Below are 279,524 nucleotides of genomic sequence, written 5' to 3' on the forward strand. Positions count from 1 at the left end.
ATATGCGGATTATTGTGTGATCCCAGAATTCAAATTGAAAAACACACAGAACATGTAATTCACATGAAAATAGACATGCTCTGTGACATTCAAAAATCCTAAGGGGACTATGGTCTTTCATGTACAGTTCTAACAATTGGTATTAGCATTGAAGACTGCTAATTACATTTGTAATTAGCATTGAAGACTGCTAATTACATTTGTAATTAGCATAGTGTTGAAGCTGGGAAACTTGATTCTCAGGAGATGTAATCAGAAGAAGATCAAAAATCTGACATTCAAAAATCCTAAGTGGGGATGTAAGGCAGAGGCAAGAGTGCATAGTGTTGAAGCTGGGAAACTTGATTCTCAAACCTTGAGTTCTTATTTTATTGGTTACTGTGACAAATCCAAAGGCTACAGATTTTATTGTCCAAGAAGAGGGACTAGGATTTTTGAATGTCACAGAGCTATTTTCTTTGATGAGTTGATTGATCAACAAGAAAGTGTGGATGATGACATGGATACAACAAGTTCAGTGCATAGCAGATTTGAAGATTGGTTCATATATCCTACTTACTGTGATGATGTTGAAAGCAATAATACTCTTCAAATGGAATTACTTCCATTGCAACAAATACAAAATGATCAAGTCAACATTGTGGGAGAAGTCCAAGGTGAAAATGCAGAAGTTGCTCAAGTAAATGCAGAACCTGAAATTGTAGAAGCTGAAATTGCAGAACCAGTAGTTCTGAGAAGATCAGGGAGAGAAAGAAGGTCAGCAATTCCTGATGACTATCATGTTTATCAAATAGATGCAGAACCTGACATAGGAGCAGAAGTTGATCCAACATCAGTTAAGCAGGCAATGCAGTCTATAAACAGTGTTAAATGGAGAGAAGCCATGGAGGATGAATTGCAAAGTATGTCAAAGAATGAAGTATGGTCCTTGGTGGATAAAACTGATGCATGTAAACCTATAGGCTGCAAATGGGTTTTCAAGACCAAAAGAGATGCAGATGGGAAAGTTGAAAGGTTCAAGGCTAGACTAGTTGCTAAAGGCTATAATCAGAAAGAGGGAGTTGACTACAATGAAACCTTCTCACCAGTTTCCACAAAAGATGCATTCAGAATGCTTATGGCCTTGGTAGCACATTTTAACTTGGAGCTGCACCAAATGGATGTTAAGACAGCATTCTTGAATGGAGATTTGAGTGAGGAAATCTTTATGTTGCAGCCAGAAGGTTTTGTGGAAGATGAAAGAAAAATTTGCAAGCTTAGAAAGTCAATATATGGGCTCAAGCAAGCTTCAAGGCAGTGGTATCTGAAATTTGACAAGGTGATTACTGATTTTGGTTTTCTGGAAAACAAGCTTGATGAGTGTGTTTACATGAAAACCAGTGGGAGTAATTTCGTCTTTTTGATATTATATGTGGATGACATTTTGCTAGCAAGCAGTAACATATGTTTGCTAAAAGAGACAAAAGTTTTTCTTTCAAAGCAGTTTGATATGAAAGACATGGGGGAAGCACATTATGTACTTGGAATTGAAATTACAAGGGACAGAAAACAATGTGCATTAGGACTGTCACAAAAGAACTACATAGATAAAGTACTCCAAAGATTTGGGATGCAGGATTGCAGGCAAGGAGAAGCACCTATATCTAAAGGAGACAGATTGCACAAAGGGCAATGTCCAAGCAATATTCTGCAGAAAAGGAGTATGGAAAATGTACCATATGCAAGCCTAGTTGGAAGTTTAATGTATGCTCAAGTATGTACAAGACCTGACATATCTTTTGCGATAAATATGCTGTCAATGTACCAAGCAAATCCAGGATATGAGCATTGGGTTGCAGGTAAGAAGGTTTTAAGGTATTTGAAGAAAACCAGGAATCATATGCTGGTTTACAAGAAAATTGAAGATGAAGATTTTGAGATAAAAGCATATGCAGATGCTTCATACAAGTCTGATATGGATGATTTAAAATCCACTTCAGGCTATGTTTTTGTTTTGGCTGGAGGTGCAATTTCATGGAAAACTGCCAAGCAAAGTTTGACAGCAACTTCAACATTCCAAGCAGAATATATAGCTATTTTTGAAGCAACTGGTCATGCACTGTGGTTAAGGAATTTTGTATCTCAATTGAAGCTAGTGGAGTCTATTGAGAGACCTATGATCATCTATTGTGACAATGCATCTGCAGTGTTCTTCTCAAAGAACAATAAAAGATCATCTGGATCTAAGAACATAGATGTGAAGTATTTTGCTGTTAGAGAAAGTGTGAGAGATGGTGAAATAGAAGTGGTCAAAATTGGAACAAATGATCAACTAGCAGATCCTTTGACAAAGGCATTACCTGTGTCTGTTTTCATTGAGCACATCAAAACTATGGGAGTTTTGGGAAGTTTGGATGCTGATGTGAACTGATCACATTGTACTTGATACCATGTGTTCTGGTTTTATTCATTGAAAGTGAGTAAAACATTGTAGTTCATTTACATTAATGTATTTAATGTATTATTTGCTGCAAAATAAAGTTGTACAATTATAGATGTTGTGAATGTAATGGCATATTTGCAGACAAATGTTTAGTATGAAATTAATTCAGTCTTCAATGTATATTGAAATTTTGGTAGGACTATATATATATATGCTTAACTGCAGATGATTGCTCAAGTTTAAGCATATATTCACTACTGTATTTTGAGGTAATTCATGTGGTTTTACTTGCTGCATTGTGGCTTTGGAAAGCTGGTGATTTACTAATTCACCAAGACATTCTTGGGTTCATTACAGTTTAAGTGTAACTGACAGAATTTTGCGAACAGATTTGTGATGTGAATTGGATTCAAGTGCACACTCTAGGATGCTATGTCATATATGTATATCTAAGTCTTAAACAATGTCTAGTTCAGTGGGAGATTGTTAGATGTCTTGAGAACAAGACATTGTATTAAGCTGGACATAGACATAAATATGTTACTGGTATGGAATTCAATTATCAAATTGAGGTTGCAGACTTAATTAAATCATGTTAGTCCACCTCATTAATCTGTTTTGATTTCAAATTGAAATGAGTACAGTTATTAGGATAAATCTGATTAGGACAAGTTTGAAATTGCAGTTGAAATGGCATGACAGTTTCTTGATGGAAGAAACTGCCATGCATGGTTAAACTCTATATAATCAGGTTTTGGTCCCTGCTGATACACGTTCTTTTTCTCATTCATGAAATAGTCCCATCTACTTGTAGAGAATCATAAAGGTGTAATCAGGAGAAGATCAAAATGAACGAATCAAGTTCTTCAAGTAAGTATGCAGTTCTTCTAGTTTTAATATTAACTGGAATTCTGGGATTGATGATGCTGTATGAATCCTTGCTCTATTTGCACAGAAATATCTATCTACATGTATTCATTTTGGATATAGATTTGTATTTACTTTCATGTACAGTTCTAACAAAATCTTCATATAAAGTTTATACTTTATAGAGATTGGAGTCGAGATTCAAATCCATTCATATAGTAGATTTAACTAATAATTTTGACATATCAATCTTGGAACAAAATGAATCTTGCATCTTGGACTCATCCAAGGTTGAGGACTTGAGGTTTAAGTTCATATGTAGCAAAGAAGTAACCAGGTTCATGAGTTCAACAAGTGAAGACACCTTTGGGCTATATGTCATCCCAAAAGAGTCTTGTGCGGAACTCCCCACTGAAAGAAACATCTCCCTCTCCATGGGTTCTCCACACTGAATCATTACAGAACCGGAGCAAATATAGGACCAATGTAGTTAGATTTCTTCATTTCTTGACTGGTGAGATGTACAGAACATACAAGTTATACAGCAAATCAGGTACAACAGAGTAAAATGTGTTGCATGAGCCCACAATAAATCGACAATGTCGAGAAACAGAATTTACAGTCTTCAAAACTACCGGACTAACTCTGTCGTTTACCTGGACCCAAATTCAGTCTCCCATCTTCTGTACAGCAGTTTCAGACCCCAAAAAATGGTTCAAAAGCTAATGGTATTACCTCTTAGCCTTTCCTTTTCTCTATATGAACATCTCAAAAATATACACTTCTTGCTGCCTCAAGTTATTTCTCACCGAAGGACCACATCACATTGGATCGGCTTCTTTATGTCAGGCTCAAGCTCCTAGTCATAGCTCCAATCAGTCAAGCACTCAACTATACAAGTCAAAGCCGCATCATGTTATATGTACAACATGAGTTTATTATACGTCAGGAAGTGAGCTTCATATGCATAACTTCAGAATCAGTTCTTGTCCCATGGCTTAGCAAGTGCTCTAAGCTTGAAAATTAAGCAATCCAAACAGAGTTATCTGCTTCCACTCACTTCAACTTTCCAGAGCTTTAAACTTATTCCACATTTGTTCTGCTTTGGATCCTTATTTTGCAAATATACTTCCTCCGCAGTCCAAGGGGATGGGTAATTGATCCGGTATATTGAAAAACCGATCTGATAGCTTGACAGCTTGATCTGATTGGTGGGTCCATGAAAATAAGTCAGACACCATTTGTCCGGCCAGTCAAAGGAGACTTTGGACTTAAATCCAGTCTGTTCATCTTAACATGATCCTTGAGGAGTTGGCGAGACACACGATCAGCCAAAACTGACTGTCCATTGTACTGCTCTGTATGCGCGGGCCTTACAAACTGTTTTGCAAGAACATCATTTTCAGAGGGCATTAATTCTGAGAAGATGGGAGACCCTGGTTGCTTCCCTCGAAACATGTCAGGAGATGAATCATGATAGGAGGGGCCATTACCATAGAGACCATTTGAGGGATTTGAAATGCCTCCGAAACCCTCTTGCAAATTTATGGACTGTTTTAGGTGAATAAATGGAATGGCACCGCTGCCACCAGTGAGAGGCGTGGATGAGCCCGAAGTGGTCCGCGGGCTAGATATAGGAGACGGTGACATTCTTCCATTTAAGTGTGGTGGTGACCTGGAGTGCAATAGAGGGCTTCCGATGGGTGATACAGGGCATGATATGTTCCTTGGAATATGGAGATCACTGAAATTGAGGCAAAGAAGATCAAACCAAAACCTTATTATTAAAGTTGTTGTCATCATTAGATATGTAGGTATAAATATACAGAGAGAGAGAGAGAGAGGAACCTGGTATGGTGATGAGTTTTTGAAACTCTAGATGAGTGAATTGCAAGCCTATCTGAATCCAAATTGGAGAAATTTCTTGATTGCCCAATGCCCTGATAATTATTAATAAAACACAGATCAATATAAGAGGTGCAATAGAGAATCAGTCTATAGATAAACACCCTAATTAGAGTCATCCCCACAGTAAATATGTGAACCTGTTGGTCAACATAATTAGTGGCCTCAACCCTTAAAAGATAATAATTTCTCGTTTGTCGTAAAAATGGAATACACACCAGAGCCTTCACTCCATTTGCAACCCCAGCAGGTGAATCAGAAGGCTCAGGGCCCAATATAGGTCTTGCCAAAGGTGCTGCATATTTCACAAACGGATGCTCCAAGAGCTGAGCAGCTGTAGGACGATGAAGTGGATTTCGCTGTAAGCATTGCCTTATGAAATCCTTTCCATCATCCAAGAGGTGATCTGGAATTGCTGGCAGTTCCTTGCTATTCCCAATCTTAAACATGGCAGCAACCTGTGCTCCACAAAAGAAAAATATTACACAAGGAGAAGAAAACCCAATTATAAGCACACTTCAAAATTACGCAACTTATTCTTAGTGAGCTTAAGTACACGAGACTGAAGAGAGAATGCTTATATTGGCTACAATGACTAATATCAAATTCAAATAACAGACCCCGTAACCAAAATTAAATAATACAATAAAAGCATTCATTTTTATGTCTAAAATTCTTACCCCTTCATACTGACTCCAAGGTGGTTTTGTTGTAGCCATTTCCAAAACCGTGCACCCAAGACTCCATATATCCACAGCAAGGTTGGCTCCACTTGAGTTCTTTATAACCTGGGAAGCAACAGAATTGAAGATTAAGTAATCCATCAAGCAGCATGCTGTGAAGAAAATAAGGATAAAAATTTGAATCAATCTAACCTCAGGTGCCATCCAGTAAGGACTTCCCTTAAATGATAAAGGACATGACTGCCCGGTAATCTGCAAAGCACACAAGATGAGATTGTAAAACAAAGATTGATATACCATCACGTAATTAAGGTCAAGCATGGTGACTTTTGTAAAGAATAAAAAAAGTACAAATTGCATGCACTCACAAAATATTTCTCAGCAAGGTAAAATATGCTCTCTAAGGAATATGAAGGTGATAATACAAACCAGTGTCCACCATCAAACAAGTAACCTATTTCTCCTAATACGACATACTTAATTTAGTTAATATAATAGCACTTGATACAAATCTTCTACATATGCTTACATGCTTTGCCATCCCAAAGTCCGCCAACTTGACACGGCCATTTGGGTCTACTAGTATGTTTGCTCCTTTTATATCCCTGTATACAAAATACAGTTATACAAACAAGGAAGATGCTTGACATTAAGTAAATTACAGGATATCAGTATATCTGATCTATAGCAACTGTTGAAGTCATGTTTTAAATACTATAACAAGAATGGGTAATGACATTCACCTGTGGACGGTATTTTTAGCATGCAAATATGCAAGCCCCGACAAGATTTGTTGAGTATAACTACGAATTGCAAGTTCGCCAAATTGCCCATAGTCTTGGAGAAGTTTATATATAGAACCACCAGATACATACTCCAAATATATATAAAGCTTGTCACCAACCTGTCATAGGATAACCAATATTACATAAAGTACATCAGAACTTTTACTTGAATCTTCTATCCAAAAAAAACTTTTACTTAAATCTTCAATAATCTTTTTTGCAGAGTATCAGTATCATGCTCAACTTCTGTACTGAACTATAAACTAACAACTACTAAATATAGGCATCAACTTCTTCAAAGTCACTCTTGTTTCTTTAATTGACAGTATGACATACCGAAAATACAATACCACAAACAAGACAAATATAAAAGTAAAATGAACAATAAATAAAAAGCACAGTATTAATAATACATAGTGGACGTAAAGACTTACTGATTCAGACCCATAATACTGCACAATGTTTGGATGCCGTAAACGGCTCAACAAAGTAATTTCCTAGCAAAACATCAAAACACAAAAGTCAGAGAAAAGATGAAAACAACAGTAACCATTTTATCAAGGAATCAATGTGAAACCATAAAGAACAGGATAATACCTGCGTTAATTGCTTTGCACTTTCCTTAGACTTTGCATCATCAGAAAATAATGTGACCTCCTTCATTGCACACATTTCGCCACTTTCACTAAACAAGTCCAAAGTTTATTTATAAGAATATATGAGAGAAATTTTATTTTTTTATTTTTTTTCCCCTACAATTGGCAGTCTCCAAATTCATCAAGCAGGTATAATTGGAATGTAGCCATACAATCTACTATCAAGAGATTTTTTTAATTAGCTCCCTAAGTTCTGCTGCTCCTAGCAATGTTTGAACTTTGAAGGCACCATTTCCAGTTATGTCCTTAAGACAACTAACTGCTACGAAATATAGTTACTTGGGAGAGAGAGAGAGAGAGAGAGAGAGCAAATACATATGAATATACCTATTAAAACCGACATAAACATGTCCAAATGTGCCTCTACCCAGCAGCTTCCCCTTTTTCCACCGAGAACCAGGGCTCGCTGGATTTTCTGCCCTTCCAGGACTTCGTGGCACAGAAGGAGATGTTGCTGCTGAATTTGAATGAGAAAAGGGTGATGCATTTGAAATTGTTACTGGAGGAAGAGGCAAACGGTGACTTTGTTGTTTCCCATCATCAGGCCAGCTTGTCTGCGAATCATTGAGAGCCCCACCTGCTCTGGGATGAATAGGTGTAACAGCACCACTATGAATTCTTGAGCCTGGGCCAGGGCTTGTCAATCTGGGACTAGGTACTGGAGAATACTCGGGGCTACCCTTGCTTTGCTGCCAAAACAACTGTCCCGACATATCCCCTCCCATTGAATTGTGCCCAGAATTGTGACCAGAACCTGGACTGGAGCCGTGGCCAGATCCTGCTATGGTGACATCAGTATAAGTTTTTGGAGCCCAGAAAGCAGAGTTCACGGCTTGCTCAGTTCCAAATGCTCTAATTGGACTTCTAGAAGGACTTGACATGGAGCTGTCAGGAGCACTCCAGAAAGCTCCTTGATAAGGTACCTGGAGATTTGGCACATGACTGCTCAAAGGTCTCCGTTTAGGCGATGAAGGGGAAATTTGATTAATGAATGAAATGTTGGCTGGTTTTTTTGCCTCTCTTGAGATTACTGGGGCCACAGTGAAGGACTGATCCTTGAGCATCACACTTCAGCAAAATAATAGTAATTTTGTTAGGAGCAAGCTAAAATAAGTCCAAACAAACACCACAGTCATCCATATACATGAGATGTACAGTAGTAGCATAATGGCATCTGACATAAATAAAAGCAAACCTGGAAGGACTGCCAGCTGCAGTTCTAGTCCCACTTTCATAGTCAATTGCCTGAGGGCTGCGGAGACCTGAGTCAGCTGGATCTTCACTATCAACAGAGGTATCACTAGAAACTGAACCAGTATTCATATCTCCATCATCAAAGTCAGCACGATTTGACCTCCCACCAATGCACCGAGGTCTCGGGAGAGGTAGAAACAATAATGGCTTGGAGCATTTATCTGATCTTGGTTTTGGTGATATACTAAAACCAGAATCTGTACGTCCGACATGAGCAGGATGTTGACCAGGAAGTGGAAGTGGTTGAGAAATACTCCTTTCAGCAAAACTTTGAGTTCTTGCAACTTGTTTGGAGGGTGAAGGAGATCTTGATTCTAGAGGAGATCGAGACCCCTTTTCCGAAATGGCATCACTACATGGTCTTCGAGACCCTCCAGATCTACCATTCACTCTACTTTCAGATGAAAACTTAAATTTCCGATGTAATGAATCGATGAAACTTTCCTTGCTCCCTGACTTCTTCTTTGCTTCTTTGGATGACGACTTCCCCCACCATGAAGGCATATTTCTCATAAAAAGCTTATAGAACTAACGGGCGACTACTATGAAGCTAATCCATTTACCAGCATTACCACATATTGTGAAACACCATCACATGACAAAAGTTCTCCTTGACTTATTAAACACTAGACACCATCAGAACATTCAATTATGCATACCAAAAACGACTTTCATCACACAGGAACTAGGGAAGCCATAACTTCCAACGAGCTCCAATTAACTCAGCACATAACGAAAACCTGCAAAATAAAGGCTGTACTTCAATATCTCTATCAAAACGAACTGTAAACTAACTTAGCGACACTAAGACCTAAATCCTAGTACGAAAATTTTTGCTAATCAAAGAGACCAACTATTTCACACACTCTACCATACATACTAACCCGGCTTCACATAACATTGACTCACTGAACTCAACAAAATTATATCATATAGACTAAATCACTCCACACTCACCTCTACCCGATCCAAAAGACTCAATCTTTGTCTTGGTTCCAAACAAAACACACCAAAAGAAAAACAAAACCCACAATTTCCAACCTACCCTTCAACAATTCATTCAATTGGGTCCATTAAAACTCCAATACAGAAACCATAACAGACCCATTGGCTCAAATTTTCACTACCCACAATTCAAAAACCAATAAAGTTCCAAACTTTAACTCTCAATTTCCTCCCCCAATTTCAATAACACCAAACTTTCGATCCCAAATTGCTCAAAAGCACAAGCTCACAACACAGATCTACTTGCAGCTAAAATTCATAAACACAATCACCCACTAACCAACTCAAAATAAAAATCATTACTTTACTAAAAAAATTACATAATAAACGAAATGAAACTTACTCTAATTCTCAGAAGCTGCAAGAAAATCCGAGCTACTAAAACCAACTGGGTTAGCTTGAATACAAATCACAGGGGTACGGAGAATTTGTTGAGCTTCTGAAAAGTTGAGCTAGCTCAGAAAAAAAACAGAAATCAGAAAGATTGGGGATTTGGATTTGGAGGAATTTGAGGTATTCTCTTCTCTTGCATTGGAAGACTGAAGAGAATCGCTTTTAGAGAGAGAGAAAGTATGCGTCTGAGTTTAAAGACATTAATAAGTTAGTGAAGCTCAATTTTTTATTTTATTTTATTTTTTATTTATTTATATATATTTTTTCCTATTTTTTTATGGGAAATGATTGATGAAGTACTGAAGTGTATTGTAATTATAGTTACACTGTCAGGTTATAATACTCCACTAAGTACTGAGGGAGGTTGATGAACAAACTCTCTCTCGGATTTGAAATTTGAGAACGAGAATGTAATGTAGTGATTATTTCAAAAAAATGTAATGTAGCGATTTAAATTGTTCATATTATAATTTGGTAATTCTTTTTGTGGATATAATTCCCGCCAAATCAAAAAATAATTTTGTCGTTTTAGTGTTATCGTTACTATTTTAATATTGTAGTATTATAATTACAGTTAAAGTGGCAGGTTATAGTATTTTACCAAGCGAGGTCTATGAACAAAATCTCTCGGATTTGAAATTTGTGACCTCTTGTTTATCAAGTGTAATTTAGTGATTTAAATTGTTCGTTTTGTAATTCGGTAATCCTTTTCGCGAATATCATTCCCACCAAATCAAAAAACATTTTGTCGTTTTAGTATTGTCGTTACCATTTTAGTATTGTAGTATTATAATAACAGTTACACTGACAGGTTACAATACTTCACCAATAGAGGTTTATGAACAAACTTTATCGGATTTGAAATTTGAGAACCCTCTTGTTTCCCGGGTGTAATTTAGTGATTTGAATTGTTCATTTCATAATTCGGTAATCCTCTTCGCGGGTATCATTCCCGTCAAATCAAAAAACAATTTTGTTGTTTTGGTATTGTCGTTTTCATTTAATTGTATCTAACAGACTTGATTTGTTTGCCCAATTTGGATAACTAAACCGTCATCTTTTGTGCATTATAGGACAAAGGATGATAAAAAACTTAGGCACAATTTTATGTTCGTTTATCTATTTTATAATTTGACCAAAGAAAGCAAAATTGTGAATCAATTTCGCATACGAAGATCAATAGGCGAACCTTACTAATTGATGAAGAAATGCAACGGGTGGGACATTCATATTCTAAACAGTAGAGATACTTTTTTTTTGAGGTAGGGCCAAACGGCTGCCCTTAAGCCATAACCATTAATGACAGTAGAGATACTTTAGTTGCACTCTTTAATCAAACAGGATACTTATGTGATGTACGTGTCAAACCAACGATTGTATATTGCATTAAAAACTACAAGTTTACAATTAGAAATAAATCTTAGCCCAAGAATGCATTTTGCATATAATTTATTTTCTATTTTCATATTCATTGAATATTGATAGATTTCTTTTTTGAGCTATCTTGCGCTAAAACTGCAAGTTTACAATAGAAATAAATCTTAGCATGAGAATGCATTTTGCATATAATTTATTTTCTATTTTAAGGTTTCATATTCATTGAACATTAATAGATTCTTTTTTTTTGAGCTATCATTATATCACACCTTATATATGATGATGATATTTAGTGTCCACTAGATGGCATTTGTAATTAGTATACTCAAACTCAAAGTCATCATTTCCTATATGCAATAATTAGATTTAAAAAACAATACATAACAATAGAAGTGATGTAGATGGCAACCTAGCTTGTTTTAAAAGAAAGAAAATAGTTTCATCAATGTGCTAAAAGTAAAATTCGTCTAGGGACAACTTGATTATATGTGCCTCCTCCAAACAAAATTGATTACATGTGTTCTGTATGTTCTAAGAGACAACTTGATTGGATACCCAACTTTTAACTAAAAAGTACATTTGCATATGTACTCATCAAAGACACGGTGTTTGTGTATGGCATAATTGCACAAAATATAAAGAAGTTAAGTTTTTGCATAACTTTGTTTTGTTGCAATCAAAGATTTGCATGTCTTTTGTCCCCAAAAAATGATTTACATCTCTTAATTGATGAAATCAAATTGAAACAAGATATGAATTGGTAGGTCGAACTACTTCTTTGATGAGAAGGATAAGTGTTTGGATTGTTTAAGAAACAAACAATAATTATGATAGTTGAAGAAGACTCCAAATATAAGCTTCTATTTTATAACTAATTAATTAAATTCATTTAGATTCAATTAGGAGAAGATTGTGAATATGCGAACTTTGATTGAAATGTAAGGAGAGTTTGAACAATATTTGTTGAACAGTGCAACAATTTTTCAGGACCTCATTATCCTCTTTAAACCGGATCTAAAGATCTATTACACTTTTGTTTATTCCAATATCCTTCTCAAAAAAAAAAAATCCTTTTTATAAATATCATGCTAATTGAAGGAAGAAAAGAAAGAAAAGGATTACCAATTTACCATTCATCATAAAATGCAATGGATCTTGAAAATTGCGGGCATTGGGCATGGATGCTTTACTTAGGTTGATCTAGTTCAACTTCAATCTGAGCAAGGGCCCATTGCCCCATTGGTTGCTAAATTGACAAGCTGAAATGACATTGGCTGTCTTTGTGTCTTTGAATTGTGATTGTGAAAGTGTAACAATTCATGTTGTGAAGCTAGCAGCTTGTTTGTTTCCAAATGATGATGACCTTAAGCTTGGGCCTTGGGTTGAAGGCCCGGATCCATTATTCCAAAAGGCCCAAATCATTTCCATGCCTTAAGAATTCCATATACATAATTTTGACTTCTTTCTTTGAATCAAAACACGATATAAGAGCATGTATTGTTAGAATAGAAGTTATTTGCTAGGAATCTGTTCCCGGTTACGCAAAATAGGCAAAAGTAAGGTCATGCTTCTGGAGCTTTTGCTCTGGTGTATGCCATATCCTGGCAATTACTCAGTGTAGTCGTGAATATATATATGGATATTTATTCCCCTCAAACAAACATTATAAACATAAAAAAAAAAATATATATATATATATATATATATAAACTATACACATCATTCAAAGAAACACATCACTTTCAGGTGTAAGTGTGTAACTAATATTGATCTTCTTCTTTGTGTATAAAATTCACAAAATAATTCTTGTATTACCACCAATGTCATCTTATCAGTGTCAAACCAATAGCAGTGACTATAATAGTGGACGGCACCCCAAATTTGAGATGGCTCCAGAATGACAAATTGTATGCAAGGAGTGGAGGTTGGCGAGCCTGTTCACATACTATCAAGTTGGCTGCTGATCCCATTAGCGAGAGGTTCCCGGCCACGGTGCTCACCCAAGCTAGAAGCAGCCATGCCTTCTTCTCATCCGCTGCTGATATTAAAGCTGCGGATGCTGCCACTCGTCCTCCAAGCAAGAGAACTACACAAAAAGAACATGTTCAAAGTTTGATCAACGAGCAAGTTTGAGGACACTAGGACTTGACCGCACTAATAAAGACCTAAGTTCTACAGGCGTGGAAATGAAAAATGACCAATCTCCCAAGAGTACTGCTATACTAGGCTCATGAGTACCATGGTTCACATCTAACTTTGAGGTCTCAAATTGTGTTATGAGAGTATTTGTGATTCTGATGTTATAAATTGATGAAACATGATGCTTCATTCTTCATCAGTTAACTGAGAGCACTTGCCTCATTAAAGAAGATTATCTTCTAGCAACTACAACATTCAGTCCCTTATAAAGGGCTTCCAGCAGAAGGCCAGTCACACAGAGATCAAGCATTAGATAACATAAACATATGCATGTCGATAATAACCAACAAGAGTTATTAGACGGTTAAGAGGAGTTGTATGAAGCAACAATTCTTGATTCTGAAATGTTTCTTCATCAAACAAACCAACATTATCATAAAACTGGTAATAAAGAAATGTATAGATGGGGGAGAACATCAGCATTACCAGTTGGCACGTTTGAAGCCACGTTTGATAGTACAAGTATGGTAACAGCAAGAACTGCTATTCCGCCAACATGATCAATTTTCGCATGGGGCTTCATGAAGTGCCAAAGAGTGCTTGGAATTTCAGTTTTGTTGAAGCCATCCACAGTTATAAACATACCACAGAAGAAAATTAAAAGTGAATATGATACCTGGTCAAATAAGAGAAATGAACCAACTCAATCATATATGAGAGTTATTGTTTAAAAACAAATCAACGGTTATACTTGATGCTGTAAAATTACCAATTTTCTCAAATGTACCTTTTCTAGGCATGGCCGAGCATCCTTGAAATCAAGAACAACTAGAGCAAGTGCAGCAGTAATCGCGCACCATGACATGCTCAGGTCCATAAGAAACGCAACCAACATTCCTATGGTAACAAAATAAACGCCAGATTTCCACAACATCCTTCTCCATTTTGTGGTCAAATTTTCCTTTCCTTCCAAAGACTCTGTAGTAGTACAATTATCTCCAAGTTTTTCCTTTGATCTAGTCATTTTCAGAGCAACTGGTTCCTCCTTTTTCTGGGAAGCCACATCATTTGTCTCCTCAGTGTTTGACGCACTTGAATTTCTTGCAGACTCAAAAGTACCAGCACTTGAAACCCTCTTGATCTCGTTCTCAGCTGAAGGCACACGGTTCCTACGGTTCTCAACAAATGGAGAACCTAGCAGACTCTTGGTTTCCTCTGGGTTGAAGGCTGGTGAAAACGGATGACTCTTGGTTTCCTCTGGGTTGAAGGCTGGTGAAAACCGATGAGAAATCACATCCTCCTCCCCGACAACCTCTCCAGTTGCGTCCTCCACATCCTTCTGGATAAACAACAACTTCCAGAACATACACAAAAGAAGCAAAGCATTCACACAAACTCCTACAAGCATTGCAGGGAAAATTCCTAAAACAAACTTTCCAAAAGGAATGTTACTCCAAACAGCTATAACCAGGTTCTGAGGATTGCCGATTGGGGTTGCTGCAGACCCAATATTTGCACTCGTGGCAAGTGCAAGCAGGAACGGACGAGGCGGTAAGTTGTGTTGTCTTGCAACTTTTAGTACAAACTCGGTCAAAACCACGCAAGCGGTGTCATTGGTTAAAAAAGCACTTGAAATGGCAGAAATCAAACAGACTCTACATATCAAGTCCTTTGCTCCTTGGCTTTTCCACAAGAGTAACTTGCCCAAATACTTGAACATATCTGCTCTTTCAAGATAGATACTCACAACCATTGTCCCAAACAAAAGTCCAATGATTGGGAGATCAATTGCAGCGTAGGCTTGATCCGGAGTTAGGACTCGGAACACAACCATCAGCATTGCCCCAAAAAGAGACCCTGCAGTCCTCCCAATTGGCAGAAAAGGGACAGCCGGAAACACCGCCAATATCCAGAATGTTGCAAAGGCAATTGAGCCTAGAACCACTTTGACAGAAGAAGCCATTGCCGTGTTTACAACATAAGAAGCTCAAAATTAAGGCCCTAAACAGGAAAACCAATTACACGATAAGATTGTATTGAATATAATTTTATATACAAGGTCTTGTCATGATTCATGAACGTGAAACAGCAACACGTCATTTCATTGGAAATTTGATCAAACAGTATATAACACAACTTGTTCTATATCAGCTAGTCAAGGTTGTCTCATAATATTTGACGTCATGCTCCATCGTAGCATCGACGAATCCGGCGGTGCAGTCGGAGCAAAAGATCGAGTCTTAGCCCGAATCGTTCTGCTGCATGTGTAGCACCCGTAGGAGGCGTCCATCTGAGATGAGCTAATCTCTAATTTCATAAAGGGGGCCAAAGACTCTTGCTTTATGGAGGAATTGAATCCGGTAAAGTTAAATTTGAGGTCGGAAATCTAGAATGAATTGGAATTGAATGGGGTTGAGCTGACTGAGATTTTCAACTGTAGTGAAGCCAGAGAGAGACGAAAGTGATCGAAAATGAAGAAGAGAAGCAGAATGATGATTTAGAATAAAATTTAAAATAGGGTGGTTCTAGTTTGATCTCTAAAACTTCTAATTTACTTTTTAGAATACTTAAAAGGCTAAGTAGACCTCTTTATTTTTACCAAAACACCCTTGAACATAAGACACAACAATATGTTACTCTACTTTTTATCTCTATATTCAACATGAGAAGAAGAATGCGTCAAAATCACATGATTATTCTCTCTTATCAGTAGGTCTCTCCTCCACCAAAATTAATATGAGGTTCTCGATCTTGATATGTTGCTGGAATCCTTTTGAATTTGCTAAAAGAATGAATTTCAAGGGTTTTGGGTTGGAAGATCGAGTAATAACTATATCATAATACTCAATGAATTTAGTTTAAGGAAATTCCAAATCAGATTGTTTTGAATTTTTGTATTAAATGATGGGCCATGTATAGAAATTATTATTTTTACTTAATTATTTTAGGTAAATTTTAAAACTATATGTCAATATAAGGAAATTCCGGGAAAATAAAAAATAAAAAATCAATTTAAGTGAATGTTAATTTAAGAAGAGCATTTTTATTTTCTTTCAGTTTTCTTTCTTTGTCCTTATTTGTCTTTTCATATGACTTGACAAAGAAGGTGAGGGCAAAATTATCCTAAAAATAAATAAAAAGTAATAAAAAAAAATACTTAATTGGGTAAGTGGGCAAAAAATATATAAAATATTGTGTAAGTGGGCAATCTCTTAGAGTGTTTGGGTAAGTGGGGTTAATTAACTCCAAAATTGTGTAAATGGTCATTATCCCTATCAATAATTGAAAAAAGTTGGAGGTCCAACTAAAATCACTCTTTAAAATAAGATAACTAGAAAATATGGAAAGAAAAAAAAAAGCGCCAATCAATGAGATTATCTCTTCCAAAAAAAAATCAATGTATGACATCATCTGAGAAAACCCATATTTGAAATATTATTGTAGCATTAAAAAGAACTCAATAGGAAAAAAGAGAACCCCATGATTCAATTTCATTCAACTTTAGAAAAAAAACGGTCACAGGTGGTTTAGTTGGTAAAATCCTCCAGGTGTGGAACCCCAACACCGGGTTCGAATCCCGCCGACGCTTATTGGAGTTAAATCCCAATATATTCTTAGTGGGCTAGGAGGAGGAAGCGCTCTGACATCCTCCGTTACGGGTTAGTCTCTCGGCCTAGGAAGCCTTTAAGAAACCTTGAGATCTCGATAAAAAAAAAAAAAATTTTTAAAAAAAAATATATATATATATATATATCAAACAATTACATCCTCACCTCAAATAATGGTGAAGAGCTTAAGCTGTTAATCCAAGCCTATCTTCTGCAGCTATAAAAATCAAAAGCAAGCACTTGATGAAAAAGAAGGTTGGTGATTTTGGATTATAAATGATTTATAGGCTCTAATCTCTTTTGGGGTAGATTAAGCTATTGAGGATCTCTATACTGATAATATATAGTAATGATGGGGGATGCTCGGTCTTAGGTTGTACCAATCAGTGTCATAAATAATCAACGTCAGTGTCATATATTTCAACGCCTGTTGGGGGTTGCCAAAATATCATGCTACTGTCACATCAGTTTACAAACTCTATCATCATAAATTTTATTTACTGTATTTTCAAAAAAAAATATATATATATTTACTGTTTTAGGTCAAAATATTACCATCTATCATATTTCGGTGTATGACATACTTCACATTTAATGATGGAAAGTTCAGAGTACATTATAACCGGTATATAGTAGATGCTCTCTTATGGAGTTTCTGTTGTGTTTTAGTGCAGCAGACTATTATGGATCTGGTGAATTTGTTATGCTGACTTTCAGTAGATGATGGAACCAAAAGAAAACAAAATTTCTCTCTACCATCATAAATTCTATTTAACCATATTTTTTCAAATTAATGAAAAATGATCATATTGAGGATGAAAAGTCATATCTATCCATTTCTAATTTCTATCAAACCCTATGGCTCAATTGCAACAATATGTTTTTTTTTCTTTACAACTCTAAACAAAAATACATATTTACAAAACTCACATGTCCAGGCTATGTGTAAGAACGGAATATGTTCAAGTTTTTGGTTATTGTTCTACAGTCCTGATCACATGGTCAGCAACTGACCATGGATTTTCTGGTCACTGACCGTCCGATTGAGATCGGACGGTTGACAGCTAAGTAATGAGATTTAAGATGAGAGCTGTCAACCGTCCGATCTCAATCGGACGGTCAGTGACCAGAAAATCCATGGTCAGTTGCTGACCATGTGATCAGCACTCTATTGTTCTATCTACCATACAAATGCAGTAATCTACATAATTAAACGGTACAAATAAAATAATTTAGATGTCATTGAAGATAGTTCAAGTCTTAATTACGTGACAGACATTATTAAACTATAGACATATATCATTTGCGCAGGAAATTTCTCAGATACAATGGCAAATAAGAAGTCCAAGATGATGTTCCGTAACCTGCAAGGTTGAAACTTCACCACAAAGAAACCGGAATCCAAATGACAATTGGTCTGCATTGATAGACACTTAGGCAGATAGATATTTTGGGATTCAAGTACTTTGGTGGCGATACCACCACTCAATATAAAACTGTCATGTGTTATAAAACATAATTATAGTTAATCATAATGTTTTATTAAACAAATAAATTTTAAGTATTAAATTAATTCTACATGATGTGGTGAGTTTTAATTGAGTGGTGATATCACCACAAAATAAAAATGGTGAGCAAATTTGAATCCGATATTTTGGTCTGCAATAGGCCACACTGCAATATATGCTTCGATAACCTCTTGACAGTGATGAGCTTGGATTTTGAGCCATAAAATTCAAAAATTGGTACAGAAAATAATGCCCATTTGGCTCTGTTTCTTTATTATTTATCATGGTCCCCTTTAGATGTAGCTTATGTAGGCATATATCATTTTCATAGGAAATTTCTCAGATACAATGGCAAATATATCATTTTCATAGGAAATTTCTCAGATACAATGGCAAATAAGAAGTCCAAGATGATGTTCCGTAACCTGCAAGGTTGAAACTTCACCACAAAGAAGCCAGAATCCAAATGAGAATTGGTCTGCATTGATAGACACTTAGGCAGATAGATCTTTTGGTCTGCAATAGGCCACACTGCAATTGGATTTTGAGCCATAAAATTCAAAAATTGGTACAGAAAATAATGCCCATTTGGCTCTGTTTCTTGGGAACGTCTTCCATGCTTCGAGATTTGCATGCTCGGATTCTCTAGGTCCACAAACGTGACTTGCACGAGGAACAATGTGGAGGAAATAGACTTTATCAAAATCGGCGGTTGGATGTCATCATGATGAGAAGATATAATTATGGTGAAAATTTTAGCTATTTTCGAAGTTATTTGGGTCTCAAACTACTAGGTCAACTCTAAACCCTAAATACCACATAGAACTAATATGCTCATAACCGCTCACTCACAACTTCTTTTTTCAATATGTCAGCTCTTATACTCTCGTGACTATGACCTATATCAACTAATGTAAAAATTTCAGAAAGTTTATCTACTCATGGTTAAGTTCCCCTTAGGGAGTTATAAGTGTATAAGTGGTTGACCGCTTTATTTGACATCTAAATGATGGCGGATTGGGTTAATTTTTTTACACAATACCTATTAATAAGCTATAAATAGATGGGTAATGTCAAATTCATCTATTTTCATTTTCGATTGTTTAGATCACGCGAAATCCTTATATGCCTACTAATGCGGTTTAACTCGTTTATTAGTTGTATTGAAAAATATACCTTCTATGAGGAATAGTGTGGAGGAAATAGACTTTATTAAAATTAGCCGTTGGATGTCATCATGATGAGAAGATATGATTATGGTCAAAATTTTAGCTATTTTCGGAGTTATTTGGGTCTCGATTTACTAGGTCAACTCTAAACCCTAAATACCACATATAACTAATATGCTCATAACTACTCACTCGCAAGTCCTTTTTTCAATATGTCAGCTCATAACTACCCTAAATACCATCTTGAGTTGATTTAAGCTAAAATATAGGGAAACAACAAGTGGAGGCTTTGCTCCTTTCTGTACAGTTTAGTTTTCTCGATCCCTACCTTCTAATTTTTCATGCTTCTTCGACCAAATGTCCTCCTTAGATTCACTTTCACACTCTATTCTTGCTTTTTCTTCCTTAATCATGTCTAACATTTTGAAGCCATCGCTCCATAGTTGCACTGGATAGGTAAAGTATCATAAAGAAATTTTTTTGTTAAAAAAAAAAAAAACGTGTAGGCATCAGAAAATAAACAACAGACAAAAGAAATTGAATGTATTGAAAATTTGCAAAAATGCAATCACCAAAGTAACTTGAAGCTTCCACATAACTTTTCCTTGCTTCTTCTCAACCTTATAACGTAGCCAAGGTTAAGGCTACTTGGATGGTAGCCCAAGGGAAAATTTGGGCCAAAATCTGCCAAGTAGGGGTATGGCACAAATAATAATAATAATAAAATACTAATGCTTTGCTGCTGTAGGTCGACACTCCCGACTCTCAAACTCTCCCCGTCTCCCGCTGTTAGGATTTTGTTTGCGCCTTCTAGCCTTCTAGCCACTAGTCCTGGCAGTTCGCCGAGCCATCTCCACTACTCCACGCAGCCACGCCTGAGCCACCTCCTCCGCCATCGCGCCACCTTCACAACAAGTCTGCGGCTCCTTCAATCCAAGAATCCCAGGTAAACTGATTACCCATGTTTTGAACTTTTGGTGGATATGAGAATCTGAGATTTGTAGTGGGAAACCGGGAATGGGTTGTTGATGGGTTTGGTTGATCTGAGAATCTGATATTTGTAGTGGGAATGGGTTATGGGTTGTTGATGATATTTGATAATTGATTGTCATTGCTGATGATGTTTGATAATTGGGAATGGGTTGTCCATCTACAATGATGTTTGGTGTTTGTCCGTGAGGTCGGTTGTTGATGATGTTTGATAATTATTTGTCCGTAAGCTTTGTGGCCATTTAATTTGCATTACTGATTTCATTTTGCTTAGGCCATTTAATGATAGAATATCTAAGCTTAGGCCATTTAATTTTGCATATTTGCATTACTGATTTCCATTTTGATTGTCAATTGTTAATTTTTTTTTTTTGATGGAAGATAATGATTGTATTCATAGTAAAATACTTAGGCCAGTAGTTCCCATCAGGGTTAATAGGTGCCAATACACTTAGAACAATTCCGTTCCTTTATTCAGGAGTCTATCAGAACAAGAATATTCTAACAAGGAAAAATAGTAAAGAAACAGCCTCTGAAGCCAATGCGCTCAATTGCGGTGCATCAAGAAACTATTCAATGTGGATGTAGAATACTGACTTATCTGTAGACTTACGTCAAACATAAGCATGGTTAGCTGAGTCGTTCCTCCCGGATCCCAAACCCCAAAACCCAAGAGGACTAGAGACCCTCCGCTTGGTCCAAAAATAAGTCCAAAACCACGTAAGCATCATCCCTGTCTTGGGCTCCAAGCATATTAGACGGCGGGCCCAACTCCACATTCCAATTTTTGTTGCACCCGTCAATCAACTAGACAGCACGCCCATCATAGTCCAAGCCCAATTAGGGTTTCGCGTTGCAATGAGGTCAAACTTGCCATTGCCGCCGCCGCACCATGACGATGTCACATCTCCGGCAAGCCGACAGCGTTGCACCACAACTCTATTTGCAACTCCAGTGGCCCCCATCCTAGATTCTCTGGACACCCAAACTGATTTGGACCACAACTTGGGCTCTAAAAGTGATTTAGGCACCCCTCCATATGTTGCTCCACCAATTCCTACCTTTATCGTCTATCGTCACCGGCTTCCTCTTGCTAGCATGCACCGGTCCAAACAGCGCTGCTATCGTTGCTGTCACACTTGTAGGTTGGAGTGCGACGACGCTCGGTACTCTACCTTGGGACTGGAAGTTGGTTTCTGCCAGACATCCAAGGCTTTCAGACCACTTTGATCAGCACCGCAACTCACCATCACCGTCAGAATCGAATCAAAGAAGATGTGATTCCTCTCTGATTCAATTTGCGTTCCTCCAACCAAGAGGTCAGATTTGAGTCGAGCCCTACACGGACGGATTCCAAAATCCCAATCTCTCACCCATCTAGCCTTAGGTTGTGTCGGATTCGACCACCGATCAATCTCATCCGTATTCACTAATTCACTCCAGCGCGAAGCAGACCTAGTGATGAAAATTTGAAGGCTAGAATTGGTGGTCACCGCGTCAGGTTGGCGTTAGTAGGTGGCTTAAGAAGGAGACCGGTGCTGGCCGCCATTGACAGAATGCAGAGATCGAGAGGCTAGGGTTTAGCATTCTCCTTTATTGTCAATTGTTAATTGTTCTGTCGAAATGTGTGTATATATATCATAGGGAAAACCTCGAAAAAAGAAAAGAAAAAAAAGAAAAAAAAAAGAGTTCTTCGCAAAATTTTTGTATGGCTAAAATTAGCCCAATCCTCCAAGGATTCCTGGTTACATCCCTAAGGGCTTATAATCTCATCAGTCTACCAGATAACTGATACAACTAAATTTAGATGACTAAATTCAATTTAAAAGAAAACTAAACTTATTTTCAAGCTCTTTCATGGCAAGAATCTAAACTAACTACAAACCCATGAAATCACGTAGTCCTAGTAAGTCAATTTACCTCAACAAAAAGGGTGGACTTTGCAAACTGAAGTTTGAAAGTCACTTCTTGCAATCCACCAGTATCCCTGAAAATAATGAAAATGCAAGCATTGTGGTTAACCAAACAAATCATGCTATTTTAAAACTTGTCTGATCAAAAATTCAAAACTAAAGATTTGGCATTTCAAAGTGTTGATAATCATGAGCTATGTGGATCCAACAAATCCATTTTTTAGTGAGAGAAACTCCTTCTCTCTAGCAAACCCAGCTTCCAGCTTTCCCCCTCCTCCCCCCCTTTCTTGCCAGATCTAGATCTCTCCGATCTGGATCTTTGGCTTGAAAGTCAGGGGAGATATTTTCCCTCTTCGCGAGGCTTATCCCTACCCTTCTCGTGGTAGCTCCCTGCTGCCCTGGCTATGGCAAGTATGTTTTCCCTTTTGTCTTTGCTTTCCTTTCCTCCCCAGATCCCCTCTTCCAACCATTCTTAATCTTTAATTTTCAGCATACCCATCTCTATCATCCCTCCATTCTTCTATGTTCCTCACCCTCCCCACCATCCCTCTGCCTTCTCATGTCCTTTCCATCTTTTCTCTCTTTACTTTTTCTTCCATTCTCTTTGTCTCAAATCTCTGATTCTTCATGGTTAAGATGCACATCCTCCTCATCCATCGGACTACACTTCATCGATTGCTCCTTGGTCCATCAGAGCTCCGTCTCGGCGTTGTTTGGATTGTCTGTTTTAACGGGTTTTTCCAGTCCCCTAGTGTAAATCTGATGAATACGATAGTGCAACAAGGATCTGCACGGTCTTCGGCCGTCTGTCCTTTTGATCCCTCTGCGAATCAGTCTCCTTCTCCTTTTCTCTTTTTCTTTTTTTCTTCCACTTTGGTTACTGTTTCTGAGGATGTTTTGTATGGTTTAGAGATTTGGGTTATGGAGATATTTCGACTGGTTCTATGCTGCTGTACTTGCACATGATTGTTTTGGTTGGAATCCAAGTCTTCGTCGGCCGATCTGGTGAAGTTTCTGTGTCACCTTTGGGCTTTTCTGGTGGCGGCGACGTCACTACGTCATCTCTCTTCTATTAGATCTGCATTGTGGCTAAAGCTTGTAGGGCTATTTGGTTTTGTTTGTTGTTGTTTGTTGGGTTTTTTATTTGGGCCCGTTTTGGGTCTTTTGTTTGTAATGCAGTTCTTGTTTGAATAAAAATATTTCCATCGCCAACAAAAAAAAAAGTGTTGATAATCATAATCATATCAATATATCATACAGACTTGATTGTGGAATGAAACAACAGAAAGCAAGTTCAAAATCTAATTGAAATTGATGAGAATAGGAATCCTATTACACGTCTACTGTCAAACTTAAGCACAAATTAGAAAAAACAATCATCCAAAAGTAATACAACATTATAGAAAAGTATAATATTGCTGTTAATCCAGTTGAAAAGGTTATTCTTAAACAGGACCATTTGTAGAACAGATGAAAAAAAAAATTCAAGGATTTACCACTTTGCTTCCTGGGTGTAGTTTGCGCGATCTAGAGATTCAATCTCAATTTCAGACAGTGGTGGACGCAGGAATAAATATATATGGGGCAAAAAAAATTAAATGGGACAAAAAATAAAAATATGACACATGAACACAAATTTCAATTTTTCAATAACGACAGATATTTCTAATTAGATACTTTGATCTTAAGTCAGCAACCGATAGGTGGCCGTTATCTTTAATGTTTAAAGTTATGTGTCACATGTTTGATTGCTGGAAGTGAAGGTACTTAGACCATTATATGAAGTCATGTAGGCTGGAATTCGCCATAGGACAATGCAAACTTCTGACTGCCACCACTATGTCTACGACTTCCGTCCAGCGAAGATGTCAGAAGCTGAGCAAATGGCATTTCAGGGGGTGAAGGTGTAGTCAGTTGCACAGATTCGGGAGGGGGAGTATATGGAGCAGTAGATGGTTCAGTGTTGAAGGTAGAGAACACAGGTGGTGAGACTAATTGGGTCTCATATGCACAAGGGCCAATGATGAACATGGACTAAGCTCCACCTGGAGAGTAGGCATTGGCAAAAAGGGAAGCAAATTACATGAATCCGGCAGGTGTTTGGGTAGAGGAAGGTGGTTCAGATGGCAGCAAAGATGCCGGAGAAGAGGGACGGGCAATGAAGGGAAGTACAATAGAAGTTGAGGATGTTGGTTTTCTGCGGCAGGAACTGCAACGCCTGGTACTGTAAGCTCGGGAACAAGAACTGCATGACCAATTCGCTTGCTTTTTTTCTGATACCCAAAGCACTAATATAGGCTCCAGCAACTTCCCCATCTTCTTTTCTGTAGTCAAATAACGAAAGATTGTCAATAACTCACAGCTTCAGCTTGGTACTGTACGCATTATTGACTTCTACACTACCAACTAAGACTCAAGCATAACATGGTTACATGCATCAATTCGTTACTTCAGCTGAAGAAATCTTCCATCATTTTGTGAATTACATGCATCAATTTGTTACTTCAGCCGAAGAAAATATCCATTACTTCGTCAACTTAATTGTGTTTGTACCTGTTTTTTGCACGTCGACCTACTAAGCTCTCACTGTTGGATGAGATAGAATTTTGGCTGAGATTAAGTAAGGGCCAAGAATGAAGTCACTCGATCATTCGGCCGAGAATGAAATTAATTGGTCATTCAGCTGAGATGAGGAAATTAGTCAAATAAGCATTAGTTCGACCGAGAATATAAAATTTATGTCATACGGCCGAAATGAAGGTGTTGACCGAAATAAGAGTTTCTCGGTCACTCGATCAAGATTGTAGTTTTGAGTCGTATGACTAGGCGTTGTTCAGTCACTCGACCGAGATTAGAGTTTTGAGCCTGAGACAAAAACATCGTTCAATCACTTGGCCGAGGTTTGAGATTTTGGGTCGAACGACCCAAAAGATGATGAAATTGGATCATACGGTTGGTTACATGGTTGGAAAATCCAAGTTCAAATGAATGACTACGCAGATGGGCTGAGAAGGAGCTTAGATATGCTCAGCCAAGCCCAACTGACAAACATCGGCCGAGGAGTCTGTTCAAGGGAGGAATCCTCATGAGGAAAGAGTTCAAATCAATTAAGGATTTCAATTGTGAAGATTCCAGATATCAGCCGAATCATAACATTTATGGATGAATCAACCCAAAAAAGGAAGATGAATCCTACTTGAATTCCACGTCTTAGAGAGCAAGTTATCCTAGGTTTTTGATTTGTATATATAACACCTTGTAACTCATAGTAAAAGGTCCTGCACCACACAAACAAATCAATATACAACTTTTACTCAAACCTTTCTCTTACTATTTCATAGGTACTTTGCCTTCTATTCAACTTTCATAACTTGTTTTCATTTTTTAGTTTCTTACTTTTATTTCAGCACTTTACATTCAAGCATTTTACTTTCTTGTTCTTTATTTTATATGCACTTTACTTTTCGCACTTAGGAGTAGTTCGTAACATAGAATTATCATCCATTGATCTCTTTCGGCCAGTCCGGATTGGATTGATGCGATTCGTCGTTCACACACATATCATCTCACAACGTTTTGACAACCGAATCCACTTCACCTTCGTCATTACCGTAATTTGCGAGTACCTTCACCTAATAGATTTCTCGCTTGTCACCCGAACCCTTGAGTTTACTCAAGAAGTGAGTGTGATAGAAGATCCCGGTCAGGATTGACGCCTAACCGAAGTCCTTGCAACAGAGGCATCAGAACCTAAAGGCTGAGAGGGTTCCTTCCTCGGCCTACAATCATTTGAAAGAAGTCAGATCATGCACCATTCAAATCAGAAACCTCGCTTGGCCATTCGGCCGCGAGTTGGCCCGCGCAATTTCAGAAGGACGATTCAACCACAAGTCCCTCGGCTCTCATTTCGGCCGAGACGATTATGAGGCAAACAAATTGTTAGACTTATTAATGCACACCCTTCGACAGCTTTGTACCTGGAACTATTGGGTTCTTTACAGGATTACTCTTGCTCATACCAAATCTTTCCAAGACATCAAGAGCATATTTCCTCTAACAAACATAAATTCCATCTGGACTTTGTAACACTTCGACACCGAGAAAGTACCTCATCCTCCCCAAGTCAGACATATCAAATTCCAACATCATTGACTTCTTAAATTCATCACACATACTCCTATCATTGCCAGTATAAATTAAGTTGCCAAACCCTAGTGCAAGTATTGGAATTATTGCCTCCTTCAAAAGCTGGACTATGCCAAGGAACAGTTATTTAACTATTTAAGGACAATCACATTATCAAAATGGGAATCCTAGAACACATCCCCTGAAAAAAGGGACAGAACCATCCTTCAACAAAACTGTACTAACAGAACAAAATCTGTAATATACGGCTTACCATTATTCAAACCGAATGTCCATTTTTGTCTAGAAGTCACAGAAGACACTGTACAACAACTTAAAATCGATAATTAACATTGCGATGCTATGGCAACAAGATAATTATGATCTATTTGCTATTTCATGACTTAAATTATCCTCAGTCGATGAGCTACCACATCGAAATTCAGTAAATTGCATTGGCTACTATAGTCATGAATCTAATTCATCTACCACATCAAAAACACACTAAAAACTAGTACTTGATCTAAAACTCCACTTTATTTTTTTTTCTAGAGTAATCCCCCCATAATTACCTGCTTTTCCAAACTCATTTCTAGACTCCAAAGTAGCCCAAAAAGCACTCAACTTTTACTTTTCCGGTAGCAAAAGTTACCTATGTTTCAGAATTCAGCGCAAGTAAAAAGAAACACAAAAAGGCAAGATCTTTACACATCTTTTGTCCCCAAAAAATGATTTACATCTCTTAATTGATACAATCAAATTGAAACAAGATATGAATTGGTACGTAGGTCTAACTAACTTCCTTGATGAGAAGGATAAGTGTTTGGATTGTTTAAGAAACAAATAATAATTATGATAGTTGAAGATAACTTGAAATATAAGCTTCTATATTAGAACTAATTAATTAAATTCATTTAGGAGAAGATTGTGAATATGCGAACTTTGATTGAAATGTAAAGAAAGTTTGAATAATATCATTCGAACAGTGCAACAATTTTGCAGGGCCGCATTATTTTCTTTAAACTGGATCTAAAGATCTATTACACTTTTGTTTATTCCAATATCCTTTTTATAAATATCTTGCTAATTGCAGGAAGAAAAGAAAGAAAAGGATTACCATACATCATAAAATGCAATGGATCTTGAAAATTGGGGGTATTGGGCATGGATGCTTTACTTAGGTTGATGTTGTTCAACTTCAATCTTGGCAAGGGCACATTGGTTGCTAAGAGCATCTCCAATGGGTTTGTTATTTGGCTTTGGTCAAATTTGAATTTGACATATGACATGGCAAATTTGATGTAGCAACATTTTGACTATTTTTAGCTCCAATGGAGATGTCAAATTTGAATATTACCTTAATATATAAAATTCTATTTATGTTGTTTTTCCTTCTTCTTTTTTTTCTTGTAATCAAAGATCATACAATGAATGGTTCCATTTAAAGAGATGCAATTGAGATTATGAGAAAAGAGATGAAAATGAGATTATGAGAATTTGAGAGAGGGGGAATACATAGCCTGAAACAGAAACAAAAACTGCTTGAAAACTAGCAGTCAAGATAGCAAGAAACAGAATCAGCTTGAATTTGATAGCAGTCAAATACAACATCACTGGAAACCAACAAACTGATACAAACTAAAATGGATTGAAAACAGAAACAGAAACTGCACAGTTCTAGCATTCAAATAGCAGGAAACATAGTCATGATTCTTAAAGGGTTTGCAAGCAGTCAAATACATGATCACTGGACAAAACCTCAAACTGATACAAACTAAAATGGAAACCAACAACCTCACACTTCATATATCACCTTGGAGAATTTTCATCTGAAGTTTGGAATAATATGCCCTCTGCTCAGGATTCATAGTAGATGTATCCATAGACATAATTCTCATCTCAGCCTCAAATTTCCTATTCCCAGCCTCAAGTTTCCTAACTCGCAGTTTCTCCTTGTCAACATCAACAAGCTTTAGTACCAGCTGAGAGACCCACAAAAACTACATAACACTGCTTCATCCTTAGCTCTTGGAAAATCCAAACAAGAGGGATTATGAAGAAGATATCCGACAGATTAAACTTAGACCAAATTAAGACCACAGCCTAATTTATCTCTGATAACAAAACAAGCATACCAAGGGTGTCATAATGTGTAACATATGTAATGGCATGGCTGTTACAGGCCTGTAAAAACAAAAACAAAAAACACAAGCATAAGGCTATAAAGTTGCAATCTTTCTAATAAGATTCAGTCCCCAAAATCATATTCGGTTGTTCAATACTTCAAACAGTCACAAAAACTGGCTCTCAACAGTCAACATAACATTTCAGCCATTTCTTCATTCTAGTGTCTTGCAATATATGCACAAATATCAGTTCTGCAATATATGCACATATATGCAATATATTCTAGTGTCTTCACTACCATTATTATACATGAATGGGCTAGTCTTCCTAATCAAACATATATCAGTTCTGCAAATGCATTATTCATACTATCAACTAATCAACTATGGTCTAAAGTTTTTACCTCCCTTGAGAACACCATAAATGTATATACGAACACCAAAGGGGGATGATAGTCATTCTATTCCTTGCCTGTCCATGAGGAGGTCACAAGCCCGTTTCTATCTAACCAAACTCCAGCGGCAGTGTCGAATACTAACAAAGCAAGATCACAGAAAAACTATCAAAATAAAAATTACTAGAAATTGCAATACAATGCATGGTATCAAAATCAAAGATTTACCTGCAATAGCTCCTTCACATCTCATTGATGTACACCCTCAATTCTCAAGACCAGGAATTGAGCCCCGGCGTCTTCTTCTTCCCATCTCTTGTAGAGCAGTAATCTGCAGATTCATCAATTCTTCGTCTGATGATGAATTGGCAAGATCCCAAAATCCCTCATTTGCAGCATCTGAAGATGAATCTGAAACATTTTGATCCATGTGCGAAACAATAAAAAAATAAAAGACCGAAAGGGGAGAATCTGTCAAATTTGACAGAGGATGCTCTTATGTCAAATACACGTGTAATAGACAGATGGGTTGGAACATAATTTGGTTGGTCAAAAATAAACGTTAGCTGTCCATCTGGCAAAAGACCCATCTGTTGGAGATGGTCTAAGTTGACAAGCGGAAATGACATTGGCTGTCTTTGTGTCTTTGAATTGTGATTGTGAAAGTGTAACAATTAGCTGTGAAGCTAGCATTTTGTTTGTTTCCAAATGATGTGACCTTAAGGTGAAGTACACCTCTCTCAGTTTGGGTTGAAGGCCCAAATCATTTCCCTGCCTTCAGAGTTCAGAAATCCATATACATAATTTTGACTTACTTCTCTGAATCAAAACAGTGAAGACACTATACACATTCAAAGAAACACATCACTTTCCGGTGTAACTGACATTGATCTTCGTCTTTGGGCATAAAATTCACAGAATCATTATTGTATTACCACCAATATCATCTAATCAGTGTCAAACCAATAGCAGTGACAATAATAGTGGAGGGCACCCCAAATTTGAGATGGCTCCAGAATGACAAATTGTATGCAAGGTGTGGGGCTTGGCGAGCCTGCTCACATACTATCAAGTTGGCTGCTGATCCCAATAGCGAGAGGTTCCCGGCCACGGTACTCACCCAAGCTAGAAGCAGCCATGCCTTCTTCTCATCTGCTGCTGATATTAAAGCCGCGGATGCTGCCACTCGTCCTCCAAGCAAGAGAACTACACAAAAAGAACATGTTCAAAGTTTGATCAGCAAGCAAGTTTGAGGAATAAAGACCTAAGTTCTACCAGCGTGCAAATGAAAAATGACCAATCTCCCAAGAGTACTGCTATTCTAGGCTCATGAGTACCATGGCTCACATCTAACTTTGAGGTCTCAAATTGTGTTATGAGAGTATTTGTGATTCTGATGTTACAAATTGATGAAACATGATGCTTCATTCTTCATCAGTTACCTGAGAGCACTTGCCTCATTAAAGAAGATTATCTTCTAGCAACTACAATATTCAGTCCCTTATAAATGGCTTCCAGCAGAAGGCCAGTCACACTGAGATCAAGCATTAGATAACATAAACATATGCACGTTGATAATAACCAAGAGTTATTAGATGGTTAAGAGGAGTTGTATGAAGCAACAATTCTTGATTCTGAAATGTTACTTCATCAAACAGACCAACATTATCATAAAACTGGTAATAAAGAAATGTATAGATGGGAGAGAACATCAGCATTACCAGTTGGCACGTTTGAAGCCACGTTTGATAGTACAAGTATGGTAACAGCAAGAGCTGCTATTCCGCTAACATGATCAATTTTCGCATGGGGCTCCATGAAGTCCCAAAGAGTGCTTGGAATGCCGGTTTTGTTGAAGCCATCCACAGTTATAAACATACCACAGAAGAAAATTAAAAGTGAATAGGATACCTGGTCAAATAAGAGAAATGAACCAACTCAATCATGAGGGTTATTGTTTAAAAACTAGTCAACAGTTATACGTTACGCTGTAAAATTACCAATTTTCTCAAATGTACCTTTTCTAGGCTTGGCCAAGCATCCTTGAAATCAAGAACAACTAGAGCAAGTGCAGCAGTAATTGCGCACCATGACATGTTCAGGCCCATAAGAAGCGCAACCAACATTCCTATCGTAACAAAATAAACGCCAGATTTCCAAAACATCCTTCTCCATTTTGTGGTCAAATTTTCCTTTCCTTCCCTAGACTGATCTGTAGTAGTACAATTATCTCCAAGTTTTTCCTTTGATCTAGTCATTTTCAGAGCAACTGGTTCCTCCTTTTTCTGGGAAGCCACATCATTTGTCTCCTCAATCTTTGATGCACTTGAATTTCTTGCAGACTCAAAAGCACCAGCACTATAAACCCTCTGGATCTCAGTCTCAGCTGAAGGCACACGGTTCCTAAGGTTCTCAACAACTGGAGAACTTAGCCCACTCTTGGCTTCTAGTCTGGAGTTCAGCTCCTGAGAGTTGAAGGATGCACTATGTGACAGTGTGGCTGGTGAAAACCGGTGAGAAATCATATCCTCCTCCCCGACAACCTCTCCAGTTGCGTCTTCCACATCCTTCTGGATAGACAACAACTTCCAGAACATACACAAAAGAAGCAAAGCATTCACACAAACTCCTACAAGCATTGCAGGCAAAATTCCTAAAACAAACTTTCCAAAAGGAATTTTACTCTGAACAGCTATGACCAGGTTCTGAGGATTGCCGATTGGGGTTGCTGCAGACCCAATATTTGCACTTGAGGCAAGTGCAAGCAGGAATGGATGAGGCGGTAAGTTGTGTTGTCTTGCAACTTTTAGTACAAACTCAGTCAAAACCACACAAGAGGTGTCATTGGTGAAAAGAGCACTTGAAATGGCAGAAATCAAACAGACTCTACATATCAAGTCCTTTGCTCCTTTGCTTTTCCACAAGAGCAACTTGCCCAAATACTTGAACATATCTGCTCTTTCAAGATAGATACTCACAACCATTGTCCCAAACAAAAGGCCAAGGATTGGGAGATCAATTGCAGCGTAGGCTTGATCCGGAGTTAGGACTCGGAACAGAACCATCAGCATTGCTCCTAAAAGAGACCCTGCAGTCCTCCCAATTGGCAGAAAAGGGACAGCCGGAAACACCGCCAATATCCAGAATGTTGCAAAGGCAATTGAGCCTAGAACCACTTTAACAGAAGAAGCCAATGCCATGTTTACAACTTAAGAAGCTCAAAGGCCCTAAACAGGAAAACCAATTACACGATAAGATTGTATTGGACATATGTCCAAGGTCATGACATGAATGTGAGAAACAGCAACACTTCATTTCATTGGAACTTTGATCAAACAGTATAAACACAACTTGTTCTATATCAGCTAGTCAAGTTTGTCAATCTCCTCAATTCCCATAGTCATGATATTTGTATATAAATATAACAGAACTAGAAAATATGGAAAAAAACAAAAACAAAAAATATCTCAAACAATTAAATCCTCACCTCAAATAATGGTGAAGAGCTTAAGCTGTTAATCCAAGCCTGTCTTCTGCAGCTGTAAAAATCAAAAGCAAGCACTTGATGATTTTGGATTAGATGGGTTCCCATGATTTATAGGCTCTAATCTCTTTTGGGGTCGATTAAACAAATGAGGATCACTCTACTGAGTGGAGTTTCTTATCATTTCCAACATATGAGAAACTTAGAAATTACAAAAAGAAAAGAGAAAAGGCTTTTCACAACAATATGGGTCCTAAAAGTAGGGAGAGTGGATCCTCTCTCCTTCCTTAATCTAAGTTCACTGCTGAGCTACCTAAGCTTTAAGCTTCGAAGGAGATGATGACATGTGTGATTGTTAGATCCAATGGTCCAGAAGACTGTAGCAAGCCTGACTTTACTTTTTCTATTTTCTCTCTCTCTCTACTGGTCTTCTCTCTTTTCGCTCTTAGTCTACTCTCTCTGTCATCTCTGACATTGACTGACCAGACAAAAACGTTTCCGACCTCCCCGCCTCCGCCCTCTGCTGCATCCTTGAGTCTCTCCACAGCACCGTCTCACCCAAGCCCAACCCTAATTGGACCCGGATCCCCAACTCTCCGCCCCGATATCTGCGTCGAGAAGGGGACCGTTCTGAAATTTCGATTCATAGAGAAGACACCGTCGCTGGTGGCCGCCGAATTTGATTCCGTCTTCATCGGTGGGCTGAAGGTGAGGGTTTGGTATGGACTATCAGCGCCCTGATTGCTTTTATCCTCTCTAGTCTTGGATTTGCACGAAAATGCTCAGGCTATCAATATCATGCCACTGTCACATCAGTTTACAATCTCTATCACCATGAATTTAGGTCGAAATATTACCCTCTTATCATATTTCGATGGATATGACATACGTATTCCACATTTTGTACTCTGAGATCGGTTAAAGAAAACAAATCTAATGATGGGAAAATTCGGAATATATTATTTTTTATAATGTGAGATCGGAGTTCAGAATATATATCTATACTATTATTAAGAGAACCTACTTTGTTAGTCAAAGTGAACGTGAAAAGACACGGAAACTCACGTACCATATATTATTTTTAAATAATTTCTAATATTTGAAGGGTATTATAGTAAATAATAAAAAAATTGATTATTAGTTTTTAAAAGAAAAAAATAGGTTCCCACTAACCCATTTTGTAGGTGGATAACTTCCCACTATCCTATTATGCAGATAACTTCTCATATTTATCAATTATTGAATTATCAAGACATAAATATTACAAAAAGAAAATTTAAAAAGAAAAATCTGTTTTCCATATGTATGACATATGTGGGTAAGACTAGTATATATATATATATATCATAACCGGTATCCATATGGTAGTGCAGCACAACTACTATGGATCTGGTGAATTTGTTCTGCTGACTTTTAGTAGATAATGGAACCAAAAGAACAAAATTTATACTATATATCGGCAAGAGTGACAAAAAGATAATGTTAATCCATCTGTATATTCTATCAAAATATTTATTATTTGTTGGCATCGGGTGGAAGCTTGACAACTCAACTCAATCTGATAATGACACATGACTCAGCCAAAATGTTTACCTAAAAATGTGACGTATAGCTTTTTATTATTTTTACCCATACTTAAAGCTAAAGAAGACTTTGCTGTATATATTGTTAAATGTCAGACTTGGGGTGTTTCTTCGATCACAAGTGAAACCAGGTGGCATGCAGAACGTTTAGAAATCGAACATCTGGTTTATAATATTTCATTTCCAGGCTAACACGTTCGGTTTTTGATCGTTTCTATTAGTAAAATCGAAAACGAATCGAATAAAACAATTTAGATGCCATTAAAGATAGTTTAAGTCTTAATCATGTGACAGACATTACTGTACTATAGACATCAATAAGTTTAGGGTGTTCAATATTTCACGGGTAATGTAGCTTCTGCAGCCATATATCATTGTCACAGGAAATTAATAAATAGAACTCAGTCAGATACAATGCCAAATAAGAAGTCCAAGATGACGTTCCTAAACCTGCAAGGTTGAACCTTCACCAGTCACCGCAAAGAAGCCAGAATCCAAATGAGAATTGGTCTGCATTTGATAGACACTTAGACAGATAGATCTTTTGGTCTGCAATAGGCCACACTGCAATATATGCTTCTATCACCTCCTGATAGTGATGAGCTTGGACCTTGGGCCATAAAATTTAAAAATTGGTACAGAAAATAATGCCCATTTGGCTCTATTTCTTTGTTATTTATCATGGTCTCCTGGTTTGTTGGTCACAGCCTGGTTTCTACTAAATTCATGGCTATAATTCTGTATTTGGGCAAGTGGGGAAGGAAAAGGACATGATGTTTGGCCATTAGTACCCAGCAAACATTAATCGATCATTATCTAATATCTATACATGCATGGTTATCCTTAGCCAGCATCACAAGTGTTGGCACCAACTTATATTACCCTATAGGCCTACAAACATTAGACCAGACAATGAAGTTCATGCCCTACATCTTTAAGACACGAAAGTTTTCCAGATTTCTAGTATCAAAGAATTATGAAAAATTTCACCCAAAAAAAAAATTTAAAAAAATTAAAAAATCGAGAAGAATGCCAATATTGAAGAAACAGAGATTATGAACCAAAAAGAGAACCTTCATGGGGGTAAAGAACTTTTCTTTATTACACATGAGGAAAAAATAATCCAGAACACAACATCTACAACAAGTGAATGCTATCCTTTTGTATAACATCAAGTAAAGAAATATTCTAAAGAATTTTTTTGAGTACTCACACTATCAATTCTACAATCTATCTGCTCTCTGCATTTATCTTTTTTGTTCAGGTCATAAGAAACACTCACCTCTGCCCTCCATCCATTCATCAACAATGTGATCTGGGGATTTACGAAGCTATACATTAGATGGGGAGGTCAAGCGAATGTTGAACCCTCCTATGTCATCTAACTCCAGCTTGTAGAATTGGAAAAAAGGTCCAGTCATTGCCAGGTTTCGATTCCTTAGCAGCAACGTTTTTGTTTGCCCACCACTCTGAGCCAATGTCCGACTTATTGGGAACATCAGCTTTTGTGTTGTCAAAATTGAAGTCCTTTGTTGACCCAAGCGTGATTGATCTATGCTTCCGATAACAATGATCTTCCCCTTCTCCCAAACAATTTTCAGGAATTTTACTGAAACTGTCCCCAGCACTCGACTTATTTGTTATTGATGACCCCTGTCTTTCATTTGGGATTTCAGCTGACATATCCTTTGACGATTCTGATGCAGTTTTAAATGATGCACCTGATTTATTTGCAAGACAGCATGCAACATCCTCACAAGTCAATTCAAATGACACCCTGTGATCAAATACATTTCCATCATTTTGACATCCACTCTCAGAGTTGCCCAGGGATGCCACCTCAGATATCTGGTTCTCCGGAAGGACAGTGTCTCTAGACGCAGGCCCCGTACCATCGGGTGTCAAACATCCAGAACCCAGCCTAGAACCAATCCCCACACCATTAGGGGTCATAGATCCAGAAGCTAACCTTGAACCTAGCTCATAGCCGTCTGGCGTTAGTGTCCCAGAACCTAGCCTGGAACCCAACCCCGCACCATCTGGTGTTAATGATCCAGAACCTAGCCTTGAACCCCATTTATGAGTGGTAAAATGCTCAAACCCCATGAGTTTGGGAGCTTCCCCCATGCGAAAGTCAAGCCCCGGATATGTGTCAGGAAAAGGAGAAGATGTGCCAGAATTTGATATTGCTGATCCTGGTGATCTGAGTTGGCCACCTGGGCTTCCTGGATATTGTTGGTACGGCTGGAATTCACCATAGGACAATGCAAACTTCTGACTGCCACCACTGTGTCTGCGACTTCGGTCCAGTGAAGATGTCAGAAGCTGAGCAAATGGCACTTCAGGGGATGAAGGTGTAGTCAGTTGCACAGATTCGGGAGGGGGAGTATATGGAGCAGTAGATGGTTCAGTGTTGAAGGTGGAGAACACAGGTGGTGAGACTAATTGGGTCTCATATGCATAAGGGCCAATGGTGAACATGGACTGAGCTCCACCTGGAGAGTAGGCATTGGCAGAAAGGGAAGCAAATGACATGAATCCAGCAGGTGATTGGGTAGAGGATGGTGGTTCAGATGGCAGGAAAGATGCAGGAGAAGAGGGAGGGGCAATGAAGGGAAGTGAAATAGAAGTTGAGGATGTTTGGTTTTCTGCGGCAGGAACTGCAACTCCTGGTACTGTAGGCTCGGGAACAAGGACTGCATGACCAATTCGCTTGCTGTTTTTCTGATACCCAAAGCACCAATATAGGCTCCAGCAACTTCCCCATCTTCTCTTCTGTAGTCAAATAACAAAAGATTGTCAATAAACTCACAGCTTCAGCTTGATAATGTACGCATTATCGAATTCTACACTACCTACTAAGACTCAAGCATAACATGATTACATGCATCAATTCATTACTTCAGCTGAATAAAATCTACCATCACTTTTTGAGTTACATGCATTAGTTTGTTACTTCAGCTGAAGAAAATCATCCATTACTTAGTGAACTTGTTGGACTTATCAATGCACATTGGTACAAACAATCAATATAATTCATGAAACTCTATTTCAAACCCAAAATGCACTAGTCTTGCAAAAGTATTGGAATTATCGCCTCCTTCAAAAGCTAGACTATGCCTATGAACAGTTATTTAACTATTTCAGGACAATTACAAAGGGAATCCTAGAACACATCCCCTGAAATAAGGAACAGAACCATCCTTCAACAAAATTTTTACTGTACTAACAGAACAAAATCTGTAATATACGGCTTACCACTATTCAAACCCAATATCCACTTTTGTCTAGAAGTCACAGAATACACATTGTACAACAACTTAAAATCGATCATTAACATTGCAATGCTATGGCAACAAGACAATTATAACCAATTCGCTATTTCATGACTTAAATTATCCTCAGTCGATAAGCTACCTCGGCGAAATTCAGTAAATTGGCTAAAGATAGTCATGAATCTAATCCATATACCACATCAAAACACACTAAAAACTAGTACTTGATCTAAAACTCCACTTTTTTTTTTTTCCTAGAGTTAACCTCCCCATAATTGCCTGCTTTTCCAAACTCATTTCTAGACTCCCAAGTAACCCAAAAGCACTCAACTTTTACTTTTCCGGTAGCAAAAGTTACCTACTTTTCAGCATTCAGCACACAAGTAAAAAGAAACACAAAAAGGCAAGATCTTTACTTTTTCCACAGTTACTCAGCTAAGATTACAATCCACCCCCAAAAAATCGCAACCGAAAATATCACAACAAATTAACACCACACACACAAATTGCGTGAGAGAGAGAGAGAAAAAAGATTTGAGATGAAGATAGTTACGGGGACGGCGGTGGGCTGGACGCGCGCTTCGGCGGAGACGATGGCGGTGGCGGCGGCGTTGATCGTGTCGACGCTGCTGCTATGGACGCTTCTCATGATTGCACTAACTAACCCGGCTTGTGATCTCGGAGCTGGAGGCGGGTTGGTATGGATGTTTGGGTTTTTGAAGCGCGGCGAAGTTTGAGGCGGTGTTTACGGCGACTGCGACGGAGAAGGGCGGCGAGATTGGATCGGCATGGCCTGCCTGGCTGGGTGGATTTTCGATCTGGTGAGGAACGTTTTTGTTTGTTAATGTGAGGGAGAAGGAGAAGGAGAAGGAGAGCAATGATATGAAAAAAATGTGAACTTCAGAGAGAGAAGAGAGATAGAGAGAGAGTATAATAACTTTTTAGTAATAGAGTTGGGGATGGGACCTACTATCTTTTTTTTTTTTTTCCTATAAGAAAAATAATTTAGGAGTAAAATTGCAGGGGAAGGAAGGACAGGGATGTAATTTGGAGTATGAATTTTCTTTTTATTTATCAATTTTTTGTATCTAAATTTGGAGTTCGAATTATGGAGAAACTCCTAATTTGAGTAAATTCGTGTCATGTTCGGCAGCGTGAGAAATCTCATGTAAGCGAGGAAGTAGAGAGTGTATCTTTGGTTTTCTATGTAATAAACATGAATTCTGTTCCTGTTTCTGGCTTTCTTTTTTAGAATTTCTATTTTTTAACAAAAGTGTAATTAGCTTATGCTTTACAGTTTTTATTCCTAGGTTAAGAATTTTTTCTATTGATGAATTTTGATACCTCTTATGAAAGGGGTAGACAGAGAGGTGAGTTATCCACTAGGCTTCTTCAACGTTTGAAATTCCTAGGCTCAATTGCTTCTAAATGAGGTTATTATAGCATTTTTTCATTGGCACCCATATAAAGAATCTCACAAACTTTAAAAGTTAATTTTATGGGTATTTTAAATATTCAATTTTAAATTTTTACATATAATTGATGTGTCGAATGTGTCACATGACACACACACTTATCGTCTTATTGTATGTATAATTTTTTTTATTCAAAACTAAAATATTTTACATATAGTTAAGTGGTATGCATAAAATTAGACTTAATGTTCAATCAATCTCATTCAATTTCATATTATGAATAATATTTTCATGGCTAACAAATACTTCTTTTTATTTGTATTTACTGAACACAAAGGTTTAAACCCTTTGTAATAATGAATCTCTAATTACATGTGAGATTCTTCTAAGTACATGTGAGATTCTTCTAAGTACATGTGAGATCTATCTTGCAAATTGCTCTTATATTAGTCCCCATCATAAAAAACAAATCAAAATAGATGATAACATGCACCCATCCTACCTTTCATTAATTTATTTTTCATTTTCAAATTAATATTGCTGTTTTAAATGACTAAATAATGTTGTATACCTTTCATAATAAATTAACAACATAGCTTAATGCAAGTTGATTTGATAATTAATTAAGGGACTGGACAAAATCAATGCCAGCTGTATTAATATACTTTTGTATTACCCCCCCCCCCCCCCTCATGTTTACATGTCGTTTTCGAAGTCAAACACATCTTAACACTAAGATAAAAAAATTTGGATCTAAATTAGAAATGCTTCTCGTAGCTGGAGAAAATTACGAGATTGGCCTTGGATTCTACTTGAATTTACAGCGCTACAGGTCAGGTTAAATTAACCTGGTGAATGGACGCTAGCTGCGCGCCTGCGTGGTGTGACGGTGTAGTGATTAATGATTATGCGTTATGCGGGTGGCCCGCATGGTTCTTGTGATTGCATTTATGATCCTGGCCCCAGAATCATCAATCAATCAGGGCCGTTGCAGTGACTCCTGGTTACCATTCTAGTCTACTATCTATGTTCTAGGCACATGGTGTGTGATTTTGAGGCCAAAGCTTTGGAGTTTAGGTTTTATGGTCCGAGTCTCGTATCATCATGTTCAAGAAATACAATGAAATTTTGAAGTCAAGATTTAATATTTGCAGTCTTAACTTGTCAAAATCTTTTAATGATATAGGAGGCCCAAAACATAAAATTACTTAAATGAGAGAATTAGAAGAAAGTGTCGGCAATTTTTCCGAAGAATGGAAATGAAAGAAAATATAAGAAATTGGACGGACAAAGCGACATCCAGAATCAAACCAAGACTATTGACGAGCAATCCAAGTCAAGCAATCGGTCTTTTATTAACTCTTCTAAACAAACAATATTCCACATTCAAATTTGAAGATGAAAGGTCTGTGAATTCTTAGGTGCCAAAACATCGGGGCCCTGGTTGGATCAATGATCAATCTCATGTAGGCATTAGTGCACACATACATTGGCTTATACAATTCGAGAAACTAGACCAATGAGGCAACGACCACACCAAACCAAAACTATTGACAACGATCATTACAATTCAAGTCAGTGATTGGTTTTCTTTTATATATAAAAACAGACAATATTAACTCATCAGAAACAAACAAGTATTCTACCTTCAAATCCGAAAGTGAAAGGACTCTTGATTCTTTGAGCCCTTGTTTAAATCAATCTCAATATTTCATAGTAGCACGCGTACGTTGTCATGTACATTGCACATCCCACGTAATGTAAATTTGAGTAACTTTCGAGGGCATCATCCCGAAGCAAACACCTCCATCACCCCCATTTGTAATTTTTCTTGATAAACAAGGACAAGAGGAAGGCCCTCTTTTGTCAAAGATGCGCACGTGCGGCATATCATGCACCTTGTTTTTTGATGGGTTTTCGTGCCGCACCCCTCGTGCGTAAGATAGTGACACACACACACCCTTTCATTTCTTAATCCTTTCTTTTTCTCATCACACCCCTTTCTTTCCTTTTCACACACCCACACCCTATTCACACTTAAAATAAACTTGCACGAGTGGTTCACCATCATCATCTTCTTCCTCCTCATTTTTCATTTTCTCCTTTTCTCTCCCTGATAACGATATCTCGACCCCTTTCTTTTGCCCTCACTTTCCCACCTTATCTTCCTCAATCTTTTCTAGACTCCTTTTACATTCTCTCAAAACCAAAAGTGTAACTTTTTTTTTTTCCACCTTTTAATCCTCAAAGCATTGGACTCGGAGGAATATAAAATTCTTGTTACCTGCTCAGCAGTCACTCTGTGTTTGTCACCTAAATTATTCTTGGCTTCTAATTGAAACCTTTTGCATGTGGAACCTTTTAGGTCAATATGGGTACTGTATGCTTCACTTTTGTAAACTTCACCCATGTTCTCATAAATCCCACTTTCGTCCTCGTGAATTGTGAACGTAAGTTACGGTAAAAAAAATCTTCGCAACAATATGAAAAAAAAGAAGGCCCGACAAGTGTGCTGATCATTTGAAAGTATATTTAAGAGTCTTTATATATGTAAAGAAAATTTTTTAAATTTACAATACTGATTAGTGAAGGTATTAATTTATAATATAATTGAGACTATTAAGCTAATCTGCTGCATTTTATAGACTTATAGTTCATAATAGGATAATTATAATCCCACTTTTATAGGCCTCACCCATGTTCTTGATCAATCCCACTAAACCCACTTTCATCAAAGTGAATCTTGAGCGTAAGTCTTTAATGGTACAAATAAAATTTTCTTGATAAATCCCACTAAATTCACTTTCATGAAAGTAAATCTTAAACGTAATCTACGATAAAATTTTATAACTTTGTAACGTTACAAAAAAAGAGAATTGCACTCCACGTATGCTGACTATGAAAAATGTATGTCATGGTCTATATGGAAAAAAAATTCGCAAGGAACACAGAGTAAAGGAGATGATAATTTATAATATAATCGAAATTATTAAGCTAATCACAATATGATAATTCTAATTTTGTAGATCCACCCATATGTTGGAGAGCTAGGGGTCCACGCAAAGAGGTGCGGGTATTGGATATTTTTCACAAAATGGCATGGACTTGAAAAGGGTTGGCTGGCTAAGTGTGGTTATGGTCCTACAAGGCAAAAGCTTAACAAGCACACCACATGTTCAGCTTATCGAGTAGGTGGGGGTTCATCTAAGAATTTATGAATACAATCACATACATTGTATTACATACCAAATATGTAGCCAGCCACATATTTATTAAGCATCCTACTATATCCTCTTGTTTGGTATCCTTTGAGAATAATTGCAAAGGTCATAGCTGCATTGAAGTCTTCTCATCATACACATGTTGTTGATAGCTTGTGAGCTATCATCAAAAGAGGATCATACTTCCATTTTCGGGTTTTAGAACTTCATTTAACAATTCTATGTGAACCGCACGTAGAGAGTTTTTTCCGTCCTTCTCTCATCAACCATAGCCTCCTCCATGTGCGACCCTTACAATTTAATGAAATTTGGCACTATCAATCAAAATTCTAACACAACGTTAAAACTAAAACCAAGATTAGAAATTTTAATCTTGCAGTCTTAACAGGTTCCAACGGGTAACCCGCAAACCCATCGGGCTCAACCAGTTAAGTCCGCCTGCAACCCGCCCGTGACCGCCCAGTTGCCAGGCCAATTAGAATCCACCAAAAACACATAGATCAAAATGGTTTCAACTTTCAACTCAAAAAGTGAATGAGGAAGAAGAAAAACATCAACCACAAGGTTACCACATTTTAGTGGTGTGGAAAGGATGAAGAGCCCAATATGAACTCAATTATAGTCTTGTAGCTCACTCAGCCTATCCTTTGGAATCAGGAAATGAAGGTGGGCTACAACAAAGCCCAAGTTCAGTCATGTCAAGAAATGCTCAGAAATCCTGAAAGCACATCCAATGCTTATGGTTAGTATAATTTTGGACTCCCACCAGCTCCAACCCATGAAACAAAAAATCTCAAAAAATATCAGATGATGGCCATGGCCTCAACTACAGCTTCTGCTGCTACATTTCTGTGTTCACCCAGAAGCACAAAGTCATCCATATACAACCCATCTTCTTCTTCACTGATCTCACACCCCAAAAACCAAAGATTACATCTTTCTGCTGTGTTTCCGCAACTGGGTCTCAGCCCTTTCTCGCCATGGAGTGGCTTGAAGCATTTGGGTGTCTCATTGAGACCCAAATCTTCAAAGTTAGGTACTGTTTGTGGGTGTTTGTGTTTTCTATACTCTTTTGTTGTTTTGTTTAGTAATTTCAGCTCATTTGTGATTTGGTGGTGCAGGGAGGAAGGGAAGGTGCAAGGGGGTGGTGGTTTATGCTTCTCTGTTTGGGGTTGGAGCTCCTGAGGCTCTGGTTATTGGGGTTGTGGCTTTGTTGGTGTTTGGTCCCAAAGGTCTTGCTGAGGTGAGTGGTTTGTTACATATGGCTAAAATTTTGGTCTCATAGTGCTTTCTTGTGAGAATGCTTGGTAGTATTTCTGTAACATTTTAGGGATAGCTGGACTTATATGCATGAGTTCTCAGTTTAGGTAATGACAATATGTAGCTTTCCAGCTACAGATACTTGGGATATTGTGGTATATTACTTTGCAACTCATTGGAATCATAAGTAGCCAATAAATTTAAATTTGATCAGCCTGAAGAGTTTGTGAATGAAATTTGAGTAAATAGGTTGAAGTTCTTGAATGTTTTTTGTTTTGTATCTCTTACAACAGACTAATAGTATGAAACAAAACTTCGCCACCTATGGCTTTGGCACTCTAAAGAGTTCATAACTTGTTCACAATTTGGATTTTGTTTATTTGTTATATGCTGTATATTGGTTTTTAATTTTGGGAAAGCTAAATGGTAGCCAGACTGTTGGTCCGCAGAGCAGTATCCGTATTTTCTAGTTCCACAATAAGTATCTTTAGCAGCTTAGCTTAAGAGTTATTGATAACTCTTCATTCCTAACTAAAACATATATGGAAAATTACGAGAATATTTGGCCTCAATGGAGAATGTTCTAAGAAAAAACTGTCCTTGGGATTAAGGAACAATGATGCCGTCTTATCAACCCAGCTATGATTTCATCATCTACAAAACCATAAAACTAATAACTTTGGATGTATGGACGAATTATTCCAACAGAACAGTAATCTCAGTGCAACTCTTAACCCTATTATTAGTATTAGATTGTCTGAGAGGATTAGTCTTTACTGTTGAGATGATGAGAGAGTTCCTTGGTTTGCATTGCGAACTCCATAATAGCAACAAAATGAGAAGCATCATCTTGTATATCAACTCCTCATGGCATTTTTGTTGCTTAAAACTCCGTGATAGAAGTAATTGATATCCTCATGAGATTAGGATAAGAGATCACTAATACTCTAATAGTCTTTATTTCTTTGAGATCTATCTTTTTGCACTTAAGATTAACAAATTGTACAAATGCAGGTTGCTCGAAATTTAGGAAAGACGTTGCGTGCTTTTCAACCAACCATTAGAGAGCTTCAGGTAGTTAATACTAACTTCATCTAAAATTTGATTTATGCCTCTTCTGAGAAAGCTGTTGATGTTGCATGTATATTCTTGTAGGAAGTTTCTAGGGATTTCAAGAGCACCCTTGAAAAGGAGATTGGTCTCGATGACATTTCAAGTTCAACGATAAACACATACAATTCCAACAAAACCGGCACCACTTCAGTCTCTCCATCAACTACCAGTACTGGAGATTCCAAAACCAAGACTGACCCCAGTGAGTGATTAAAATGTCCAAAATGTGCACTCTTAGTTTCAAAAAGGAATTAGTAACCATTACATTTGTGTTTGACTATTTTCTTCATATAAAAGCTCTAGAAATTAAGAAACAGTCACACCACTCATCTGAGACAGCTCTATCTCCTATGCTATTTTGTGCATTATATATGGATGAACATTCACTTTTCAGGCATTATCTTAATCGATTCATGTTTGAGCTGTTCTCATCGTGTAGTTATACAGATCATATTATAATCGTGCGTCCCATGAGATAGTTTTTGTGTCTCGTAAAGTAATTTCAAACTATGCATATTGTCAATGCAGATGGGGCGCCCTCTCCAAATAGAGCATCCACCACAGAGGAGTACTTAAATATCACAGAGGAGCAGCTAAAAGCATCAGCTGCCCAAAATGAGGGGCAGACATCGTCTCCGGTGGAAAGTCAGTCTCCAAATAGAGCATACACCACCGAGGAGTACTTAAAGATCACAGAGGAGCAGCTAAAAGCATCAGCTGCCCAAAATCAGGGGCAGACATCATCTCCAGTGGAAAGTCAGTCTCCACCTCAGGCTTCCGAAGGTTAGTCTTTCAACCTCTCTCTAATGTCCCAAAAAATGCCTCCCTTGATGACATTGTATGCACAAATTGGTAACAGGTACTGTTGAAGAAACTGCTGTTAGGACGCCTCCACCCCAACAATCTCAAAGTGAGTCCTAAGCTCATTACAACAAATACAGGGACCCCTATTCATTTTTGAGTCCACAAGTGCAACATGGAGCCGAGGAATCCCCATCTTATTGTTCTCAATTTTTGTAATGGCAGTAGTAGGTCTTAGAAATTCTGTATAATTAAGAGCACAAACACGGAAAGATCAGGATGTTTGTAATCCTTTGTAGAGTATATTTTTGACCAAAGTACTGATGCAGATCTCACATTTTGAGTTTCTTATATGGGTTCAATTAAATTTAGTTTAATGAAATATGTTAGTCAGTAATACAATGGAAGTATCATCTTTGAGTGGTGATCATGATGATGGTAATGCAGATGCCTTTGGAATTTAAAACTTGTTCAATCTTCCTAGAAAAATTCGTTTAATTATGGATCCAGGTTGGTCAGAACTGCCTCGGGACATAGTGGACTCAATTTTAGAAAGTGAATTAAAAAATGCAGACGATTGCATTGTTGTTGTGATGTATGAGGAACTATGTCAATTGGCTTTTATCAGAATTAAGTCAATTAACAAAGACAAAGCAGGGACTTACATTGGAGGAGATTATCCCTTCATTGAAGAAGTTGGTTATGCTGATGGGGAGTTTTATGCAGTAAATTTTTGGAGCGAACTTTTACGTTTACTAATCAGTTCCACTCAGATATAGAAAAGGTTGCACCCGGCATTCCAAGAAGTGAAAAGTTCTTCACTAGGATATATCTTGTGGATTCAAATGACAAAAGAATTTTGGTTGGTTAATCGGTACATATACATTGAAGATGACAAACGTGTGACGAAGAAATTTTAAGGACCTAATGAAGAAGACCGAGCGATATCCAATATGGATTATGCCAACGTTTCAGCTGTAATACTCTGACCTTTCCAAGTACAAGTTGAACTATAGTAACTCTACTCTGTAAAATTTGATATCGATCTAGTACTTTATCCTTTTGTAGCTTGTTTACATGACATAATTACCAAAGAATTGCTAATTTGAAAACGTATATGTCTCTGCACAATAATGGAAGATGTCCGAATCCTTTTTATTATACGAGAGGTATCGGTAACAGATATTGTTCAAGAAAATGTTGTTCGAACCTGTCGGTATCGAGGAAATATCGATGGTCTGGAAAATGAAAATTTCGATGGAAATATAGAGAAAATTTCGATATCGATTAAATTTCGAAAGAAATGAAGGAAATTAAGGAAATTAAGAGAAACTCATTGAAATTTTAAGTGAAACTTTATGAACTACTTATTTAAACAATTATCTATTATATTGGAAAAAAAAAAAACGGTGAACAAGCTTCATTTTATAGTGAATTATAGTAATTTAGAGTAAATATTTGATGTCGCCAGTATAATATTTGATGTCGCTAATATAATATTTGATGTCGCTAGTATAATATTTGGTACTTTTAGAATAAATAATTCTAATTAGAAATTTTATAAAGCTGTAGAACTATTCAATCAATAAATACAAATGAATTAATATTACTACAATGTGGCAAAAGTATTTAGAAATGCTACAGTCAAAAAACTAAAAATCTATAATTGCTAGAAATTATATCGTAGAAGTTAGAGGTTTAAATTAATTGTCTTAAGAAATTAGTAATCTATTCGATCAACAAACGTACTAGTATAAAATAAAAAAGTGTACAAGAAGTAAAATCAATCCTAGTCGAGTTGATTGGGGGTGTTTTTTGACTTGATATGGAAAGGGATAGATGTTCGAAACCTGACTCTGTCAAGTTTTTCCTTCTATTTTATTTGAGGAATATTCGCTAATATTCCCTAAAATTTTAGAAATATTGCACATTTTCAAAAATATCACGAAATTCCCAAAATATTGCACTAAATATTGTTGGTAGGCATCCAAAATATTGGAGTCTAAAAAAACGGAAATGTCACAGATATTTTGGCGAAATTATTGATTTTTTAGTCATTAATTGCTGGAAACAGAGGAACTGATATACAATTCTCTATCCATCAACATAGATGTGTATGTTGTTTGTACATGATTTGTTGCTTATAGTTATGTCTTCATTTTGTTGATTTGGGAGTGGCAAATGAAGTGAGAACCAGAAGATGTTGATAGTTGCTTGCAAAAACCAAGTCATGCATTAGTTAGCTTCTCGCATTTACAAACTTGTTTCAGTCCTCACTTCTTTTAGAATTGTATCATTACATTGAAGTTATATTATACTTTGTGGTCATTGAAGCATATATTTAGCGAGGCAGTGTTTACATTATTCTCATTTGCTTTATTCATGTAGAAGTGTTGCAACTGCAAGTTTACGGAAGCGAACAAGAAGAGCATTGCGAGACATATTAGTGATCAGCATCCCAAGCTTCCCATTCCAAAGCCACATGGGCACGAGAAGAAGCTCGCAGCTGATCATTTGTTGCCTAAGGATGAGAGAAACAAGAGCCTTATTGCTGTTTGTGGCAAATGCGGGCGCCGTTTCCTCAACCACATTGCCCTGGATCAGCATAGCAGATCCAAGCATAGGTAGCTATATGAGTGAAGCACAACATTTTTTTTTTTTTTTTTTAGGAAAGCAAAATAAGGGCTAACTCATCGTTCTTATTCAAAATTTTATTGATAGAAGAAAAATAAGTACAAAAGGAAGTGGGGGACTAGACCTAAACCACTTTCACGTGACAAATACAAAAAGAGAACATATACAAAGTCCAACTATAATCAACAGTCTTGCTAAAAAAACAAAAATACTAATTAAAGCGAAAAGTAGTAAGCATACAAATCTCTCTACCATAAATCCGAGTAACAAAGCTAGGCAACTTTCGCCACCAAATAGAACCAATGTTATTAGCACCATAATCTGCAAGCTTGTCAACAAAAGCATTACCTTCTCTATAGATATGAGTTACCTTAAAATGTATAGAAGAGATGAAAACCATGCAATTTAACCATGCCACTTTCTGCTTCCAAGGAATCAAGTTAGGAGACTTGAAATAGTGCACCACAACACCGGAGTCCGTCTCAAGCAAAATATTAGTCCAACCACATGCCATGGCTACATTAAGAGCTTCTATAACTGCTAGAATTTCCATCTCTATTGCACTTTGAGTCGAAACCTTGTGTGAAAAGACACCTTGAAACAGTTCATCAATGTCCCTGAACACTCCTCCAAAACCAGCTGCCTGAGGTCCCTTAAACATAGTTAGTAAAAAACGGGACGTGTATAATATGCGAAAAATATGTACGTGTATTATTCGAACATTTTATCAAATAGTTCGTTGAAAAGTTTTTTTTTTTATCGGGAAGTTATAGGTTAGTAACTCACACACCCATGCAGTAGTATCCCAACACCTACACCGTTATTGCGGCGAAAGCCAGACTATTCCACTACACCGCAGACACATGAACCCAAAGGATCCCTGCACAAAAAAAAAAAAAAACTCAAAGGATCCCTCAAATCTGCTAGCCATGAGATGGAACTGGGATTCGAATGCTAGACCTGGGGGTTCCAGACTAGGACGTTTGACCAGCACACCACACCACTTGGTTTAGTTCGTTGAAAAGTTTGGCAAAATATTTTTAATTAATTAAATAATTAAAAATTTTAATTAAAAATATTAATTTATATTTATTTTTGTTCAATAATATGGGTAAAATATGGAAGAAAAAAATCGTGTATTTTTAGCTTCAAAAGTAAGGAAGATTTAACGAGTCCTTTCAAAAAATACGAAGTATGGAAGTATTTTTGAAAAAAACGTAAGTACGTGTTTTATTTGCTTTTAGCCAAACAAATGGCGGAAGTTGACGGCAGACCGCAATAAATCTTGTGCTTTAAGCCATAATGGTTATAAACCAAGGCACTTGAAAATAGGCAAGGATCCCGAAGAGGTAGATTGGAGGGAGAAAAATACAATGACGCCGAGTTTTTGAGAGAGAGCAAGAAAAAGTGCTTAAAATTAGGAAAAATGAAAGTACTACCCTCATACCTGATTTTATTTCGCTATGTCCAAGTGCGCCAGATCGCATTACATATAGTGAAGTACCTCATCTTTCTGGCTGCAGGATTAAGTGAATCAAGCAACTCCCTTGAAAGAAAAGAATGATGAATCATCTGTGGTTGTAACAACAATGTAAACCAAAGCACCCACTTCCAAAAATCTTGCATCCATCTACAATTGAAGAATGGATGATCAAGAGATTCACTGTCAGTTCTACAAAAATCACATCTAGAGCAGAGTGAGTAGCCCTGCCTTTGTAATCTGTCATCAGAAGGTAATGGACTGATAAGCATCCCTAGCTGACATACGTCCTGTTGATGAGCATGACCAGATTGGTGTGTCTGGCATGTCATGCAGAGGGAGCGAAATATTTAAAATAGAGAAAAATTCAGGTACCGTCCCCAAACTATGCTGCCAAGGCCAATTTGATACCCGAACTCTCTAAAGTATCAATGTGATACCCAAAGACCTATATTGGCATCAACGTGATACTTGCGTCCAAAATTTCTGACGATGCCGTCTGTTTGCTGACGTGGCAAGCATGTGGGTCCCAAAAAAAAGTGAAATGACCAATTTACCCTTTTTTTAATTCATTTTTTTTCCTTTTCTTTTCATTTCTTTTTCTTCCTACTTCTTCGTTTTCATTTCTTTTTCTTCCTTCTTTTTTTGTTTTTGTTTTTTTTTAGCTCAAATGTGGAAAAACCAAAACAAGTCGTGGTGAAAGAACTACAACATATAATGTCAAGTTCCATGTTGAGCCAAACTTCGGGACTCCAGGAGCTTTGATCATCAGAAATCCAAAGAACAACAGATTCTTCCTCAAATATGCAGCTGGATATATATGTTCCCCCAGATGAGAGGTTCAGCCCCAAGAAAATATCTGAGTTCATATCCAATTCAATCCAGGCAGCTCTGCATTTCCTCATCCTTGAAGGAAAGGGTTCCAAGCATCTTGAGTCATTTGATGAGATACACGCCATGTTTTCTCTAGTTATGTACTAGCAAATACCACTAAAAACTTCATTCATGCAGTCACTTCTTAGTTGGGGGTCAAACCCACCAGCAGCTCATGCTTTTATTCAGTTCCAGCCCACCATGGCTTGAATTCAACACCATCATTCTCCTCCTGAAGTTTCAATTGCTGAAGCTCCCAATCGAACCCAGATCCGCCCCCGCCCCCCTTAGGATTTTTTCTTCTCTTGCCCAGATCCGCCCCCTCTTTAGACCGGCCTCTGCAGACAGCCATCCCACACAGCCGGACCGGCCTCGTCCTTCGTCCCCGCCAGCCCACACGGGCCTCCAGTCCAACCCAGCGAATTGCAGCACCGCCCAGGAACTGCAGCACCGCCGTTGCCTTGCACCAGAGTCTCACCTGCTCCCCTTCACCGGAGCCTCACCTACTCCCCTTCACGGGAGCCTCAACTGCTTGCACCGATCCCCCCCCCCCCCGCGCTGCTGACCGATACCGGTCGAAGAACCTGGTGCCGAGATGATTAACGACCCGTCGGCGTAAATTGGGGCCGCCGAGTTGTTGAGCGAGACGAGTGGAAATTGCAGGCGTAGCTTACTAATTTGGGTCTAAGGACTGGAGCTTGTGGACGGTGGGGTTAGTGATGGTTTGGGTGGTGGAGAAGGAGAGGAGAGAGAGGAGGTGGAGAGAGAAGAAGAAGAAGAGTCAGGTTGAAGAAGAAGAAGAAGAAAAAGAAATGAATTAAAAAAAAAGAGGGTAAAAAGTCTATTTTACCCTTTTTTTTTGCCCACGTGCTTGCCACGTCAGCAAACAAACGGAGCCGTTGGATTTTTTTGACGGAAGTATCACGTTGATGCCAATATAGGTCTTTGGGTATCACATTGATACTTTAGAGAGTTCGGGTATCAAATTGGCCTTGGCAGCATAGTTTGGGGACGGTACCTGAATTTTTCTCTTTAAAATATACACAGCTAAGTCAGAAAAAGAAGAGGAGAAGAGCGCAGACAATGACCACTCTATTATTAATATAATCACCTACTTTTTCTGTCAAGAAAGATGAGCACTCTATGTTTAAGCCCTGAGATGAGACCATATAGGAGCCCAACCAATTATCAGTCCAGAAATGTATCGATCTCCCATCCCCCACAAGCCACTGATTTGTTTAGCAAGAATAAGTTAGCAGTGTGGATTGTTTAGCAAGAATAAATTTTTCAATCCCAGCCCGCCATGAGCAATAGGTGCACAACACTGATTCCAGGCCACCAAAGTATTACCTTCATTCAGGAGATCACCACTTCACCAGACCAAAAGAAATTCCTTGTCCAACCTTGAACTTTTGTCAACAACGGTTTGGGCCATTCATAAACTTGAAAACTGTAGATTAGCAAGCTTTGAATAATTGAAGTAATTAACTGGAGCCTTGCAGCTTGTGAAAGTTGTAGCCTTTTCCAAGAAGATAACTTGCAACGTGCTTTATCTGCTATGGCATAGAAGAAATCTTGCTTAGGACATCCTTTGAAAATTGGAACTCCCAAATACGTGAAAGGCAGGCTTCCTTCTTTGATGCGACTAATAGAGTGCAGTCTTCTAGCTGCATATCTGCCCAAAAACAAAGAGAACTTTTGTTTATTAATAACCTGGCCAGAGTTACAGGCATATTCATACAAGAATCCATCAAATTTCTCAACTTTAGTGGGCAACCTTGCACAAAAACCATGATGTCATCTGCAAACAAGACATGTGAAGGGGGAGAAACTCTTCTCGGCGCCGCAATGCATGACAGTTTTTTCTTGGAGATCAATTGACTCAAACCTCTACTCAAGACTTCTTCAGCTAGACAGAAAAGCAGCAGAGAGAGCGGATCTCCCTGTTGTACTCCTCTTGAGCATTCAAAGAAACCACAAGCTTGACCATTTACTAAGATAATTTGGCTGAATGTAAAATATGGTTAATCCAATTAACAAAGATTTCATTGAAACCAAAAGCGCGGAGGACTCTTGGCAAAAAATGCCAGTCCAAAGTGTCAAAAGCTTTTTACTTACATCAAACTTGACGGCAATGTTACCCAATGACAACTTCTATCCAATAGGTTTATGAAGTCAAGGCAATAGGATCCACTATATTTCTTCCTTTAACAAAACCACTTTGATTTGGGGAGACAATCCCTGCAGCAATCAGACCCAATCTGCCAGCTAGAATTTTGGTGATTACCTTGAACACAAAATTAGCTAAAGCAATTGGCCTGTAGTCCGTAATTACATCTGCTTCTTCTTTCTTAGGGATAAAAATTATGGTGCTGGAACAGAGTGAAGCACAGCACTTTCTGAAATTGAGCTTGTTACAGAGATTGGCATGGTAGTGATTGAGGACTCGCAAGCAAATTTTACTCTTACTGGTTTTGAAATATTGTACACGGCATGAGCTCGATCACTTTTTTTCTTATTTCCTTGCAACTCTAGCAATGAGTGCTTGGCATGCACAGCAAAGAATGTCAACACTCTCGTAGTCGGATAATTCTCTTAGATATGTGGTTGAATCCAATGGATATGCCTACTTAATTAGTTTTAGAAATTGGTCTGCTCTATCGTCTACATATAGCCTCAATAGTACTTTGGATTGGATATCTCCCATCTCTGCAACCAATATTTCATCAAAGCAAACACTCCAAATCTCCAATACTAGCACGCATTTCTACAATTACAATCAAGGTACATAACACATAGTTGTCCTGATCCTTATTATAACATACCATGCATGCTTCAAACTAAAACCACACTAGACAGTTTCATCAAACCAGAGGAAGAAGAAACTCCTTGTCTTGCTCTAGCTTCTCCATAGCTCCAGCCTCCAAGCTTATCTCCACATCAATGCTCCTCCCTCCACTCTTCCCCTGGTACAAGTAAACCATCCCATCGAACCTATTATTCGACCCGCTTCGCACCCCCTCGGGTTTTCCCCACCCGAAATCCACCTCATAAACCTTGAACCTCGGCGAGCTCCCCACCGCCACGCAGTTCACTCCGGCGTCCTTGAACTCGAAGATCTTCGGGGCACTCTCCCATTCCTTGTTCCTCTGTTCAATGGCATTGGCATTGTGGGACTCAATGGCTTTCTGAATCACGCCGGCGCCGAACTCCGGCGGGTTGCCGGAGAGAAGTCCGGCGGCGGTGACGGTGAAGATTGCCTGGATGAGGTTGCCGAAGTAGCTGTCCGGCATTGGCGGGTCCACCCTTTTCCGGCAGTCGGCGAAGACGGTGAAGACGGTGTAGTCCTCCGGCTTGAGGCTTCGCGCCTTGGTGACGTGGCGCCAGATGTGGACGGAGAGGGACTGGAAGGTGGAGAACGGCTTTGAGCCGTCGGATGGGGGGTTGGCGTTGACTGTTGACTTGATCTTGTCGATGGCGGATTCGGAGAATTTGAAGACGCGCTCCCTGAGCTGTGGGGATGTGTTGCCGTTGGATGAGGCGCCGTTGGCGGTTCCGTTGCCGTTGGATGGAGGTGGAGAGAGGTCGAGCTTCACGCGCGTGTCTCGGACCTTGGTGCGTTCGAGGAAGGGCCGGGTCGAAATGGTGGGGGACCCGTTGCAGATCTCGGCCCAGGAGCTCATGAAGTGCCACGTGGCGGTGCCGTCCAGGATCGCATGGTTGAAGGCGCACCCTATTGCGATTCCATCTTTCAGCTTGGTTAGCTGGGTGTCGCGCATCCAATTAAAGGGTCATTAACAAAGAAGCTAAAGTTACTATAAAAAAACAAAAACAGAAGTTAAAATAAAGGGAAGAAGGAAAAAAAGCCTGCATATTTCTCACATATGGATCTTCTTCAACTAATGATCATTTTGTCTAAAAGTGATGAGAAAATAGAGTTGTATTTTCTTTTGTCTACATTAGGAAAGATGGAGACTCAAATCAATTATTGTGATCTAATAGATCTCATATGTGTTTTTTTGCGGGACTGTTGTACCATGATTTAACTTAACAATCACTCTCACTATTTGACTTAAGAGTCTCATTCCCCTGGTCAGCAATTGACCATGGATCATTTGGTCAGTCTCATTTTAGATTTTATCAATTATCTGTCAGCCGATCACTTATCTGTCAACCGTCCGATTTCAATAAGACGGTGACTGATCAAATGATCCATGATCATTTGCTGACCAGTAGATCATGATTGTTTGAGTTAGATGTAATGGAGTAGAAAGACAACAAAAATAAAAACAAATTAGAGGTTGCATATATTTATACTAGGCAGTTAGAACCCATGCCACTACATGTGGCTGTGGGGGACTATCTAATTAAACTCTATATTTACTCCTGTCATTTAGTGCATGTACACTATGGAAGTAATTTCAGCACAAATCAGATTAGGGTTTAATCACATATAGAAGTAATGAACCAATAATTACCTGAACAGCTAACAAAGGCCTCTGCATGCCCTCCAAGTTCAAGACCAGACTATAAGGAATCAACTCCTTCAGAGAGCTAGTTCCTTCTTCAACCTCCAGATCAGCTATGCTAATCTCCTCCGCCACGGCCTCTACAACCTCCACGCCCTCCACGTCATCATCATACTCAACCCTAAAAACTCCCTCCTCGTCTTTCCCGAGCCTCCCGGCCAGCTGGTAAAACTCGACCAGAACCACCCCAAGGCCCTCCTTGAGCTTCTTCACCATGTTCTCGAAGTCACTGCCCTTGTAAAACAGTAACTTCTGGTTGTAGTAAAAGGCCAGGTAGGGGAGGTCGAAGGTGACCAGCTGGCAATGATCCTTCTTCCCGAGCTTCTTGTTCGGCTTCACATGGGTTTTTCCGGTGAGTTTCACCTTGGGAGTTTCTGAAGCCATGGTTGAGATGGTGAGGAAGATCAAGGAGAGAAGTGTGAGGTGTGGTGAATGAGTAAGGGTTTGAGAAAAAGAGAGAGGGGAGGGTTATAAGTTTATAACAAGTTATTTTCCAGGTGTGTAGTTGGGATGCAATTATGGATTTCATGCTAGGGGTTGTGATCCATTAATGCCCTTCTTTTATTTCACAGGGTGAACAATTATGTGGAGCCGCGGGGTGTGGTGGTGCAGTAAATCCACTTTCAACATCAATTGCCTGGAAATTTGTGTTTGAGTTTAATTTATCGCTGGAGATACTGGTGAACCAACACAGTTGCCCTAGCTTACTTAATTCTAACTCAATTCACTATCATTATTTAGACTAAATTGTGTTGTACACTTAATAAACTGCTCTTAATATTCAATAATTTGTATCCAAGAATATTTGTTCATGAATAATTTGTTAGGTATTTGTCATGCTTCTAAATCTCCCTACCTTAAGTAAGTATTTGGTATAATTGTTAACTAGGTTAAGTTCATTTTACCTCCTTAAATTATACACTTAAAATCACTTGTGTCTCCGATCATCTAATTTGATGATTTGATCACATATGCATTTATTCTCTCCAATATGATTAATCATAATCATTAATAAACTAATTCTCCATTTCTTCATAAGTTGATGCGAGTCCACTACTCATAGTCAACTTTTAGCTTTGGCCATGTATATGTTGTGTTTCTTGCATGATTTAAATGCCGAAAAATAGTTTGAGTTGGCAAAACTGTATGAAGAAATTGATGAATTAGTTAAAAATTGACTTAATCGATTAAATATAGACTACGAGGATACATGTAATTAAATTATAATTTCGAAAACATAAACTATTTTATGTGTAAATTTGAAAGAAGTAAAATAATTTTACCGTTTACTTTAAATAATTTTTCTTGACACCTAATATTGGTCTGTTAAAACTTTTGTGTTTATGATTGACTGACTATCTATCTACATTAAGAAAGGATGTACATGCTATCAATTAACGTCTTTGATGAACTTGGTTGGGGATAGTTGGTCATTTTATTAGAAACTTAATTAGTCTTGTCATGCGACGGTGGTTGATCGCATAATAATGTGCAATTAAAACTTCCATGGACACTTGTGATACAGGCCTTTTAAATTCAAATCAATGGACTTTGGAAGCAATACTAGGGATGTGAGCAATCAATATGCAATTTAAGAACCAGCGATGTTTGAGCAAAGAAAGGTACTAAAAGTGGCAATGGTAGGTCGAACTGTAGAAATATGATGGATCATGGATGGTCCAAAATTTGGCTGAAATTCAGCAAGAAGTGTTGACACCGTCTCCTCAATCTCTATCCATTCATTTAAAACAGTTAACTAACCAAGGAAGAAACTTGTGATCGCTCGTTTGCTATTTCATTTCACGCAAAAACACTTGATATATATTTTAGCATTTCTATCTGCCGTATTGTTTTTAGTGGGACAGTTGAATCATCAAATTCGTCTAACCGTTCAGTCTATTGTTACCTGTATAAGTTTAAAATAATTAAAGAATTTTATTTTTTATGCCCAAGACAGAAGGACAGAGAAGGTGGTTGGCGATGCAAAATTTTAGTACCCTTGAATGGAATAGATGGTGCAAGTGTGTCACATGGCAGGACCGCTCCCCTCCAACTCTTTTCTTAAAATTGAGCCCAAGTGGTATTCTATCCGAACAGAACATCAAACGGACCCTTAACCTCACATTATACCGAATTCATGCATGATATGTCTTTTTTGTTAACATCAGACCATTTATGTATGCAATGTGTTACGCATAATGGACAAGCACTTTTTCCGTTCATACCGATGCGTGATTAAGTAGCTCATTTTCAGATCAGATCGATAAGGACACTGTTCATCCATATTTAACACGGATCAAGTTTTAGTGTTTGCTGTTTAGGTGGCAATCAATGAAACGCCTAGGTCCAGTCCGGTTTCAATTAATAGAGACCAAGAGCTCCATACTATTACAGATAATTAATGATGCATATGGATCTATATATTAGAAGCAAGTATACACAGCTTGCCAGCTGGGTTGATGCTCTGGGATTGATAGTGATCGATGGAACTCACCACCTACGGTACGTACCAAACTTTGGTTCATGAATCATATTATTTGATTTCCGATCCGTTCGGTTGATTTGCACGCTGACAAGTAGATGATACACTCGATCTAGCTAAGTTATTTCTCTGTATCGTTCGAATTTTATCCAATGTACGTTCTCACAGGGACACCTCACATAAATAGAACACTACGTAGTTGTTAACAAGCATGCATGATGAAGGGATTTTAGAGAAAGAGAAAAGGCAAGTCGCTAGCTTTAATTTTAATCTGTCGTCTGCCCTCTTGCAACATATATGAGATGGATGTATCACGCATGTGCCTTTAAATTTACAGATGAGTTTTGCTCCATATTTGTCTGCCTGCTTTGAATGGATCCATCGTACAATTACTATCATGACCAGATGCATGTGTATGAAAGACAACAGGTTATGGATACTATTTGTAAGCAATCTCTAGCTGCTTGAAGTGTAAAATTAATTACAATTGGTGACTATTTTTTATAGTTACTAGTTACTACATTGCTAATGTGGTATGTGAATTGGTGGTCTGACCGGGATCTAGAATCTCCTTCACTACAAGATTTCTAGCCCGGTTTATAGTCATGAAACACAGATACAAATGCTCCTCCAGCTCATCTAGCTGCTGTCTAAAGCTACAATCATTTTTCTTCAGCTGGCGTGCTACTTCGCCGCCGGCTTGGAGCCAGTCCTCCTCGCCGCGCTCCACCCAAAACTGAACCATTCCGCGCATGTGCTCAAGCTCATCGTTTAGCCGAGCCACGAGCCGGCTCACCGTCTCCAAATCCCTGTTTACTATGTAAGCTCCCTTGGTAGCCGCATCGAGCTGAGCCGCCATCCTAGCTAGTCTCCTCGACGAAGCCAGGTCGAGTGAGGTTGCTATAAGAGTTGGTGCAGCTACAACTAGTGCAAGTGCATGCGTGACAACAATTACACTTAGTGTAGTCGTTATTGCCACCAAGATGATAGCCGATCCGGTTTGGAATTTGCCTGTGAGACTTAGCTTAGCTCGAGTCTTATTGCGAGTTAACTCAAGCCGTTTCAACAAATCAGAGCATCTAACTTGAATACTTTGAATTCGTTTGGGAGATAAAACAATAGAGAATTTGGTTAGTTGGTTTAGTGTCGTAGGAGCTAGACATTTATTTAGAGACTGAAGTGTAGTTCTGATGGTACGGTATTTAACACGTGTACGGTCGATATCTTTTAGTAGGAGACCACACAGGGCGGAAGCATCTGCGGTTTGGGTAAAATAGTCGGATAGAAGTGCATGGTTCTTTGGGTGGTTTCGGGTCAGTGCCAAGATCCGAGTAATCATGGTTTGATCCGGATCCAAAAGATGCTCCACGAAGAGCCGATAGGATGGGAGCCGAGCCGCAGTTCTCGACTCCATTTGAATAAGCTTGGAGCCGGTGGAATCAGCATTGGATAGCGTGACGACACGTGTCCAAAAGTCGAGGTAGGATTCGGTGCGGAAGGCATTAGCGTATTCTTCTGTTACATCCACTCCCATTGAAGAATTTGGTGTGCCAAGGGGTCTTGATGATGCTTCAAAATAAATAATTTTGTGTTCATGATTTATCATGATATATGTACAGTTTAAACGAAAAATAGGGATTATAAATTATGAATGATAAGTACACCAAAAAACTTTTGGTTTTACCAGTACAAGAAATAAACTTTCGGATGCGTGCACTAAGCTTTTGCGTCATTTCGTCTTGTGAAATTGTGAAGCTAAATATTATAAAAAAAAAACCACGTTGAGGAATAACAAATGAGGTTATATAGGAGAATAAAAGTCATAACCATCAAAAACAGAAGAAAACAGAGTTAGAAAGCAGCATGTATGAAAGAGGAGAATACCAACCTTTCCAAAAGAGCACAGCGCTTTGCTTTGTTGTTATAGTGGAAAAGGAATTAAAGGGGATCAAGTAAAGGAATTCCGTTTTATACCAGCTCAAACGTGCACTTCGAAGGTTGCTTGCAAGAAAGATAGGTATGCTAAGCTTTCAATAATCATGGACGAACCTTGTAGTGCACGGGAAGACTCGATCATGATTAGAAGTGAGCTTAAGCTTCCACAAACAATCCTGAAGAAATTTCCCTTCCAATTTCGTTCAAGCAAGTCTCACCATGTAATGCGTCCCTCCCTCCAAGTGTAAAGGGGTTGCTTAATCAAGCATCACCATGTAAATGCTTCATGTATAAGAGTTCCACGCGCGTATTAGTCCATGGAAGAGAGGGCCATAAGATACCAAAGACGAGATGTAATAATGTACTAGCAATCGAATCAGTGTGATGCCACGAGATTTGTAGTCGCTAATACTTTTTTATTTAATGCTTATCAAAAATTTAATAGATTGTAATACATGAGTTTGAAAACGTACGATTGAAAAGTAGATTGTGACCGATTTGTAAACACTCTTTCGTATCGTGCATATCTTAAACAGCTTGAACATGTAACAATCTACTCACCCTGTTAATGTTTCAAGTACTATTTCCTTAACACCTAAATTCTCCCATGGTGTTTGCCCTTAGTTTTCTTAAAGTGAGAATTGAAAAGAATAGAACAATTCCCCTTATCCCTAGGTAAAGCTCAATCTATCCTAAATTAGTCAATTTGAAATTCAACAGAAACAGAGCTATAAATAGAAATAAGAGGAATCTCATAAGCATATAAACCTAAAAAGTCCATAGGCAGAGAAACCTGAAACATCATTTGGTAAATTTGCGAGTGTAAGAAAACTTTTGTTATTGTTTCTTTTTGTGCAGTGTTCACTCGGGACACCTTCTACACGTTAACTAGAATCCTTGATGAACACCTTCTACACGTTAACTAGAATCCTTGATGAACAAGTAACTAAACTTGAAAGAACTTACCAAAAATAAGGGGGTGTATTCAATTAGAATAGACTCATTTTGTATTTTAAAAGTCTTTTAAAATCTTGTGGTATTTAATTGAGATTTTAAAAAATCCTCTTAAATCTTGTGGTATTCAAAAGTTCAAGGATTTTATAGGATTTTATTAAATGATTGATTCTGTGGAATTTTGGAGTGCTTGCTATAAATACCAAACCCTATCAGAAATCCACTCTCTAGAGGTGAGATTTTGACATCTTTAATTTTTTTTCCTCCTCATTCTGAAGACGAACTGACCTTGACTTAATTCTTACTTCGAACTGACCTCAATCTTTCGTTATTCTCTACTAGCCAGGTAATTTCTCATTCTTTGTTTTGGTATTTGGGGTTGGAAACTAGCACTGACCATCTGGGTCGGTGCTGTACGTGCTTGGACTGGCGCATATAGTTTGACACAAACACAGTACTTATATCAATTTCTATGTACTGGGAAAAAGCAATAGGATTGGTTCATAGTTTCAATTTCTATGTACTGGGCAAGAGCAATATGATTGGTTCATAGTTTTCAATTTCTATGTCCCTGGCAAGAGCAATACAAACCGGTAAATTGTTGCTCGCACTCTGATCAATTGCTTCTTTTTAGAGTAATTCTTAACTTAGAAAATTAATGAAATAGTGAAACTAAAGCATGTCAATACAAAAATATATAACTAAGAATTAAGCGCTTCCGACGAGTAGTGCATATATAACCATGAATTCATGAATTGGCTGTAACATTGTATTTGCATATTGAGTTGGCTATAATATATATACATATTGTAGTTTTTCTTCTTCTTCTTCTTCTTCTTCTTCTTCTTCTTCTTCCTCTTCTTTGGATTGGCATTCATGTCTAACTATGATTTGGCTCTTGAATTATGGCGTGCATACTGTGCTAAAATGCCTAAGATGTCTCCTAATGTCTTATATTTTTGATGCATGCAGGGCTTCTTCTCAACTACTTATGGAACCATACACGAGAGACCCTCTATACACTATTTACGAAAGCGTGAGAGATCTCAGGGAACATTGTGAAACATGTTCTGCAATTTTTCTTTCACCCATCAATTTAAGAAGACATAATATAGTGAAACATGCACAGCGTCGGAAGCCAATTAATTCTACTAACCCTAAGGAAAAACTACAAGCATTTTGGAATGCGGTACAATTTCAGATGGCTATTGGCTTTTCTTCTTTATCTTTCCTTTGCATCATTAATTGGAGACTCCTTCTGATTCTATGGTGTGTTCTTTGATTAGCTCTCGGTTGAACAACAAAAAGAAGTTCTTTTTGTCAAAGGTGATGCTATTCTAGCTCAAGTCAAAGTTCCAGATTCTTCAGTAAAGAAGGATTTGGAAGTACTGAAGGATTTGGAAGAATTTGCTCAGATATATGCACATTTAATCAAGTGTACCTCACAACTCAAAACTCGTCTTGCTAGCAAGTTTCAACATGAAGACCCTTATCTTACTCGGGAGAGTAATTATTTCACAGCTGCTTCTGCCCTCTTGGTAAAAGAATATTATTGTGTTTGTGATACATGTTCGTCGTTGTGATTTTGAAACTCCACTTTTAACTATTTGAATATTATTGTGTTTGATATACATATGCGTTTGTTGGGACTTGTGTTTAACTAAGAAATTGGATGCAAATGTTAAAACGCTTATCAATTCCTTTGTTATTACTTTTTGTTTGTTAATGGATGTTATATGTACATGTTTATTTTCTTGCAGGAAATTGTCGAAGCTAAATCTTCTAGGTTTCCCATAACTGTTGAAGATTTGTTTTCTATTTTAGATAAAGCAAGTGAAGGAACATTTCTGTTGGGTGAATTTTCATCAGTGAAGCAGTCTATGTTTGAGGAGAACAAAGATGATATTGGCCTTATTGACGTAGTTGCTTATACCAGCTTTATATTGGAAAGGCAATTGGTATTTTTTTTTTCTGATAAGCTCTTTTCTTATTTTCTCATTCAGTTTAAAATGTCAATCTTTCAATATCAGATACTAAATGCAGACATTATTTATGTCTGATTGAAACATGTACTACATTACTACTTGATCTGACTAGTTTGTTTATGGTATTTTTTTTTGGTTGTTTTTTATTGCTCAATCAGTTAGAAAAGGAGCGTAATCATTTCAAGTTGGTAAGGCAATCTCTCTCTTACTTTATGTGATTTTACTTCCACGTCGTCTATGTCGTTTTTATGTTTAAATGTTGTATTCATTATACATTTCTCAGCTGGAAGAAAAAGCTAAGGCAAGTTATGAGGAGCTGATTAACGAAGAAGCTGCAGAGAGAAGGTTTTTTCTTACTTCTGTGCTTTCTTTTACTCGGTACTTTGGTAGAAAGTGGAAATTACTTATCGATGCATGGAACATAATTTTTGAAGGCAACTACATTGTCCTGAAAATTTTTGAAGCTTCAAGCATTTCCAAATTCGCATATACACATTTCTTTATAATTAGTCCCCTGATTTTAGTTTTTTAATCTCAACAGTCAAAAAGCAAAGAAAAAGAAAAAGAAACAGCCAAAAGGTCAAAGAGATTGCACATTCAAACATTGACATCAACTCGTGGAACACCAATGCCAATTGAACTGTCATGTTCTCCGACTTTGCAGAATGTTTCGTCCTGATGGCAAAACCAGAATCTTCATAGCCTGAAACAAGCCATGGTGTTGATGGCTTGATGCAACTAGCTTGCAGGATTTGTCTTTTCAAGGATATACTATATATCTAGCTACCTTGCATGTCAATAATAGATGGTGAAAAGTTATTTTTCCATCTTTCTGGGTGATCTTTTTTTTATGGTTGGTTTTCTAATTGGAATTAATGGGAAAGATGTCATATCACTTGTGAAATAGTGATTAACTAGGTAAAAAGGCCCACGCGATGCTGCGGGTCTTTTAGTTGCAATAATAATTGGTATATTGTAGCAAAAAAAAAATGAATGAGAAAACAAAGAAGAATAGCAAAAAGCTTTATGTACATTGATCAATAATGTACAAAATGTCTGCTATCTTGGTTGATTGTTTCTCAGGGACCATTAGCATTACAAAAAACTATATAGAATGGTCCTGACAACCGGTGCTTATATGTACATAGCATGACATTGTTTTTCAAGGACAGTTAGCATTACAAAAATCCATAGATATTGCAAAGTAGAAGTGGTTAGGTAAGGTCTTCGGTGTCAGATTGAGCCAATGTATTTGTGCTGGTCTGATCTGATGGTTCAAAGTTGTCACTGAAATATACAGAGCACATGAAGGTTATATATAAAAGATTGGGTCATTAATTAAGGGATGCTTAAATTGAATGGACAGAGTAGATATAAAATGCAGAAAATAAGTGGAAAGGAAATTTAACGTGAGGATTTTAAAACTTGCCTTTTCGGGTTCTTGCTTGGTTTTGCTTTGAACAATTCATTCCTCTTCTTTCCAAACCTAAGAGGATTTCGCGTGGAAGTTGTTGGTTCGATATCTTGGGTTGGTCCGGCAATTATATAGATAGAAAGGGAAAGGGAAAGGCACGTCATTGAGGAAAATAGCAACTAAAAAGAACTAAATTTTAAATGGCTTCTCTTTCAATCAGATATAAATTACCAAGATGCTCAACAGATACTCTGATTCAAGAAAGGATTGAGTGAGACCATCCCAAATACTGAACAATCTATCCATGAACATCCCAAATACTTATTATAGTTATATTATCATTGTCCTCACTCCTCACTTTTCTTCAGTAACAGGATTGAAAAAACAGAAACCCCAGCAATATCCAACTACTTATGGTATGAGAGGAGCAGAAGAAGAAGAAGAACCAAAAAAAAAAATTCACAAAAAGCAGATTCTGCCATCTAAGATTCTGAATAAAGCTATTCAAACACCAATGCATATCTTTAGTTAATAAAGTCTTATTCTAGAATCACATGATACTAAATTCATACCATTCAAATACTCACTTTAAATTCAGCCATCTGTATAGAAAAGCCTACTTGCTAATTCATAAAAGTACATTCTTAGTTCGACAGAACAGCAAAATCATAGAAAACACATGACGAATCAGTGTTTGGCCTTTTCTTTTACTTTTCATATTAATCTCATTTCAACAATTAATAGTAAAGAGATTACTCATATGCCAAAGAGGAACTGTCGTATGAGAAGTTTAAAAGTTAAAACCTGACAGTGAAATTTCACTCATCACGTGTATATGTATATATGTACATATTTTCATATATAAAACAAACCATAAGAAGTGTTCTCTGAAATAACTCAGATGGCCAAACAAAACAGCAATCAAAGTCACATAGAAATGACAAAGCTAGCCTCTTTATGATTGTTATGAACGTTAACAAAAGCAAGAAAGATGGGCAAGTAGCAGATTAAAGACGAAAGAACAAAAGGGTAAAAGCCAATCACAAAACTGCAATCATGTCCCTCACAACCTATAATCTGAGAACCGAACTAATAGCTATATAGTTGTTCTTCACCTCAAACAAAAGATGCAAATTTTATCAAAAATCGAACTCAACAGATATAGTTTACTTTGTTAAGTTTCTAGGGTTATAATCTTGCAATGTCAGGATGTAAATTATATTATGTATGAAATAGGTACCGATAATCAGTACTGAAAATGAAGACAGGGTTCAGTTGAAAACTCTGAGGGAACATATTCAAAATCCTCAGTTCTTTTTTGGATATACTAACACCCAAAGCCACTCTATTATTTTCTCCTCCCAAACTTGAATCTGTACAAAACTACAATAATCAAAACAGCAAACAAAACTAACCAAATTAAATGAAATTTACCTCCAGGCTCCAGGCTCCAGCAAAGAGTCCAAAAGCTACACCTCTTTCTTCTTCACTGAAAAATCAATGAACTGAACTTTGACTGTATCTTTCCTTCAGAATCTCGACAAAGCTTACAAAACAAAACCATATCAGATACATTAACAATCAACACCAACCAATCTGATAAAAAATAACAAACTAAATTCAAGAAATCTAGCAAGCCACGATTTAATGTCTGAGAAACTAACTCACAGAGTCAGCTGCACAATTTTGCAGTTTGATCTGAGTGTTGCAGGGTCAAAATAAGCAGAGCAGTTCAGTCACAACAGGAAACTAAACTTGTCGCTCACTCAAAACAATCACCTGCAAATAGAGAGTCAAGGTGAGCCAGTATCTAATGAAGGCTTTTCAATTATTAACCACGAGAAAAGTAGCTTCAAATCTGTTCAATTAATCATCCAGATTCTAAACTGGAAGACAAACAAAATTTCTAAAATATAAAAATACATATCAGAACTGTAACAAAAGACCCAAACATATAAACAGTAATAGCTTCAAATGTTTAATTTCAATTAATAAACCGGATTCCAAAGTGGAAGGAAGACAAACAAAATTTCTAAACAGTTAAAAATCCATATCAATTGGGGATTAACCATAACAGAAAAACCCAAGCATATCAAAAACAGTAAAAGAGAAAAACTTCCAAAAACTGGAATTGGAGTTGCAATGAATCAAAAGCAATTTGAATCAGATGGTTTCTTGTCCTTAGAGATACAATATAATTTACAATCTGGTAAAGCGAATAATAGTAATTGTTTGATGAAAATACCAGTGCTTATTCTATCAATGTACCAAGCCGTGACTGATGCTGATGTTGATCTTGGTCGGTCAAGGAGAGAGACTGATGTCTCGAAATGGAAAAGTAGTGGAGATCTCGTTTTCTGGAAGAGGCAATCCCTTTTGAACAATGGTTGTGAATTCTGGAAGGAGGGAGTTTCGTTTCGTTTCGTTTCGTTTCTACTTTGATCTTTGAGGAGTAGTCGACTGTAATTGACGTAAGCACCAAGGGCAAAAGCGTCATTTGATCAACTTAATTACAAGCTAGAAGTCCTTACTTTAAACAGTACGTACACATCGAAGTTCAAATGGAAACAGGACCCTTAAGCTTGCTGATCAATTCTAGGCCATCCCGATTGGAGACCTTGAGCTCTTCACTGCTTCCCTTTCACACAAGGTTGCTTTACTGGTTTGCCTCGATTATTAATAAGGCCAATGCATATGTTTTCTCAGTATGTGTTTTTTGGGATCTTAAAATCTCAGATTTTCGGAGTTCTAAGCCTTGCAAAGCCATTCATAATTAACTATGTACAACTACTGTGTTGTAGTTCAACTTATATATATACAAGGTTAATTACGGCAACTGCTCCAAGAATACCTTGAGATCAAGCATATTGGTATGCATATACAATGAGCTTGGATCATCCTATCTATCACCTCGATCATCCATCCTTACACCAGTTTACTTTCTTGCCATTCCAATAAGTTCAGCAACGTCACATGGGAAGATCTATGACATGGCATGTCTAGATATGTTGATCTGTTTTTGTGTTACAAGTAGGCACTTATGGCTCCCGTTTGTGTTGTATTCCTACTTCTGACATTACCATTCCACTTGTTTGTGTCTTTTTCGCCAATGTTCTCTCGTGATTTGGAGTTTGCGCTGTTCAAACCCTCGCTCTATTTATTGATATAAGTTAGCCTTGTAGGTACTAATTTCCTATTCCTTCTAGGACTAATTGTTAGCTTTTGGGATTATTTTGGGGCAATTAGCCTTCTAGACACTAATTTCCCCACATTAGAGCATTATCCCTGATATTTTCTATATCTCCCTTTTTCAAAATTCCGATATGTAGATACAAATATTTTAATCATTTATTCTGTGTGTTAAGGTAATTGAATTAATTTGGCGACTATGAAATGTGAATTTGAACTTTGTTTATTCAATCGCATAATCACAAAACTATATTGATTTCTTTAGTGACCATGAATTCATGAATTGGCTGTAACATTGTAATTGCATATTAATTAAGTTGGCTATACACACATACACAGACACAGTTTTTTCTTCTTTTTTGGATTGGCATCCATGAATAATTATGATTTGACTCTTAAATTACGACACACTGTGCTAAAAGTGTCTAAGATGTCTCCGAATGTCTCATATTTTTTATGCATGCAGGGCTCTCAACTAATTATTCAACCATACACGAGAGACCCTCTCTATACACTATTTATGAAAGCGTGAGGGATCTCAGGGCACCTTGTGAGACATGTTCTGCAAATTTTTCTTTCACCCATCAGTTTAAGGAGACATAATATAGTGAAACATGCACAGCGTAGGAAGCCAATTGATTCTACTAACCCCAAGGAAAAACTACAAGCATTTTGGAATACGGTACAATTTCAGAAGGCTATTGATTTTTGTTCTTTATCTTTCCTTTGCACCATTGGAGACGATCTTCCTGATTCTATGATATGATGTGTACTTTGATTGGCTCTCGGTTGAACAACAACTAAAAAGTTATTTCTGTCAAAGGTGATGCTATTCTAATTGAGTTTTGTTTAAAACAGTCTTTCAGTTGTTAAACGGGGCAAGTGGAAATATAAAGTGGGTTCATGTTGGACTAAATTTGGGTATTTGGTCAAGGTCCTTGAATAAAATCAGCCACCGTTCCATTTAAATGATCTTCTCTATTCCCATATATGCCAAACAAATTGCTTAAAGGCCTCGTTTGGTTCGCGGAAAGGAAAGTAGTTCCTTTGTCTTTCCCATGGGAAGGGAAATGAACTTTCCGAAGAACTTTTCATTCCGATGTTTGGTAATGTAAGGAAAGTTATCCGGAAAGTTGTTAAAAAGTATGTAATTAATGGAATAAAATAATATGTTGTGAGTAATAAATGCAAGGAAAGAAGAGGGGAAAGTGATTCCTTTGGAGTATGGAAGGAACCATTTTCCCCCCCTATTTTCCCTTGCTTCAGGAAAGTATTTCCTTTCCTTTTGCATCCCAAACACAGGAAAGGAACAACTTTCCTTTCCTGATGCTTACTTTCCGCGAACCAAACGAGGCCTAACAGTTGTCTCCACCAAAAAGACAATGAGAACCCCAGCCAATAATCCATTGACCAGTTACAAATTTACAATGACCTGAGGCCAAAACCAGAGCCCAAATAAGCCGGTAGTATTTAAGTTTTCTTGTTTTTGATTGTCTATTATTTAAGTTTCTGAAATAGGGATTTCAATTTCAGTTATGTGTCCTAGTTGAATTATATAACTATTTAGTCTTTTTTTTTTTTTTAATAAAGGAATTATCTTCATAGAATAGAAACTCAATACAGTTGACTACAATCATAGTGTAACGCATCCAAAAGACAATTTTTGAGTGTTAACAAATCACTAGCACAAGTGCTAGTCTCAAGTCAGAATGACCATTATATACGTTTTCGTTGTCATCTAGATACAGAACAAGAAGATGTGGTAGTACATACGGTGATATATAGCGATAGGTCCACTCATTAGACATCCAGTACTCACTTCTTACAAAGTAGCATGAATCCTCCCTTAGAAGATTCACCAGTACCGCATGCCTCAGGCGTTAACAAAGTTCGTTGGATCCAACCTCCAGGATCTCAAATCCCAAACCCTAGAGAGCTACCGCATTAGTCTGACACATGAAAGAACCCAAGTCCAACTTGGAGCCCATAGTTGAGTCCACAAAAGCCCTTTTCCAATTATGCTCCCACACCTTGCTTTGGACTCCAAATCTGATTTTGCTTTGGGCCTCCGAATTGGTATGGCCCCAAAACTTATTTTGTCACCTAGCCAGAATTGGACACCACTCCATTTCCGTCATCGGCGACTGTCCAGATCGAGGCCAACATCGCCGCCGTGCAATGCACAAGACCAACAGACCTTGCCAACGTGCCTGCAGATCAGCGCCCTGAGAGCACCTTCTTCTGTGCAATTTGATCAGAATCATTGGCAACACAGACGCCATAAAAAAAAACGGCCTCCTGTCGTCTGTACCGCCGCCAGCCAATTCCAATTGCAAAGAATCCATGATGTGCCAGACTCGACACGCTCCACGATTCATCATCCATTTGCCATCAGTAGTCAAAGGTGGATTGAGCAAGTCACCGGAGGAGGGCAGCCGCTGATCTGCACCTAAATTGGTTTTCCGCCACCTTCAGATGGCTTAGAAGGGAGGCCGGTATAGGCCGCCATTGACGGAGCACAGAGCTCCAGAGGCTAGGGTTTTCCATATCTCACCTACATAATCAAATTAGGAAACATAACCCAAATTTAAATAGGATTAGGAAGTGACTACATAATTTCCCGATTTGATTTAATAGGTTGGCTATATATAAAACCTACAAGATGCATGGGTTAGTAGTAAATTCAAAGGAGATTCTCTACGTACACACCAATCAATTGTGGGTGAGCTTGATGGGAAGTTCCGCAAATACTCGTCGTCGTTCTGACTTGATCGAATCCGCAAAGAAGAATGCTGTGAATCCCCGAGCAGAAACCTGTTCTCGGACGTTAGACAACTATATAGCTCAGAGTCATGTTTCCTCACGATGGCAGCAAAACGGTCGTCCCATTCCTTTGTGTATTGCATTCCTTAGGTTTGTTCAACATGCTGCAACAGCTCTTAAGCTGATAAACTTCTTTTGTTTACTTTTCTTGGCCAGCTCTTAAGCTAGCTGTCGCTGATAGACTACATGCACGATAAATATTCTCGTCTTCTAATTTATATATTTTTAATGTTTTCAAATGCGAAAGCGAAGACGAAGGCGACCACCTAGAGCCTTACGAGGCGAGTGCCTCAAGGCGTTGAGGCGACCGCCTTTCCCGTAATTATTATAATAATACATTACATTCATAAATAATATGAATATATTTAAATACGATTCCAAAATAAGCATTCTCATAACTTTAAATTCAATAATACATAGGTTCATACTATATTAATTCAAAAATAACAACTGCACTTCATTCTTCCAAATCATAGTCATCATATCCATCCACACCCACATTAATATCATTACAATCATCATTGATCAATGCTGCATGAGTGTAGGGAGGCAAAGTAAGGTCTTCTATCTCATCATCTTCATCCATAAGTAATGCAGCAAGTTTTCTCATTTTCTGCTTGGATCTTACCTTACCTAGACATAAGATTTTAGATTGAAATTATTTGATATATATAGATATATGTATGTATATAAATATATAGTAAACTAAATAGCAGATTTCAATCACTAGATACTTACTTGAGCTTTCATCATTTTTTCTTTTAGGAGAAGTTGAGTGAGAAGCATGAAGATCGTGACCATCAAATCCTAAATCATCATCCAAGATTGGGTCCTCTTGTGGCTCCACTTGAATAGGCACTCTAGTTAACAAACCTTGTTCATAACATTCAATTGGCACATTCCTTATAGCATCGACCTCAAATAGATCCTCTTCAAGCCAAGAAATATCACCCGGAAGAACAGGTTCTTCCACCTCCGAAATCCATTCATCATCAGAATCAATTTCTTCCATCAATATAGGATCAAGCTTCTTTGCATTTCTTCTAATGTTTCGCTCTCTTAGTAAAGAGTTATACTTCACATAAACCAATGCATTTAGCCTTTTATGTTCAAGTCTATTCCTTTTTTTTGTGTGAATCTAAAACCAACATAAAAATAAAAACTAGATATTAGAAACATTCAACCTATTATATAATTCCACTTGATAACAATTAACCAAATAACCTTACCGACTCAAATGTGCTCCAATTCCTCTCACATCCTGATGCACTACAGGTTAGGCTAAGGACACGAACAGCAAACTTCGTCAATTCAGGCGTTTCCTCTCCAAAACGCTCCCACCAACTTCCTGAAACAGAAAAGAAAAAAATATATATTATTATTTATGTCAAATAATTCATCATAAACATTTAAACTATAAGAAACAACATATTAGACATTACCTGGACTCCTTATCTTTCTAGAATGCATTGCAAGCTTAGTTCCAAACTCTCCCATGCATTTGTCAAACATCTCTAATTGCATATCAGCTTTTAAGCGCTCATCAAACAGCATCATCCGATCCATACATTCATGCAATCCCTTCTTCACTTCCAAAACATTTGAGAAGCTCTCTTCATAATGAAATTGAGGGTTTAGATAGTATCCAGCAGCATGTAAAGGTTGATGGAGTTGGGGAGTCCACCTTGCATCAATTTTATTCCAGATTGGCTGATAATGTCTTGGGTTCCTCCTCAAACTAAATGCAATTTTCTCTTTGGCAGCATCCATCAATTCATATATATAGCCCATAGCAGGTCTTACCTCAGAATCAACCTCCCTCAATACACACACTAATGGCAACACACCCTTGACACAAAATGCAATATCACTCCAAAAATTCTTCTGAAAAAGAACAATTGCACGAACCTGTATAGCTTCATGGCTTTTAACAAAAGGGCCATCAATCCACTTCTTACTGTTAAACATCATTTGCAGAGGCTGCTTCTGCTTATAGATACTTTGAAGGGTGAGAAAGGAAGTTGCAAAACGGGTGACAGCCGGACGAATAATCTCCTTATTGCTTGTGAATTCTCTCATGAGAGAAAGAACCCATGTGTGACCATAGATAAACTTGACCACTTGCCTAGCACTTTTAATTGTTTTCTCAAACAACGTTATTTTGCTAATAACTACAAGCATAAGATCAATACAATGAGCTGCACATGGAGTCCACCACAACCTTTCTCTTCTTTGCATAAGCCTAATCCCAACATTCTTATAATTGGATGCATTATCGGTGATAATTTGAACCACATTCTCTTCCCCTACTTCTCTCACCACATCATCTAAGTACTTTAACATCAAAGACCCATTTTTTATGCTACCGGAAGCATCAATGGACTTCAAAAAAAAAGTACCTACATGACTATTCACAAGAAAATTAATTAGCACCCTACCTTTTCCATCGGTCCAACCATCCGACATAATGGAACATCCATATGTTTCCCAAGCTTTTTTATGGACTAACAAATACTTATCAATGTCTTCAACTTCTTCCCTAAGGATCCAAGTTCTTAATTCATGCATAGAAGGGGGCTTGAACCCTACACCATACTTAGCAATTCCCTCTACCATAGCTAACCAAAACGGATCATTAACCGTATTGAAAGGAAGCACTCTAGAAAACATAAAATGCCCAACCATCCGACAAACTTCTTTCCTTAATTCTTTTTTGTAAGCCTCATTCAATACGGTTTGCCTAGGCTCCAAAGACAGAAATCTATCAAGTGGTCCTATAGTTTTTGGTTGAGTTGTAGTACTACTTAGGTTACTCCCACATTCTTCACTTAATGAGAATCAAAATTACTACTTCCTCCACCAACTCCTACCCCAATCTCACGTAGCATAATACTTCTCTCATTTTTATCATCTTTAAATACTTTCAAAAGTAAATGGTACTCTTTCTTCACATCTGCAGGGACTTTACTACATGCTTTCATACCACCTGCAACACCTGCTAAATGATGCTTAAGTCTAGATATAGTGCCACTGCATACTTGATTACAAAATACACATCTAAAGTATTTCTCCCCTTCCAATTTTTTTGTGTACTTCCATGCTTTGTCTCTTCCATCTTCTCCTTTCTCACTCATGGCTAATCCAGTTATCAATCACATCAAACACAAACAGCAACAAAAATACCATTAGCAATTGATTGTGCAGCAGCCATACAATGAAAGAAAAAAAAAGTACTGAACAAGACTTGAACAAAAAAAAAAAAACAATACGGTACTGATCTAAAATCACAAGCCAACCATACTTTTATCCACTTTCTTATCTGGTGGTGGAAACTGAAAAGCCCTTTTTTACTTTCATCATTGCAGAAGCTTGGAAAGAACAATTCATCATAGCATTTGTTCCCTTCTGGTGATCAAAGCCTGCTAAGATCATTAACAAAATAATTGAGATGGGGCCAAGACTTATCAATCAAACCAACCTGAATAAGAAGAAAAAAGAAAAAAGCATTGAGATGGTACCTTGTAGACATAGCAGCGGCGCTTATCATTCTAAAAGATGTCGACTGCGTTTTGATTTCTGAGGTTAAAGAGACCTACAAGCAAACGACAACGTATTGGGGGCAAAAGCAAAAACAAAACAAAAAAGTCAAAACGATGTCGTTTTGACCGAAAGAAACAGAAAAAAAAAATTTCCTGCGTCTTCTTCTTCCTTCAGCTCCCGCCTGAGGCGCCGCATCTGCAAAAAGCGACGCTCCGTCGCCTAGGCGACCGCTTTTCCAGCAGCACGTCTAAGTTTGATCCGGCGAGGCTTTTTCCGGTCGCCTCACACCGGAGCAGGCCCAGGGCTCGCCTCGGCGACGCATTTGAAAACATTGATATGTATACTGTGCATAGGTCCATTATTGTTGAATTCGCTCGATTGGAATCCTTAGGAATAAAGCATGGATTCATCAGACCTGAGCATATCGACATCGGCGACGACGACAGACTCAAGATCGACAAAATTCCACCACCTACTCGTGTAATGAGAGAAGTAACAGCCAGCGATGTGACATACAGGGAAGTAATTCGAGAAAATCTGGTTTTGAAATTACTTGGCGACCCAAACACGTATGGAGCTGAAGAGTATAGACACTTTGTTCAAAGTATAAACCTCAATAAAGCTGTAAGTTGAATTTAAGAGTTTGCTGCAGCCTGAGTGTATATATTTTGGTTTCTTTTATTATTAGTCAAAGTATTAACCTTTATTGATTACTTCTTCTTTACTCTGAAGGTTTAAGAACCTGTGGTATCATCCTTCATTGCAGTCATCAATGGAGAAGTTCTATTTCCCCCTTGAGGCCAAGATTTGGCTTAATCACCATGATCTTTGTCGCGAGTGGAAAAATAAGTGGAGAAACATGTCCAACAAAGATAGGCCGTATTACAAATATACTATGGAAGAGCTAAAAGATAAGATCGGAGCTTACTCAAACGGTTTTCTTCGTGTTGTTTTGGATATGGAAACGGAAACAAAAGAGAAAGAAAGACTTCATGAAATAAGAGCTGAGCAACGGCCGGAATATTTGAGAAAAGAGAAGAAGCAAAAGAATAGAGTTGATGTGGTCACAATATTTAAAATAGTCAGGAATATTACAGATCGCATAGTTAAGACGCTCAGGAAAGCTGGAAAAGAAGTTATGGTATGTACCCAAATTACATGACATTCTTTTTTTCTTTTTTTGGCTAAAAATTACACTGCAGTCTTTGAAAGAAAGAGGGGAAATTACTGGTCACTCCCTGTACTTTTAGGACGTCGACAGTTCAGTCCCTGCTATCCTAATTTCAACAAGTTACTCCTCAGACATTCAAATCTCACACAATTTGGTCCAAAATGACTATTTTGCCCCTCACATCCTCTTTTTATTTATGTTTTCTCTCCTCTCCCCTCATTTCTTCTAAAATTCATAATTAATTCATATGAACTCCGATTTTTGCGTTCCTTATATGCACGAGATCGTATTAATGAACTCTACAACTTTTATGAAGGAAGTTTTTCCAAATTTTGTATGTATAAATAGTCAATTTTCACGACCGCCCCCTAAACAACACACACACACTCTCTCTCTCTCTCTCTCTCTCTCACTATGCACATTTCAACCCAAGACATATAGAATATTTGAATTATGAATATTGAGACTATTTCATAAGTAGTTGTACGAGAAATTCGGTTTTGTATCGATTTTATTTTCGAAACAAACGTTATTTAGGGGGGGTCATGAAAATTGACTTTTTATACATACAAAATTTGGAAAAACTTCCTTCATGAAATTGTAGATCTCATTGATACGATCTCGTGCATGTATGGAACGAAAAAATCAGAGTTTGTATGAATTAATTATGAATTTTAGAAGAAAGAGAATTTTCGAAACGAACGTTATTTAGGGGGTAGTGAAAATTGACTTTTTATACATACAAAATTTGGAAAAATTTTCTTCATGAAAGTTGTAGATCTCGTCAATACAATCTTGTGCGTATATGGAAAGCAAAAATCAGAGTTTGTATGAATTAATTATGAGTTTTAGAGGAAAGGGGATTTTCGAAACGAATGTTATTTAGGGGGGGTCGTGGAAATTGACTTTTTATACATACAAAATTTGGGAAAACGTTCCGCATAAAAGTTGTAGAACTCATTGATACGATCTCGTACATATATGGAACGTAAATATCGGAGTTTATATGAATTAATTATGAATTTTAGAAGAAAGGGAGGGGGGGGGAGAAGAGAGAAAAATAAAAAATAAAAAGAGGAAGGGAGGGGCAAAATAGTCATTTTAGACCAAATTGTGTGAGATTTGAATGTTTGAGGAGTAACTTGTTGAAATTAGGATAGCAGGGACTGAACTGTCGACGCCCTAAAAGTACAGGGAGTGACCAGTAATTTCCCCAAAGATATATAATATGTATCTTCGCTAGCTTATTCACAGACTCAATTACAAGTGGTAGAAGCTCTTCAAGAATTATTCCCTGGGTTTCTCCTCGATTTGTATGATTTTCTTGTGCGCATTGACAATGCCAACTTGGAATTCCTGTATGTACCATCCATAACGCGCGACCAGTTAGTATTGAGGTATTTTAGTTTTTCTGATCCATTATGCATGTCTTTAATATGAGAAATTAGTTGAACCACCAACATTATATATATTCCCCATTGATTGTACAATTTTTAATTTTTTTTTTTTGGAATGATTTTTACAAGAATATTAACCAATCGAATTTTATGGTCATCATTCCTTAAATATTCTAAAACTGGATGATCCGGTAAACATCACTCAACTGACTCAAAATTTGTATTAATTCACTTTGTTTTTTCTATAGGTATTGGCAAGCAGTTAAATGGTGCTTTATTTGCAACTAGGAAGACTATACTTCAGCTAGACTTACTTTTGGTCACCTGGCCGGACTGGCCATAAAAACGTTTGTCATGGATAATTTTTTTTTTTTAGACTTGATTTTTATCAGTTTGTGTAATAGCAAGTTTGCTTATAGAGGTGAAATCACACCTTAAAATCATAGAAAAATTAGTGAAAATCGTAATTATGACGCCCATATTAATTTGTTTAGTTTTTTTTTCCTTTTTTTAAATTTTTTTTTTAGTCCATCTCACCCTTACATATGTCTTGAGAATCAAATCCATAACCTTTATAATGTTGGAATTATAAATTATCAACATGTCACAGCTCACTAACATTTTTTTAGTTTTTCATTTCAATTTTGTTGGTTCTTTTGGTAATTATTTTAATTTGTGGGTTGGTTCTTTGTTTGTCAAAAAAAAAAAATCTTTATTTTCTACTTGTTGATTAATTGATCGACATATAAATGTTGCCCACCTACGTACCTATGTAGTTTAAGTGTGTGGACAAAATGTAGAATGAAATTTCCCTCATTAGTCATTACTAAGAGATATTCACGCCTAACATTTGCAACGTATTTAAAAATAGGGTCCTTGACCCAAAGCACCAAAATAAGTAAAAATTACCCCACTTACCCCAGCAACAGATTTTTGTTCCCAGATACACAATTTAAGCTCAAATGACCATTTTGCCCTCAAACTAATTAAAAAATTACCCACTGCCATTCTGTCTCCTCTCTCTCTCTCTCTTCCCCCGCCTTCCCCGGCCTGCAAAGCCCCGACGCCAACTCCACCTCCTACCAGAGTCGGGCCGGCCACCATGGCGTCGTCACCAACTCTCTCTCTCTCACCGCCGTTGACCTCAACTGCAGTCGTCGTCAACAACTGCATCTCCGACCTCAGTCTTCCTGATATCGTTACCCCCTCTCCGGTGAAGGATTAGGCCGGCGACATTAGAGTGGGTTTCGCAACCGGTGCAGTCCGATCCGGCCACATTGGAGCTGGTTTCAACCTTTTCGTAGCCTGTGTAGTCCGATCCCAGTGGCCGCAAAGCCGACTGCGGCGTTTCGATCGACAAGCAGCATCACCACCACCTCAGGCCAGAGATCAGCGACTGTTTCGGTGTTGGGCTCCGGCGTTGAAGTCGGCGACTACGCTTGCAGTCTCATCGGAACGGGTGTTCAGGCCAGTGGTTCGAGCAGGTGAAGGTGCTGCAATCCCTTTAGTAGCAAACCTGCAGACTGTTGCTACAGTTGAAGGTGAGAGAGATAGGTGGGTGCCCAGATCATTTTCTGGGTGGCCGATCATTTTTTATTTTTTTTTAAGTAATGGGATAGAAAAAGAGGGAAAAAAAAAGTTTTGAATGTCTATTGGGAGGCAATAGACGTCTATTGGGGGGGGCAATAGACGTCTATTGCGACGTCTATTGGGGGCCAATACATGGCTAATAATCATCTATTGGGGGGCAATACATGGCTGATAGACGTCTATTGAGGTGTCTATTGCCCCCTAATAGATGTCTATTGCCCCCAATAGATGTCTATTAGGGGGCAATACATGGCTGATAGTCGTCTATTGGGAAGGCAATACATGGTTAATAGACGTCTATTGGGGGGCAATACATGGTTGATAGACGTCTATTGCCCCTTTATTGGGGGCAATAGACGTCTATTGGGGGGCAATACATGGCTGATAGTCGTCTATTGGGGGCAAAAAAACTTTCCGGAGGGTAGTAGCCGGTGACCGGAATCCGGCGACCGCTCACCTGATTCCGGCACCGGTGACCGGACTCCGGCGAAGTCTCTTATGGTTTCTCTCTCTTCCATTCTCTCTCTCTCTCTCTAAGTAACAAAGGTGAGAGTAAAATGGTATTAGAAAAATAATAAAAACAAAAAAAAAAATCTTAATGGGGTATTAGGGAAGACCTCCTTAGAGTGTTTTGGGTAAGAGGGAATTAAAAAAACTTAGTGGGGTAAGTGGGAAAAAAATCTCTAAAAATGGTGTAAATGGACAAAAACCCTTAAAAATAAACAAAAAATGCCCAACACATTAATATAGCGACAAAAAATGTCCAACACATTAATATAGCGAAGTCCATCTATCAACTTTTTAAAGAGTCTGTGGACTTTTTAAAAAGTCTGTCATTTAAAAAAAAGAAAAAAATATAAACAGTACTCCAACTATGGTCCATTCTAAATTTTCATACCCAACTTTCCGAAACTATCACATTAGTACCCCAAATAGCTAGTCTGACCAAACATACGCACCCGCCGTCCATAACGGCGTTAACTTGCTCCTCTCGTGGCCTCTTTAAATCATGCTAGCTGTCAGAAGAGTTAACGTCGTTATGGACGGCGTGTACGAAAATTGGGTTGGATTGGGTACTCCATGTACTAAAATGATAGTTTCCAAAAGTTAGGTACAAAAATTTAGAATGGGTCTTACCTCAGGTACTGTTTATATATTTTTCTCTTAAAAAAAGTCTGCACAAATCCAAATACAATACACTCCCCTAAATATTTATGGATCGAAGTCTTTTTTTCTCTGTCTTGAAAGTTGGTCGAAGTCCATATATTCAAAGTGATACACAAGGTTCAAAATATCAGTCACTAGAGATATTCCCTCATGTTTAAGAATATATCGATAAGAGTGATTTTATTTACCATCTTTTTTTCTTCATACACATTCTCATTTAGGTTTTCTTTTTTGGTAAAATTAAATTCTCGTAATACCCTTCCAAGAACTTAAATAAATAAAATAAATATAAAACAAGGAGAGAGATGTTGTGAACAAGATAGAAGCCGCAATCTAGGTTGACGAGCGACGAAATCAAATTGGTAAAGGGACGAAATCATTTAGCTTTTCTTTTTTGGTAAAATTAAATTTTCCTAATACCCTTTCAAGATCTTAATCATTGGATTATGTCTGCACACCTCGATGATAAAGTTGGAAGACCTCTTCCACAAGTTGTAGAAACTGCAATTAATGCTGGAATCAATGTAGAGAGGGTCTTATCTGAAGAAGTTGTTAAAAACCCAAGAGATAATTCAGATAGTGATGGTGCGTGGGGTGGTACAGGAACTCATATAGTTTTGATGATGATGAAGATGTTGGAAGCAGAACAGGTGGTGGAGGTGAAAGATATGAATATGGACAATTTTCTGTGGGTGGAGGATTAAACCAATTTACATGTGAATGTAATTTTGATCATGTCACCCAAGATGAAGACCATGGAGCTAGAACAGCTGGTCATGGTGCTCAAGAGAAGACCCGATATGGGATGAGGACTAGATGTGCAACTGATGATCAAAATACCCCATCTGATGTTTTTTCAATTGCCTTAAGTTTTGACTCTATCAGTTTAGGCACAAAGCGCAGTGAGACCTCATATGAATTTCATGAAGGCAACAATCAATTTGGCTATGAATATGGATATAATCAATATGAAGAAATACATGATTAATCATCAAGTTTGATTCATCCTTATTATCCCTTATAGGGGAAACAGTCGGTATTATCTATAACTATCATGTTCATCAGTACAATTCGTACTATACGGGTCATATGTTTTGGTCTGATTATTGCATTTTCGTAGACCAGCGAGAGACTTTTTAACCACCTAAGAGTCTATTTTAGATGTAGATGAAGTTGATATTCATATGTATTTATATGTAATTTCAATAAATTAACTATTTCAAAAACGATATATTTTCCCGGATACCCTATATTCTTTTTGTACCAAGCCCTAAACATACCGAGCGAGTCCATAGACTTACGAAACGTAATGGATCCTTAGGCTTTGTTTGTGGCTTAAGGCCCCATGTTGAGCACAAATCCATAACGTAACTATACACAAGGGACACATTACTAAGCCCTAAATAAACGTCGAAATTTGAAAGCCCATGTTGAGCCCACTCTTATCTGAAAACAAACCCTTAAACCCTAAAAATTTTGCATTATAAAGACACACGCAAACACTTACAGTCCTCTCACAACTGCGCCTCTTTCTCATAAACCCTAAAACTCAGCCGTTCCCTCTCTCTAAGCTCGCAGACATGGCACCTCCTCGAGGTAATACTCTATACTCATCAATCACTCCTCTTCTTCATCATCTATTTTGTCTGTCTTACCTCGCCTCTGTTTAGTCTAAGAAGACCCATCAGTTTTCTTAGCTTTGTTGATTGGCTTCTTGCTCATTTGCATGTACCCAGTTTAGTATTTCGGTTCTTGTTCATCTAATTCCAAAACCCCCCAAAACCCAAAACCCTGTTTATATTGTGCAAGTTCATATTGAAACTACTTTTCTGATGTGTGTTTTCGGTTAATCATTACATTATACTAGTTTCCGGGTTGTGTTTCTGTGAAGTTTTAGCAGGAGGTGTTGTTTATTGATTTGTGGGTTTTTATGTGTAGGCCGTGGTGGTTCTGGTGGGTTCAGGGGTGGTGGAAGGAGTGATGGAGGGAGAGGCCGAGGTGGAGGCCGTGGATTCGGTGACAGAAGTAACAGTGGTTTTAAGCCCAGTGGAGGCCGAGGTGACCGTGGTGGTCGGGGCCGTGGTGACCGCGGCCGTGGAAGAGGCCGTGGGGGCAGAGGAGGAATGAAGGGCGGAACTAAGGTTGTGGTTGAGCCCCATAGACATGCTGGGGTTTTCCTTGCTAAGGGTAAAGAAGATGCTCTTGTGACCAAGAACATGGTCCCCGGAGAAGCTGTCTACAATGAGAAGAGGATTTCCGTTCAGGTAGCGACTTTAATTAAATTAATGGTTTCCGTAAGCTCTGTGTTGTGGTTTGGTTTTTATTGCTGTGTATTGTGGCTTAAGGAATTGTTTTATTTATTTCAGCAAGAGGATGGAACAAAAGTTGAGTATAGGATTTGGAACCCTTTCCGTTCCAAGTTGGCAGCTGCTATTCTTGGTGGTGTTGATGAGATCTGGATTGTAAGTTTCGATTCCATGGTTTGGTGCATTCTGTTCAATATCCACTACTGTTGAGAATTTTCAATCTAATATCTTGATGTTTGTTTATGTGATTAAGAAACCTGGTGCCAGGGTTCTCTACCTGGGGGCTGCTTCTGGTACCACAGTCTCTCATGTCTCCGACATTGTTGGCCCTGTAAGTTTCATTCGTATAGAAGCTTTCTAATTGTTTTAATTGAGAGTAGCTTCTTATAATTGCTGTTGTGTTTGCAGACTGGATGTGTCTATGCAGTGGAGTTTTCTCATAGAAGTGGCAGAGACTTGGTAAACATGGCTAAGAAGAGAACTAATGTCATACCAATTATTGAAGATGCTAGGCATCCAGCGAAGTACCGTATGCTTGTTGGCATGGTTGACGTGGTATTTTCAGATGTTGCACAACCTGATCAGGTTTGTTTCTTGAGATTTGTTTTAGCTAACCGTGAACTTGGTGATAATTCTCTTATTATGTGGTTGATTGTTGCTTTTGTCTTCATATAATTAAGCAAATGATGAGTTTACTCGGATTCCCCTTCAAGACATCTTGAAAGATGAAAGCTCGAGTTTTCTGATGCATATCTTGTAGTACTGAAATGGCCCCTCTGTGTGTGTGTTTTCTTTGGGTTAATTTGGTATCCTTTATGCTTATTCCTTCAGAAATTTTTGCAAATAGTTTCCACAGTCCTTATGTCAGTGTTCTTTGATATTTGTTTGTAAATGCAGTTGTACAAATGTTGTTTTTCTTGGTATTGGGCATGTGACGAGTTACTCGGATTCCCCTTCAAGACTTTAAGGGTGCTGTAAACCCGAGTTTCTGATGCTCTTATGTTTGAGAATCTGCTTTTTGTGATGTACTGTCTTGCATCTTCCCCATATTTTACTCTCTTACACTGATATTTCTACGAAGACTAGACTTTGTTTCTATGATTTTCTGGTGTCTGCCCTGAAAATCTTTATGTTAGTTTACTTGTATCTTTTTCTGTAAAAGTTGTTGTACAAGTTTTTTCGCGCGTAGTATAGGTATGTGACGAGTTACTCAGATAAGACCTTTGGGTGATGCAAAACCGAGTCTCTGATGCTCATTTGTTTGGTATTTTGATTTTGTGGTTTTACTTCTTTCCTCACTCCCTTTCTCTGATGTTTTTAGTGGACTACTTTGTCGTTATGATTCTTGTGGTGTTACTTCATTCTTTTCCATATAGTTTCTAAAACATTTTTTCTCTGCATATCAAGTATGTAATGAGTTTCTTTCATTTTTCCTTCTAGGCAATTTCGGTGATGCAAAACCAAGGTTTTGGTACTCTTGTTTGTTGTGTGACTTGATGTTACTTTTAGCTTTCCATAAATCTACAACCTTTGTTTTTTCCTTTGTATATTATCCAGTTTCTTTCATCTTTTTCTAGACATTATCAGTGATGCAAAACCAAGTTTTTGATGCTCTTGCTTGTTTCAACTTTTGTGTCTTTTGATTGGATGTCTGTCTTATTGCTGGAAGACTAAACTTCAATGTTTCCAACTATGTTTCTAGATGTCAATAGTTTGTTGTATTTCACTTCCATATATGCATCTGTTTTTTTTTTTTTTGACAATATTTGAGCTATTGACCAAGTACTTGGATTCCTTTAAGACATCATGTGTGATGCAACCCGAGTTTCTGATGTTTTGGTATAGAGATTTTGATATTTTTGGTTTTGATTTCTTGAAGTCAAAAGGTCCTGTTGGAAAATTCCTAATTATGTTGTTGAAGCACAATCAAGGGGTGACTACCCAAATGTGTCGACCGTGTTCTTGTAATCTTACATATATATTTTGTTGTTTTTGCCACCCATGCAGGCCAGGATTCTAGCTTTGAATGCATCATATTTTCTTAAAGCCGGAGGGCACTTCGTCATCTCTATCAAGGTTCGTTTAGAGTGAATATGTTCTGTTCCCGTCCTCATAAGACGCGAGTTGCTAAAGCTGCTTAATCTAGGATGTAACAAATGCTTGCTTTGTTGAATCATTTCAGGCTAATTGTATCGACTGCACTGTTCCTGCTGAGGTAGTGTTCCAATCTGAGGTGAAGAAGCTGCAGGCAGAACAGTTTAAGCCTTTTGAACAAGTGACTCTTGAACCTTTTGAGCGTGATCATGCTTGTGTGATTGGTGGTTACCGCATGCCAAAGAAGTCAAAGGCTACTGCCTAGAACGTCTCTAATCCATGAATCAATAGCTTAGTTTGCCTGTGAGAAAAGGATAAAATGTAAACCCGACAATGTTTTTCCTTTTTGTTCTTATTACCTTGTTGGTCTATGTAGTTCTGAACATCTTAATGATCTTTTTTGATTGATATTTAAGTTTTCATCTTTAATTTTGATGTCCCAACGAGCACTTGTATTAGTTTATCACATCTCTGCTAGAAATTTTCGACTGAAAGTGACCTAAACTTATAGAGTCTAGTTTTCTTACTTTAGGTTGTAAGCATAAAGATGGAGAATGCCTGGACATACCTTTTCAACCCCTGTATGTTTTAAACCTAAAGGTACTCATATGCCCAAAGGCGTTTCTAAATGGATAAACTAAAACCACGGAATAATGATGTTATCTGGAATCATGTCCTATCTCCAGTCCCTGTCTCTAACATCGCTTAGATTTGGGAAGTAGACAAGCAGCAAATTAGGCTGCATGTGCATGTGTATGTCTTCCTAGCAAATCGTAGATTCTGGGTAAATCTTCAACATGTTGAAGACGAGAGGTATCAACATCGTTTAGTCGTGTACTCTTCAACATGTTGAAGACAAGAGGTATCAACATCGTTTAGTCGTGTACTCCACAGCGGTCCTAGCCTGGCTTTGTGGAGGCTTATGGGGGTTATTGAATGTTAGTTGGGTCAAGCAGGAGTACGACTTAAGAAGTGTATCAGGACTGTAATAAGAGAGCTGGGAAGTGGGAATCAGCTGCTAGTTGAGTCTGGTGGACGCTGTGCAGATAGAGGAAACCCTAAACTGAAAAAATGTAAAAGATAAATGTCAGAAGTGGGATTTGAACCCACGCCCTCTCTCGAAGACCAGAACTTGAGTCTGGCGCCTTAGACCACTCGGCCATCCTGACAGTTCTGTTCATCTGGTCAGCCAAATTCATAGTGATCTAAATAAAGCAAAAAAAGGCTAAATCCCATAGTGATCATATAAAGCAAAATAAAAAATATTGTTTCAGTAGTAAGCTAAAGACCCATTACAATCTACAAAGCACAATTTAAATGGTACGCTAAAGTAATTTACAAATCAAAGCGCAAAAAAAAAAAAAATGTCAGAAGTGGGATTTGAACCCACGCCCTCGTTAGAGGACCAGAACTTGAGTCTGGCGCGTTAGACCACTCCGCCATCCTGACACTTGTTATCAATACCACAATTCCTATCATAGTATTATACTATTTATTTTTTTATCTGAACTCTGAAGGCAAAACTTGATGACTTTTTTGCTTTTGATGACATTGTTGTAGATCAAAGTGTTTCTCCAAGCTAGACTTGATAGTTTTTTTTTTTTTTTTTTTTTTTTTTTTTTTTTAAAGTAAACTTGCTTTTGAATTGCATTTGGTTTCGGCTATTGTTGCTTGTTGCCTCTCACACTTGGTTGCTTAAGAGTGTTTGTGATTTGATATTCTAGTGCCATTGCTTTAAAACTTGCAGAGCAAGTGAAAAGCCCTTTTTAGCCATTTAGGATTCTTACATACATGCATTGATCTTAACCTGATCTTGAATTTCAATACCAAGGTTATGTAAAACAGTAAAAGTAAGAGCACTAAATGACTTGGAACCTTAAAATGGATTATGATACCCTACTTGGAATCAAAATCCACAGGTGATGTCACTGAACAAATTAACCATGCTGGTCTCAATTCTCAAATGGCGAAAAACACAAAAATTTGGAAGGCTTAGCTTCCCTACACAGTAAACATGGTTTACAGAGAAACTAAGCGGAAGAATAAGAGGAAGTTCATATAATATTATGATTATTTTCAGCTACTGTCTCGCCTTTTACATCTTGACCTCCCCATTTCTTCATTCGGTCTGAACTTTCTTCCACCTGCGGAAAAAGAAAACGAATCACAGTTAATAATTCATTTTCAATGAATTTTGTTAGAACATGTTGTGCTGGTAAGTTTAAATCACAGCTATAAGAGACTTTTTAAGTAATTACCTCCTTGTTCCAGTTGATTCTGTAAAGTACTATAAGGAGCAGCAAGGTTTGAAGAGCTGTTCCACATATCATGCCTCCCCAAATGCCCTACAATATATTTGAACATATCTAGCTGATTAAATTTCCAATACACATGAAAAGAACATCGGAAACTTCACAAACTGAAACATATTACTTACAGTCACTCCCATGTCTAGTGTATAACCAAGAAGGAATCCGAATGGGAGCCCAAAAATGTAATAACAACCCAAGTTAATATAAGCCACAATTCCTTGCCATCCACCTCCGATAGCAACACCTGAAAGCATCCATCCAGGTTTTGTAAACAGTGAATCAAAGGTGAAGAAAAGAAGGATATTCTCTTCTCTAGCTTTAGAGGATGGAAGCCAACAAACACGATTTATTGATACCTGAAATCACAGGCTGGACACTGTTGAGAACCATGGTGATTCCGAGAAGCCATGCTAGCTTTGAAACAGCTGCTTGCAATTCGGCATTGCTTGTGAAGAGGACAGAGAAGTAGTCTTTGGTAATCAAGATAACAACCATGCAAAAAATTCCAATCAGCAGAGATTGAGCCACTGTCACATAGACTGAGTACTTAGCTGCTCTCGGACGCCCTAGTCCAAGTTCATTAGAAACTCGAACACTAGAAGAATTGGAAGAAAAACAACAAATTGTTTCAGAAACTTGGCATCAAAGCAGTTGTTACTTGAAGCAGACGCAAAATAGTAAAAGAAATTGAGTCTTGGTACTTACCTAATAGCAGCATTGATTCCAATGAACAGCATTGCTTCCCATCCATTGACATTCATGCTGAAATATCAATTAAGTGAATCAGATACCCCATACTGAAAATTGAGCCACCAAACTATGAAAGTGAGTAGGATTAGTTGTGTTGTTACCAAATAGAAAGTGAATCAAGAGCAATGACCGCATTGTCAAGATGGCCAGTAAGAATGATGATACTCATCATATACCAAATCTCAAGGCAAAGCATGACAGCTGATTCAAGCGAAAGCTTCACAAAGGCCCAAATGTCTTTGAAAGCCAACCATGAAAACCCGCTCCACCCTTCGTTACACCAACCAAGTATATAAACAAGCTCAGCAATCACAATTTCCCAACCTGTAATGTCAAAAGCTATAGCTGCACCATATATCCCCCAATCGAACACGTAAATGAAGAGGAACAGAAGTCCAATGTGAACCATTAGGGCTATGAATCCGATCCAAGCAAGAACTATGACCTTGCTTTGTGCCTGCAGGAACTTTTGGCAAGGGAAATTGATGGCAAGTGAGAATAGCTGAGGGATCACATACACGGTGAATGTTCCCGCCAGGTCCGCTACATCGTCATCTTGGCCAAGAAGCTTTAAGATTGGGGCAGAGAAGCAATAGAGTGGAGTAAGGAAAAGGCAGGTTATCCATAGAATGATCCATGACCTTTGCATGTAGATACCAAGCATGTTAACTCGTCCAGCTCCAAATGCTTGACCACATAATGTCTCTAGTGCACTTCCCATACCAAGCTACAACAAATTTGTACAAATGAATTATAATGTGATATGAATAATAGTGATTTCATTATTAATCCATAGTAGATTTTGCTATGAAACTTTTGGTTGCTGTATTTTGTCTATACATCATAAAAAGGGAAATGCGTCTCACGATGGTCAAGTCCGTTATATATTCTTCAATTACCATTTCAAATCCATTTTAAGATTGAAAACAAATTAAATTTAGTGTGCGTTGGGATTTTGTTTCTTATTGGAAAATTTATGAACATGACGTGTATGGTAAAGATTGGTAAAACAGAAATCCTATTACGAAACTCGAAACACACGGCTAAAATTGCTCTCTGGTCAAGATACGTAAGCTAAAGGATTAGTATATGGTAATGAAAGGGATTATGAAGAAAAACCACACTCCAAAACGACTTGATACCAAAAGAAAAATGCAAAACGACAATACCAGAACTCACAGATTCATAAAAACAGAAAACGTAAACTTAAAGATACCAAAAGCATGAAAAAAAAAAGAAAAGTGAAACAGAATAAAACAGAGTTTACATGTTCCTCTAACGGTTAAAGTACAAGACTAATCCTTTTAATATCAGAAAGTTCGTCTTTTTCGAAATTGAGCAGCACCTAATCCGTAAGAAAAACAAGGAAAAAAGATCTTCTTTTTTCTTTAGTTTTTTTATTTTATTTTTAAACACGAGACTTTTCCGAGATTTTCTCAACCGTAAAACAGAGTATGAGGTATTTCCAATTTTCAATATTCGATTAACCACAAACATAGTTTACATAGATTCGAAATTTGACTAGTTGATACTACTAATTCACCAAGATATATACAACAATATGATATTCCAAAATCTACATACGATTTCGTACTTACTCACCCTTGAATTCAAATCGAAATTCAATGAGTTCTTTAGTTCATTTTCGATTATTAGATTTTAAGTGAGAACACTACGTACCCCATTAGAAAAACCCAGAACAGAAATGAGGAGGAAAAATCTCACCCAAAGAAAACGAGGAACGGCATTGCACGAAATCATTATTCAAAGTAATCGAAAACAAATAGCAAAAGAAGTGAAGGTAAGTTATATATTACCATGAAGCCGAAAGAGAAGGTACAGATGACGGAGAGAGAGATAGAGACGGCGGAGAGCTCAATGTTTCCGATGTGGCCGACGAACATGGTGGAGACGGAGTTGGTGCCGAAGTTGCAGATTATGGTGAAGGCTATAGGCCCACCAATCCTCCATAGCTTCACTGTTTCTTTCCACGTCACCTCCCGAGCCTGCTTAAAGCTTGTCACCGGCTCGTAGTCCGTGACAGCTCCGTTGGTCAGCAGCGGCGCCTCCATCTGGTTTTTCAGGCCACCGGAGGACAGGTGTACGATCCTGATCAAGTGGCAGCTAGCCTGGAGAGGCTATTAAAGGGCGAAGGATTGGTATTGGTTGGTTTGGTTTGGAGGACAAAATGCATGTATACAAGCGTTGTTGCTACTTAAAGGGTTTTAGAAGAAGCGAGGCTTCTTTGACTTCTTACTCTTTCATTTTGACTGAAAAATTACCCAAGTCGTAGTTATCTGGTTTTACTGTTGAAAATTTGAAAAATGATTATCATATCATGTTTGTTTAAATCCCTAGTTAGTTAACGTTCGATCAATACTTTTCGAGTGAATACAATCATACATGAGCCCAGGATATGAGGATATTGCATTGACGCTTAACTAAAAACTGTTTAGTTATTGTCTCATAATGAACTCAATTCATATCCTTAGTGAATTCAGTATTTGTTTTTATTATTTAGGAAAGTCGTTCATATTTAAGTACTGCTTTCTGATTTCATTTATGCATGGAGACACACCCACCTCGACTTTCATATAAATTTTGTGTCACTGTTACCTACTTTTGGCTCATGAATCTATTTAGTTATTGTCTCATAATGAACTTAATTCCTATCCTCAACGAATTCGGTATTTGTTTTTATTATTTAGGAAAGTTGTTCATATTAAGTGCCACTTTCCTATTTCATGAAGCCACACCCATTTCAATTTTCATATAAATTTTGTCACTGTTCCTACTATTGGCTCATGAATGATAAATCAATTATTGCATGATTAAATCAACATAAAAGAAAGATCGTGCGGCCAATGTGGTGTGCTTTTATGAATTTAAGATGAGTGTATTTAGTGATGCTCATTAATATGTACAATAATAATCTAAAAACAAAGGGATAGGCCCTTTTATTAGGTGCCAATCAACCTAGTGCTTTGCAGGTTTTATTCACTATGGCTAATAGATTTGGATTTAGCAATTTTTGCCCGACTCCTCGTAATCTTTGTACTTATTATTTGGTTAACATATTGCGCTATATCATCTTAAAAAAATATATCATTTCTCGATCATAGTTCAAATCCCACAATTAATCGAAGAAGATTTCTCAAATCAAAGTTAGAACATTTTAAAGAAACAGTCAGTTTTTCTCAAACTAAAAGTTGTTATACATTGTTATCATAAAGCACCGGAAGTCTACAAACTATTAAAAAGATAAGAGGCCTAATCCTAATTGGCTAATTCAAACAAAACATGGCACGATCAATATAGCTACCTCAGGCACTGCTAGACAATTTCATGAATGACTTTTAAGTTTTAACTCCATGCTACTACTTCTTCCCTCCTCCCTATCATTTTCGAACGAAAAACGACAGCTAGCTTTTGGAGATTCGGACTATGACCAATTCAATTGTTCTCAATATCTCACCGTGGAAACTGGAAAGTCTCAAGTCTCCCATGATCCCATGCAATGAAATTAGTAGGAACAGTGGCTTATGCCAACTAACAGTCCGAACCTCCAAACAATAAATTTGGTGAGAGTTTGGTGCCAAATATAATGTCGGGCGGGTTCGCTCTGTGCGGTCCAGCATTCTGCACATGAATCATATCGAGACAAAAGAAGAAGAAGAAGAAGAAGATCGAAGTTGGTAAGTTAATTGATAGGTGCTAAACTGGTTCACGTATAGAGGTGCTAGCTAGTTTTTAGTGGTATAAGGGCAGAGAGGCCAAGGATCCATAAATGACGACGTACGTGGATGAAGTATACACAGATATTTTCACCAGAAAGGAAATACTGAAGTAGTTGATAAAAAAGATATGGTGCCCTAACCGAAAAGGTACGTGATCGATATGAGATTGATGAGAGGAGGAGAGCTAAGCTAACCTTCAAAGTAAAAGAATGTGCTGCCGGGAGAGGAAAAAGTCAAGTATCTACCACGCGCGTGATCGCGAATTCATGTATAACTTGACAAGTCCATTGGTACATGCACAGACGAGAGAGTTTTTGTACGTATGAAATGTAATTTTGATAACGAAACTTCTATTATAGATGCATGTATATGGCATACACACATGATTAAAAGGTGTGTGAGTTCCTGTAATAAATAGTAGAAACCTCTTGCAATACACACACACAATCAGATCATGCATGTATGTATAGTAAAAATTCTGTTTTGATAATGTGGATACTTAGAAGTCGTCTCATGCAAAGTCTTAATAATCTATGTAACAAAAAAGGTCTTAATAATCTCACAGCATTTATAAAAGTACCGTCATGAAAAAGTAAAACAATGATGTCAAATTAGTAAAACGAAAAATAGCAAAAGAGATAAAATCATAAAAATATGGAGTAAAATGAGCGAGGCCAAGCTTTGGTAATCTAAGACATATGGGCTGCAGGAAAAGAAGATTGAATTTGTGGTCCTCCTCTCGTTTTGTTGGGTCTACTAGTATACAGCCCAAAGATAGAACCATGAGAAAAAGCCCAGACCCTAAGCAATACTAAGGTTGAGCAGGCCCAGACCCTACACCTGACCTTTTTTTTTTTTTTTTTGAGAAGAGACCCTACACCTGACTTGTAGTTTTTTTTTGTGAAGCAGCAGAGGAAAATTCCATTGTTGCTGAAGTTCTCAAATGAGCATCTACATATCAGCAAGCTATATTCTGAGTCTCCTTTTCTTGGTTCCCCCACTTCCTTATGCGCTTTGTGGTTTGCTCCACCTGCAATACATATAGATTCATTCAATTATCACAATGTGAACTTCATGCCTAGATAAGCGAAACACATGAGTAATTTGTCCTCTTACACGAAATTTTATTGAAAAATAGAGAAAAAGGGTACAAAATAGATAGTAAAATGTATGCCTAGTTAGTTGTTTGCAGATTTGGTTTATACCTCATTGTCCCAGTTGGTTCTAGAAGTCAGAATCAGTAGGAACAGGATTTGAAGAGCACTTCCACTCATCATGCCACCCCATAGTCCCTATATATTCATGTGCAGTAAAACCAGAATATATCACACAGATTAAGCAGAACTGAAAATTACTATTAGTTAAGGGAAGGAAATGAGTGAAAGTGAGTATTACCATGGCACCTAGATTTGCTTTAAACCCAAGAAGGATTGCAAGTGGAAGACCAAACAAATAATAACAACCCAAATTTATATAAGCTACCATCACCTGCCATCCACCTCCAACAGCAACACCTGCATATGAAAATCACCAAGAAATTTCATGATCATTATGACTTTGGAAGTGAAGCTGAATTAACCCTAGGTACTATACCTGTTAACACTTGTGTAGCACTATTGAGTAGCATGGTTACACCAAGAAGGTATGCTAAACGAGCAACGGCTCGTTGCATAGCTTCACTGTCTGTGAAGACAATGGGAATGTAGTTTCTGGTAATGAAGATAATAATCATGGACACGATCCCAACCATGAGAGATTGCGAGACAGCAACACACACTGAGTACTTTGCGGTTCTTGGGTGCCCCATCCCTAGTTCATTGGAGACTCGAATGCTACAGATCGATTGGGAATGACATTAGAGAGATACATTAGTGAAAACAATGACTATATGTGACATAAAAATACCAGAAAAATGCAGCATTTACCTTATGGCAGCATTTACTCCAACCAACAACATGAGCTCCCAATTCTGAAAGTTCGTGCTAATTAAGAGAAACAAATAAAAATACTTGGTGAATAATGATCACAATAGAAAAACAGAACTTGATATATGTTGAAGTGAATGATCTATATTACCATATAGAGAAGGAACCAAGAGCAATCACTGCATTTGGAAGGACACCAATGAGAATGTTCACACTCACGACATACCATAACTCGAAGCAAAACATGAAGCACGAAGCAAAGGAAAGCTTTGCAAAAACCCAAATGTCCTTAAATGCCAACCATGAAAATCCAGTATTCCAAGCCTCTTGGCACCAGAACACACAATACACACCTTGACCAATTGCAATTCCCCAATTTGTTATGTTGTATGCTGCAGCTGCACCACTTAATCCCCACCCGAAAACGTTGATGAAGAGATGAAGAAGTCCAGTTTGTGCAATGAGAGCTGCAAAGGCCATCCATGTGATCACGCCGACCTTGCTTTGAGCCTGAAGGAACTTTTGGGTGGACAAATTGAGAGTAGAAGAGAACATTTCAGGAAGAATCTTCCTGCTATATTTTCCGGCAAGATTAGCTATATGAGGGTCTTGGCCTAAGATCATTAGTATTGGAGTTGCATATATATAAGCTGATGAAAGGATCACAGAAGTGATGGATAGGACAATCCATGAGCGCTGCAAATAGATACCAAGTGAACCAACTTGGCCTGCACCATATGCTTGACCACAAAGTGTTCCCAATGCAATTGCCATACCTTGCTACATACACAGACATTGTACAGTAACTATTTATTCTCTCTTTCCTTAATTTCTCTTAGAAAATCAAATATAGAAGTACTTAATGTTTTGCTTAAGGTATTTCATGTCATCCATAGACTGACTGTCAAACTAATGGAGGTATGAAAGTGTCACAATGTGTTAAAGATTCCAAACATAGGATGGTAACATGTAGTAAGGAGCGGTATAATGCTAACTTGTCTGTTAAATAAATGTAGGTGTGTTGGTGTACGACTTATGATTAGTAGGAGGGATAAAGAGATAGATACAAACCAGGAAACCATAAGAGATGTTGCCAATGACATTGTGAGCCAGTGAAACAGCAGAGAGTTCAAGGTCTCCGAGATGGCCTACAAATATGGTGGTGACAGATTGAATCAAGTACTGAAACAACATTGTTATTGCAACTGGAGCTGCAATCTTCCACAGCTTCACTGTCTCTTTCCAAAAGACCGAAAAGGCCTCCTCAAAGCTACTCACCGGCACATAGTCTTCAGTCTCATCTGATTTAGGTTTGATGATCAGCAAGGGTACTGTCTGTGTTTCCATTTTGGTAGCTAGAAATTAAGATCAGCTGGGATGTTCACAACTCAGATAGCCACTGCTAGCTCTAAGCAGTAAGACTACAAGTCATATGATCTGTACTGACATTACTACAAATTAGTTATACTAGAAGGTAATTTATTGAGGTAGCTACATTTAATATTAAAAATCATACATTGTGTAGTTGGCTTTAAATCTTAGATCTGTCTAGGCCCCAAATATATGCTGCACCATTCTAGACCCCAAATACTATGCTTGAATAAGAATCTTCACCAGAACACATATTTTTCCGTGCGATGTGGTAAATATAGTAATATACTTGCTGATTTTCAAATTTAATATAATCGAGTGAAATATAAGCAAGAGATCCCACTCAACTTCTTTGCAATTGTCATTATTTGGTTGAAGAATACTCAGTACATAATTTAGCTAGGTTCATACAAATATACAATTAGATTTCTACATTCTTTCCCACCGGCCATTCTGAAAATTAAAATACTAATCCCCACCTATACTTATTAATTACTCCAACTACTCGATCCCAAGTCATAGGTCGACTCAGCAGACAGATCACAGAAATGAGTGTTGAAGGAAAACACACCATAAACTAGATTTTTTCTTTAATTCTGTGCAGCCACAGAGTGAGCTTTTCATGCTTATGTTCTTAAGGAAGCTTATACTATTATCAGCAAGTTCTTATTTCTTGGCTTCCCCACTTATTTATGCGCTTCGTGGTTTGCTCCACTTGAAATATACAGAAATTGAATCATGAATTGAACAACAATACAAAGGAATGAGTCTGTAAATGAGATTCTACTTTCTTTCCTTACCTCATTGTCCCAGTTGGTTCTGGAAGTCATAATCAATAGGAATAAGATCTGAAGCGCATTTCCACTTATTATGCCACCATAAAGTCCCTACATTGTAAAATTCACAGTAAATTATAAATGGATTGGATATGTATAGCATGATTCGTAGAGGAAATCAGGAAGAAATAGAAGTAGTACCATTGGACCCAAGTTTGCTTTAAAGCAAGAAAGATTGCTAGTGGGAGCCCAAATAATAAATAATAAGCAGCCAAATTTATATAAGCCACCATCTCTTGCCATCCACTTCCAACAGCAACACCTAAGAATGAAAAATGGACCAACAAATGGGGTACCATTGAAAGCTTAATATTTTGAACATGAGGAGAAGCCACACTAATACCTGTTAACACTTGAGGTACGCTATTGAGAAGCATTGTTACACCGAGAAAGAATGCTAAACGAGCAACAGCTTGTTGCATAACTTTGCTATTCGTGAAAACGATGGCAATGTAGTCTCTACTTATGAAGATAAAAATCATAGACACAATCCCAATGAGGAGAGATTGCAAGACTGCAACGCAGATGGAGTATTTGGCCGCTCTTGGGTGCCCCATCCCAAGTTCATTTGAGACTCGAATGCTAGATCATTAACAATGTGATGATTAAATATCTTAAAAACTACAGAAAGATGGAAACAGTACGTTAGTACAGAAACATAGGGTAATTTACCTCATAGCAGAATTTATTCCAGCAAAGAACATGATTTCCCCACTGTGAATGTTTGAGCTGAAAACAAAAAACCAAAAGAATTTTAGACTTGTCATCACACAGTAGTACACAATGCATAAGAAGACTCAGAAACTGTGGTGCACGCTCTTACCATATAGAAAAGGAACCAAGAGCAATGACTGCATTTTTAAGTTGACTGGCGAGAGTGTTAAGACTCATAGTATACCAAGACTCTAGGCAAAACATCATACATGAGGCAACGGACAGCCTAGCAAAAGCCCAAGTATCTTTAAACGCCAACCACGAAAATCCATTCCAACTCTCCTTGCACAAAAACACAGCATACACAAATTGACCAACTGCAACTTCCCAAAATGTGATATTATAAGCTACAGCTGCACCATTCACTCCCTAGCCGAATACAGAAATGAAGAGATAAAGAAGTAATGTATGTGTGACTGGAGCCATAAAGGAGATCCATGCTAGTACGCCGACCTTGCTCTGAGCCTGAAGGAACCTTTGGGTGGGCAAATTGATGGCAAAGGAGAACATTTGAGGGATAATTAACAGACAGTATTTTCCAGCGAACTTGGCTATACTGTCTTCTTGGCCTAAAATCTTTAGGAATGGAGCGGCGAAAATGTAAAATGATAAAAGGAGGAAACAAGTAAATGGTTAGGATGATCCACGAGCGCTGCATATATATACCAAGTGAGTCAACTTGGCCTGCACCATATGCTTGACCACAAAGGGTTCCAAGTGCAAAAAGGGCTTAGCTAAGCAACATGAAAAGACCGATCAAGCAGGAATCCTTCTCTTGCATGAAGAAATATATGTGTGCGTGTGTGTCTACCAATCCAAGATATTAATTTCAAATGTAAACTAGTCTTTACCTAAGCGTTTAACTTCAACTAAATTACATGTTATCTCTTCAATTTTAGGGGTCACTTCATTTAAGTACTCAAATATTAAATCCTTATAGTTTATCCCCTAAGTACTTTTGTATTGCATGCATACACGATTTATGTTTATGTTAATTTGTTTTAGAAAATTTTCTCTTAGAAATATGATTTCTAAATGTTCATTTTGAAAGACGAAAGGTTTAGATCTTGAAACTACAGCGAAATATATATAAATAAGAAAATAGTTTGGACCTAAGTATGTTTTCTCAAATATATTTACTGCATAGTTTGATGAGAAAAATGTAATTTAATACTGTGATATACCGAAAGAAAATTACTATTTACATAGAAAATGCATACATACATAAATACTCATAAAGCATATACAAACAAAACACATGAAGAGAGTCGATCTATTTTGATTATTGTATGATGAATCTTATATAATTAAGCTAATTCTTGAGAGAATGGTTACATTTTTGAACTACCGTATATGCCCTCACATAATATAGATATTAATAAATAAATTATTTCTATATGAGGTAAATAAATTATTTCTATATGAGGATAAGATAGTCAATTGACTACATAATATTTCAAAAGATTGCATGAAAAAAGGAGAAACTTCCTCAAAATCAGGAGAGGAACTGCTATAACTTTTAAATTAAAAAAAAAAAAGTTAATTGACATGTGCGGAGCACATGTTAATGGGCTAGTTAATTATAAATTACAATATATGTAGAGATATTATTTTAATCATTGTACGATTGGAGAGAAAGGGCATCTGGTACCTTTAGGTGATGAAGACATACAGATTATGTTTGGCGACAAGTGGGTGGAACAAAAAACAAGAGTCCTGAATAATATTGAAGGCAATAGAGATTCAAACTTAAGAGTTCAATTTAAAGATTTAGTCGTAAGACTAAAACAAAGAGGGGGAAGAAAGAAATTCCAAAAGAGTTGATTCATTTTCTTAATTCAATCAATAAAAGAAAAAAAAAGCTTCACTCAATATCTTATATCAAATTATTTTATTGAACACTCTTCGTTTTCGTTCTTTCTTTGTTTTGTCAAGAAACTTTTTGAACAATTGTTTTATCACCCATGGTTGATGGGACTAATGGAAAAGTTTTACTTTCCTTTCCGTTGTTGGCTACAATTGGTGTACAGTTTGTTCATGGAAGCCTAAATTTAGGAAGATGACACCCCCTAATTTTGATTTTGAAAGTGAAGTTGATAAGATGGAAGACTGCTATAAGAAAATCTACAACGAGGAAGTCTACAACTGCAAAGAGAAACGTAAGCAAAAGATTCAGTATGAAAACAATTATGTGGGTCTTCTACTGTTCTGCAAAAACGTGATTGTATATTTCAGCAAAGATTCGGTATGTTTCATTTTTCAGTTTGGTTTGCAATAATATATGTTGTTATACTCAAGTGTGTGTGTGTATTCAATCAATATCGAGTTAAGCGGGTAAGGAAAAAGAAAAAAAAAAGCTTTACTCAATATCTTGTATGCAATTTATATATTATTTTATTGAACACTCTTCGTTTTCATTTTTTCTTTGTTTTGTCAAGAAACTTTTTGAACAATTGTTTTATCACCCATGGTTGATGGGACTAATGGAAAGGTTTTACTTTCCTTTCCATTGTTGGCTACAATTGGTGTACAGTTGTTCATGGAAGCCTAAATTTAGGAAGATGACACCCTCTGATTTTGATTTTGAAAGTGAAGTTGATAAGATGTAGGGATGGCAATGGGGCGGGTTGGGGATGATGATCACAATACCATCCCCATCCCCAGGGTCATTCTCTGCCCTCATCCCCGCCTCAATCCCCAATAAAAATATATTGGGGATTCCCCGTCCCCATCCCCACTGGAGACTAAGCCTCTAAACCCGCCCCAAATCCTCAATAAGAATTTAATAAATAAAGTAATTTTTTCTCATATTGCCTTTTTTAAAATCAAAATCTACAACAAATAAATTTAAAACATGATTAAATTCATAAATCATAATTTAGTGAGTGCAAAAGCCAAAACATCATTAAAGTAAAGTAGTAAATGTATATATTTATGATTTATATAATACAAAATAAATTAAAATATATATAAGTTAAATATATGTATATATTATTGGGGCGGGTTTGGGGATAGGGATCACAATACCTTCCCCGCCCCATTCCCAATCTTAGATAGAGGGGATTGGGGATCCCCATCCCATTCCCTATTTGTCCCCGAATTCTCCCCCCATTAGGGGCGGGTATCCAATGGAACTCCGCCCCGCTGGGGATTTTTGCCATCCCATGGAAGATTGCTTTAAGAAAATCTACAACGAGGGAAGTCTACAACTACAAAGAAGTAAGGAAAAGATTCAGTATGAAAACAATTATGTGGGTCTTCTACTGTTATGCAAAAACGTGATTGTACACTTCAGCAAAGATTGGGTATGTTTCATTTTTTAGCTTGGTTTGCAATAATATATGTTGTTATACTCAAGTGTGAGTGTATTCAATCAATATTGAGTTAAGCAGGTAAGGAAAAAGAAAAAAAAAGCTTCACTCAATATCTTATATCCAATTTATATATTATTTTATTGAACACTCTTCGTTTTTGTTCTTTCTTTATTTTGTCAAGAAACTTTTTGAACAATTGTTTTATCACCCATAGTTGATGGAACTAATGGAAAAATTTTACTTTCCTTTCCGTTGTTGGCTACAATTGGTGTACAGTTGTTCATGGAAGCCTAAATTTAGGAAGATGACACCCTCTAATTTTGATTTTGAAAGTGAAGTTGATAAGATGGAAGACTGCTTTAAGAAAATCTACAACGAGGAAGTCTACAACTGCAAAGAGAAACGTAAGGAAAAGATTCAGTATGAAAACAATTATGTGGGTCTTCTACTGTTATGCAAAAACGTGATTCTACACTTCAGCAAAAATTCGGTATGTTTCATTTTTTAGTTTGGTTTGCAATAACATATGTTGTTATACTCAAGTGTGTGTATTCAATCAATATCGAGTTAAGCGGGTAAGAAAATAGAAAAAAAAGCTTCACTCAATATCTTATATCCAATTTATATATTATTTTATTGAACACTCTTCGTTTTTGTTCTTTCTTTATTTTGTCAAGAAACTTTTTGAACAATTGTTTTATCACCCATAGTTGATGGAACTAATGGAAAAATTTTACTTTCCTTTCCGTTGTTGGCTACAATTGGTGTACAGTTGTTCATGGAAGCCTAAATTTAGGAAGATGACACCCTCTAATTTTGATTTTGAAAGTGAAGTTGATAAGATGGAAGACTGCTTTAAGAAAATCTACAACGAGGAAGTCTACAACTGCAAAGAGAAACGTAAGGAAAAGATTCAGTATGAAAACAATTATGTGGGTCTTCTACTGTTATGCAAAAACGTGATTCTACACTTCAGCAAAAATTTGGTATGTTTCATTTTTTAGTTTGGTTTGCAATAACATATGTTGTTATACTCAAGTGTGTGTATTCAATCAATATCGAGTTAAGCGGGTAAGAAAATAGAAAAAAAAGCTTTACTCAATATCTTATATCCAATTTATATATTATTTTATTGAACACTCTTCGTTTTCGTTCTTTCTTTGTTTTGTCAAGAAACTTTTTGAACAATTGTTTTATCACCCATGGTTGACGGGACTAATGGAAATGTTTTACTTTCTTTCTATTGTTGGCTACAATTAGTATACAATTGTTCATGGAAGCCTAAATTTAGGAAGATGACACGCTCTGATTTTGATTTTGAAAGTGAAGTTGATAAGATGGAAGACTGCTTTAAGAAAATCTACAACGAGGAAGTCTACAAACTGCAAAGAGAAACGTAAGGAAAAGATTCAGTATGAAAACAATTATGTGGGTCTTTTACTGTTATGCAAAAAAGTGATTGTACACTTCAGCAAAGATTCGGTATGTTTCATTTTTTAGTTTGGTTTGCAATAACAACATATGTTATACTCAAGTGTGTGTATTCAATCAATATCGAGTTAAGCGGGTAAGAAAATAGAAAAAAAAGCTTTACTCAATATCTTATATCCAATTTATATATTATTTTATTGAACACTCTTCGTTTTCGTTCTTTCTTTGTTTTGTCAAGAAACTTTTTGAACAATTGTTTTATCACCCATGGTTGATGGAACTAATGGAAAAATTTTACTTTCCTTTCCGTTGTTGGCTACAATTGGTGTACAGTTATTCATGGAAGCCTAAATTTAGGAAGATGACACCCTCTAATTTTGATTTTGAAAGTGAAGTTGATAAGATGGAAGACTGCTTTAAGAAAATCTACAACGAGGAAGTCTACAACTGCAAAGAGAAACGTAAGGAAAAGATTCAGTATGAAAACAATTATGTGGGTCTTTTACTGTTATGCAAATACACTTCAGCAAAGATTAGGTATGTTTCATTTTTTAATGGGTCCGGATCATGGGACACTATATTTTACACAATTTTTTACACACCTTGTGAGCCATTAGATTTAAAAACGCTCGATGGTTTGGATTTGTTGTTTGAATGATGTCAACACAACACCAAGTGATGTGGAAAATGACATGGATATATTTAATCAAAAAATTATAATTAAATTAAACTTTTCTTTATTAAAAAAAATGAAATCAGAATTTAGAGAATCTGTTCTGATTAGAACTGTACACGATCAAACAAAAAAAGAAGGATAGCAGAAGAATAAGGACTCCAACGCCAAAAAGAAAATTGTCTTCTCCAACTCCAACTCTCATCTTCATCCTCTCAACTCCAGAGTACATGGAATGATTGAGGTATCGAGCATATGGATGGACAACATATCAGTCTGTCCTAGAAGAGCTTTGTGATAATATGGAACATGTGGTCCAAATGGCAACTGCAATCCGTACAGCAGCATGAGTAAGATCAATTGCATATGCCTAGCCAGGTTTGAATCCAAGTCACCAACTGACTGGAACAAGGAAAATGGAGAAAGATGGAACATCAATGTTTCGAAAAGGAGAAGGGTTTGTGAAAGTGGAGCTGATCAAATTGCCAGATTCGTTTAGGGCACATGTCAATGTGAATGTGACTTTGAAGTTTGAAAGAGTGTGAGCATGAGTGTTGAGAAATTGCTCGTGCATGACATATTGCTTGAATGAAGCAGCCGCACCCCAAATTCCTCCTTCATCTATATCCATCATTTCAGCATCCAAATCTCATGGCTTTTGGAGTATTTTCTTCTACTGTTTTTTTTTCTTTTTCTTTTGATGGTGTGTAGTTCTTATCAGAATGGTGTTTCCCCAAATTCTGATTTCGTTTTTTTTAATAAAGAAAAGTTTAATTTAATTATAGTTTTTTGATTAAATATATCCATGTCATTTTCCACATCACTTGGTGTTGTATTGACATCATTCAAACAACAAATCCAAACCATGGAGCGTTTTAAAATCTAATGGCTCACAAGATGTGTAAAAAATTGTGTAAAATATAGTGTCCCATGATCCGGACCCAACATGAAAATGTGGAAAGCAAAAAGCCAAATACCCAACGGTATTTCTACTAAAATTCCATGCATCCATTAACTGAAAGAAGAGATACCAGCAACAATCTGCAATAAGATCAGCAACATGAAATACAACATTTTAGTATCTGACATCCCGCTATGGAATTGGAATACAATCCCTTTCCGCATTGTCCTCACAATATCACAAAAAAACACATTCTATTCACTCTGTGTTTCGAAAAATATAACTATACTTCCTAACTAGCCACATACACAAAATTGGTCCTTTTTGCTTTCTATCAGTACCATCCAAGGTTCACAACTTATAATACGCTCTCCATGACACTCTACCTGTAGTAACAATGGTCTCCATGGTTCCATAAGACTAACAATTGATTTCATCATCTCTCCATCCAACCATTACCATTATAGCTTTTTGTACTCCCTAACAGTTAAGTGTAGAAAAATTGTCAGTTCCATTTTTCTAATGAAGTTTGCAATACTTGCATGAACAACAATAAATGTAACCAGTACATGAGTAAATATTTTCCAAACGATAACAGCTGAATATCTGATCAAAATTACAACATTGAAGTCACCTAATTGTAATGCATAAACATCAGGAGGCACCATATTTAGATATTGTTTTCTTTTAGATCAAGTTCTTCGTAACATATTTGTTGCAATTTTCTGAAAGACGATAAAAGTACAATATAAAAGGCTCTTGCTGTAACAAATTTTAATATTTAAGAACTTTTTCCAATATGGATAAAAAAACATTCATACATGGGCTATATATACCATACATTGTAACCCTAAACTGAAATTAGCTTGTATTGGTACCAAGAATGTTTGCGACAAGAATACAGATCCTAAATTAAAAAGGAAATTAACTTTGCTCTAGTAATTATTTTTTCCAAACAGACTTATGGTTAATTATTGACACTTATACACCCTGAGTTGTCACACAACAACCCCAGAGCCCAATATATGATATAAAAGCATGAGCTAAACTCAACTCCTGTAGCAGGTCTTCGTTGGATTACCAAATCATCAGCAGAGTAATAATCTGCGATGAGCCGGGACATGAATGATGGATTATAGCCTCCACTGGAAACAAAGAGAGATTGTCAGTGGTACGTACATTTATCTAGGAAATCAGGATATATATATATATATATATATATATATTTTTTTTTTTTTTTTTAATGAAGCGGGAAGAGGACTAGCTCAACGTCCCCTCCCGAATTATTATTGATAAGGAGAAGAAAAGATTACATACAGGCCGGAGGTCGTAACCAAAACCATGCCCAGAACAAAAAACCATAATACAACCCATGCTATAGAACCTTCTAGAAAGTTCCTGACCCATACAAACAATACAAAAGCAACTAAAACATTCAGCAAAAAGCTCATCTGAACCTATAAGCCACTCTACCAGAGAAGTCACGACCAAATGAAGGCACCAGGAATGAAGGGAGAGAGTCCCAGATATGAGTTCCCGCAGTAGATGCACCATAGTTAGCCAAGACATCGGCGGGAACATTACCTTCTCGAAAAGTGTGAGTTACTTGTAAGCGCATAGTACTTGTCTGTGCTAACCCATTTAGCCACCTTGTTCGCAGCCTCCAAGGAATAAGATTAGGAGACTTGAAAAACCGTATCACTGCCATGGAATCGGACTCAACCCATAAGTCGATCCAGTTTCGTTGCTTTGCAACATGAATCGCTTCAAGAAAAGCTAAAACCTCCGCATCGAGAGCACTGAAAACTCTGACCTTCGAAGCGAAAGCTAGCACAAACATACCGTCATGGTTCCGCACTATTCCACCAAACCCAGCCAAGGCAGAACTCCTAAAGGAGCCATCAATATTAATCTTTAGGCAAGGGTGCTGGGGTGGAGTCCATTGCACACTGATGAAGCGAGGGGCAGTAGCTCTGAGTTGCGACAATTGCAGGTATGTGAATATTGGCAAGGAGGAGGGACGGTGGGAAGAAGAAAAAGCAAGTCCAGCAGAATCTTTAAGAGAGCCTATAAAGAAGTGCTTGAAGCATGCAGAAGAGAACAAACCCCCATTATGCCTACGTTTGTTTCTTTCACTCCAAATACACCACATTAAATTGCAACATGTAATACGCCAAAGCAGCTTTGTGGCTCTAGAGAAAGAAGAAATAAAATTAGTAGAGAGAAGGTCAGATAGTGACACCTGTGGGAGAGGCCTAATGTTGAACATATGAAAACACCAAGTCCAAAGCTCGAATACGGCTTCGCACTCCCAGAACAAATGCCTCCAAGTCTCGACCCCTCCGCTGCAGAGAGAACACCGAGAACAAAGAGACACACCCCGGCGTTGTAAAGCCTCATCTGTAAGAATCTTTCGATGAAGAATTTTCCAGGAGCAAATACTTTTGCGAGGCTGAATAGCTGGGTGCCATATAAGGGTTCCCCAGTCCAAAGCGGGAGCAGTCTGCAGTAGAGAACTATAAGCATCTTTTGAGGTTAGCAACCCGGAAGACGATTCTGCCCAAACTACTTGATCACTGCTTGGTTTATCTGGAAGCACATATGAGGTGAGGGATGCAGCTATGCCCGGAAAAACTTGCACAAAAATATCAGGTAAGTCCCACTTGCCCAGGACTATGAAGTCACTAATTTTAGTATCCAAGTGCTCCAAAGAGCTAGTATCAATATTAAAAGCTTCACCCAGAATTTCTCCCATCCAATTATCCTTCCAAAGTCTAATTGTCTTGCCATCCCCAATGACCCAACGGAGCTTAGAAAGAAGAGTAAGCCAAACTTGCTTCAACCCAAGCCAAATTGATGATTTCTTATAATAGGTACACGGCTTCAAACCCACTTGCAGGAACCTATCATGAAGGAAGCAACTCAAGGGGGAGGCTCTTGACACCACGTCCCAACCCCTTTTGAGCAATAGAGCTTGATTTAGAATGAAAAGATTCTTCAAATTAAGACCACCACTTTCTTTTGGCATACAAACATGATCCCAGGCTACCAAAGCTGCACCCCCCTTCAGCGGGTCTCCATTCCAGAAAAAGTTTCTAATCCAACTCTGTATCTTTTTTAGGAGGGAGCGAGGCCAAGAATAAATCCGGAAGCTGTGAATGAGGAGGCCCTGAATGACGGAGTCAATAAGTTGAAGACGAGCAGCCTGAGATAGCAATTTCCCCTTCCATGCACTCAATTTACAACGAACTTTATCAGCTATGAAACGCAGGTGCTCACTCTTAGGGCAGCCTTGAAAAATGGGAACCCCAAGATAGATAAAAGGCAAGGTCCCGAACTGTATTTCCAAGGTGGCCTGAATGCGAGCCGATCTCGAAGCTGCATACTTGCCCAAAAACAGAAGAGATTTGCTTTTATTAACAAATTGGCCCGAATTTGCCGCATATTCATCCATGAAGTCTGAAAGAGCTCGGAGGCCGCTTGAGCTAGCTTGCAAGAAGATCATTACGTCATCCGCAAATAATACATGCGAGGGGGGAGAGCAGTTCCTAGGAGCAGCAATACAATTAATCTTACCCTGATCCACCAACATTGAAATACCACGACTCAACACTTCCTCAGCAAGGCAAAAGAGAATAGGCGACAAGGGGTCTCCTTGACGCACACCCCGTGAACAAGTGAAGAAACCACATGATTGTCCATTAACCAAAATAGAAAGATGAGCTGAACCCAGGATACATTGTACCCAATTCACAAAGACCGGATCAAACCCAAATGCACGTAGGACCTTTATGAGAAAACCCCAATCAATGGTGTCGAATGCCTTTGCAATATCAAACTTAATAGCAATGTTCCCATAACTACATCTGTGATCGAGAAGATTCATACATTCAGAGGTGAGGGAGATAGGGTCGACAATCGACCTACCTTTGATGAAAGCACTCTGGTTGGGAGAGATTATTCTGGAAGCAACTTGACCCAAGCGATCTGCCATAATCTTAGTGATTACTTTAAACACAAAATTAGCCAATGCTATTGGTCTGTAGTCAGAAACCCCTTCAGCCTCAATTTTCTTCGGGAATAGAATTAAAAGATTAGAATTAAAATGAGGGGGAATAAAACTCAACTCAAAGAAGCTGCGCACCGCACGAATCACATCCCTCGAAACAATGGACCAACAATTTTGGAAGAAGACCCCTCCGAAACCATCAGGACCCGGAGAGCTATTGCCATCCATTGCCTGCACCGCGAAAGCTATCTCATCGTCAGAAGGAATGGACGTGATGTAAATATTCTCGCTTGCCGAAACCAGGTGAGGGATGGTCCGGTCTACCAACCCCGTGTCTACAATGCTATGATCTCGGGAGAAGAGGCTTGTATAGTGCTGTACAATATGATTAGAAATGGATTCCTGATCGTGCAAGTAGTCTTGGCCATTTAACAAAGAAGTAATGGACCTATTTACCCGTTGGATCCTAACCATATTATGAAGAAAAGAGGTGTTACGATCACCATCTTTAAGCCAACGAACCCTGGATTTGTCTCGGAAAAGCAGATGCTGTAATGAGAGCTCAAACCGATACTTTGTAAGTGCCTCATCCTCCCTGACAAAACGATCCTCAGAGGGCCCCAAAGCAGATAGCTCATTCTGAATATGATCAAGTGTTGACCTCGCTGCATCCACCCTAGCATGCACATTCCCAAACTCTGTTTTGTTCCAATCCTTGAGCATGGTCTTCAAGGCTCTCAACTTGGAACTAAGAATAAACAGAGGACAGCCGTAGAAGTGAAGAGTGCTCCAAAAGTCTCTAACCAGCTGCATAAAGTTAGGTTGCTTCAACCACATACTGTGAAACTTAAAAGAATGACTTCGTTTAAGCGCCAATCTTGAAAAGGATAATAAGATCGGGACATGATCAGAATTGGCTTTAGTCAAAGTGTAACAACTCAACTCAGATCGGGACATGATCGGGACATGATCAGAATTGGCTTTAGGAAATCAGGATATATGAAACTGAAAAAGTTCAAAATACTGATCTGAAATTGATGGTTTTAGAGTTGAGGCTAAATATAAGCTATGATGGCAGAATCTAATCATAATGTTATATGTCCATTTTCATTCTTTTCCTTTGATTGAATAGAAATGCAATAGGTGAAACCTATCTTCAATAAATCTAAATCCATACAGTACTTACTTATCAGTGATAAACAGACTAACAAGCTTTGGTGGCACAAAATCAAATGTAGGAATGACTAACATGCAAAAGTAGTGAACCAGTGCCAATTCAAAAATCCATGCAATCTGAGAATTCTCCAAAATCCAGCAGCTCAGAAGGAGATCTTAACTCATTCAGCAAGACTACAGGGTTGTGTTGATACAGAAGGTACAACAGTAAGGCAAACAGAAAATTTGGATTGAGAAAGTGTTAAGAGTGAAATCCAGGACAATAAGCTACAAACAGATAGTATTACCCTCAGTTCAATCCGGCTAAGACCAACTCTCTTTGAGAATCCCATGAGACCAGATCCCCATTCTACCATTCTTTGTAATTAGTCTAATCATGCAAAAACAAAGCTAATAACACACTAGCAACTAACATAAACTTGAATGAAACCTGAGAGGTAATGCTATCTATTTACCATCTGACTTAATTATCAAACAGCTAAAGAGACTCAATTCTTAGATGGGATGGATATTTCATTCCCAGATATTTGACTTAAATGATTCCTTCTACTCAACTCTTTCAAAGCTGCTCTTTACTTGCTACCCCATAGGTGGATTGTTATTAGACCAAGTTGTTTTTAACCCCAAAAATGAAAACAAAACGAAGGATTTTTCAAATGATAAAAATACAAGTAGTTTTGTGTTATGTAACCTTGTAACTGCCAGCAAGTACAACAAAAGGGACAGCATGCCTTTGGGCTGCAAGTGCAACCATATTCAACCCAACAGGTGCTATAACACCACCATTGGCCATGACAGCATGAGCACCAACTATAACCTTAAGAATACAAAATTCAATCAAGCTGGAAACATAGGATGTAGATTCCCAAATGGAAAATATAAGACTGCCTCCTACCATGATCACTTGAGATATCATAGCAAAAATTGCAGAATCAGTAATCAGCGCTGTTTGTAAACCTCTTCCAGCCAATTCTTTTGCAAGAAGATGCCCCTGATACCTAATAGAAACCACTTAATAACAAATTAGAATGGTCTAGGCAGACAATTCGCCGAAGGCAGGTAAGCTGTTGGTAGTCTGCTATTTCTATATCTTAAGCACTTCTTTTTGGGTTTAGGGTTTAAGATATGGAAACAAGTAAAGATGTGCTTAAGATATGGAAAATAGCAGACTACCAAGGAAACACCCAAAGTATATGAATTAGAAATCTAAAATTTTGGAAGAATAGGTAGGACTTTGCACTAACCTTGGAGCTCCCTCTGCAACAAATACCCGAAATGATCTTTTTTTTTCTCCTTTGCAGCAAAAAGGAATTCCTGTACTGTTTTTGAATTGCCTAGAGTTAATATAACCTCACTGCCGAAACACTGCAATTAGCATACTAAAAACAGCAGATGAAAAAGTTATACTAAAATAAGAAAATTGAAGATCATACAGACTAGCCAGTAGTCACTCTACATAAATCTAGGTATTCTGATGGATGGAGAAGACACCCCATCCTGTCTTGTAAGTTCTTTTTAGTACGTACAAACAGCAGTTACCAGAACATATAAGATATTATTCTCTTTCATGAAGTAGATCGATCACTCTCTTTCACGAGTAAGACATTATTCAATGAACACGGAGATATGCTAAAACAAAGTTTTCAACTTAGTCATCGAATCAAGAACAAATAACGCTACATAGAATGATATAGATCTTTGGAAAATATTACCACTCTGGCACAATAGCAAGTTTTAAAAAGAGAAGAAACAACAAAACTGAAGTAGTGTTATACTGTCTTGAACCAAATCCTGCCCACCATAGACAAGCACCCTGACCAACAATTTTTCAGCTGTTGTGTTTCATTTACAGGAGGCATTTGCATATTGGCAATTCAAGCATTGGCATAAAACACAATCAATTCTTACGAATGTGCTGTCTCATCTACCAAAAATAATAAAGCATCTTCTCCAAAATCAAAGAAATACTGCTTAGAATGCTAAGTAGTTGTTTATAGGATCCAGCCAAATTGTTCAAGCATAAAGCATGATCAAAGTAATATGAAACAAAGCCAAAACCTCAAGATTTGGGACCAAAATATCAAAATCATGATAGTTCTCCATTGACGTCACGACAGTAAAACTAATAACAGATGCCACCTTTTCTGACACATCACAATTATGTACTGTAAGATTAACAATTAAACAAACAGTAGCTGCAGTAAATGCTTGCTTGGCCTAAAGAAAACTATACTTACCTTGCCTTTGGTGCTAAAAGTTTTGGTTCATAAGCCTGTGAACAGTGACGGCTCCAGCCGAGCCGGTCATGGATAAAAAAGACGATTTTGTCTCTGCTTCATCACTGTTGCCCGACACCTGTCTACCGTCTCAAAACTCCCGCGTCTTTCTTCTCGACACCTGGTCTGCTGCTCAGGAGGTGATACTGTTTGTTGGCATCTACGATTCGGATTCGATATTCCCTGTGTAAATCTGGAAGTCTCTATCTACACGGAGAGAGGCGTCTATCTACAGTAATATTTACTGAGCCAGATTATCGGGTTTACTGATCGATCAAAGCTGGATAGAGTTTGGGTTCTTCTTGATAACGTTCAGTCTTCTAGATTATCAGGTTTGGTTATCGATCAAAGCTTGATAGAGTTAAGAAACTTTTTGATAGTGTTTGTGTTTCTAATTCATATTAGACCTGATGAAATTTCTTTTTCTTTTGGGATTTTGTTGTTCGTTGAGCACACAGAAATAGAGAGGGAGAATAGTTCGGGGAAGAAGGAAAAGAAGCAGAAGAGAGAGACCAGAAACTTTTGCTTAGAAAACAAGTGGAAAGTGTTTTTTTTTTAATCGTAAATTTTCTGATTGAAATTGTTTCTGGGTTTGATTGTAGTGTGTTTCAAACAAGGAAAAGTAAAGTTTTTGTAGTGTGTTTGTTTTTGATTGTTCACTTTTGATCTGTGAAATTGGGTTTGATCTATTGTTTTCTGATCTGCATCTTTTGTCATTTCGATTTTGTGATTGCTTTTTTGTTGCATCCTTTAGATAAGTTTCTTTATGAACAGTTCGTTATAGTTTGAAAAAGAGTCACAGGGTTTCTGAGTATTTGATTTCTCTGAATGAATTTTGGTCTGTGGTGTTTAATTGAACTGATTTGCAGAAAGTGCTGGATTATTCAGTTTTGTTTTGCTGGTCGGGAAGCTGGATAAGCAACATGTCCACTGCTTTTCCGTTTCCGGAAGCCTCCATCAACATCACCCTTTTCTCTTCGCCGACATCAGGTTGATCATTGGGTGAAGTAGAAGACAAGTGCTTTAGCTTAGAATGTCTTTGAGCTTGCTCAGGTATTTAAATTGCGCTTTTGTTTAATTTATGCTTTTCCTTCTAAGTTTAAATGAATTTCTTTTTTGATATTCAGTGATTTTGAAAGACAGCTTTTTCTTTTGTTTGTTTTCTATTTGTAATTTTGTGCAATCTATCTTCAGTTTCTTATTACATTCTTCATGTTTTGTGATTCTAGATTTGTTGTCAATCATTAATAGACTTTAGAAAAAAATAATGAGGGTAATTGATAGTACTTCAATCTAATCAGCAAAAACAAAATGCTCGGCTTCTTATATTACTGGTAGATTAACATATCAGTCTGAATATTGTTACAGCTTCTTATACTACTGTAGTTTTAATCATCAGTTATCTACAGCAATGTTTCAGTATATAATAAACGAATAAACAACTATTGTTTGTTTATAGAAATTATACTGAAATTGGGGGAGAAGCATTGAGAAGTTGAAACTGAAGTTTTTATGTCTTATACCAAAGAAGGTGCCACTAAAGATTAGGGATTATAGCGTTTGATGTTTCTCTTAGATGGTTGCAGAAGTGTTGCCTTCATGGTGCATTTTTAATGACTAGATATATTTCAAACAGTCTTAGAAACGTTTAGTGGTCAATAAGTAGTGGAAGAGGTCAGAGGTGAGTAGGAAAACATTTGAAGGTTCTCATAAACAATAAAGCAAACTAAGACAAAAAGTTCAGTCACTTCTTTAACCTATTTCTGGAGTGAATCTAAAGTGTGGTTGACTTTCAATTTCAGCTTTGGATTTCTTCAATCAAGTCAATTTGTTATTTGGTAGCCTCACAGAGTTAATCACATTATTTGCTAAAACAAACAATAACAAACAAATTTACTGATGCCCATGCTTTTTCAAGTGCATTTGTAATTTACTGATGCCCTTCTCAAGACTCAAGCCTTCCATCTCTAATAATCTCTAGCGGAAAGAACATGGCTTTTATGTTCATTTTCATTAATCTTTTTAATTAAACACAGTATCTACCTTTTGCAGAGACATGAATAAAAATTTTACTTGAAGCGGCACATGACTGGAAGCTTTCCACTCCATGCAAGCCACTACCACAGGTAAAACTCATCTACACAAATCTTATCCTTCTCTATCAACTGTCTAGAGAAATTGCTAAACCTGCATGATAGTTGAATGTCACTATTCATTTTAGTAATATACTGTTATTGAATAAGCACTCCTTTCCTGATTTATAAGTGTTAGAAAGGGCTGAGGGTAGAAAATGTTGCAATTGAACTCTGGAAATCTTATCTTCCAGACTAAGACACACACACATTGCCAAATTGATTAGGTCTATTTACATATGCATTACATTTCAATTCTGCAAGCAAATAAGATTCTAAGTTGTGATGTGATTCTAAATATTGTAGCTTTGATTTTGCTCAGTTTTCAGCTTATAATCAAATTTTCAGCTTTTATGAGAACACAATGTGTTTCCACATGAAATCAGTGCTTGAAATCATTATAGACCATAAACTATATACTATTATACTCTTAACAAATGTATAAAGCGTAGCAAGCAAACAAACCCCGCGGCATCGCGCGGGAGGTATTACCTAGTTTGATTTCATGTCAAGCTTAAAGATGCAGAGGATCTTTTCTTTGTTTCTTTACGATATATATTTTTGTTACCGCTTTGTTCCAGTTGGTTTTGAAGAAGAAAAGACCGATACTTGTTTGATAAGTTGAAGTTTTATGCTTGTGGATGTGTCATGTGTGTTTGTATCGAGTTGTATTATACATATGAACAAAAGCCCCCCGAATTGGGTTTCGTATTGTTTTTAACTCTGATCTTGATATTATAGTGATTCTATTTATTTTCCTTGTAATTAATTGAGACGATTGAGGAACTATTTTGAATTGCAGTTTATAAAAATGTCGGAAGAACCAGAGTATCGTTGCTTTATTGGTGGCCTTGCCTGGTCAACATCTGATAGGAGTCTAAAAGAAGCTTTTGACAAGCATGGGAAGCTTGTTGAAGCCAAGGTATGTATTTGTTTTGTTAAGTACACGATAAACAGATATGTAGTTTCATCAAGCATTTGTTTATGACAACCTTTTTGTCCCTTGATGATGGTATCTGGTGTTTGGGTTTCTGCGAATAATACTGCTTGGTGGAATCAATTAATTTGAATGATCATTGTGTTTCATGAGGGTTTGGTGATTCAGAAGGTAAATTGACAATGCCTATGAATGAAGTTTTTTGATATTGTGTATAATGTATGGGAAACATAACTGTGATTTGGTTTGGTTGCTTTGCTCAATTCAGTATTTATTTTTCTATATTTTTATCACAGTTGACAGTTGACTTCTATCTTGCTTTGACATAGGTTGTTGTTGATAAGTTGTCGGGGCGCTCTCGTGGATATGGGTTTATCACTTTTGCTGATAAAAAAGCAATGGAAGAGGCAATTGAGGAGATGAATGGGATCGATTTAGATGGTCGAACTATAACTGTTGAAAAAGCTCATCCCCACCAAGGTTCAGGTAGTGATTATGGAGGTGGACGTGGATCTGATGGTGGAGGAAGTTGCTTCAAGTGTGGCAAGCCAGGACATTTTGCAAGGGAATGTCCTAGTAGTGAAGTTTCAAGAGGAGGTGGCGGCAGGTATGGTGGTAGGGATGATAAGTACAGTGGTGGAGAAGATTACTTCAAGTGTGGCAAGCCAGGACATTTTGCAAGGGATCGGAGTATCCTAGTAGTGAAGTTTCCAGAGGTGGCAGCGGCAGGTGTGGTGATAGGGATGATAAGTACAGTGGAGGAGGAGGAGGTGGTTGTGGTAGCCGCAGGGATTCTGGTTCTGGTGATTGTTCAAGCTCTGGAAGCGATCGTTTTAGTTGTGACCGCTCTGGTCCATATGAGCGTCGGGAGACAGGAGGTTACCGTTCTGAATAGAATCATGCTTTGGGGTCACATAAAATTTCCTCAAGTTTACGTAACAGTTCTTTTCACCACAGTTTGTTGGGTACTCGCAGAATTTTGTTAATGGGGTATTGCAGCTTGAATGGAAGGAGCTGGTCAACTGGGTTTCACCGTCTGCACTGATTGAAGTTTCTTCTGGATATGTTCAGACATCAACTAATTTAGTTACTAGTTAGACCCCAGTATTTTGAATGTTTGAATATTGCATAGATATTCTCCTTTTTTTTGTAGCTAAATGCTTGACCAAATGTTTTGATCTGATGAAATTTTATGCTTTTCAATTTGGCCTTATACTCCGTGAGTTCTCTGTGACTTTCATGCATTGGTGAGTTCAAATGCTATGCTTGATGCTCGTTCTGTTGACTATTTGCTTGGAAAATTGCAATATTGGAAGTTTGCTTTCGCATTCGGTCTTTCAGAGTATAGATTGTGGGGGGTCTGCTATTTGGAGTTTAGTTCTTCTCACTTGGAAGTAAAGTGGTTCTATAAGTAGAATGCTCATTTTGGCTGCGTTGTTTTTGGTATCATTAAATGGGAGTCAGGCAGTAATGTTTCTCTTATAAGCTATTTTCACGCATGCTATCTCCTATTTATGATTCCTGCTATATTAATATTCTCAACCTTTAATCTTCGCTAATTGTGGTCTTTTTGGGTTCATGATTGGGTTACTGTGTTACTAATTGGGCATGCATTGTTTTAAAGTTAAAACCTTGATAGTCTTTTCGGCCTGAACAAGCCATCTGCAATTTAAGTGCACATGAGCCTCTTTCTCCACAGCACACTGGTGGAAGAGTAACATTCTGCGTAAGCTTGTGCTAGTTGTCGTTTAGAAGTTCAAGATGAGTTTAATAATTGCTCCATTGTTTTTCCTTCTGGTCTCCATATCACATTGCACTTGGGGGGTAGGTTATGTGTTACCTGGGATTTCAGTTTTTCAGATTCTCCTTCATGGTTTGTTTGCTGAGATCAGAAGTTGATATCTTCCTGTTTTTGGTTCTGTTGTTGATGGCTCCACAGTCAGTTTTGTTTTGCAGAATCTTATCGACACATTTTATTTAGAAGGAATTTTCTTCTGCCTAGTCCAGTGAAAGATAACTCTTAAGGTTAAACTGAGCTTTTACATGAATATCATCTTTATTCCCCTTTGTTTCCTTGCGTTGAATTAAATCCATATTCAATGTTCTTCCATGGATGCTTTTTATGTTTTAGATGGGTCATGTTGATGTTAAACAAATCTTGTCATTATCTGTCAAGATAGACAAGCTAGTCTGTGATCATAAGAATGCGATTCAGTGCTCGGGAAGTTTGTAACAGAAACAACGCTCACTTGCTCAGAGTATCTAGGGTTTTCGGATCCAAGAATGCTAGTACTGACTCGATATCATGCAATGCTTATGAACTTTGATATTCTGTGATCAGGCTAGGTAGAATGGTAGATATGCAAACAAACCAGGAAGCCAAATGCGATGCCGTTGATGACACTATGAGAGAGGGCAACAGCCGAGAGATGAAGATCTCCGGAGATGCCCAACAAAGATGGTGGTGATGGACTGGATCAGGTACTGAAAGTCTGAAACAGACTTGTAAACGCCACCGGAGCTGCGATTTTCCACAGCTTCACCGTCTCCTTCCAACAAACCGACATGGCCTCCTCAAAGCTCTTCTCCGGAGCGTAGTCCCGCTCCGGCTCGGTCTTGTTGCTCAGCAAGGGAACTGTTTGTGTTTCCATTTCAAATTTTGATAGCAAGGAAGCTAAGATTTTTTTATTTTTTATTTTTATTTTTATTTTTTTATCAGAAACCAAGTTAAGCTAGCTATATAGACCAGAAACTAATGTTGAGAAAGAGTACGTAGAGCTAGAACAGCAATGTTGGAATGTAGTTGATTTATGTTACAAAAATAACTTGGATCACTGATTAACTAAGGGTCCCATATTCAGAGTATCTTTATTTTGACGTCTTCTTCTAACAAATTCAAGTATTTATTGGTTTGCATAAGGCCAGGTATGTCATGTCAATGGAACACGACGATCAAAGTAATGGGGGTACGAAATTTTCACAATGTGGTTGAGTGAATTGAATCCGAAACATAGGATAGAGAAATGTGGTAAGGAATGGTCTCTTGGTAACTAGTTCGTAAAATAAATTTAAGTGTGTCGGTGTATGATTTTGGGAAGCATGTATATTGATAGATCGAGATGCAAATCTGGACACCATAGGAGATGCGTTCCCAATGACATTGTGAAAAGTACTGAAATAACATTGCTATTGCAACTGGAGCTGCAACTCTTTTAAAACATCGCCTCATCGAAGCTACTCGCCGGTGCGCATAGTCCTAAGGCTCAGATGGGTTGGATTTGATGACCAGGGATGTTCACAAATCAGAAGCCATTAATTGCTAGCTCCACGCAACACTTTTTAGTTATGTGATTTCTGTACTGAAATTTGTAGTACCATTACAAGGGTGATGACTTGAGCTAGCTGCATTTAATGTTACAAACTGAGGTCTCACATTAACAGATTAACAGGTCCCATAAGGTAAGGTCTGTATATAAACGTACATGTCTAGTGTCTACGTACATCTTCAGCTAGAGTGCCATAATTATCTCATTCAATTCAAATGGAAGTTTAGAAATTTACCAGAACATTTTTTTTTTCTTGCGATGCAATAAATATATTTGTTACTTTATTTTACTAATACAATGTACATTATTCCATTTCCTGCCATTCTAATTAACTAACACATTAACCACTAAATAGCTTGATTAAACCTTAATTAATCTACTTAAACTGGCTGCCATGTTATCAGCTGCTCAGCTTGCCCCTTGATATTCGAACACAGATGAGTGTGGGAGGAGCATGTTGAAAGATGAGCCTCAACTATTCAAGAATTAAACTTAGGAAACTTAAACCTGAGTGCCTTTCACCTTAAATCTATGCAGCAACAACGTGAGCTTTAATTTCATGTTTATGTTCTTGGAGGAAGCTTTATTTTATATACAACTATCAGCAACCTATCTTCTCAGTTCTTATTTCCTTGCTCCCCCATTTCTTTATGCGCTTGGTCGTTTGCTTCACCTGAAACATATAGAAATTCAATCAAGAGTTGTACAACAATACAAAGGAAATGATTAAGTTTGTAAATGAGTTCTACTATCTACTTGCTTAATTTACTTACCTCATTGTCCCAGTTGATTCTGGAAGTCATAATCAATAGGAATAAGATCTGAAGAGCACTTCCGCATATTATGCCACCATAAAGTCCCTATGTCGTAAAATCCACAATTAAGCAGAAAGGTTTGTATATATGTAACATTATTTGTAGGGGAAAATAGAGAAATGTTACCATTGGACCCAAATTTGCTTTAAATCCAAGAAAGATTGCAAGTGGGAGCCCAAATAGATAATAAGCAGCCAAATTTATATAAGCTACCATCACTTGCCATCCACCTCCAACAGCAACACCTGCAAATGAAATGGGTACTTTGAAGCTCGATACATAACATGATCTAGAAGAAGTCGCACTAAAACTTACCTGTTAAAACTTGTGCAACACTACTAAGAAGCATGGTTACACCAAGAAAGTAAGCTAAACGAGCAACAGCTTGCTGCATAACTTTGCTGTCGGTGAAAACACTGGCAATATAGTCTCTACTTATGAAGATAAAAGTCATAGACAATATGCCAACGACGAGAGATTGTAAGACTGCAACGCAGATGGAATATTTGGCAGCTCTGGGATGCCCCATCCCTAGTTCATTCGAGACTCGAATGCTAGATTATTAACAAAGACATGATTATATTTGTTAGCTAACAACACCAAAAAAAATGGAAACAGTACAGAAACATAGGCAGCATTTACCTTATAGCAGCATTTATTCCTGCCAAAAACATGATTTCCCAACTCTGAAAGTTCAAGCTAACAATGAAAAACCAAAAGCATTTTAGACTCATCATCACAAGTACACAATGCATAAGAAGACAGGAAAATTGTGATGCTCTTACCATATAGAAAAGGAACCAAGAGCAATCACTGCATTTTCAAGTTGACCGGCAAGAATGTTCAGACTCATAGTGTACCACATCTCCAGGCAAAACATCATACATGAGGCAAGGGACAGCCTAGCAAAAGCCCACATGTCTTTAAATGCCAACCATGAAAATCCAGTCCAACCTTCCTTGCACAAAAATACAGCATACACAAACTGACAAATTGCAACTTCCCAATATGTGATATTATAAGCTACAGCTGCACCATTAAGCCCCCAGTCGAGTACGCTAATGAAGAGATACAGAAATCCTGTGTGTGTGACTAGAGCCGCAAAGGAGATCCATGTGATGATCCCCACCTTGCTCTGAGCCTGTAGGAACTTTTGGGTGGGCAAATTGATGGAAAAGGAGAACATCTGAGGGATTATCAACAGACTATATTTTCCAGCAAACTCGGCTATATTGTCTTCTTGGCCTAAAATCTTTAGGAATGGAGTGGCGAAAATGTAAAGTGATGAAAGGAGGAAACAAGTGATGGCTAGGATAATGCAGGAGCGCTGCATATAGATACCAAGTGAGTCTACTTGGCCTGCTCCATATGCTTGACCACAAAGAGTTCCAAGTGCAATTGCCATACCTTGCTGCATTCATAATTAATGTACAAGTCGTATGAATTTTTAACTAGGTGTCCTTATTATTAGCACCATTTTTGAGAAAGACAGAGGATCTATCTAATAAATGAAGAAAGACACCATAAACGTATAAGTCCAAGAAAGTTAGTCCAAAGGTATTTCTTAGGACGATCTCTCTAGTTCAAATTTTTTTTCTCAAGATAAAAAATTTCAAAAAAATAGAGAAAATTACAATTACCCTCTGTGAGCCTTGGACCCTTGATCACATAGTATGCATATGAACTTTAGGATATGCTTTTTGGAAAGAGAAGTTGCATCAAATCGATAGTACGTCAAGTAATAACAATATAATTAACTACCATATTCTTGCGAGTAAAATGTAATTAACATAGTTTACTCTAGAATATACACCTAAAGAGTTGAAGGTGTACGTGTCATATTTGGACTTTTGTTTTAGGTCCAAACCTGTGGATATCAACCTTACACGACAGAGAAATACTCGATATGTCACATAAAAACACTATGCATACAAACAAATGGAAGTCAACAATTGATAAAGTAGAGAGATTCAAGGTTCAAACAAACCAGGAAGCCGAAGGCGATGGCGTTGATGACATTATGACAGAGGGAAACGGCGGAGAGCTGAAGGTCTCCGAGATGTCCGACAAAGATAGTAGTGACGGACTGAATCAGGTACTGAAAAAGAGTCGTAAAAGCCACCGGAGCTGCAACTTTCCACAGCTTCACTGTCTCCTTCCCACCAACTGACAGGCCCTCCCTGAAGCTCTTCACCTGAGCATAGTCGAGCTCTGGCTCGGCCTTGATGCTCAGCAAGGGAACTGTTTGTGTTTCCATTTGAATTTTTGATTGAAAAGAAAGCAAAGCTAGGTGGATCAGAAATGAGTGCCGAGAAATAGTGCTAGCTGCTCCCTCCAAAGAAGGTAGTGGTAAAGTGAGGGACTCTTTCTGTTTGTATCTTGTTTCAACATATATGATTTGGAGCCCACAAACCCCACGTTGGAATGTAGTAGATGACGTTGTTATTATGACACATGTGTCTTGTGCGGGTTGGATAATCAAAAGTAGCCGAAAATATCTGAATCTCATCCAATAATCTTAAGTTCTTAACTGTAGCTAATTAAATAACACAGTGGACTTCCTTCTTTAAAAAAAAAACATAGTGAACTTTTTTTCTTCAAAATAAAAGTGAAATTGGCAAATGATGCTTTGAGTTTTTTTTTTTTTTTCTTTTTCTTTCTGCATGGCATTGTAATATCCGATTAACTCAGTCTTACCATTTTATCAGATGAGTATCATTATCGATCAACAAGTCTGAGCTTTAATGTCACAATTGTGCTAAACATGAGCCCATAACTGTTTGGAGAACATTCATACTCATAGTTTGATGAATGGTCCCCAAAGATAGAATTTGGTTATTAATTAAGATGATACAAAGATTGACCTCAATTTTTTCTCTTACATAAATTTCAAGCAGCTTGAGGAAGCTTTTTTCGATCCCATATTCCCATATGCCTATCAGTAAGACATCTTCGTTCTCGTTTTAATTTCTTGGCTTACCCACTTCGATCTATATGCGTTTTCTTGTTTTCGATCTTCACCTGCAATATACAGCAATTCACTCATTAACTGCAACAAAACGCATACATATACTGCGGAATCTATATATCAATATATGGCTTAACTCATCTGTAGGTGTATACTAGATTTGACATGCACATCGATCACACAGGGACTTGAAAATGCAAATCTGAAACTACAATTGCATATAAGACAAAAACACATATATTGCACTCACATACACACATGCATATATAATTATAAAGAAACAAATATGTAGATCCTTAGAACAGGGAATGTGTATACCTGCTGGAATTGATGTAGCCATCTCAAATACAGATCTCCTGTACTTCTCTTTGTTTGATGTCTATCTATGAGCAAGAACTGAATAGCTCATCTCAAAGAGGGTACAGGGACCTAGTATTTATAGTGAAAATATCCTAATACATGCGCGCAATGCCCTCCCATAAAGGAAAATTGTAATCACAATAATGTCTGTAATCACTATGATATATGTATTCCGACATCTTAGTGCTTGATTCAAGTTATATATTTAGGTCTCTCAATATATTCATTTGATTCATATGATAAATATATTTAACAGGAAATATGAATTACTTAATATCTCTAATTACTTGATCTATTAGTAACAGTAATTGTTGTGCTAATTAAATATAAGCTTGTAATTGTTCAATTTCAACTTACAGGACTAATATTTTAAAAAATTAGTTCATGATAATATGGGTTTTGAAACTAGATTTTACTTGAGTACCTCTTTGTCCCAATTGATTCTACAAACTGAGATCTCAAAGTAACAGATCCCATATAGTAATGTCTGATATGATTTGGTGGGATTCGATTCCTCAATTTGCACTTTCTTTTTGTGCCCGAGACCGTTTAGGTCTTCCTAATTTTCGTTTTAGCTAGTTTGTAGTGCTTTAGTTGTTCTTCAAGAGGCTTGTCTTGAATTTGAGGGGCAAGTTTGTTGTCTTCCCCTGGCACCGTCTTGATGTACTAGATGTTCTTTTTCTTATAATATTTTTACCTCGCTTTGTCGAGGTTTGCTAAAAAAAAAATAAAAAAAATGTCTATCTCTCTGTCAAAGAAGTCTAGTGTCGACATCTTCAGCTAGCTAGAGTGACAAGTTAAGACATTCACCAGAGCATTTTTTAAAATTGCAATCTAGTTATTATATTTTTTATTTCATATCTAATCGGTATAATAAGAAAGAAGTCTTGTCTTCCCACTTATTGAATGGAAGCCTCAACTTCTTTCTGATATTCATTGGTTGAAATTCAGTACATCAATCGTAGTCATACGATGGAAATTGTTTGATCTCTCTTTCCTACCATTCTAATTCGCTAACACATTAACGACTAAATAGCTTGCTCAAATCTCACTTAACCTAATCAACCAAGTAAACTGGCTGCCATGTTACCAGCTGCTTAGCTTCCCCTTCTTTATTTGAACCCAGAAATGAGTGACGGAGCATGTTGGCACATGAGCCTACACTGTTCATGAGCACTGTTCATACAGTTAAATGACTGTGTTGCCCTCGAACTCAATAGATAGAAAGAAACAGTGGTTGATTTTGGAAATGCCGGTTTTGCTCTTGAGTTTACTGAATAAAGAAAACACGTGATATTGTAGTGCGATGGTGAAGGTTCGATTGAAGGCTGGCATCGGACGAATATATCGATCTTCATCGTTAATACTGGTGGAGCAAGATTCTGAACAGATTACAAGTAAGACAGGCTGGGTTTACAGAGTTTATATGCCATATTTGATATCAAATTTGGGATTTTGTATTCTTGATTTGATGTAAGATTTCAAGGAGGAAAGATTAGGGACCTGGGTCTGGGTTTGTTTTGGATTGTTCTACCATGATTTCTAATTTGTTTCATTTATTCTTTGTCAGTTGTTGCCCAAGGGCGGGTGATTGAAGCAGAGGATATATACGGTTCGTATTCCTGATTGCTCCGAGCACCTCATTTTTGTTTGGTCTAATTATTTATGTCAAAACCCACGTTTCTATTCATCAAAATCGTTACTGGGTTTTGAAAAGAAGAACATGAAGGTGGCTCTTTTACAGTTTCATACCTTTTTTTGGATTCGTCTATATCGCTTGAGGAGGGATTAGATTGGAAGTTTCAGGCTTTATTTTTGTTTATTACTATTGAAATTTGGTTTTGACCTAAATGAAATTTTAATGTCTGCTCTTTAATTGATAGTCTGGTTGCGTTTTGTAAAACATAGATATTTTGGCATCTGTTTTGCTTCCAACTGAATTTTTTTTTGGTAGGCTGAAATAGTAAATATATGAATCATGCGAATGAAAATTATACAATAATGAGTGCAATTTTATGATTTTCTGTTCCAAGTTAAGTTAACAATGATTGTTATGGTTTTAGTTTAGTTGTGTATTGGTTGCACATCTTATATCATCATAGCTCTTATATGATCCAAATGAAAATTAAATTACAGTAAGCTGATCGTTGGAAAAAGGTTTTCGGAGCAGGTTAAAACTCTGAAAGGATTTGTAGAGGCAAAATTTGTTGGTGAAATACTGAAATTCATTACGGTTTCCTATTGTGTTTTGATATAGGTTAGCAAACTTTTCTTATTGGGTTCGCCTCATTGAAATGTAGAAATGTGATCCACTTTTTGTATATAGAGGGAAAAACGAATAAATGGAAATTAAAAGCTTTCCAGGTGTAGGATGAAAAACTGGTGTGATTATTATTCTGTGTGTGAAAGGTTTGAACTTATAAGCAGTGCCACTATTGTGTTTGAGATGCTCAAGTGAACTCTCAAATAAGAACGGAGCATAGGACCTACCTAGATTCAGAAGAGCCTCTTCACCCAGCTAAACCAACCGTTAATAGACTAAGGGTCTTCCTTTACCCAGCAATGATCCTATCTCTAAATCCCCATTGTTAATGTTTCGTTTATAAAAAAAAAAAAATAAAAAAAAAAATAAAAAAAAACTGCTTTTAGATGAATTTATTTGAAAACAGGGGTCAATTAATCATCAGTTTGATGGAAAAAAGTTACCAGTAAGCATGACAATATTGAAATGAGCATACTACCATTGTCATGACTAAATGCATTTCGAGTGGTGGAGCTTTGCTTCATGTTTCAAGGACCTTAAGATAAATTAAAATCAGTTTTGCTTTTAGTGTGCTATGCTTTCAGTTTTAAAGGTCTGCTAACAAGAAAAGAAAAAACAAAAAGAATTTATGTTACTGTTGCTACTAGGAATCTGTTAAAGGGTTGCAAGTCGTGTCACTCTGTTGTGACTATTTCAGTCACCAACAACAAAAGACTACCTCCAAACTGACCCTCTCCTTACAACACAGCAAGAGTAGTAGAGGAAATAAACTGCTTGAAGGTGGTTGTAGGTCATGTGCTATCTCTCATTATTCTTGCATCTTTTTGCAGTTTTTGTGCCCGTGAGGCATAAGCTCCTCTACTGGTTGCTGCTTTTTTGCCCTTCTCTTTTTTCGGGATTTACTCTATTGCCATAAACAGGCTCTGGAGGAGAGAGTCCGAACCAGCTATTTGCACCTCTTTGTTCCGATCTGTTTTGGTTTTTTGATCAACATAGACAGAGAGAAGAAAGCAGAGGGAGCTGGGTAGAAGAAGAAGAGATTACGAATTGCATTTTCAGAGCTCTTTTGCCCGTTCTCCTATCAGGTATTTCAGTCTGTTGCCCTTGCCACCTGTTCATCTGCCGAGCCAATTCGGTTTCTCGCGCATCTTCCTCAGAGCCATTTCTCAGCTGTCTTTTGCCCAAATGATACCGTCGGTTTGTTTGCTCGACACAGAGAGAAAAGAGCGAAGAATCAAATCGAAACCTGAGCACAAACTTTTCATTTTTAAAATTGCAACTGAGGCGAGTAGAAGAAAGAAGAACAAGAATAAAGGAGCTTGAAATTTTTCACTGAATGATAAGGTTGGTAATTCAATTCCATTTGTTTCCCATAATTTGAAAGCTTAGTTTAATTTCGTGGATAGAACAAAGTGATAATCGTCCGTGTGCCCATTTTATTCATCTAGAGTTTGACGAATCGGAAGAGCCGGAGTGATCTGATTGCCAATATACGAAATTAACAATGAAGTTTTGTTCGAACGCTATTATCTAATGTACTCATCATTGATAGTCTCTTAGTCATCTTTTCAAACACTATTATCGAATGAATATATGCTGGATTGATGGAGGTGGAGAGAGCAATGTCCACAGATTGAGTTTGAGGTGATATTGGGTATCTGGGGTTTTGTTCTTTGGTGGTTTGCAAATTTGGTTATTGGGTTTTGATATTGATAGTTTATGCATGGAGATTTACAGAATTGGAACTGGGTGAAAAGTCCAGCCATCCACTTAGTTATACATTTATAGTTTGACTCCTGCATGCCAGTTCTGAAAAAGCCCCATTTAGTAATCTAATTCTAAGATTATTCTTATATGTTCTGATAACTGGTCTAAAAGCACCATTTACGGATGGATCTTATGTTGCTCAAGATTTGTAAAGTTGGCAAAGGTAAAATAGGGGATCTCTTTGTTGCTCTTAGTTTGTATCTGTGCATGTTTAGCTCATGGGATCCATATATTCTCCTGCAGGAAGAAGAGGCTTTGAGGAATCCGGCTTCTTGAATGAGGTGGCAGGGGTGGTTAGTACCGTTAAGTAATTAGGAGTTGCTCTTTTTGTTTGCATAGCTTCCAGCTCCCGCAACGATGATACCCCCAATACTAAAGTAAACTAATAGCAGTTTGGTTGGATTTTAAGTTATTTCAAATGTTCTGCAGATTGCAACTGTCTCAATACTGTTGTTTCCAGCATTGGGAGAAAGCCTTTGACGGTCTTGCTCCAAGTGAATACGAGTGGAGAATAATGTAAGTTAACTGTATTTGAGCTACAACTTTCACAGAAATGTTTTGTCTATTTCTTTTTGTACCTATAAGTGGATTAAATATTTCTCAATTAGTTATTAAGTTAGGGAATCGGAAGATTGTTTACGAATGATCTGTTCTTCATTATATTGTATTGGTGTTTGTAATGCACAATATCTTTGTTTTATTGATTGTAATTTTTAGTATGTTTTTGTTCATTGTTTGATTTCTTTATTGTGATTATACCTTTTCATATGGTTTAGAACAAATATACCTTATAAGGAAACTAATCCTTGGAGAACCATTCATGGTTTGTATATTTAGGCGAACACCGTTTGCTGCAGCCAAATCAAGAAGCTTCTGGTGCTGCTTCTATGGCTTGGACGACGGCTCACCCGCTTGAGGAGTTCTTTGAAGCAGATAGGAAGATTGATGACGAAATGTCATGGTTGTATATGGTACATGCTTTTTGTTTCCATTGTTTTCTATTGTTCAGTGCATTTATGATTGGGAGAATTGGATTGTATACTTAGCGAGGATCAATTGAAGAAACTTATTGCAAGGCAGAGGTTAATTAGTTTTACTTTTCATATAGGGTGTGAATGCACCTTTTGATGACTCACATTAGGATTTAGTTGGTCATCAGAAAATAAAAGCATTTCAATTATATTTTTTTGGTCACTAAAAAGAATCTCAATACTGTAAGGTTGGTACTACCCGAAATATCAATTTCAGTCTTTTGGTCACAAAATAATCTAAATATTGCAAGATTGGTAGTATGCATCTCGTTGACCTGCAAATTTTTACCGTGGTCAGTAGAACATAGAACTAGAGCTATACAGGATAAATGTATATACATTTTTCAAGAATTGTTGATCATTGTTGGGGTCCAGGAGTCTTCTGCCCCGGTTTTAGTTTCTTTTGATATTTAGTTATAACCATTAGACCAATTAGAGCTGAAGTATAGTGAGAGATCAATTTTTCTAAGAGTAATAACTTCCAAGGGAATCGAAGTTGCAATAGAAAAGGTGCTCAAATGTCAAATATTGTTATTATTATACAATTGCTAGATGGGTTTATCAAAAGTCAGGAGTGCCCAAGATAAGGAATTTGGTTGCAGTGATACTTGGAATTAAATTTTGTATTAGTGGGTGATCTGTATTATTAATTGAACTCAATATTGGTAGAGCATGAGAACTTCTATTTGCGATTATCCAAGACATTTTACATAATTTCAACTTCTAATATTGACTCTCTGATGTCACGTCGTTCAATGTATGTCCGCAATACTGTTTGATGCATTATGTATTGCTTTAGTGATAGATATTTAAGCTACTTCTATGTTGGGCATTAGGTGGAAGTTGGAAGGCATTTGAAGATTCTGAACTGCCTCTGAAGTCTTGGGATAATCTCAATAACCTAGGGTTTCTTCTGCTTAAAGAGACAAACATGCTGATGACTTAATGCTGGATGCTTCAGTCACCAAATCCTCTGTTTCCTAATCCTGAGCGCCTTCCCAAAGTATGACCCATGCTTGGAAGTTCTTTAAAATTTCCTTTACATGAAAGGTGGTTTCCTTTGTTCGCAGAGCCTCTAGACTTCATCACTGGTGCTTTCTGATGTACATAACAGTCTCCTGATAAACAATGCTTCATTGATTCATTATAAGACGTATGGTGGCCAGAAGAACTAGAGAGAAAAGGCGTTTTGTTTTCCATTCTTCCAAGATCATTTGGATAATTTTTATTCTTCAAAATGACAAACAAGCTTCTTCTTGGTCTTTAGGGATGCTGGGACTCCAAATGTTGGTGGACTAAAAGTTAGTCAGTTCAGCTATGCTACTACTAACACTGTGAGATCAATATAACACTACGAAATCCTATATTTTCCAGACCAAGTTAGTGTCAATTATTTTTCCTACTTTCCCGATGTACTCTTTTTACATATTACAGAACATAGGCGAAACAATTGAGGTAAAAAAATAACCCCGCAGCAACGCGCGGGTTTAGCAATTAGTCAAGCACTCAAATGTCAAATCCTCACAATTTATCCCCCAAGTTCGATTTGTATTGCTATTAAGCCTTTTAATTTCTATCAAATATGATGTCGTTGCTTAAGTGACCTCTAGTGACTTTCTAAGAGCACTTTAGGTGTTCCAAAATGAGAAATGGGTCTTGCGAAATTTAGGAACTGATTATTACAAGCAAAGAAATTGTCCCTGTGATTTTGGCAAGTCTTATACTATGTCGGTAAATGTTTGGACATGCTTTTTGAGAAAGAAGTTTTATGACAGAAACTGTGACAATATAATTATTAAATTGCACATTTGCACATAACAACTCTAGGTATAGTAAATCATAATCTTTTTAGCTTTTCAAAAAAAAAAAAATCATAACATTTTTAGTAGACACGTACCGATATGGCGATATATAACAAATTAACAACCATATATTTGTGTGAGTAAAATGTAATTTATTTTCATAATTTACTCTAGCAAATGACAGTAAACCTAACGAGTTACTATGTCAAAAATATCTTATTGCCATTTTGGAGTTTTATAGAGAGAAAATCTTTAGTCTATACATAGTACATACAAACAATAATGCGTAGATAAATAAATAGACATAATGCATATACAAACAAAGCAATGAGAGCAAATGATTGAGCCGGTAGAAATGCAAACTAACCAGGAAGCCAAGGCGATGGTGTTGATAACATTATGAGCGAGGGAAATAGCAGAGAGCTGAAGATCTCCGAGATGGCCGATGAAGATGGTGGTGATGGAATGAATCAGGTACTGAAAAAGAGTCGTACAAGCCACCGGAGCTGCAACTTTCCATAGCTTCACCGTCTCCTTCCAACCAACCGACAGGCCCTCCCCGAAGCTCTTCACCGGAGCATAGTCGCGTTCCGGCTTTCCATTTCAATTTTTGCAGAAAAGAAACGAGTGAGCAGGGAGTCGAAGTTAGTGCCAAAAGATATATATACAGATCACGCCATTAGCTAATTTTAAATTATATTTAATATTTAAAAAGTACGAAGTTAAATAATAAAACTAAAACAAAAGAATATAAGAATAAAACAAGTTATGATCAATAGGATGATCCAGGCTCACTCTATACGCATGCCAATATACCGGATCACAAGGCGTTTCTGGTGCAGTTGAAGTAACCTTGTGCGTAATTAAGTTGAAGAGTTACAATCATTTTACTTTTCTAAACTTCACACCTAAAGTTGTTTATGCTCCTGAATTTCTATTTTAATTGCATGTGCCCTTATACTCTCCAAGTTGATCGATTATAACTAATCTTTCAGTAATTCATCAATTTCTTCATATAGTGTTGCTTATTCAAACTAGTTTTTGGCCTTCAAACACACCATTTACATAGCCAAGGCTAAAAATTGACCTTAATTACTTAGACTTGCATTGTCATTAATTTATGAAAATATTGACAAATTGTTTACTAATAGAACATATTGAAGAGTACAAGGGCATTTGTGATCAAACCAACCGTTTTGAGATACAAATGATTTGTTATTTTATGCCTAAACAGTAGAATAAAAAAGAAGTCTTGACTTCCCACTTGTTGAATGGAAGCCTCAACTTCTTTGTGATATTCATTGGTTGAAATTCTATACATAACTCGTATTCGTATGATGTACATTGTTCTCTTTCTTATCATTTTAATTATACTACTAGAAAAACTAGCCAATGCACACATATTAGGCTCACACAGATTAGCTAACACAGTAACGACTAAATAGCTTGCTTAAACCTCACTTAACCTAATCAGCTAGGTAAATTGACTGCCATGTTATCAGCTGCTTAGCCTCCCCTTCTTTGTTTGAACACAAAAATGAGTGAGGGAGCATGTTGCCACATATGGGGCCTATACTGTTCTAGAGATAAAATTAGGAAACTTAAACCTGATCGAGTTTCTCCTTAAATCTATGCAGCAAACAAAGTTAGCTTTTCATGTTTATGTTCTTGGAGGAAAGTAGGAAACTTCATTTCATATATTGGTATTAACAATCTATCTTCTTCTCAGTTCTTATTTCTTGCTCGTTGCTCCCCCATTTCTTTATGCGTTTCGTCCTTTTCTCCACCTGAAATATATAGAAATTGAATAATGAGTTGAACAACAATAAAATGGAATGAGTTTAAATGGGATTCTGCTTGCTTTTACTTACCTCATACTCTCATAGTCCCAGGGTTCTGGAAGTCATAATAAAAAAGAATAAGATCTGTAGAGCACTTCCACTTATTATGCCACAATATAGTCCCTATGTCGTAAACTTGTAATATCCACAAGCAAAACAGAAAGTCACTACCAAGCAGAAATGGATTGTATATTATATATGTAACATTATGAGTCACTTTATTTCCCTCTTCCCATCAATTACTCAAATGTCAAATCCTTACAATTTATCCCCCCAAGTTCGATTTGTATTTGCTATTAAGCCTTTTTGTATCAAATATGATGTGTTGCTTATTTGACATCTAGCGACTTTCTAAAGAGCACATTCGGTGTTCTAAAATGAGAAATGGGTCTTGAGAAATTTAGGAACTAATTATTACAAGAAAATAATTTGTGCTATCAAGAATCTTAATCTTATAATATGCGAGTAAATATTTGGACATGTTTTTTGAAAAACGAAGTGTGACAAAATCTGTGACAATGCAATTAAATTGCACATTTTGCACATAACAACTTCTAAGTATACATAGTAAATTATAATATTTTGATAGTCACGTACCCAAAAGAGATAGGTTGGTTTACTTCTGACAAGATCGAGATAGTTATTAATAAACAAGGGTGTTGATTATGCAAAGCCAGAAACACAAAAAACTTGATGGGTAAAGAAAAAAATTAAGTTATTGAACTTTTACTTGATCGATATTTTAATCACTCACATTTATAAATTTTGCTTTAATCACTCAATTTTAACATCGATTATCACTTTAGCCTACCAATATATTTTAAAATTTTCCTATAAAAAAGATCACGTGACACCTCACATGCTATTTTTTTAGACAAAAAAAGAAGATAAAAGAATGATAATAACCCTGAAAAAATGGAAGGTAGATATTTGTTGGATCATTTAGAAAGACAAAAACCTAAAACTTAGCCTCTCTTCTCTCTCTTTCACTTCCGGCCGGCGGCCACAATCTGGCTATCTCTCCTCTTTCGATTTCTTCTATTACATACATGTACGATTTTAGTTGACTGTGAAATCTAAGGCCTCGTTTGAAAACTCTATTGAATTTGGGATTTGATTTAACATGTTCAGTTTAAATCTCTAGTATTATGAATTTACTGTGATTTCAAATGCTATTGTTTGGATTACAATATTTACCGTAAGGATTTCATCCATGAAATATACCCAAACGCGAGGCTTGATTTTAGAAACAAGGTGCTCGAGCCTAGCTATTAGCCACCACGACCTCCCCTCTATCAAACTTGATAGGAACACTAACCCTAGATTACCACCATGGACCTAGAGGACACACCGATAAACGGCGTACTTAGATTCCCCATCCGACGACCACTCCTGAGGACGCGCCGCTGGACGGGAATAGAAGACTCAAGCGCGTGGGAGCGCTCGTGTTGTTTTCGGAGTCTTATTGATACTTTTGACTAGGTTCACCACCGAGTTTTGATCTTGGAAAGATTCTATGTCTCCAACCGAGTTTGAGGAGTCCAAAATTCCCAAAATCCTCAAATCCAAACAGGCCTTCTGAATTCATTTCTTGGCATTTGTATCCTGGGCTTCCAAGGAGTAGTACTTGTGTATATATAATCAACTAACTAACTATTGTAACATTGTATATGCATATTGAAGAGATGGGCTACGCTACTACAAATATGACATTTAATGACAATGTTTAGATGACATTTGCTCAAAAACGTCATTAAATACTCTTTCTATGATGTTTTCTAATGGAAAAGTCATGGATCAAAATTTTGTCTCAAGTTTATGACGTTTTCGAAATGTCATTGTAAGTCTTACTATTTGATGACGTTTTTAAACTGTCATCACTCTTATGACGTTTTTCAAATGTCATGAAAAATATTTTTATGATGTGTGATAAATGCCGTGAATGACAATGTGCCATGGCGTTTAGAGAACATCATGAAAAATGTTTTCATGACGTTTGGTAAGTGCCATGAATGACAATAGGCCATGGCGTTTTGAAGAACAGAAGGATATATCCCCGATATTTTGGATACTTTTTCCAGCTCGATGTTGAAGAACGTAAATAAGTTCTTTATGTTGAAGGTGGTGCGATTGTAGCTGGAGTCAAACTTACAGGTCCTGTAATAAAGAAGGACTTGGAAAACTTTGCTCAGAGTCTTCTCTTTCTTGGGCTACGTCAAATTCCTGACAACGAGAGGAATTATTATATGGCTGCTTCTTCCCTCTTGGTATATTATGAAACTCCTCTGCTCTGAACCCTCACTGCTTCTTTTCTTTTTCTTTTTTCTAAATACATTTGTTATCTTGCAGGATATTGTCAAAGCTAAACCTTCTCGGTTTCCCATATCTGTTGAAGATTTATCTTCTTTTCTAAATAACGGAAGTGAAGGAACATTTCAATTGGTTGAATTTTCATCGGTGGTGCAGTCTATGTTTGATAAGGAAGATGCTGACGGGATTATTGATGTTGTTGCTTATACCTGCTTTATTCTGGAAAAGCAATTTATAATTGTTTGTTCTCTTTTTCACCATTTTGTTTTTCAAAATGAAGTATGTCTACTTCCATTTGATATAAACTCGTCTTCTCACTCAGGTTACGGTTAGTTTTTCAAAATTAAACAATGAATGCATAAATATATTATGCCTGCATGGACCTGAAAATACCTTGTGAGAGGTGTCCTCTAACTTTTCTTTCCCGCGTCAACTACAATAGACATAATAGAGTGAAACATGCTAAACAAACGAAGGCAACCAGGTCTACTAGCACTCAAGAAAAACTGGTGAAGTGATCTTCCATCTTCTGAACTTCACTTGCAAAATTAAATCTAGATGGTGTCTTTTTTCTTAACTTGCGGATTTCCATGAATCAGGCAACTCATACGTCAACTTTAGCCAACAATGATATGGAAAGGTTTTATAGGTGGCATCAACCAAGGGTGATAGAACAATTGTTCAAAAATATCCCTGACAAAAAAAAAAAAAAAGTGTGTTCAATAAAAAAAATATATAAACTAGATAATGCATATACCAGGCCCTCTCATCTAAGAGACAGTTTTTAAGAGACTATGAGGGACAAGTGAATCTGATGGCTGAAAATAAATGCACAGTTTTAAGTTGTTATAATTTTTTATTTTTTATTTAATATATGTAGTTGAGATGCATTTGTCTCTCACAGTCCCTTAAAATTGTCCCTTAGGTGAGCAAATCTGATGCAAATACTATGAATAAAGCTCTTTATTTTTTTCTTTCCCGCTTAACGCCAGATTGATCAAATCAAGAAAATTAGCCAACTCTTTTGGAATATTTTTCTCCTTCTCCCACTGTTTTAGTCTTAGGACTAAATCTCTAAACTCAACTCTTAATTTAGACTCTCTCTTGCCTTCAATATCATTGAGAACTCGTGTTTCTTGTTCCACCAATTCGTTGCCCAAAATAATTTGTATGTCTTCAACTCTTAAAAGTTGAAACATACCGCATCTTTTTCAAAGTGTAGGATTACATTTTTGCAAAACTCCAGAACGCCTACAAAATTATTTTCATAGTGATCGTTCTTGTATATCTCCTTAAAGTGATCTTCCATCTTCTGAACTTCACTTGCAAAATTAACTCCAGATGGTGTCTTTTTTCTTAACTTGGGTTTCCATGAATCAGGCAACACATACGTCGACTTTAGCCAACAATGATATGGAAAGTAAAACCTTTCAATAAGTGTCATCAACCAAGGGTGATAGAAAATTGTTCAAAAATATCCTTGACAAAAAAAAAGAACAAAAAAAAAATAGTATTCAATAAAAATAATATTTAAACTGGATAAAACATATGTTATGAGTAAAGCGCTTTATTTTTACCTTAGCCGCTTAACTCCCCGCTTAACGCCAGATTGATCAAATCAAGAAAATTGGCCAACTCTTCTGCAATATCTTTCTCCCCCTTATGCTGTTGTAGTCTTAGGACTAAATCTCTAAACTCAACTCTTAATTTAAACTCTCTCTTGCCTTCAATATCATTGAGAACTCGTGTTTCTTGTCCCATCAATTTGTTGCCCAAAATAATTTGTATATCTTCAACTCTTTAAAGTTGAAACATACTGCATCTTTTTCAAAGTGTAGGATTACGTTTCTGCAAAACTCCATAGCACCTACAAAATTATTTTCATAGTGACCGTTCTTGTATATCTCCTTAAAGTGATCTTCCATCTTCTGAACTTCACTTGCAAAATTAAATCCAGATGGTGTCTTTTTCCTTAACTTTGGTTTCCATGAATCAGGCAACTCATATGTCAACTAAGAGCCAACAATGATATGGAAAGTAAAACTTTTCCATAAGTGGCATCAACCAAGGGTGATAGAATAATTCCTGACAAAAAAAAATGTGTGTTCAATAAAAATAATATATAAACTGGATAAAACATATGTTATTTCCTTACCCGCTTAACTCCAGATTGATCAAATCAAGAAAATTAGCCAACTCTTTTGGAATATCTTTCTTCTCCATCCGCTGTTTTTTTAGTTTTAGGACTAAATCTCTAAACTCAACTCTTAATTTAGACTCTCTCTTGCCTTCAATATCATTGAGAACTCATGTTTCTTGTTCCACCAATTTGTTGCCCAAAATATATAATTTGTATGTCTTCAACTCTTTAAAGTTGAAACATACTGCATCTTTTTCAAAGTGTAGGATTACGTTTCTGCAAAACTCCATAGCACCTACAAAATTATTTTCATAGTGACCGTTCTTGTATATCTCCTTAAAGTGATCTTCCATCTTCTGAACTTCATTTGCAAAATTAAATCCAGATGGTGTCTTGTTCCTTAACTCGAATCAAGCAACTCATACGTCAACTTTAGCCAACAATGATATGGAAAGCAAAACCTTTCCATAAGTGGCATCAACCAAGGGTGATAGAACAATTGTTCAAAAATATCCCTGACAAAAAAAAAAGTGTGTTCAATAAAAATGATATATAAACTAGATAAAACATATGCTATGAGTAAAGCTCTTTATTTTTTCCTTATCCACTTGACGCCAGATTGATCTAATCAAGAAAATTAGCCAACTCTTTTGGAATATCTTTCTCCTCATCCCGCTGTTTTTTTAGTTTTAAGACTAAATCTCTAAACTCAACTCTTAATTTAGACTCTCTCTTGCCTTCAATATCATTGAGAACTCGTGTTTCTTGTTCCACCAATTTGTTGGCCAAAATAATTTGTATGTCTTCAACTCTTAAAAGTTGAAACATAATGCATCTTTTTCAAAGTGTAGGATTACGTTTCTGCAAAACTCCAAAACACCTACAAAGTTATTTTCATAGTGACCGTTCTTGTATATCTCCTTAAAGTGATTTTCCATTTCTGAACTTCACTTGCAAAATTAAATCCAGAGGGTGTCTTTTTCCTTAACTTGGGTTTCCATGAATCAGGCAACTTATACATCAAACAATATGAATCACTTGACCTCTTCACCTCATAGGCAAATACTATGAAATTCTTTGTGGAGTATTTAATTCCAGTTCATAGTGCACTTGCTAAATCAAACCAAATTTTGGAAGCCAACATGAAGAGCCAATCTGAGACCACAAAGAAGTGCTAAAGCATAAATTGATCTTGGAGAAAGACTCCTGACCTGTGGAGCTGACATGGCTCCTCTTAAACTGCCTTTATCGTCCCTGAAAACCACACCTAGCCCACACACTCCAGCCTTTACATCCACTATATTGGAAAAATGTGGCTTAGATTAGAGCCCTTTGGAATCCCACATCAGAAAAGTAAAGGGTCATCCTTGGGTTATAAGGAATGGTATCACACACACTATTGCCAAGGCCTTTTGTATTAAAACCCCATACCATTCTGCACCGGGTAGCTAAAGTGGGAGGAGTATCAGCATTATTGGATCGGTGTGTGGAGGACTCATTTGCCGTTTCCGCACAACAAACTAGTATCAAAGCCCAGGTGACTCTTGGGACTTGGTGTCTCATACGGTTAAGTTGCAATTTGGAGAAGCTCCTGTTTGGATTGGGATCACAAGATTTGGAATTAGATGCTTGTGGTCGAGGTGGAACTATTAGAATTCAGATCGTGAGACAATTGGTGGTGGCTCGAATCGTGCCAAGGTGGAGATTGTTGGAAAAGTGTGGCTTAGATTAGAACCCTTTGGAATCTCACATCAGAAAGGTGAAGAGTCATCCTTGGGTTATAAGGAATGGTACAACACACACTATTGCTGAGGCTTTTTGTATTAAAACTCATACCCGTTCTGCACCGGGTGGCTAAAGCGGGGGGAATATCGGCATTATTGGATCCATGTGTGTGGGACTCATTTGCCGCTTCCGCACAATACAAAATTCATTTTCAAGTGACTCATCATCCTTTGTTGCTTAAGTTGGCCTGGGCAGGTTGGCAAAAATCTACCAGAAAAAACATGAATACAAATCAGTACATTTGCCATTAAGACTATGATCATCATCAGATTGAAATATTAAAAGTAGGAAGCTTGGACAATTGTTTGTCTGTTGTATGGCAATTACAGGCGCATAGTCTTTCTGCTCAGCTTTTATCAGCAAGTGTGTTGTTTTCATTTGGGGAAATTCTACGGTACCTGCATGTATGTGATAAACTAATTTACAAATCTGACAATAATTTTGTTATCATTGTGGTAAATATTGTTATATTTTGGGTAATTTTAGTTCTATTAGAGGTAATTACTCCGCATACAATATTTTTACAAGTTTATGAACAAATTGTTGTTGATGTCGTAACTTTGTTCAATTATATGTAAATGTGTAGAACAAATGTGATAACTTTGTTGTCAATGTTGTAAATTTGGTTCAACTAAATTGTAATTTTGGTTCAATTACATGTAAAATGAGTGTATGACAAACATCCAAATACTATAGACAACCCAACCTTCATTTAGCAAATAAATTGGATTTTTGTAAGAACCTATCACTTGTAGGAGCATTACGTAGTGCTACTGTGCTAGAATGAGTAGGGCTCCCCAACTCGTTGGGAAATGAGGATCATCATATCAATCTGTTTGGCGAAGATACTTCATACTCATAGTTGGTGAATTTCCATCTAGTTGAAGTTGTAACCGAACATATCGAGACCAAGAAGATCATAACTTTGCCGACAGATCAGATTTTAACTAAAATGGCATATAGATCTCAGTGTATATTCTTTTCTGGAAGTCTTCAATTTTTTAGTGTTAGGCATTCTTGTTTACATGTTCAAGTTGTTAGGGATGAAATCTCATAAAATTCCATTCAAGATCGATCTTATTCTTGGCGAGCCACAAATTTGCATTGATATCTCGATATACAGAAGTGGCTAACGTGTATTACATTGAGAAATGGATCAACAGACAGAAAGTAAGGCAGCTAATCTAGAGTTCATATAGCACTTTCAGCTGTAGTCTCTGTTTTGTTATCTAAACCCCACTTCTGCACGCGTGTTGATGCTTGCTCCACCTGCAAATTAGGTTTCTCGTCAATTTGCTTAAGGATGCATAGAGTTTTTTCTTTGTTAATATGCGAAATAAACAGTACTTCTGGTTACCTCTTTGTTCCAGTTGGTTTTGTAAAGCACAAATAAAAGAAGTAATGTCTGAAGAGCAGTTCCACATATCATACCCCCCCAAAGTCCCTGCATTGATCAAATGAAAGAATTCATGTACACTGGTGAAGATCGGAAATGGTAGTAAGTACTTTGAAGTCAATAATGTGTAAAATACCATCACTCCGAAATCTGCTACGTGACTAAGCAAGTATCCGAGAGGAATTCCAAAAATGTAGTAACAACCCAAGTTTATATATGCCACGGTTGCCTGCCATCCACCGCCAACCGCAACACCTTCAACAACAAGTAAAAGCATTAGCATCATCACAAGATGCACATATTTTGATCTCTAGCTTATATGACACTGACAACATCGAGTGATCATACCTGATATTACTGGCTGGACACTGTTGAGCAACATAGTTGCACCGAGAAGGTATGCGAGGTGTGCAACCGCTTGTTGCAGCTCCTTGTCAGTAGTAAAAAGTGCAGAGAAGCTATCTTTGAATAACAATATCAGAATCATGAAAAGAATCCCTATTAGGAAAGACTGAAATACTGTCACATAGACTGCATATTTGGCCGCTCTTGGGCGTCCTAAGCCAAGCTCATTCGATACTCGAACACTGCACAAGTTTAAAAATAAAATTGTTAAGAAATATGGGAACATATATATAACCATAGGAATGTGAATTCAAAACTGAAATTCAATTCTGACTCACCTTATAGCAATATTTATTCCAACAAACACCATTATTTCCCACCCGTTAATGTTGAGGCTAAAACAGAACAACCAAAGAAGTTAGGGCCAGTTTGGTAACGCTTACGTTAGAGGACAAAAAATCGTTCAACTAAGGTGGCATTACCAAATAGAAAGGGAACTAACTGCTAGAACTGCATCGTTTAGGTTGCCAGTAAGAAGCATCATACTCATGAAGTACCATATCTCAAGGCAAAGCATGACAGCAGAGGCAATTGAAAGCCTAACAAAGGACCACATATCCTTGAATGCCAACCATGAAAACCCAGTCCAACCCTCATTGCACCAGACCATAATATATACAACTTGAGCAATTGCAATGCCCCATCTGGTAATATTATATGCCACAGCTGCACCTAAGGTACCCCAATCTAACCCAAAAATGAAGAAGAAAAGTAGCCCAACGTGTATGAGCAACGCCACCACCGAAATCCACGTCATGACTTTGAGCTTTCTCTGAGCCTGAAGGAACTTCTGAGCAGGAAAGTTAATGGCAAGTGAGAACAACTGAGGAATTATTTGCAGTGTGAACTCTCCAGCGAGATCGGCTATGTCATCTTCTTGGCCCAATAACTTTAAAATGGGAGTGGCAAAGATGTAAAATGGCAACAGGAGGAAGCAAGTTACAAGTAGGACTATACATGAGCGCTGCATGTATATCCCAAGCATATGAATCTGTCCTGCACCAAACGCCTGTCCAGCCAAGGTCTCCAAAGCACTCCCCATGCCGAGCTGCAGTTTGTTTCATCAACAAATTAATTTTTTCAGTATATTGTTTTGGTGTCAAACTATCAATAAAATCCACACATTAAAACAAGATGCAACCGTATCAATGATTCAAATCAACATAGATCCACAGTGTGACAACATAACAAAACATGCTAGATTGTTAATCTGAATTGTGCATTTAAACATGCTAGACTGTTAAACCAGATTGAAAGTAATACGTTATGTTTTAGTACTATAGTTAAAAGAAAATGAAATAATTGAGGGAATGAAACTAACCAAGAATCCATAAGAGAAGGTGGAAATGACAGAGAGAGAAATGGAGATCGCGGAGAGCTCAATGGTTCCAATATGACCAGCAAACACGCTGATGACGGCATTTGTCCCATACATGGCCAATAATCCGATCATTGAAGGACCTGCTAGTTTCCAAAGCTTCACTGTCTCTATCCAAAACATAGACCGAAACTCAGGAAAGCTCCTCACTGGCTTGTAGTCTTCTTTGCCATCACCCCACAAAGCCTTGTGGTTGAACTCGGAATTTGCAGCAGCTGCGTCGAGTAATGGCTCCTCCATTGAGTCCCTCTATGAAGGCCTGAGGTTTGGCACCTTGACTATATATACTTGGGGAAGCAACTTGAGGACAACAAAATGTAGACTTGCATTATACTAATCAACCATTCAGTTGTTTACTGCTTTTGGAGTTAGGGACAATTATTTAGCTGTTTGGATTATTCCAAGGCCTACACATACATATATATGAGACGCATGGAACACCAGAAGAATTTAGGTGCTAAACTGAGGAATTAGTGAATGGGACAACAAGGTGGGGTTAAGGATGGTCAATTTAGGAGGCTGCTGGAGGAATCATTCAAGCTGTTGCTTCTAGTGAAGCTTCAGTCTGAAGAACTAGCAGTCTCAACTAATATTCAAGCCAAACCTTATAAGATCAATCTACAATATGAAGAGAGGACTATTAATATCTTTCCTTGCAATTCTCACCTTCAACTTCAACAAGAAATTTTTTTGTTTTTATTAGAAGACAACAATTAAAAAAAGCAACTACTTAATAGAACTGAAGAAGAAGATTTACGGGAGGTATATCTTCGTTAGGTAAAGAACAATTAGGTTGACTGCTTGGTTTATTTGGACGGCATGGCCATACTGGTGAAGATGGGGGATAGAATACTTTTAACTTTTGACTTTGTAACCAATAACAATCTTAGTGAAGAAGGGCGGTGCGGCTGCCTTTAAGCCTTGATTAACGAAACATGATACATGGGGGGATATAGTCCTTAACCCCAACTTACAATTAGCGGCAAGAGAAAACAATGTATCCTAACATGCACCAAATAGCAATGGTTGCATCTCTAGGAACTGCAATTGTTTTACAAGAGTGGTGACATACCGGAAAGATCAATCTCATGAAGAGCATCAATATACAAATAAGAAAAGCAGCTTTTCCACTATGTTCACAATCTTAGTGAGTTTTGTAAATTCATAATTAACTATTCGCATTAATGGGAAAAAGATTTACCGGCCGATTATGGAAAGAAACTTAAACGTTACGATAGAATAATGGTGGTTTCTATATGGGATTTTCTCAACTCTCATTGTGCTTTAGGGTTTTAAAGTTTGCCTTTCCCTTACCTAGCCTAAGTTCCTTTATTCAAGGTTTCGATGAGTTCAAGTTTAACTTCAAGCTGATCTTACAGGCCATTTTTTTTCACCGTATGTTTTATACGTTCCTTCTCAGCTTAATTCTAATATCTGTATTAAAGGTAAGTTTGAAGTTTAATTGATTTCCTTCTTGCATTTGTGGATGAAAAACATCTGTTACACAAGCATTGAGATCCAATCCATGACTTCTATTTATGAATAGGTCGTTTTATTAATTTACTTTTTCTCATATGCAGGGCCGGGCATCTTCTGAACTGGTTATGAAACCAAACAATAGAGACCTTTAGTTCCACGACTTGAGAGAGCTTAGAGTATATATTGACAGTCATGTCCTGCAACTTTTCTTTCACCCATCAACGTACTACAACAGACATAACAAATTGAAACATGCAAAAGATAGGAAGGCAATTGGTTCTACTAGCACCAAAGAAAAACTAGAGGAATTTTGGAATACAGTACAATTTCTTTAGACTATTAATTTCTTTTTCTTCCTTCTCTTTCTTTTGCATCTTAATTTGCAAACTCATTCGATGGATACATATAGAAATACCTCTAGTATATCCATCTATGCATTGAGAGGATACAACAAGAAAACTTGATTACCACTCTTCATACAATCCTATGCAATACAGAATTATGATCTTAAAAAAGATGAAGAAGAAGCCAAGAATGAACATACAGAATGACAATAAGTTTCGGCACCTTCAATTCTTTCAAGTTTGTTTCAAATGTTAATCGATGGTGAGCTTAGTCCTCACTACTCTTACTGATGTAAAAGATGAGGATGATGACATTCTAGAAAGATCAATTTCCTATTTATCTTCCTCAAAAGCCTTACTTAGTACTTCTTGGATTTCCATGTACCTTTTTCTCTTTGAGAGCCCTACTTCTGTTGTGTCATCCCCCGTGTATGTAAGCTGTGACATGTCATTGCCATCCATGATCTTGTTCAGTACTTCTGACCAACGAGGAAAGAATCGTTTCCCAATTTCCACTGTTCACAAATATAAGAGGACTAGTGAGTCTATGAAGCTAAATGTGAAGATTTCGTGATTGATTTGTGAGAGACTGATTCTTACCAGATCGGCATAGTGCTCTTACTTTGGCAAGGTGTTCTTCCTTAATCTTGAAGGGTGCCTCGTTCAAGTCCACAGTCGTTCTCTGGGAAGCGGCGAGATTATTCGGGCTCAGGCAGGCTAATGGAAATGCTGAAGTTTCGATTCATCAAGTTGAGTAATATCCATTACAACCTTTGCTTCCATGGGGAACATGTACCTTGCTAGTCCAATTGAGACGAGAAACAATCAGTCAAGTAAGATTTGTCCGATTCACAAGCTGAGTTTAATGGTAGCATTGGGGTTTATAAGCCTATAGGCAGGGATTCACCTCTGTTCCCAAGGTACAAAAGTTTCATACGCTCTCGCTTGAACAACAAAAAGAAGTCTCTGTGTCGATGGTGGTGCGATTATAGCTGAAGTCAAAGTTCTAGACTTCCGGGTCCTTCTGTCAAGGAGGACTTGGAAGAATTTACTCAGAAAATTTGTCTTGCTAGCGAGCGTCAAAATCGAGACAGCGATAGTAATTATTTGATTGCTGCTTCCCTCCTCTTGGTAAAGGGACAACATGTTTGTGATTTCGAAACTCCACTTTTCACTACTTCAAAATTCGGAACCACTTCGTTTTTTCTGTTAATTAATGAATGCTATACATTTGTCTTCTTTTTTTTTTTTTTTTTTTGCAGGATATTGTTGAAGCTAAATCTTCTAGCTTTCCCATAACTGTTAAGTCTGTTTTCTATTATAAATAAGGCAAGTGAAGGAACATTTCTGTTGGGTGATATTTCATCAGTGGAGCAGTCTATGTTTGCAAAGAAGGAAGATGGAAAGCACGACGGTATCGACCTCATTTCCATCGTTGCTCGTACTAGCTTCATTTTTGAAAAGCAGTTGATAATTTTCTTGTTCTCCCTTTTCTTTTCCTTTTTCTTAACTCGTTGTCTCATTTTCTCATGCATATATTGGTAATGTTGATATTCATGTTTTGAAGCATGCATATATATATATGTGTGTGTATATATATATAAACATATATATATATATATAGACACACACACTACTTTTTCTTTTTCCTAGCATATCTGAATTGTTTGTCCACAATATGTTTTGGGTTGTTTATATATGTGTACAACTTAAATTCATTCTTGCTCAGATAGAACAAGAGTGTGAACATTTTAAGCTGTTAAGGCAATCAGTAACTTTTCTTATTTTCTTTTTCTTATTGAAATTTATTTGATATTATTACCGCCATTTCTTATATGCTGTTTTTTACGTTTAAACATTGTATTCATTCGTTATTGCTCAATTAGAACAAAGACTTGATGCACAGGCTAAGATGCTTTTTTGTTTATTTTTAATCAAGCCCACAGGGCGAAATAGTATATTCATCATAAGCCAGAATAGGTTGTTATATACCATTGCGCTGTCATTTAAAGACATAGACAGACAAGAAGTTAGTGGTAGTACCCACAGTGATACGTAGAAATAGACTCACTCATTATACATTTCAGATCATAGAGATAGCAGAGATCCTTCTTTGATACTACGCCGGAGGCGCTAAAGATTTAAGTTCCTAATACAAGGAAATTATTGAATTTAGATAAAACTAAAAACATGGGGTTAGGGCAAGCCCTTGCCCAAATAGTAATGGACTAGGGCAGAACCCCAGCCCAACAGTTCGCGGCCAAATAGAGTAGTCCACCAAGGGAAATTGCTCCAGGCCCGTCATGCTGATTCGGGCCAGTCCCTCTTCTCTCGCATCCCCGTCGTACATTACTGTCCAGCCAAGTTCCGTCCACATCGCCCGACCTGCGTCTTCCCAATCCGCCCAGCCACCGCCACGACCTGCATCAGCACAAAACAACCACCCCTGAGCTAGGCGTCGCAACTACACTCCGCCATCAACCATCCCTGAGCCAGGCTAAGATGTGTTGAGAAGTAAATCAGTTCGTATCTTCTTTATTAGGAATGTAGTGATCTGTTTGTATTAGTAATCAATAGTGAATATTCTATACACCTTAATTGTAGGGATAGTTACCTTGTAGAGATAAACACTGCTTGTATATCAATTCAATCGTGAATGAATGAAATCTATTCCAGCCAAACTGTCTTCTTTTCATGGTATCATAGCAGGACGAAAATCCTGCCTCTGCTCACGATGTGCTTTGTGTTCCCGTACAATAGCCTTCTTCCAATCCTCTCCTATCATTGCCGCATCCTAGCCTCTCGTGCTGCAGATTTTTTTCACCCTTCATCATGTCTAGGGATGAAAAGACAGGAGGAAGCAAGAATGTTTCTCCCAAATCAGATCTTTCCAATCCTTTCTTCATTCACCATTCGAATCATCCAGGTTTGGTTTTGGTTTCGGTTTCCAAACTGCTTAATGGAGATAACTACTCCACATGGCTGAGAGCCATGACCATAGCTCTCAATGCAAAGAGCAAACTCGGCTTCGTCAATGGCACCATCAAACCCCCATCGGCAGACAAGTATCCAGATGATTATGTGACTTGGTCTCGGTTCAATGATATGATTCACTCTTGGATCATTAACTCCGTAGATCCGGAAATCTCTAATAGTGTAATCTATTACACAACTGCTCGTGAAGTTTGGGAGGACCTTCTGAGCGTTTCTCTCAAAGCAATGCTCCTCGCATCTTTGAAATCCAGCGAGAAATCGCTTATCATCGGCAAGAACAACTCTCTGTTTCAGCCTACTACACCAAATTGAATAGTCTATAGGATGAATTGGCTTCATATACTGATGCCTCCACATGTACATGTGGTGCACAACATGACCGACAGAAATTGATGCAGTTTTTGATGGGCTTGAATGAATCCTATAGTGCTACTAGAGGCCAGATACTTTTGATGAATCCTCTTCCCACAATTAGACAAGCTTACTTAGGAATTTGTCAGGAAGATAAGCAGAGGCAGCTTGGAGTACACATGCATCAGATTCACATGGTGGAGCGGCCATGGCCTTGAGAAACAATAGGCCAAATAATTCTGGCCGACAAGGAAGGATGGAACACCGTCCTGATCAATCCGTCAATAGCTCACAAAGTGGACAACAATCTGATCAAGACAGGCGACATATGGGCTCTTCCAGAGGACGCCCTGAATGCACCTATTGTGGTGATATGGGGCATTTTGTGGAAACTTGTTACAAGTTGATTGGCTATCCACCAGGCCATCCAAAGAATAAATCCAACCGTCCCAAGCATAATAGAAGTCGTGGCCATTCTGCAAATCAAGTATCTGATGAACAAACCAAAGATGAAGAAAGGCTCTTGAACACTGCTCTCACAGAAACAAAACTTCAGCAGCTTATTAGCATCTTAAGTACAAAAGAAAAAGAAGGTGCTCAATCTCAAGCTAATTCAGCAGTTGCCAAGCCATGTTTGTCTAAAATCTCCTCCCATCGCTGGATCATTGATAGCGGCGCGACGGATCACATTATTTCCTCTTCTAATTTCTTATGTGAGAAGAAAAGTTCTTCATTAGCACCGGTCTTGTTACCAAGTGGACAAAAAGCACCAATTGTTGGCACAAGATCTTGTCCTTTAAATTCAATTTATTATCTCAGAGATATGCCTTGTGTTCCTACATTCAAAGTTGACTTAATGTCTGTGAGTTGCTTAACGAGAGGCTTAAATTGTTCAGTGACATTTTTCCCTTATTGATGTGTTTTATAGGATTTGGCTTAAAGGAGGACGATTGGTTTGGGTAAGCAGCGTGATGGCTTAGATTATCTGGTGGCTTTGGCGACGTAGAAAGGATTAATCAACTCATCAACCATCTCAAAAACCAACGCCCTTAAGTACTTCATCCATTGATCTCTGGCACCGGCGTCTAGGCCATCTTTCATCTTCTCGTTTGAGTTTTATTGCCAAACAATTTCTTAATGTTTCAGTTAGTCCAAATAATGCTTGTCAAGTTTGTCCTTTGGCAAAGCAGAGTCGTTTACCTTTTGGTATTAGTTCAATTTCGTCTGTAAGACCTTTTGACATTATTCATTGTGATATTTGGGGTCGTTATAAACACCCTTCACTTTCTGATGCTCACTACTTCCTCACTATTGTTGATGACTACACTCGATTCACATGGGTGTTTTTAATGCGTCACAAAGACGAAACACAATCTCTCTTAAAACAATTTTCTGCCTTTGTCACTACTCAATTTTCTTCACAGATCAAAACCTTTCGTAGTGACAATGGAGCTGAATTTGTTTCTCTCCCACCCTTCTTCAAAGAAAACGGGATTGTCTTTCGGCATTCTTGCGTTTACACGCCTCAACAAAATGGGGTAGTGGAACGCAAGCATTGTCATATTTTACAAGTTGCACGAGCACTCAAGTTCCACGCACACCTTCCTTTTCAATTTTGGGAGAATGTGTCCTCACTGCTGTGCACCTTATTAATCGTCTCCCTACTCCTATCCTCTCTTTTCAAACTCCTTTTGAGCGTCTGTATCCGATCCCCTTCTTTCTCACACCTTCATGTCTTCGGATGTCTAGCCTATGCCACAAACCCTCGTGTCCAACACAAGTTTTCTCCTCGTGCTATTCTGTTTGTCTTTATTGGTTACCCATTAGGTCAGAAGGCTTACAAATTGTACGACCTTTTCTCTCATAAGGTGTTCACAAGTCATGATGTTGTCTTCCATGAGTTTGTCTTCCCTTATGAACCTAGTTGTCAAGTTCCTCACCTTTCCTCACCAGTTGGACCAATACCCTCTCCAATTTCCGAGCCATCTGATCCACAAGACCTTTTTCAGTTCAGCAGCAATCGATTGCTACCTCCTGATGATCGATCGTTTTCGTCTCCAGAACCTCCTGCCCCAAATGATCGATCGTCCCCTACCAGCGATCGATCGTTTCTCCCTCCAGACCTTGATGCACTTTCGAATGATCTATCATCCCCTCCCAGCGATCGATCGTTTTCGCCTCCAGAACCTCCTACCCTAAAGTATCGATCGTCCCCTACCAGCGATTGATCGTTTCCTCATCCAGCCCCTCCTGCGCTTTCAAACGACCATCCTCCATCACCTCCTCCACCGCCTCCTCTCCGTCGTTCTAGTCGCTCCACTGCTTCACCACTCAAACTGCGGGATTACGTGTGCTCTCACATCACGCTATCATCTCCGAATCCATCGTCTTCCTTGTTTCCTGGTCCAGCTAAAGGTACCCGGTATCCCTTATCCAATTATGTTTCCTATGCTCGTCATACACCTGGATACCCGCTCCTTTATTACACAGATCAGTCACACCATTGAGCCTCGTACTTATGCCGAAGCTGCACCTCATCTTGAATGGCAAGACGCTATGCGTCATGAGCTCCAGGCTCTCCACACCAATGGTACTTGGTCCCTCACACCTCTTCATGCCGGCAAGAAACCTATTGGTTGCCGTTGGGTATACAAGATTAATCATCGTTCTGATGGTTCTATTAAGCGTTATAAAGCTCGTTTGGTTGCTAAGGGCTTTACTCATATGGAAGGTGTTGATTACTAAGACACTTTTTCTCCCACTGCCAAAATTATCACAATGCGTTGTCTTATTGCTTTGGCTACTGCTCAGCGTTGGTCCCTTTCTCAACTCGATGTTAACAACGCCTTTTTACATGGCGATCTTCATGAGGAGATTTATATGACACCTCCTCCTGGTCTTCGGCGACAAGGGGAGGAACATCTTGTTTGTTGCCTTCACAAATCTCTATATGGTTTGAAGCAAGCATCTTGGCAGTGGTTTGCCAAGTTTTCAGATGCTATACAATCAGCTGATTATGTTCAATCAAGAGCTTATTATTCGCTATTCACAAGACGACAAGGCAAGTCCTTTACTGTTCTTCTAATATATGTTGCTGACATTCTAATTACTGGTAATGATTCTGATAGTATTGTTGCACTCAAGAAATTCCTGCATAATCAATTTCATATTAAAGACCTGGGTGATTTGAAATATTTCCTTGGCATCGAAGTCTCTTCCTCAGCTCATGGGACTTTTATTTCCCAACGCAAATATGCCTTGGAGATTATTAAAGATGCAGGCTTGTTAGGTGCAGCCCCTGTTGATACTCCCATGGAGCGTGGCCTAAAGTTGTCAAATAAGAGTGATGTTCTTAAAGATTCATCTTGGTACAGGAGGCTAGTTGGAAGGTTAATTTACCTTACTGTCTCAAGACCTGATATTACTTATCCAGTTCATCTTTTGAGCAGATTTATGCATGAGTCACTCAAATGTCACATGGAGAGTGCACTCCTTGTTGTGAGGTATCTTAAGGGTGCTCCAGGTCAAGGGTTGTTCTTTTCATCTAGTAATGACCTCAGGTTGCGTGCTTTTTGTGACTCAGATTGGGCAGGATGTCCATTAACTCGAAGATCAACCACAGGTTATTGTGTTTTTCTTGGATCTTCATTAATCTCATGGAGGTCAAAGCGACAGAAAACTGTGTCGCTTTCTTCAGCCGAAGCGGAGTATCGAGCAATGACAGGTGCGTGTTGTGAATTAACATGGCTTCGATATCTCCTTAAAGATCTAGGGGTATCGCATCAACAACCTGCCTTGTTGTATTGTGACAATAAGGCAGCATTGCACATTGCAGCCAACCCTATTTTCCATGAAACAACTCGACACATAGAAATGGACTGCCACTACATCAGAGATAAAATTCAAGATGGCTCAGTTGCAACAAAGTTTGTGAGTTCTACACATCAGTTGGCTGATATCCTTACCAAAGCCTTGGGAAAGGAAACTTTCCTTCCTTTGATTCGCAAGTTGGGCGTTCGGGATATCCACTCTCCAACTTGAGGGGGAGTGTTAAGAAGTAAATCAGTTCGTATCTTCTTTATTAGGAATGTAGTGATCTGTTTGTATTAGTAATCAATTGTGAATATTCTGTACACCTTAATTGTAGGGATAGTTACCTTGTAGAGAAAAACACTGCTTGTATATCAATTCAATCGTGAATGAATGAAATCTATTCCAGCCAAATTGTCTTCTTTTCAAGATGCTTATAGAAGAAGAAGATATAGGAAAAGATTATTTATACTGCGTTTTGTACGGTGTTTATTTTTATTTAGCGATGCTTATAGAAGAAGAAAATACGGAAAAAGGTAATGCATGAAAACTAATTCCTTAAGGCAATTATACCGAATACTTATTATGAAATAGTTCGAAGCATAGAGCAATTCCAAATTTACATGCTTGTATTTCTTTATAAGATCCTTATCGATACACTTGGTGCAGCTTATTAGCTTTCTGATTTTACTCATTTTAGTTTTTGAATCTCTACAGTCAAATGAAGAAGAAGAAGAACCTATAGAAATATAAATGCTAGATCGAAAGAGCAACCGTGATACACCAGTTGTTGATACTAGCTAGGCAACTAGCTCGTTCTTTAGTGTTCTAGCCAGTTTCAAAAGTTTTATTTTGGTTGTTTAAGTGAGGTATTTCTTTTTAATTATCTTGTTGTTTGAAGACACTGTTTATTTCTAGCAATGTTACCCCTTTCCTATCATTGTATTTATCAATTTTCATTTGTTTGAGATTATGAGTGAAGAGTACAACATTATGCTGCTTCTGTCATATCCGTTTTACTATAAATGACTTGTATTAGTGTCTGAAAAGAGATAAAAAGTAGGTCATATTTTTATAGGTCCAATCATAATTTACGAGAAAAAATTTTAAGAAACAATTACTAGTTCATGTTAAATTCGACATAAATTAATTCATAACGTGACTCAAGCTACAATATGAACTATTTAGTGGGACTATGGTTTAAAAGACACGAAAGTAAATGATAAAGTGTTTTATTATGTATTTCACCTTATTCAAGTTGCTACTCTCTAGGGAGGCAAACTACCCTTGATTAGTTGATTCAAACTCAAGCAACTGAAAACCTAAAGCCAAGACCGAAACACAAAACCAACTCGTTTCCATAATAAGAAAAGTTGTTACATTTGTTCTTTTTTAATATAAAGTAAAGCAGATGGAAAATAAGAAAAATTTGCATTTGTTTGTGGTGTCCAATGGTTAATATTATTACATGGTTTTTCTTAATGTAAAGTAGCTGTCCATTGAACAATGAATCATTCTAAAATAAGAAAAATATTACTAGTGGTTCAACAAAACTCGTCAAATCACATCAACCGATATGCATATAAACCTTCCACATAATGCCCAATAGACAACCGCAATAAGCAAAACTATATTAAGTAACCAAATTTTCCACATAATCCTCATCATATAATCCACATAATAATTCATTGATTAATGTATTAAAGTAAAAAAAAAAACATAACGCTGTTCAATTAGATCCTTCCTTGCAGTTTTCACATATAACTTTACAAAAAATCAATAAATACGACGTACAAGCAAGCAACTTAATAGTAATTAGACACAAAAAAATATTTAATAGAGATTAAGGCTCAAGATCACCTATTCACCGGCTATAGCCGGTTATGTGAAGGGTTGAGCTGGTTTTGATTGTCTACACAGACAAGGTAGAGAAGAGAAGAGGTACAGGTGGCTTCCCCGAGGTCTGAACAAAACAACGACACGTTAACGAGAATTAAAACGGCCAAACAGCAGACCGAACGAGGTGAACCGACGACAGCTATTTCACCCTATTTGTTTAAAGTGTAAACTATGGCAGCCCACTTTTATTAAATAGCTCTGATAAGCCACTAATACAAGATTACAAGGTAAAGGAAAAAAAATAAACATATGCATTCCATCAAGATGGAATACCAAGTATAGAATCTTAAGGTTTACGAGTTCCACTTTCTGATAATAATCAATGACACGGTCCAATTCAATATTTATTTGTTATATTTATGGGCTAAATACTGGTTATCACTCTATGGTTTAGGTCCAAAATCAATTCAGTCCTTAAACTTCTAATTTCATTAAAAACACCCTTGTACTTTCAATTTTGATCTGATAGGTCCAATTCGTTAATACTTTACTGTGGATTCAACTTATAGTTCAATTATTTGATGAAAATTTTTTTGTTTGATAGATTTTTAATAATGAGACCCACTCCTAAATTGACTATGCATATCACCTCAACATCACATCATAAAACATAAGTCATATATGAACCACGTCAACAAGTTAAATGACTCAATTATCGGAAGACTAATAGATTTGACCTATTATATCAAAATTGAAAATGTAGGGTTGTTTTTGATAAAATTAAAAGTTCAGAGACTGAATTGATTTTGAACCTAAACCACAGGGTAATGACCAATATTTAGTCCTATATTTATTTTGTTTCTTTTATAATTTAGAATTTCAAGAGTGTAAAGTTATCGTCAAGCAGCAAATTGCAGTCGATTTTAAGTTTAGTTCTAAGATGCAAAACAGTAGAAGTGAGCTCTAAATCTCAAGCGTGTATGAGAGATAAACTCTATGGGATAAACGACATTATGACTGATATTACGACATATTGGTTTCTAAAAGTCTTAAAAAATAGTGTAGTGCTCCTCGATCACCATTACAACAATGTTGTTAGAGTTTAACTTTTGACTCCAACTATTTCAAAGATAGATGAGTAGTAGCCAATCGTGCACCCAATATATTACCTTGTATAGTTTACAATTTATCTATTTAAAAAATTTAATAGGCAAGTGAATTTCCTTGTTGTGAACACGGCACTGAGATAATTAATCTGTTTGCAATCAGCCCAAGAACCCCAACACATTTCACACCAAGATTGATGATAAAATAAAGGCTCCAATTTAAAAATGCTCGTGTCCTCATAAACCGCGTGGTACGTGGAAATTGTAACAGGTACCACAAGTTGTCTAATTCAGGCATTCAGCCACCATCATGGGGATTAAGATTTTGGGTTGTGACATTAAACAAATGTGGTGCTTAATTTCTCTGTTTTGGTCATGACATTGGACCAAGACATACTTAAATTTCTCTACATATAATTAATTAACCAAATTTTGGACCCAATTGCTCAATATCTCTTTTGCCCCTTTCAACTTGCACATGGCTTTACGGCTAGTTTTCTCAATAAAAATAAATTAATAAATGAAAAAAAGATGTCACTTGATATATAGGATGGATTTAGACATATAGTTATGGTATAGTGTGTGAATGTGACAACTTGAATCCGATTATTTAACAATGAAAATGAATAAATTTGCCATCATATGACCTCGAATTGAAAATATGGTGATCCTAAGTTAAAGGGGAAGTATGAAACGAATAATATAACCATATATTTCAAGTTGTCACGCACACTTGCACGTGATTTTTCCTCCCCAAGTTATGCTCATGTACTTAAATAGATATCAATAACAATACACTTGCTATCATACCATACTTAGTGGTGGTGATCAAGATTAATAGATTAATATCATTGAACATGTACCAAAAGTAAGAATGTGGCAAGACCATGCATGCAGCACGAAAGTTGATCATACACAGTTATTATACATGTGCATATTCATGCAAAACTAATCGTTCATGTATTGTTATACAATCTAGACGGTCTAATCGTGATCCGTAAATTTATTGATAATGAAAATATAAATTTTACGATTGCGAGATTTTTACGATAAAAATATTTCAAGCTTAGTTAATCTTTGTAGCTAACCTAACACGCTTATTTATTTTTGGTCACACGTGAATATCCGAACACAATCTTTTTTCTGGGTCAATATATACACACAATCTTAGTTGTTCGATCTTAGAGACATTGAATCGGTGAAGAATTGATTTCCAAGCATAAACAAAACCCTTAACCCCCATCATATCGAGAAGACAGGTTAGCTTCTTCTTCTTCTTCTTCTATGCTGTGAGCTCTACGACCAATGGGAAAAGAGTGTGGCTTTCGTGTGGCAGTGGATATATCGCGTGCGCTTCACTGGACACCACCCGCGCGTGCGCGCCCCCTAACCTCATCCTCAAATCCAAATCCTCATGCAGTCGGCGCCGATTTGGATTCCGAGTAGGAATCGTAAACCAAAAAGCGCCCCCACGCCAAATGTGAAATGACCGAAACGCCCTCCGCCTCCACGAGTTATGAGTGACTACTCTTCCTCCTCGTTCTGTTAGCTCCACCAACTCCTAAATTTAAAGTAGGCGCATGAGATTACGGTTTTGCCCTCCGGGTGTCATTAGTTTATGGTTTAGGTAACGGAGGTGGGTGGTGAGTTGGATAGGGAGAAAAAAGAAAAAGTTGTTATGGGACAACTATTAATGGTAATATAATATAGAAAGGTAGAGAAAGAGAATTGGGGCTAGGGTTTTGGATATTTCGAATGTTGCTGAGTTTTTATTCGGGTGTAAATATATATGGTACATGGGAGTTGAGTTAGGCAACGGACAAGTGGCAGGATGGGTTGTGTGCGTGACACGTGTCGAGTTGTGGAGGCATTAAGATTTTTGGTTAAGGATCTGCATGGTTTTAGTTGCTAGACCAAATTGTCATGCTTTCTTTCCCGCACGCAACCTTTTGATGAAATGTAAAGCAGTTAGGCGCCGTGAGGATTTCCTAAACTAGGAATTTTCACACCAAATGAGCCGGTACACGGTAATTTGTGCATCACAAAAATTATATTACTTCAATTTTATAATATTATAACATGTTCGGATTTGATATTTTTCAATTGAAAATGCTTATATAAAATCATTAAAAATCACTACATTAAGTATACGGTTAGTAAACAGTAACAAAATTGAAACTATCTATCAATTGTTCATTTAAGAGTATTTATTTATTATAAAAATAGTTCTTTTATCAAAAAAACTTAAATTCAAGACTTAGGAAAAATATTTGGTTCACTAAACTCCCCTAAAAAATTGACCCTTATAGCGATCTTACATCATAGCTTTTCTTTTATTCATGGAATCAATTCTACATGACATCTGTTATTTCAAATTCCCATTACAAGGTTGTAAGAAGACACCTTTCAAAAGATAAAATAGCTGGTTTTCCTTTAGTTAATGAGTAAGATCGAAGAGATTAAGATCCTTGATCTTATTTTATTATGGATTTCTAATTGTTAAAAGCATAGTAGTTGACCTCATCTCGATCTTACCTCGTCCAAGTGTGAGGGGATCAGTTACGTAATTTCAATTGTCTTGGAATATGATTTTGTAATTGGCTGCGGCATTTTGGAGGTTGAAAAGGTGGTAATGTGACTGGGATCGTATTAGTGGTCAAATACTTTCGTTCTAAGACTTTATCCTTCGAGTCGGTGTTTGCTAAGAAATAATTCAGACAAAACATAGACCAACCAAAACGAGAATCAAAACAAAATATAGTTTAATTCAGGACGAAATGTGTGAAATTTATCATTATGAGAAAGATGCTCCAAGTATGTATGGCAATAGCTTAGTATTTAAGCCAAATAAACAAGGGTGTGTTCATATTATAACCAATGGATTCTTTTATGATCAACATGTTGATGTTGTTCTACTTTCTTTTGAGTGGGGGTACGATAGGAGGCTTTAGCGCCCATATAATACCCTCGGTTGTCAGCATCCTATGTGAGGTTATTCTTTGAGCTATATAAAACCACATTGGTATGAATTCGGTGATAGAAAGAAAAGTCGTATATTCCAATTTATTATTTACTTATATAAGAAAGTGTAACTTTTTTTTTATTTGGGCACAAGGAGGTAAGCCCTTTATTGAAATAATGATTACAAAGAAGAGAGGTCAGCCGCTACAGCAGCCATAAGAAGAAAACTAGGAGTCGAGAAGTAAAATCTATCCTGCACCAATTAAGGCATTCCCATGTGCCGCCATCAGATGGGCAACCGTATTTGCCTTCCTATTAATATGAACTCTCCTCACATTACCCAGATCCTCCAGGTTCCAGCATTAAGCTCAGATCATCATATAAACGACCAAGTGCAGAAGTATTAGTGGTAGAGAGCGAGCCCAGTTGCCTCTGAAGCTCCATAACATCTGTTTCCAATAAGAAAGTAGTGTAACTTTATTCATCTTTAGTGAAATAATACAGTTTTTCAGCTTCTTGGTGTTTATTCCTAAACTTAAATTTTTAAATAATACAGATTACGGCTAAAAATTTCTAACAACCATGAATAAGCATGATAGTCGAAAGAATAGGGAACATAGATGCACCTCGCTAATCAAGACAACTAATTAAAGGGACTAGCCTATATATCAACATGATCATACATATAAGAATCTCCTTCGGCCACTTACGATTCTCAAATTTAGATTCCTTGCTAATATTGATCTTTTGACATAATTTCAAGTTGTTTCTATACATCTATATTTCTTTAAGAAATGAAATTATGATCGTAGTAAGAAGAAAATATTTCTACGTCGTTTGTTTCGTGAATAAAATAATAATGAACTCATTTGCACACTATCAAATGGCCTGTGTTGTGGTTTTTTGTTGTGTTTCATTGAACAACAAATGTTAATTTCAATGTTTTTGACCTGAAAAAATAGTAGTGACGCTAAGATAGTGGATGATTTACTATATGAAATGAAAACCTAACTATATGTTCAACGAAATGAAAACCTAACTATATGTTCAACAACCACTCGTCTTTAAATGGATGCACCTAAAAAACCTAAAGGTTGGGTACAAAAAAACTTATGGTGAATGTCCCTTCTCCCATGCATGTACTATATATTTATATCCACTAAAAACCACTTCTGTCAATTGTCTGTTACACAATAAATAGAAACATTAATAGAATGAAAGAAATTCCCTTCCATCTCAATAAACATTATATCCATGTTTGATCCGCCATATCCAAACAACAATTTAAGTGTAATGCTTCTCTCTCTTTCGTTCACACGAAGCAGTTTAAACTTTAAAGAACGGATCGGTTGAGACTTGAGAGAGAAAGCTAGCATCAAGTTAAACGAAAATGGCAAACTTCATGTTAAAGAAATTGGATTGCGGTTGGGTAGCGTTATGAATACTTCTAGATTTCAAGTTGAAGCCTTACAAAACACAACTGAAGCACAACACAAATCACATTCTCTATGCATATGTGATGTCATTTTCACGTGTATCATGAATTCATGATGCAACATGCATGTTACATACCATATTGCATCAGAAAATTAATTTATAGGGAAAAACAATGTAGTTAAAATTCGACCACAAATCTCAAGTTGTAAATTAAGAAACTGGTAGTATCAGATCAAGTTCGCTTGTATTTTCAGTTAATAACGTAAATTAGTTTTATTCGTTATCCAAAATATCTGAATTCATAATATTGCCGCAGTCAATACTTAGTATTAATATGTTAAGAAACAGTTATTTTAAAAGCATTATCATTACAATTATCGAATTTCCAATCCCTGCGTGACACGACAATATTCTCAAAGTTTTGTGAGAACTTAATAAAAGCATATAATAACACCATACATAACATCACTTATCACGGATGTTGCAAAAAATTATTATAATTTATGGAGGAACATATTTCACTAATTTTAATGTTGTTAGTTTTTGTTCGAAGAGCATCTTAGAACGTATGAATTTACACTTCATTTCGACCTTAAGCATTTAATTATTAGTTTACCGCTACCACGTATTTTCTAAGCAAGAGGCACAAAGTGAATGGATATTGAGTTTATCGTTAAATTTCGTAAATAGGTCGGAGCCAAAAGATTCTAATGGTTGGGGCTGAGCGACGTAGACAATTTTAGGGTTTCCCATTCCCACGTAAACCACCTGCAACCGGCTCGTGTCAGTAGATCTTTTAAGTCAACCGGGAATCGTCTGTTAAGACAAACCAGCTACTAGAATTTCGAATCCGCGAACCAGCGGAGCGAAATATCAAAACTAACGGTGCTGTCACCCGGCCTGGCCTCACAGCGTATTCCCATTCGCTACACGTGGATGAGACGTCGCTTTCGTGGTGCTCTGGATTGCATTTTCCGGGCTCGTGTCGATGGCCTTTTGGAATAGTTCGTAACTGTCCTGTCAGATGATCACAGCCGAATAAAGATCATCTCATTCACTCAAGCGAAAATACCAACCGCACCTTCCCAATAACCGCGTGTCGGCACGTCCTGACTTTTATTGGACCGTGTCTCCACGCGCTGTGGAAAAAAGGCGTTGATCCTTTCGTCCGATATTGAATGTGGGTACTTTAAAGCGTAACTTACGTGGATCAACGACCCTTGGATTGTCATAAAAAGAGAGAAAGACCTGATCCAACGTTGCAAAAACGACTTCATATGTAGACGCGCAGAGGCAGGGAGGAGTTTTCAGGTTTTAAAAATATAAAGAGGGACACACCCAAAAACCGAAACCCAGGGCAAAGCTGAAGAGCTCTGGTTGGAATCTGCCTCGGTTATATTTCCATTTTTTTTCTCATTCATTGCCCAAAATTTAATTCCTGACTTCAAATCCCCCATGCGTTACCCCAACACCACCCATCACCTCTTTTGAGCCCTTTTTCAGTTGCGAGACTATCTCAAAATGCAATCAGGGTTCAATTCCGGCAATCAGGGTCTGCCGGATTTTTACGCCGGAGGAGGGAGATCGATCGGCAGCACCATGAGCAACCACCCTTCACAGCCTCAGTACCAGCGATCCCAGCTTCCGGGGCTGTTCATGGACCCCACTGGTCCTCAGATCGGTCGCCAAACGCAGAATCCGCACCACAATACAGCCGGGCTCATCGGAAAAAGGACTCTGGCGGAGTTTCAATATCATCAGCACCAAAACCCCTACCAGCAGAATCTGACTAACCAGCAAAATATCTATCTGCGGTCGCTCAAGCCCAAAACTACAGCCAATTATCAGCACTCAAATTTCCAACACGCTTCCCCAATCTCGCCTCTGTCACCAATTGACTTTTCATCTGCCTCATCATATATAGGTTCGGAGAATTCCAATACTTCTTCCACAACATCCTCCATGTTATCGCAGCGATGTAGGCTGCCCCTTCTTCAACAGCTCCGGCCGCAAACGGTAATTAACCCGATGTTTCAGGCATCCTCATCGCCTTACGTCAACCATAGCAACACTGTGCAGCCTCTTCAGAATCAGATTGTTCAGAACCGGGTTCCGGTTTCGGCGATCGAGTCTGAGAAGAAGATGAATAACCCGGTTTCGTCTGTTGATTCTGAGAAGAAGATGATTGACCACAGGCTACAGGAATTGGAGAAGCAGCTCCTCGATGATAACGATGAGGAGGAGGAAGGAGGCGACGCCGTTTCGGTTATTACTAAGACCAACAGCGAGTGGTCCGAGACGATCCAGAATCTGATCGGTCCGAATCAGACGACCCAGAAGCCGGTCTCGCCGTCGCCCACTTCGTCGTCGTCTTCATCCTCCTCGGTGGCGTCTCCGGCGACTCTGACGTGTTCGAAGCAGTCGCTGATGGAGGCCGCATCGGCCATTTCAGAAGGGAAATCCGAGGCCGCGGCTGAGATCCTCACGCGCCTGACCCAGGTCACGAACCCGAGACCCAATTCGGAGCATAGGCTGCTTGAGTTCATGGCTTCGGCGTTGAAGTCGCGGGTCAACCCGGTGGATAATCCGCCGCCGGTGTCGGAGCTTTTTACCCAGGAACACGCCGGGTCGACCCAGTCTCTCTACGAGCTCATACCTTGCTTCAACCTCGGTTTCGTAGCCGCTAACCTGGCAATTCTGGAAGCCACATTAGCGGACCAGTCGACGACCAATAAGGTCCATGTGATTGACTTCGATATCGGGCAGGGCTGTCAGTACAGGCACCTCCTGCGCGCGCTCTCCAGGCGCCCGAATGGGAAATCATCCGTCGTCAAAATCACCACCGTTCCTGATAATGGCGGCGAGGACAGGTTGAGGTCAGTCCGTCAGAATCTGAGCCAAATGGCAAAGAATTGGGGTGTGGGTCTTGAATTCAACGTTGTGAGTCAGAAGCTGAGCGAGCTGAACCGGGAATCGCTGGGATGCGAACCGGACGAGCCGATCGCCGTGAACTTCGCTTTCAAATTGTACAGCATGCCGGACGAGAGCGTCTCCACGGACAACCCCCGAGACGAGCTCCTGCGGCGCGTGAAGGGACTCGCCCCGCGCGTGGTAACGCTGGTCGAACAAGAGCTCAACACCAACACCGCTCCATTCATGGCGCGCGTGAACGAGTCGTGCGCGTATTACGGGGCCCTGATGGACTCGGTCGAGGCTGTGGCGAATGACCACCCGGACCGAGTCAAAGCGGAGGAGGCGCTGAGTCGCAAGCTCGCGAACTCGGTCGCTTGCGAAGGGAGGGACCGCGTTGAAAGATGTGAAGTGTTTGGGAAGTGGCGGGCCCGCATGGGAATGGCTGGGTTCGAGTTAAGGAGAATGAGCCAAAGCGTGACCGAGTCGTTAGGCAATGGACTCTTTTCGGGCAACCGAGTCCACCCGGGCTTCACCGTTAAAGAAGAAAACGGAGCCGTTTGCTTCGGTTGGAAAAGCCGCACTCTCACTGTCGCATCAGCTTGGCGTTAACTTCACTCACTCCCATTCCGTTTTTTTTTTTTTTTTTCATTTTCTCTCGAATATTATTAATTGTTATAAAAATACTCCTTTTTATTATCGAAGCTTTACTTTCCTGAGAAAATGGAAAAAGGGAAGGGAAAAAAATCCAATTTCCCCACCAAACGCACCAATAAAAATGCGTGTTTGGATTCCTAGAAAATTCTTGTGCCTGTTCTTATTGCATTTATTATTTTCGTTTCTTCGGGCGTGTGAAACGTTGCGTTTGGTACCCACAATGAAGGGGCTCCACTAATTTCCCTTTTCGGTTTTTTTTTTTCTCTTCTTCTTGTATTTATTTTGTAGTTTAAGCTATTTTGCTTTCGAACGTGGCGTGCTCCGACTGGGCAATATTGCTAGGGCAATGTTGAGTTTATTGACAGAAAATTGTTGCTTTGTAATTTCTCTCGTGTTTGTTAATAATAGTATAATTCTCTTGGAAATTTATGAATTTTGGGGTGTACGGATATGTCATGCTGTCTTTTTCTTCTACTTTATGTGGCAATGTTATAATGAATGGTACTTCAAATACATATAGAAGTGGGGCACTTTTCTTCATTTGGGAATTCCTTTTATATAAGAATAAATATCCTCCGTTTGCTTAATGCGGAAAATCTGGTTTATATAAGTTTTAACACGAAATGATAAGACAATCGGAACTCAACGTGAAGTTGACATTTGATAGATTTGGTTTTTCTGTTATATATTCTTCAAATTAGTGTCCGTTCTTATTTTGATGTGATAAACACGATTGACTGATATCATATAAGTAATTCGTTATGTCATGATTAAACAAAATTTTGTTGGTATGTTGATGAATTTCAACTAGTATATTTGTAACCTAGATCTGAATTAAAATTGAGACACATGCTCATTTTTATTTGTTGGGCAATAATCTGTCATACAATAGGCTTAGATGCCCATCATCAAAGACATAGTTAAAGAAAGAGACACGAATGGATAAATTGTGCAATGTCGTATGTAAATGAGGTAAACAATCATAAATTGCATTTAAGTGGTGCATGGTAGACACTATGGCGTGTGTTTGGTTTTACCTTTTAACACGATGGAATCATATTCAGTCATGGCAGACTGTAAACAGTGGTGCTGGTGTGGGAGTGAAAATGCCTCATAAAGATATTTACATTAAACTGACGTAAGCCGTAAAAGTAAATGATATTTATGATATACCAAAGAGGTGCTATATCCCATGCCACATTCTGAATCGCAATTAATTACCATAGTAAATGAGGTAATGAGAAAAAATGAATTATACAATTTATGATGTATGCCCAAAATAAATATGAGGGTAATTATGAGAGGTTTGGAGTTGATGGGCAGAAATATCAAATATCACAGTTGTGTCACCCAAAAGTGAGGTCGAAGAGTAATGTCAATGTCGCTAGAAAGAGAAGGGACTGGCGTCGTCCAAACATATTATTTTGTGACGGCAAGATTCCAAACGGGTTAGAGCAACTCCAACAATTTTCCTATAATTTCTGTATTATAGGGAAGTAAAAGTTAAAGCTTTAGCCTCTTTTTCTTCTCCAACTCCAACATATTCCATATTTTACAACAATCTCTAAAATCTCCATATTCTTCTTAAAATTTTAGAATTTGCTGTAAATATAAGGAATTTGGTTTTCTCTTTCTTCACTTTTCCTAAAATATAGATAATTATAGAGAATCTGTTGGAGCAAAAGAGGCTTATTTTTACGTAAAGTAGAGAAAAATCAAAATATGAGGAATCGGAGTTGCTCTTAGGACTTAGGACGAAACACCGTGTCATTAGAAATCGATACTAATGATGGTTAACGAAGACTTTGTTAAGAAGATTGTAATGATCGGATTAGACACAAACATGAGGGCATGAGGTGATAAAAGTAATTTACTTATAAACTTATAGGCAAGATCTCATTTTTCCTATGTGGGATGTATATATTCTTAACACGCCCCCGCACGTGTGGCGAATTTTCAAGCCATACAAGTGGACAACTTGGGTGACGTGGAGCCCGTGTAGCCGTTAGACATGCACACGTGGGTAACCTGGCTCTGATAACATGATAAAGTAATATGAGGTTTACATCAAAAACCAATTGAAATGGATGAAGTGACCCAAACCCTTATAAACTAATAGACAATGTCTCATTTTTTCCATGTGGGATGTATACATTCTCAACATGAGAAACCTATTTCACCCTAATAACGAGTTTGGTTAGCAGGAACAAAAATCTTTAATTTTTTAAAGGAAATATATTTGAGGAATTATTGTTAGCAATTTTCATGAGAACAAAATGTTGTCTATTTTTGTGAGATTGTGCTAATTAATGTGGAGGATACTAATGTCTATTTTAGTGCGAGAATGGCCCTTCTAAATTTAGGAATAGCCCAGGCCTAGAGTCCCTCTGACCCAATAGGAGGATTGGTCACCACAATTGTCAGAGGCATGACATAAATGTGCAAAGAAAATAGAAATTAAGAGTATGACGCAAAGCACAAAATGGACTCGAAGTAGCAATGATTGAGTTATCATTGTTTTTCGTAATGTATCATTGGTCTATGATTTAGGTCTTAATAAGCTGCTTTAAATTCTCTTACGAACACCTTATACTGCTTATGCAGTTATGCGGCATAACGTTTAATACCTCAACACGTCAATTGGCCTTGAGATGGACAAGCTTAAGCGATTGGGGCGTAGTATAAGACAGGGTAACATAACCAGAAATACTGACCGAAGTAGCACTTGAAGAACTCTGCATTTCATGGAACGATTGAAGGCCACCAACTATCCTCCCAAGCCATGCTAAACCACTGACAATGAGGCTACCCGTCAACATTCAATTTGAAATATCTATCGTGAAAATATGGGGCCTTGAATGCCGCTGTTGCGTTGTCCTAGTCCTTCTCCATCTCCCTAGCTCGCCTGATAGTTTCGTCTCTCTGCCAGTCTGCCTCTACAACTCTTCTTTCTAAAGCCCATGAAGAAACTCAAATATCTGTTTTGGTTTTTATATCTGTTGATGAGCAACTGAAGGCCCATTTAGGGTTTGAATTGGGACCCAATGGGAGCAGGGGAGAGGATCCTCTCCTAATTTATTCCCCTCCTAACTTGCCTAAGCTTTCTATGAGATTTTGACACGTGGCTATTGTAAATCTAATGGCCCACATTCCACAACAATGTCAATTTTTCTTTTTTTCTGTCCCCCATTCTTCACTTCCTTCACGCCTGAGAGAAGACTTCTCTCTCCAGTCCTCCTCCTCCTCCTCCTCATTCTTTCTCTATATGAGTAACCTTACACAATACAAATATGGCCCGACTAATATGACAAGAACAATATCTCCAATAAACACTATAAAAGCATAACCCAGACGATTGTTGAAATCCAAACAAATCAATTCAAATCATGGTATGTGGATGGTTCTTCACTTCTTTGAACCTTACAAAAAACCCAAAAATAAATCTTAGTACACCCTCATCCTTAACAATGAACTTTGGCAGGGAAGATTTTTGACGAAGACCAGAAAGGTTTCCTCATCAACTACCCAAATTTTGCTAAATCCCATGAATTACATTTAAATTTAGCAATATCCATTCAGCTCAATCCCATATTCTTCATTTTCTTCTCCTCTTAATCAGTCGGCATGAACCCATCATGGAAACCAAAAGATGATGGATTTTCTATTTTGAGAATCAATGGAATTGAAGATTTGAAGCATAAAAAAATTGCATTCCATGAGAGGGAGATACAAGATCTGGGAAACTGGCAAAGAAGAAACAGAAAAGGGAGAGAGAGAGAGGGAGAAGGTTGTCAGACGAAAAAAAAAAGGGGAGAGGGTTGGGTGGTGGGGGTGAGTTTGATTTAAAAAAGAAAAAAGAAAAATAAGTACATATTTATGAAAGTTAATATAAGCCATTGGATTTAGATTTACACATATGTCGGTTTGTCATAGAAAGCTTAGGCAGGTTAGGAGGGGAATAGATTAGGAGAGGATCCTCTCCCATGGGAGCACAACACACTACATTTTTCCACCAAATGCAATTACTGTTTCTTGGTGAAAGACAAAATTAGCTCATTCTCACATGTTGAAGCTCGGTGATCAACCGTACCATCACAATCTGACCGAACACCATTGGAGGATGGTGCGGTTGGTCCGACTAAATACCATCTATTCAATTTGAATAGAACAATTACATCCCATCTCAGCATGTGGCATTAACAACCATGATCAACCACACCATCAACATAGTGGCCAATCGCGCACCATCAATGTGGTGAAACAGCCTGATCGATACGTTCTTTTGAATCGAAGGATGGTGTGGCTGGCTCAACTAAATACCTTCTATTTTGATGGAATAATTGCATACCACTCAAATAAAAAAATAAAAAATAAATAAAAATTTTGCACTGCCTCACCGAATTTGATCATTCTTATAGCCTAGTAGCCTGACACTGTCTATATAAAAGCCTGCGGTTAATATTCGAGCGTGAAAAGAAAGCCTGTGGTTTTCAGTTTTTCACTGCCCTGATTTGACACAAAGAATGCTATCATTGGGCCCTGCAGTAAGAATGTCAATGCGGTGCGTTTGATGATGACTTCAAAAGTAAATAACCAAGTCTTTTGGGGCCTCGTGCCCCATTTGATTCTCCATGGAATTGTTTCCTTATAATATACTTGGCGTACTCGAACATATCCCTTTCTTGGGTCTCACTGCAAAACACCGAGGCCCTCAGAAGCAAATTACAAACGTTTTGAGGGCGGAAGAGAAAAGTCAGAAAGTTGAGAAGGAGGACTAGTTGCTTACGCCGAAAGCGATCCCGTGGCTCCCACGCGCCAGCAAATTCTTTGGATTGTTAACTATGCGGTGAGTGCTACCGTTGGATTAGAGATCGGACGGCGGAAGTGCTATTGCGAAAGAGAATCATTTGACTTTATGGGCCTCGTGGGCCATTGCTTGTGGTGGGTGTGGCTTCTTCCCGTGGAATAAAGGTAATGCGTTCGAGACTAGGAGAGTGGGAAATTTCGCTCTTATTGTTTTCTTAATTTTAACTAGAACAAAACACACATTTTGTGTTTGGGTTTAATTTTTAAAAGAAAAAATATATATTTATTAGAAAAACATGGGAAGTTTTAGAATTTGTATTTTTTTTTCCTCCTCTTGGAAGTGAGAAGTTATAGAGAGAGATTTTAGAGGGAAATAAATTACAATTTTATTTTATTATTTTATTAATTACTATTATGACATCCCTTTATTAAAAAATATTTTTAGATAATCTATGGTATAAGAATTAAGTCGTCTTTTCACGTCCACTTTAGCTAACAAACCATCTTCTCTTAATAATAGTATAGATTTTAATTTTTTTTTTTTTTTGTTGGGGAGTTGAAATATTCAAATATATTTGAAAATCGAATTAGTTGTAAATTAGAATTCTTCAAGTGGACCGAGCAATTTGAGGAATATGAAGCCAAATATAATATCTATTTTTATTAATTCATAGAAAGAAATAAATCTAGTAATATATAGTAAATAATCTTGAATTTATTTACCAAAAAGGCTTTGTAATCATTAAAAAATAAATCTGACTTAATATTAATAATATGGTAAGTGAATCTTTTGAATTTCTAACCTAACTGAATTTTAATTTGAATCTTTGAATGGTAACATCATTGAAGGAAACCATTTATTGTGCATATGTAAAAATGGTGTTCATCTCTCGAGGCCCAATTGCTTCGTATAGATGAAAATAAAACTCGTGTTAATTACATTACTTTTCAGAGTTTTCGTTTGATCGATTAATTTTAAAAATGTGACCGTTGAGCTTGTAAACTTTTGGAGTGCTCTAACTTTTTATTCTTTATTCGAAAACACAAATCAAAATGGTATCTACATGATATTGCACGTCAATAAGATAACAATACTTCCGCATTTCGTAACGCACCAAAATAAAACCCATAACTCCGGTTTCGTTTTTGAAAACAAATAATTATGTCTAAGTAGTATGAGTTAAGTGAAAGGCCGAAAAAGTCAATATTGCATTGCATTCCTCAGAAATTGCTCACTATTTGACTATTGACTTCGATATTCGTGTGATTTAAAATTTAATTTCCGTCCCTCTTTTGGTATTATTGACGGGCTTTCGGTAATAATCGAAACAACGGAGGGTATTTTGGGCACGAGAACCCCCATAAATACGTGGTGTGAGAGTTCTCTATATGCTCTCTAATCCAAACAGCAAAGAGAAGAAGAGGTAGACGAAGAAGATTGAAGAGGAAAAAATCAGCGGCGACGATTTGTTCTCCGGGATCGGAAATCTACGGCCCATATTTAACGATCGGGACTGGTATTCGTCTTCTATGATTTGAAATCTAGAAGAAGAAGAAGAAGGAAGAAGAAGAAGAGGAGCAAAGCAAATCCGATTCGAATCGAAGCGATTGTTGCTTCTTCTCTGCTGTTGAAGATTTACGAAGAGTTTTGAGGTTTTGAAAGTGCCCGGAAATCTTGATCGGATTCCGGATTCGTATTGGTGACCGTGGCGGCGATTTGGATGAGTAATTGAAAGACACAGGTATTTGAAACCCTAAAGCTTTTGATAATTTGCCTGCGAATTTTTTTGTGGTTAAAAATTTTATTATATCATCGTCGTCGAGGAAAAACCACTGCGATGAGGAGGCCTCTCATCGGCTCTGGATCTCTTTGGATCGGAGATTTATCGAGCTCTGAAGTGACTACTGAATTAGATCTTGAAGAAACTTCAAAGGCGGCGGCAGTGGATTTGAAGGAGCTTAGTTGGGATTGGGATTTTAGGGTTAGATTTTACATGATCCATGATCGTTCTGCTGTTATGGTTTGGAGGCTATTGGCTACTAAAATTGATGATATAGGCGTGATTTGAAAAACTAAAATTTTGATTTTATCATGGTTTGGATCTATGGATTCATGGGGGATCTGCTTTTTGTAGCAGTATCCCCATGGTCCCTGAACTCGATCATTCCACTACTGATTCTATGTTATATGTGCTTATATATCTGGATCGAAGAAGTTTCAGAGCTTAATTGAAGACTTCAGAGCACTGCGAGTTGAAATTTCTTGTTATGAAATACCTACATACCCTTTTTCGAAACATAAGAACACTGCTGCTGCTGAGCGCTTGCAAAGTAGTGGGAGGAAATTATGTTAAATTATAAAGCCCCTTATTTTGGGCATAGTAGACTCAAACCCCTTCTTTGAATGAACCAACTGCTCTCTGTTCCTTGTCCTGTTTATGTTAGAAGAAGAGTCTTTGTTGTTCCATGAACCATATTCGGAACCGAGGGGAGTTTTTGGAGTGTCCTCCAAAACTGATTAACACCATCTGCCTTAAGGTAATGGCCTGCGGAGGCATATGCTGGCAGTTTGTTATCAGCTTTTGGGCTTGATGACTATGTTATAGATTATAAATGGCTTTTGTTTTCAGTTTTCCGTGAATGATTACCCTACTTCTTTTCTATGCTCTAGCTTCATTGCTGATGATCTTTTTCTTTGCATCTTTCAGGTGACGTTAACTTTTATGTTCTTTGGAGACTTCGAAGAAAAGAAAAGGAGTTTAGCAGGATAGAGGGAACCCCATCACAGTAAGTGTTTATTTATTTGGATTACTGATAATAGAACTGATGGTAGTGCTACATGTGAAATAGATTGACATTATTAATATCCCAGTGATTTCACTGATTTTTTCTAGCTTGCCTACACAAAGTATTTCAATGCCTTTAGAGTAACCCTAATTATTTTCCTTTTGATTTGTAGACTCATTTTTGTGCTTGCCCTGGGGGTGTACCCATCAATCTGGCGCGGAGTAGGAAGCAAGCAAGAACAGCATCTTGCAAAACTGCTGGCGGCAGGCAAACAGTGGATGGGATTAGATCTATTTCCCAAAGCATGATGAATACAGTACGAGTAGAACTTACAAATTCTATTAGTCCAGATTTGAGTTGGAAGGTTTCAAAGGGTTACAGAAGTGCACCAAGGCGAAGGAAACAGGTTGATAAAGGACCAAAATCGGGTGCGGAGCCAGCAAATAAAAGTACTAAAAGTTCATCTGAAACAACTGTTTCTGAATCAGAGAAGGTGAGTACACTTGTTCATTGTTTACTTCTCTGTGCCAATTCTAAAGTATGTGTATTCATAATGCAAGTCTAATTACATACATGGTGCTGATATAATTGTCTTTTCTACAGCTTGGTGTGGCTGTACTTGGAAGACGGTTCAGCGACAAAATTGAACATGTGCCGATTAAGAAAAGAAGATTTATGGTCCGTTCTCCGTCACCACCCCCTCGCTTATCTTCTCAGTTACCTGAAAACAATCAACCAGGTGTGGGTGATCTACGTGCTTCAGGTCAGAAGTCATGTTCTAAATCAATTGCCAAAAAGCATACAACAAGGAGTGATACTTCTTCGGTGACTAGTTTTACTCATAGTGCTGTTACTGTTAACGAGAGTTTAACTGAGCCGGCAAATGAAAAGCCTGGTTATGGGGAGGACTTCTCTGGTATTGAGATATTGGCTGCTGCTGCCTGCAACAACAGCATACATGATGATATAGGTGAAGAATTATCACGAGAAGGGACGAATGCATCAACCTCTGCGAGGCCCTTGGCGAAAACTGTTGCATCCTTTTCATCAACGCCAATGATAACTGATTCAGAAATATCAGAAGGAAGAGATGCATCATTGGAAACAATTCATTATTCGCCTAAAGATGTAGTACATGAAGATAAAATAGAGAACTCCTTTGTTGAGGATAGCTTGGTTAAAACTAATATTGGTGACGGAGATGACCAAGCAGTAGCATCTTCAAAGGATGTTAGGTTGCACTGGGATCTAAATGTTTGTATGGATGCTTGGGAGGAGCCTTGTGATACGGTGATGGTTGATCCTCAAGCAAATGCTGTAGACGTCATCTGTATTGACAGACAGAGCGAAAAGCAGCCAGTTTCACAAGATGGTGATGCACAGGGATCCGTAGAAGCTAAGAATCCTGAACTGCTTCCTGTGGTTGATGATGTGGAACAGGGATTGAAAGCATCCCCGGACTCTGAAATAAGTTATGGTAAAAGTGGCCTGGCTGATAATGCTCTAGGATCTTCAAAAGATGCAGGTGTGGTTACAGACAATTGCAATCAGGATGTCAGCATGGATGCATGTGGTGATAATTCCTCCTGTGTTCGCTTTGACAATATTGCACGCACACCTACTGTGCCTGTAGAAAAGAATGGAACACCACCTGCCAGTATTGGTGCACAACTGGGTGACACTAACTGTTCAGGAAAGATCCAGCTCGAAAACCCTGCTATAACTTGTGTGCCTGTTGTGGAAGGGGTTTCTTGTGAGATGGGCAGCACTGTTGTAGATGATGATGGTAAGGGCTCTGCTGCAACATCCAGCTTCCATGATGATCCAAAATCCCCAGAAGAGATGACAGCGGTCGAGAGCTGTCACTTACAGAAGAGTTGTCCAGAGGTCAAGCCTGTATGCAAAACAGAAGATGTGATTAAGCCTGCATCAGGTGCATCTGTTGGTGAAGGCCTCTCTTTGGTGACTTTAATTGTAAAGGATCAGGTTGAAGCTGCATCTCAGATTCATACTGTTAATTCTCTACAAAATGCTGGGTCTCTAGAAGTAATGCCTAAATCTTCTGTGAGTGCCACAAAGGATCCTCCAGCTGATGCTGGTCCCTCCCGTAACGAGCAATGCCACTATGGTGATGGTACTGCAGGAAGTAAAGTCACTACAGTAGATTCTTCTGGTGTCAACAGTCACTTGGATGATAAGGATCACATGGTTGCCAACAACAACCCTACGGAACAGGAGGTCGGATATGATTCTCAATATGAGGACGGGGAGTTGAGGGAATCAGATGTACCTTATTGGGAGGAGAATGAATTTGACGAAGTTGAACGTGTTGATTATGGTTCTGATACATGTGACACTGATGCTGCTGATGGCTCTGTATCAGGAAAAGTGGAATGCAGTGAATTTTGCGGGGTAGAATCTAGGAACATTAACATGAACGTACAGGTTGTGCGAGGATTGAGCCTAGGTTCTGATAATATGTGTGGAAAAGTTGAACATAGTACCACTGGAAATGCTTTGAGACAATCTTCAGTGGGTTCAAAGACGAGAACTTCTGGATCTGAACAATTGCCCGGTGATTCTGAAGCTTCTTCAAACAGAACTGCAGGAGCAACTGAGGGTTGCACAATAAGAAAACATACCGGTGATTGCTTTGATGGCCTTAATGGTAAAGATCCTGCCAAAGTGGATGGATCAATGACATCTGATACCTTGAATAGGATGGGAACTTCATCTGGGAGGAGGTAAACTTTTTATTCTCTCTCGCTATTTGTTTTGTGTTTGTTTTTATCAAATAAGAAAACAATAAACTTTTATTTTTCTTAGTTACCAGTTAAACTTTGTTTATTTCTTAGTTGCCATTTCATATAGTTACCGTAACTTTTTGTTGCTGTTGCTGTAGGTATGACTCTTTTGATTTCTCCACTCACTCTGAGGAGGTCGGTTCTGATTATTCCATGGGAAAGGAAAGATCTGATTCACGTATGCTTGGTAAGAGTTTGGGAGGTGTTCGTTTTGCTTCTAGGAGTTATTGGGATTCCAAACGTCGTGGATCACCATCTTATCGTGGTTCCTTTGGTTCTAGCCGCCCTAGACCAAGAAGTGGTATCGAGAGTGATGAATATGCAATGGATCCAGATGATACATTTTCAGAAGCGGCAGAGGTTGCAGGAGTTCACAATCGTGTTCGCAGACAAGCTATGAGTTATAATTCAAATCGTTCTTATCAGCCCACATTTAGAAGAAGATCCCCAGATACACATAGGGGGATGATACCTATGAGGGATATAAGTCCTGATAGGAGGAGAAGATATCCACAAGGGGTTGGTAGAGGTATGCGGGATTACCACAGGCCTATTCCCAACGAGCTCAATGACAGTTCTTATGATGGGCCACGTCGTATGACCAGGAGAGAACCAAGCGCATCTCCCCCCGGCAGGGGACCTTATTATGGTAGACCCAAGTTCCAGTCTAGAGGCAGAAGTCGATCTCCTCTTGCATGGGAACGGAATGAGGTTTCAAGACATCGTGGTAGCAGGTCCCCTGATTATAGATTTGATGGTAAAATGGAGAGGGGGAGAGTGCCCTTTCAGAAGAACAGTTTTGGAGCAAAGTATGAAGCAGGGTTCTTTTCCCCACCAAAACGTCGGTTTTCCCCACAACACAATTCAAGATGGTTTGATGATCGCAATGGTGCTGGAGATCATAATTTCAGAGGCAGGAGAGGAGGTGGAAGGAGATTCCAACCGAGCCAAAGGTTTGATTCAGTGCGTTCTCGGAGAGTGGATTCAGATGATTATTTTGAACCCATTGTTCGTCCAAGATTCTCTGAGTTGAACAGTGGTGGTAGGGAATGTAGATTTGAGGGCAGTGATGAAGATAGAAGGAAGCCTGAAGGAAGATTTCAAATTGTTCATCGTGTGCGGCGTTATGATTCTGAAGGTGTTGTGCGTCAGTTCCGTTACGATGAAGAAGATCGGTTTGCATCCCGCAATACACAGAACTTTGATGACTGCGATAATAGGGGCGCTGATCGACGGCCTCGAGATGTTTACCTAGGAGAGCAGCAGCAGATAGAGAACAGAAGGGTAACTAAGCAATAATGACAGTATTTAACTCCAGCTTTCAACTCATTCAAACTGCGAGATGCATAATTTGAGAGGAAAATCTTCATCACCTTTGCGTCCGCTAAACATTTCTGTTTATGCTCGATTTCTTTGCCAAGATAGGAGTTCTTCAATTTTTGGTTTTCCTTTTTACGGTAAAAGAGGTCCAAATATTCGCTGTTCCCGGCGGCTTGTCACTGCTTGTGGAAGCAGCTGCTCTTACCATTCTGATTGGCGTAGGCAAGATTTTTTTTAGGTAGGGCCTAATGTTGCTTTGTTATCATCTTGCATTTGTTTTCACCTTAGCTTTTTTTAATTGATTAGTGAAAGAATATGCCAAGCTTTAGTTTGAAGGCTTTTTCTTGATTCTCCATCTTTTAGTCTTTTTCTCTGTTGCGTCGGCGACCTTTCATTTCATTACTGTTCTTGGTTTTAGTGGAGGATAATAATATAGAGTTCTAGACCTTGTTCTATTTTCTCTCATTTTTCTCCCTTAGTAGTAAAAATTGAAATCAAAAGGTTACTGCGAGTGTTGACTATAACTTTTAACACCTGCCACAACCTCTGTTTACTTGAAAATGTACAGTTACAAACAATGTCTCTACTCTACTGGTAATCACCAAAGCAGCAACCCCTATTTACTTGAAAATGCACGGTTACAAAAAGTGTCTACTCCACTTGTAATCAATCTTTGCTGGTAATCACCAAAGCAGCGAGTATCGTTTCAGTTTCATCACCAACATCTGTGAAGAAGAGAAGGGAGGAGAGTAAATCTCTAGTTCCTTTGACTACCAGCTGAAGCTCATGGAATGGTAATGTAGGTTGTGGGCCAATGGCAATGAACATATCGCCGCCACTTCTTGCCTCATCTTGCTTGGTCCGCTAACAAGAACCCCAACGCTTGATCCTTCCCAGCCCCATAATATCCCTGCAAAGAAAGATGTCAATCAGGTTTCGGAAATCATTTCTTTCTATATGAAAGGTTAAGAAATTATATCCTTTGCATGATTGCGGAATGCTTCTGAGCAAAGGGGCGATGAACAGCATACCCCTTTGCCCCTGAGCTTTCAAACAATCAAGTTTTCGGGTATTTCTGTGAATAAACTTACTTTGAAGATCCGGCCTTGTGCCATAGTGCACCTTTGTCGATTGGACAAAGGACTGGTGGGGAAGACTTTCAAGTTCTTGACCAGCATTGTAAAACCGAGCGCTTGGTGAAGTAGTAATCTGTGGTGGTGTGTCTATGGCTTGAATATGTCCCATCTCCTTTGAATTTTGTTTCTTATTCCATAGGAAAACTGCAGTTGCAGTTGTGGCTATGGAAACACATAGCAATAACATGTTTAAGGCAGATCTATAAGAGGCAGAGTATATCATATTAGAGTTATGGTCAATGGGGTATATGTAATATCGTGTGAGGATTCCCATTAGCACGAGGAAAATGACGAAGGAGGTTGCTATGATCACTCCAAGCCAAAGCCAACTGTTTCGGCCTAATACTGCAGAAACTGGTGAGTCCAATGGGTCTGGGTTGAACCATATTGTTTGCAGAGGCTTGTGGTTATGTGTTACGGGTTGGTTCTCTCTCGTCACGTAAGCTTCAATCTGTAATTGCAAGCAAGAAATGTCCAAATTTGTGCCCGAAGCTGGGAGGATGAGGTCTAACATAGTGAGGTCTAGTGATTTTTTGAAGGCAGTTATGAGCAGAACTTGTGGAGTCTTCTTTTCTGAGTCATTGGCTTGAGATAGGAGCTCTCGGATTATGGATATCAATGGAGTAATGCCGCTTCCTCCACTCACCATCACTAGTGTATCGTGCCTGAAACCAAAACCATTTTCATATCAGTTGAATTTTGTGTATGAAATATCGGAAATAGCTGGGAATGACTAGCTTTGCAGTGTAAGCAAGCACCTTAGGAGTTTGTTAGAGGCAGGTCCATAGGGTCCTTCCACTGAGACCTCGAGGCGGTCCATAGGCCAAGTGGTTGATGAAAACTTCTCATATAAATTGTGAGACCAACTTCCTTCGCTTTTGATGACGACGCTTAGGTTGTCAGGATCCATAGTGCTGCTGGAAGTAATGGTAAAAGGGTGCCATTGCAGCTTGGAAATTCCAGGTACATTTAGAAACATCATGCTTGTTGGAGAATAGCTCAGTCCTTTTTAACCAAAAGAGTAAGAAAATTTTAGCAATTTAACAATGGTATTGGTACCAATTGGGAATATATATAATAATATTTGACTATTAATTTGTTCCTTTTCACCTGGTATCTTGGAGAAGCTCAACTCAACAACCTCACAAGGCAGGACACGGGCTGAAACAAGACCAATTTTTTGTTGGGATTGCAAGAAGCGCAACAGCCTATCAATCATGAAGAGGTAAAAGCCCGGAAGCATTATGCAGGCGTAGGAGAAGCCCACATGGAACACGAAGAAGACAATGAAGACAATGTAGAGGTGATGAGAGTAGAAAAAGAGCTCGAAGATCTTGCGCCTTATGCGAGGGAAGCTTGTAGCCCACATGGCTAATCCAGCCAGCAATGCCACTTCTCCAGCAACATTTGCAATTCCAATCTTCTCCCATTTGAGCATCTACAGTGGCAGCACAAGATTGATTTCAAAGTTTAGAAATTAACACAGATGACTTGGTTGCCAAGTTAAAGTGATTCATTTCTAATTTACCTGTGAAATTTGACTTGTGCTGGCCCAGAATATTATGTAACATAAACCGTGAGCCGTGAAGATAGTCATGACAAGATGGCCGAGCCAAATATGATACTTGATACTTGCTTCTGATGTAAGGCCAATCAGCTGTAGAATCGAAGACCCTCGCGCCACAGGGAAGAAGAGAAAAGCCAGACAGATGTTCCCAACTAGGCCTAGCATTAGTGCTGTACTTTCTAACTTTGCTTCCCACCTGCACATCAATTTCATTCAATTAATATTAACAGAGTTTGTTAAAAATATAGAGATTAATTTCATGCATTATGTAACTGCGGAAAATATAGAGAATCATTTCTTACACATGCTCTCGCTTTGCTGCGGCTTGTAGGGTGATGGTTGCAAACATACCATGCAAGTAAGAAGAGATGGACCAGACAAGTAGAGCAATGAACATTGCTAGGAAGGAGAGCTCTATCCATGAAACAATTCCAAGAGGGCCTTTCACCAGCACTGGTCGTTTCCATGATGACTTGAAGACCCCACTAATTCAAAACCAAAGCACAAGCATGTTTAACACATCAGATCATCGAAAATTTTTCTTCGGAAAACCTCAATGATACAAATTGAGAAAGAGGGTACCTTTGGTTGTTATTATCCGCAGTTCTGTTTCTTATATGAAGCAATAAACATCCCAAAGTGGCAGTGAATAGGATAGGAAATGTATATATAAGTATGCCTGCACCTGCATAGACATAAACAGAAGAAATTAAGACAAAAACTTTTAAGTCCGATTTCGGATGAATTGGTAGAAGTGATGGTCTTTCATATTGAAATGTAACCTTGTTGCCCAAAATATGTGGAATCTGTTTTTACATAAATGTCTGGCAGCCAGTGCAGATAGTAAGTATTTGTGGGCATCATGATCCAAATCATAGTGTAACCCACAAAAACTACCATCAAAAGCAACATCATCATTGATCCAATAATGGTCTTCATTCCATAACTTGAAGTGGTTTTTTTTTCTTTTCCTCCAACTGTACTTGAATTCATCTCTCTGTTCTATGAAAATGAAGTAGTACTAGTCTTGGATATAGGAATACTTCTCCTTCATGTCTTTATATAGGTTCCATATTGCCCAAGTGTCACTTTTACCCTTTGCTTCTGAAAACAGAAATATACTTGAACTTTTGGGAAAGGTTAATAAATCAAGGGGAAAGATTCACAAGTTTGGTCAAAAGATTGTGTGAATTCATTCTTAAATTAGCATTATGAAGCCAAATTACGCACTAATTAAAGATACTACTCGGCCGTCCTCAGTGTTGCTTCCAATGCAATTGTCAATTCCAATATATCATAGTATATGCAACAACTCAGTGTTCCTAATTCATTGCATACATGTTTGGCCTTTCGCTATGCCTTTGGCTTTAAGTATCTTATCTCTTAATTTATGTATGCCTTTGGCTTCAAGTATCTTATCTCTTAATTTATGCATTATTTGATTCTCATGTTACTACTACTAGTCTAACTACTAGTAGGAAGGTTAGACCAGTTGCCCTCTAACTACTAGTTTTGTATTTTGTACCATAAGCTCACTTTATGTACAACACGATTTTTAGAACGTATTCTAATTGATGGAATACCGAAATTTCAAACAAATTTTTTTTAATGAATGTGGTTGTATTCTAACTTTGAAAAATTGTAGAAAAAGTTTGCGCCTTGATTTTGGATTCCGTCCATTTGAGAAGGTTTCAAAATCATTATTTAAGGGTGGTTTGTTAAAAAAAAAATGAAATTTTTGTAAAACTAGTGTGCTATAGTTCATAATTTTGGGTAGAAATTATGGTCTTGGAGAAATTATTTATTTATTTTTTATTTTTTATTTTTATTTTAAGAAAGTCATGAGGTCCAATTTTCATGGAATTAGAGCATGAACTGTAGTTAGCTATATGTTTTTTTTTTCTTTCTTTATCATCATGATATAAATATACAATATTTTTGTATTTAATAATATAAATTATTATTTAGAAAACTAGAGTCATAAGATAGCACTAATAATTAAGATGATGTCATGTGACATAGATCATCAATACAATAGGCACCGACCACTGTAGAATTTTCGAGCTAACGATACATATAATTGAGTTTTTTTTTTTTGGCTGTATGCCTACTAATTAGTATTGACTAGTAAAACTATTAACTAGTATGCATCACCAGTTAAAGCTAATGGACTCAAAGTGCAGATTATGTGCCAAACTGGATGAACAGACTGTGGCAACCTCATGCCTCATCTTCCTTGGGCCACAAACCAACACTCCAATATCAGATCCTTTGGTCTCCAACAGAATTTCTGCAATAATACAAACAACGTTACGATCACAATCACCCAAGGCGTAGTTAATTAGCTAGTTATAATTAGTTATACTACTTACTCTTCAGGTTAGGCCTAGTTCCATAATGCACTTGGGTAGCTTGAGCAATCAGGGACTCATGATTATGGGGAGAACTCGCAAGTTCGATATCAGTTGTTGGTGTTGATAATTTCGCATTCTGAGTTTGCTTCGCATCTTCGATGGCGTTCTGTCTCTTGCACCAAATGTAGACTGCACTAGAGACTATGAAAATGGAGGCACAGATCAAAAACATGTACCACAGGCAAATGAAGGAGACATGGTAGTGTTCACCAGTGTTGTGGTCGATTGGGTATATATAGAAACGATTGACAATGCCCAAAACAAAGAGAAATAAGACAAATGAGGATGAGATTATAGCACCAAGCCATAGCCAAGTGTTTTGTCCTAGAACCAAAGAAATGGGTGAGTCCAGTGGGTCTGGCTTAAACCATAGGGTTTGGAGAAGCTTGAGGGAGTCTGATGGAGGCAGCTTCTGTGTCTCCCTGGTCACATAAGCTTCAATTTGAAACTGCAGCTGGGTAAAATTTGAAGGTGTGACAGAAATTGGAAGCAAGAGTTGTAGCATGGTGAGATCAGCTGAGTTCTTGAAGGCACATATCAACCGAACAGGCGGAACATGGCAGTCCGGTTTGGTGCTTTGGAAAATGATTTCTCGGATTATGGAGATCATCGGAGTAATTCCACTGCCTCCACTAATCATCACCAGAGCTTTGTGCCTGAGGCAACAAAAGACCAATCAAGTTTAATTAACAGATGCACTTAAAATAGTAATATTCTGCTACCACTTAGATATGAGACGTGTTATGTTATTACTTATTAGATCTTAATTTGAGCAACATAACACAATATAATCTTAATTAACTTGACAATTTGAATAGCAATTTTTTTTATTCGACTCTAGTGGACACAATTATAACGCTTAGAAATCAGAATGGCCAAAAAAGCTATCTGCAAGTATCAAATCTGAAATTTGACCAGTAAAGAAGTTCTAAAAATGATAGTAACCTAAAATTGTAAGATGAAGGTGATCTGCTTTTGAGTTTTGAACTGACCTTAGAAAATGAGTTGAATTAGGTCCATAAGGCCCTTCAACAGAAACTTGAATATGATCCATAGAATTAGAAGAAAGTTGCTGGTAAAGTTTCTGAGACCAACTTCCGAGACTCTTAATCACAACACTTAACTTGTCTGCCTCCATGTTAGAGTTCGAATTCACTGTAAACGGGTGCCACTGCATCTTGGATACACTAGGCACATTGATAAACAAGATGCTAGTGGGATTATAATCCAGACCTGTGGAACAAATCAAAAATGGCTGTTTGTCAATTTTCAATAAAAGGGAAAAAGGTCGATTTGTCTTCCTTACATATCGATAACACGAAAAAGGTCTTGCTTATTAATTGAGGAGAAATTAACTAATTAGGCTACTTCTCATCTTTTGCAATAGAAGTAAAATGATATTGTTTGTAACTTGAGAATGACATTGCGACTTTTTAAAGAGTACAGTGCAAAATGTAACTATCTAGCTCCAAACAGAATCAACCCAATGTTAGTGAATTCTAGTTAGTAATCACCTTGGATCTTGGAGAAGTTCAGTTCAATGGTCTCACAAGGTAAAATGCGTGCGGAGAGTAACTCAGCGCGTTGATTAGACTGTAAAAATCTCAGGTACCGATCTATGATGAAGAGGAAGATCCCAGGAAGGATCGTACAGAAGAAATTAGCACCGGCGTGCAGTACGTAGAAGACGATGTAGAGAACGTAGAGCTGGTGGGTATAGAAAAATAATTCAAACATTTTTCGTCTAACACGAGGAATGCTAGTCACCCACATTGCCATTGCAAATAGAATAGCAATCTCCCCAGCTACGTTTGATACATGAGTCTTGCTCCATTCTAGCATCTGATCATCACCATTGATATTCAATTAATTCTTAATATATAGTATAGTTTTCCATCAATATTGATAAGCAAGATAGCAATTTCCATCAAGATTATCCATATTTGTAACCTGCAAAATATATTCTAGCTAGTAGTTCTACTAACTAATTTCGACACATCAATTGCAGAGTGTAATTCAAGGCATGTGAACTTACTAAAGTCTCAAGTACTTTGAATTATCTTAATCTATTGTCATTTTGTTATTTAAACAATTGAAGATGCTGATGAAAAGAAATATGTGGCATTGTTAATCATCATTTTCTTAGATAGTTACTCAATCATGTTTATGATCATTAACAGTAAAAGGAGAAAGTATGCTAGGGATTATAGAGGTGGCTTTCTTGGAGCTTTTGCTACTAACATATATTGATATTCCTAGCTCCGTGGCGGCAGAGGTTATGGCGGTTATTAAGGCAATTGAGATAGATTGGCTTCGTGATTGGAAGCATATTTGGTTAGAAGTAGACTCCTCCCTGATACTTGATTATTTTCTTGTGCCTTGGAATCTTCGAGTTCGGTGGACTAATTGTTTGTTCAAAACCACTATGATGACATTTCGGTCTTCTCACATATTCCGTGAAGGGAATAAAGTTGTTGATGCTTTAGCAAACTATGGTTCATCTTCTTCTGAAATGGTGTGGTGGGATTCACCTCCTTCATTTATCCTTTTGCACTACGAGAATGTAAGGGTCTTCCTCAATTTCGTTTTTGTTAACTAGCTAGAATTTCATTATGCTTGTTTTTTGGATTGGGAGGTTTAGGTTTTTGGTCCCCCTCCTTTGTATTCTTTTTTCTTTTAATCTCATGGAGTGATAGAGAGGTTCCTTCTCTTCTATTTCTCTCATTACCAAAAAAAAAAAAAGACAAGTTCAGCCACTAGTTAAAGTACCCGAAGGGAGCTTTCAAATATTATTCCTCACGATACATACTATCAAACAATAAGGAAAAGCATGACAAAGATGTGAATCCTACATACAAAACTAGGCATTTCAATTCTAATTAACCACGCAAAAAATATTCTCTTCCTAAACCCTAAATGCCAAATTTTCGTTTTCGTTAATTTGTCTTTCCTAGAGCTTATTTCTGTTTTGTATGGGAGATTTTGGTTTTTTGGTCCCTCTCCCTTGTATTTTTTCTTCTTCTTCAATAAAATCTCAAAGGTTAAGGTGGCTTTTTACATCTCTTAACTTTTGACATCAGCCAAAAAAAAAAAAGTTTGCTAGATGGATACATAACTTGAAAAAAATTGTAAATCGTTAACGCTTCTAATTATCGAACGACAATTATTTAATGAGATATAATGATGTAAGCACCTTTTTTCTTTTTCAAATTAACTTAATTTAAAGAATTTTGTCACATGTAGGAGCTAGAAATATCAAATTGGTCTGACATTTCGGCCAGACCCTTGTAATCTATGTTCACACTGCGCCAATCAAGGAGGTTATAAACGAAGATAGCTATCTAACAAGATCGCTAGGGATCAAATTAAGTTCAGCCACCAGTTAAAGTACCCGAAGGGAGCTTTCAGATATTATTCCTCACGATATATACTATCAAACAATTTGGAAAAGCATGACAAAGACGTCCAGACATTTCAATTCTAATTAACCACGCAAAAAAGATTCTCTTCCTCACCGACAGAAAGAAGGCACGATCATAATTCGTTAGTCGTATTATAATCCCGGACGTACCTCAGCCATTTGATTAGTGATGGCCCAGAAGATGATGTAGCCTAGGGAATGAGCAGCAAATAGAACCATGGAGAGATGGCCGAGCCAAACATGGTACTTGATACTCGACTCCGATGTTAAGCCAACCAGAGCCAAAATCGAAGAGCCTCGAGTTACAGGGAAGAAGAGAAATGCCAGACATATGTTTCCGGTTAACCCAAGTCTGTACGACACGCTACGAAGCTTTGCTTCCCACCTGTGGACGTATACATATCAATCAATGTGATTTAACAACACTGTTCGTTGCCTAATTAATATAAATGATTGTTATTTACTGAACACGCATACTCTTTCAGGCCTGGAACTGGTTTCGTATGCATATTATGGAGGTGGGCGAAGCCGACATGTATGTAATTGGTAAGAGACCACACAAAGAGTGCAATAAACATTATTGTGAAACCGAGCTCCATTGCGGTCACAATTCCCAGTGGAGATTTCACACTCGCCGGACGTCTCCAGTAGCTAGCAAAGCTTGTGGAGTAGTATGTCGAGTATGATGACTTGTTTGATTTCCTCTTCCGGATTAGATGGAGATAAACACAACTCAAAGCTGCTATGAACATCATCGGGAACGAGAAAAGCAGCAGATTTGTCCCTGTAATTAGTATATATAACTAATTAATTAGCTATCAATAATTAATGAAAGAAGAAAAGCATATTAGTACAAATTTACCTTGATCTCCGAAATATGTTGAGTTGAGTTTGCCTTGGAGGTAGGGTCTCCAGGAATCTCTGTAAGTTTCGGTTGGCAACACAATCCAAATGATGAGCCATCCAACAAACACTGGAAGCAATATGAACCTGATAACTGATACTACTGCTGTATTTGTGCTCATGGCTTCAGAAGTGAAAAGAGGACTACTATACTCTCACTTCCAACAACTTACGTACAAGTGAGAAAAGAGTCACAAGACAGTTGCTTTATAGTCTGTACTTTACTTTGTACCTCATCATGAATCTTTTGGCCTTTACTTTAGGGTAATTATAATTGTGGCTTTTTAGTCAAGTCTGGTACAAAGTCCAATCTAAAATAGTATTTTACCAAAGTCCTGATACCTAGGACAATAATCCTTTGATCCTCTTTAAAAAAAAGAAGGAAAAAAAAAGTCCTGATACGATAGTAAACAAACTAAGATTAGTACTAATTTTGTTTATATGCAGTTCTCTTCTAACGAAGCTTTTACATCAGAAAGGTACACACACATATTAGAATATGATCTTAAACTTTAGCTAAATGGACACATTTATACCTACATCTACGTTATCCTCTTCACTATTTCATTTTACACGCCTAATCTAGCTATGGGGTAAGTTTTATGAGGTAATTAAGAAAGTGAAGCTTAGTGAACTAATCAACATTGTGAAAGGTATTGATGCCGCGTACGAAACATGATAATTAATTGGACATTTTGAGGTTCGTATTCAAATGAACCTAATTATCTACTCCCTATATTATGCATTTTGTTCGATTTTGTGTTGTCAAATTGTTAACTTGTTTATTTAAATAAGAGCATATTTATATAAGGGTTTTTGACCCAAAGCACCAAAATGAGCCACAATGGTCTCACTTACCCCAGCAACAGTTTTTTATTCCCACCTACCCATTTAACAACCAAATGACCATTTTGCCCTTAATCTAATTATGAAATTACATCATGCCACTCTATCTCTCTCATTTCCTCTGGCAGATCAATCTCTCATCACTCTAGCATATCTCTCTCTCTCTCCCTCCCTCCAACACGACGTCGGTGCTCGAGTTCTCCAACTGCCGCGCCATGGAGGCTCCGGACTCGGAGGTTGAGATCTGGATTATCGGAGCTTTCTTCGATTTCGAGCCAGTCGATCTGAACGCCTCTCGGTTCAACCGGATTCTGAACGGTGACGCTGTAAACGAATCGGAGACGGAGGAGGAGTTAGTCTTCTACACCACAGCTGCACTTGGCTCTCGATTCGCTCCAGCGGCGCCTCGATTTCGTAGTGGAGGAGTTATTCCGGATTTCTCCTATATCGATTTGCCTGAGAATTGAACTCCGGCACGTCATCTGAGTTTCTCGATTGTGTCGGTTTGAGTTTTTTTTTTTTTGGGCTACTGGAATTTAACGGTGGCGGCGTCATATTTCGGCTGGTTTGGATTTGATCCATGACACTTTTGGGTTTTGGTCTTTGGAGCGACTACGGGTTAGGACGGCAAAGGAACGATGAGAACTTGAGAATATTGAGTGTACTCAACTGCTCCCAAGCGCTGTTTTCCATGTGGTCCTTAACTAGGGGTTTCTTTTCATTAGTTTTTCTTGATTGATGCAGATTGTGTGCCAATGGTTAGTGTTTTTGTGTTAAGTTATAAACGTCTATTGGGGCAATAGACGTCTATTGGAGGGCAATAGACGTCTACTGAGGGGGCAATACACGGCTGATAGTCGTCTATTGGGGGGCAATAGACGTCTACTGGGGGGCAATACACGGCTGATAGTCGTCTATTGGGGGCAATGGACGTCTATTGGGGGGCAATAGACGTCTATTGCCCCTCTATTATGGGGCAATAGATGTCTATTGGGGGCAAAAAAACTTTCCAGTGAGATTTTCAGCAAGTTCCGGTGGGCGGCAGCCGGTGACCGGATTCCGGCGAAAGTTGGCCGGATTCCGGCGAAGTTGGCCGGTGACCGGATTCCAGTGGCCAGTGACGAGCTCCGGCGAAGTCTCCTATGATTTCTCTCTCTTCCATTTTCTCTATCTCTCTCTCTCTAAGTAATAAAGGGGTGAGGGGTAAAATGGTATTAAAAAAAATTAAAAACAAAAAAAAAATCTTAATGGGGTATTAAGGAAGACTCCCTTAGAGTGTATTGGGTAAGAGAGAATTAAAAAAACTTAATAGGGTAAGTGGGAAAAAAATCCCTAAAAATGGGGTAAATTGACAAAACCCCTTTATATAATTATATACGTTATCAATAAATAATGAACTTCGTTTACCTTGCATATCAAGGGAATGAGTTTGTCACAAAGTTATATCAACAAAAGTTATAAATGGGCCAGACAAGATCTGAGCTCAACAAATTGTAGTCTGGCCCGACCCATGATACTTCGCACAAGTATTGAGACTATTAACCTCAATAAAAAACCTAAAATGGTGTAAGAAATAAAGCTCAAAAATAGGGATGGCAATGGGGCGGGTTGGGGATGGGGATCACAATACCATCCCCATCCCCGGGGTCATTCTCTACCCCCATCCCCGCCCCAATCCCCAATAAAAATAGATTAGGGATTCCCCGTCCCCATCCCCACTGGGGACTAAGCCTCCAAACCCGCCCCAAATCCCAAATAAGAATTTAATAAACAAAATAATTTTTTTCTCATATTGCATTTTTTAAAATCAAAATCTACAACAAATAAATTTAAAACATGATTAAATTCATAAATTATAATTTAGTGAGTACAAAAGTCAAAACACCATTAAAGTAAAGTAGTAAATGTATATATTTATGATTTATATTATAAAAAATAAATTTAACTATATATAATTTAAATATATATATATATATATATATATATATTATTGGGGCGGGTTTGGGGATGGGGATCACAATACCATCCCCAATCTTAGATAGCGGGGATTGGGGATCCCCATCCCCATTCCCCATCCATCCCCGAATTCTCCCCCCATTAGGGGCGGACATCCAATGGAGCTCCGCCCCGCTGGGGATTTTTGCCATCCCTACTAAAAAAGCGTGTAAATAAAAACCGTACCTCAGATTTCTTCGACCTCAAAACCTCACTACCTTCCCTATTTTTGAATTCTGTGACAAAAAAAAAAATTCCATTTCTGCGGCTACTCTCAAAGCTTTTGGAGAATTCACAAATGGAATCTCCTTTATGAGCAGCTCAATCAAACCCGTGCATTTCGTAGCTTCCTGCGGCCAACATATTCAGGTTCATCTCTGAATTTCTGGTTATTGGATTCTTATAGGGTTTATGTCTTGTGTTTTCCTAGCTCAATTCTACTTGCTATACATTTGGAACCCACTTTGGTGTAGCAAAATCATAAGGGAAACAATGGCTTTAATCAGGGAAAATTTAGACGATGAACTGTAGTTAGTCATATGTTTTTTTTCTTTTTTTTCTTTTTTCTTTTTCACCATGATATAAATATACAACTTTGTATTTAATAGAATAAATTATTATTTAGAACATTAGAGTCATAGGATAACACTAATAACTAAGAAGATATCATGTGACATAGAGCATTAATAATTTAATACATATAGCGCCGGCCATTGTAGAATTTTCGAGCTATATGATGCATATGGAATGCGTATTTTTTTGGCTATATGCCTACTAATTAGTAAAACTATTAACTAGTATATGCATCACCAGTTAAAGCTAATGGACTCAAAGTGCAGATTATGTGCCAAACTGGATGAACAGACTGTGGCAACCTCATGTCTCAACTTCCTTGGGCCACTAACCAACACTCCAATATCAGATCCTTTGGTTTCCAATAACAGAATTTCTGCAATGATACAAACAATCGTTACGATCACAATCACCAAAGGGGTAGTTAATTAGCTAGTTATAATTATTTGTACTACTTACTCTTCAGGTCAGGCCTAGTTCCATAATGCACTTGGGTAGCTTGAGCGATCAGGGACTCATGATTATGGGGAGAACTCGCAAGTTCGATATCAGTTGTTGGTGTTGATCTCGCATTCTGAGTTCGCTTCCCTTCTTCGATGGCGTTCTGTCTCTTGCACCAAATGAAGACTGCACTAGAGACTATGAAAATGGAGGCACATGCTAAAACTCAAGGTCATGATGATAGAAACTTGGAGGTAAATCAACAATGGTGAAAAACTGAAACCTTAGCTAGAGATTGAATACGAAGAAACAGAGAGAAAGAGTGAGGAGCCCTGGTATTAAACTTTCTGGTAGTTGTACAAATGGTTGTCTCTCATTACAGTAAAAGAGATTATCTCTATTTATACTATTTAGCTGATGTATGCACCTTTTGACCTTGACTTTCTTGACTTCAACTATCTTCTATACTCTTGACAGCACAGACCAAAAACTTGTACCACAGGCAAATGAAGGAGACATGGTAGTGTTCACCAGTGTTGTGGTCGATTGGGTATATATAGAAACGATTGACAATGCCCAAAACAAAGAGAAATAAGACAAATGAGGATGAGATTATAGCACCAAGCCATAGCCAAGTGTTTTGTCCTAGAACCAAAGAAATGGGTGAGTTCAGTTGGTTTGGCTTAAACCATAAGGTTTGGAGAGACTTGTGGGGTTCTGGTGGAGGCTGCTTGTGTGTCTCCCTGGTCACATATGCTTCAATTTGAAACTGCAGCTGGGTAAAATTAGAAGGTGTGACAGAAATTGGAAGCAAGAGTTGTAGCATGGTGAGATCAGCTGAGTTCTTGAAGGCACATATCAACCGAACAGGCGGAACATGGCAGTCTGGTTTGGTGCTTTGGAAAATGATTTCTCGGATTATGGAGATCATCGGTGTAATTCCACTGCCTCCACTAATCATCACCAGAGCCTTGTGCCTGAGGCAACAAAAGACCAATCAAGTTTAATCAACAGATGCACTTAAACTTCTAATATTCTACTGCCACTTAGCTATGAGAAATGTCATCTTATTTAATTGTCAATTTGAGCTAACATAACATGATATAATCCTAGTTGTATCGTTTTGGTTTCACATGTGGTTAACTTGTGTTTTTGAATAGCATGTATTTTTTTTTTTTTAAGAGTTTGACTGTAGTAGCCAAGATTATAACGATTAGAAACAGAATGGCCAAACATGCTATCTGCAAGTATCAAATCGATCTGAAATTCTGAATTTAACCAATAAAGAAGTTCTAAAAATGATAGTAACCTAAAATCGTCAGGGGAAGGTGATCTGCTTTCGAGTTATTGAACTGACCTTAGAAAATGAGATGAACGAGGTCCATAAGGCCCTTCAACAGAAACTTGAATATGATCCACAGAATTAGAAGAAAGTTGCTGGTAAAGTTTCTGAGACCAACTTCCTAGACTCTTAATCACAACACTTAGCTTATCTGCCTCCATGTTAGAGTTTGAAGTCACTGTAAATGGGTGCCATTGCATCTTGGATACACTAGGGACATTGATAAACAAGATGCTAGTGGGATTATAATCTAGGCCTGTGGAACAAATCAAAAATGACTGTTTGCCAGTTTTCAATGTAAGGGAAAAAGGGCTATTTGTCTTCTTAACTTACCGATAACACTAAAAAAGGCCTTGCTTATTGACAGGTAAGGAGAAAGTTACTTAGGTTACATCTCATTTCTTGCAATAGATCAAGTAAGATGCTATTTTTCATAACTTGAGAATGAAATTGCGACTTTAATTTCAAAAAGTAGCTCAACAACGAATCAACCCATATAGTGAATCCTAATTAGTAATTACCTCGGCTCTTGGAGAAGTTGAGTTCAATGGTCTCACAAGGTGAAATGCGTGCGGAGACTAACTTGGCACGTTGATAAGATTGTAAAAATCTCAGGTACCGATCTATGATGAAGAGGAAGATCCCAGGAAGGATCGTACAGAAGAAATAATTAAGCACCGGTGTGCAGTACGTAGAAGACGATGTAGAGAACGTAGAGCTGGTGGGTATAGAAAAATAGTTCAAACATTTTTCGTCTAACACGAGGAATGCTTGTTACCTACATTGCAATTGCAAACACTATTGCAATCTCCCCTGCTACGTTTGATACCCGAGTTGAGCTCCATTCTAGCATCTGCATCATCACCATTGATTTAGTTGATTCTTAATAGTATAGTTTTCCATCAATAGCAAGATGTTGGGAGAATATGGTCTATATGAGAAAAAAGGGATATTGCCAGTGAATTTATAAGGGTTTGGGCCACTTTATCTATTGCCAATTGGTTTTGAATGTGAACCTCAGATTACTTTATCATGGTATCAGATCGGGTTATTCCACGTGTGTATGGCTCACGGCCGGGGCATTTCATCTATTACCAATTGATTTTGGATGTGAATCCCATCAAGATAGCAATTTCCATTGAGATTATAGTTATTATACATATTTTTAATAATCTGCAAAATATATTCTTGTTGTAGGAGAATGAAATTGTGTGTTCATTATTGATAATAGGAGCCCTTATATAGGGAGTTACAAGGTATACAAAATGTAAGAGAATCCGAATACAATTGAATACCTATAACACTTTCCTATTACAATCCTAAACCCTAGTTTGTAGAGGCACACTATGTCGACATCCTTCAACACTCCCCCTTGTGCCGCTCAAACTTGGTGATGACACTTTGATTGTTGCCTCGTTAAAAACCTTGCCAGGTAACAAAAACCCTGTGGGACAAAAATAACCCTGGTCGAAGGACAAAAAGAGCACAACACGTCATTCACTCTTCGAGATCGAACATGTAGACATCATGCCTCCCCCTGATGTCAATATCTCCCCCTGATTGCTACAATCATGGGAGTTCGGATAACTTTCTCAATCCGATGCACTTCACATGTTTCTCGAAGGTGGATTTTGGTAACGACTTAGTAAATAAGTCCGCTACATTATCCTCTGATCGGATTTGGTTCACTTCAATATTTAGAAGTGCTTGTTGTCATTTTGATGGAGGAGAGGAGGAGCACGGAAGGTGGCATTTTACCTTGTAGGGTCCGATCCCACACTTCCGTCATCTCTTTTCTCTGTAGGGATAGAACAAACCTATATCAATCGTACCTCTTAAATATCGAAAGAATGTCTTTATACCAATCTAATGGCGTTGCGTTGGCGCGGGGCTATGTCTAGCCAACAAGTTCATAATAATTGAGGTGTCCGGTCTTGTATTGTGCTAAGCACAATAATGCGCCTATTGTACATAAGTAAGCACTTCTGCTATTAACACGTCTTCGTCATCATCCCTGGGACGAAAAGGATCCCTTTTAGGGCCAAGACTACGGACGACCATGGTGCATCTTTGACTTTATCAAAAATGTCTCTTGGCACGGTATACAAGTTCTGAATTTAGACAAAACTGTGTTCTCCCATGATCATTCCTCTCAAACTCGGATTTCAGGTGTTCAGCGGTTTCCCTTAACTCTCAAGGGTTCCAATTGTGTTTATCAACATAAACCGCGACAATTGCAAATCCAGAACTTGTCATGGAAACGCGTGGGCATAGTTCATCATATCCCTTCCCAATCAAGTAGTCATTTTGGTGAGCATTTCAACCTCGTTGCAAATGCGCTCCGTGGTCTAAAGCCACTTGACTTGGGTAAATAAAGTCCACAAGAACCTTCATTATATTCTGTATCTAGATCTCCATAGAGATACGTAGTGACCACATTCGTAAACTGCATGTTTAGTTATTTGGAAACTACCAAACTGACAAGGGAGTGGAGTGCAATGACATCCATTACGAGAGGATATGTCTTCTCGTAGTCGATTCCAGGGCGTTGTGAGAAACCTTGCGCCATAAGGTGAGATTGCCATCTCTTTTTCTCATCACGCTATCTAACGAAGACCTATTAATGTCAATAGGTTTTATGTTAGGAGGTGTTGGTATCTCAGGCCCGAAATCCTTCCTCTTCGTTAGTGAATCCAATTCAACCTGGATCGCATCTTTCCATTTAAAGCCAATTTTCTCTACGTTGGCATTCTTCAACGGAGTAAGGTTCGATGTCATTGGTCTCAATAATTCCACGTCCTCATGTACACTAGTGTAGTTCGTAGAGATCTCTATATTTTCAGGAATTGGTTCTAACATTGAGGCGTCCCCCAACGATGTCTCTTGGACATAACCACAATCCAAAATATTCTCATGAGACGGATTTTGAGTATCAATGATCAATGGATCAAGTTGTGCCAGACTCGCTCTCTTCTTAGGACGAGAATCCATCGAACCTATGGGTCTCCTACTCTCTCTAGCGGAACCCATGGCCTATGACGCCATTATGCCACCTTTCTGGCGTCACCATACTACCATCCATGGTAGTGGTGCAGTACCCATCTTCTCTGGGTGGCACCATGTCCTCTTGTGCGGATATCAATCCTTGCAGGCATGTTTACAGCAAGTATATGTGATCTCGTCACTTTTAGGGGATCAAGATGAGACATAGTGGGAACAGACCACGACAATTCCTGTCGTTCCTGTTGAACATTGACGTTCTAATCTCCCCCTAACGACGGGAAGACTGTCTCATCAAAGTGACAATTCGCAAATCTAGCGAAATAGAGATCGCCTGTCAAGGGTTCTACATAGCGGACTTATAGTTGGAGACTCATGTCCAACAAATATATATATGCATTCGTTGCAATGACTTATGTTGATGCGCTGTGGCGGCGCAATTGGCACATGAACCGCACATTCAAATATGCATAAATACGAGATATTAGACTCGAACCCAGTCACTAGCTGTAACGCAAATAAAAGTTGAGTGGCTGCTATGAGTCGTAGAAGAATTAGCATACCTGCATGCGATATTGCATAACCCAAGCGGAAATATTGGTGCGCATTACCAATGTCCGGGCTACCATCATAGTCGTTTAATGGTGGCTTTTCCGCCAGACCAATTGGGTGTGTACATGAGAATATGATACTTAATATCAATACCCAATGATATGCAATAGTCATCTAAAATTATCGATTATCAAGTCAAATTGACTGAATGGGATGGTCTGGGTAGTGAGCCCGTAGCCATATGTTATGTGCTAGGAGTGTAGTATAAGCAGCATTACGAGTGGATAATGACACAACATGTGACCAGCGTGTTTGCGTATCAACCAACACCATAAAACATCTATACGGTCCGCAAGTTGGTTGATCAAATCCATAGAATTCCCTTAGATTCTTTGTAAGAATGGAATTATTTCCTCAATCTCCTTTGCATAGGATGGTCTCAATCCTAAATAGCAGGCTTTACAGAACGAAACATGGGCTTTATAATCAACCAATGAAGGTTTTGGTTAAGCCATAATGTCACAATAGACTTGAGAAGTAGAGAGAGGAGTTTATGGCGTCAATGCCATGTATTTGCTGCAGGGGGTAGGCGGCGCCGGCCATGTATGGCCGGTCTTTGCACAATTATGGCTCCATGAGGTGCATGTGCAGCTCCTCGAACCAATTCTTGGTTCTTACTTTTCTTCGTTCTGAAAATGGATGTCCGTGTAAAGTCTTTAATACACGGATCATCATGTCAAAGCCTATATGTGTCAGAATCCCATAAGTTGTCTCTCATGACATGGTTGGATTCAATAACTCAAATAGTGGTTGCATACAACCCACAAGAGCGACCCATAAGTTTCTCTAATACTCATTTATGTCCGTAGTCATTAGAGGTGATGCAAAGGAACTCTGACCATTCTCATAATGTGTTTCGACATGAAAACCATTGGCTCTTATATAATAAAGTTCGAATTAAGGTATGTCCAAGACATTAAGTAAAAGAATTGACACTTTATTAATAGCCAATGATTACATCAAAGTTTCCAAAATCTAATCCAAAATAAAATCAAAGTAAGACACATTGTAGTCAATGTTCTAAAAAACGGCCTAGGAGGCCGACAAGGCTGCGCCTAGGCACTGGGCGTCAGGTCACCATTCCGATTATAGGCTAGGCGAGAGTGGTAGGCGTTTGGCTCCTCGGCGGCCGCCTAGGTGGTCTAGGCGGAGTCTAGGCGGCTGGGCGTTTAGATCTAGGCGCTGGGCGCTAGGCTTTTCTAGATATACAACGGCTTGAGTTGCATCGTAAAGGAGGTCCAGGCACGGAGGAGTGAGTTACCAACTCAGACGCGGTTGAAGATTATGGAGGCTTTCTTGGTGGCTGCGACGGGATGCGGCGGCTTGTCGGCACGGAGTTTAGGATGTCTTCGAAGGAGGAGAACGAGAACATTGAGTGATTGAGGTCAGCGATGATGTGTCATGAATCTGAATGATTTGCTCTACGTTAGCCATATTTGGATTTCAAGCTTGATTTCCAGAAACACCCACATAGAACAATTGAAATCTGGTGAATTGGGTAACACAGAAACAGAGAAATAACGAATTGTGTTTTGAGTTTGTTTCTGGGTGTTTGAAATTTCAAAGAGCACGGCAAAGATTGAAACTTTTTGATGATAGAAACAGAATATAGATTGGGTTTTTCATTAATTGTGATATGGGGTTTTGGGTTTAGAGCGAAGGTGTTGAGATTGAAATTGAAAGAGTGCACTATAAAGAACTGAGCTTTCCATAGAGATAGTGAAATAGTAAAGCTAGTTGAGACGATGGTCTTTGCGTTTTTGGCTTAAGTCTAACTGGAGATGGGAGGTTCTGAATGTGGGATGATTGGTACTTATCTGATTGTTAAATTCCTAAATACCCTTTTCTCTATTTTAATTATTTTGATTAATTTTTAATAATTTTTGTACGTTAAATATTTTTAATTATATATAACTATATGTCATAAAAATAATTAAAAAATAAAAAAATAAAAAACCGCCTAGTCCCCGCCTAATCCCCTAGGCGCTAGTCCCTGGGTCTCCGCCCGACTAGCGCCTAGCGTTTTTTAGAACCTTAATTGTAGTCACTCTATCTGTTTGGTAACTCCAATCAAATATGACAAGGAAAGTAGAGAGAGACGTTGGTGGAGCGAGGTTTTCCTAAGTACCAATAATCTCAATGACTTTCCTAGACATCACATTTTATTGGGTCCGCCACATAAGAAAGAGTTAATACAATTGTCATTTATTGACTAAGACATATTGCCATTACAAAAGTTGGAAAATAAAAGGACTAATCTAATCAAAGTCTGATGCATCCTTGTGCACTTCATCTTCAGCTTTGAAGTCCTCTATGGTGAGATTGATATCTCCACCATCTTCTTCTTCTTCTGCAAGGTACACTCCTTGCTCTCTCAGGTCCCTATAAGCCCTGTATCTTGCAGCTAGTTCCTCGCTTGCCTTGCATTGCTTGAACCAATGCTCAATTGATCCACATCGATGACACTCATCCTTGTGGTTGCCTCCCTTTAATTGAGGTGCACGTTGCGGGCGTTCCCTAGGAGGGTTGGTGCCACCACCACAACCCATGGCGCCACCATTACGGCTAGGGATACCACGACCCCCTCTCCCACGTGTGGCATTACCACCATGTGTATCCACACCAAACTTGCGGTTTCCTTCCTGGTTAGGGTGGTTATATGGGCCCATACGTCCCTCATGTCCCCCATTCTTAGGGTACCGCTCCTTGCGCCCTCCTTTGGGTGCATTATAATTCGCCTCATGAACGCTCTTAGTTCCAATGGGCCTTGAATTATAATTCCTCACGAGTATGTTATCATGTTTCTTAGCTACATATATAACATTGATAAGTTGATGAAACCTCGTGATCCGTCCAGCATTGATTTCAGTACGGTATTGCTTTGATACCACAATGGCTGAAACGGGGAAGGTGGAGAGAGTTTTCTCAATTAGCTCTTGCTCTGTGACAGGTTGTCCACAAAACCTCAACATGGACTGTATGCGAAGAGCTTCTTAATTATATTCAGCTACAGACTTGAAATCAGCAAAGCGCAGGTTGTTCCATTGAACCTTCAAGTCAGGGAGGAGGGAATCTTGGACATTGCCAAAGCGCTCTTCTAGCGCTACCCATAGCTCTCTTGCATTCTTGATCGACGTATACTCCAATCTGAGTGCTTTGTCCATATGGCGTCGCATCAAGATAACTGCTTGAGCATATTTTGAAGGTGTTCGCACGAACACAAGATCCGGGTTAGGTGCCTGGATTATGGGTAATATTCCCTTTGAAGTGAGATGGTTCTCAACATCGGTTACCCAACTGTGGTAATCCGAGCCTGTTGAGTCAAGCATAGGAAAGTCGAGTCTAGATTCATTCGACATCCTGAAAATAAGAAGAGAAGATATATTAGTTTCGGAGTTAAACTTCCACGAAAACTAAAACAATAAGATTTCCGAGCTATGCTACCAAGAAATCAATTTCCAAGAATCTCTTTTGGATTAGACCAAACAATAATGTTTTAATATGGTTACAATTTGATGCTTACGGACGCTCTTAGTCCAAGCATTGTGAACGCTCTTAGTTCACACGAACACTCTTAGTTCGTTTAATTATGAACACTCTTAGTTCATACAAACACTCTTAGTTCGTTAAGCGTGAATCCCCACAATTTCGCTTTGTTAAATATCAAAATCATTTGGCAACATATATTCCAATATTTGCAGAAAATAAAAGAATGTAAAATACATGAAAACAACAACTTTAATTCACAAAAACTTACGTGATGGTTCTTGGTTTGAAGACACGCGCGTGTTGGAGCAGGCGTGTTTTTTTTTTCTTTCTGGGCCGTCTGTTCTTTGGGCTTTCCTCTTTCTTTTTTCTTCTTTCTTTCTCCTTTTTCTGGCCGGCCGGGTCCCTTCTCTTTCTTCTTTTTTCTTCTTTCTTTTCCTTTTTTTTTTCTTCTGGGGCCCACTTTTCCTTTTCTTATTCTCTTTCTTCTTCTTCCACGTTTTCTTCTCTTTCTTCTTCTGGGGCCCACTTCTCATTCTCTTATTCTCTTCCTTCTTCTTCCACGTTTTCTTCTCTTTCTTCTTTTGGGTTTTTTTTCTTTCAACAGCAAAAGTTGCTGCTGCGGGGGCACGGGCTGCAAGAGTTGCTGCTGCAGGGGCACGGGCTGCAAGAGTTGCTTGGCGGGGGCTGCTGTGCGAAGGCAGCAGCAGTGGCTAGCTGCTGCGGGGGCGTCGTGCTAGGATGGCAGGCGCACGGGCGCGCTGGGCAAGGCTGCAGGACTGTGAGCTGCAGCGCGAGAGGGGGGGGGGCAGCAACCGGGCTAGGCAGGGTGGTGACGCTTGCGGCAGAAGTCGAGCAGCAGCAGGGACTTGGTGCTGCGGTGTGGCTGCGGTGAAGTTATGGTGAGGCTGCGGTGAAGCTGTGGTTTGATGTGCAGCGCGGGCTGTTAAGGTTGCAGGCGGGCTGCAGGGGGCTTGCAGGCGGCAGGGAGGCTACTTGAGGCAGATTTTGGTGTTTAGGGTTTTTTTCTTCTTTTTTTCGGATAGGGTTAGAGCGTCGTGCTGATAACGTGTTGTAGGAGAATTGAATTGTGTGTTTATTATTGATAATAGGAGCCCTTATATAAGGAGTTACAAGGTATACAAAAGGTAAGAGAATTCAAATACAATTGAATACCTATAACACTTTCCTATTACAATCCTAAACCTTAGTTTGTAGAGGCACACTATGTCGACATCCTTCAACAATTCTAGCTGGTAGTTCTAAAATTTGATACATTGCATGATCGATCACAATGAGTTTACATAATATTTGATTTGAGCTTGAAAAAAAATGTAAATTATGATTTAGGGACGCTTTTAATAATTAGCTGATAAATATTTAATAAAATGTATTGATGTATCATACGTATTTTTTTTCTTTTTGAAATTAACTTTAGAGAATTTTATCGGAATTAGAAATATCAAATGAGTCAACATTTCGGCCGGCCCTTGCAATCTATGTTCACAATACATAATCGTCAACATTTCGGCCAACCCTTGAAATATCAAACAATAAGGAAAAGCATAAAAGACGTGAATATAATTTGATTCAAAGCCCGACTTTTAAATTCTAACCAAGCAAAAGAAGAAAAAAATCCTCACCAATAGAAACAAGGCACGATCTAATGTTTCGTTAATCAAATTATAATCATGGGCGGATCTAAGTAGTAGCTTGGGCGGGCTGGAGCCCGTCCGAGATTTTTAGGCCTAAAAAAAAAAAAATTAGATGTATACTTTAATTGATGTGGGTTTAAATGTTTAATTGACGTGGGTAAGTGAGTTTAATTGATTTCAAAACTTATCAAGGTCGATCAGTGAGTCTTCTTTCTGCCGTGCAATTGTTGTGGGTTTAATTGATTTCAATACTTATCATTTTATCAATTGTTGTGCTATCTCAATATATCGGCCAAGAGCTTGGCCTCATTCGAATGTCGAGTAATCAATTCAAGTTTATAGAGTTAACTTTGCAGATTGGGCTTGGGTTTATTTGCTAACTATTTCATCCTACCTATGGCTTTATATTCAGAACAAACTTTTGGGTTGAAAAAAAAAAAAAAAACTATATATATGATGTATATTTTTTGTTTATATGTATGTTTGTTTAATGAAGCCACCCAAACTCTCAAATTATCGAAGTTAAACTCCTCTCTGGCTCTTCCATTCTCTCCGTCCATCACAAATTCTCATTCTTCTTGTTCTTCTTCTTCGCAAAAAGGGCTAAATTACGGACTAAATTCAATCTTTGAACACTTGAACTCTCAAGTTCTCATCTCCCCACTCTTGCATTCGCACACCTGTGCATTATTGTACTAAAAAAAAAATTTTGGGCTTCGCCCAAAGGGACACATAAATATGTAGCCCTCCTTATTTTCAAATCCTAGATCCGCCACTAATTATAATAACCTACGTACCTGAGCCATTTGATGAGTGATGGCCCAGAAGATAATGTAGCCTAGGGAATGAGCAGCAAATAGAACCATGGAGAGATGGCCGAGCCAAATATGGTACTTGATACTCGACTCCGACGTTAAGCCAACCAGAGCCAAAATCGAAGAGCCTCGAGTTACAGGGAAGAAGAGAAATGCCACATATATGTTTCCGGTTAACCCAAGCCAGTACGATACATAATGAAGCTTCGCTTCCCACCTGTAAAGGTATACACATCAATCGTGTAGTTTAAATGTTATATAACAACACTGTTCGTTGCCTGATTAAAGTAAATGATTGTTATTTACTGAATACAGACTCTCTCTCTTTCAGGCCGGGAACAGGTTTCTTATACATATTATGGAGGTAGGCAAACCCGACATGTATGTAATTGGTAAGAGACCACACCAAGAGTGCAACAAACATTACAGCGAAACCAAGCTCCATCGTAGTCACAATTCCCAGAGGAGCTTTCACACTCGCCGGACGCCTCCAGAAGCTAGCAAAGCTTGTGGAGTAGTATGTCGAGTATGATGATTTCTCCTTCTGAATTAGATGGAGATAAACACAACTCAAAGCTGCTATGAACATCATCGGGAACGAGAAAAGCAGCAGATTTGTCCCTGCAATTAGTATATATAACTAGTTAGCATATAGGTTATCAATAATTAATGAAAGAAGAGAAGCATTAATGAGTACAAATCTGTCTCGATATCCGAAATATGTTGAGTTGAGTTTGGCTTGTAGGTAGGGTCTCCAGGAATCACCGTAAGTTTTGGTTGGCAACACAATCCAAATGATGAGCCATCCAACAAACACTAGAAGTAATATGAACCTCATAACTGATGCTACTGCTGTATTAGTGCTCATGGTTTCAGAAGTGAAGAGGATTACGATACTCTCAGTTTCAACAACTTAGTCACAAGACAGTTGCTTTATAGTCTGTACTTTGTACCTCATCATGAATCTTTCGGCCTTTACTTTAGGGTAAATAATTGTGGCTTTTTAGTCAAGTCCGGTACAAACTACAAAGTCCAATCTAAACTAGTATTTTACCAAAGTCCTAATAGCTAAGAAACGTAGACTTTTTTATTTTTTGATTTGTAAGAAACGTAGAATTTGATTTGGGCTTTGTTTCGGTCGTGTCATGACATCTTCGGCTCAACTTCAAAGGCAATATTCGATCCTCTGGAAAGTTGACAAGTATGAAACTGACACTCTAAACCGAGAGCTGCCTCTGCCTTGTAATCCTAGCTCAATATGTAATCAAATACTCAATGTCAAAAACTGATAGGGGCTTTACAGGATCAAAAACATGATGATCACACAAGAAAAAAACATACTAGCCAGGGTTTGGTAATACCGCTAGATTCGGTTTGGTTAATCTTTATATAATGAGTGAAGGAAGAAAAGGTACAAACATTCAAAAGAGTTATAAATGGGCCAGACAAGATCTCAGCTCAACATACTGTAGTGAGATTATTAACCTCAAAAAGCCCAAAATGGTGTAAGAAATAAAGCCTAAAAAGTTGAAGGACCAAGACATTCATCACTTGTGGTTCTTCATCGACACAATTTCCTCATTAGTGCACTCGCTAGGTTCCCGAATTTAGTCAAATTCGTAACATGGAATACTATTGCTTTTCAAGACTTCTTTTTTTGATGACACAAACTTTTCAAAGACTTGAAACCTATGTCATTTGGCATTTACGGAAAAGGGCTTTCACACTCAAATATGGGGACATCAAATGCATTGCACCGACATGACATGCTGCACTATTTAAATTAGGAAAAATCGTTTAAATAATGTTTGAATTTTTCCGAACTGTTAATTTTAATACATGTATTTAAAAAAAAATCAAAATAGTACTTGAGTGTTTGAGCCTGACCTAATTTCCGTGCCTAGCAACAGTAAAATCGTTAACTTTGTTAACTTTTCAAGGATATTTTCGCCCCCTCACTATTCATCTTCTCTAAAATTCTCCGACGTCTCTCTTTCTATGTGCATACGTAGCTTGAATCTTCCTTTCGAAAATTTAGTCTCGGATTGTTGAGACCAAAGCTTCCCTCCTTTTCCGATATCATGTCTAGGTAAAATGTACGAGTTGGATTATTGAAGGTCTCCCATAAGCTCTCTAAATTGTCATCTTCAAGAACAAAGTTGCCTGTATCGTTCAAGACCCAAAAGCAACAACTCCAGAAATGGACTCAGATTTCCAAAGCTGAACACACCCTGAGGACTTGTAAGCACTAGTCCACTGTCAATAGTCAAAGTGAGCCCTTAGCTACAACTGCAGGACTATCCTGATTTGCATACCACACTCACTTGTTAACCAAACTTATCAAAGCATGCACTGTGAGTCTGCAACTCCATCGCTTCTCCTAAACTCAACTCCATTTTCTATTCTTCAATTTCCGGCTTTCCGCCATGAAACCCAGAACTCAAAGACTCTTGCTTTCCTTCTTCGCCCTCATTCTCATGCTCCACATTTCCCAAAGCTCGCAACTTTCAAACCACGAACCCATCTGATCAGACCCAGAAACCAACCCAGAAGATTGCTCGCTTCAGTAGTCACATTTTCTTTGAACCAAAACAAGCCCAACAAAGCAATGGAGGATCCCCACAAACCCATAGAGACTAGCTTAAAGACGGCTCGACCCAGCAAATCGAATCCGACCCACAACCGGTAATGGAGACATTGACATTTGTTTCGGGAAAACAGAACCCAATTTTGCAGCTTTATTGATTTTCAGTGTTATATAGGTAGAAAGTTCAGATCTTTATACATTATTTGTTTCTAATCGTTTGTTACTAGTTTTGCAAAGTTGTTTGGTTTACTGTTAGATTTAGGAGGAGAAGAAAGAACATTGTATTTACAGAGGAACCCAGTTAGAAATAGTATTGATTTGTTTGAGGAAATTGCCAGTTTCCAATATTAGCCATTGATAGTGAAATGAGAATTTCTAACAGTCATTTTTTATTGTTTCTAACCGTCATGTATCACATGAGTCTTCAAATGGAACATCAAAGAGGGGCATTGAACCCAGGACACATAATTGATTAAAAGCCTTGTACGTATTTTAAGTGGACAAAATCTTTCCTGATATGCTATATGCATCTCAAATTGGGAAGCCTCTACTTGATGTAGAATTAACGAAACTGTGTCAGATGGAAGAATTGCTTGAGTCCGGGTCACAGACTTCACTCTGTAGCAGTTTCCCTCCTCCTCCAGGAAGTGATAGACTTCTGCCTGCATTTGCGAGTCTTGCGGTAGTCGACTTTTGTTAATATCTCAATTATGATGTAGTACAACATGTAACTGCTTTAGATCTTTAAGATCTCGTTTGTTTCACGGATTTGAGGACTATTCCTTTTCTTTGTTTGGTAACCACAAAGTCTGGAAATGCTTTCCTGACATAGGGGAAAGTTGAGGGTAAACTCATTCCACTCAAACTTCATGGGATTGAGTTTCTCATCCCATTTCCTAGCATTAATTGCAATAATTTTGGACAACAATACCCCAACATTAATTGCTTGAGTACCCTTGGTAATGTTGAAAATTCATTATAGGTTGTTTTTATTTTAAAATAGAAGGGTATTATTGAAATATTGATATATTTTTACTTTCCTTTCCTGCACCAACCAAACATCAGAAGGGAAATCAAATAGTCTTTCCTAGATGTTTTCCCTGCTTTACCAAACACAGGAAATGAAATCTGACAGGAACTTTAGTTTCCCTTCCTCACGGGAAAGACAAGGGAATTGATTTCCCTTCCGTGAACCAAACGAGGCTTAAATGCTACCCCAGCAGTGACTGCATTTGAGCAATGCACACATACGTAATCAAAAAGCGGAAAATAAAATAAGATAAAGGCCCCACATTACAGTCAGATTTGCTATCTTCCTCATAGGAATATGTAGTTTTTGAGTATTGAATATGCTCATAGCATTTTTCCCAAAAACGTCCCTCTGCAAACTTCAGTCACAACTCTTAATTCTTGCATCTTATCCTCACAGAAGTTTACTAAATAAGGATGAGAATTTGAATAGCCGACCTAAACGGAGATAGCAGAGAAGGCAAAATGAAGAAGAACAAAAGGTGAAGTTGCAGATAGAAAGGAGAGTCAAGAGAATTTTAGAGAAGACAAAAATATCCTTAAAAAGTTAACGGAGTTAACGATTTTACTGTTGCTAGGTACGGAAATTGGGTCGCGTTCAAACACTCAGGTACCATTTTGATTTTATTTTAAGTACAGTACATGTATGAAAATTAATAGTCTGGAAAAGTCCAGACACTTTTTGGATGATTTTCCTTTTAAATTAAGTCAAAACCAGAAAGTCATAAAATCACCGCCACCATGTGTGTAGCCACTCATGACTTCATTTAAAGGTGCAAAATTGCAAAAAACTCCTTCAATTTTATGGGTGGATAAAAGTAAATAATTAAGTTTCGGAAAAGTAGATAAAGACCTTATCTGTTGGATTATTATGATACTAGGTCATTGAGTCAGATACTTTTTTTTTTTTTTAATACTTTTTCCTGCTTGTTGATTCAAGGTCACTGGGTCAATCTCCAAACTAAACATAGCTTCCAGTTAGGTTGTCAATGTTTCTTGAACTTTGCCGCAACACCAATTGTGATAAGATTGCAACAGCTTCAAGGTATATTGACAATGTCCACAACACCTATTACAATAGATTGGGTTGCAAGCAGATTCAAAATCTGTTGAAGTACACAGTAACGACATTATACAAACTGAAGCAAAAGAACTATGTAAACAACTACTCTTATTCTCTCTTGTCGAAAAAAGCTACTCTTATTCTCTTGTTAATTAAAGAGGGATGTGAAGGAAAGAAAAGAACTGGGTAGAAGTAACTGGCACAAGATTTATTTCAAGGCATAGCGCGGTAAGCCGATAACTCATGTGTGATAAAAAGATCTTCAGTGTTAAAATCTGTAACTTTAAAGGACATGTATATATTAAAATGATGTGAGGAGAAAAGGCATGAGCTTCTCATACTTGAATTACGGTAAAACCGAGGGGAATCAGAAGAGCCAACACAAAATAAACAAGGGTCAGATATATAATACTGTCTGAAAGAATCTTGATCCTTGTTGTATGTTTGCTTCACCACTTTATGGTACGTACCTCATGTACCAGGCTGTGGCAAAAGAAGTTCCGATGAGGATTGGGTTGGCTAATGTGTTATACAAAGAGTAATACTTCACAATCAAGTCCATGTACCGGGTGAGATCGAAACACCTACACATACAGTACATTCTTGAGTTTTAGTGCCTGGTACAAGCTAGTGATCACTGTTATTAGACTTTAAAGAGGCATATCAAACATGTAATGCATGTTCTGAACACCAGCAATAGTAACCTGCGGGATTGAGTCAAAGAACTCAATAGAAATACCATTAATTTATTTTCAGTTGTAGATATAAGAACAGGAAATTTACAAAACTAGCGACCTACATACAATCAGTCACTAACTCAAAAATATAAAAAGGTAAGAGTTTTGTCTTTAAAACTTTAAAACTGATAATTCTTTCCTTCTATAAAGAGTCCGGTCTTTATTTCTGGAAATACGTACGTTACAAAATTTGAGTTGCTATACAGCTTATTAGCAGTAAAAAGTTGAAATTAATTTTTTTACATGACTACGTCGTCCTTCATGGCTTCATCCATGCACACAAGGCAAAAGAAAGAAAATGGTACAACATTAACTTGTCTATTTGTAAAGAAGAAGGCCTCATGAGCAACCATGCAGTTGAAATGAACAGAGCAAGCCTCTCATAGTTAAGCTTTCTTTTGACTCTTTTATCTCTCACTACACGCTTTCAGTAGTGACTTGAATCTCTTCAAATCCACCAAAGTGGACTCTCTTCATATTCCATCTCTTCATGTTGAATTATGGTACTCATCACGGGACTCTTAGGCAATTGATATTGGCCTACTGTCCCTTGTTCGTGATCAATATATCTTCAAGACTAACTTGTGATCATAGCATCCAACCAGACTACAAAGGACAGAAAGTGTACCCTCCTCCGTAACCATGATTGATTTAACCAACACATACGTGTCACACGGCGGGTAGGTAATCCTAAAGTTGAAGAGCTTAGTCCAGGAGTCACGCACGCCATATTCTGTCATCACCCACAAATCAATAGAGTCTTTACTGGAACTAGACATCACACACAGGCATCCTGCGGAATAAACGCCAAGTTCTACGAAACCGCCCCGGCCTTGCATGAGAGAGTCAGGCAGCGGGATTTGCCTGCTGAACTCTTCCTTGGCCAAATCAAATGCAACGATATCTATATCTCTTGATTCAGAGGGATAGAGCATCCAATGAAGGGACTCATTGCAGAGAGTCCCCCGACCCTGGAGGCTTAAGTATGAAGGGAGTTCAATCCTTTTCCATAACTTACACCTCAATGAGAATATATTGACCTTCCTCATCTCCCACCGACTGCAGATATTCCTACCCTCCTCAATGATACTACCAGTGGCTACAAAAATTTTGTAGTCGTCTGTAGCTGACAAATGGCCAAGAGCAGAGTAAACCACGGTACTATATGCATCCGTTTGATGGGAAAAACCAGGGTCGTCTAATTTTTGGAAGAATCCGTTTGATGGGTTCCAAATATACAAGTTTCGGACAGACCGAAGAAGTGGTTGCCGAACAATTAGAATGCTTCGCACAGGGTCAACAAAGGCTACACATACCAACCCATTGCAGGAGCCTAGTAGGTCGAAACGATATCCAAATAATTTATTGAATGGGCAGCTGACGTTTCTGACTCCAAACGACGGCGACAGCGTCTCCAAGTCTAAGGCTCCAACTTGATAGGGGAAGGTACGGGGGGAGAAGAGGAGTCTACGACGGAGGGTTTGCTTCTCGGATGCTAATTTCACATAGGATTTCTTGAATTGTGGGTCGGCACATATAATGGAATGCCACCGTTTTGAAACAGTGCTGAATCGGACCAAGGGTTTTGGGGGAACCCTGTGAAGGATTTCCACAATCATATCTTCCGGTAGGTAATTTTTTGCCATCCGCTCCAAGGACAACGATGATCGATTGGATGTATAGGTTGCAAGCAATTTTATTGCATATATACCACAACCCTACGTTTCAACTTTATATAGTGGGATCACTCTTAGCTCAGTGATTAGAGCCCCCACTACCTATATACGAAGTCATGGGTTCGAGTCCATGGGGGTAAGGGTGAAACCCTTTGATCATCTTTTCAAAAAGAAGAAAAAAAAAAAACTTTATATAGTGGGATCAATTCTGAGTCTCTGACATATTCGTCCATTAACGATTAGGAGTCCTTCGTAATTAAATTTTCAAATATACCTAAACTGTTGAAGAATATCCTACGAATTTAGAGTAATCTATTCTCCTATTACAACAATGGAAATTAGTAATAGGAGAAGATTACTCTAAATTCGTAGTCTTAATTAGATTCTATTTTCTTGTACTCAAAGGATATGTAGCGACACTCCTTACTTAGATGCAAAAGAAATTCCGAGAAATTATTGTATTTTGACTATTTTCTCTAGCACTTATAGTTCAGTTTCCAGGCTGGAATGAATATTTAGAAAATGGCCTAGCGCACCATAATGCCTTGAATTATCATATTCCATATGTAGAAATCTTTCCTATTTTTAGAAAATTTGACTATATAGGAATTTATGGTATCTCTTAATTAGTAAATGCTATCGGCCCATAATCATAATGCCATGGATTTTCATATTCCATATGTAGAAATCTTTCAATTTTTTCGGAAAATTTGACTATATAGGAATTTGAGTATCTCCTATTAGTATTTAGAGCAACTCCAACAGCTTCCCTATAATTTTTGTATTATAGGGAACCAAAAGTCAAAGCTTTAGCTATTTTTTCTTCTCTAACTCCAATAGATTCCCTATTTTGCAGCAATCTCTAAAATCTCCATAATTCTTCCTTAAATTTTGGAGTTTGCTGTAAATATAGGGAATTGGATTTTCTCTCTCCTCACTTTCCCTAAAATAGAGATAGTTATAGGGAATCTGTTGGAGCAAAAGAGGCTTATTTTTCTCTAAAGTAGAGAAAAATCAAAATATAGGGAATCTGTTGGAGTTGCTCTTAGTAACCTGCACATATTAGTCTACACAAACTTTATAAAGAAATAAATTTCACGATCTTCGTTTTATTTTTCATTGATCATATTGGTACTTGATTATTTAGAAGATTGGATGTTTATTTAGATTGTTTATATATATATATATATATATATATTTTTTTTTATTCATGCAATGGTCTCAAATAGTTTTGGTAGAGAAATAACACATTTCGTAAAATATGGTTAGTCCACTTCGAGTTTCGAGATGCTTCCGTACCAATACTTTTTGAGATGATTGTCAAGTATCCTTCTAAATGTCTTTTAACTTTTTTTACAGGGTTTAATTTTGAAAATAACTTGGCCAACAAATCTGTAGCCCAAGTGACATCGTTATGATGTAACTTCCTCACTTACAAATGAGTATGAAAATAAAGAAAAATATTTTAAGACACAATTATCATACGTTTACTTTAAAATGTAACTAAGTGGTGGGTTGTGCGTAATATCTTAATAAATTTAGTAATTTACCATAAAGACCTCAATGATTTTCAAATTAATATCGTACAAATTAACTTTTATAACAACTTAGAAAATAAACGCTTCTGATTACAACCCGGTAAAATTACTTTTTTTTTTTTGAGAATATATTGATCTTGAGATTTGGACCAAACACATCCAAAATCAAGCCTAACCGACACCGACCTTGAATTTTTAGCCGAAACATGTCCGCAACTTAAGATCACCGTGTTCAATTGGCGTCAGGAAGATGGTGATGGGGGTATTATGAGTGAAAAGGGTCCAAGCCTCCAAGGGCTCTGGGAAATGGGTGTCCTAAACTGGCTGAAGTTCGGGTTTTCGAGGAAGGAAGGGTAGGGGATTTGGGAGTTGGTGTGCTTTTAGCCTTTTACATTGTGCTGCTAACTTGAAGTGTTTGTGTTTGGGGGGTAATAGCCTGGTTTCGGACAAAGCCCTTGAAGCAATTGGGTGATTTGGGTTTGCATCTTCATGTTCGATTGATATTATGAAGTTGGTAGATTTTTGCAAGATTACGGATCGCGGACTGGGTTTTTTGGCAAATGGTTCTACCTCACAAACCCTGAAAGAATTGGTCATTGTGAGGTATTTTTTTGAGCCAATTAGCCACTGTAGAATTATTGAGCTATATGATACATAGTGTATTTTTTTGGCTATATGCCAACTATTAAGTATTAACTAGTAAAACTAATAACTAGTATATGCATCACCAGTTAAAGCTAATGGACTCAAAGTGCAGATTATGTGCCAAACTGGATGAACAAACTGTGGCAACCTCATGTCTCATCTTCCTTGGGCCACAAACCAACACTCCAATATCAGATCCTTTAGTTTCCAACAGAATTTCTGCAATAACACAAACAAACATTATGATCACAATCACCCAAGGGGTAGTTAATTAGCTAGTTATAATTAGTTATTAGGTATACTGCTTACTTTTCAGGTCAGGCCTAGTTCCGTAATGCACTTGGGTAGCTTGAGCAATCAGGGACTCATGATTATGGGGAGAACTCTCAAGTTCAATATCAGTTGTTGATGTTGATAATTTCGCATTCTGAGTTCGCTTCCCTTCTTCAATGGCGTTCTGTCTCTTGCACCAAAGGAAGACTGCACTAGAGACTATGAAAATGGAGGCACAGATCAAAAACATGTACCACAGGCAAATGAAGGAGGCATGGTAGTGTTCACCAGTGTTGTGGTCAATTGGGTATATATAAAAACGATTGACAATGCCCAAAACAAAGAGAAATAAGACAAATGAGGATGAAACTATAGCACCAAGCCATAGCCAAGTGTTTTGTCCTAGAACCAAAGATATGGGCGAGTCCAATGGGTCTGGCTTATACCATATGGTTTGGAGAGGCTTGTGGGGGTCTGATGGAGGCTGCTTGTGTGTCTCCCTGGTCACATATGCTTCAATTTGAAACTGCAGCTGGGTAAAATTAAAAGGGGTGATAGAAATTGGAAGCATGAGTTGTAGCATGGTGAGATCAGCTGAGTTCTTGAAGGCACATATAAACCGAACAGGCGTAACATGGCAGTCTGGTTTGGTGCTTTGGAAAATGATTTCTCGGATTATGGAGATCATCGGAGTAATTCCACTGCCTCCACTAATCATCACCAGAGCCTTATGCCTGAGGCAACAAAAGACCAATCAAGTCTAATCAACAAATGCACTTAAAATTGTAATATTCTACTACCACTTAGATATGAGACGTGTTATGTTGTTAGATTGTTAATTTGAGCTAACATGACATAATATAATCTTAGTTAAATCATGCTAGCTCATGTGTGGTTAACTTGTGACTTCTTTAGAATTTGACACCAAGTAGCCAAGATTAAAACGATTAATATAAACAAGGCCGAAAAAGCTATCTGCAAGTATCAAATTCGAAATTTGACCAATACAGCAGTACTTAAGTGACAGTAATCCAAAATTGTAAGGGGAAGTGATCTGCTTTTGAGTACTGACCTTAGGAAATGAGATGAAGTAGGTCCATAAGGCCCTTCAACAGAAACTTGAATATGATCCATAGAATTAGAAGAAAGTTGCTGGTAAAGTTTCTGAGACCAACTTCCGAGACTCTTAATCACAACACTTAGCTTGTCTGCCTCCATGTTAGAGTTCGAATTCACTGTAAACGGGTGCCACTGCATCTTGGATACACTAGGCACATTGATAAACAAGATGCTAGTGGGATTATAATCCAGGCCTGTGGAACAAATCAAGAATGACTGTTTGTCAATTTTCAATATAAAGGAAAAGGGGCTATTTGCCTTCATAATAACTTACCGATAACACTGAAAATGGTCTTGCTTGACAGGTAGGAAATTACCTTAGGTTGCATCTCATTTCTTGCAATAGAAGTAATATGCTATTTTTCGTAACTTGAGAATGAAATTGCGACTTTTAAACAGTAAAGTGCAAAATGTATCTGGCTCAAAACTAAATCAACATATTGTTAGTGAATCCTAATTAGTAATCACCTTGGCTCTTGGAGAAGTTGAGTTCAATAGTCTCACAAGGTAAAATGCGTGCAGAGAGTAACTCAGCACGTTGATTAGACTGTAAAAATCTCAGGTACCGATCTATGATGAACAGGAAGATTCCAGGAAGGATTGTACAGAAGGAGAAAGCACCGGCGTGCAGTACGTAGAAGACGATGTAGAGAACGTAGAGCTGGTGGGTGTAGAAAAATAGTTCAAACATTTTTCGTCTAACACGAGGAATGCTAGTCACCCACATTGCCATTGCAAATACAATTGCAATCTCCCCAGCTACGTTTGATACATAAGTCTTGCTCCATTCTAGCATCTGCATCATCACCATTGATATTCAGTTAATTCTTAGTTTTCCATCAATATTGAGAAGCAAGATAACAATTTCCATCAAGATTATACATATTTTCAACCTTCAAAATATATTCTAGCTAGTAGTACTACTAATTTCGATATATCACATGCAGAGGTACAATTCAAGGCATGTGAACTTACAGAAGTCTCAAGTACTATACATTAATTATCTTAACCTATTGTCATTTTGTTATTTAAATAATTGAAGACGCTGATGAAAAGAAAATATGTAAGCATTGCTAATCATCATTTTTTCTTAGATAGTTAGTCGTATTTATGATCATCAACAGTAAAAGGAAAAGTATGTTGGATTGTTGGATGATTTGAAATCACAATGAGTACTACAAGAGAAGAGTCTATAACTAGATGGATACCTTGAAACATAATTGTAAATTATTAACGCTTCTAATTATCGGACGATAGCTGTTTATTGAGATATAATCGCACGTATTTTTTTTTCTTTTTTGAATTAACTTTGAAGAATTTTATCAATGTCAGAAACTCGGAACTAGAATATCAAATTGGTCTGAAATTTCGGCCGACCCTTTTAGTCTATGTTCACCACTGCGCCAATCTAGGATGTTATTAACGAATATAACAATTTAAGAGCAAGTTCACCCGTTGGGTCACCTACTATTCATTATTTTTTAGTGTATATTTTCATTATCTAGGTCACGAAATACACTGTGCCCGTGACACAGGGCACGAAATACACTGTGCTCGTGACCTAAATGGTGAAATTAACACTAAAAAGTAGTGAATAGTGAGTGACCTGGTGACCCAACGGGTGAACATACTCTAACAAGATGGCCAGGGATCAAATTAAGTTGAACCACTCAGTTAAAGTACTCGAAGGGGCCTTCAGATATTATTCCTCACCCCATTCCTCACGATATATACTATCAAACAATAACGAAAACCATGACACAGACATGAAGAGCCCTACATACAAAACCAGACATTCTAGCCACGCAAAAAAGATTCTCTTCCTCGCCAATAGAAACAAGGGACTATCATAATTCGTAGTTGAATTATAATCACGTACGTACCTCAGCCATTTGATGAGTGATGGCCCAGAAGATGATGTAGCCTAGGGAATGAGCAGCAAATAGAACCATGGAGAGATGGCCAAGCCAAATATGGTACTTCATACTGGACTCCGATGTTAACCCAACCAGAGCCAAAATCGAAGAGCCTCGAGTTACAGGGAAGAAGAGAAATGCCAGACATATGTTTCCGGTTAAGCCAAGCCAGTACGATACATAATGAAACTTTGCTTCCCACCTGTAGACGTATACACATCAATCATGTGGTTTAAATGTGATATAACAACACTGTTCGTTGCCTGATTAAAGTAAATGATTGTTATTTACTGAATACACATACTCTTTCTCTTTGAGGCCCGGAACTGGTTTCTTATACATATTATGGAGGTAGGCAAACCCGACATGTATGTAATTGGTAAGAGACCACACCAAGAGTGCAACAAACATTACAGCGAATCCAAGCTCCATCGTAGTTACAATTCCCAGTGGAGCTTTCACACTCGCCGGACGCCTCCAGAAGCTAGCAAAACTTGTGGAGTAGTATGTCGAGTATGATGGTTTCTCCTTCTGAATTAGATGGAGATAAACACAACTCAAAGCTGCTATGAACATCATTGGGAACGAGAAAAGCAGCAGATTTGTCCCTGTAATTAGTATATATAACTAATTAGCTATCTATAATTTGTCCCTGTATATATAGGCTATCAATAATTAATCAAAGAAGAAAAGCACTTGTAAGTACAAATCTACCTTTATCTCCGAAATATGTTGAGTTGAGTTTGCCTTGTAGGTTGGGTCTCCAGGAATATCCGTAAGCTTTGGTTGGCAACAGAATCCAAACGATGAGCCATCCAACAAACATTAGAAGCAATATGAACCTCATAACTGATACTACTGCTGTATTTGTGCTCATGGCTTCAGAAGTGAAAAGAGGACCACTACTCTCGCTGCAACAACTTACACATGAGCGAGACGAGAGTCAGAAGACAATAGTTTATATCCTCATCATGAATCTTTTGGCTTTTGCTTTAGGGCATCTCCAACCCTTTAGTCAAAAGTCATAGTCATTTGTAGAATTTGAAATCCCTAGTTTCATATTATTGTTCATTCAAATTTTAGATCTCCATGACTCCAACTCCCTTTAATCAAAAGCCATAGCCATATCAAAATTGTAATCATTTTATACAATTATTTAACTATAATATGGATTTATAAATTATACATAATTATTTTATATAATATATCGTTATTAATTGAATTTTAAAATAGTTTTTCCAAATTTTTCTTCTTTAAAACTTACTTACATTATTATTAATCATTTATTTTGATCCATCGCATTTTTCTGACTGTAAGATTATAAATTAAGTAATTATATATTTACTTTTTGGTATCACTTAATCTGAATTTCTATTTTAAATCGAATTAATTAAAGTGAATCTCAGCTATTGATTTTCTCAGTAAACCATGGGACCTACCTCCCTTCCCTTCTTCCCAATTTTAGCTTTTGTTCGACAAAGCTTAATGATTTTGAGTTTGACTAAGCTCTTGACTGTGGAGTCATTTTGAATATCTTTTCTATTAGGTTAGAGATGCTGCACTTGGATCAGAAAAGCCGAAATGACTTTTGACTGTAAGGTTGGAGATGCCTTAGGGTCTTAGGGACAATAATTGTGGCTTTTTAGTCAAGTCTGGTACAAACTACAAAGTCCAATCTGAAATAGTACATTACCAAAGTCCTAATAGCTGAGCAACGTAGACTTTGATCCGGACTTACTTCGGTCGACGGGTCGAGTCATGACGTCTTTGGAGCCCCACACAGTTGGATATGGCTCAACTTCTTCCAGCTAGCCTAGCACCAGGCAGGAAAGGCAATATTCGATCCTCTGCAAAGTTGGGAATTATGGAACTGACACCCTAAACCGAGAGATGCCTTTACCTTGTAATCCTACCTCAATATATAATCAAACACTCAGTGTCGAAAACTGATAGGGGCTTTCCAGGATCAAAAACATGATGATCGCACAAGAAAAACATGCTAGCTAGGGTTTGGTAATACGGACAGTTTAGGTTTTGGTTGATATATGAGCGAAGGCAGAAAGGGTATAGAAATTAGCTGGCTAGGGTTTGGTAATGGGAACATTCAAAAAGAGTTATAATTGGGCCAGATAAGATCTGGGCTGGCTCAACATGAGCCAGACTACCCATGACATAATGTACACATGAACTTCGCACAAAGCATTGAGCAACAAAAAGCCCAAAATGATGTAAGAAACAAAGCCCAAAAAGGGTGTAAACAAAAACTGCGCCTTGGATTTCTCCGACCTCAAAACCTCACACCCTTTCGCTATTTGGTTTCCGGGAAAGGAAGGGTAGGGGATTCTGGAGTTGGTGTGCTTGTACATTTTGCTGCTAACTTGAAGTGTTTGTGTTTGCGGGGTAATAGCCTGATTTCGGACGAAGCCCTTGAAGCAATTGGGTCTGCATCTTCATGTTCGATTGGTATTTTGAAGTTGGTAGATTGTTGCAACATTACGGATCGCGGACTGGGTTTTTTGGCTAATGGGAATACCTCACAAACCCTGAAAAAATTGGTCATTGTGAGGTGCGAATCACCGATAACGGGATTGTGCTTTTGAGCAGCAAAATGTGTAGCTTGGAGCTCCTGGAATTGTCTCTCGGTGTCAAACAAAGATTTACTGATATTGCAGGTGTTGCTATCTCTGCAATCCAAACCCTCAGGGTATTGAACCTGGATGGTCGCTGGGACGTGTCAAACCGTACCATATTTGCTCTTGGAGGAAATTGTCGCAACTTAAGAAAGATACGATTCAAGGGTTTTTCTCGTGTAAACGTAACCTGGGATGCCCTTTCTGCCATTCGAGGTCCATACTTGACATCTATTGATCTTGAGGGTGGTGATATTTAATCGGTCTGAGGTGTGACGCAATGCCTGAAAGCTGGTCCTTGGAGTCTATAATGGTTGAAGCAACTTGGAAAAGTCGGTCATCAACTTTGTCTAGAATTAGTGAGCAGAAGTGTGCTTATATTCATGTCGTAGCTTCTCATGGACTTTTGAGTATCTTTTAACTTCTTTCGTCTCTGTTGGTTTAGTTAGCAGAAGTGTGCTTATTCATCTGGTCATGTGATTGAACTAGATTTGTTAAAGGCTGGTGAAGGTTAACTTATGCATGAATGGTTCGTCTTAGCATTTCAGAAAGCATCTTCTATTCATTGTTAAGAAATTCAAGAAACTTGAGGCTAAAACAAACAAAGTAAATTCGACCAAAAATGGCAAATCTGATGCAAGGCAAAAGCTAACCTTTGAACTATTCCTCATTGCTAAGTTGCCCATGTAATTCTTTGTCACCACGCTAAATTGCATCCTTAACACATGCAGGGTTGTTAACTTGACCTTTCCCCTCAAATGATAAGTCTCTCACTCACATACACCAAGTTGTTAAGGTCCTCCCAGTTTGTCGTTTATGTGCGTCGATATCACCACGAGGAGTTCGCAAGTGAGCTAGCGCACACCGCAATCGAGCAGGCGGACAAGGTTGCCGGCCTGGCAACGGGTCCTGTACTAAAGACAAGAGTAGACAGGTAGTGAATGACAGATGAAAACTTGATACGATTAGTTGATGGCCTCGGAGTTATTTAGTGGCCAAATCAAACAGCACCCGAGATAGCACAAAGGACATTGTTTGCTCCCCGTTGTATTCGTTTTTAATAGATGATCGATGTACACTGTGTGATGAAAAAGCTAAGAGAATTACACTGTTTTCCATAGATCATGTGCCAGGACATTATTTATCTTACACTACACAGTTTCCAGCATATATAGGTTCCAATATTACACTACACAGTTTCCAGCATATATAGGCAATTTACATTTAACAAGATCTTGAAGCAAAGGAAAGACTGAAGGCTGTAGCAGCATCTTTATTTATACACACGGAGTTTTAGCTTGGTTATAACTTATAACTAGCATGCAATATGCGTAATACACATGTATGCATCACCAGTTAAAGCTAATAGACTCAAAGTGCAGATTCTGTGCCAAACCGGATGAACAAAGTTTGGCAACCTCATGTCTCATCTTCTTTGGGCCACAAGCCAACACTCCGATATCAGATCCTTTAGTTTCCAACAGAATTTCTGCAAAATTACAAAATTAATCATTCATGTTTCCTGTACCCAAAAAAAATGGTGCGAACACCCTCACAAAAAGAAAGTAGGGATTTATGATCAAATTTTTACAACTTGGTTAACTTTAACTTACTCTTGAGATCAGGCCTTGTTCCATAATGCACCTGGGTAGCTTGAGCAATCAGGGACTCATGATGAAGGGGAAAGCTTTCAAGTTCTCTATCATCAATTGTATCTGTGGGTACTTCTATATTCTGAATTTGATTTCTTTCCATGGCATTTTGGTTCTTGCACCAGATGAAAACTGTACTAGAGACTATAAAAATGGAGGCACAGACCAAAAACATGTACCAAAGGCAAGTGAAGGAGTAATGGTAACTATCACCAGTGTTGTGGTCAATCGGGTATATATAGAAACGAGTGACCATGCCCAAAATAATGAGAAATAAGACAAATGAGGATGAGATAATAGCAGCAAGCCATAACCAACTTTTTGGACCTAGAACACCAGAAATCGGTAAATCCAATGGGTTTGGCTTAAACCATAAAGTTTGGGATGGCTTTTGGGAAGATGGAGGCTGCTGCTCTGTCTCCCTTGTAACATAGGCTTCTATTTGCAATTGTATCTGGGTAAGGTCAGAAGGCGTGCCAGAAAGTGGAAGCAATAGTTGCAGCAGTGAGAGATCAGCTGAGTTCTTGAATGCACAAATCAGCCGTACACTTGGAACATGGCAGTCGGGTTTAGTGCTTTGGAAAATAATTTCTCGGATTATGGAAATCATAGGAGTAATTCCACTGCCTCCACTTACCATCACTAAACCCTTGTGCCTGATGATACGTATTATGTTACGTTAGTAGGATATAAAACTGAATCAATCTTAATATGTTATATTAGGTTATTACAATGTTAACTAAGAACGATTTTAGTACTCTAAGTACATTCATGCATAAACAGTGAATCGATATTTTCGAGTAATAACAATTGAAATATGATTTTAAAAATCATGCTTTATCAACTTTCAAAAATGTGCTCATGATATAAGGTAATCCTGTAACTATAAAGTAAAAACTAACTATAGTTCATCCCTCAATCCTGTAACATGGTTTTAGGAAAAAAAAATTTAAATATATATTTTTTTAATTATAGGGTCTATTTGCTACAAGATTGAGGCATAAACTATAATTAGTTTATAGTTTTTAACTTTTTATTTTTCTTTTTATAAACAGTTTCGTATGTTAGAGCCAATAGCTACGATAATATCAAGTGAGCTGTGAAATGATTCTTTTAAATCTTGAGCTGACCTCATAAAATGAGATGAAGTAGGTCCATAAGGTCCTTCAACAGAAACTTGGATATGCTCCACCGAATTAGAAGCCAGTTGCTTATAAAGCTTTTGAGACCAACTTCCTAAACTCTTGATCACAACACTTATTTTGTCCGCCTCCATGTTAGAGTTTGAATTCACTGTAAATGGGTGCCATTGCAACTTTGATATGCTAGGCACATTGACGAACAAGATGCTAGTAGGATTATAATCCAATCCTGAAACAAGAAGAAAATCATGTTAATTGATATATGGGGAAAATAAGTAACTAACAGTTATTTAATTAATACGAGAGAGTGCAATCATCTTCATCCTTTAAAGTCCTATTAAAGGATTATACAGATGGCTTGAAACTATTACGGCATTATATTCATTAGTTGTTGGCCTTACTTAAGTATTACCTTTGCTCTTGGAGAAGTTGAGCTCAATTGTTTCACAAGGTAGAACCCGTGCTGAGACTAAAGCAGCGTGTTGGGAAGACTGTAAAAATCTCAAGTATCGATCAATGACAAAGAGGAAGATTCCGGGAAGGATCATACAGAAATAGGAAGCACCAACATGTAATACGTAGAACAAGATATAGAGTGGGTATAGCTGGTGCGTATAGAAAAATACTTCAAACATTTTCCGTCTGACACGAGGAATGCTTGTCACCCACATTGCCATTGCAAACACAATTGCAATCTCTCCAGCTACGTTTGATACATAAGTCGAGCTCCATTCTAGCATCTGCATATCATCACCGCAAGTCAGTTTAAATGAAAAAGATGATCGAAAACTTGACTATCAATAGCAAGCACATATAGAAGTTAAACTTGTGTACGTACTTCAGCCATTTGATGAGTCATGCCCCAGTAGATGATGAAGCCTACGGTGTGTACAGAAAATAGAAGCATGGAGAGATGGCCAAGCCAAATATGGTACTTTATACTCGACTCCGATGTGAGCCCAAACATGTGTAAAATCGAAGAGCTTCGAGTCACAGGAAAGAAGAGAAACGCCCAGCATATGTTCCCAATGTACCCAAGTCTCAACGATACACTTCGAAACTTGCTTTGCCATACTTTATCCATGCTCATCATATTCATATGCATATGGAGGTTGCCGAAGCTGGTAATCAAGTAGTTAGCTAGAGACCAAACCAAGAGTGAAGTAAACATCACCCCAAACCCTAGCTCCATCGCAGTGACGACCCCCAGAGGAGCCGTTACAACCACCGGACGTCTCCAGAAGCCAGCAGCAACCGACGACCTGATCTCGTTGGAGTTTTGTGATTTTTTCTGAACTAGATGAAGATAAACACAGCTCAAGGCTGCTACGAACATCATTGGGAAAGCGAAAAGCAGCAGATTTGTCCCTGCATGCGAGCAAAATATATATACGTAGCTAATTAATGGATGATGAAAGTAAGAAATGAATTAACATAACAGCTATGGGGAAGAAGGGAAAGTTGAAATCTGCTTACCTTGCACTCCAAAATAAGTTGACGTGAGATTGGCGTCAAGGTTGGGTTTCCAGGTATATTTGTAAGTTTTTGTTGGCACCATAATCCAAACTATGAGCCATCCAACAAACACCAGAAGCAATATCAACCTGATGATCATGTTGTTCATTGATCCGTTTAGTTTCAGATCTAAATGATTGAGGGCGCGCAATGTACTTAGTACTGTACTAACTTCCACCTATTTATAACCTCGATCGGCTAAGCTTTCACTTACATTCTTTGCCCGTTTACTTTTTAGGCGCGCGTAACGCAGAATTGCATGATTCATGACCACATTTCCATTATTTTGTTTTAGTTCAACTACATTATTCTTCTATATATTAATACAAACAGACACCTATATATATAGTTATTAAAGTCAAAATCTCTACTCGAAACGAAACAATCAATCTCGTTAGCTGACATTTCTTCTAGTGATAAGATATTAAAAAACTTTTTAACCATATGTACTTAGCAGTAATTGAATTCTACGAGACAATTAGGGATATCATGCATCTTTGGTCTTCTGGAAGATGAAGCAGATAAGATGCAAGTCAGAAGCATATCAGCTTGAATTTTATAGATTACAACGCCAGTTCATGTGTACACACAAATATACAAACTCTTCTTTCTTTCTTTCTTTTCTTTCCTCGCTGATTTCAAGGACAAAGTAAATCCTCTCTATCATTCTTGTGTAAGACAGATATATACTAAAGTTTGGTCTCTTTATGGTTGATATTACACAATTCTTACTTCTAATTCCTTTGATTTCGTTTGTTTTTTAATAAAAGAGCTTTTTGGTTTAATGACATTAGTTTATATTTCTGTTCTAAATAGTAGTGGATTATAACATTATGCACTTTTTTACCGCACTGTTATAATCTTCTATGTAATGTCTAGACTGTCGTTAGTTCAAGCATTTACACTAAATACGACTTGTATTATCACTATTATGTATAATAAAATATAATACTTGCCCCATCCACAATTTCTATTATTGATAGTTGATGCAATAATGTGAGAGACTCCATCTCGGGGACATGCACTTCCATTTTAAAATTTCCAGCACATGACATATTGATTTTGTGGATGTATAGTACGAACAAGGTGCTTAATTCGGTTTAGTAGTACAAGATTGGCAAGTAAAGTTGACTTCTTTGGTTAGTGTAAGTACAGTTAACCATCATATATGCACCGAAAATAGAAAAACTATAGTTGACAATCATAGAATCACACTCCAAAAGCCAAAAAAGAGTACATTTAGTCGATGATCTCGTGTACTTAACTTAAGTCGAGAAGTACAACTGAAATTCTCATCACTTGACATGCAACGGTACAACTAATGGAGTTCTATAGTGCTCATTACATACTTTGTATCGTTAGATGGTTGATAGAGGATTTCTCGATTTTATCTAGAGATTCATGATAAGGGAGCATAAAACCCGGAATATTAAAGAATTTTCTGCACAACTATATATTTTTCAGTCTGTGACGTACCAGACTGACTTTTCTTGAAGCACGCTTTATAAGTTTATAGTTAAAGTTTACAATTGCTTGGAAGTTGGAAGGGTTCGAAAACTGATATGACATAGCGTGTTGTGATGATTTTGATATATATATATATATATATATATATATATATATATTATAGCATTTTGGGAGGTGTCATAGGGTTTACAATATAATGCAAAAGTCGTATATTATAGTTCACAGTATTTGGTATAAATCATGGTGTTGGAATTTTTATTTTTTAAAATTTTTTTTAAGATAGCCATGGGGTGTAGTTTTTACAAAGTTTGAGTTAGTTTATTATATAGGGGAAATGATCATTTACCCAATTTTAGCTTAAAAATTGCCCACTTACCCAAACACTCTAAGAGATTATTTCCCTATTACCCAATTAAGTATTTTTTTATTCTTTTTTATTTTTTCTTTGGGACAATTTTGTCCCCTCCTTCTTTGTCACTTAGAGAGAGAAGTGATATGAGACCTTGTCGGACTCCCGTGACCAGTGGCCGGCGCGGACTCCTGTGATAGGACTCCGGCGACCAGTGACGAGAATCCGGCGTCTGAATTTATTGCCCCCTAATAATACCCAGTAATTATATTATTGCCCCCCTCCCCCCAATACTCATATTATTGCCTCCCAATAATCATATTATTACTCCCCAATAATCATATTATTGCCTCCAATAATCATATTATTGCCTCCAATAATTGATTATTGCCCCCAATAATTGATTATTGCCCCCCAATAATTGATTATTGCCCTCCAGTGAGTTGCATAAACTCCCAAAACTAAAATGAATACACTAGAGGCACAATTGATCAATTTATATGTTCAATTCTACATGTTTTTTTTTCCTTCCCCATTCTTGGAGCTCACAGTTTACCCAAAAAAAAAAATCATCGACTCGTCGTCCTACAGTTTACCCTACCTCCACTGCGGCAGCAAAATCCAGACTCTCCTCCCCAATTAATCACTCATCGTGTCTTCGTCTCTGGATTCCGAAGGCTATACGTCGGTCGACGTTCAGGTCGACCCGATTTTGGGTCTGGATGACGAGTCGGTGATTATATACGCCGTCGATCGGTTTGTTAACTTGACTTTCTTGGAGGCTGAAGAAGCTCCAGCGCTAACTCTGGTCGCTGCAATTTCGGGTCAGCCACACCGACCGTTCAGGTTGGTTGCGGATCTGCTGAGGAACGACCTCCATGGATGAACGCCGCCGTCCAGTCTTCAACGTCATTTAGTCCCCAACGCCTACATCCTAACGAACCTCCGTCCAATCTGCGTCCGGCGAAGACGGTAGTGAACTCTGTGTCTTTGAGTCGACGGAGATGGTGGTCACTCGCTTAGTCAACGCCATAAGGGAAGAGAGAGAGAGAGAGAGAGAGAGAGAGAGAGAGAGAGAGAGAGAGAGAGAGAGAGAGAGAGAGAGAAGTTTGTAGTTTATTAGTTTATTAATTAGATTGGGGGTAAAAATGTCACTTGCGTTTAAATTGGGTAAATGGAGTTAAAAAACTCTTAGTGGAGCAAGTGAGCAATTTTTAGGCTAAAATTGAGTAAGTGGTCACGGTCCCTTATTTATAACTTTTTATATTTCTTTTTCACCTTGCAAAAAAAAAAATAGAAAATTACTCACAAGTGCTATTTTGAAACTTTAATTAGACACAAGTCCACTTAATTTTTCTTGTACAAATAAAGCCACTTTCATCTTTAAAATATTTCATCTAGGACGATTTTACCCTTTCAACTAACAAACGAGCCCCATATTGAGCTTCAGATCTGATTCAAACTCTCTCTCTCTCATCACCAAATCGCGAAGCCCCAATCAGTCGACCTCTCTCTCTCTAAGCTCTGAGCAATCGTCGTCGTTCATCGAAGAGTAATGCGGCATCGTCTCAGTAAATCAAACTGCAGTTCTTCACGTAGCGCAACGGATCGTCGTCCACGCGCCTCTCTTCTCTCCTCGCCGCGTCTGCTTCCCGATCCAAGCCAAGGCCTTGACGAGCTCATTCAAATCGCCGTAAGTCATCTCCTCTATGTGATTCTCTGATTAATTATTCATGATTGAAGTTGTTGATTTCATTGCTGACCGGAATTGGTGAATCTTTGATGTTGTTGATTTCATCTCCTCAAGTCTCACCTCTCTCCGCCTCTCCGCCTCTCCGCCGCTCTTTCCCGCCGATCCTGGTCCCTCTCCTCCTCCGATTTCAAGCTCAGGCCTTGGACTTCTCCTGCCTTCGATCGGAGCAGTTTCGAGGTCGCTGCTACTGCCGAGAGCTCCGACGAGACCGTCGAGCCTAAGAGCAACTTGTTCAAGACTCTCGAGCTCGGGTCGTTGTTCGGCCTCTGGTACCTGTTCAACATCTACATCAATATCTATAACAAACAGGTAGCGTTTGGGTGCCTTTGTTTGTAATTCGTTTTGGAAATGTGGATTTTTACTTGTTTGGATGTGGTGAATGAATGTTGATGGCTTTGGAACTGAAACCGTGAGGGTTGCTTGTTAGAATTCCAGTGAAGTTTAGTAGCTTTTAGATATTTTTTGCTCGATAAAAAGTGAAAAAAGATGAAAAAGGTAGATTTGATTTACTACTGAATAACTGCAAGTGTGATTCAAAACGCAGGGTGGTTCTGTGCAATCAGCGTATATGTCAGTAGCTTTTTATTACTGGTTTAGTAACTTTGTACATGTGTCATAGTAGCTTTCTGTGTCTATGTCAATAGATTTTTAGATTGCTTGTTTTTAGTCTACATTTTAAATACTAATATTTTGTTGTATCTTCTTGCAGAATTCTTTTCCTTTGTATTTGCAGTAGTAGATTCCGAAAATCATGTGAATTTGGGTGATGAAGCCTCCATTGACCAAGAGATTATCCGGCTAACCAAGAAATGTTGAAATGAAGTCTGATGCTGAAGGTGACAAAATAATGTATATGGTTAGCGTAGTGTGGTAGAGCTTGACAGTAGTTTTATACAACTATTGTAATAGATTTTCACAACTATGGTAGTGGTTTTTTACAACTATGGTAGTAGCTTTTTACATAATTATATCATTGTTGAACCCTGCATACTTTTTATAGCATTGAATAAGTTTTCATTTCTCAATTGTAGTAGCTTTTTTATTGTGGTTGTATCCTTTACATTTCCATATCTTTGTTAATCTTTGAGAATAGCATTTTTTCAGTCTCTCATAGTAGCTTTTGTTTTGCTTAGTTATTGCTTTTGATGTTGTTGGGAGTAACTTTTGATGATGGTGAGAGCAGCTTTCTAATGTTGGGGACAATAGTGTTTGTTAGTAGTGAGAGTAGCTTTTGGTGTTGGTGACAGTGGCTTTTGTTGGTAGAGATAGTAGCTTTTAGTTTCGTATAGCGTAGCTTTTGTTAGTGACAGTAGTTTTTGTTGCTGGTAACAGTAGCTTTTATGATCTTGTCAGAAATCTCACTAGCATAGCTTTTGTTAGTGGCAGTAGCTTTCGTTGCTGGTGACAGTAGTTTTTGTGACCTCATTGGAAATCTCAACAGCGTAGCTTTTGTTGCTGGTGATAGTAGTTTTTGTAACCTCGCCGGAAATCTCATCAGCGTAGCTTTTGTTGCTAGTGACAGTAGCTTTTATTGTTAGTGATAGTAGCTTTTGTGACCTCGCCTGAGGTTGCCGGAAATCTCATCACAGTAGCTTTTGGTGTTAGTGACAGTAGCTTTTGTGATCGCCGGAGGTCGGCTGGAGACTCGCCGGAAGTTGGCCGGAGGTCGGCCGGAAACCTGCCGGAGTTGACCGGAGAGGAGAGAGAATGATTGTTGACTTTTTACTCTAGTGGCATCTATGTAAATATGTTAGTTTTTATATCTAAAATATAACACATTTTTTAATCTAGTGGCCTTATGAGGGAAAAAAAGAGTTGGTGGCCTTATGGCTAAAAAAACATTCAAACATGCACTTATATGTAATTAACCAAAAAAAAAATGTACCAACGACTATGATAATGTTATATATATATATATATATAACATAAAATGTCAAAAAACATCAATAAATTAGATGCACTATAGATATTTCGTGAAGAACTGTATTCACCATTACTTTATTTTCTTCTCACATTCTTAGTGGTCAACTTTGGTGGTCTTATCCAAACCAGAGATAAATAAAACAAATTATCGTTGCACAAACATCATTTTAGTTAATAGCATTGCACATTTGCAATTTGCAACCCAAGTTATCACGATATAGTTTTTTAAATCTAAAATGATGATGGCCAATCATGATTATCAAGCATCACTATGTTAATCATTCCAAAGCTCAACTATACTCAGGTTCGGAATGAATAGGAAGAAAATTATCGACCACAATATCTATTTTCTACAAGTGTTTAAGGACTGTGATTCCAAAACCAATGCCCAGAAAAGTTGCAATGGAAACACCAAAAATGCCTGCAAGAATTCCCGGAACAACCAAAGAATGCCATCCTTTCGCGGTGGCCATTCCACCTGCTGTCGTTGGCCCTCCAATATTGGCGTTTGATGCCAAAAATAAAAGCTTTAAATCAAAGTGAAATAGCTTTCCCAATCCCAGGACCAAAGCTAGATGGACAGTTACTTGAACTAAAGCAAACACAAATATACTAGGAGCAGTGATCATCACATTCCATATGCTCCCACTAGCACCCAGCACGGCAAAGAACACCTGTCCAAGTAAAGCATAACATATCGGTATACGTATCAAACTAACTCATACATGTGAAATTCTAAGACTAGAGCAATTACCTGCATCAAGACTAGAGCAATAGTTTCACCGGAAGGTGCAAGGTATGTGAAATAAGTTGGAAGAAGAGTAGCCAAAATTACTACAAGAGCTGTTATTACTGGCAGGTTGCCTCCTTGAATTCCACATAATCTTGTGAGATGTGTGGAAGCCTTGCAAATCACAAAAGATGTAGCAAGAGCAGTTGCAGTTTCTAGTACTGGGAGTTTCCTTTCAATTTGGGATTCCATTTTCATTGAAACATCTGCCAATAAGTTTCAGATACGTAAGCAATATATGCAGACATTAATATTAGATTATAGATCTTAGAGAAATAACAAACAGGAAACATTATGAGATCACATATCATTGACAGAAGGAGTGAGAGGTTTGGTCATACCATTAGTTGATGTTGAGGCCTCAGGAGGTATTTTAGAGGCGAAAGCAAACAAGACTATGAAGTAGAGAGCGCAAATGACATTGTCTGCTGCTACTCCTGCAGCCATAACTGATGGGGAAACACCAAGAGCCTCTGAAATCGCAACATAGTTAACAGCTACAGCAATCAACCAAAAAAAGAAAAAGGAGGAGAAACAAAACATAATTAGGAACTTATATAGCGAAACACGCTGATTCAGAATCACCAAATTATTCAAAAAACTGAATAAGTATTATCATTTACTTTCAGTACTAGATTGGAAAACATGTTGGCAACATGGACAAAAAGAAAAGCTACTTCTTCCTCTGTTTAAGTTACTATAGGAACATGGAAATATTGTCAACATCAAGGTGCTAGCTCTAAGTTGGACATGGAATCAACAACATGGTTTTCACTTAAATACTTTCACTTTGTTTTTGGTAAATGTTAGCTACTTGTCCTTGAATATAGGGGTATCATAATAACTCAAGAATACATAAATACCTACTAACAATTATTCTGAACCAGTATTCAAGCATGCCTAACTGCATCAACATGACTTTATATATACCACCTTCACTATAATGGCAACCTTTGGACTTCAAAAAAGATGAGTAACATTTCAAAAGTAGAAAGGCGAATCCTTAAACTCACATCCACCAATGTAACTACCCATCAGAGCAGCAGCAATCTTCCAATTATCTTGACCAAGTGACCGCATAGGCACCATCAGAAACGCCACCAGAGTCCCAACCATAGTCGCAACTGTCACACAAAACTAGTCATCACACATTATCAAGTTAAGAAAACACAGCTGTTACCAAAGCAAAAAAACCACCCGAAAAATCGAACACTACCTGATCCAAGCAGGAAAGCTAGAAGCAAAGTCCCAGTGGAACGAGCCACATTGCGCAAGTCTGCTCTAAACAACAGCAATGGAATAGATAATGGCAGAAGAAACTCCAACACAATCGAATAAGCACCCGCTTCATAAGGAATTATCCCTACATTACTAGCTGCAAGCCCAACTAAAGTGCTTACCAGAGCAGCACTCACCATCCCACCAATCTTGGTCTTCTCCGACCTTGTAAACAAAGTGCACATAAAGTCAACTACAATAATCTAAAACTCCAATTCTTATAAGATGACAAGAGTATTACCAGAGGCCGAAAGCGCCGGTGGCGAAGAGGGTGGTCCATAAACCCCAGTGGTCGTCCGGAGAGATGATGGGGTGCCGGAGCTGTGACGTGACCCTTAACCGGCGGTGGTGGGGAGAAGTCAGAGGCCGGAGGGAAGTTTTGTTTAGTGTATGGGAGGGAAAGGGTCTGGGTTTGGGTCTGAGTTCGGGTTTGGGCTTGGATAGTGAACCGAGAGATTGAAGTGAGAGTGATGGAGTGGGAATGGCGGAAAGGGAGAGAGTGACAGAAGCCATTAAGGCTGAGCAAACTGACTTGAGGCTTTTGTGTGTTCTGTACTTCTGTTTATGTGTTCTGATGACGTGGCAGGTTGAAAGTTCGAGAAGTATTACACGTGGAGATTCTGATCTTATTTGTCATCAATGTAATCTTAACCCAATACACGACGGAGTTTTTCTACCATGCTGAACCACATCGGAGAATTTAAGGTTCTCTAAAGACTACGACCAAATCGAATGTGTTCAACACAAGTGTGGTTCAACGTAGTATAAAAAGTTACTAATCTTTCGGTATTGAATTAGCTGAAAATCAAAATGCAACGACGATAAATGAGGAATTTCATGCCAGACATCAAATGTGTGGTGGTGACTTGCATTCAAATTATCCATGTTCTAAACTAGTACAAATGGGTAATCTATGTACCTATCTTCTGCTACTCTTGGTACAGAAAAGCTATTGGTTTGAACCATTTCTGCTAATCTTCAGAGGGAAAATTACATGGCTTTTAGAACGGCAACCCCAAATCCAATGCCGAGGAAAGTTGCAATGGAAATGCCGAAGATGCCTGCAAGAATACCAGGGACAATCATAGAATGCCATTCTTTGGTTGTGGCCATTCCACAAGCTGTTGTTGGGCCTCCAATATTGGCATTTGATGCTATAAGCAACAACTTGAGGTCAAATCCCAGTAGCTTTCCTAATCCAAGAATCATAGCAAGATGGACGGCAATCTGGACTAAAGCAAAGAGGAAGATACTAGGAGCAGTGTTGATCACACTCCAAATGCTCCCACTCGCTCCCACCACCGTGAAAAATACCTGTCAATTTTCAAAAACATAAACAAAAATGATTCCATCGGGTAAAATACGATTGCACCAACATTTGTCAGTTTCAAGGGAGAAGAGAAGAGTGTCACCTGCATTAGGATCATGGCCATAGCCTCACCAGATGGTGCAAGATATGCAAACTGTTTTGGAAATACAGTCGCAAGAACAACCACAATGGCTGTTACGGCTGGCAGGATACCTCCTTGAATTCGAAAGTATTTTGTGAGATGATAGCCACTCTTGCAGATGGCTAAGGACACGGCAAGGGCTGTAGCAGTTTGTACCAGAGGAAGTTTGTTTCCAGAGTCGGACTCTGCGTCCATTGCAATGCCTGCAAATTACAGTTCCGGTGTTTGTTACAAGTTCCTTCGAGATATGTGATAGTCATACAATTGTATATACAAGGTACAATTTTGCACACCAGTATCAGATATTGGAGCCTCTGCAGGTACTCTTGAAGCCAATGCAAACAATGTTGAAAAGTATACAGCATTAATGACATTATCTGCGGCTAGTCCAGCAGCTAAAATTGACGGAGAAACCCCAAGAGCATCGGCTATGGCAACGTAATTGAAAGCTACATGAATCCAACTGCAAAACTTAGATAGGTAACCACAATATGGAATAAGAAAAAAACAGTGGAGATATATCACAACTTCATAGAACAGTCTTTAAAAATAGGTTTCTTTGTGTAGCTCTATAGAGTCGCAAATAAATTACATCCACCGATGTGTCTTCCCATGAGTGCAGCTGCTATTTTCCAACTATCTGGCCCAAGTGCTCGCATCGGCACCAAGAGATATGCCACCACTGTTCCAACTGTCGTCGCAACTGTTGCAACACAATAGAAAACACAGACGTCGTCATTCCGTGGATAAGCAGTGTTCATGATCATGACACCAAATTGCTGACTTCCACAAGAACGTGACACATCTTCCAATGAATCCAACTCTTTCACAACTTCCATGGCATTTAATAATCCTAGCAAACCTAAGCTAAAGAAACCATACACAATGCATACACAGGATTGAACAATAGCACTTACGGAAATCCATGAACCTAAACATACTTACACAAGACAGAAACTGGTTTCCAAAACAGGCAAGAAGCCAATTCTCAAACAGTATCAATAACTCAGTATTCTACCTGATCCTAGCAAGAAGGCCAAGAGCAGAGGCCCGGTTGATTTGATCACACGGCGCAAGTCCGCCCTGTACAACAGCAATGGCACAGCCAGAGGGAGCAGAAACTCCAACACAATCGATAACGCTGGTGCATTCGACGAAATAACTCCCAAATTGCTCGCCGCAAGTCCAATCAATGTGCTTACCAACGCGCCACTCAATGCACCCCCAATGTTGGTGTTCTTCTCCGACCTTCCCATCCAAATACAAACACTCAATTGTGTAAAACCACAACGTTGTTGAAAACATCTTTTCACATTTTTAGCTTCTAATTCTTGAAAACATATCCATAAAAGTGATAAAACTAAAATCATAAGACAGATCGGTGAGTAACCAGATACCGAAAGTGCCGGTGGCGAAGAGTACGGTCCAGTTGCCCCATTGATCATGTGGAGAAATGAGAGGGGTTTGGAGCTGGAACTTCGCCGTAACCGATCGGTCGGGTTTAGGCGGAGCCGGAGGAGAGAGAAAGGTCTGCCGCCTTGTGTTCTTTAACGGAAATGAGCTGCCACCGGCGGTGGCGCGTGAAAGACCGACACTCAGGTTTTGGCGGGAAGAGAAACTTGAACGTTGCAACTCTGCCGGCAACGACGGCCTTGAGCAGGGTAAACCGGAGAGCTTCGATACCATGGACATCGCCGGCGATTCACTATAGAGAGAAAAAGATTGAAAATTGAAAGTGGTTTACTTGGGAGTGGACTCTCTCAGCTTTATTCATTGGCTATGATCAATATATAATTCCCACTTTATTCCAATCGATTACTTATTAAAAGTTTTATGAACATTACTAGCTGCAAGCCCAACTAAAGTGCTTACCAGAGCAGCACTCACCATCCCACCAATCTCGGTCTTCTCCGACCTTGTAAATCAAGTGCACACAAAGTCAACTAAAAACTCCAATTTGTTTGGATGACCAGCAAGTACAAGTTCAGTGTTATTACCAGAGGCCGAAAGCGCCGGTGGCGAAGAGGGTGGTCCATAAGCCCCAGTGGTCGTCCGGAGAGATGATAGGGTGCCGGAGCTGTGACGTGACCCTTCAGCGGCGGTAGTGGGGAGAAGTCAAAGGCCGGAGGGAAGTTTTGTTTAGTGTATGGGAGGGAAAGGGACTGGGTTTGGGTCTGAGTTCGGGATTGGGCTTGGATCGTGAACCGAGAGATTGAAGTGAGAGTGATGATGTGGGTATTGGTAAGGCTGAGCAAACTGACCGAGGCTGAGGCTTCGGTGTGACGGCTATTGTGTGTTCTGTACTTCAGTTTATGTGTTCTGATGACGAGGCAGGTTGAAAGCTCGAGAAGTACTACACCTGTGGATTCTGATCCAATTTGTCATTAATGTAATCTTAACCTGATATACATTGTCATTTTACCTGGGCGATGAAGTTTTTCTACCATATTGAACCACATTGGAGAATTTTAGGTCCACTGAAGACTCTTTAGTTTGGGATAACTTAATTTAAATCATAACCACGTAGTTGTAGCTTTTAGCTTATGAAAGCTGCTGTTTATCAACTTTCATAAGCAACAACTTAGTGTAATATTCTGAGCCAAACTGGGCCTTACCAGATCAAGTGCATTCAACACCAGTTTGGTTCAACGTATGCCAGACATCAAATGTATATTAATGACTTGCATTCGAATTGCTCTAAAGTCTAAACTAGTACAAATGGGTAATCTATGTACGTATCTTCTGCTAATCATGGTACAGAAAAGTTATTGGCTTGACCCATTTCTGCTAATCTTCGGTGGAAAAATTACATGGCTTTTAGAACGGCGACCCCAAATCCAATGCCGAGGAAAGTTGCAATGGAAATGCCAAAGATGCCTGCAAGAATACCAGGAACAACCATAGAATGCCATTCTTTGGCTGTGGCCATTCCACAAGCTGTTGTAGGGCCTCCAACGTTGGCATTTGATGCTATAAGCAACAACTTGAGGTCGAATCCCAGTAGCTTTCCCAATCCAAGAATCATAGCAAGATGGACGGCAATCTGGACTAAAGCAAAGAGGAAGATACTAGGAGCAGTGTTAATCACATTCCATATGCTTCCACTTGCTCCCACCACCGTGAAAAATACCTGTCAATTTTCACAAACATGAACCAAAATCATTCCATAGGGTAAAATGATTTCACCAACATCAGTCAGTTTCATGGGAGAAGAGAGAAGTTGTAACCTGCATTAGGATCATGGCCATAGCCTCACCAGATGGTGCAAGATATGCAAACTGTTTTGGAAATACAGTCGCAAGAACAACCACAATGGCGGTTACGGCTGGCAGGATACCTCCTTGAATTCGAAAGTATTTTGTGAGATAATAGCCACTCTTGCAGATGGCTAAGGACACGGCAAGGGCTGTAGCAGTTTGTACCAGAGGAAGTTTGTTTCCAGAGTCGGACCCTGCGTCCATTGCAATGCCTGCAAATTGCAGTTCCGGTGTTTGTTACAAGTTCCTTCAAGATATGTGATAGTCATACAATTGTATATACAAGGTACAATTTTGCACACCAGTATCAGATATTGGAGCCTCTGCAGGTACTCTTGAAGCCAATGCAAACAATGTTGAAAAGTATACAGCACAAATGACATTATCTGCAGCTAGTCCAGCAGCTAAAATTGACGGAGAAACCCCAAAAGCATCGGCTATGGCAACATAATTGACAGCTACATGAATCCAATTGCAAAACTTAGATAGGTAACCACAACATAGAAAAAGAAATGAACAGTAGAAACATATCACAACTTCACAGAACAATCTTTAAAAATAGGTTTCTGTGTGTAGCTCTATAGAGTGGCAAACAAATTACCTCCACCAATGTGTCTTCCCATCAGTGCAGCTGCTATTTTCCAACTATCTGGACCAAGCGCTCGCATCGGCACCAATAGATATGCCACCACTGTTCCAACTGTCGTAGCAACTGTTGCAACCCAATAGAAAAGACAAACATTACTCCATGGATAAGCAGTGTTCATGATCCTGACAACGGATTGATGACTTCCTAGAACGCAACACGTCTCAAAATGATCCAAATCATTCACAGCATGAAAACTTCCATGGAATTTAATAATCCTAGCAAACCTAAGCCGAAGAAACCATAGCACTCATGGAAAGTAAAACCTCAGCTTCCTTTCTCTACCAAGTTGATTAACCACAATTTCTACCAGTTTCCAAAAGAGGCAGGAAGAAGTCAATTCTCTAACGACTCTACCATTAACAACTCAATATTTTACCTGATCCTAGCAAGAAGGCCAAGAGCAGCGCCCCCGTTGATTTGATCACACGGCGCAAATCCGCCCTGTACAAAAGCAATGGCACAGCCAGAGGTAGCAGAAACTCCAACACAATCGAAAACGCCGGTGCATTCGACGAAATAACTCCCAAATTGCTCGCCGCAAGTCCAATCAATGTGCTCACCAACGCCCCACTCAATGCACCCCCAATGTTAGTGTTCTTCTCCGACCTCCCCATCCAAACACAACCATCACATATAAAAGCACAAATCTTGAAAACATAGACATAAAACTAAAATAGATCGGTGAGTTACCAGATACCGAAAGCGCCGGTGGCGAAGAGCACGGTCCAGTTGCCCCATTGATCATGTGGGGAAATGAGAGGTGCTTGGAGCTGGAATCTGGCGGTAACAGATCGGTCGGAGTTAGGCGGAGCCGGAGGAGAGAGAAAGGTCTGCTGCCTTGTGTTCTTTAACGGAAATGAGCTGCCACCGGCGGTGGCGCGTGAAAGACCGAAACTCAGATTTTGGCAAGAGCATAAATGTGACCGTTGTAACTCTACCGGCAACGACGGGCGTGAGCCGGGTAAAACGGAGAGCTTCGATGCCATGGCCATCGCCGGCGATTCTCTAGACAGAGAGAGTGAAATTGAAAGTGGTTTACTTGGGAGTGGAATCTCTCAGCTTTATTCATCGACTGTGATCTATAATATATAATTCCCACTCAATCCAATCGATTACTTATTAGTTACTAATTAAATTTTTAAGCTTTAATGAACTACTAATCAAACCCGAAAAATAAAAAATAATGAAGTTGCTTGAGTTGTAAGAATGGCTTGAGAAAGGAAGGAGATGCATGAAGTTTACAATATCAAACATCTGATGTGATCCTGAGATCTAAAAATCCAATGCATTTCGTGTTCAATTCCGGTGAAGTTAGGGGAATTACAGCTTTAGCAAGATTTAGAGAGTTCTAGTTTGTTATCTTTGGCCTGATGGATGATCAAGGCTACTGCTGCAAGAGGCGTTGTCTTGCTTCTGCTTCTTGGCGCTAAAGCCCTCGCCCTCCAGAGCTTTCAGTTTGTTCTTGATTGCTGCTATTTTGGAGGTCCGACTCATCTGTCCTGAACTGCTGGCCGAAAGGCTTGTTTTGGTGGCGTTGCCGGCTTGTCTGGAAGGGTTCTCTGTTTCTTGTATTGAGTATTTTTCGCTGGAAAGACGGACGACTAATGGGCGCCCGCAAGCTAGTCTCCCGTGCATCTTCTCCTTGGCCAATTTTGCTTCCTGCATGCTCACTTTAATGGTGGAAATCAGGAACTGCTTGAAACATGAGTGATCAGACAGAAAGATGAGAAATGTACGTACCTCTTCACTACTATACTGGATGAAAGCAAAGCCTCGAGGCTCTCCACGTTTGCGGCCACGAGTATGCAGCAAAAATTCCTCATGTACGATCTTCCCAAACGGAGAAAACATCTTGAGTAGAGCAGCCCTAGTTGACACAATAGAAAACAGCATTAATTGTCACAAGTACTAGCACTAGTGCAGCAAAGAAATCAATTCCAAGAGTTTTTACTCACTCTGTTATTCTCATATCAAGGTTACCAATGTAGAGTTTTGCTTCCGTGTTTTCGCCAACAAAAACATGATCCTGCACTCAGTCAACACACCCACTTCAGAACTCTATAATGCTATGAATCATCAAACATTAAAGATTGAATTAACATACTCCCAGATAATCATATGCTTACAAAACTGAAGTCTCATAATAAGTACTCCATTATTACTTTTCCTCTTCTATTTAACAAACAATGCCATAACGGAACTGAATGGAAAGCTTTGTTCGGGCACACAGACTGTCAAGTTTATAACCTTGATTGCAGTTCTATCACATTAGCTTCAACTGGAACATCTATTGGCCTATGTTTCAGTTTTATCATATATGTAGAAAACAACCATACACCAAAGTCTCATAATAAGTACTTCATTACTTTTACTTTTCTTCTTCTATTTAACAAACACTTCCACAACAAACTTGCATGGAAAGCTTTGTTCAGGGCACACAGACTATCAAGTTCATAACCTTATTCTAGTTCTATCACCTTAGGTTCAACCGGCACGTCTATTGGCCTATGTTTCAGTTTTATCGTTCATCTAGAAAACAACCATACCCCAAAGGCAGCACCTGACAGCGCCACAAAGACACATGTTTCCCCCAGCCCCTTACTCAAGCCAATCACTTAGGCACACAGCATTTGCTCAAATACAAAATGGCGCTTACCATGGCAGTTCAAGTTCCAGCTTACAAGCCTAAAGATAAGCTTCGAAAATCTTAGAACTCTGCTTGCACCTGCATGTCAACATATTTAAGAGCTCAATTCACTTGCCAAACCAAAGTCACAAACATAACATGAAGCATAATTCTATCTTAATAAGCATATGGAAGCATTTAGGTGGATTTCGATACGGATTTGTTGAGGGCATGAAATCTGTAACTTACAAAACACTTGAGTTTTGGACATTCTGTCAACTACTGGATGCTTAAAAACCACAATTCGAAACTTGACATCAATTCATTACAAGCAAACACCTCTGAGCTTATAACGTCTTCAATCCACGAGCATAAAGATTGAATATTTAAACGAAAGATTAAATTTTTCAAACCAAACAAAAAAATCCCAGAAATTTGTTGCTGGATTCATCAAATTTGCTAAGCTAGATGCAATTGGATTAATAGAAGATTTATATTCAACGAAAAAGATTGAATCTTTGACAATAAATTTTCCGAAATTGAAAATTGTTAGGATTAATTTGGCACTTACGTGAAATACTCAAAACGATCCAGTTGCTTCTGAGAGTCCGTTAAGATGGGAAGCAATTGCAGATTTATGAATGGACTGAGCTGCCTCCAAACTTGGAATGCAGAATTGGAATAAAGAGGTTTAGGAACGACACCGTTTTTATGTGTTGAGGACTAGGGCTGTCAATTCCGACACGACCCGATAACACGACTCGAAACCCGCACGAAATAAAGCTGGTTGAACCCTCATGATTAAAAAGCGGGTCAGCCGTGGGTCAACCCGCCATGACCCATTTAATAAATGGGTAGGCCACAGGTCAACCAACCAACACGAACTGAACCCGTATAACCCGATTATGTTATACTTCTTCTTAAAATTTTGGACGTTGGGAGTATTTGATCATAGAATTAGACAATTTGAAATATTTTGCTTTATAATTATTGGATTTAATTATTTATATTATTCGTCTTGTAGAGTTTTTAGTGAATTTAATCAATTTATGCATTTTTTTAGTTAAATTGGTCGCATTGTTACCCCTTAAATGGGTCATTTTGTCTAACACGACATGACCTATTTGTTAAATGGGTTAAGCGGGTTGGAAACGGGTAACCCGTTTAATAATTAAGTTGTGTTTGAGTTTAGATTTTTGACACGATTATTAAATGGGTTTGGGTTTGTATCTTGCGACATGACAAATACCTTGACCCGACACGAACCCAACCCGACATGACCCATTGATAGCCCTATTGAGGACTTGAGGGTTTTGAAAAGGAAAAATTTCACAAATTGTCACTCAAACTATGACTCATTTGACACTTTGGTCACTGAAGTTTCAAATATATCACTTTGGTCACTCAACTATTACATTGTCAATCACTTAAGTCACTTTGTTAATTTTTTTTCATTAAAAAAATATAAAAAAATACTCTTTGGGTAGCTCAAGTGATTGATAGTGTAATAGTTGAGTGACCAAAGTGATATATTTGAAACTTCAGTGACCAAAGTGTCGAATGAGTCATAGTTGAGTAACTATTTATGGAATTCTTCCGTTTTGAAAATTAGAAAATGGGGCAATTGCATTTTGGTATATGTTTTATTATTGTATTGCGATTGAGGTCTTCCTACTTTCGACACACAATTTAGTCCTTGTAGTTAGTGATCTTTGCAATTATAGTTATTTTCAACATTTTGGATCAAAGTTCATATTATTCAACTCCAACATCTCGCCAAAATTGTTGTATACACTAAATGATCACCTTTCACACGTGAATTAGGAAATCGATTCAGAAATATGTTGTTCCATATGTCTTTTAACACAAAAGGGAATTGAAATAATGAGTCCGACCTTAAAATCAAGAACCTAATCATTAGCAACTTGAAGTTCCAAACTTAGGGCCCAGGTGGGCCATGTTTAAGAATTAATTATTGTGGAATCAACTCTGGTTCATGAGTTTTTCAATTTCAAGTAAGTAAACGTGTTATCAATATCATTTTAAAAAGACTTACTTAAGCCTCTAAATTCATTCACTCACCGAAAATTTATATGTTCAAGTAGAAAATGAGTACTTTCAAGCTATGCACACATTTAAAATCTTCAAGAGTAAACCAGTTTTTGATGAGAAGTCTTGAGGAGAGTGTTAAGTATTTATAATTTTAAGACAATTCGATCTCAATTCTTCATATTAATCAACGAGCTAATGTTGCATCATTATTATTTAACTCAAATATTATGTTAATCAAATTTTTATTGTTTCTTGACCATGCTTATTGGATCATCCCCTAAATTTGAATATATGTCATTTTCTTTCTGCCTAACTATGTCTGCCTACCTATCTCCAAGATTTTTTTTAGGAAAAAAATAGAATTTCCCCAAAAACTAAAAAACATGTCATACCAAAAGGAAAAAAAATAAAAACACATATATCATAGAACAGCAGCACATAAATGACACAAGTCTTGCACGGTTGTGAGAGTTGTCAATTTTTCAATATTGCAAGGGCTATAAGATGGTGACATTTCTCCACCCACCAACCTGAATGAAAATAATTTCAATTTTGGTCCACCACCATGAAATCTATGATTGAATAGTGATAAATTAGGCCTCCGTTGAGATTGTGATCTGTAAGCGCGTGTACTCCCACACAGTCACTTTGATTTCTATGGCCATTACATCGCTAATGCTAATCTGCTTATCACCAAAAACATGGAAATAAATAATGGGAGCCAGTGGTCATGGACCTGTAAGCTTTTAAGCACGTGAAGACCTTGCCCCCATATCTCAGATTCTCAGTGCCCAAATTCCGCTACGCTGGCATGCATTAAAGCCTTTTTATAAAACTGTTCCTAAAGTCATCGAATTTCATTCAATGCTTTCATGATAAACAGTTTACAGTTGGTGTTAATGTTTCAACGAAGTTATTAACCCCCATTGTAGTTAGGTCTGACTGTTGCAGTGTCTGTCACAGAGAAGAAGATACTCCAATTTGGGGAGTTGTATAGTTGCTCTGGAGTTCGAAACTTTGAAGTTATGACTAGTTTTAGAAGTGTTTATTGTGTGGAGCACACCGCAAACAGTTTGTAATCAATTTCCGGAACACCCGGTAAGACTTTCACAACAAAGCCTTATCCTTTTCACTACAGAGTCTAGACTTTGCTGCTTGGAACTTGGAAGCTCTCTAATTTGTACCAGTTTAAGCAAGGACGTCAAAAAGAAACAGCTTTTGTCCTTGTCTGTAATAAAAAAAATCTCTAAAAAACCCCATTACACACCTTCTTCACTTCCATTAGTCCAAACTAGGCTACTAGCTGTGTCTCCTCACTCTCTCTCTCTCTCTCTCTCTCTCTCTCTCTCCCATTCCTTCCATGGAGGCCAAGCACAACACCCTTCACTTTCTCTCTCTAACTCTCATCTCTCTCCTCCACTTCTCAGCCTCCTTCACTCCCTCAGACAACTACCTCCTCAACTGTGGCTCTTCCTCCAACGTCTCCCTCTTCAACCGCGTCTTCGTCGGAGATTCCGCTTCCGGGTCGGGTTTTGTCTCCAGAGGCCGGTCCATTTCAGTCACCAACAACAAAACCCCACCTCCAAACTCACCCTCTCCTTACAACACAGCAAGAGTTTTCACCTCTGCTTCAAGCTATAGCTTCAGCATCAAGAAAATCGGAACTCACTTGGTACGTTTTCATTTCTCACCGTTTTCGGCTCAGGGGTTCGATTTGGGGGCAGCAAACTTTACCATTTCGGTTAACCTGCTTGTTATTTTGACTCATGCACATGTAAACGAAACTGTGATTAGAGAATACATAATGAAAATCGATACCAATGTGCTTGAGATTGTGTTTAGTCCTTTGGGAAATTCGGGTTTTGGTTATGTGAATGCAATTGAAGTTTTTACAGCTCCTGGGGACCTTATTGTGGACAATGGTGCTAAGTTGGTGAGTGCCAATGTAGATGAGTACAGAAACCTTTCTTCACAGGTTTTAGAGACTATTTATAGGATCAATGTTGGGGGTTCAAACTTGACTCCTTTTAATGATACATTGTGGAGGTTTTGGGTCCCTGATGTGGAGTATCTTGCTCTGGAATCGGCTGCTAAGCGTGCCTCGACCACTGATGTGCCGAATTATCAGAGTGGATGTGCAAGTAGGGAGATTGCGCCGGAGAATGTTTATATGACTGCCCAGGAGATGAATAATAATAACTCAACTGTAGGTGAAAGGTTTAATATTACATGGAAGTTTCCAGTGGCTCTGGGTGGTGCTGCGCATTTAGTTAGGTTGCACTTTTGTGATATTGTTAGCAAATCACTTAACTTGCTGTACTTTGATGTATATATAAATGGATATGCTGCATACCGGGATGTTGATCTATCGGTGATGGCAACCAATGAGCTTGCAACTCCTGTCTATATTGATTTCGTTGTGGACTCAGATGATTCAGGGCTGATAGAAGTCAGTGTTGGTCCTTCTGATCTCAGTAGTCCTATGAGGATAAATGCAATATTGAATGGGGCAGAGATCATGAGAATGGTGAATGTGTCCAATTTACATGCCCAAAATGTGTCTACTGTGTCTAAGAAGAAAAACATATGGATTTGGGTGGCTCCAGTTGCTGGAGGAGGCTTTGTTGTTCTGTGTTTGGCAATGGTGTCAGTTTTACTTGCTTTAAAGCGCAAGAAGAAGAAGAAGAAGAAACTGAAAACCAGACCTTCAGAAAGTGTGGGTTGGACACCATTAAGGGTATATGGGGGTAGTTCACACAGTAGAATGTCTGAGAGGACAGCACTTGCATCTCCGGGTGCAAATGGATACTATTGCTTGAGAATCCCTTTTGCTGAATTACAAGCAGCAACAAGCAACTTCGATAAGAAACTAATTGTCGGTTCTGGTGGTTTTGGAATGGTTTACAAAGCAGTCCTGAGGGACAATACAAAGGTAGCTGTTAAGAGAGGTGTGCCTGGCTCCAGACAAGGCCTGCCAGAATTCCAGACTGAAATAACAGTATTGTCCCAAATTCGGCACCAGCATCTTGTATCACTTGTCGGATATTGTGAGGAACAGTCAGAAATGATCCTGGTTTATGAATATATGGAAAAAGGGCCCTTGAAGAAACATTTGTATGGTTCAGGGCTTCCACCTTTGTCGTGGAAGCAACGACTTGAAATATGTATTGGATCAGCAAGAGGTCTTCACTACCTTCATACAGGTTTTGCTCAAGGCATCATACACCGTGACATCAAATCAACTAACATTTTGCTTGATAATAATTATGTGCCAAAGGTGGCTGATTTTGGTCTTTCAAGATCAGGGCCATGTCTCGACGAAACCCATGTAAGTACTGGGGTAAAAGGTAGCTTCGGTTATCTTGATCCTGAGTACTTCCGGAGGCAGCAGCTTACTGACAAGTCCGATGTTTACTCATTTGGTGTTGTGCTCTTTGAAGTGCTTTGTGCTAGGCCTGCTGTTGATCCACTGGTTGAAAGAGAGCAAGTGAACTTAGGCGAATGGGCAATGCAGTGGCAGAAGAAGGGCATGCTTGAAAAAATCATCGATCCCCATCTTGTTGGACACATCAAACCAAAATCTCTGAAGAAGTTTGGCGAAACAGCGGAGAAATGTTTGGCTGAATATGGCGCTGATAGGCCAACCATTGGTGATGTATTGTGGAATTTAGAATATGCTCTTCAGCTTCAGGAATCTGGGCCACGACAAGAACTGCCTGAAGCAGGTGAGAGTAATGAGCTTCCAACAAATAGTATCGCTCCTGGAGATCCTTCTCCCAGCATAAGAAGATTGGAAGATGATGGCACTGGTAGCTCTGAGATCAATACAAGCCAAGTCTTTTCTCAGTTGATGAACAATGATGGCAGATAGCTTCAGGCTTGTGCTGCAATATACAATCAATACTGTACAAGAACTTTAAAGATTACCATTCGCCATAATCGGAGTTGAGGACTACCGATGAGCCAAATCTTAGAGGTATGTTCCTAAAGTAACAACTGCCTTCACAAATTCATTTTTCTTTAGATAGCTTTTAATCTTATATCACGATTTTCATTAACAACTGTGCGATGAATTTCTCAGATGCTTTCTCCCTATTTTAATGTTGTATGTAAGTAATGTAACTAAGAATCACAGCAACTGCTAATGTTTGCTATTTTTCATATATGTGTTTTTGTTTGAGGACAAGTATGAAATGATAAACAGAGAGAGAGAGTAATGTTTCTGTGAGAATAGAGATTCAAGTGTGTTTATTCATCTCACACAAAGAGGTATTTATAGGAAAATATTACAAGTGTGAAAGCTCAAAGAGTAACTCAATTTGATAACCTCTACATTCACAGCTGCAGCCTTCTATGGTGGCTGTGATGATGATAAAATGCCATGCTTGTTGCCCTTTGGCATAAAGCTTGTCACACAAGTCACAATACCTACATTATACACTCAAGTACCTATTTGTATACATGATATAGACATTTATACTATGACTCATGTTTTGTACATGTGAATCATATATACTACAACACTCCCCCTTGGATATTTCATGTCAAATAGTATTGTTTAGGTCGTGCGCTTCGAAATTGCCTCGTTAAAAACCTTGCCAAGTAATAAAACCCTGTGGGAAAAAACAACCTTGGTCGAAGGAGAAAAAGAGCACAACGCGCGTTTGAGTGTGGAGTATGTAACTGGATACTCCCCTGATTTAGACTCCCCCTGAAGATCGTGGGAGTTCGGATAGCCTTCTCAATCCGATACTCTTCACATGTTTCTCGAAAGGGGATTTTGGTAACGACTTAGTAAATAAGTCCGCTACATTTTCCTCTGATCGGATTTGATTTACTTCAATTTTTAGAAGTGTTTGTTGTTGCTGATTGTAGAAGAATTTTGGCGATATATGCTTGGTATTGTCCCCCTTGATGAAACCTAATTTCATTTGCTCAATACAAGCTGCATTATCTTCGTAAATGCATGTAGGTTCTTCTGTGGTGGACTTCAAACCACAGGTTCCTCGAATGTGTCTGTTTACAGACCTTAGCCATATGCATTCACGCACAGCTTCATGTAGAGCAATTATCTCTGCATGATTTGAGGAAGTAGCAACAAGGGTCTGTTTCGTGGATCTCCAAGATATCGCGGTGCTTCCCATGGTAAAGACATAACCTGTTTGGGAGCGACCTTTGTGAGGGTCAGAGAGATACCCTGCATCAGCAAAGCCCATCAAAACATCATTATCATTTTGATGGAGGGGAGGAGGAGAACGTCGGCCACCATGGAAAGTGTCGCCGGCGTTCATATTGCGGAAGGTGGCTTTTTGCCATGTGGGATCTAATCCCATACTTCCGTCCTTTCTTTTCTCCCTGTAGGGATAAAACAAGCCCATATCAATCGTACCTTTTAAGTATCGAAAGATTGTCTTTATACCAATCCAATGACGGCGTGTTGGCGAGGAACTATGTCGAGCCAACAAGTTCACTGCGAATGAGATATCCGGTCTTGTGCATTGAGCTAAGTACAATAATGCACCTATTGCACTTAGATATGGCACTTCAGCCTCTAATAAGCCTTCGTCCTCATCCTTTGGACGAAATGGATCTTTTCTGGGCTCAAGGCTACGGCTGATCATGGGAGTACTCACAGGCTTTGCTTTATCTTCATTAAAGCGCCTTAGTAATTTTTGAGTATATGCTGACTGATGGATCATAATCCCATCACTACGGTGCTCGAGTTCTATTCCGAGACAAAACCGTGTTTTCCCAAGATCTTTCATCTCAAACTCGGATTTCAAATATTTAGCAGTTTCTTTTAACTCATTTAGAGTTCCAATTAGATTCATGTCATCGACATATACTGCTATAATTGCAAATCCGGAACTTGTTCTTTTAATGAACACGCATGGGCATATTTCATTGTTAATATATCCCTTCCTAATCAAGTAGTCACTTAGACGGTTATACCACATCCGTCCGGATTGTTTCAATCCATATAGTGAGCGTCTCAATCTTATTGAAAACGCGCTCCGTGGTTTAGAGCCATTTGATTTGGGTAATTGAAGTCCATCTGGAACCTTCATATATATCTCTGAATCTAGATCCCCATAGAGATATGCTGTAACCACATCCATAAGCTGCATGTCAAGTTTTTCGGAAACTACCAAACTGACAAGGTAGCGGAACGTTATAACGTCCATTACGGGAGAATATGTCTCCTCGTAGTCGATTCCAGGGCGTTGTGAGAAACCTTGTGCCACAAGGCGGGCTTTGTATCTAACAACCTCATTTTTCTCATTACGCTTTCTAACAAAGACCCATTTATGGCCAACAGGTTTTATATTTGGTGGTGTCAGCATTATAGACCCAAATACCTGTCTCTTTGTTAGTGAATCCAATTCAGTCTGGATCGCATCTTTCCATTTAGACCAATCTGCTCTTCGTTGACATTCTTCAACGGAGCGAGGTTCGATATCATCGTATTCTATAATTCCTTTTGCAATATGATATGCAAAAGCATCATTAATAGTCATAGAATTTCTATCCATCACCCCATGTATACTAGTGTAATTCATGGAGATCTCTCTATTCTCTGGAATTGGTTCTTTTATTGGAGCGTCCTCCAATGATGTCTCTTTGACATAACCATAATCCGGAATATTTTCATGAGAGGGATTAATTGTATCGATGATTAATGGATTATTTTGTGCCAAACTCGCTTTCTTTCTTGGGCGAGAATCCATCGAACCAATGGGCCTCCCGCGCTTCCTGGCGGGAGCCATGGGTCTAGCCACTACATCACCCATATAGGGGACGTTGGCGCCATTCTCATGTATTCTTGAGATGGCATCATGTCCTCTAGTGTTAGGGACATCAATCCTTGCAGGCACATTTGCAGCAGGTATATGTGATCTTGTCACTTTAGCGATATCAGAAAACGCATCAGGCATTGATTCTGCTACGTTCTGAAGATCGAGAATCCTCCGCACTTCTATTTCAGATTGTGCTGTTCGGGGATCAAGATGAGACAGAGTGGGGACAAACCACGACAATTCCTGTCTTTTCTGTTGAACATTACTGTTCATGTCTCCCCCTAATGATGGGAAGACTGTCTCATCAAAGTGACAATCCGCAAATCTAGCGGTAAATAGATCGCCTGTCAAGGGTTCTATATAGCGGATAATGGTGGGAGAGTCATATCCAGTATAAAGACCTAATCGTCTTTGAGGACCCATTTTGGTGCGCTGTGGCGGCGCAATTGGCACATAGACTGCACACCCGAATATTCGTAAGTGTGAGACATCGGGCTCATACCCAGTGACCATCTGGGAAGCAGAAAATGGTTGGGTGGCAGTGGGCCTCAGACGAATAAGCACAGCTGCGTGCAATATTGCATAGCCCCAAGCAGAAATAGGGAGATTGGTGCGCATAACCAATGCTCGAGCAACCATTTGAAGTCTTTTAATGGCAGCTTCTGCGAGACCATTTTGGGTGTGTACATGAGGTACAGGGTGTTCTACCTCGATCCCAATGGACATGCAATAATCATCAAAAGTTTTTGATGTAAACTCTCCAGCATTGTCAAGACGAATTGACTTAATAGGATGATCAGGGTGGTGAGCCCTTAATTTAATGATCTGTGCTAGGAGTTTAGCAAATGCAGCATTTCTCGTGGATAATAGCATGACATGTGACCAGCGTGTCGATGCATCAACCAACACCATAAAATATCTAAATGGTCCGCAAGTTGGTTGAATAGGTCCACAAATATCACCTTGTATTCTTTGCAAGAATGGTATATTTTCTTTAGAGTCCTTTGCATAGGATGGTCTTGATCCTACCTTTGCTAAAGAGCAAGCCTTACAAAACGAATGATATGAAGTAGTTCTTTCGACCAATCTTTGGTTCGTACTTCTTTTCGTTTTGAAGAATGGATGTCCGTGTGAAGTTTTTAATATACGGAGCATCATATCACGACCTGGGTGACCCAAGCGGTCGTGCCAAAGTCTATATGTGTCAGAATCCCATAAATTTTCATTCATGACATGGTTGGATTCAATTACTCTGATAGTGGTTGCATATAATCCACTAGAGCGACACATAAGTTTCTCTAATACTCGTGTATTTCCGTAGTTATTAGAGGTAATGCAAAGGAACTCTTGTCCATTCTCACAATGTGTTTCCACATGAAGATCATTGGCTCTTATATCTTTAAAACTCAATAGGGTTCTTCCAGCCCTAGGAGCATATAGAGCTTCGATGATATTAATATTCGTGCCATTTGGCAACAAAAATTGAGCTGGTCCTCGACCATGAATCAATTGTGATGATCCTGCCATCGTAGTTATTGAAGATCGACTAGGCTTCATCCATAAAAATAATTGCCTGTGTCGTAATATAGTATGTGTGGTGCCACTATCAAGAAGGCATTCCATTTCTCCGGAAAACATACTGAAAAAGGAGTAAAGTTCGGAATATTAACACATGTCCATGACATTGAATGCGATACTTTATTAATAAGGAAAATAACCAATGATTACATCAAGGTTTCCAAAGTCTATTCCAAAGTACAATCAAACTTTATACAAATTGTAATTGCTCATTCCGTTTGGTAATTCCAATGAAATATGACCAGGGAAGTAGAGAGATGTTGGTGGAGCGAGGCTCGCTTAAATACCATGGTCTCAATTACTTTCCTAGACATCATATTTCATTGGGTACACCACATAAGAAAAAGTCAATACAATTGTTATTGATTAAGGCACATTTGCCCTTGGAAAATAGAAAATGACTATTCTAATCAAAGTCTGCTGCATCCTCGTGCATTTGTTCAGCTTTGAAGTCCTCTATTGTGAGATTGACATCTTCACTATCTTCATTTTCGGCAAGGTTGGATTCTTGCTCCCTGTTTTGCCTATACTCTTTGTAGCTTGCAGCTAGTTTAGTACTTGCATGGCATTGTTTGAACCAATGCTCGATTGATCCGCATCTATGACACACGTCATTATGGTTGCCTCCTTTCGTTGGAGGTGCAGTTTGTCCATGTTGTGGATATTCCCTAGGAGGGTTACTGCTACTACCACGCCTTATGATGCGACCTCCACGGCCCATATTGTTATTATATTCACCTCTCCCACGTGTGGAGTTGCCACCACGTGTGAAGTTGCCACGTGTGGAGTTACCACCACGTGTGAAGTTGCCACCACGAGTGTCCGCTTTAAAGTTGCGGTTTCTCTCTTTATTGGGGTGGTTATATGGGCCCGTACGCCTTTCTTGTCCCTTATTATTAGGGTATTGCTGCTTGCGCCCCTTTTTGGGTGCATTATAATTTGCCTCACGGACGCTCTTGGTTCCTATGGGCCTAGAATTATAATTCTTTACAAGGATGTTGTCGTACTTTTCAGATACCGACAAAATATTAATAAGCTCATTAAACCTTGTAATTCGTCCAGCATTGACTTCTGTGCGAAATTGCTTTGATATCACAATTGCTGAGACGGGAATGGTGGAGAGAGTCTTCTCAAGTAGCTCATCTTCTGTGAGAGGCTTTCCACAGAACTTCAACATAGCTTTGAGTCGAAGAGCTTCCGAATTATATTCTGCAACAGACTTAAAGTCGGAGAAGCGTATATTATTCCACTGAACCTTCAAGTCAGGGAGGAGGGTATCTTGGATATTACCAAAACGCTCTTCTAGCGCTACCCATAAGTCTCGAGCATCTCTCATTGACATATACTCTAGTCTGAGAGCTTTATCCATATGGCGCCGCATCAAGATAATAGCTTGTGCATGCTTTGTAGGTGTTCTTTGGAACACAAGGCCTGGATTAGGAGCTTGAATTATGGGCAATATCCCTCTTGAAGTGAGGTGGTTCTCAACGTCGGTTACCCAACTATAGTATTCCGAACCCGTTGAGTCAAGCATTTGAAAGTCGAGTCTAGGTGCATTCGACATCCTGAAGATAAGAGAAGATATATTAGTTTCGGAGTTCAAAACTTCCACGAAATCTAAAATCAATAATCTTTAGACCAAAACAATGATGTTTTGCGGACACTCTTAGTCCGAATATTATGAACACTCTTAGTTCATAATTACGAACGCTCTTAGTTCGTTTAGCGTGAATTTCTTGGAATTCCGCTTTTGATTGTAAGTTCCCGAGAAAAATAAAGAGAAGAAGAATAGAGTAAAAACTCAAAAACGGGAACTTTTAGTAAATATTACCTTGGAATAATATTGCCGGAAAAAGTTGTCCAAAAATTGCCGGAAAAGTCGCCGGAAAGTTGTCCGAAAGTCGCCGGAAAAGTTGTCGGAAAGTTGCCGGAAAGTTGTCCGAAAGTCGCCGGAAAAGTTGTCGGAAAGTTGCCGGAAAAGTCGCCGGAAAGTTGTCGGAAAGTTGCCGGAAAAGTCGCCGGAAAGTTGTCCGAAAGTCGCCGGAAAGTTGTCGGAAAGTTGCCGGAAAAGTCGCCGGAAAGTTGTCGACAGATGTGTCGACAGCTGCTCGGCAGGAGCTCGGCAGCTGCTGCGCAGCTGCTCGGCAGATGGCCTGCAGGTGGCTCGGCAGCTGCTGCGCAGGGCTTCGGCAGGTGCTCGGCAGCTGCTGCGCAGGGCTTCGGCAGGTGCTCGGCAGCTGCTGCGCAGGACTCGGCAGGGGCTTTCGGCAGGTATCGGCAGGGGCTTTCGGCAGCACTCGGCAGCACTCGGCAGGAGCTTTCGGCAGGTCTCGGCAGCACTTCGACAGCGGTTCAGCAGCGGTTCGATTTTTCTGGTGGCCGGTTCAGGCTGTTTCCGGCCGGTTCTGGGCGTTCTGAAACCGGTTCTGAGCTTCTTGAATCAAGGGCTTTGATATGAGCTAGGGTTTGGAGGTTTTTTGCAAGTTTGAAAAAATGACTTCGATCGGATTATGAACTACCTCTCCTCTTTTCAATTTCGATTCTAATTCTAGAGCAATTTCGTGCTGATAACGTGTTTGAGGACAAGTATGAAATGATAAACAGAGAGAGAGAGTAATGTTTCTGTGAGAATAGAGATTCAAGTGTGTTTATTCATCTCACACAAAGAGGTATTTATAGGAAAATATTACAAGTGTGAAAGCTCAAAGAGTAACTCAATTTGATAACCTCTACATTCACAGCTGCAGCCTTCTATGGTGGCTGTGATGATGATAAAATGCCATGCTTGTTGCCCTTTGGCATAAAGCTTGTCACACAAGTCACAATACCTACATTATACACTCAAGTACCTATTTGTATACATGATATAGACATTTATACTATGACTCATGTTTTGTACATGTGAATCATATATACTACAACAGTTTTCCATTTTTCAAGCACCAGTTCAAATTCAAAAGCCTATATTCATTGAATCTCATACTTTATACACAGGATTATAATGAATCATGGGAAGCTTGCATTTTTCAGAAATTGAAGTTCTAGCTGGCAAAGCTAGCTGTTCTGAACTAGGAGCAAGATTCTTGTACTCAAACTTTTCTGACTTTTGTGGCGGTTGTTATTGCTTAATAGTGTGTGGGTGTTGTCATTTACTCTGTAGACTTCTAAAAGTGTGGCCAATCAATATAAGAAATGGGTGAAGAGAACAAAAAAATAGAATGAGTGGGAACAAATGCATTACCACATCCACAAGAAAAAGGTTTATACTTTATAGGTCACACTTTACAGAAGTGTCAATTAGCAATGATCTGGTGAAGCATTACGATGTTTATTGTGTTTCATATGATGCATTTGGTATTGCGGAAACACTACCAATCTGTAGGTGAGATATAGTGGGAGGTGGTGTCTCTACTCAAAAAGGCGGGTTCCTTTATTCACTTTTTAATCATCATTTGTTAGATCAATGTGAAAAAAAGCGCCCTCGACCCTGTTTTACCATGTTCGGTCACTAGTCACTCGTATGATAGTGTCGGGGAAATGACTTTCTAAGAATCTCATTTTCATAATCCTCTTTCTAGTTGCAATTAGTCGATAAGATCAAATGCACCCATGGAGTGATATATGAGTGCCAATTGCTAATTTTGCGAAAAAGATCAATGCAGCAATTGGTATTGGCATGACGAATTTGCATAGCTCACCCAATACAATCAATGTGCTTGCCAATTCTTAGCAAGCCAATTAGCTTAACCAATTTATGGTTCCCACTAGCACGTGAGGCCAGAAAACCAACTCAAATTTTTTTGCTTGTTTTCACATAGAGTGACTCTATTTATACTTTCATAATTGGTATTTAGAGCTCTTAACTTTTTGGAATTTTAAATATCATCTTTTACCCTTATTTCAAAAAAAAACTTAAACACAATTACACCCAGTGGCGGAGCGAGAATTTTGAATTTACTGGGCACAAAAAGATTAACCACTATAATATATGACGTCCAGTTCATCTTCTCCAACACCCAACATGCATTCAAATATGAAATTTAAAGCTAATCTATAGAATCATTTAGTGTCTCTCGCAGCAAAGATATTAACTTTTCCCTTGATCTCTATCCAACTACAGCCCGGATTCTTTTCAAACCTCGCCGATTAATCCTCTCCCCCAACTTCTTCACCTCTTCCCACTTTTCTGCCTCTGCATAATATTTGCTAGAAGTAACCCAGTGTTTTCTGGCTCTACCTCAAAGACATGCTCTGCAACTTTCTCTGCTAGTTTCACATCATGGTGAATCCTACAATGGTACAAGTGTAACCACAGAGCAAGGAACCCCAGATTGTGGCATCTGGCTCAATTGGCATCATGTTAATAAATTTATATAGCCTTGGTTAGATTCCCAGTGCGAGTAAGAAGATCTACCATGCAAGCATAATGCTCCAACATGGGCTCGATTAATTTTGTAATCATTTCTCATAATATCAAAGAATCTCCATCCTTCCTGAACTAATCCAGAATGACTGCAAGCATAAAGTATAGAGATGAAGCATGGTGGGTGTTGGAGAAGTCTGAAGCTAATCTGAAGCAGTAAATATATGTATGATATCTACAAATATTTTTTGTTCATTTAGTTAACTGGGACACGGGACCCAGTTGGTTTCTTAGTGGCTCCGTGCCTGATTCCACCCAGAGAATCAGTCATGCCCAACCTCCATAACTCTTCTTTAAATCATTAAAACGGATCAGAGTATCAGACATGCTTCAATTCTGGTCTTTCTAAACAAGTTGATCGACATAAACAAATACACTTGAATAGAAATATGTTTGAATGGCAAAGTAATCATGTGCGTGGTTCATGATTTTTGTGCAACAGTTTTTATCAATCTACAACTAAACAATTAAATTAACTCAATGACAATTCCAAATCATACAAAAGATCTAATGTTCTACTGATTTGAGTTTAACTTCGTTGAATTATCCAAAATTGAACCTGGGTTTTCATATAATGAGTTTTATAAATTCTAAAATTCAAGGAATTTATAAGTGAATGGAGAATAAGAAAAAAGAAAAATAGGTCAAGTTTGCAACTATCCATTCAATTGTGGAGGACATTGGTAACTATCCATTCAATTGTGGAGGACGTTGGTTGGTGGTGTGAAAGATAGGGGGAGGTGGGAAGATGATGAAATGAAAAGAGAAATACATAAGGAATACGGTTAAATTTGGCAGTTTGATGACAAAATTATGAACGGAGCTCTAAATGCTAATTGTGTATGCATGAATAGGACCTCCCTCTCACATAATCTATTCCGAAACATTAAAAAAAGAATCTCATTTAAAAAAAAATTATATAAAATACACTCACTTTCTTCTCTACACCAGCTATAAATTCTATAAATACACAAAATATTTCTTAAATTATTAATATTAGCAATTTTAAGTTTAAATAGTGTATTGGCAACATAATTGCCTTTGATTGCTATATTGACAAATTGAAGACAACCGCCGCTTTGGATGAACAGACAATAAGGTTGGCAAATTAACTATTGACATCAAAACATTGATGCATTTGCTCTAAATTGTCAACTTCGGCGTCTATTTAGAACTTTCCATAGTTAACTAAAAATTTAGAAGTTAATTAATAATTAGTTGCCAATTTGACCTAAAATACAAGAAAAAGGATCGTCATCGTTTACCATTTCCCAGTTTGACAAGAAACCTCCAAAACGACGCCGGATGCTTCACTCTGTCGCAAAGCTAGAGAGAGAAAACTGAGAAAAGAGTTTTTCCAGATCTCACCGACGTCGACGAGGGGTAGAACGGTAATCGAACTACCTGTCCGAACCGTTAATAATTTGAGCGGCGTGACACGTAGGTCCACCTGTCCAACTCAAACTAATCACAACTCAGAATCGTCGCCCCAGTCGCGGACAGCTGTCCCAACCCCTGTCAATTCCGTAATTCTCACCAGACTTCCGGGGCTAATTTTGTCCCCGAAATGCCCCTCGCGAAAAGCGAAAAAGGCCAAAAACCCCATGATATTCGGTTTTGAAAAATTTGGTTATTGAATCAGTTGCTCTCTCTCTCTCTATTTCTTTCTTCTGGAATTCAAAGAGTGACGCCAAAAGTGGTCTGAGAGAGAAATTGAGGGAATCGAGGAGGGAATATTCCGATAAGGAAACCGGAGAGAATCGCTGAGAGAGCGAGCGGAAAGTGGCGGGAATTGAAGTGGGGATTAGTTCGTTGGTTTTTGGAGAGAGAGAGAGAGAGGAGGTAGAGAAGGAGAGGGGGTTAGGGTTAGGTTTTCCGGCGAGGAAGATGGCGGAGGTTGTGCTGCATATATACGATGTGACGAATAGTGGATCGGACAAGACGAACAGCACCATTATGCAGATCAACAAGATCTTCAAGGACGGTATTGGCCTCGGCGGCATCTTCCACAGCGCCGTTCAGGTCCTCTCTCTCTCTCTCTCTCTCCTCATGCAAGTATATGTTCGTAATTTGAGAGTAGTATAAACTTGTAATTGATAGTTGGCTGGGAGATCTAGGGTTTTGGAGCTTTTTTTTTAGGCACCTGGAACTGTTGACTTTGATTCTGTGTGATTATATGTTCATTTTGATTGTAGAAAATGACCTGTGGTATTGACTTGTTATCGAAAGCTCGGATGTGTTGCGAATTGGTTAGTTTGCCTGATAGAGTTGATAATCTGAAAACAATGAAATCTGCAAGTCAGTGAAATGGATTTGATCTTGGTTGTAACTTTTGCATCGAGTTGTTTGTGAATTTATGAGTTACCTAAATAAGTGTTTCACAGTGTGGTGAATGTGGAATGCCTTTTGTGTTATAACCGTTCTGTTCAGTTTGAATTGTGAACTAGAAAGCGCCTGGGATCTGTTTTGGACACTGTTTGGAGTTTGGCTCTTTGTTTCGCTAATAAGAGGGTTAAGCCTTAAAGAAAGTAACTATGCAAGTCACTTACTTACTTCGCTATCCCCACATTCTCAGAACATGATTCGTATAGTTTGCCTTAGTTCGTGATGTATTCATTTAATTTCCATATGACTTCAGTATTGCAGTCATTAATGGTATATGCTTTATTGGCATAAAGTCTAATGTGATTGTTATTTTGTATATGACAGGTTTATGGGGAAGACGAATGGTCATTTGGGTTCTGTGAACAAGGAAGTGGTGTTTTCAGTTGTCCATCAGGAAAAAATCCAATGTACACATATCGTGAAAGCATCGTCCTTGGAACAACAGACTGTTCAATCTTCAAGGTCAATCAAATCTTAAGGGAACTCAGTAGAGAGTGGCCTGGGTTTACTTATGACTTGTTATCAAAAAATTGCAATCACTTTTGTGATGAGCTATGCGAAAGACTTGGCGTGCCAAAGCTTCCAGGTAATAATATTGTCTGAGAGTGTAGTTTACAAGTCATTCTCAAGCTTGAATGCTCATGCTGTGCAACTCAGGGATTACTTGACTGACAAGTGAAATGCTCAGTGAGTTGTCCCTCTGTACATGTCAATTGCCTTGATAAGGAGTGGCAAAGATCATTTATAGTTTAGAAAAAAGATATATAGTTGCATCTGGACTTGTGCTTTAATAAGGAGTGGCAAAGATCATTTATGTAGCTAATCCTTGTGTAGCGTGGCATGAATTTAAACATAATTAATTTATTTTAATCCCACATTTGCAGTTTTTATTTTGCGGCACGTCTATTTGTTAGGTTCATGTTATGCAGGGCTCTTATGTATTTTCCGGAGGGGCACTTTTGCCACCCCTCAAACTTATTTCCTTGCTCACCCTCTTTCACCACCCAAAAAACATTTTCTATTATCTGTTTGGCCGAATTCAGATTGAGTAATGCAATTTTGTGGAAATGATCAATTTGATTGGTTTTCTATTTTGCTTTTTCTTTTTCATCCATGCAATGAACTCATTGGCACCAAATCCAGATGATGTTTTGGGAATCACAGTTGGTTTTCACATCATGCTACTTCCAAAGTGGTTATTATTATTTTTTTTAAAGTCATTGCATGATCTTTTTCTCTAGTCATTCTATGGTGGGTAGGGCCCTCCCAATTCATAAGTATCATGGCAGTCCTTCATGTTTTCTTCTTGTAAACTTCCGTCAGCTTTTTCTTTGAGAAAGTGTTGTCTATGTTGAGGATACAAATGTTCACGTTACTGTCATAACTCCTGATTTTCTGTTTGAAAAGTCTCTTATTCGGGTTTGATTCTTTACATGCCTTGTCTTGAAACTACACTGTTAAAGTGCATATATGTGCCTTGCTTCCCTAGTTACTTTGTAATCAATTATGTACTTGAACGTGCATGCTACATAATTGATTAGGCATTTCTGTATTAGACTGTTAAAATGAGTATCTGGTTGTAAAGTTATGGTTGTAGTGTTTTAATGCCTTTGCATTTGCAAAATTTCCTTGTAAATTACTGTGGACCTAGTCTTATAGTCTTCTTCACAGGCTGGGTTAATCGCTTTGCACATGCGGGTGATGCTGCAATGGAAGTAGCAGGAAACACAGCAGTACGGGTGAGTTATCTTCTGCAGAATCTGGGGTGCTAAGCTAGATTTGTCATTGCTAATATTATCTCCGTTTCATTCTCATTATCATTGCGGGATACATGATTTAAAGTTATATTTTCAGTGCCCATGCTGGGTGGTATACGCTCAGTGCATACATTGATGAAATTTCTGAAGTTTGCAAAAAAGTGTTCGATTTGGCTGTTAACTTGCTTTGATATAATGATGCTTTTCTCAATTACATAAAATGTGGAGTACCATTGTAACACATTACAAATATGGTCATCATAGTGAAAGTCTGCAACTGCAAGTCTGCAACTGCTATTCTTACTAAAAAAAGTAAAGTTTTGGAAGCTATTGATTTTTTTTCATTCTCTGGCAGTGTCATGTTTTTAGTTAACTGCCAATCTGGAGGTATGACAGATTTTGTTTTCTAAATTTTTAAATCTGGGTATAGAAATGATAAATTGAGGTAAGCTGGGGTCCATAGACGATAATATTTAAAATCATATTTGATACTCTGAGTACAAAATTGAAAACACCCCTGTAAAATTTAATTATTCCAACAACAAATGAAAAGTGGGCCAAGTGTTACTGTTCAAGGGCCTTAGAACAAACAATGACTCAAAGAGCGACATTGGAAGCATCATTAGAGGAAACAAAACAAACAATGCCATGCCATCTATGTTGTCTTCTGATGAATGGAATTTTCACATAAAACATCACGTCGTCTGTATCTTTCATTTCATTGTGAAGGGCACATATCCTATAACAATGTGTTTTTCTTTGTTTTAAGCTCCCTCTCATTTTGGCGTGTTGAGGTGTGAGTTACTGTCATTTACTACAATATTACTATATGCTTTGGTTGTTTTATCGCATGCGAGTCTGACAGTTTCTGGTGTTGCAGTTTAAACAAGCCAAGACAGAGATTGTATCGGCTAGCAAAGTTGCTTATCGTTTCCTTGTTGGCGTCACTAACAATGTCATAGCTTCTCCCGAAGCTCCTGGAAATTCAAATAGAGGGGCCCCTAGATTTCAATCAGCTTGGTTCAAAAACCTAATCCCTAATGGAGCCAAATCGTCTAGTAGTTCTGAATTTGATAGTGAAGAGAAGGCACTTCGGCAGCAACAGCAGACAGATTCAGACTTGCCGCTACCACGACATTCTCGACCATTGCAGCAGACAGATTCAGACTTGCCGCTACCACAACATTCCCGACCATTGCAGCAGACAGATTCAGACTTGCCGCTACCACAACATTCCCGACCATTGCATAGTTAGGTTTTGTAATTCCATGTTTGCAATATGTACTAGTTTAATCTGTGCAAAGGCCATCCATGTGTTAATTGTGTATCATTGAAGATGATTTTATTGTTGAACTGGATTCTGCCCGTCAATTTCCCAGAAAACTGCAATATATTCAATTGATTGTACGAGCTTGTAGTTGCTTTATTGTACGAATTGATTTTCATGGCTTCTGATAAGATTTTCTTGTGTTTTATTTTTCGTTGCGGTACAGAAAGATTGGTATTTGTTTGATGAAAACTGTAGTCTGGATATTTGATTAAAACAAATAGTTCGTCAGCTAAAGTCATGTTTTAGTTTTGTTTTTGGTCTATACATTTGTCGACAAAGATTTCCACAATTCCTCAGTAGAGGTCATATTTTATTTGCGCTTGGTTTAACCATGGGAACACTTCTGCCCATGAAAGTCCATTGGCACATGTCAAATTTCAGTTTTGCTTTTGGAACACTGGGAACTTCGTCCAGTAGGACATTCAGGGCAACAGCCAAAGCAAAGGAGAATCTCACCAGGAAACAAAGAGCCATAAGAGTGAATGTCTTTTCAAGCCAAGCCATAGATTCTCAATCAAAGCAGGCTGCCATGACCAACCTTTAGAAACAAAATTTAATATGGTTGCCAAGTCTATTACCTTTAGATACGTTAAACTCTAAAGAGCAATGCATAAATTTGGCAAACCTTGTATCCATCCAAAAGAACACTATCAGCTCCCCAACGAACTGTCGTCAGCAAATGTACTCCAGCCTTCAAAATTGCATTCTATTCATAACAACGTTCTCTTCGATCAATTCTAATGAAATTGACTTCGTATTTATATGACAAGTTTATGGAGGGGGTGGATGTTCTGTGAACAGTGAAGCTTCTCACCTGTCCCGAAAATATGCGCACATATCGTGAGTGCATTGTCCTCAAACAACAGAATGTTCAACCTCCTTTTGAACCGGAAGAGGTTAATACTAAGCCTTCAAAATTGCATTCCCACATTGCCTTCAAATTAATGCAGTAACTCCAGTTTACTGAGTATGCTTTAGTGTCATAAAATGGAATGCAAACTGGGGATTATTCATAATCACAACATTTTCTTTCAGTAAAGATCCGAGAAAACTACATTGTTTCACCACACAAAGAAGAGAGAGAAGAATTCCTCCAAGAAAATATAAAAACAAAAGAAGAGCATAGCTCTGATACATGGACCAAACTGGAGAGTTGTGTATCTCATGAAAACAAACATTCGCAAAATTATATACAGAAAATTATTTTATTGGAATATAGCCCAGGTTAGTTTCCACTAACATGACAATTTGACTCAGATGTCATCTACCGTCTTAGCATACCATCAAGCACAATTGTGCCTTCATGTGAATCCTCTGCAATCTGGAGAGATGAAACAGCCTGTGCCGCAATGAGACCAGCAGCAAATCCTGTTGGCCCCCAACCTGCTTCCTGGCAAAATGAAGGGTGGCGGTAATCCCTTCCATAAGGCCTAGTTGAGAATGCCCATTCATTGTTCCCCAAACCACCCCACTTGCACCCTGATCTGTAACCATTAGATCCCCACCCCATTCCTTCAAGTGAACACTTTGCAGAATCCTGGTAAGGATAGCAAGCCCTTCCTCCACCCATAAACAAGTCAAAATCACCAGGACAATCCCAGGACTTAAGCACTTCATCTTTGTTCATAACAATTTCGCACCTGTCATCAGAGTCTTCGTCCAATAGAACATGCAGGGCAACAGCCTCGGCAATTGCAGCACCCTCTTCATCAAGCCTCTGTTGCTCTTCCTTCTTCTTCTGTTTTTTCTTTTCTAGTTCCGAAATGATGGCAGCTGAAGTAGCAAGAGCTTTCTCCAAGCGCCTCTTCTTTTTCTCAGCCTGTTTCTGACGATCCAACTCATCCTTCACCTGCTTCTTCTTAACTTTTCTCATAACAGGTTGCACTTTATTACACTCCATTTTATCCATTTAGACTAACAACCTCTAAACAGCTCACTTTGTTTAACTTATTTTGAAATTCCTCTAGTATACATTTTCCCTATAACTATGTCCCCTTAGTTTTCTATATCACTAAATAAAATTTAATTAATTCTCTTGTTGAAAACTAATATACTACAATGATCCTCAGAACTACACCCACTCAGGTCTGTAAGAATACCTCATTTTGCGTACGATGCAATCCCAGACAGAAACAACAGGAGACAACAGAAGGGCAAACTGATACGTGCTCACTGATCCACCCCTTGGCATCATTCTTCCTAATTTCCCACAACCTTTGCATTTTCCCATGCTGATCATGCTAGAAGAACTGATCATCAAATGCCAATTATTGAAGCAATAATAACAATCTGCTTAAAACCGCTCACATGGCCTTCCTCACTGCAGAAAAAAGTAAAGACAGTCAACATAGGGATCAGCAAGGTGAAACATCTATACCTCTATTTTAGTAACCAACTCAATAAACATGTTTAATTCTGCACAAAGAAAAGAACAAACAATTAAGAAACAAATAAGACCAATGCATCAACAGATGTCCAATCCAACTCTTTCGACTCACACAGCGACAATCATACAACACTGACAGCTACTCATAGTTTCTGAAAGCACTTAAACACAAACTTCAACGAAACTATCCTCAGCCCAATGGAATATCATGAATCCAGTTCTGCGCACACGCTCAACAAAAAGGAATCCAGACTTGATTATGCCAATAGAAAGTAAACAACAAAGACCACTAAAATAACACCGAGACTATCCAGGTCACAGTGAAGAGAAAACCCCAAAATCATGACCATGAGTACAGTACGGTGCTAAAAAAACAAAGTTGCACTCTACAAAAGCCAAACAACACAAATCAGATATAAGTCCCACTAATATACCTATAGCCCCGTGATAACCAAAGTGAAGACAATAAACACCTGAATAAGATCTATATAACCTAAAATTGGACCTACATAACAGTATCCCAGAAATCACAAACATGTCAGATCTAACATCATACTCATTGACAATTTGACAAAGCACTGAACCAATGAGTCAACTCTAAATCCCCAAGGTCCTAAACATAACAACCTGAATCATAACCAACAAAACCAAATCAACCCAATCTGTCAATAAAAACAACACTAACCCGATACATCCATGAACAAATTCTCAATTCAATTCAACAACTGCGTACAAAAGTGATAACGAAAACTGCAGACAGACCATTGATTCAACTTTCATTCAATTTCCCGATGATCAACGTCATCTAATTTGTTCAAATCAATACACAACCAAACAGATCTGTACCAAAAACTAGTCCACGCACATAACCGCGTTAACTAATCAACTTCAAATTCTACAATTGTAACCGATTTCATATCGGATCCAAACACCGATCAACCTAATCAAACAAATCTACTCGAAATCCAATAATCATAATCAGATTCATACATGAGATCATAATCAAACGAAATCAAAAGCGAGAGAGATCGAGAAAGCGAACCGGAATTAGACGAAAGGCGGAGAAGAACGCCGGGATCTGTAGGTCATCGGCCGGAAGTTGAAATCGGAAGTTTAGTTTTGGGAGTGGTTGGATCTAAACAGAGAGCAGTTGTGGAAGAAAAAAAGAAGAAGAAGAAAGAAAGTGAAAATTTCGTGACAGAGAAATAACCGACGCCTCAGAGAGAGACTCTAATCGTGCACGTCACGCATTGGAAAGCGACGCGTGACTCCGTTGATTGAAATTGGTAAATCTAGAATCTCAGACTTTTCGCGCTTTCCTTGAGAATATATCTACTTTTGTTTTTTATTCAACGGCCAGGATTATAGATCTACCGACGCTTTGGCCATCGTGGCCGTCTGCTTGCCTAGCGTAAGCTAGCAGGAGATAAGTAGATAGGCTTCGGAGAGGTTCTACTTGGTGATGCCGAATCTGGGCCTTCATTATTCCAGCTCAAGCAGTGTGAATTATAGATATTTTTTTTTTTACTGTTTTTGGGCCGACAATTTAGCTGGCCGAAGCTCAAAAGGAGAAACACCGAAGTTGGGGACGCTCTTCGGCGTAGCGCTAAGGGCATCTCCAAGAGAGTAGCTATTTTAATTTTTTTTTGAAATTTAACAAATATTAGGATAAAATCTATCTCCAATAGAATAGCTATCCAATACCTAAATTTAGCTTTAGCTAAACACTCTAGCTATATTTAGCTAGGATGAGAGAAAATTTAACTAAAACCTAAATTTAACTTGAAATTTAGGAATTCTGCTGGAGCATAACTTAATAGCTAACTAGCTATATTTCACTTTTAGCTACTTTTAGCTATGAATATAAGTATCACTGTTGGAGATGCTCTAAGGTTGGAAAGGTTTTAGCCAAAAATTGAAACCGTTCCGAACCAAACCGGGAGATGACATTATGTCTAGAACCAAAAGATAACATTTACTTTTTATTCAACTGGTTGTCCAAACAAAGACCGGAATCACTAATATGATCGATAACAATTGTAAGATGCTTCTCAGAATCACTAAAGATGGGTAACAATGGTAAGATACCTTCATTAAGACAATAACGGTACATAAAAACAATAACAAGGGTGATCCTGTTGTAAATATTATTATCTATGTGGATGTCCATGTAAATACTCATTAGTTATGTACTTTGATGCAAACCCTACCTCTATATAAAGGAGGCTAATGAGACTGAATGAAACACTTCTACTTCCTCCCTACTATTCTCTCTCTATCTTCTCCCTACTTTATAACACGTTATCAGCACGTTTTGCTCTTCTTAAATTTTTTTTAAAACTCTGTGATGATCAAATTGTTATTTGGTGCAACGATATTGTTTATTTTTACCAATAATTTTGATCTATGAGTTTCTTTTCTTGCCGATACTAATTCTTTTCTATTGCAATGATTGCAGTAGAATGATTTATATATATCTATTTGTCAGTGCCTTGATATCACTCACGGTCATAAATGGGAATGGTTGAAGAGTCAGAGTTTAATTTTGCCTAAAAGTCTTAAACTAAGCACACAAATCCAACTTCGTTTTCATTGTGTAAATATGACTGTTTTTTTTATTCTTATCCTTGCTTCTTCTATCTAAACCAAAGCCCGTTTCTGCTTCATGTTTTGTTTTCTTGTAGCATTTATGAATTATGCAAACAAATTGGATTATATTATAAACGTATATGCTTTGTTTCACAAGCATGCTTTGACGGGTTTTTTCTGTTCTTATTCATAATCTATTTGATTATATCCAGTTCATGTTTTACAAGCCAATGCTAGAGCATGGATTGGCACTTGAATTGGTGAGTTTGGGGTTAAATTTCCAGGAGTTTCAAATTGAGGAATTCGGGGGGGGGGGGGGGGGGGGGGTATGCTGTGTTCTTCGTCGAATGCAGACTTGCAAATGGGGTTCCGATCTTGATATGGTTTAATCACATGAGAAAGGTTTAGCATTTATTGGTTCAGGGCTTCAGGCAAGGCTGGTAAGTTACTTCAATGCCGAGTAAATTTTGATTAGTTATAATTATATGTGAGTACATCCCTGATTGGCACTTGAACTCTAGTCTGGGAATATGTGATTAGTTATAATTATTTGTAAGTTACTTTTAGTTATAATTATGCTTCACAAATGTTATCCCATGGTCCGATCGAGCATACATTTTTATGTTCGAAGAAAGAGGGAGTTTTTTTTGGATATATACGGATGTATCTCCATGTATTGGCAAGCATATATAAATGATAATTATTGCACCCCAGATCAAGACCTGAAGTCTTTGGATCTAATTGCATGAAGACCTGAAGCTCTTCTGAAAACTATATAGTATAAACTGCGATATGAATTTTCTCAAAGCTTATAAAATTAATGAGGGCCGGAAGTTCCTCAGAAGTTAAACAATGATCAAACCTACATGTTGTGATCTCTAGTCATATGGGGACCTGAAGTTCCTCAAGGGTCATGAAATGTAAATTGGAAAATTGTGACTGAAGCTCCTCAGAACTTATGCAATTACGAGGGCCATAAGATCCTCAGAGCTATATAATCAAGTATATGAACTCAAATGTTTGTCAATCCCCAATTATAAGAAGGCCTGAAGTTCCTCCGATTATTTTTTGATGTTGGGGTTTCCTTCCTCCTTATGACTATTTTTGAATTTGGAATTCAAACCACCTTTAGAACCTGCAGTTCAAAGTTGGACAATCAATCGAAGCCAGAAGCTTCTGACTAGCATTTAGATCAGAGAACTTGGTTCTCATATTGTCTTTTGTTAGATGAGATACAAGATTATCATGTATTATGAAGTTAACCGGACCAGAAGTTCTGTGTATTTCTTCATTTAATGGAACCAGAAGTTTCCACAGTTAACTTTATTGCATAATTTATCTATTTATTTTTCTTCCCTGCAATTTTTCTATTTTGTTATGTACTTAATTACATTACAGTACTTATCTTTTAAATTATTATTATTTATTTATTTTATTTTTTTGTTACTCATACGGACCAGCAGTCCTATACCTCGAACATATGAATTTTGAGTGTAATTTTTTTGAACCAGAAGTTCAAAATTTCATAGTAGAACCTGAAGTTCTAACAGTAAAACTCAAACCCGAAGCTTTGAGTATAAAATATAAATTAGTTAAAAGTGAACTTAAAGCTTCACTTTAGTCACCTCGAGCCTGAAGTTTTGAGCATCAAATTTATTTGAACCCGAAGTTCAAATTACGAAATTTTAGAACTTGCAGTTCATAGAAAAAAAAAAATATATATATATATATATATTCAAACCTGAAGCTTCGATTACACATACAATTCATTCATAGTTTATTTGACTTTATGTCAACTCGAACTAGAAGTTTCGAGTAAATTTTCATATGTCGATTGATACATTCTTCTTTATGTCTGCTTAAAGCATTCCACCTTAGAACCTGAAGTTCTAATTGTGCAGACTCGAGCCTTAAGTTTCGAGTGGATATATGGACAATTTATTGAAGAGTTTTAATCTCGGTCAGCCCCAAACCTGAAGTTTTGAGGGAATTATATTGACACCAATTTAAAAGTAAGCAGATATTTTACTGTTGGTTTATGACGAATGAGTATGAGTATACCCCAAATTTGTGATCGTGGATTTTGTAATTAAAAGAGATCTGAACCTGTAGTTCCTTGATCCTTAATTACATGAGGACCTGAAGCTCCTCAATGATCATACTAACTAGATGACCATCTAAAGTCCTTCACTCATGAGTCATGGTCATGAAGTTTAAACTCGACATTTCGAGTATATTATTTTGGCCAGAAGTTCAAAATGCATTTGATGTTAATCTACATCAAACAACAATACAATAATTAAACGTCATGTTTTACCTGTATAACACGGACCAGAAGCTTCGTGTATACCCTATGAGATCTACTGTTCAATTCTTACCAATTGATTTGTGTCATCTTTAAACTTATGTTTTGAGTCACTTCCAGGCAATGCAATTTTATCCATGGTGTCCAGAAAACATTATTAAGGCTTATGCTTATGAGGTTAATATAACAATCATCTCAGATCTTACATATCTGATTGATGGCTCCAGAAGAGCACACATATATTGTCTCGTTGCATTTTGTGCCTCCAACATAGTAAGAAAGCCGATTGACATGGCTATACCATGAAATGCCACCAGAAGTGGATCATGGCAAGAGAGAAATCAGGAGACAATGTAAATATTGTCTTAACATCCACACATGTGAGGAAATTGTAAATTGGATGTGTGTCACCTATGGTACACTATCTGGTGGATGATTATCAAGCCACTTTTGAATGGGCACTGGTCAAATTAAATTGCATTGACTAATAAGAACATTGAGATTCGTCTCACATGCCTGACATTTTTTTGCTTACGATAAGCAACTTGGAAGCACTATTGTGTTATTCCACATATTTATTGTAACCTTGTGAGTTTTCATTGAAACTAAATGTTTCTAAATCCGATTATCTAGGAACCTGATGTTCCTTAAGTGGCTGTTATAAATTGAAAAATTGAAACCTCAAGTTTCTTGGACCTCCAATTATATGAGGGCCTGAAGTCCCTCCTCTTTATGACTACACAAATATATACGTGACAGTGAACTTGAGGTTCTCCACGTAATAAAGTTACTCTTTTATTATGGATTGTAGTCTTCAACTCAAAATTTTGAGTATATCATTCTGGCCAGCAGTTCAAAATGAATTTGGTCCATTCCAATTGTCAATATTTCACAATTGATGTTTACTCAAGCTAAGGTAACACTCATATCAAGAGTTGTAGATCTTGATCTATGGCTCCAAATGAGCTACTATCATTTACCGAATTTGAAATATTGTTGCATTATTTGCTTATTATATGGTTGGACAAGACTTTATACCATCGGATATCTACTGTATCGAATTTTCTGCAGTAAATTAAGGCATATGATGTCATGAACCTGAAGTTCCTTGAACCAAATACACTATTTTGGCATGACCGGTTACTTCATCTTTTGTCTACCATGTTGCATGGAATCACTTACAAGTTTGATGATTACTAATCTTACTCACAAGCAAATTGTTTATTTACATATTTGCGAGTTGTCACTTTAATGAGACAATCCTCCTGCAATGAGGGGGAGAAATATTGTTCCTGAAGAACGATATGAATTGGTGTGAGATATTTATCCACCGTCTCATTTTGACTTTGAGAAATATCAAAACTAGTGAATTGATAAAAGAAAGTGACAAAATTATATGCTAAATGCAAAGGCATCTACTTGGGTTAAAGTCCTTGAGACCAACCATATTAATACAAACAATGTAGATTCCATTTGATTTGTAGGAAGCAAATGTATCCAATTGACATGGTTCTCCTGAAGAGAATGTCATTAAACAATATCACAGCTCCTAATATGGCTACACATATAGAGGGTGTAAGTACGCCATTCGGAAATGATGTCTTAGTGATACAATAATAAATCAATATGGTTGATGCTAATGGACAAAACATTTTTGACCTAAAACTTGGTTTGGGTTTGCCACCAGCCAATGAACACCTTCACTCCCAAGAAAGTGATAGATTTTTTAATGCATCTTTTAAGCATGGTCATAATAAGACAGTCTTCCCACCGTTAGGGGGAGGAAAGACTACTGTCATTTGAATAACGGCGTGAATTTGTGTGGATTGTATCCACCAGGTCTAAAATTTTAAATTCCCAAAACAGGGAAGATTATACAAACCCTATAATGCTCTATATGAGATTATAAGTAAAAAGATCCACATTCGCTACATAATTCATCTATGAGAGATGATTGTCCTAGAAGCAACAATGTATGCCCCAGAAGTGACATGTGTACCCAATATCAATAAGCTTATTATAGCTAATGCATGCATATAAGAATGTGTGGGATCTATGATTGTTGATCATCGATGATAATTTACATTTGGTAGCTACCAAAAATCTTTAAGGGCTGTATGGACGCTATACCACGTTTCACCATAAATGTTGACAAAGTATATTATTGGCCAAATTGGAAAGAGGCAATTCCAATGAAATTCAATATTTGAAACGTGATGAAATACTTGGACCTCTAACCCTACAAGTTACAAAAGGGTATTTATCAAAAGTGAAGATAAATCACTATGACACAATGTCTATTTATAGAGACATGAGATTGTGAATATGTTTCCTTATACGAATGACAATTTTCTATAAATACAGTGTTACATATAGCTGTTATATTGACGAGAGATTTATGGCACGTTGTCATCGTATATTATGAAGATCTTAAAGATACATTGCTAAAAGCAAAATCTCAAAAGTAAAGTGTCATTATAAGCCTATTGCTTATCAAATCCTTGAAGGATTCAAATGCAAGTCCATGAAAGGTTGAAAGAGCCTGAAGCTCACTCATGGAATCAAAGAGTCTAAAGCTAGCTCATATGTACTCATTTCGTTCTAGTCAACGAGATCTAAATTGCCTTAATGAGTATTATGAAGAGACTACTATCAAATTCGAATTATGAATATAATGTTGCAACATATTCTAACTTTCACAAAGTTATGAATTACTTAGAGCTCTTGAAGAGCTTATATGGACATATCAATATGCAAAGATATTGATGAGTATGGCTAGGTATGCCATAATGATTTTCAATGTTTTAAATTATACAAAGTTAAATGTGTCAATTTCTTTATATTGTTTAACTCTTCCTTTGTGTATGAATTTGAGCATATGAGATTGTTTTTAATCTTATCATATGAGGTAAGGCTTATTGAAAATCGTCTAGTTTTGTTGGTATTGCTTAACCTTTGCAGGTATGAAATTTTGTGATGAGCCCATATATGCAAAGCACACATGGTCTCACTTCTGTGATAGACACATCAATCTACTAGATATGGTACATGTAGCTTATCGCATACATAAATGAGACTTGCAACAGTCAAGGGGAGATTCTCATCAGGGGGAGCATCCAGAAGCATGCTACCTAGGACATATGCGCGTTGTGCTCTTTTTGTCCTTCGACCATGGTTATTTTTGTCCCACTGGGTTTTTGTTACCTGGCAAGGTTTTTAACGAGGCAACAATAAGCGCGTCCAATATCATCATTCATTGATGGACATCCAAGGGGGAGTGTTGTAAATATTATTATCTATGTGGATGTCCATGTAAATACTCATTAGTTATGTACTTTGATGCAAACCCTACCTCTATATAAAGGAGGCTAATGAGACTGAATGAAACACTTCTACTTCCTCCCTACTATTCTCTCTCTATCTTCTCCCTACTTTATAACAGATCCAAAATTCAATGGTGACATACATCATTATTTTTCTTTCGAGAGTCAAACTCACAATCTTTCACTTATAAACAAAAAGCTAATGCTATTATACTAAATGATACCGAGTGTAACGAGTGTCATTTTAATGACAATATAAATCGAATTTTGGACCATACACGAACACTGTATGGTCATTGAAAATAAAATGAAAAAAATACTATGTATCTCTAAATTAAGCTGTTGATAAAGCCCAAATTACTTGCATTGAGTTTTCGTTGAGAAAGCCCTTTTAGATGGAAATGAAAATGGCAGTGTTCTTATCATCTTATGAGTCTCGACTTCTTCTGATGATTCCTAAACTCCACCTAGAGCTATAAGCCGCAATGCTCGCCGTTCAACTCCTCCCCACCCTAACTCCCAAACCCTCCATCACCACCACCCCAAACCGCCGCACCGCCCTTAAACCCTTCCACAACCCCAAAACCCTAAAACCCAACTCCTCCCCATTCACCGTCCGCTCCGTCCTCCAATACAACAGGAAGCCCCAATTGTCCGGCGACACTCCCCGTGTCGTCGTCATCACCTCCGGAAAGGGCGGCGTCGGCAAGACCACCACCACCGCCAATGTCGGCCTCTCCCTCGCCCGCCTCGGCTTCTCCGTCGTCGCCATCGACGCCGACGTCGGCCTCCGCAACCTCGACCTCCTCCTCGGCCTCGAGAACCGCGTCAACTACACCGTCGTGGAGGTCCTCAACGGCGACTGCCGCCTCGACCAGGCTCTCGTCAGGGACAAGCGCTGGTCCAACTTCGAATTGCTGTGCATTTCCAAGCCCAGATCCAAATTGCCCATGGGCTTCGGCGGCAAAGCCCTCGTCTGGGTCGTCGACGCCCTAAAGGCCCGGCAGGAGGGCTGCCCGGACTTCATCCTCATCGACTGCCCGGCCGGCATTGATGCTGGATTCATTACCGCCATCACTCCGGCCAATGAGGCTGTGCTGGTGACCACGCCGGACATTACCAGCTTGCGAGACGCCGACAGAGTCATTGGGCTGCTGGAGTGTGATGGAATCAGAGATATTAAGATGATGGTGAACCGGGTTCGGACTGATATGATCAAAGGTGAGGACATGATGTCTGTGCTGGATGTGCAGGAGATGCTGGGATTGTCATTATTGGGGATGATTCCGGAGGACACGGAGGTGATTCGAAGCACCAACAGAGGGTACCCTCTGGTTTTGAATAGGCCACCCACATTGGCTGGACTGGCTTTCGAGCAGGCTGCATGGAGACTTGTTGAGCAGGACACTATGAAGGCTGTCATGGTTGAGGAAGAGCCCAAGAAGCGCGGCTTCTTCTCATTTTTCGGAGGGTGAAGAGTTTTGGACTTTTCGAAGTGGCAGTGATCCAAAGTCGGCTAGTTTTCTTTTGGTTGAGTTCATCTGCAGATGAGATTGTTCATGATTAGGTAGACTGAGAAGTTGTGTATGTACAGAGTCAGAGAGTCGGTAAAGTTTGTTTTTTCTTGATTTCAATTCTATGTTGTCTTTCTCTAGTCTCTATTGGTTTGGCTTAGATTTATAGTGGGTTCTTTTTTGTGGTTGTTTGTTCGAGCATAATATGCTGTATTTACTCGAATGAGAAACAATGAGAATTGGTACCTGGTCTCTTGAACTCTATGGATTGTAAAGTTCGTGCCTGATATTTGCAGTACCATTTGATGAATTTGGTTGTCTATGCTTATAACTGTTAATCTGCGGAAGTTCAATACAAAGTTTAATAATTCTGTAATAAGAATTCACAATAATCTAAGGACAATATAACTACAGAAGATATATGATATAACTCCAGAAGACATATGATTTACCTTGAATGCACATCGCAACCAAATGAACTTGTAACTTTCGAGTTTAGTCATTGGCTTTCCTCATTTCTGCACCAAAGTTCTTGTGGCAAGAAACAAAAGCCTGAAGTCCATCTGCTATAAACTTTATCATTCTGTATATTCCCATTAGATGGCAATGTGTTTCAGTCAAGATGAACATTTCGTTTCCCTTAAACCACTTACAAAATTGCTTTCTTTTCTTCTAGTTGGCGTCTTATCTAACCAAATCACCTCATGCAAAGGCTTGGTCACAGATGGGTTAGTGGTTATCATATTTTCCATCTCCAGTTTGGGGTATTTGGTTAGAGTTTACTAGTAACTTCTTTGCAATTCATAGAGCAGCTTTGGCCCACCGTTGTTATATCACCTGAGTGATTCAAATCATCAATGACTCCACTTCAATTTCAGAATTGTCCCTTTGTTATGGAACTGATGAGGGCGGATGAGATTATTGAAAGAAACATAAAGTACCTGCTCCAAGTGTTAAGACAATGGTATCATGATGAGGATTCTTGCATATTTGATATGCCAACCTCTCTACCACATCACCCTGTAAAACCACCAGAATTTATTTTCAACAGTCATCAAATTAACACATGAGCATATCATATCCAGTTACAAGAAGCTTCCCTACTAAACCCTTTCTTGAGTTGCGATTTCCATTTTACCCCACTGTCATTTTGTTTTTTCAAAGTCATGTTTCCATGCTCTTTCAGACATTATTGTATCATATTGTCCCAAAGTATGTAAATATTTTACTTCAAAGGATTCCCCAAAATGCATCCTGTACTTACTAAAGAAACCTAAAACTTTAGTATTACCAGAGAAGGGATGTATTCACATGGCGGGCGATTACAGAAGCAGCTAACTCCCTTCCACCAACGTTCCCAACATCTATTTCTCTAGCAGCATAAACCTGAAATCATAACGGACAATTTGTATGAACCTGGCTATCACATAATACAAACTCTAGGTACCAAGGAATTTACCTCTGTAACTACAACTTGATCTGCACCACAGAGGGCAATGGCAAAATCATCCTTCAGTGCTGCTAAACGACTACAAATTATATCATAGATCAGTCTTACCACAAATATACGAACCATGCTAATGATAATAGAGAGTTTGAGACTCTGCAATACCTGTAAGTATGATTCTGAAATACCACTAAAAGAGACTTGATAGGGAACTTCTGGCAGGCAGCTTGAATAACTGCTTGAACTTCCATTGGATGATGGGCATAATCATCATATATATCGCATCCACATATTGTGCCAATCATTTCAAAACGTCTTGAAACGCCTATAAAATTGTTCAAATGCAACCTCAAACCATTTATTGTATTGTTAATTTCACGTTGGTTATTGTATAATGCAATCACAGTGGCAATAACCTGCACAACACAAATGGGAAGGAACTAATAAGCAAGTTAGCAGCCTTCAATATGTTAGATCTTACTGAAGTCTCTAATATGAAATGTCAGGCTTACGAATGGGAAGTAATGATAGTTTATGATATCATTCACATAGGAAGAGGAAACATTTTCAATGTGATGAGAAACATTGTACTCAGTGTGGTGTGCTACTCACTGCTAGTGAATTTAGGACATTATGAACTCCTGGAACCTGTAGACTGATGTCTGCCACTGAGCGCCCCCAATGACACTGCAGGAGATTTAAGTTTCAATACATCATTTATCCATATGAAAAATAGTACAGAACAGCAAAAGATAAAGTACAGTATTTTAATTCGGGTTTTTTACTTCAACAGTGTCTGAACTCTTCGAGGACTTTTGAAATGATACCTGAACTTTCAAAGTTATCAATGTGATACCTGAACTCATTTTTTCGTATTAACGTCGTACCTGCGGTCGATTTCCGTCACAGAACCGTTAACTATGACCACGTGCCTAGCACGTGAGGTACTTAATGAGGTTAAAAGACTAATTTACCCTCAAAAGTATAAACTTCAACAGTGTCTGAACTCTTCGAGGACTTTTGAAATGATACCTGAACTTTCAAAGTTATCAATGTGATACCTGAACTCATTTTTTTGTATCAATGTCGTACCTGCGGTAGATTTCCGTCACAGAAACCATTAACTATGACCACATGCCCAGCACGTGAGGCACAAAATAAGGGTAAAAATGACCTTTCTCACTTCCTTTAGTTCTTCACGTGTCCCGTCGTACCTTCAGTTCTTCTTCTCTATTTCTATTTCCTTTTTCATCTGTATAATGCAATTAGATGGGTTGATGACATTTCCTAGCAAAATGCAAAACCCAAAGCAAAACTTGAATCCAATTCTCTGATGGACGGACACCGATGGGGACTCCATCTCGTCGGAGTTCTCCAAGCACAACTTGCTCAACGGCTTTGCTTCTCTGAATTTATTGCAGGCCGGAGCGGTGTAGGCGGTTTCACGACTCTTGGCCTCCCGATTTGAGACTTGGAATTTACCTGAGATTTCAGACAGAGGGATCAGAGATAGAAAGAGAGAGAGAGAGAGAGAGAGAGAGAGAGAGAGAGAGAGAGAGAGAGAATGTGGCCAGCGGCAATCCAGACCTTCTTGTGCAGCTTGCCAGAGATATGACGGAGGGGGGCCACGCCGTCGTGGCACTCGGCTTCCTCACCGCAACTAACATCACAGCATAAGTTCATGAATTTCAAAAATAGTCCGTATCTTTGTAATTGAATCAAAATCTGCAAAAGTGAAGGAGACTGAGAGTCTCTCTCTTTCTCTCTCTGCAACTCTCTTTCTCTCTCTCTCAACAGCGGCGAAAAGGTGAAGGATGGTGATGATTGGAGAAAACCCAAAACTGAATTTTCCGCAACTGCGTGTCTGTGTATAACTATATTTATCTGTATATGATTTATCGAACAATCGGGCAATGATCATTTCACTGATTCCAGCTTCTAATCAATTTGTCCAAAAAAGAACCGGCCTTTGGTTATTCGCGGCTGTAATATCAGTACTTAGTGGGAGCATCGGAAGAGGTACTCTGGCGAGCCAATCGGCGGCAATCGGGGCAGGTGAGGAACAATCTGAGGGTTTTACGGCAGCGGAGGTGGATGACGGGGCTGGCGGATGGGCTGCACATAGGGCTTCAGGCGATGACGGGGCATTGAGTGGCGAAGAGCTTGAATTTTTGCAAGTTAGCCATATGGATCTAGCTGAGTTCAATGTGGTTGTAGTCAAGTAGTGCTTGGAAAGGGTTGGGTGGTTGAGAGAGAAGGTGAGATCTGATTTGCGGCCATGGCTTCCAATCGGAGGGGACAAATCAGAGGGAAGAAGACGTCGAAAAAGAAAAACAAGAAAGAAAGAAAGCAAAAAAAAATAAAAAACAATACTTTTGAGGGTAAATTAGTCTTTTAACCTCATTAAGTGCCTCACGTGTTAGGCACGTGGTCATAGTTAACGGTTTTGTGACGGAAATCGACCGCAGGTACGACTTTGATATGAAAAAAATGAGTCCAGGTATCACATTGATAATTTTGAAAGTTCAGGTATCATTTCAAAAGTTCTCGAAGAGTTCAGACACTGCTGAAGTAAAAAACCCCATGAAGAACTAAAGGAAGTGGGAAATGTCATTTTTACCCTTATTTTGTGCTTCACTTGCTGGGCACGTGGTCATAGTTAACAGTTCTGTGACGGAAATCGACCGCAGGTACGACGTTGATACGAAAAAATGAGTTCAGGTATCACATTGATAACTTTGAAAGTTCAGGTATCATTTCAAAAGTCCTCGAAGAGTTCAGACACTGTTGAAGTAAAAAACCCTTTTAATTCAGAAGTCACATCAAAATGCACAACAAAGCATTCAATAAGAATCAGAGAAGGAATAGACCATCATTACATACCAGTGCATAATCAGTTAATCACTAACACCCTTTAAATTTGGCCTAATTGATGATGCACTCCATTCATTAGAACTTGTAGTTCCATAAGTTGTTATGATGTAGCCAATGCAACATTTTTCTAGCGGAGAATGCATTAGACCGCTCAAAGTATCTGATCCAATTGCTTGCTTTACATCAGTCAGCAAGGAATAGGCACCCTGACTGTGGAATACCAAATATTTTAATTAGATTATATAAGGACTTTAAATGAAAAGCCTGTATGGTGAGTAAAAGTATATTGAATAACCAATGCATAAGCTACCAAGATGAGCCTCATTGACACAGAGTACAATATAATTTGAAGTCCAATTACAGAGAATTGGGTGTGAAGCAACTATAAGGAATTATATTAAGGACAAACAAATACACTAGAACAGCTGAGATTGATGATGCATTAACTTAAGCAGATCTTATTATTTTTCTTGGTAGACAGAAGGATAAGCACACAACACTACTAGAATGCCGCAATCTACTGCACCAAAAATTAAAATATAGTAGAGCAGTGTACCTATCCCCACATAAAATGAGATGTCTACCCACCCTGATTAGATTCAGGAATTTATGGAAAGTAGCTTTAACTGCTTCCTCGTTTTGGAAAATATCAACATGCTCCCTATCCAGATTTGTTACAACAGCTATATAAGGTGATAGTCCCAGGAAGCAACCATCATATTCATCAGCCTATTTACAAACATTATTTTATGTGTAAATATACTATCTTTATAATGATGAAAATGGCTTAGAGAAAGGACATATGGTATTAACTAGTAAAAGCTTAACAGCTAACATCATTTCCTGCTGATAAGAGATTATCATTGAGATTCAGATTAGATATCTCCAGTCCTTTGCCACCTCACCATATTTCGCCTAAACAGTGAAATGAATTTAACTCTACATTTGAAGCAAGTTATGTCATTCCTTAGAAAGTATAAATGTCATCATTTCAGATTTTACTCATTTTTGAGCTCATGCAACTTATGAGATAAAATTAACTCCATCTTTAGTCAAAGTATACCTCTAGCACAAAATTTTGACCATCTCCCAAGATAATGTTTCCACCCGAGAACTGCAAAGGACAGTTTTTGATCATTTCCAATATGTAATGGTAGAAAGTCATCAATCATAATGATACAAACTAAAATGCTAATTCAAAGGAACCAAGAAAACTACGGATTTAAACATGGACAAATGGAGATACCCTTTTATCCAAAGTTGCTTAAAGGAAAATTTATACCTGTGGCATGTGAGCTCCAACTACTGCTGTAAGACTATCACCCATGGCGTCTAGAACATAAGCAAGCATACTTGCAGTTGTACTCTTTCCTGTAAGTATTAAATAATAATTCTTATCATACATGAATATTAAGAAAAATGAAACAAGGTAACATAAGCTTTGATTTCACTGCAACTCTGCAAGTGAATCACTATCACCATTTTATAGTACATCAGTTTCAGGTTTTGGTATGAGCATGCTAGCTTTAATTCTTTGGCAAGATCACAATCTAAGCATACCACCATCACATACATGTACTTTATATAGGAATCTCATACACTCTACTGAAGCTAAAGAAAAAGGAGACTAACCAACCTATTTAACATTGCCAACTAGATACTCAGATAACAATAAAAAATCAGTTGAGAGAACAATTTCAAAATTTAATGACTTCAGGATTAAGACTATATCAACACCAACTATATAGATTCATCACAGAGGTACAAACATTTCATAATTTTGGTGTTTCTACTAATTCTGCAATTTAAAGTCGATGATACTGAAAGTTATCGTAAAACCATTTGGGCTACACTTATTTAATAGGCAGTAGATAGATCGCAGAGAACATTTATATAAACCCATGTTGACAATGTTAAGCTAGCATAACTGATGATAAGAAACCAATAGCAGAACAACCGATATGGCACACTTTGTATAAACAATCCTCTAAACTGCTGAAGTGTCATATCTGATAACAATAGCCTACTTGGTTATCCTTTAGCACAGCACAGAAGCACACAATTACCAAACCTTCAACTGCTCGGCCAATAAACTAAACACCCCCTATCACATTTTCTACCAGCAATTTTCACCCATAAGCAATTATCATAATGAACTAGTGTCGATTAGGGCTTGAAAATCAAGATTTACCGGTTTGAGTGCACGCATGGCCAGCGCGGACAAGCCACAGCCTCCGATACCGACGAAGTGAATCCAACTCTTACCGTTTCGAGAATTCTCCAATTCTGGCTCTCTCTCGTCGTTGCAACTCGTCGAGATTGAGAAGCCACTACTGTTTTCGGTCCAGGAAATTCCAGTGTGGTTGGGTTTGGAGTGGCCGGAGATCTTTCCGAGAAGTGAAGCTTTGGCTTGGGTAAAAAATTGGCGGGAAAATGGAGGGTTTTGGAAGGACAAATTGCCGGGAATATCATTTTCAGTGTAAAACGGTGCCGTGATTTCCAATAAATTGGTCGGGCTTTGAAATAGAGAAAATGGACCGTGACGCTATAGTCGGTGATATGGACGCTAAGATGAGGCCCAAACTCATTGTTGTGTAATTTTATTTAAACCGTGGTGAAACGGAGAAATAAACTAAAACACTACAAGACTAACCATATTAGAATTGAGAATGTTCACCGTGGTTAAAGAAAGAGGAGAAGAGATCATTAGTGTTATTTAAATTAAGTAGCTCTAAACCAAGGTCAAATATATAAGTTGGCTGGTCATGAGACATAATCATTTCATAAACGTACTCTGAGTATAGAAGCTCTTTTAATTGGTTAGTTTGAGGTGAAGGGTATCTTTCCTCCAGCGCACAAACCTAGCTTTGATATGTTCCTGTCCTATATCTAAATAATACTTAGATAGGGTACGATTTCATTCGTTTATTTCTTGCACCCAAAAATTTTGCATTTCTTTACCTATTAATGATTGGACCATTAGTGATGTGATAACGCATGAGTGCTAAAATTTATCTAATTCACCACAAGCATGTGAGTTGACGTACGCTATTGCCATTGAACAAAGATAGAAAATAAAAATAAAAATAGACTAAGTTTGCCGTTATCTATTTCATTATACAGGTAAATAATTCTCAACTAATTAAAATTGTTGTCCACAAACTTATAGCTATTCGATCATTTCCTTATCAATGATAGAACGTACGGGTTTAGCAAATCCAGAAGCTATATACATTAGGACAGGCAAATTGAGCCTAGGTGTTCGACCTCTTCGATCACCATCAAATTAAATCTATCAAGATATTCTATTTGTCAAACACCATGTACCGGGGATTTGGTTTTAGACATATATACTCATATAATATATGCCATATGCTGGCTAATGGACTTAAAATAGATCCCTTAAAATATCTACAAGAGTTCATCAATTATTATCCGAAGTGAATACATTCACAATTGGGGCAACTTATAGCACATCATTACACAAGATCTTTCGGCCAAAAACTAGTAGGTTGAGGCGCGTTTGTGGGCATAAAAACGATAACCCCGAGGAGTACTTGCACATAGCAAAGGAGAATGTCATCACGAAGTCTTAGTGAAATGCCATAAGAGTGTATGTCTTTTGAAGTCAAGCCATAAGATTCAAAATCTAAGCAGACTGGCATGTGAAAGAACGTAATGTCATCATCCGCGGATAATATATGTCATGATGGATATTTGCAAGACCGTTGCAGCTTTTGTCCAACTCCTTGATGTTGTTGCCGTTCTCCTTATCCTCAAGGTCATAGACGAAAACCTTTCGGCTGGGTTTGAAATCATGCGACCACGGTGCTAACTCGCCGCCTACGAAGACAACTTGGGAGCCAAAGGGACAGCAGCCCATCCAGCTGGGGACATCGTACAGCTTCACCATCAAATAAAATCAATCAAGATATTTTATTTGTCAAACGCCATGTACCAGGGAGTACTTGCACATAGCAAAGGAGAATGTCATGATCACGAAGTCTTGTGAAATGCCATAAGAGTGTATGTATGTCTTTTGAAGCCAAGCCATGAGATTCAAAATCTAAGCAGACTGGCATATGTGAAAGAACGTAATGCACACCGGCTTTTATAGTTCCATAAATGGAAGAGTATCATAACCAAACCCATGAGATTCTAGCTACATGTTCACAACCATCTAGAAGAACTGAATGAATGGGAATCCACTGAAAGATCATCAAGAGCAGGACTGCCACTCCCCAGAGGAACTCCAACCATCATATCAACCCCTTCAATACTTATCACCATAGAAAGAGAAGAGGCCACACTTTAGCCATTCTATCAAGCAGTTTCCAAACTATAGATACCATGAATGCCTATCATGGACATAATTACATAACAGTAACAATTATCCTTTTGCTTCCAATTAGAAACTCTAATCATATATATCAAGCAGAAATAAAGTAAATCAAAAGAGTATTATTGGAACCTAATCATCATATAAGCAAGCGGCAACCAACTCAGCAACAGCTACAAATAAATGATTTGATTAATAGACAGGAAAAAAAGAAAGAAGAGAATATTTTACCCCGGCCACCTGCAACATGTTGAGTACTAAGGAAGCTATCTAGCTAGCGCACAATAAATGGCAGGCAGACAAAGCAGCATTCCTTGCAATGGGGCATGAAGGTAAAGGTGCGGGTAGACAGGAACTTGTAGGGCAAGGCTTGTGCTCTCGGATCAAACTCATATTTGAATACTATGATAACAACACACACCTTCTCAAGCCCTTCTGAATTTATAGTACGTTCAACAACTGGGTAGCTCCTGGCCCTAACCAAGCAGATTTTTCCATCTCGTAGATCGATGAGACGATGCTGCATGCTCCAAGCAACCTGGGTTTCACATTCACAGACCCGTATCTAGTAAGATAAGAAACTTTCAAATCATCAGTCAATCCCAATCGCCACACGTGTATAATATCACGACGATAGGTAAACACCAACTTCTCCTTGCTAGGTTTATCCAAGTCCACGAGGCTAAAGCCTCAACCCAAAGGGGAAATCCTCACTGTCGAAGCCCGAATGAGGTATCCAGCATTTACGGTCGGTGTCGAAACATTTGACCGGTATATGTGGGGAAATACGTGGACAGAAAGATCTTGTTGTCCTTGGAAAGTAGAGAATATAGAGTATCACTAGTGAAATCATGAGTTCATGACTGAAACTCGGTATGCATGGGTGGAGGCAGAGCTTCCCACCGGCCGCTGAAATTGGCGCCTGTATACCTGAGAGACACTGACGTCATAGTAGACAACTACGAGGGCATAGAGATCTCCTCCTATCTCCATCATCCGCGGATAATATATGTCATGATGGATATTTGCAAGACTGTTGCAGCTTTTGTCCAACTCCTTGATATTGTTGCCGTTTTCCAAGCCCTGAAGCCGGAGCTCATCCTCAATGTCATAGACGAAAACCTTTCGGCTGGGTCTGAAATCATGAGACCGCGGTGCTAACTCGCCGCCTACGAAGACAACTTGGGAGCCAAAGGGGCAGCAGCCCATGCACTCGGGGATATTTGGTACCTCGAGAACACTGTTTCTATCATCTTTTTAGGAAGCTTTTTTAAGGACTTTTCTAGTAGACTTAAAGGACGAAACTCATGAAGTTGTCTGCCCATATTTGAAGTTGACATGTTATAGAGCATTTTAAAATCAAGAATCATCCAGAAAGGCAGTGGAATACATAAGTTATGATGCTGCAAACACAAGCAGAGGATAAGGATAATCTGAAATTTCTTACGGTAAATAACCTACTGTTGGGAAAAATAAAGAGGACAAGAAAAGTAATTTTTGAGTGTCATAACCATACTATTAGGAGAAAAAAAAATTAAAGAGGACGATATGACTTTTTTGAGTGATATGACCATACTATTAAAAAAATAAAAAAAATAAAGATGATGCAATAAATATTTTTCTGAGTGATATGACCATAAAATTAAAACAAAACAAAAAAGACGCAATGACATGACCATTATGTCATATGCCGGCTACTATACTCATATAATATATGCCATATGCTGGCTAATGGACTTAAAATAAGCCCCTTAAAATATCTACAAGAGTTCATTGATTATTATCTGGAGAGAATACATTCACAATTGGGGCAACTTATAACACATCATTACGTGAACACATGATCTTTCAAGCCATAAGATTCAAAATCTAAGCAGACTGGCATGTGAAAGAACGTAATGCACACCGGCTTTTATAGTTCCATAAATGGAAGAGTATCATAGGCAACCCCATGGGATTCTAGCTACATGTTCACAACCATCTAGAAGAACTGAATGGATGGGAATCCACTGAAAGATCATCAAGAGCAGGACAGCCACTCCTCAGAGGAACCCCAACCATCATATCTACCCCTTCGATATTTATCACCATAGAAAGAGAAGGCCACACTTTAGCCATTCTATCAAGCAGTTTCCGAACTATAGATACCAAGAATGTCTATCATGGACATAATTACATAACAGTATCAATTATCCTTGGGCTTCCAATTAGAAGCTTATCATGAACAGTAATTTTAATTTTTTGTCCATAACTTTCGCATACAATCTCTGATTTAAACGACCACATGTCTACGGACTCAGTTTAACGTCCCCTACAACTTTCATGCAGAATGTTTTCTAAAAAACTGATAAAAAAAAAGTCACATTTTAGGACCCCTAAAAGATCGAAATGGAGTCAAACGTAAAAGCAAATGTCGTTTACCGACCGAATGACTAATAAACCGGTAAATTTAGGTTCGGGACGTCACAAGTGCAGCTATTTTATTTATTTGTTTTGTGAATATGAAACGTAATAAGATACCGGGAAGAAACAAGACTTGAATTAAGACCATCCTCACACCGTTTGTGTTTTCTTAAGGCTTGTGTGTGTGTGGGGGGGGCATCTAGATACTTTCTCCTAGAGAACATGACATTTAGAACTCGATCAGTTACTGCTAAAATAGGACCACGTGAGTGCAAAAATAAACACCATGAACTTATCCAAACAAGAATCCCTGATTGCATGTATGCATTTCTATGCCCTAGCTGCCCCATTACATCCTGTCATTTGGTCTCATTCGTTGTAAAATGTCTAGCATGCAATGTTTTTCTTTTTGAATGTGAAAAAATGGGAACTCGATGTTGGGCTACTGCCATGGCTACAATGGTACTTATGAAAGTCTTGGCAGCAAGTGAGCCATACAAAGTTATCATACAGAACAATTTGGAAGGTCAAAAACCTAACCATGCAGTTGGCAAGGTAAAGCACATATATCGGGGAAGAGGCTATCGAACTTGAGAAAACTTGGAGGTGGACTTTGGAAATGCCATTCTGGAAGTCCCTTACGATTTGGAAGACGACGAGGTAATTATGGTGCAATTTTTCGTGGGAGCCAAGTCCTGGAGTAAGGATTCAAGATATATCTGATGTCTTTGATTCTAGAGAGTAGAGAGAACATATGGAGATAACCAGGGGTCGATAATCAAGTTGATTGCCAGACGCAAAGGGTTGTTTTAGATGGATTATTGGCAAAATCTTTTAAGGTTTAAATACTCAAGGTGATTTTCAAACAACACTGGACGCATGCGAGAATAATAGTGAGGAACGAGTAGATCTATTTCTCATGATCAGAGATTCAGAGCTCTATATGCAAACTATTAGAATTTGACTATATATTTGCTTAATTGCTTTCAGAGTTTTATTAATAATTGTTGATCAAAATGATTTTCTTTTTATAATCAATGAATAATTACTTCTTTTTAGGTTCTCATATTTGAATTAATCATCATTTTAGACAAATTATAACAACAAATCGCTCCCAGCCTGTCATCATCTTTTATTTTGTAGGAATTATATTCTTTCATAGTTTTTTTTTTTTTTTTTTTTTTTGAAAGGAAGACGACAAACTATATTAAGTGAAAACTGAGGAGTACATGGAGCGATGCACAAAACATCGAAAGAACGCAATAAACATAACGAGATGCACAAACGCATCTGTAATGAAGAAAAAACAATAAAACATAATTAGATGCACAATCGCATCAAGAATAAAAGGTAACCAGGTAACCATGTGACTTAATGCCGTAAGGCATTGTTGCACTGCATATGTCACTGAAGCAGTGTAATTAGGAGAGTAACCGTAACTGTAACGGATGATAGGACCACCTAGAAGAGGCGATTCGCTCACCAAGTGATCGAAAGCGACCAAGGGTACCAATACCAGAACCTCGGATTTAGGCAGACGAACTCTTAAGAACCAGAACCAATACCAGAACAAAATGAGTAGCTGTTTCGGACCCAAAATCCGGATTAGGGAAACACCCGGGTCCCAAATGCGGATCCAAATCCTACCTGAAACCAAAATCAAGTCTGCCAAAGCAAACATGACCAACTTCCAGGCCCAATTGAAATAGCCACAATACCAAGCCCATACGAAAACACTCTGGGCACCCGAGCGGCTGGGCACCCTTCCTGAGCCACTCTTCCACGCCGCCGAGCCGCACAGCCGAGACAGACCGCCGCGCCTTCAGGGTAGCATGGCAGCGACTAACCCGAGAACACTGCAACCAGATGGTCTGATCGAGATGCCTCTCGTCGAACGAACCTGAACTCAGTGCCTTTATCCACCAGAGGTCAAAACGCCGCCGCCGGAGATGGTCTGATCGCCGTGACTCCAACCAACGTCGAAACCACACGGCATCAACCCTACTAGCCAGAGAGCATACCGGAAAAAGAGAGCCTGGATCCCAAATGCGATTTGGATCCACAGATCCGCAAAGGATTCTCCTTCTCGAACCTGCCGGAGGACGAGCAATATCACGCCAACCAGAAGGCGACCACAAAGCCCAGATCGAATCAATCTGAGGAGGAGTAAACGACCTCGCTTCAACACGGGTGGAGGACCTCGACTTCTGGAGAAGAGCAGAGAAAAAGGGGGAGACGGCCTGGACCGTGCTCGATAGTTGCGACACCAGGGGAAGTGCCGGAATTTTGCTCCATCGGAGATGGAGGAAGTTGCAGAGACGCCTACCCATGGCGGCGGTCTCCCTAATCGAAGACGTTTTTACGTCTTTTATTAAATACATTCATTAGTTTACCTTTTTGTTTCTTTCATAGTTCATTATGGTATAAACTCATGCCTTTCTAGCGCAAGAATGAATTATAGTTCAGGTTCTTTTTTTATTTTATTTATTTATTTATATATATTTTTTTATGATAGAAAAAGTACAACAACTAAAATACAAAGCCTCAACAATCACTCCCTCCCAACTGATCCAACTGGAACGCTGGAGACACCGAAAGGGATAAACAAAAGAACCATACAGAAGGATTAGCAGAATTATGAGCTGCTAAAGCTAAGTGATCTGCAACAAAATTGGCCTCCAGATAAATATGACGGAAAATGATCAACTGAAAGTGAAGAGTGAGCTCCTTGATGTCATTAATTAGAATCCTGATGCGCCAAGGGATCCGGCATCTTCCTTGGACACAATCCAATAAGAGCTTGGAATCCCCTTCCACAACTAAATTGGGTTGCTGATGTAGAAGAGCAGTATGTAAACTATCTCGTAAAGCTGTTGCCTCCGCCACAAATACAGAAGCATGCCCAAGCTTTCTATTAGTTGCAAACAGAGGATTACCATCCGCATTGCGAAGAACAAAACCAATATCCCATTTCTAACAGAACCATCAAAGTTCAACTTAACTTGATCCACATGAGGAGGCTGCCATTTGATAAGAATGAATTTTGAAACCTTTGGATTAGAGGTTCTAGGATTAGCCTTACGATAACTTGAGCTTAGTAGAAAAGCCTGAAAAACACAAGAAGTAGGAGAAGCTTGAAGATGCTTAAAGAATAAATTATTCCTGTAATTCCAAAATAGCCCAAGCGTTGTAGAGAATTGAAGCCAGCACCTCAGTAGAAGAAGAATTCTTACTCATATGCTCAATCCAAGACAGAAATGAACTATTCCAAGATAAAGGATTGGGAGATGGAGCTGAAGACCAAACTTGAATGGCAAAAGGACAGTGCATAAAAAGATGATCAATGGATTCTGCTGCGTTTAGACAAAATGAACACTGTTGGGGAATATTATGGTTATAACAAGAAATCTTATCTCTAGTTTTTAAAGCATTTCGCGATAGGGTCCAAGCAAAAATTTTGAATTTAGGAGAAATGCTTAATTTCCACATTTTGGTTAAAACTAAAGTTATAGAATGAGATTGAACAGTCTGTGATTGAATCCAAGAGGCAGATTTGATTGAGAAGTCCCCTGAAGATGAAGGTCTCCAGACAAAACTATCAAGTGTAGGATGAATAGGAATAGGAATCGCTAAAATTTGTTGAACAACATCATGAGGTAATAAAATATTAAGGGCAGTAATATCCAAAGTGTTATGAGTAATGAATTGTGCTATTGTAAGATTCCAATTGAGATGAGCTCGTTGATCTTCCAACAAGAATAGATATAAAGGAAAAGGAAACACCTAATTAAAAGACGAAATAAAATACTCTGTCCAACTCCCACAATCCATCTAATGCCCTGGGGAATTAAGTCTCTAGCATTCATAAAATACTCTGTCCATCTCCCACAATCCATCTAATGCCCTGGGGAATTAAATCTCTAGGCATAAATTTTTGGCTAAGAAGACCTTTCATCTTGCGCCATGTCCGAACACGTTTTTTTCCTTACCTCTGATGAGAGCTCTGAAGTTGATCCCACCAATAAGCAGCATCTTTCTTCAGCTTCTGAGAAACCATCTTAGCTTGCTTGTGTTATGGAACCTCCATGATCTCAAAGAATCTATCCACTTTTCTAGAAAATCCTCCACGTTCACGTGACCGGAAAAATAAGGAATATCAACCTTGATTCTGAGATCTTGGGAATCATGATCAACATCACCTCCACCACCATGTGGAGCCCTACCATGCTGTCCTTCCCCTCATCTGTTGCAATTGCTGTTGTTCCTTCCTTCTAATAGCCCATGACATTCTGCCATTTGAGCGTTCATGACAGCGGTCATCTGAGCGGTAAGGGCATCCAAATCCGCTCTTGTAATTGAAGCATGTTCATCAACCATTGCTACAAAGGTAAATAAAAGAGACAGGAAAGACCTAGTGTGATACCACCTAATGCAGTCGGAAAAGATCACCTAGGTTTCCAAGCAACAAACCTAAAACAAAGGTTCTGGAGTCCACCAGAGATAAAAGAGATAAATCACAATTTGATTGATAATATAATAAAAGATAGTTCTGCAACCGTTTAAGGTTACTTATTTATGAGAAAAGAAACCCTAGGGCGACTAACAATGAAACCCCTAAAGCCCACGGGTTAAAACAAAACAAATCCAAAATAAACTAGAAAACCTAAAATAAAAAGAATACAAAACTAGCCTAAAAATTATTAAATCACAAATCGGATAATTAAGATGATACATTTTGGCCTAAATCTGATAGGGCTCACTAAAGTGAGTATTGAAGATCTCGTCGTTCCCATTCTAGAAATGTATCATGCGTCTCAAACGGACATTCTAGCCAAAAGTTAGTCAAATCTAATTCAAAATCAAAGCCTGACTTTTCGCACGAGAAACCTGAAAAGTCCAAAACCAAATCTTTTTGAATATTCCAGAGGCTAGTAACCTGATTACGTGTGAGTTACTTATTTTCCAATCACTCTTCTTAATTTCACGCCGCTTCTTTATTTTTCTAGTTTTTCGGCTAAACCAGACTCATTCTTGTCCTTCATCACGCCGCCGTTTCCTCTAAATGCTGTAAATTGGGACACGTTCGTCGGTCCAAGATATAAGGACAGAAATGGAAACGTTAGGCTTACGTGTGCAGTAGTACGAGCGGTGAAACTCTATATAAGTAGAGTTTCCTTTCTGTTAAAAAATGGGGGATCAAAGATAGGTGGGTTTAAGACCATCTTTACCATTAATACCGGAGTTCTTGAGGTCCAAATTCAAACCACACCTGGAGATACCGTTTTGGAAAGATGGCCTTAAACCCACCTATCTTTACCATTAATACCGGAGTTCTTGAGGTCCAAATTCAAACCACACCTGGAGATACCATTAATACCATTATGGAAATGTATCATGCGTCTCAAACAGATATTCTGGCCAAAAATTAATTAAATCTGATTCAAAATCAAAGCCTGACTTTTCGCACGAGAAACCCAAAAAGTCCAAAACCAAATCTTCTTGAATATTCCAGCAGCTAGTAACCTGATTACGTGTGAGTTACCTATTTTCCAATCACTCTTCTTAATTTCACGCCGCTTCTTTATTTTTCTAGTTTTCGGCTAAACCAGGTCCATTCTCGTCCTCCATCACGCCGCCATTTCCTCTAAATGCTGTAAATAGGGACACGTTCGTCGGTCCAAGATATGAGGACAGAAATGGAAACGGTAGGCTTACGTGTGCAGCACTACGAGCGATGAAACTCTATATAAGTAAAGTTTCCTTTCTGTTAAAAAATGGGGGATCAAAGAGAGGTGGGTTTAAGGCCATCCTTCCCATTAATACCGGAGTTCTTGAGGTCCAGATTCAAACCACATCTGGAGATACTGTTCTGGAAAGATGGCCTTAAACCCACCTATCTTTACCATTAATACCGGAGTTCTTGAAGTCCAGATTCAAACCACACCTGGAGATACCATTAATACCATTATGGAAATGTATCATGCGTCTCAAACAGACATTCTGGCTAAAAGTTAATCAAATCTGATTCAAAATCAAAACCTGACTTTTCGCACGAGAAACCTGAAAAGTCCAAAACCAAATCTTCTTGAATATTCCAGCAGCTAGTAACCTGATTACATGTGAGTTACCTATTTTCCAATCACTCTTCTTAATTTCACGCCGCTTCTTTATTTTTCTAGTTTTCGGCTAAACCAGGTCCATTCTCGTCCTACATCATGCCGCCGTTTCCTCTAAATGTTGTAAATTGGGACAAGTTCGTCGGTCCAAGATATGAGGACAAAAATGGAAACGTTAGGCTTACGTGTGCAGCACTACGAGCGATGAAACTCTATATAAGTAGAGTTTCCTTTCTGTTAAAAAATGGGGGATCAAAGAGAGGTGGGTTTAAGGCCATCCTTACCATTAATACCGGAGTTCTTGAGGTCCAGATTCAAACCACAGCTAGAGATATTGTTCTGGAAAGATGGCCTTAAACCCACCTATCTTTACCATTAATACCGGAGTTCTTGAGGTCCAGATTCAAACCACACCTGGAGATACCATTAATACCATTATGGAAATGTATCATGCGTCTCAAACGGATATTCTGGTCAAAAGTTAATCAAATCATATTCAAAATCAAAGCTTGACTTTTCGCACGAGAAACCCGAAAAGTCCAAAACCAAATCTTCTTGAATATGAATATTCCAGCGGCTAGTAACCTGATTACGTGTGAGTTACATATTTTCCAATCAGTCTTCTTAATTTCATGCCGCTTCTTTATTTTTCTAGTTTTTTGGCTAAATTAGGCCAATTCTCGTCCTACATCACGCTGTCGTTTCCTCTAAATGCTGTAAATTGGGACACGTTCGTCGGTCCAAGATATGAGGACAGAAATGGAAACGTTAGGCTTACGTGTGCAACACTATGAGCGGTGAAACTCTATATAAGTAGAGTTTCCTTTCTGTTAAAAAATGGGGGATCAAAGATAGGTGGGTTTAAGGCCATCTTTACCATTAATACCGGAGTTCTTGAGGTCCAGATTCAAACCACACCTGGAGATACCGAGTTGATTGTGTCGGCGAGAGCCGGGCTAAGGGAGTTTTTGGGTGAAGACAACCAAAAGAAAGAGCTGCAACATTTTTATGAAATGATGGATAAGAGATCAGTTGTCTTTTCTCTTTTTATTGTGAAGTTTTTACTATTAATTTTTTTAGTGAAAAGCAGAGAAATTTTATTAACACATCTCTAAATACTTAATACTCATTGAAATTTTTCTACATTTAAAATTAGATTATATGGGTATGTGAAATGACTAAAAAGACATTCATATTAGAAAAGGAACTACAGTTGGAATATGTTCAATAGCTTTTTTTTTTTTTTTGAATAAGTTTAATAGCTTTTAATATTGTTATAAATTATGCATTACAAATTCTTATGATTGTTCATATTGTTTCATGGTATCTAATAGATAGAAAGAAAATAAAAACTAGTATGATATATATAAGGCAGAAATATCACTTTGTTTCGCTCGACACTTTGGTCATCCGACTTTTAAAATCTTCACTTTGGTCATCAAACTATACCACTGATAGGAGCATTTTAATGCGACGTTTTAACTGCATTTCCCTACATTTCTTACGTTATTTCCTTATTAAAATCCTGTTTAGGAAAGTTTCCATTCTTTGATTGGGAAAGTTCCTATTTGTAGAAAGTTTATATTTTTGTAGTTTCTATTTATCATTTTTAGTAAGTTGCCATTTTTCATTTTAGGAAAGTTTCTATTTTTCTTATTAGTTTCTATTTTTAGGACCTCCAAGCAAGTGGAAAATCTTGAGGAGGAAAATCAAAGTTGCAACCAAGTGGAAAATCTTGAGGAGGAAAATCAAAGTTGCAACCAAGTGGAAAATCTTGAGGAGGAAAATCAAAGTTGCAACTAAGTGGAAAATCTTGAGGAGGAAAATCAAAGTTGCAACTAAGTGGAAAATCTTGAGGAGGAAAATCAAAGTTGCAACCAAGTGGAAAATCTTGAGGAGGAAAATCAATTCAAG

The 279,524-nt window shown here is 38.2% G+C and overlaps 32 protein-coding genes, 1 long non-coding RNA gene, 6 other non-coding genes and 2 pseudogenes across 59 annotated transcripts; 14 read left to right on the forward strand and 27 right to left on the reverse strand.

Moving 5' to 3' along the window:
- Positions 1-3,564: 3,564 nt before the first annotated feature.
- On the reverse strand, positions 3,565-10,145 carry LOC112180226 (mitogen-activated protein kinase kinase kinase YODA). Its single transcript, XM_024318779.2, has 12 exons — positions 9,921-10,145; positions 8,514-9,312; positions 7,646-8,386; positions 7,260-7,347; positions 7,097-7,159; positions 6,621-6,781; positions 6,407-6,482; positions 6,070-6,129; positions 5,875-5,982; positions 5,413-5,652; positions 5,138-5,229; positions 3,565-5,033 (listed from the first exon to the last, which is right to left on the reverse strand). The coding sequence occupies exons 2-12, from the start codon at positions 9,083-9,085 to the stop codon at positions 4,520-4,522; spliced, it is 2,715 nt and encodes a 904-aa protein (XP_024174547.1). The 5' UTR covers positions 9,086-9,312; positions 9,921-10,145; the 3' UTR covers positions 3,565-4,519.
- Positions 10,146-13,093: 2,948 nt separating this feature from the next.
- LOC112180654 (silicon efflux transporter LSI2) lies at positions 13,094-33,720 on the reverse strand. 7 transcript variants are annotated; one of them, XR_002928450.2, is made up of 5 exons: positions 17,260-17,393; positions 14,274-15,487; positions 13,973-14,162; positions 13,691-13,782; positions 13,403-13,433 (listed from the first exon to the last, which is right to left on the reverse strand). XR_002928450.2 is itself a non-coding variant. In XM_040512406.1 (4 exons), exons 2-4 carry the CDS (start codon positions 15,447-15,449, stop codon positions 13,171-13,173), a joined length of 1,629 nt encoding a protein of 542 aa, XP_040368340.1. In that variant the 5' UTR covers positions 15,450-15,487; positions 32,808-33,720; the 3' UTR covers positions 13,094-13,170. The 7 variants fall into 7 exon arrangements, 3 of the variants coding, with proteins under 3 accessions (XP_040368340.1, XP_024175013.1, XP_024174887.1); XR_005804389.1 differs by having other exon boundaries at positions 13,405-13,433; positions 13,705-13,782; XR_002928381.2 differs by lacking the exons at positions 13,403-13,433; positions 13,691-13,782; positions 13,973-14,162; positions 14,274-15,487; positions 17,260-17,393 and adding exons at positions 30,385-30,526; positions 30,763-30,854; positions 31,042-31,231; positions 31,339-32,547; positions 32,808-33,584.
- A 1,741-nt stretch (positions 33,721-35,461) lies between these two features.
- On the reverse strand, positions 35,462-38,561 carry LOC112180760. Its single transcript, XM_024319350.2, has 2 exons — positions 38,216-38,561; positions 35,462-37,162 (listed from the first exon to the last, which is right to left on the reverse strand). Exons 1-2 carry the CDS (start codon positions 38,309-38,311, stop codon positions 35,765-35,767), a joined length of 1,494 nt encoding a protein of 497 aa, XP_024175118.1. The 5' UTR covers positions 38,312-38,561; the 3' UTR covers positions 35,462-35,764.
- Positions 38,562-43,009: 4,448 nt separating this feature from the next.
- On the forward strand, positions 43,010-45,854 carry LOC112180850 (sec-independent protein translocase protein TATB, chloroplastic). Its single transcript, XM_024319448.2, has 6 exons — positions 43,010-43,334; positions 43,420-43,541; positions 44,573-44,632; positions 44,714-44,873; positions 45,200-45,454; positions 45,531-45,854. Exons 1-6 carry the CDS (start codon positions 43,106-43,108, stop codon positions 45,590-45,592), a joined length of 888 nt encoding a protein of 295 aa, XP_024175216.1. The 5' UTR covers positions 43,010-43,105; the 3' UTR covers positions 45,593-45,854.
- Positions 45,855-53,139: 7,285 nt separating this feature from the next.
- On the reverse strand, positions 53,140-55,614 carry LOC112180937 (BAHD acyltransferase DCR). Its single transcript, XM_024319551.2, has 2 exons — positions 54,938-55,614; positions 53,140-54,223 (listed from the first exon to the last, which is right to left on the reverse strand). Exons 1-2 carry the CDS (start codon positions 55,370-55,372, stop codon positions 53,324-53,326), a joined length of 1,335 nt encoding a protein of 444 aa, XP_024175319.1. The 5' UTR covers positions 55,373-55,614; the 3' UTR covers positions 53,140-53,323.
- A 2,268-nt stretch (positions 55,615-57,882) lies between these two features.
- LOC112177362 (UPF0496 protein At3g49070) lies at positions 57,883-59,423 on the reverse strand. The gene is made up of 3 exons (XM_024315658.2): positions 59,359-59,423; positions 59,155-59,225; positions 57,883-59,039 (listed from the first exon to the last, which is right to left on the reverse strand). Exons 2-3 carry the CDS (start codon positions 59,201-59,203, stop codon positions 57,988-57,990), a joined length of 1,101 nt encoding a protein of 366 aa, XP_024171426.1. The 5' UTR covers positions 59,204-59,225; positions 59,359-59,423; the 3' UTR covers positions 57,883-57,987.
- Positions 59,424-60,500: 1,077 nt separating this feature from the next.
- LOC112181570 lies at positions 60,501-63,169 on the forward strand. 2 transcript variants are annotated; one of them, XM_040513587.1, is made up of 7 exons: positions 60,501-60,952; positions 61,332-61,548; positions 61,646-61,897; positions 62,120-62,317; positions 62,503-62,532; positions 62,628-62,689; positions 62,886-63,169. In XM_040513587.1, exons 2-7 carry the CDS (start codon positions 61,351-61,353, stop codon positions 62,950-62,952), a joined length of 807 nt encoding a protein of 268 aa, XP_040369521.1. In that variant the 5' UTR covers positions 60,501-60,952; positions 61,332-61,350; the 3' UTR covers positions 62,953-63,169. The 2 variants fall into 2 exon arrangements, with proteins under 2 accessions (XP_040369521.1, XP_024175718.1); XM_024319950.2 differs by having other exon boundaries at positions 60,503-60,705.
- Positions 63,170-63,773: 604 nt separating this feature from the next.
- LOC112181571 lies at positions 63,774-66,197 on the reverse strand. Its single transcript, XR_002928962.2, has 4 exons — positions 66,004-66,197; positions 65,427-65,537; positions 65,193-65,304; positions 63,774-63,867 (listed from the first exon to the last, which is right to left on the reverse strand). It is a non-coding gene; the product is annotated as an uncharacterized LOC112181571 (long non-coding RNA).
- Positions 66,198-70,117: 3,920 nt separating this feature from the next.
- Positions 70,118-73,642, reverse strand: LOC112181151. Of its 4 annotated transcripts, none has more exons than XM_040512407.1 (6): positions 73,289-73,642; positions 73,072-73,175; positions 71,213-72,906; positions 71,000-71,118; positions 70,509-70,908; positions 70,118-70,403 (listed from the first exon to the last, which is right to left on the reverse strand). In XM_040512407.1, the coding sequence occupies exons 3-6, from the start codon at positions 72,453-72,455 to the stop codon at positions 70,228-70,230; spliced, it is 1,938 nt and encodes a 645-aa protein (XP_040368341.1). In that variant the 5' UTR covers positions 72,456-72,906; positions 73,072-73,175; positions 73,289-73,642; the 3' UTR covers positions 70,118-70,227. The 4 variants fall into 4 exon arrangements, 2 of the variants coding, with proteins under 2 accessions (XP_040368341.1, XP_024175412.2); XM_024319644.2 differs by having other exon boundaries at positions 73,072-73,192; positions 73,289-73,376; XR_002928811.2 differs by lacking the exons at positions 70,509-70,908; positions 71,000-71,118; positions 71,213-72,906 and having other exon boundaries at positions 70,267-70,403; positions 73,289-73,418.
- Positions 73,643-80,085: 6,443 nt separating this feature from the next.
- On the forward strand, positions 80,086-83,475 carry LOC112181383 (rRNA 2'-O-methyltransferase fibrillarin 1). Its single transcript, XM_024319767.2, has 7 exons — positions 80,086-80,231; positions 80,574-80,899; positions 81,002-81,097; positions 81,195-81,272; positions 81,350-81,526; positions 82,949-83,017; positions 83,124-83,475. The coding sequence occupies exons 1-7, from the start codon at positions 80,216-80,218 to the stop codon at positions 83,298-83,300; spliced, it is 939 nt and encodes a 312-aa protein (XP_024175535.1). The 5' UTR covers positions 80,086-80,215; the 3' UTR covers positions 83,301-83,475.
- Positions 81,619-81,691, forward strand: LOC112183188. Its single transcript, XR_002929779.1, has one exon. It is a non-coding gene; the product is annotated as a small nucleolar RNA snoR60 (small nucleolar RNA).
- On the forward strand, positions 81,867-81,937 carry LOC112183187. The gene has a single exon (XR_002929778.1). It is a non-coding gene; the product is annotated as a small nucleolar RNA snoR60 (small nucleolar RNA).
- LOC112183190 lies at positions 82,134-82,195 on the forward strand. The gene has a single exon (XR_002929781.1). It is a non-coding gene; the product is annotated as a small nucleolar RNA snoR60 (small nucleolar RNA).
- LOC112183189 lies at positions 82,710-82,777 on the forward strand. Its single transcript, XR_002929780.1, has one exon. It is a non-coding gene; the product is annotated as a small nucleolar RNA snoR60 (small nucleolar RNA).
- A 645-nt stretch (positions 83,476-84,120) lies between the features above and the next one.
- On the reverse strand, positions 84,121-84,204 carry TRNAL-CAA. The gene has a single exon. It is a non-coding gene; the product is annotated as a tRNA-Leu (tRNA).
- Positions 84,205-84,400: 196 nt separating this feature from the next.
- Positions 84,401-84,484, reverse strand: TRNAL-CAA. The gene has a single exon. It is a non-coding gene; the product is annotated as a tRNA-Leu (tRNA).
- A 402-nt stretch (positions 84,485-84,886) lies between these two features.
- Positions 84,887-88,295, reverse strand: LOC112181449 (protein DETOXIFICATION 35). The gene is made up of 7 exons (XM_024319789.2): positions 87,915-88,295; positions 86,199-86,824; positions 86,053-86,109; positions 85,704-85,942; positions 85,473-85,591; positions 85,294-85,380; positions 84,887-85,179 (listed from the first exon to the last, which is right to left on the reverse strand). The coding sequence occupies exons 1-7, from the start codon at positions 88,167-88,169 to the stop codon at positions 85,090-85,092; spliced, it is 1,473 nt and encodes a 490-aa protein (XP_024175557.1). The 5' UTR covers positions 88,170-88,295; the 3' UTR covers positions 84,887-85,089.
- Positions 88,296-90,382: 2,087 nt separating this feature from the next.
- On the reverse strand, positions 90,383-93,139 carry LOC112181462 (protein DETOXIFICATION 35). The gene is made up of 7 exons (XM_040513000.1): positions 92,831-93,139; positions 91,911-92,539; positions 91,760-91,816; positions 91,428-91,666; positions 91,230-91,348; positions 91,040-91,126; positions 90,383-90,864 (listed from the first exon to the last, which is right to left on the reverse strand). The coding sequence occupies exons 1-7, from the start codon at positions 93,104-93,106 to the stop codon at positions 90,793-90,795; spliced, it is 1,479 nt and encodes a 492-aa protein (XP_040368934.1). The 5' UTR covers positions 93,107-93,139; the 3' UTR covers positions 90,383-90,792.
- A 2-nt stretch (positions 93,140-93,141) lies between these two features.
- Positions 93,142-101,407, reverse strand: LOC112172185 (annotated as a pseudogene).
- Positions 101,408-108,544: 7,137 nt separating this feature from the next.
- On the forward strand, positions 108,545-112,760 carry LOC112181472 (glycine-rich RNA-binding protein RZ1A). 3 transcript variants are annotated; one of them, XM_040513001.1, is made up of 5 exons: positions 108,545-108,792; positions 109,330-109,513; positions 110,513-110,586; positions 111,395-111,514; positions 111,859-112,760. In XM_040513001.1, the coding sequence occupies exons 4-5, from the start codon at positions 111,404-111,406 to the stop codon at positions 112,513-112,515; spliced, it is 768 nt and encodes a 255-aa protein (XP_040368935.1). In that variant the 5' UTR covers positions 108,545-108,792; positions 109,330-109,513; positions 110,513-110,586; positions 111,395-111,403; the 3' UTR covers positions 112,516-112,760. The 3 variants fall into 3 exon arrangements, with proteins under 3 accessions (XP_040368935.1, XP_024175598.1, XP_024175606.1); XM_024319830.2 differs by lacking the exon at positions 108,545-108,792 and having other exon boundaries at positions 109,014-109,513; XM_024319838.2 differs by lacking the exons at positions 108,545-108,792; positions 109,330-109,513; positions 110,513-110,586 and having other exon boundaries at positions 111,398-111,700.
- Positions 112,761-115,085: 2,325 nt separating this feature from the next.
- LOC112181499 (protein DETOXIFICATION 35) lies at positions 115,086-118,030 on the reverse strand. Its single transcript, XM_024319851.2, has 7 exons — positions 117,658-118,030; positions 116,456-117,081; positions 116,313-116,369; positions 115,986-116,224; positions 115,797-115,915; positions 115,629-115,715; positions 115,086-115,528 (listed from the first exon to the last, which is right to left on the reverse strand). The coding sequence occupies exons 1-7, from the start codon at positions 117,925-117,927 to the stop codon at positions 115,457-115,459; spliced, it is 1,470 nt and encodes a 489-aa protein (XP_024175619.1). The 5' UTR covers positions 117,928-118,030; the 3' UTR covers positions 115,086-115,456.
- A 16,966-nt stretch (positions 118,031-134,996) lies between these two features.
- Positions 134,997-137,547, reverse strand: LOC112181508 (protein DETOXIFICATION 35). The gene is made up of 7 exons (XM_024319869.2): positions 137,060-137,547; positions 136,161-136,786; positions 136,017-136,073; positions 135,682-135,920; positions 135,470-135,588; positions 135,295-135,381; positions 134,997-135,206 (listed from the first exon to the last, which is right to left on the reverse strand). The coding sequence occupies exons 1-7, from the start codon at positions 137,354-137,356 to the stop codon at positions 135,129-135,131; spliced, it is 1,503 nt and encodes a 500-aa protein (XP_024175637.1). The 5' UTR covers positions 137,357-137,547; the 3' UTR covers positions 134,997-135,128.
- A 7,515-nt stretch (positions 137,548-145,062) lies between these two features.
- Positions 145,063-146,325, forward strand: LOC112172203 (uncharacterized mitochondrial protein AtMg00810-like). Its single transcript, XM_024309454.1, has one exon. The coding sequence runs from the start codon at positions 145,063-145,065 to the stop codon at positions 146,323-146,325; it is 1,263 nt and encodes a 420-aa protein (XP_024165222.1).
- An 8,444-nt stretch (positions 146,326-154,769) lies between these two features.
- On the forward strand, positions 154,770-157,204 carry LOC112181528 (scarecrow-like protein 8). The gene has a single exon (XM_024319901.2). It carries the CDS (start codon positions 154,959-154,961, stop codon positions 156,957-156,959), a length of 2,001 nt encoding a protein of 666 aa, XP_024175669.1. The 5' UTR covers positions 154,770-154,958; the 3' UTR covers positions 156,960-157,204.
- A 5,988-nt stretch (positions 157,205-163,192) lies between these two features.
- On the forward strand, positions 163,193-169,076 carry LOC112181533. 2 transcript variants are annotated; one of them, XM_024319911.2, is made up of 5 exons: positions 163,193-163,552; positions 164,519-164,597; positions 164,770-165,090; positions 165,201-167,341; positions 167,500-169,076. In XM_024319911.2, exons 3-5 carry the CDS (start codon positions 164,902-164,904, stop codon positions 168,698-168,700), a joined length of 3,531 nt encoding a protein of 1,176 aa, XP_024175679.1. In that variant the 5' UTR covers positions 163,193-163,552; positions 164,519-164,597; positions 164,770-164,901; the 3' UTR covers positions 168,701-169,076. The 2 variants fall into 2 exon arrangements, with proteins under 2 accessions (XP_024175679.1, XP_024175680.1); XM_024319912.2 differs by lacking the exon at positions 163,193-163,552 and adding an exon at positions 163,564-164,348.
- Positions 169,077-169,287: 211 nt separating this feature from the next.
- On the reverse strand, positions 169,288-172,469 carry LOC112181549 (ferric reduction oxidase 2). Its single transcript, XM_024319933.2, has 8 exons — positions 172,207-172,469; positions 172,007-172,109; positions 171,727-171,909; positions 171,386-171,620; positions 170,968-171,295; positions 170,616-170,862; positions 169,813-170,522; positions 169,288-169,631 (listed from the first exon to the last, which is right to left on the reverse strand). Exons 1-8 carry the CDS (start codon positions 172,415-172,417, stop codon positions 169,492-169,494), a joined length of 2,157 nt encoding a protein of 718 aa, XP_024175701.1. The 5' UTR covers positions 172,418-172,469; the 3' UTR covers positions 169,288-169,491.
- Positions 172,470-173,385: 916 nt separating this feature from the next.
- LOC112181563 (ferric reduction oxidase 4) lies at positions 173,386-178,359 on the reverse strand. The gene is made up of 7 exons (XM_024319943.2): positions 178,122-178,359; positions 177,737-178,043; positions 177,410-177,644; positions 175,353-175,680; positions 174,831-175,071; positions 173,797-174,494; positions 173,386-173,714 (listed from the first exon to the last, which is right to left on the reverse strand). The coding sequence occupies exons 1-7, from the start codon at positions 178,282-178,284 to the stop codon at positions 173,575-173,577; spliced, it is 2,112 nt and encodes a 703-aa protein (XP_024175711.1). The 5' UTR covers positions 178,285-178,359; the 3' UTR covers positions 173,386-173,574.
- A 3,450-nt stretch (positions 178,360-181,809) lies between these two features.
- Positions 181,810-193,765, reverse strand: LOC112181587 (annotated as a pseudogene).
- Positions 193,766-201,642: 7,877 nt separating this feature from the next.
- Positions 201,643-206,510, reverse strand: LOC112181569 (ferric reduction oxidase 4). Its single transcript, XM_024319952.2, has 7 exons — positions 206,225-206,510; positions 205,815-206,118; positions 205,478-205,712; positions 204,063-204,390; positions 203,548-203,788; positions 202,512-203,209; positions 201,643-202,421 (listed from the first exon to the last, which is right to left on the reverse strand). The coding sequence occupies exons 1-7, from the start codon at positions 206,385-206,387 to the stop codon at positions 202,282-202,284; spliced, it is 2,109 nt and encodes a 702-aa protein (XP_024175720.1). The 5' UTR covers positions 206,388-206,510; the 3' UTR covers positions 201,643-202,281.
- Positions 206,511-208,726: 2,216 nt separating this feature from the next.
- Positions 208,727-212,587, reverse strand: LOC112181578 (ferric reduction oxidase 4). Its single transcript, XM_024319963.2, has 6 exons — positions 212,411-212,587; positions 211,773-212,302; positions 211,347-211,674; positions 210,923-211,163; positions 209,754-210,448; positions 208,727-209,629 (listed from the first exon to the last, which is right to left on the reverse strand). Exons 1-6 carry the CDS (start codon positions 212,556-212,558, stop codon positions 209,490-209,492), a joined length of 2,082 nt encoding a protein of 693 aa, XP_024175731.1. The 5' UTR covers positions 212,559-212,587; the 3' UTR covers positions 208,727-209,489.
- Positions 212,588-218,178: 5,591 nt separating this feature from the next.
- Positions 218,179-220,645, reverse strand: LOC112181620 (uncharacterized membrane protein YjcL). Its single transcript, XM_024319996.2, has 6 exons — positions 220,251-220,645; positions 219,948-220,174; positions 219,745-219,855; positions 219,073-219,228; positions 218,696-218,937; positions 218,179-218,615 (listed from the first exon to the last, which is right to left on the reverse strand). The coding sequence occupies exons 1-6, from the start codon at positions 220,520-220,522 to the stop codon at positions 218,292-218,294; spliced, it is 1,332 nt and encodes a 443-aa protein (XP_024175764.1). The 5' UTR covers positions 220,523-220,645; the 3' UTR covers positions 218,179-218,291.
- A 114-nt stretch (positions 220,646-220,759) lies between these two features.
- On the reverse strand, positions 220,760-223,811 carry LOC112181611 (uncharacterized membrane protein YjcL). Of its 4 annotated transcripts, none has more exons than XM_040512412.1 (8): positions 223,458-223,811; positions 223,348-223,375; positions 222,851-223,165; positions 222,479-222,708; positions 222,048-222,163; positions 221,754-221,931; positions 221,422-221,663; positions 220,760-221,323 (listed from the first exon to the last, which is right to left on the reverse strand). In XM_040512412.1, the coding sequence occupies exons 3-8, from the start codon at positions 223,150-223,152 to the stop codon at positions 221,000-221,002; spliced, it is 1,392 nt and encodes a 463-aa protein (XP_040368346.1). In that variant the 5' UTR covers positions 223,153-223,165; positions 223,348-223,375; positions 223,458-223,811; the 3' UTR covers positions 220,760-220,999. The 4 variants fall into 4 exon arrangements, with proteins under 4 accessions (XP_040368346.1, XP_040368345.1, XP_040368347.1 ...); XM_040512411.1 differs by having other exon boundaries at positions 223,333-223,375; positions 223,458-223,810; XM_040512413.1 differs by having other exon boundaries at positions 221,754-221,909; positions 222,053-222,163; positions 223,333-223,375; positions 223,458-223,807.
- Positions 223,812-224,052: 241 nt separating this feature from the next.
- Positions 224,053-226,783, reverse strand: LOC112181604 (uncharacterized membrane protein YjcL). The gene is made up of 7 exons (XM_024319979.2): positions 226,691-226,783; positions 226,057-226,445; positions 225,743-225,972; positions 225,319-225,429; positions 225,020-225,175; positions 224,688-224,929; positions 224,053-224,590 (listed from the first exon to the last, which is right to left on the reverse strand). Exons 2-7 carry the CDS (start codon positions 226,356-226,358, stop codon positions 224,267-224,269), a joined length of 1,365 nt encoding a protein of 454 aa, XP_024175747.1. The 5' UTR covers positions 226,359-226,445; positions 226,691-226,783; the 3' UTR covers positions 224,053-224,266.
- LOC112181661 (probable RNA-binding protein 18) lies at positions 226,246-228,697 on the reverse strand. 3 transcript variants are annotated; one of them, XM_040512416.1, is made up of 6 exons: positions 228,564-228,697; positions 228,023-228,091; positions 227,322-227,392; positions 227,107-227,233; positions 226,691-227,025; positions 226,246-226,371 (listed from the first exon to the last, which is right to left on the reverse strand). In XM_040512416.1, the coding sequence occupies exons 2-5, from the start codon at positions 228,023-228,025 to the stop codon at positions 226,723-226,725; spliced, it is 504 nt and encodes a 167-aa protein (XP_040368350.1). In that variant the 5' UTR covers positions 228,026-228,091; positions 228,564-228,697; the 3' UTR covers positions 226,246-226,371; positions 226,691-226,722. The 3 variants fall into 3 exon arrangements, with proteins under 3 accessions (XP_040368350.1, XP_040368349.1, XP_024175814.1); XM_040512415.1 differs by having other exon boundaries at positions 226,349-226,445; XM_024320046.2 differs by lacking the exon at positions 226,246-226,371 and having other exon boundaries at positions 226,541-227,025.
- Positions 228,698-230,820: 2,123 nt separating this feature from the next.
- Positions 230,821-241,869, forward strand: LOC112181596 (probable receptor-like protein kinase At5g24010). Of its 2 annotated transcripts, XR_005804399.1 has the most exons (2): positions 230,821-234,020; positions 241,414-241,869. XR_005804399.1 is itself a non-coding variant. In XM_040512417.1 (1 exon), the coding sequence occupies exon 1, from the start codon at positions 231,405-231,407 to the stop codon at positions 233,913-233,915; it is 2,511 nt and encodes an 836-aa protein (XP_040368351.1). In that variant the 5' UTR covers positions 230,821-231,404; the 3' UTR covers positions 233,916-234,124. The 2 variants fall into 2 exon arrangements, 1 of the variants encoding a protein (XP_040368351.1); XM_040512417.1 differs by lacking the exon at positions 241,414-241,869 and having other exon boundaries at positions 230,821-234,124.
- On the reverse strand, positions 238,826-240,347 carry LOC112172209. The gene is made up of 2 exons (XM_024309465.2): positions 240,251-240,347; positions 238,826-239,984 (listed from the first exon to the last, which is right to left on the reverse strand). The coding sequence occupies exon 2, from the start codon at positions 239,981-239,983 to the stop codon at positions 238,826-238,828; it is 1,158 nt and encodes a 385-aa protein (XP_024165233.1). The 5' UTR covers position 239,984; positions 240,251-240,347.
- Positions 241,870-244,463: 2,594 nt separating the features above from the next.
- On the forward strand, positions 244,464-248,459 carry LOC112181637. 2 transcript variants are annotated; one of them, XM_024320027.2, is made up of 5 exons: positions 244,464-244,864; positions 245,552-245,813; positions 246,899-246,966; positions 247,865-248,168; positions 248,217-248,459. In XM_024320027.2, exons 1-5 carry the CDS (start codon positions 244,730-244,732, stop codon positions 248,237-248,239), a joined length of 792 nt encoding a protein of 263 aa, XP_024175795.1. In that variant the 5' UTR covers positions 244,464-244,729; the 3' UTR covers positions 248,240-248,459. The 2 variants fall into 2 exon arrangements, with proteins under 2 accessions (XP_024175795.1, XP_024175784.1); XM_024320016.2 differs by having other exon boundaries at positions 244,465-244,864; positions 247,865-248,459.
- Positions 248,460-249,320: 861 nt separating this feature from the next.
- On the reverse strand, positions 249,321-251,968 carry LOC112181654. The gene is made up of 2 exons (XM_024320035.2): positions 251,743-251,968; positions 249,321-250,634 (listed from the first exon to the last, which is right to left on the reverse strand). Exon 2 carries the CDS (start codon positions 250,221-250,223, stop codon positions 249,579-249,581), a length of 645 nt encoding a protein of 214 aa, XP_024175803.1. The 5' UTR covers positions 250,224-250,634; positions 251,743-251,968; the 3' UTR covers positions 249,321-249,578.
- A 7,324-nt stretch (positions 251,969-259,292) lies between these two features.
- Positions 259,293-260,718, forward strand: LOC112181626 (putative septum site-determining protein minD homolog, chloroplastic). The gene has a single exon (XM_024320009.2). The coding sequence runs from the start codon at positions 259,403-259,405 to the stop codon at positions 260,390-260,392; it is 990 nt and encodes a 329-aa protein (XP_024175777.1). The 5' UTR covers positions 259,293-259,402; the 3' UTR covers positions 260,393-260,718.
- On the reverse strand, positions 260,124-262,560 carry LOC112181670 (UDP-N-acetylmuramate--L-alanine ligase-like). The gene is made up of 7 exons (XM_024320056.2): positions 262,491-262,560; positions 262,044-262,294; positions 261,891-261,960; positions 261,723-261,817; positions 260,884-261,451; positions 260,678-260,770; positions 260,124-260,458 (listed from the first exon to the last, which is right to left on the reverse strand). The coding sequence occupies exons 2-5, from the start codon at positions 262,181-262,183 to the stop codon at positions 261,439-261,441; spliced, it is 318 nt and encodes a 105-aa protein (XP_024175824.1). The 5' UTR covers positions 262,184-262,294; positions 262,491-262,560; the 3' UTR covers positions 260,124-260,458; positions 260,678-260,770; positions 260,884-261,438.
- A 2,215-nt stretch (positions 262,561-264,775) lies between these two features.
- LOC112172218 (UDP-N-acetylmuramate--L-alanine ligase-like) lies at positions 264,776-267,295 on the reverse strand. Its single transcript, XM_024309479.2, has 5 exons — positions 266,944-267,295; positions 266,035-266,123; positions 265,816-265,866; positions 265,309-265,481; positions 264,776-264,962 (listed from the first exon to the last, which is right to left on the reverse strand). Exons 2-5 carry the CDS (start codon positions 266,101-266,103, stop codon positions 264,776-264,778), a joined length of 480 nt encoding a protein of 159 aa, XP_024165247.2. The 5' UTR covers positions 266,104-266,123; positions 266,944-267,295.
- Positions 267,296-279,524: the final 12,229 nt, after the last annotated feature.

Source organism: Rosa chinensis, chromosome 1 (genome assembly GCF_002994745.2).
Source record: "Rosa chinensis cultivar Old Blush chromosome 1, RchiOBHm-V2, whole genome shotgun sequence".
In the NCBI taxonomy this organism is placed as follows: Eukaryota; Viridiplantae; Streptophyta; class Magnoliopsida; order Rosales; family Rosaceae; genus Rosa; species Rosa chinensis.

Bases quoted from the DNA above. Each gene is read 5' to 3' on its own strand.
- LOC112181508 (XM_024319869.2), bottom strand. From the start codon at position 137,356: ATGGAGGAGCCATTACTCGACGCAGCTGCTGCAAATTCCGAGTTCAAC. The intron at 136,074-136,160 runs GTAATGCCACCT...GTTCTGTTTTAG, and splicing joins GTTAGTTCCCTTTCTATTTG to CCTCAACATTAACGGGTGGG. The intron at 135,589-135,681 runs GTATGATCACTC...TTGTTGTTGAAG, and splicing joins TGTCCAGCCAGTAATATCAG to GTGTTGCGGTTGGCGGTGGA.
- LOC112181620 (XM_024319996.2), bottom strand. From the start codon at position 220,522: ATGGCTTCTGTCACTCTCTCCCTTTCCGCCATTCCCACTCCATCACTC. The intron at 219,856-219,947 runs GTAGTGTTCGAT...TTTGTGTGACAG, and splicing joins AGCTTTCCTGCTTGGATCAG to TTGCGACTATGGTTGGGACT. The intron at 218,616-218,695 runs GTAATTGCTCTA...TTACTTGGACAG, and splicing joins TTGCTCTAGTCTTGATGCAG to GTGTTCTTTGCCGTGCTGGG.
- LOC112177362 (XM_024315658.2), bottom strand. From the start codon at position 59,203: ATGACGCAAAAGCTTAGTGCACGCATCCGAAAGTTTATTTCTTGTACT. The intron at 59,040-59,154 runs GTAAAACCAAAA...TTTATTTTGAAG, and splicing joins AAAGTTTATTTCTTGTACTG to CATCATCAAGACCCCTTGGC.
- LOC112181569 (XM_024319952.2), bottom strand. From the start codon at position 206,387: ATGAGCACAAATACAGCAGTAGTATCAGTTATGAGGTTCATATTGCTT. The intron at 205,713-205,814 runs GTATGTGTATTC...ATACGTCTACAG, and splicing joins CCGGGCCTCAAAGAGAAAGA to GTGGGAAGCAAAGTTTCATT. The intron at 203,210-203,547 runs GTCAGTACTCAA...TTGTTGCCTCAG, and splicing joins ACTTCATCTCATTTCCTAAG to GCATAAGGCTCTGGTGATGA.
- LOC112181611 (XM_040512412.1), bottom strand. From the start codon at position 223,152: ATGTCCATGGTATCGAAGCTCTCCGGTTTACCCTGCTCAAGGCCGTCG. The intron at 221,932-222,047 runs TTATTTGCGACT...TACCTATCTAAG, and splicing joins GACACATCGGTGGATGTAAT to TTTTGCAGTTGGATTCATGT. The intron at 221,664-221,753 runs GTGTGCAAAATT...TGTAATTTGCAG, and splicing joins GGCTCCAATATCTGATACTG to GCATTGCAATGGACGCAGAG.
- LOC112181596 (XM_040512417.1), top strand. From the start codon at position 231,405: ATGGAGGCCAAGCACAACACCCTTCACTTTCTCTCTCTAACTCTCATC.
- LOC112181533 (XM_024319911.2), top strand. From the start codon at position 164,902: ATGATGAATACAGTACGAGTAGAACTTACAAATTCTATTAGTCCAGAT. The intron at 165,091-165,200 runs GTGAGTACACTT...TCTTTTCTACAG, and splicing joins CTGTTTCTGAATCAGAGAAG to CTTGGTGTGGCTGTACTTGG. The intron at 167,342-167,499 runs GTAAACTTTTTA...CTGTTGCTGTAG, and splicing joins GGAACTTCATCTGGGAGGAG to GTATGACTCTTTTGATTTCT.
- LOC112172203 (XM_024309454.1), top strand. From the start codon at position 145,063: ATGCGTTGTCTTATTGCTTTGGCTACTGCTCAGCGTTGGTCCCTTTCT.
- LOC112181661 (XM_040512416.1), bottom strand. The intron at 227,234-227,321 runs GTGAGTAAAAAC...TGTGTCAACTAG, and splicing joins CTTGATATGAGAATAACAGA to GGCTGCTCTACTCAAGATGT. The intron at 227,026-227,106 runs GTACGTACATTT...GTGAGCATGCAG, and splicing joins TCCAGTATAGTAGTGAAGAG to GAAGCAAAATTGGCCAAGGA.
- LOC112180760 (XM_024319350.2), bottom strand. From the start codon at position 38,311: ATGAGAAGCGTCCATAGCAGCAGCGTCGACACGATCAACGCCGCCGCC. The intron at 37,163-38,215 runs GTAACTATCTTC...ATTTGACTACAG, and splicing joins TCCAGCCCACCGCCGTCCCC to AAGAGAAGATGGGGAAGTTG.
- LOC112172209 (XM_024309465.2), bottom strand. From the start codon at position 239,983: ATGTCGAATGCACCTAGACTCGACTTTCAAATGCTTGACTCAACGGGT.
- LOC112181383 (XM_024319767.2), top strand. The intron at 80,900-81,001 runs GTAGCGACTTTA...TATTTATTTCAG, and splicing joins AGAAGAGGATTTCCGTTCAG to CAAGAGGATGGAACAAAAGT. The intron at 83,018-83,123 runs GTTCGTTTAGAG...GAATCATTTCAG, and splicing joins ACTTCGTCATCTCTATCAAG to GCTAATTGTATCGACTGCAC.
- LOC112181499 (XM_024319851.2), bottom strand. From the start codon at position 117,927: ATGGAAACACAAACAGTTCCCTTGCTGAGCATCAAGGCCGAGCCAGAG. The intron at 116,370-116,455 runs GTAAGAGCATCA...TTTCATTGTTAG, and splicing joins CTTGGTTCCTTTTCTATATG to CTTGAACTTTCAGAGTTGGG. The intron at 115,529-115,628 runs GTAAGTAAATTA...TATATGTTTCAG, and splicing joins GAATCAACTGGGACAATGAG to GTGAAGCAAACGACCAAGCG.
- LOC112172218 (XM_024309479.2), bottom strand. From the start codon at position 266,103: ATGCTTGCTTATGTTCTAGACGCCATGGGTGATAGTCTTACAGCAGTA. The intron at 265,867-266,034 runs GTATAAATTTTC...TGTCCTTTGCAG, and splicing joins TTGGAGCTCACATGCCACAG to TTCTCGGGTGGAAACATTAT. The intron at 264,963-265,308 runs GTACACTGCTCT...GGTATTCCACAG, and splicing joins CTCATTTTATGTGGGGATAG to TCAGGGTGCCTATTCCTTGC.
- LOC112181604 (XM_024319979.2), bottom strand. From the start codon at position 226,358: ATGGCCATGGCATCGAAGCTCTCCGTTTTACCCGGCTCACGCCCGTCG. The intron at 225,430-225,742 runs GTAAAATATTGA...GGGTTGCAACAG, and splicing joins GGCCTTCTTGCTAGGATCAG to TTGCTACGACAGTTGGAACA. The intron at 224,930-225,019 runs GTGTGCAAAATT...TGCAATTTGCAG, and splicing joins GGCTCCAATATCTGATACTG to GCATTGCAATGGACGCAGGG.
- LOC112181637 (XM_024320016.2), top strand. From the start codon at position 244,730: ATGGCGGAGGTTGTGCTGCATATATACGATGTGACGAATAGTGGATCG. The intron at 244,865-245,551 runs GTCCTCTCTCTC...TGTATATGACAG, and splicing joins TCTTCCACAGCGCCGTTCAG to GTTTATGGGGAAGACGAATG. The intron at 246,967-247,864 runs GTGAGTTATCTT...CTGGTGTTGCAG, and splicing joins CAGGAAACACAGCAGTACGG to TTTAAACAAGCCAAGACAGA.
- LOC112181570 (XM_040513587.1), top strand. From the start codon at position 61,351: ATGGAACCATACACGAGAGACCCTCTATACACTATTTACGAAAGCGTG. The intron at 62,533-62,627 runs GTAAGGCAATCT...TACATTTCTCAG, and splicing joins AGCGTAATCATTTCAAGTTG to CTGGAAGAAAAAGCTAAGGC. The intron at 62,690-62,885 runs GTTTTTTCTTAC...TAATCTCAACAG, and splicing joins GAAGAAGCTGCAGAGAGAAG to TCAAAAAGCAAAGAAAAAGA.
- LOC112181528 (XM_024319901.2), top strand. From the start codon at position 154,959: ATGCAATCAGGGTTCAATTCCGGCAATCAGGGTCTGCCGGATTTTTAC.
- LOC112180226 (XM_024318779.2), bottom strand. From the start codon at position 9,085: ATGAGAAATATGCCTTCATGGTGGGGGAAGTCGTCATCCAAAGAAGCA. The intron at 6,483-6,620 runs GTGAATGTCATT...TTTTGTATACAG, and splicing joins GCTAAAAATACCGTCCACAG to GGATATAAAAGGAGCAAACA. The intron at 5,983-6,069 runs GTTAGATTGATT...GTTGCTTCCCAG, and splicing joins CTTACTGGATGGCACCTGAG to GTTATAAAGAACTCAAGTGG.
- LOC112181626 (XM_024320009.2), top strand. From the start codon at position 259,403: ATGCTCGCCGTTCAACTCCTCCCCACCCTAACTCCCAAACCCTCCATC.
- LOC112180850 (XM_024319448.2), top strand. From the start codon at position 43,106: ATGATGGCCATGGCCTCAACTACAGCTTCTGCTGCTACATTTCTGTGT. The intron at 43,335-43,419 runs GTACTGTTTGTG...TTGGTGGTGCAG, and splicing joins ACCCAAATCTTCAAAGTTAG to GGAGGAAGGGAAGGTGCAAG. The intron at 44,874-45,199 runs GTGAGTGATTAA...TTGTCAATGCAG, and splicing joins CAAAACCAAGACTGACCCCA to ATGGGGCGCCCTCTCCAAAT.
- LOC112180654 (XM_024319119.2), bottom strand. From the start codon at position 32,520: ATGGCATTGGCTTCTTCTGTTAAAGTGGTTCTAGGCTCAATTGCCTTT. The intron at 31,232-31,338 runs GTACATTTGAGA...TTATTTGACCAG, and splicing joins CTTGGCCAAGCCTAGAAAAG to GTATCCTATTCACTTTTAAT. The intron at 30,527-31,041 runs GTAATGCTGATG...CTTTTTGTGTAG, and splicing joins GGCTTCAAACGTGCCAACTG to TTCTCTTGCTTGGAGGACGA.
- LOC112181549 (XM_024319933.2), bottom strand. From the start codon at position 172,417: ATGAATTCAAGTACAGTTGGAGGAAAAGAAAAAAAAACCACTTCAAGT. The intron at 170,863-170,967 runs GTGAAAAGGAAC...TTGGTTAAAAAG, and splicing joins GAGCTTCTCCAAGATACCAG to GACTGAGCTATTCTCCAACA. The intron at 170,523-170,615 runs GTGCTTGCTTAC...TTTTGGTTTCAG, and splicing joins GCCTCTAACAAACTCCTAAG to GCACGATACACTAGTGATGG.
- LOC112181578 (XM_024319963.2), bottom strand. From the start codon at position 212,558: ATGAACAACATGATCATCAGGTTGATATTGCTTCTGGTGTTTGTTGGA. The intron at 212,303-212,410 runs GTAAGCAGATTT...GCTCGCATGCAG, and splicing joins AACTTATTTTGGAGTGCAAG to GGACAAATCTGCTGCTTTTC. The intron at 209,630-209,753 runs GTAAGTTAAAGT...GTAATTTTGCAG, and splicing joins AACAAGGCCTGATCTCAAGA to AAATTCTGTTGGAAACTAAA.
- LOC112181654 (XM_024320035.2), bottom strand. From the start codon at position 250,223: ATGGATAAAATGGAGTGTAATAAAGTGCAACCTGTTATGAGAAAAGTT.
- LOC112181462 (XM_040513000.1), bottom strand. From the start codon at position 93,106: ATGGAAACACAGACAGTACCCTTGCTGATCATCAAACCTAAATCAGAT. The intron at 92,540-92,830 runs GTTTGTATCTAT...CTGTGTATGTAG, and splicing joins ACATCTCTTATGGTTTCCTG to CAAGGTATGGCAATTGCATT. The intron at 91,667-91,759 runs GTAAATGCTGCA...ATCGATCTGTAG, and splicing joins GGAGTAAATGCTGCCATAAG to CATTCGAGTCTCCAATGAAC.
- LOC112181449 (XM_024319789.2), bottom strand. From the start codon at position 88,169: ATGGAGGCGCCGCTGCTGACCAACGGAGCTGTCACGGACTACGAGCCG. The intron at 86,825-87,914 runs GTAATATATAAC...AATTTGTTGTAG, and splicing joins CCTTCTCTTTCGGCTTCATG to CTTGGTATGGGAAGTGCACT. The intron at 85,180-85,293 runs GTAATTACTTAA...CTTTTTCCGCAG, and splicing joins GAATCAACTGGAACAAGGAG to GTGGAAGAAAGTTCAGACCG.
- LOC112181563 (XM_024319943.2), bottom strand. From the start codon at position 178,284: ATGAGCACAAATACAGCAGTAGTATCAGTTATCAGGTTCATATTGCTT. The intron at 175,681-177,409 runs GTACGTCCGGGA...GGTGATGATCAG, and splicing joins TCACTAATCAAATGGCTGAG to ATGCTAGAATGGAGCAAGAC. The intron at 173,715-173,796 runs GTAAGTAGTATA...GTATTATTGCAG, and splicing joins AACTAGGCCTAACCTGAAGA to AAATTCTGTTGGAGACCAAA.
- LOC112181670 (XM_024320056.2), bottom strand. From the start codon at position 262,183: ATGATTGGCACAATATGTGGATGCGATATATATGATGATTATGCCCAT. The intron at 261,961-262,043 runs GTATTGCAGAGT...TATAATTTGTAG, and splicing joins TTTCAGAATCATACTTACAG to TCGTTTAGCAGCACTGAAGG. The intron at 261,818-261,890 runs GTAAATTCCTTG...TTATGATTTCAG, and splicing joins ATCAAGTTGTAGTTACAGAG to GTTTATGCTGCTAGAGAAAT.
- LOC112181151 (XM_040512407.1), bottom strand. From the start codon at position 72,455: ATGGTTGGGCATTTTATGTTTTCTAGAGTGCTTCCTTTCAATACGGTT. The intron at 70,909-70,999 runs GTAAGGTTATTT...TGTTGGTTTTAG, and splicing joins ATTGGAGCACATTTGAGTCG to ATTCACACAAAAAAAAGGAA. The intron at 70,404-70,508 runs GTAAGTATCTAG...TCTTATGTCTAG, and splicing joins AAAAAATGATGAAAGCTCAA to GTAAGGTAAGATCCAAGCAG.
- LOC112180937 (XM_024319551.2), bottom strand. From the start codon at position 55,372: ATGGCTTCAGAAACTCCCAAGGTGAAACTCACCGGAAAAACCCATGTG. The intron at 54,224-54,937 runs GTAATTATTGGT...CGCGACACCCAG, and splicing joins GGCCTTTGTTAGCTGTTCAG to CTAACCAAGCTGAAAGATGG.
- LOC112181472 (XM_040513001.1), top strand. From the start codon at position 111,404: ATGTCGGAAGAACCAGAGTATCGTTGCTTTATTGGTGGCCTTGCCTGG. The intron at 111,515-111,858 runs GTATGTATTTGT...GCTTTGACATAG, and splicing joins GGAAGCTTGTTGAAGCCAAG to GTTGTTGTTGATAAGTTGTC.